At 45.0% G+C, this 288,358-nt stretch overlaps 2 protein-coding genes across 8 annotated transcripts; both read right to left on the bottom strand.

Moving 5' to 3' along the window:
- Positions 1 to 52,118: 52,118 nt before the first annotated feature.
- LOC141107591 (complement factor B-like) lies at positions 52,119 to 269,020 on the bottom strand. 7 transcript variants are annotated; one of them, XM_073598440.1, is made up of 21 exons: positions 268,880 to 269,009; positions 268,621 to 268,762; positions 268,410 to 268,539; positions 208,958 to 209,152; positions 205,865 to 205,910; positions 205,493 to 205,681; positions 196,328 to 196,501; positions 194,734 to 194,829; positions 186,227 to 186,327; positions 180,731 to 180,872; positions 177,757 to 177,885; positions 167,555 to 167,647; positions 162,828 to 162,962; positions 155,462 to 155,556; positions 145,984 to 146,098; positions 135,103 to 135,265; positions 132,948 to 133,027; positions 124,179 to 124,282; positions 99,266 to 99,398; positions 55,448 to 55,497; positions 52,119 to 54,210 (listed from the first exon to the last, which is right to left on the bottom strand). In XM_073598440.1, the coding sequence occupies exons 4-21, from the start codon at positions 209,072 to 209,074 to the stop codon at positions 54,058 to 54,060; spliced, it is 2,115 nt and encodes a 704-aa protein (XP_073454541.1). In that variant the 5' UTR covers positions 209,075 to 209,152; positions 268,410 to 268,539; positions 268,621 to 268,762; positions 268,880 to 269,009; the 3' UTR covers positions 52,119 to 54,057. The 7 variants fall into 7 exon arrangements, with proteins under 7 accessions (XP_073454541.1, XP_073454543.1, XP_073454542.1 ...); XM_073598442.1 differs by lacking the exons at positions 268,410 to 268,539; positions 268,621 to 268,762; XM_073598441.1 differs by lacking the exons at positions 268,410 to 268,539; positions 268,621 to 268,762; positions 268,880 to 269,009 and adding an exon at positions 236,000 to 236,023.
- LOC141107595 (uncharacterized) lies at positions 257,060 to 266,787 on the bottom strand. Its single transcript, XM_073598446.1, has 2 exons — positions 262,671 to 266,787; positions 257,060 to 262,405 (listed from the first exon to the last, which is right to left on the bottom strand). The coding sequence occupies exons 1-2, from the start codon at positions 263,115 to 263,117 to the stop codon at positions 261,890 to 261,892; spliced, it is 963 nt and encodes a 320-aa protein (XP_073454547.1). The 5' UTR covers positions 263,118 to 266,787; the 3' UTR covers positions 257,060 to 261,889.
- Positions 269,021 to 288,358: the final 19,338 nt, after the last annotated feature.

Raw genomic sequence — 288,358 nt, 5'->3', positions numbered from 1 at the left:
AGGTTCAGGGTCACAGGCAAACAGGGATAGTCGGGGACATGCCAGAGGTCAGGGTCATGAGCAGACAGGAATAGTCGGGGACACGCCAGAGGTCAGGGTCACGAGCAGACAGGAATAGTAGAGAACACGCCAAGGTCGGTAACAGAAACAAACGTAGAGCACACGGCAGGCAGGAACAGGAAGCCAAACACACAAAGGTTGATCAGCAGGGCTGGCCTGCAGTGCAGAGGTTAATATAGAGTTCTCTGATAGGAGCCGGGGGTGGAGCCGTGCTAGAGGAGAGTTAATAAAGGCAGTCAGGTGAGAGTCAGCTGGTCTTTAGAATGAACACATGGAAACAGGTAAGCTGATAGACAACACTATTGCATAACCATGACAAAGGGGAGGGGAAGTTTAATTAGAATTACCTACTCTATTACTAGCAAAGAATACAGAATTTCTGTATTTTTCCCTGCACCAAGATGGCCGCCGAAGCCTCACTTCCCCACTGCACATGCGCACTAGAGTCAGGAAGGAATCCCTATAGGTAAACACGCTCCGCACTGAGCCCTGGACCGTGCCTGCGAACAGAACTCGAGGATACGCCGCTCCATGTCAGGAAGGATGGCGGAGCACCCCCCTCTTCCCACCGCTCATACAGCGAGTGGGAAGAGGAGTGAAAGGAACCAGAACAGGTGGGAACGTCCGGAATTCTCACCGTTGCACAAATGGGACTCTGGAGGTAAAAACGGGAAGCCCTGAATGCGCATGCGTGAGGCGGGAATAAAACTCTTAAAGGGGACAAATTTTACTGCAGAGCATAAATGTATCCTATAGTATCCTCATCACTCTGCTCTTCCAAAATAACATACTGATCAGATCACACACATATCTTTAGGATATGAGGGGGACAAAAATATTCTAACCTGACCCGGGAAAACCCAAAAAGAGCTGATCCTCTTGTCGCATTCACCAACATTCGTTTGTTCTTGATTTTGCCAGCAGACTGCGTTCCTATGAGGAAACTCTGCAAGACCCCAAAAGATCCACAGAAGGGCTTCCCAGTCTTATCAGCGTTAATAGCGGCCCAAGAACATGGACTGCGCACGGAAGAGGCTGAACCCAGCGGACGCTGCCGACTGCAGAGGTATGGACGTACTGCTACTCTTCACCAGTCAAGAGGTATGAGGAAAAAAAGGAGAATGTTGGGGGAGGGGCTATGCCCTTTAATTTATGCTATTCACTAGTCCTGAAGGTGGAGTAGAGGCGGAGCTCTATCACATGTATGCTGCCATGGAGGCACCAGGAAAATGGTCTAGCATGGGGGTCTTCAAACTACGACCCTCTAGTTGTTCAGGAACTACAATTCCCATCATGCCTTGTCATTTCTGTGAATGTCAGAGCTTTACACTGCCTCATGGGATGTGTATTTCTGCAGCTGGAGAGCCGTAGTTTGAAGATTCCTGGTCACTCTAGCATGTCTTGAAAAAAGGTGGGTTCTCATGTGCCTTGTATAATGCCCAAGAAATATCAATAAGAAAATACAAGTGGGTCATGGCACAATCTCTGTACAACTCGATATTTCGGCAAAATAGGTAAAAGGAAGATGCACTTGAACAATTAATTCAAATTATAGGAAATCAAACAGCCTCTTGCACTAAATCTATTTTTTTTTAAATCTAACTGATTGCAGTGTATGGTCACCTTTAAAGATCAAGATTGGAAAATATTAATTTATTGGGTTTAGAAACACTTCTCTGTTTATTGTAATGTATTGAAAGATTTGGGTAAAAATAAGAAAAAAACACATTTCAAACATATATTAGGAATGAGATTAGCATCAAAAGGGTTAATTAACTGAGAACACCTACTAATTGCCTGACAAGATGCATCCAATGAGATGAAATTAACCAAATGTATTGGGCGATTATCAATGAGAAAACTGCGGTTACCCTAGCACCAGTTGCAGTTTACATATTTATTATCGTTTTGCTCTTCAAAGTGCGTCGGTTCGCACGTTCGGTTAATTACTTTTCCAGCGCACCAATTAAGGTGTGAACCGGCGCAGCGCATTCGTCTTAGTAAATCACCCCCATTGTGTTTTTTTCAAAATTGTCGCTCTTCTTTTGTTTATAGCGCAAAAAATAAAAACTGCAGAGGTGATCAAATACCACCAAAAGAAAGCTCTATTTGTGGGGGAAAAAAAAGGACATCAATTTTGTTTGGGTGTAGTGTCGCACAACCGCGCAATGTTCAATTAAAGCGACGCAGTGCCGTATCGCAAAAAATGGCCTGGTCATTGAGCAGCCAAATCTTCCGGGGCTGAAGTGGTTAATGTGTGTTGAAGCCAGGGGCGGACTGACCATCGGGCAATTCGGACAGGGACCGAGGGCCCGTGGCCAGTAGGGGGCCCCATGACAGCTTCCACTTCGATCTACCCGTCAATCACAGCTAGCTGACGGTTAGATCGGGTCCCGAATCACTGCTAAGAGACTGCTGCAGTGTAAACGGACCTCTTGTGATGCACTCCTCCCTGCCGGCCCCTCCTTCCCTCCAGTCCACCCCAGGTGATTGTATTTGTCATCACCTCGGACGGACAAGAAGAGAAGAGGGGTTGGCGGGGAGGAGTGCATCACAAGAGGTATGTTTACAGCCGATTCTCGCGCTACTCTAAGAATTGCTGTCATCTACCGGCCCCTTGGACCAGTATCAGCCTTCCTTGATGACTTCTCTGCCTGGCTACCCTACTTTCTCTCTTCTGAAATCCCCACAATTATTCTTGGGGACTTCAACATCCCTGTTAACACTAATGCCCCGTACACACGGTCGGACTTTGTTCGGACATTCCGACAACAAAATCCTAGGATTTTTTCCGACGGATGTTGGCTCAAACTTGTTTTGCCTACACACGGTCGCACAAAGTTGTCGGAATTTCCGATCGCCAAGAACGCGGTGACGTACACCACGTACGACGAGACTAGAAAAGGCCGGTTCAGAACCAAGTGTGGCACCCTTTGTGCTCCTTTTGCTAATCTCGTGTTAGTAAAAGTTTGGTGAGAGACGATTCGCGCTTTTTCAGACTTGTGGCTTTCAGATCGTTTTCTGCCGTTCAGTTGGTGCTTGTGGGTTTGTATCTGCTCTTCAGTGCGTGCAGTCATTTCGTATCAGAGTTTTCTGTGTGATCTTGCCTGCTCGTTGCTGTTTTTCAGGTCGCTCTTCACAGGCCTTGCTGTTCTTCAGTGCGTTCTGTTACTTCGTTCTGAGCAGCCGACCGTTTTCTAGCCATGTTTCGTATGCGTACTCCTCGTACAGTTCGTGCTGTGCGGGGGATTGGTGTTGGGGTCCTGACCTTGACACAAGTCCAGTCCATGAACAGGGTGGGGGGGAGTTCATGGACCAAGAATTGGTTGCTCCAGCGTGACCAGTTCTGTCACATGCCTTTGCTCCGTGAGATCCGTGAGAATAATCCTGATGATTTCAGGAACTTTCTCAGGATGACGGACCCCGTGTTTCACCGTTTGTTGGCTTCGCTGACCCCCTATATCAGCAGGCAGGATACCTGCATGAGGCAAGCCATCACTCTGGAGCAGAGGTTGGTCGCTACCCTGCGGTATTTGGCCACAGGGAGAAGTCTGCAGGACCTCAAGTTCTGGACAGGCATCTCCCCCCAGGCTCTTCTTTGTGGACATTTACTGCTTGTGTTTGTTTTAGCTGAGCCTGACAGAAATGTGTGGAGTGCAGAAAATGTCGTGATTGTGTAACCTTATACAAAACACTGTTGGCTGGTATTTACTAAATGCAAAGACACTTTTCACTACAAGTGCACTTGCAACTGCACTGAAACAGCACTTGTAGTGCAAAGTGGATTTCCCCTTAGGAAATAACCCCCATTTTCTCCTAAAACAACAATTACATCACCCCAAAAGTGTTGTAGTGTTGAGACAATAATCCACACATTCTTGATGAGCAATCTTTTTAATACCTGCACAATCACATGTGCATTTACCAAAGGTTTTTCTGACAAACCAACATGTTTGTTGTATAACAATTTTTGTGGTGTCATTATCCAAAATCAAAATGTCCATTTTATAGAAAACAGGCCTGTGTAAAACCAACATGTGCTAGCTGCCATCACGGGGGATCAAGGGATGTGTTTTGGGGGAGAAAGCCCTTCCTCACCGCTACTTTATAATTGAGGAAGGGGTTGCACCCCCAAAACGCGTCCATTGATCTCCCGTGATGGCAGATAGCACATGTTGACACACTGTGTGCATCCTCCAAATTTGGCTTTGGGAAAAATCACAAAAACATTTTGCACATTGTAGCAGACAAAAGAAGAAAGTGATTTGGAGGGGTTTTAAACTCGCTCCAAAACATCAATGATGTTTTTATATTTTGGAATAACATCATTGATGTTTTGCTTGATGTTTTCCAATTGTAAATTACACCCCATGATCTCCCCGATCAGGATCTGGGCACTTTCGGATGTGAAAGGATCTGGATCCACAACCTCACGATCACCTAAAAAAAAAAGGAAACCCAAAATAAATTAGTTTTAAAAAAAATGCCGCAATCCATCTCTTATCTGAGCCTGTGGTCGCAGACACTCACCTGTTGTGGTGACTACTTCCACCACGTCTTCTTCCTCCTGCTCATCTTGTGTTGGGGGGATTTCCCCTTCTTCCAGAGGGGGGGGGGCTCTGGTCTCCTCGGATGAGGGGTGTCCTCCGAGTCTTTTCTGCCCTATGTAAAACAAAAATGGTATAATTAGCACACAGATATTTGATGTCAGAACTATAAAGATGAAACATTGCTTGGAAGTGGGGTACAATTGTCTATTTTAGCCGAGTTCCAAGATGTAGCTTTTTTAGTGCCCTTTGTCAAGCTGCAATACTTTACCTGTTTGGTAAAAGCTTCACAGATGTAGCCCCCCCCCTATAGTATACACTGGGGCACCTGTGTGGCCCCCCTAATAAAAATGGTGTTCTTGTGTCCCACACTATAGTGCTCCAGTGTCAAGATGTGAAAACAGCTGCTCAGTGTCCTCTCCTTACACACAATCTAGTTTGCATTTCATTTTAGTAACAAAGCCATCTACACAACACAATTCTTTGAAGACAAGTATAGGGCGTCAAAATGGTGGCCAAATGCATATGGCCTAAACAATGGTATTTTATCGTCCGAAATAACAATGTGTGATCCGAACGAATAATGTGCCCATGAACATGAAAGTTGCCATTTTAAACTGTACAACAGTTCCTAAAAGCACATGGAGCAGCACGAACGTAATAAACATAAAGAATAGGAACACAGCACAAATACTTACTTTTTTGCAGCACTCTCCGGATCTTTCTGTACTGCTCATGTTCTCTTAATTTCAGGTCCGACCACCGCTTCCTGAGCTGATCTTTCGATCGTCGTACCCCGAATTTCCGGTGCAGACTCCTGACCACTTTCGCCATGATCTTGGCCTTTCTGATATTGGGGTTGGGGTAAGGCCCATACTTTCCATCATAGTCGGCCTTCTTCAGAATGTCCACCATCTCCAACATCTCCCCAAAGGACATATTTGAGTCCTTTAATCTCCTTCTGGATCGGGACGTTTCAGGCTCCAGCCTTTCCTCCTCCTCCTCCTCCTCGTTGCTGTACTTAGCACTATCCTGCTGTCTATCCGCCATGTGCTCTTCCTTCACTGCGCCGAGCGAAAAGGGGCGGGGAATAGACTAGAAAGAATGTCAGGGGCGGGCGGAGTTATACGCATGCGCAGTGTGTATAAATCATAACGAGCGCGTCTTACGTACGATCTGTGAGCGGAGGAAGGAGCATCGGAGATGCCGATCGTGCTAACAAAGGTAGGATCTAAACTTGGGCCTATACTGCTTCGAAATGGAAGCCTATATTGTAACAAGATTAGGGGAGTTTGGCCTGACATTAGGCTTTGTCTTGTGTTGTGTCTTACAGAGAAAATGAATGGGTTCAACGACCACAATTTCCTGCCCCTGTTCATAGACAAGTACAGGGAGCTGCCCTGTCTGTGGCAAGTGAGACACCCCCACTATAACCACAAACAGAAGAGGCAGGCAGCGCTGGAGAAACTGCTGGAGTTGGTGAAGCTGGTGGTCCCCACAGCAACCATCCCTTATTTGAAAGCTAAAATTGGTGGCCTGAGGAGCACTTATCTTAGGGAGCGCAAGAAGGTCACAGATTCCCAGAGGTCCAGAGCTGCAGAAGATGACGTTTATGTCCCCAGGCTGTGGTACTATGAGAGACTGCGATTTCTGTCAGACCACACTGAAGTCAGGGAATCCCTCTCCACTCTTCCTTCCACTCTTCCTTCCACCCCAGCTGAGGCTTCCGATGTCCAACCTGGGCCTTCCAGCCAGGAAGAAGTGGAGGAGCCCAGCTGGAGTCAGGTATAGCATTCTTCTACAGATTTCTGGTCAATAAATAAATGATGTTTATTAGATGTTATTATTGATCACTAATTGCTGATTAAAAAAAGTGCTTTACATATCAATAGACAGTAGTGGGCACCCAAAATTGGGACAAGAATGAAAACTGCTGGGCTCAGAAGGATAGTCTGTTATATTTGTTAACATTGAATTAGCAGCAGTCAGGAGGTGAAAATTGTGTGTGATTGATGAATAAAAAACTAAAACTATGTCCCTTTTTCATACACAGGAAGACCTCAGCCAGGAGGAGGCTGTGGAATGTGGCAGTCAGGAGGAGGCGGGGATTATTAGTGTCAGCCAGGAGGAGGCGGGGATTAGTGGCAGCCAGGAGGAGGCAGGGCTAAGTGTCAGCCAAGAGAAGCCAGGGACAAGTCGCAGCCTAACTGAGTCTCAGGTCCCTCCCCTCCGCCTGCAATATAAACGAGCCAGGAAGGCCACTCCGAGTCCCGTGCAGGATTCAGCGTACAGGCTGATCCAGGAGGCTTCGGCGTCCCTCCGAGCCTTCCCCAGTCCTGAAGAGGCCTTTGCCTGCATGGCTGCCACAAAATTGCAGGGCATGCAGGAGGGTCAACGCAAGATCTCTGAGGACCTGATTTATAAAGTCCTTCGTAAGGGGTTGAGTGGGGAACTGACACACAAGACGGATGTCATTGAGAGGGACGATCCTCCTCCTCCTCCTCCAAAGCCTGTAAGGAAGCGTGGAAAGAAGACCAAAGAGTGATGACCCTGGGTTCAGTCTGGTCTGACAGAAGATGCAGTCTCTCGTATGACCACAGCCTGGGGACACAGATGTCATCTGCTGCTTTCCGGATCTCTGGGACTTCTGGACCAGACTGCCCTCCCTTAGATAAGGACTCCTCAGGCCACCAATTTTGCTTTTAAATAATTGATGTCTGCCCTGGGGGTCCAAGGCTTCACCCACTTCTGCAGTTTCTCCAGCGTTGCCTCCCTCTTTGTTTATAGTTGTGACCCCTTAATAAAATTTTTTTAGGGAAATTCTACTCTCCTGTGTGTATTTTCATCCAAAAAGGACAGTTTGTTGGTGACGATTCAGGTACATTTCTAAAGTACAATGTGAAATTAACAAGGGACAACAACACCAAACAATCTCCTACAGATTAAATAGAACAACATATTAGTGGTGTTGTGGGAACTTGTCACCAAAAACACACACAAACATTTTCGGGAGTACAAATCAAAATCACCAAAAAATAAAAAATAAAAAAGAGAAACACAAAAAAAGAATCTACATTAAAGTCCAAAAATAAAAAAAAATTTTGTTGTCAGATGTGAGAAATCTAAATATATTGAGGGAATCCCAATAAATAGTAACGAAATAAGTTTGTGAGAAGTGTGTGTGAATATGAGCATCAAAACTACTTAATTCTTGTCACATTATAAAGAAGAAGAGAGTGCGCTGTATTAAACCATTTTGAACATTGCAGCATGACGAAAGTGCTGTATCCATTCCGAACGCTACGTTTACCAGAACGAGCTGTCCCGTGTCGGAATTTCTTCTGAGCATGCGTGGCACTTTGTGCGTCGGAACAGGTCACACACGGTCGGAATTGACGCGATCGGATTTTGTTGTCGGAAAATTTTATCTCCTGCTGTCCAACTTTGTGTGTCGGAAAATCCGATGGAAAATGTCCAATGGAGCTTCTCAGTCTAACCTCATTGATTGACCTGAAGCAATGGATACAGGCTCCTACCCACTCCAACGGCAACACCCTTGACCTTGTCTTCTCCTATCTGTGCAACCTTTCCAACAATCCACTCCCACTCTCTGATCACCACCTTATTAGTTTTGCTCTCTCCCTGTCTTCCACCTCTTCTCCCTCCAACCGCCTAACAGTTACACGTAGAAACCTTCGCCACCTCAACCCTTCTCTTCTCTACTCTGCTACTGATCACCTCTATGACAAAATCTCACCTTTGTCCTGCCCCAACCTAGCTACTTTCATCTACAACAGCTCACTGTCTTCCTCCCTAGACAAGCTTGCCCCCCTCAGTACACGCAGAATTAGGCCCCGACTGCTACAACCCTGGCAAACAGATGACACCAGAAGTCTCAGAAAACGTAGCTGCGCTCTTGAGCGCCTGTGGCATAAGACTAAGACCCAGGAAGACTTCACACAATATAAATCTGCCCTCCTAAAATACTATTCCTGCCTTCACACTGCCAAACAGACCTACTTTATCACACTCATTAACACCTTCTCATCCAGTCCATGTCAACTCTTCTCTACCTTCAACACTCTACTCTGTCCTCCACTGCCTCCACCCACCAACTCACTCACTGCCCAGGAGATTGCCAATCACTTCAAAAGTAAGATTGATACAATTCATGAGGAGATCGCCAATGCGCAAAAACCTCCCCCATGCAACACCCCATGTCCACAGATACAATCATTACTTCCCTCATTCAACCCTGCTACTATTACTGAGGTTGCTAAACTTTTATCTAACACTCATCTAACCACCTGCCCCCTGGATCCTGTTCCCTCGCAAATGCTACGCTCACCCTCTGACTCGATTCTACACTCTCTAACTCACATTTTCAACCTCTCCCTCTCTTGTGGCATCTTCCCAAACTCTCTAAAACATGCGCTAGTCACCCCCATACTTAAAAAGCCCTCAATGGACCCCACCAATCTCAATAACTTACGTCCCATCTCCTTACTCTCCTTCTCCTCCAAACTTCTTGAAAGACTGGTCTACAACCGACTAAGCGACCATCTGACCATGAATAAACTTCTTGATCCCCTTCAGTCCGGTTTTCGCCCTCAACACTCCACAGAAACTGCTCTCCTTAAACTCTCAAATGACCTACTAATGGCTAAAACCAGTGGACACTATTCTGTACTACTTCTCCTGGATCTCTCTGCTGCCTTTGACACAGTGGACCACCCCCTCCTCCTCAAAAAAACTCCACTCATTTGGTCTCCGTGACTGTACTCTTCGCTGGTTCTCATCCTACCTATCACACCACTCCTTCAGTGTCTCTTACAACTCTACTTCCTCCTCTCCTCTTCCTTTCTCCGTTGGGGTCCCCCAAGGTTCTGTTCTTGGACCTCTCCTTTTCTCAATCTACACCACCTCCTTGGGTCAGTTGATTGCCTCCCACGGCTTTAAATATCATCTCTATGCTGATGACACCCAAATCTATCTCTCCACTCCCCAGCTCTCTCCATCTGTCTCTTCACGCATTACCAACTTACTAGCAGACATATCAGCCTGGATGTCCCATCACTTCCTCAAACTCAACCTATGCAAAACCGAGCTCATGATATTTCCTCCCTCAGGTGCCACTTCCCCTGACTTCCCTGTCAATATCAACGGCTCAACTATCAACCCATCTCCCCACGCCAAGGTCCTAGGTGTAATCCTGGACTCTGAACTAACCTTTCGACCCCACATTCTATCACTATCCAAAACTTGCCGCCTCAATCTCAGCAACATCTCCAAGATAGGCCCCTTCCTAACCAATGTCACCACAAAGCTTCTAATCCACTCCCTGGTCATCTCCCGCCTCGACTACTGCAACTCCCTCCTCATTGGTTTACCTCTAAATAGGCTATCCCCATTTCAGTCCATCATGAACGCTGCTGCCAGGCTCATCCACCTCACAAACCGCTCAGCGTCTGCTACACCCCTCTGCCAATCCCTTCATTGGCTGCCACTCAGTCACCGAATTAAATTCAAGATACTAACTATAACTTACAAAGCCATCCACAACCTGGCCCCCAGCTACATCTCTTAACTAGTCACAAAATACAACCTAATCATTCTCTTCGCTCCTCCCAAGACCTCCTGCTCTCAAACTTCCTTGTCACCTCATCCCATGCTCGCCTTCAGGACTTCTCCAGAGCCTCCCCCATCCTCTGGAATGCTCTACCCCAATCCGTCCGATTTTCTCCTACTTTATCCACTTTCAGACGATCCCTGAAAACTCATCTCTTCAGAGAAGCCTATCTGGCCCCCACCTAACAACTGTACATTTATCTTCTCAATCAGCACATCACCCACACTTATTACCTCTTGTATCTCTTGACCTTCCCTCTTAGATTGTAAGCTCTAAGGAGCAGGGCCCTCTGATTCCTACGGTATTAAAGTGTATTGTATTTGTACTGTCTACCCTCAAGTTGTAAAGCGCTACGTAAACTGTTGGCGCTATATAAATCCTGTATAATAATAATAATACTCTGCATCTAGGAAGGAAAGTGCAGCATCTGCTGTCCTGTGTCCCTCTATGTGCCCAGCATCCTGCTCTGTGCCCAAAAGCCCTGATGTCTGCCCATACCCTGCTATCTGCCCCATGCCCTGATGTCTGCCCATGCCCTGCTCTGTGCCCCCATGTCCTACTGTCTGCCCCCAAGCCCTGCTGTCTGCCCCATGCCCTGCTGTCTGCCCATGCCCTGCTCTGTACCCCCATTCCCTGATGTCTGCCCCATGCTCTAATGTTTACCCCATGTCATGCTCTGTGCCCCCTTGCCCTGCTCTGTGCCCCCATGCCCTGCTGTCTACCCTATGCCCTGCTCCATGCCCCCATGCCCCGCTGTCTGCCCCCATGCCCTGCTCTGTGCCCCCATGCCCTGCTGTCTGCCCCCATGCCCCGCTCTGTGCCCCCATGCCCTGCTCTGTGCCCCTATGCCCTGCTCTGTGCCCCCCATGCCCCGCTGTCTGCCCCATGCACTATAGTCTGCCAATACCATGCTATCTGCCCCATGACCTGATGTCTGCCCATGCCCTGCTCTGTGCCCCTATGCCCTGCTGTCTGCCCCCTCGCGTTGCTCTTTGCCCCATGCCCTGCTCTCTGCCCATGCCCTGCTCTGTGGCCCCATTCCCTGATGTCTGCCCCATGCTCTGATGTCTACCACATGCCATGCTCTGTGCCCCCTTGCCCTGCTCTGTGCCCCCATGCCCTGCTGTCTACCCTATGCTCTGCTCCGTGCCCCCATGCCCCGCTGTCTGCCCCCATGCCCTGCTCTGTGCCCCCATGCCCTGCTCTGTGCCCCCATGCCCTGATGTCTGCCCCATGCCCTGATGTCTGCTCATACCCTGCTATCTGCCCCATGCCCTGATGTATGCCCATGCCCTGCTCTGTGCCCCCATGCCTTGCTCTTTGCCCCATGCACTGGTCTCTGCCCCCTTGCCCTGCTCCGTGCCCCCATGCCCTGATGTCTGCCCCATGCCCTATAGTCTGCCCATACCCTGCTATCTGCCCCATGCCCTGATGTCTGCCCATGCCCTGTTCTGTGCCCCCATGCCCTGCTGTCTGCCCCCATGCCCTTCTCTGTGTCCCCATGCCCTGCTGTCTGCCCCATGCTCTGATGTCTACCCCATGCCATGCTCTGTGCCCCCTTGCCCTGCTGTCTACCCTATGCCCCGCTCTGTGCCCCCATGCCCCGCTCTGTGCCCCCATGCCCTGCTCTGTGCCCCTATGCCCTGCTCTGTGCCCCCATGCCCTAATGTCTGCCCCATGCCCTGCTCTTTACCCCATGCCCTGCTCTGTGCCCCCGTGCCCTGATGTCTGCCCCATGCTCTGATGTCTACCCCATGCCATGCTCTGTGCCCCTTTGCCCTGTGTCCCCATGCCCTGCTGTCTACCCTATGCCCTGCTGTCTGCCCCCATGCCCTGCTCTGTGCCCCCATGCCCTGATGTGTGTGCCCCCATGCCCTGATGTCTGCCCCATGCCCTATAGTCTGTCCATACCCTGCTATCTGCCCCATGCCCTGATGTCTGCCCATGCCCTGCTCTGTGCCCCCATGCCTTGCTCATTGCCCCATGCCCTGCTGTCTGCCCCATGCCCTGCTCTGTAACCCCATTCCCTGATGTCTGCCCCATGCTCTGATGTCTACCCCATGCCATACTCTGTGCCCCCTTGCCCTGCTCCGTGCCCCCACACCCTGCTCTGTGCCCCCATGCCCTGATGTCTGCCACATGCCCTATAGTCTACCCATACCCTGCTATCTGCCCCATGCCCTGATGTCTGCCCATGCCCTGCTCTGTGCCCCCATGCCCTGCTGTCTGCCCCCATGCCCTGCTGTCTGCCCCCTATGCCCTGCTCTGTGTTCCCATGCCCCACTGTCTGCCTCCATACCCTGCTCTGTGCCCCCATGCCCTGCTCTGTTCCCCCATGCCCTGCTCTGTGCCCCCATGTCCTGCTCTGTGCCCCCATGCCCTGCTGCCTGCCCCCATGCCCTGCTGCCTGCCCCCCCATTCTCTGCCCCCATTCCCTGCTGCCTGCCCCCATGATGTGCCCTGTGATGTGTCCCATGACTTACTGTGTGCCCCGTGATGTGCTCTACTGTGTGCCCTTGTGGTGTGCCCCATGTTGTGTCCTACTATGTGCCCCATTCCCTACTATGTGCCCCACTGTGTGCCCAATTCCCTCCTGTGGGCCTTGTGATGTGCCCTGAGCCCTACTGTATGCCCCATGATGTGCCCTGTACCCTGCTGTGTGCCATATGATGTGCCCTGCTGTGTGACCCTTGATGTATCATTCAGTGCCCCATAGTGTGCCATCTTGCTTCATGTAATATACCCTGCTGTACCCCATAATGTATCCTCTTGCCCCCACGTAATATGCCCTGCTATGCCTCATAATGTGCCCTGCTGTGCCACATAATATGAGATTCTATCCCTCCTAATGTGCTCTGTTGTGCCCCTTAATGTGCCCTCATGCCCCCATGTATTATGCCCTGCTGTGTCCCATTATGTGCCCTCTTGTCCCCATGTAATATGCCCCATAATATGCTATGTTGTGCCCCATAATGTGCCCTCATGCCCCTATGTAATATACTCTGCTGTACCCCATAATGTGCCCTCCTGCCCAGTGTAATGTTCCATGCTGTGCCCCTGTGCTCTATAATGTTCCCTGCTGCCCCCCCCATGTAATGTGTCGTACTGTGCCCCCCCCAACCTGTAATGTTCCGTGGTGTGCCCCATAATGTGCCCTGCTGCTATCCATGTAGTGTGCCCTCCTGCCCCCCACACACACATATTGTGCCCTCCTGACCCCCTGTGCTATGACCTGCGGACTTCTATACTTTGCCATGGTTCCTCCATGCTCTGCCCTGCTGCCCCCTGTGTACTGTGCTTGCTTGACATCCAGTGCTCTGCCCTGCTGCCCCCTGTGCACTGTTTATCTCAGGTTCAACCCAGAATTGAGGCGTCCACGCAGTGGAATATGGGGGGTGGGGCTTTGTGTGGGTGTGGCTTGAGTGTGGGCGGGGACACAGGGGGCCCCATGATCTACTGTTGCCCAGGGGCCCCATGAGTTGTCAGTCCGCCCCTGGTTGAAGCAGAAGCAAGTGTTAATGAGCTCTTAGAGAACTTTCTGCAAGTTCTTTAGGAGAATAAAGCAGAGTTCCCCAGCCAAACAGTAGCTGGAACCCCATAAAGATTTCTGCAACTGCACCTGGATTTCCCAAGGATGTCACAGCCCTCAGCCTTGGTCTTACTCCCCTAGAAATAAGAGACCTCTGCTCTGGGTTCCAGCCTAATAAATATGACAAAATGAGAGAGTGAATAGCGAAATTCAACTGTATCTGAGTATCACAAAGTGAAAACTAAGCTTTTTAATTAATTTTTAATATTCAAAACAAACTTGCTCAATCACTCATGTCTCCATGCTCTATTTTGTTGAGAAATCCAGAGAAAAACCACCCCCTAGCATTTCTAGCTGCGGACATCTTGAGTAAGAGCAGGTGATTCATTTAGCATTTACTTCCTGGAATCCACTGGCCCTCAGCTCAGACAGCATGCAGGCAGAAGAGGTTGCTCAGGTAAGAAAATTCCTCCTCCCCCTAAAGAATCCTGGGATGTATGACAACATTTTGCGCAGGGGGCATGCGGGGAGGGGGTGTTTCTGGGAGGGTGTCAATAGACGCCCTCCCAAAACTGGATGGTTGAGTTGTAGCCGACATTCGGCTATAGCGCGGTCCCTGGGGGGGCAGCGCCGCTTCAATACAAAATGCCGCCCAAGGCGAATGCCTTGTTTGCCTCATCGCAGATTCGCTCCTGATTGGATTGTTAGTACAGCAAATCCAACCTGAGCTGTCAGTTTTTTTTCATTCAAAAATTGTAGTGTGTACGAGGCATTAGAAAAGCCATCTGTGTACAACAGTCAGTGAATGTTATGTGGGCCAGCAAGTGTTTATTCTACTTGAGCTGATTCGGAAATACATTGCTTAAAGTGGAGTTCCACCCACTTTTACAACTCTTCAGCATCCTTCACTAAACTGTGCACTGTAAACGAATTGGATATTTTTAAATTTTTTTTCTTAGCACTTACTGTATATCTGCTGTATTCATTTTTCACTTCCTCCTCTCTGGCCGCGGCCCATCGCATCATTTCCTGTTTGCAATGTCTTCTGGGAAGGGGCGGCAACTTCCTCTGACACTGCCGTTGCTATGGAAACCTGACCTGAAACCTATTATACTGCTTGTGCTGCTGTAAGTTTATAAAATAACAAACTACTGCTATAAACTAACAAAACAGACCTTAGTTTACAGACTAACTTTACTAGAATACATTAAGCTTGTGTATTATAGGGGTATTTTTATTTAAAAGGTATAATTTCGTCCGGAACACCACTTTAACTACTTCAGCTCTGAAAGATTTTACCCCCTTCATGACCAGCCCATTTTACTATTCAGCACTGCGCTACTTTAACTGGTAATTGCGGTCATGCAATACTGTACGTAAATGAAATCTTTATAATTTTTTTCACACAAATAGAGCTTTATTTTGGTTGCATTTGATCACCATTGGGTTTTTCGCGATATATACGAAAAAAATAATGAAAATTTTGGGGAAAAAAAATCTAATTTCTTTTTTTTTTTTTTTTAAATGTAAATTTTTTATTTTGAAATTCCGGGGAAGGTACAGGTCAAATACAGCAGTGACATAAGACCATCATGTGAGCTTATCGCAACAACATCATACAATGGTTCCAACAATTGGTGCAGATGTCTGCAGTGTCCATGATGCTTATATTACTATCATAAAATGCATGTTCCGATACATAACGTCAGTCTCATTGGTCATTGGGTAATATATTCCACATTTATTTCATAATAAGAAATACCTTCGAACTACCCAGTCCCCAAAGCTTTTAAAACTGGAATAAACAAGGAAGAAGAAAAAGGAGGAACACCACGGTTCCCTAAAAGATAAGTGGAGAGAAAAGCAGTAGGTGAGTACCAAAGATGGCAGACTGAAGATTAGTGAAGAGAGAGAGGGGTGAAGAAAAGGAAAAAAAAAAGGAGGGGGGGTCTCAAACCCGGAGGCGATGAATTTGCTCCTACTACATGGAGCAATAAAGCCGGTATTGACACTCTGTTCATGGTCCAAGTAGAGACACACCTTTATCAGACAGAATAAACAGACTCCATAGTCCCCATGCCTTAGAATGTTTTTCTTGTATATTTTGAGCCGTAAGAACCAGGTCTTCTAATTTTTTATTTCTTCCACCCTACGCAGCCAAGTCCCAATGGAAGGTGGGGTATTTTTTTTCCACAGTAGTGGAATGTAAGATTTGGCGGCATTCAGTGTGTCGTATAATTGATTTTTGGTAACGTCTTACTGGGATTGTGGTATCATGGAGTAAAAAGAAAGCCGGATCGTCAGGAATCTTGGGGTCTGTAAATTTTTGGGTAACCGTCTGAATGGTCATCCAGAATTGTTTCAATGGAGAGCAGGACCAGAATATATGTATAAGCGTTCTCCTGTCCGCCTGGCATCTCCAGCAGCTGTCCGTGGTATTTGGATAATATTTGTGTAGCAGCTGTGGTTTATAGTACCATCTGGTCAAAATCTTATAGTTAGATTCTTGTGTTTTCGTACAGATCGACGATTTTAAAGAAAACCTAATTATGTTTTGTTTTTGGGTTGCAGTAAAGGAGCGTTGTAGGTCCATCTCCCACTTCTGTAAGAAAGACAAGTGTGGTTGTTCCGATGGGGTGTAAAGCAGAGCGTAAGTTTTGGATAATACTTGTGGTAAAATCCCCTCATCCAGACAATAGTCCTCAAAGGTTGTCAGAGTGCAATTGAATTGGGCTGGATTAGCCAGAGAGTGTAGGAAATGGTGTATGCACACTGCTTTCCAAAATGGAAGTTGAAAATGACCTGTTTCACTGGTCAATGACTGGATTGAGGGCCATCGATTGCCTTCTAGAAAATGAGAAGCACGGTCTCTGCCTGCCAAGAGAAGCGTTTAATATTCGGATTGTCCGAGTCTTAGAGGGAACGCCGGGTTGCCCTATACAGAGAAAAGTGGGGATTCTCTAGTAGTGAGAGAAGCTTTAAATACAGCCAGCGATCCCGCTCGGAGAGTTGTGCCTAATATGGGGTGTGATTTCAGTGGGGATAGAGGACATCCCTGTCTAGTACCATTTGAGATGGGGAGGGGATCTGAGAGGATACCATTAGCTTTAACTTTAGCCGTTGGCATGGAGTAAATTTGCGATATCCACTGAAGCATATTGCCTCCCAGACCAATATGTTTAAGTTCTGAGGTCATAAACACCCATTAACCCTGTCGAATGCTTTCTCGGCGTTCATGCTGAGAAAGACGCAGGGTGTCTTAGTCACAGAGGCGATATGCACCAGGTTGAGAGGTTTGGTGGTATTGTCCCTAGCTTCTCTGGAGGGGATAAAACCCACCTGATCTAGGTGAACTATCTCCTGTAAGTGTCGAGCCAAGCGAGTGTCCAAAATCTTCGTAAAAAGTTTAAGATCTACATTTAGAAGGGAAATAGGTCTATAGCTGCTGCAGGAGGATGGATCTTTACCTTCTTTAGGTATAATGGATATGTGGGCCTTAAGATTATTGCTAGGGAAATTTACTCCCAAAGTAAGGGCGTTGAATAACTTCACCATATAGGGGCCGAGGAGTGGCAGGAGGGTTTGGTAGTATTGTAATGTGAACCCGTCAGGGCCTGAGGCCTTTACAGGTTTCATCCCACCTAATTGCTCCTTGCAGCTCCTCCAGGGTGATGGGGGCTTCCAGTTCCACACTAGCCTCTGAAGTGAGTTGAGGAAGTCGGGACAAAGCTATGTAATCCTCCTCTGCCTCCTCATTTGGCGACCCTACTTGAAGGTTGTAAAGGGATGAGTAGTATTCCCTAATTTCCTCCACAATCTGGGTGAGGAGGACCTTTCTTTGGACTGAAGGAGCTATAATTTTGGGTATATATGTTGTAAGTCTATGATCTCTTACTGACTTTGCTAATAGTTTCCCACACTTATTGCCTGTCTCATAAGAGAGTTTCCGGTGGAATTGAAGTGCCGCTTTAGCCCTGTAATGAAGTAAGTCTACTGTTTGTCGTCGGAAGGATAGTGGTTCCTTTTCCAAGGAGGCTATCGGTGTCTGTTTACTGCGGGATTCAACCTCATGTATCTTGTTAAGGAGCAAACGCAATTGTTCTCTTTCTCGTTTGATACGAGCACCATGTTTAATTAGAACCCCTCTAATGACTGTCTTATGGGCTTCCCATAGAATGCCCGGGTCACACTCCAGTCTGTCATTAGTTTGGAAGTAGTGCTTCAACTCATTTGCAACATCTGTCAGTACCGTAGGGGTCTGTAGTAAACTTTCGTTCAACCTCCAAAACTGGGTTCTGATGGTTGACACTGTGGAGAGGGTATATCTCATAGTAACAGGAGCATGGTCCGACCACGTGATGTTACTTATGGTAGAGTCGCTCACTGCTTCCAATTGACGATGGGGGATCATGAAGTAAGCTATTCTTGAGTACGCCCTATAAGGAAAGGAATAAACGGTAGTCCCTTTCTCCAGAGAGATGCAGTCTCTAAACGTCTATCAGTTGGGCTTTGTGTAAGTCTTGAGTAATGCGTTTATGGATGCCAGGACGGACAGAGGAGAGACCCGACGAGGTGTCTACAGAGGGGGACAGGGGTATGTTGAAATCACCACCTACGATCAGCTGACCCTCTGCAAATTCCAAGAGCATGTCCAGTAACCGTTTTAGAAAGATATCCTGGCAATCATTGGGAGCATATATTGTGGCCAAAGTCATCAATAGATCCCTTTATCAGGGCCGGTCCCAGGCGGGTGCACGGGGTGCAGTGCACCCAGGCGCCAGAGAGGTAGGGGCGCTGAAGCGCCAGAGTGCTCCCCTCCCTCCTCCTCCTCCCCTCCGTGTCCAGAAATAGCTCTGTCCGCAGCAGCTCACCGCCGCGGAGCGGCCGCGCCGGCGCCGCTGTGCTTTACATTGCTAGAGCGAGCCTGTCCCCCCTCCCTCCTCCTCCTGTCAGAGGAGAGCAGCCGCCGGAGATCGGAGCGGCTGGTCTCTGTGTTGAGAGAGACCAGCCGCGCAGTGACTTCGCTGGGGGGAGGGGGGGCGGCCCGTGCCTGCAGCCTGACACAGGTTCTCTCTCTCCTCCGCTGTCTCTCACTCCCGCTCGATCTGTTCTTCGCGTGGCTGCACACTGTCCTCTCTAGCTGCTGCCCGGGTGTTAATGTGTCTGTCTGTACTGATAGAGGGAGGTTTGTCCCTGGGGCGGTCTGTACTAATGGGGGGGTTGTCCTGGGGGGGCGGTCTGTACTAATAGGGGGTTGTCCTGGGGGGTCTGTACTAATGGGGGGGGTTGTCCTGGGGGGTCTGTACTAATGGGGGGGTTGTCCTGGGGGGTCTGTACTAATGGGGGGGTTGTCCTGGGGGGTCTGTACTAATGGGGGGGTTGTCCTGGGGGGTCTGTACTAATGGGGGGGTTGTCCTGGGGGGTCTGTACTAACGGGGGGGTTGTCCTGGGGGTCTGTACTAATGGGGGGGGAGTTGTCCTGGGGGGTCTGTACTAATGGAGGGATTTGTCCTGGGGGTCTGTACTAATGGAGGGGGGTTGTTCTGGGGGGTCTGTACTAATGGAGGGGGGGTGTTTGTCCGGGGGGTCTGTACTAATGGAGGGGGGGTCTGTACTAATGGAGGGGGGTTTGTCCTGGTGGGGGGTCTGTACTAATGGAGGGGGGTTTGTCCTGGTGGGGGGTCTGTACTAATGGAGGGGGGTTTGTCCTGGTGGGGGGTCTGTACTAATGAAGGGGGGATTTGTCCTGTGGGGGTCTGTACTAGTGGAGGGGGGTTCTCCTGGGGGGTCTGTAGTAATGGAGGGGGTTTGTCCTGGGGGGTCTGTACTAATGGAGGGGGGGTTTGTCCTGGGGGGGTCTGCACTAATGGAGGGGGGGTTTGTCCTGGGGGGTCTGTACTAATGAAGGGGGGATTTGTCCTGTGGGGGTCTGTACTAGTGGAGGGGGGTTCTCCTAGGGGGTCTGTACTAATGGAGGGGGTTTGTCCTGGGGGTCTGTACTAATAGAGGGGGGGTTTGTCCTGGGGGTCTGTACTAATGGAGGGGGGGTTGTCCTGGGGGGGTCTGTACTAATGAAGGGGGGCTTTGTCCTGAGGGGGGTCTGTACTAATGGAGGGGGGGTTGTCCTGGTGGGGGTCTACTAATAGAGGGGGGGTGGTTTGTCCTGGGGGGGTCTATACTGATGAAGGGGGGTCTGTACTGAGAGGGGTTTATACTTAGTGGGGGTCTATACTTAGTGGAGGGAGGTCTGTACTGAGGGGCGACTAAAGTTGGTGGAAGGAGGGTGACACCATGTTATACCGCACCTGGTGACACCAACCCTAGTGACGTCGCTGCAGCTGCAGGCTCTTCTTTCGCCCCTTCCCCTCCCTCTCCCTCTCCTCCGCACGTGCACTGCTATACTAGTGAGCGGCGCTGGCCAGCACAGCCTCCCACTATGTTTCTTCCCCCGCCTTCATATCAGCCAGGGAAAAATAGAATAGAAAAAGGAGAAGAGGATTGTGGGACATGTAGTCCCGAGGACTGGCAGCCCCACTGTAACACGGAAACTGCAGTCCACACAGCATGCTCAGCTAAATGGGAGAGAGAGAGATACAGGAGCCTGGGAAAGTTTTCAGGGAAGTACACCCAGGACTCCAGAGGGAGAGGGCAGTGCTCAGGGAACACCATCAGAGAGGAAACCCCGCCGCCCTGCGCCACCAGAGGGAAAGCCACACAGCCTGGTGCCATCCCTGGCGGAGAAAGGAATGGAGTCATTGCCAGAATACAGATCTGGGTGCTACCCAGCGGAGTCACCACGGGCAATTCAGAGTGAGCTTACTCCTGATCAGAGGAACCATCGCTGGGTCAGGTGAGAGGGCCAATCGGCCATTATCTACTAATGTCCATAGGAACTGCAGTCTCTGACCATCTCCTGTATTATATCTGCAGTCTCTGACCTTCTCTTGTATCATGTCTGCAGTCTCTGACCATCTCCTGTATCATGTCTGCAGTCTCTGATCATCTCCTGTACTATGTCTGCAGTCTCTGATCATCTCCTGTATTATATCTGCAGTCTCTGACCTTCTCTTGTACCATGTCTGCAGTCTCTGACCTTCTCTTGTATCATATCTGCAGTCTCTGATCATCTCCTGTACCATGTCTGCAGTCTCTGACTGTCTCTTGTATCATGTCTACAGTCTCTGACCATGTCCTCTACTATGTCTGCAGTCTCTGATCATCTCCTGTACCATGTCTGCAGTCTCTGATCATCTCCTGTACTATGTCTGCAGTCTCTGATCATCTCCTGTACCATGTCTGCAGTCTCTGATCATCTCCTGTACTATGTCTGCAGTCTCTGATCATCTCCTGTACCATGTCTACAGTCTCTGATCATCTCCTGTACCATGTCTGCAGTCTCTGATCATCTCCTGTACCATGTCTGCAGTCTCTGATCATCTCCTGTACCATGTCTACAGTCTCTGATCATCTCCTGTACCATGTCTGCAGTCTCTGACCATCTCCTGTACTATGTCTGCAGTCTCTGATCATCTCCTGTACCATGTCTGCAGTCTCTGATCATCTCCTGTACTATGTCTGCAGTCTCTGACTGTCTCTTGTATCATGTCTACAGTCTCTGATCATCTCCTGTACTATGTCTGCAGTCTCTGACCATCTCCTGTACTATGTCTGCAGTCTCTGATCATCTCCTGTACTATGTCTGCAGTCTCTGATCATCTCCTGTACCATGTCTGCAGTCTCTGACTGTCTCTTGTATCATGTCTACAGTCTCTGACCATGTCCTCTACTATGTCTGCAGTCTCTGATCATCTCCTGTACCATGTCTGCAGTCTCTGATCATCTCCTGTACCATGTCTGCAGTCTCTGATCATCTCCTGTACCATGTCTGCAGTCTCTGACTGTCTCTTGTATCATGTCTACAGTCTCTGACCATGTCCTCTACTATGTCTGCAGTCTCTGATCATCTCCTGTACCATGTCTGCAGTCTCTGATCATCTCCTGTACCATGTCTGCAGTCTCTGATCATCTCCTGTACCATGTCTGCAGTCTCTGATCATCTCCTGTACTATGTCTACAGTCTCTGATCATCTCCTGTACCATGTCTGCAGTCTCTGACCATCTCCTGTACTATGTCTGCAGTCTCTGATCATCTCCTGTACCATGTCTGCAGTCTCTGATCATCTCCTGTACTATGTCTGCAGTCTCTGACTGTCTCTTGTATCATGTCTACAGTCTCTGATCATCTCCTGTACTATGTCTGCAGTCTCTGACCATCTCCTGTACTATGTCTGCAGTCTCTGATCATCTCCTGTACTATGTCTGCAGTCTCTGATCATCTCCTGTACCATGTCTGCAGTCTCTGATCGTCTCCTGTACTATGTATGCAGTCTCTGATCATCTCCTGTACCATGTCTGCAGTCTCTGATCGTCTCCTGTACTATGTCTACAGTCTCTGATCATCTCCCGTACCACGTCTGCAGTCTCTGATCATCTCCTTTATTATGTCTGCAGTCTCTGATCATCTCCTGTATTATGTCTGCAGTCTCTGATCATCTCCTGTACCATGTCTGCAGTCTGATCATCTCCTGTACCATGTCTGCAGTCTCTGATCATCTCCTGTACCATGTCTGCAGTCTCTGATCATCTCCTGTACTATGTCTGCAGTCTCTGACTGTCTCTTGTATCATGTCTACAGTCTCTGATCATCTCCTGTACTATGTCTGCAGTCTCTGACCATCTCCTGTACTATGTCTGCAGTCTCTGATCATCTCCTGTACTATGTCTGCAGTCTCTGATCATCTCCTGTACCATGTCTGCAGTCTCTGATCGTCTCCTGTACTATGTATGCAGTCTCTGATCATCTCCTGTACCATGTCTGCAGTCTCTGATCGTCTCCTGTACTATGTCTACAGTCTCTGATCATCTCCCGTACCACGTCTGCAGTCTCTGATCATCTCCTTTATTATGTCTGCAGTCTCTGATCATCTCCTGTATTATGTCTGCAGTCTCCGATCATCTCCTGTACCATGTCTGCAGTCTCTGATCATCTCCTGTACCATGTCTGCAGTCTCTGATCATCTCCTGTACTATGTCTGCAGTCTCTGACCATCTCCTGTACTATGTCTGCAGTCTCTGTCCAGCTCTTGTACCATGTCTGCAGTCTTTGACCGTATCCTGTATTATGTCTGGGGACTCTTTCTAACAGAAGCCCTCTCTGTGTGCATCAGAGAGGTTCCCCTCCAGGTCTCATTAGTGTTCTCTCTTCCTGTATTTTCTTTATTGTTAAGAGATCATGGGAGGATTTCAGGCTAACAAAGACTTCTTAGGGGAGCAGCTCTGTATTTGAGTCGTTGCCATAGAATCATTTGTAAAGGGGTGGAGTTGGTAAGATGACCACGCCCATGTGGGGGCGCCAGAAATATTTCTGCACCCAGGCGCCGGTGACCCTAGGATCGGCCCTGCCCTTTATAAACATATAACAGCCCTCTGCGTCTAGTAAAGAATCATGACATGTCCATGGTACTCTGCCCGAAAGGAGTGTGGAGACACCTTTGGATCAAGTAGCCACCCCTGCTTGAAAACATAAACCAAACCAAGATACCCTAAAAGAAAAAAACCTAACGGAAAGAACTATGTAGAGAATTGTTTAATCTACAACATTGCTAGTATACATGCAAAAAATAAGACCTACAATTATACAAAGGTAAGTAAAATGAAGTGCAGCCGTCACCATACATAGTATCCTGTGCCTCCCCACGTGACATAAGCCGGTTCACAAACCTGGCAACATCAACTAATATTGCCCCCTTTCAGACATCCAGGACTGTAGTGTGCCCATAGACCCCCACTATTCAGGATCCTTTGTGAGAGGGAAAACACCACTGCCCTCACACATCAGAGGGTCGTGTCCCTGTCATGGGAGCTGTAGGTGGCTCTTTGCTTCAGTGTGCAGGATATGCACCAAAGGGTAACCTCCCCCCCAGCTGGGCATAGTTCCCGTCCCCCGGCTACATATGAGGGGCGGGGGAGGGGTCAAAGGCTCCCACTACCTCATCCTAGTCTTAAGAGAAAAACGCATAGAGTCTGCATCTGACAATCCAAGCTGCATGCACCATTATCACATTAATTCCATGGAGAGCGAAGCGCCAGAGAGGAGCCAGCCGGCGGCCTCAAAAAAAATGTCCAAGTGTACCTGTCAGCATAGAAAGAGAGTCCTGGAGCCATACAGCAAGGCTAATAGGTGCAGGGACGGCATGACAGTGCTGGACAGCACAGTTGCCACTTTAAGGTTGTTTCCCCTTTTAGAAAAGGGGAGGGGAGATAGCCACGATGTAGGAAAAGTAGGAGAAAGGGGGAAGTGACGTCAGTCACAGAACGGAGGAGGAAGAGATTACACAGCACCCTCACAGCTCTGCATCTCTATCTTACATCAGCTAATGGTGGCGATGGAAGGTTTTTTACAGCAGTTGAGAGCGGCGCTTGCCGCTCAGGGCGCGGACTGGCTCCATGAACAGCTAGCAACAATGTCGGCGGACGGCGAAACGGACTCCAGCGGGGGGGCCAGCAACACCACGTGCGCGGCGGTCCTGGCCGCCGGAGAGATTCAGCCCAGAGGCAGGCCCCAGCGTGTCACTAACAAAGCGACAGCAAGCAGGAGGGGACGAGCAGCGGCCCTCTGGATCTCAGGGGAGCAGGAAGGGAGAGGTGAGGGGAACCCGGCGTAGAGGCAATGTCTGTGGGGGAAAAGAGCCTAGCACAGCCCACGGCTCTTCCCCCCTGCACGTCGCAGATGTACTGAGAGGACGGATGGGGCAGCGGGGGAGGAGCGGAGTGGCCATGGGACACAGGAACAGGGCATCATGCAGGGTGAGACAGCGAGGACAAAGGGGCAGCCAGCAACGCTAGACAGTCCAATAGAGGAAGCGGGAGGAGTGCTGGGTCAGGGGCAAATGCAGGAGACAGTCAGCTTTTCCGAGCAGGACAAAGTCGCAGACGTAGGAGCCCATCACAAGAGGCACCGAGAGGGTCTGGTGGGACGGCGGTGAGAGAGGGACGTGCACAACACCGCAGACCCACTACACCCAGGTCGAATACTTCTGGGGTACAGGCGGCTGTCGTCAGCAACGAGATCAGCAGCGACAGATCGGAGGGTGAGCTGTCCAGATCTGACGGAAGTGAAGATCGTGGAAATCCAGCGGCGGTGGTTCCAGGAATGGCAGCTGATGGGCCCAGTCCTGGGCAGCCTGGTGAGTGTGACTCTTCATTGTCTATTTCCACTGCATAATTTGTTGGGACAGAGTAGGCAGAGTGGGTAGGCGGGTCCTAGGGAGACACCGGGGGTGGCGAGTCCAGAGACCAACCCAGCACCGCCGCCAGAGGCGGCCCCCCAGTCTGGGAACGGGGGGTTCAGGGAACTACTGTCAGGATTGAAAGAGTTAATACAACAGGTGGAGGCTAGGAATACAGCCGGTCCGGAGCGTGCTTGGGCGCCGGAACAATCCGCCAGCAGTGTGCCCCACAAGTGCCATGGGCGCATTGTCCGTGTCCACTGCGGGAGCGACTAGGGCTGTCGGCGAGTCTTCCAGCCCAACAGCTAGCATGGCAGCTCCTGCGGAACAAGAAAAAGTGGGTGATAAAAAGGCGAAGTCGGTTAGGTTGGCAGACTCCGCAAAAAGCAAAGTGTACGTATGCTTGGAGGGCCCCCTAGGGGCTCATCTGAAAGCAGATGTCAGGGAAAAAATTTGGAAAGGGGAAATAAGGGAGATATTCACGTTGTTGCCATTGGAAAAGTTCAATCTGGACAGATTGAAGCCGGTAGAAGGCAAGAAGGAAGATGAAGAGGAGATACTGGTTAATTCCGTGTACCTTTCAAAATTGGCTTCAGGCCTTTGCTATTTTAGCGAGCGTGGTAGGGCGAAAAGGCCCCCAAACACTGCTCAGCGCTGTTCATTTACCTGGAAGCCATTAGTGAGGCACATAGGACTTATGAAGGTACGGCCTGGCTACGGTACGACGAACAATTTCGACAACGGATGGCTGTACAACCGACACTACGCTGGGATCATAAGGATATAAGCCTTTGGATGAAGCTGATGACTGCGGCGCGGGCCTCGAATCAGTTTTTTCAGGCAGGGGTCGGAGGTTCAGCAGCCCCAGGACAACCGACAAGAGATGGGTTTTTTGTTGGCATTTCAACTAGGGCACATGCAAATATGGGGTTAACTGTCGATACAAACATTCGTGTTCTGACTGCGGGGGATCACAGGCGCTGTCTAAGTGCTTTAAAAAGGGAAAAAGCCATGCCGGAGATCCTGCAAACAAGAGGGAGGACACCGGTGCGGGTGGAAAGGATGCTACCTTTCCTCAGTAGGTACCCCGACCGGATGTCGGCAAACATATTGCAAGCAGATTTTACTAATGGTTTCAGAATACCTTGTTCTTTGGCGACTGTCCCACCGAAGGCTAAGAATTTACGGTCAGCACTGCTGCACCCAGCGGTGGTCTCCAAAAAAATTGGGGAAGGAGGTTATGCTGGGGCGCATGGCGGGCCCCTTTCCAGAGGTGCCAATTTCAGGTTTGGTGGTCTTTCCGCTGGGAGCAGTTCCCAAAAAAGAGCCTAATAAGTTCAGACTCATCCACCACCTTTCATTTCCGAAGTGGGGGGGGTCAGTTAACGATGTCATTGCACCCGAAGAGTGTTCGGTAATGTACCATTCTTTTGATGCGGTGGTTTCCTGGGTGAAGAGATACGGTCAGGGGTCCTTGATGGCTAAGTCGGACATTGAGGCAGCTCTCCGGTTGCTGCCGGTGCATACGGACAGCTTTCGACTGCTCGGTTGTACGTGGAACGGGGCATATTACGTTGACTGTTGCTTGCCAATGGGATGCTCCATATCCTGTGCCCTATTTTGAACTTTCAGCTCATTCTTTGAATGGGCAGTTCGGGATGTGTCAGGTATCAATTCAGCCATTCATTATTTGGATGATTTTTTATGTGTTGGCCCGGCTAGGTCTAATATCTGCGCGGTCTTGTTAGGGACGTTACAAACCCTGGCTGATCGATTTGGAGTGCCACTAGCTTCGGAAAAGACGGAAGGACCAACGGCGTTGATTACATTTTTGGGAATTGAAATAGACTCGATCAGAATGGAGTGCCGTTTGCCGAGGGACAAGTTGGAAAAGTTGAAGGAGGAGGTGCGTGGGACCATTGGTGTACGGAAATTGCAATTACGCCAACTACAATCCCTGCTGGTCAAGCTAAATTTTGCTTGTCGCATAATTCCGATGGGTAGGATCTTTTGTCGCCGGCTGGTGGGAGCCACTGCAGGTGTCCGGGCGCCTACACATTTTGTGAGTCTCAGCAGAGAACACAGGGAGGATTTGCGGGTGTGACAGGAGTTCCTAGAGTCATTTAATGAGAGGGCGCTTTGGATGTCAGGCCCCATTAGTAATTGTGACCTGGAACTGTTTACAGACGCAGCGGGTTCTACAGGATTTGGAGCTTTCTGTAAAGGACAATGGTGTACAGCCAGGTGGACTATAACATGGCAGGAGGCCGGGTTCTTGCAGAACCTGATTCTGTTGGAACTGTTTCCAATTGTTGTGGCTATGGAAATTTGAGGGGAATCCTTTCGCAATTTTAAGGTCCGTTTTAATTCCGACAATCTGGGAGTGGTGCAGGTAGTGAATCGGCTGACAGCGGCATCCGTGCCGGTAGTCAGGCTTTTGAGACATTTGGTCCTACGCTGCTTGCAAGTGAATGCATTAATTTATGCTGTGCATTTACCGGGAATTGACAACACTTTGGTTGAAGCTTTGTCTCGTTTTCAGTAGGACAGGTTAGCGCCAGATGCGGAACAACACGGGGTCGCCTGTCCCGACTGGATGTGGAACATTGCTTTGGGACCGCAGCAAAGTGGATCAAGCAATCAGTGAGTATGGCTACGTGGAATGCCTACTCAAAGGTATGGAGGGACTGGTTTGCCTGTTTGAACGAGCTAGGGATACCCCCAGGGGGGCCAGAAATAGCTCAGGCTGTACTCCTTTTTATTATGCAAGGCTTGGAAAGGGGAATCTCGGCAGCTGCCATCGACCGCGAATTGGCAGGTTTGGCCTTTCTTTTTAAGTGGCAAGGGCAAAGGGATTACACAAAAGACTTTTGTGTAAGACAGGCAGTCAAAGGGTACAGAAAGGCACATAAGTGTAGGGATGGCAGGCGCCAGGTCTCATTCGAGATGTTACAAGTTTTACATGGTAGTTTGGAAAAGGTCTGCAGTTCCTACTACGAAGGTGTTTTATTTCAGGCAGCCTTTTCCCTGGCTTTCTTCGCAGCTCTACGGGTAAGCGAGTTGGTCAGTCCTTCCAAGAAGGTGCAAGGGGGGTTATTATATCATGATGTAGAACACGTACAGAACTCTATCAGGATTTGGATCAGGCGATCTAAGACTGATCAAGCCGGAAGGGGCAGGCAACTGGAGTTCCACAAGATTGAGGAGTCCAGCATTTTCCCTGTTCGGGCGGTGGCGTCATTTCTGGACGTGCGACCGGGAGTTGGGGGGGCGTTTCTCATTCATGAGGTCGGTTCATTTTTATCTAAATTTCAGTTTATAGCGGTGTTCAAAAAATGCATGGCACTTGGGGGATACGACCCGGACAATTTTTCTTCTCATTCCTTTGGTATAGGGGCGGCCACGGAGGGTCTTAGTCAGGAGGCCATTAAGCGCATAGGTCGGTGGGACTCGGACAGATTTAGATTGTACGGTCGCCCACACATGTTAACATGACGGTCAGTTAATGTTGCGTTGGTTTATATGTCACAGTTATGGGGATTTATTTTTTTCTGTGTTGTTATTTTGTTCACAGGTCAAGAAGTAGGACTAGTTTGGATTCTCGGACACTCCTACGTTTATTGGGGGGCTAAGAGAGCTGATGTTCGGCCAAACGGCAGACAGCTTCGCATCCCAAGACAGGAGGTAAAAATCAGGTGGATTGGTGTCCAGGGTATGCGTTGGTACAGGGTATTGGGGAAAGTTCATGGGTTCTCCCGGCTTGATAGGGCCCCCGATGTCCTGCTTTTACATGTGGGGGGGCAATGATATGGGAGCCAGATTGATGTGGGACCTTATTCGGGACATACGTGATTTTTTTCTTCGAGCGGCCTATCCGGGTATGGTAATAATATGGTCAGATATGGTGGGAAGGTTATCATGGAGGTGGGCATGGTCGGCAAAAAAGGTTGATAGGGCTAGGATAAAAGTCAATAAAGAAGTTAGTAGGTTTTTCATAAAAAAATGGGGGTTTAGCCATTCGCCACAGAGAACTGGAAGTAGATACCTGGAGGTATTTGCAGAGTGACAGGGTACATCTCAATGAGGTAGGGATGGATTTGTGGTCACTGGGCCTACAGGAAGGGATACAGCGAGGGCTTAGGGTGTGGAGGTGCTCACAAGGGTAAGGGGTTACCCCTTGCATGCTGTGGCTGTGTTGGGGTCGCTGGAATTTGAGCGACAATGGTTACATGTATGGAACATGTTGTACCCATCCATGGGATAGGAGTTGTTTATGGTACCCATTCATTTGATGGGGGTTATTTGTACCCATCCATGGAAGGATAGGGGGTTGATTTCAGGTTTTTAAGTTACGATGGGGTAACCTGGAAGGGGTTAAAGGTTAGGTCACTGGGGACGTTTGGGTAATGTCTCCGAGTCAAGGGGTTGCCGACTGGAGGCCAAAAAGGTAATAAGAGGTTGTTTATAGTGACCAAGGGTAGGCTTGTTTTTTCTTATATTACCCCTTAAAAAGTTTATAAAAATATTATGGTTATTTATTGTTATTTATTTTAATTTATAGTTGTTAATAAATAGGCCATAAAGGCCATTTACTCCAAGAACCGGGTCGTATCATTTATAAGGTAAAAGGGGGGAGAGAATTGGGGTAATAAGGTCGCCAGTAGACTGGGTTTAAGTCCTACAGATGTCAAGAGAGTCCCGGAGCCATACAGCAAGGCTAATAGGTGCAGGGACGGCATGACAGTGCTGGACAGCACAGTTGCCACTTTAAGGTTGTTTCCCCTTTTAGAAAAGGGGAGGGGAGATAGCCACGATGTAGGAAAAGTAGGAGAAAGGGGGAAGTGATGTCAGTCACAGAACGGAGGAGGAAGAGATTCCCACCCTCCCGCCCTATTGGATACATATGGGGTGATAGGGTTGTTTGGTAGATTTGGCTGTGTTGGGGTCGCTGGAATTTGAGCGACAATGGTTACATGTATGGAACATGTTGTACCCATCCATGGGATGGGAGTTGTTTATGGTACCCATTCATTTGATGGGAGTTATTTGTACCCATCCATGGAAGGATAGGGGGTTGATTTCAGGTTTTTAGGTTACGATGGGGTAACCTGGAAGGGGTTAAAGGTTAGGTCACTGGGGACGTTTGGGTAATGTCTCCGAGTCAGGGGGTTGCCGACTGGAGGCCAAAAAGGTAATAAGAGGTTGTTTATAGTGACCAAGGGTAGGGTTGTTTTTTCTTATATTACCCCTTAAAAAGTTTATAAAAATATTATGGTTATTTATTGTTATTTATTTTAATTTATAGTTGTTAATAAATAGGCCATAAAGGCCATTTACTCCAAGAACCGGGTCGTATCATTTATAAGGTAAAAGGGGGGAGAGAATTGGGGTAATAAGGTCGCCAGTAGACTGGGTTTAAGTCCTACAGATGTCATGCTGACAGGTATCAGAGCTCATAAATAAAAAATTGAGGCTTTAAAACCTTTACTAGCTTAGACTAATAGCCCCGCCTGACCTCCTCCTCCATGGCACATAGCCTTCGCAGCAGATTTAGACACATTACAAATGCAGTTTCAGTTTAGAACTCCTAATGTAGACAACGCTCAGGATGTCCTGAAACATTACACAGTAAAAAGTGGAACAGCAGACATTTATATGCACGGCAGATATGGTTTAGCGGCACATCCATAAAATATGAAGGCTCAAAGACCTTGAGTGTATCAGTGAAGGGGTGACAGTCCCGCAGCCTGCAACCCAGGGGCGGATCCAGGGGGGGGCAACAGGGCAATTGCCCCCTCCGAGATTGTGGGTGAGTGGGTGGGCAGGGCAGGCATCGCTGTGGGTGAGAGTCGAGAGCTGGCGGGCGGCTCCACAGCTGAGAGCACGGGCGGCTCCGACTCCGTTGGTGAACAGCTGTGTGCGGCTCAGTGACAGTTTGTGAGCGGCTGCTGGCCAATCAGGGAGCTGGCGTGCGGGGGAGCAGAGAGATAACATCATCTCTCACCGCCCAGCGCCGCCCTGCATACCTGCAGTTCCGCCCTCACTGTAGAATGTACAGGCAGCCACGGCAGCAGAGAGATTACATCATCTCTCTGCTGCCCCTGGGGCGGGATGCAGCGCTGACACATCCGCTCAGGATGAGCCCTGTGTTCGCTCTGCTCCCATCGCTCTCCCAGCGGCAGCAGCCAGCCCATTCCTCCCTGCCCAGCACTGATGACAGGGGGGGTCACCAGTTAAATAAGCCTAACTCTGACTGGAACACAGCAGACAATTATAGCAGGCAAGTGACAATCCCCAACCTGTGGCATGGGACGTGGCAAGTGACAATCTGCAACGTGTGGCATGGAACGTGGCAAGTGACAATCTGCAACGTGTGGCATGGGATGTGGCAAGTGACAATCCTCAACGTGTGGCATGGGACGTGGCAAGTGACAATCTGCAACGTGTGGCATGGGACGTGGCAAGTGACAATCTGCAACGTATGGCATGGGACGTGGCAAGTGACAATATGCAACGTGTGGCATGGGACATGGCCAGTGACAATCCGCAACGTGTGGCATGGGACGTGGCAAGTGACAATCCGCAACGTGTGGCATGGGACGTGGCAAGTGACAATCCGCATCTAGTGACAGGTGACGTGGCAAGTGACAATCCGCAACGTGTGGCAGGTGACAGTGGCAAGTGACATGCTCGGGGGTCCCACTGATTCTATGGTGAGTTGAACCATTTCATTTTTTATAACCATGTAATAATAGTAATAATGCGCTTCAATCATCCTGACACCATAACAACCATGGTGCTGTGATGATTGAAGCGCTAACACCAGCCATTTCCCCGTTAAATTTACCGCCAAAAAAACATATTTTCTGGCAGTGCCCCTCCCGAGACTAGGCTCTGGATCTGCCCCTGCTACAACCAGGCACCCAGAGTTCAGCAGGGAAAGAAGATCATTTCTATATCTAGTCCTTGTGTGCTGCTAGGCCGCAGCGCATAGCAGAACCAGTTCCAGGGGGTGGTAGCCCAACCAAAAGAGAGAACAGTATCCTCATGTACTGGGTGTCCATTCATGGCTGCAGATAGCCAACTGTGGGGGCCATGTGTGAATCCGGGAAAGAACCTGCAGGGTGGCAGCAACATGGGGTATAGGAGGTAACTTAGGAGATGGTTCAATAAAGGGCAATAGAAGAAAGAAGCGGAGGATACAGAAGCTCACCATTCCTCCAGCATTTATTAGATCTCCCGTGTATCCTCGGTAGGGATGAGCCGAACATCCCCCTGTTCGGTTCGCACCAGAACATGCGAACAGGAAAAAAGTTCGTTCAAACGCGCGAACACCGTTAAAGTCTATGGGACACAAACATGAATAATCAAAAGTGCTAATTTTAAAGGCTTATATGCAAGTTATTGTCATAAAAAGTGTTTGGGGACCTGGGTCCTGCCCCAGGGGACATGGATCAATGCAAAAAAAAGTTTTAAAAACGGCCGTTTTTTCAGGAGCAGTGATTTTAATAATGCTTAAAGTCAAACAATAAAAGTGTAATATCCCTTTAAATTTCGTAGCTGGGGGTGTCTATAGTATGCCTGTTAAGGGGTGCATGTTTCCCGTGTTTAGAACAGTCTGACAGCAAAATTACATTTCAAAGGAAAAAACCCATTTAAAACTACTCGCGGCTATTGCATTGCCGACAATACACATAGAAGTTCATTGATAAAAACGGCTTGGGAATTCCCCACAGGGGAACCCCGAACCAAAATTTAAAAAAAAAATGACGTGGGAGTCCCCCTAAATTCCATACCAGGCCCTTCAGGTCTGGTATGGATATTAAGGGGAACCCCGGCCAAAAATTTTTAAAAAATGACGTGGGATTCCCCCTAAATTCCATACCAGTATTTTAAGGGGAACCCCGCGCCAAAAAAAAAAAAAAAAAAAAACGGCGTGGAGTCCCCCCAAAAATCCATACCAGACCCTTATCTGAGCACGCAACCTTGCAGGCCGCAGGAAAAGAGGGGGGACGAGAGTGCGCCCCCCCTCCTGAACCGTACCAGGCCACATGCCCTCAACATTGGGAGGGTGCTTTGGGGTAGCCCCCGTAAACACCTTGTCCCTATGTTGATGAGGACAAGGGCCTCATCCCCACAACCCTGGCTGGTGGTTGTGGGGGTCTGCGGGCGGGGGGCTTATCAGAATCTGGAAGCCCCCTTTAACAAGGGGACCCCCAGATCCCAGCCCCCCCCTGTGTGAAATGGTAAGGGGGTACTTACCCCTACCATTTCACTAAAAAACTGTCAAAAATGTTAAAAATTACAAGAGACAGTTTTTGACAATTCCTTTATTTAAATGCTTCTTCTTTCTTCTATCTTCCTTCATCTTCTTCTTTTGGTTTACCAACACAGAGCACTCTTCTGTCCTTTGCTGAGCCATTCAGAGGGTTCCGGCCATAAATCATTAGCCGGGACCCATAGGCTTGATTGGCTTGTGCTGCAGCTAATGCAGCTAATAACAGCACAGCCTCCCCAGTCCCGGAAGAAAGCCGTGACATACAGGTACGTGATTGTGCCTGTACGAGCCGACCCATCGCAGTTAATGTACTGTAGTGGTTTGGCAACTGGTTAATAGTGCTCTGGCTTAACGTTGATAACATCAGTTTATTAACCCCATAAGATATGCCCATTAATGGCTGTGGAGATACATTTCTGGAGATACAGTGCATCCGGAAAGTATTCATTTTTTCCACATTTTGTTATGTTACAGTCTTATTCCAAAATGGATTAAATTCATTATTTTCTTCCAAATTCTACAAACAATACCCCATAATGACAATGTAAAAGAAGTTTATTAAAAATAAAAAACGAAAATAATCCCATGTACATAAGTATTCATAGCCTTTTCTCAATACTTTGGTGAAGCACCTTTGGCACGAATTATAGCCTCAAGTCTTTTTGAGTATTATGCTACAAGCTTGTCACACCTATTTTTGGGCAGTTTCTCCCATCAGGTTGGAGCGTCGGTGCACAGGCATTTTCAGATCTCTCCAGAGATATTCAATCGGGTTCAAGTCTGGGCTCTGGCTGGGCCACTCAAGGACATTCACAGAGTTGTCCCGTAGCCACTGTTGGAAGATGAACCTTCACCCCAGTGTGAGGTCCAGATGGCTCTGGAGCAGGTTTTTTTTAATCAAAGATGTCTCTGACCATTGCCGCATTCATCTTTCCATCAATCCTGACTAGTCTCCCAGTTCCTGCCGCTGAAAAACATCCCCACAGCATGATGCTGCCACCACCATGCTTCACTGTATGTATGGGATGGTATTGGCCAGATGATGAGCGGTGCCTGTTTCCTCCAGACATAACACTTGCCATTCAGGCCAAAGAGTTCAATCTTTGTTTCATCAGACCAGAAAATTTGTTTCCATGTTCTGAGAGTCCTTCAGGTGCCTTTTGACAAACTCCGGGCGGGCTGTCATGTGCCTTGTACTGAGGAGTGGCTTCCGTCTGGCCACTCTACCATACAGGCCTGATTGGTGGAGTACTGCAGAGATAGTTGTTCTTCTGAATCTCCTCTCTCCACAGAGAAACATTGAAGCTCTGTCAGAGTGACCATCAGGTTTTGGTCACCTCCCTGACTAGGGCCCTTCTCCCCCGATCGCTCAGTTTGGCCGGTTGGCCTGCTCCAGGAAGAGTCCTGGTGGTTCCAAACTTCTTCCATTTACAGGTAATGGAGGCCACTGTGCTCATTGGGGCCTTCAATGCTGCAGACATTTTTCTGTACCCTTCCCCAGATCTGTGCCTCCATACAATCCTGTCTCAGAGGTCTACAGGCAATTCCTTGGACTTCATGGCTTGGTTTGTGCTCTGACATGCACTGTTAACTGTGAGACCTTATATAGACAGGTGTGTGCCTTTCCAAATCATGTCCAATCAACTGAATTTACCACAGGTGGACTCCAATCAAGTTGTAGAAACATCTTAAGGATGATCAGTGGAAACAAGATGCACCTGAGCTCAATTTTGAATGTCATGGCAAAGGCTGTTTATACTTATGTACATGTGATTTTTTATTTTTGATAAATTTGCAAAGATTTCAAACAAACTTCTTTCATGTTGTCATTATGGGTTATTGTTTGTAGAATTTTGAGGACAATAATGAATTTAATCCATTTTGAAATAAGGCTGTAACATAACAAAATGTGGAAAAAGTGAAACGCTGTGAATACTTTCCGGATGCACTGTATATGTTTTGGGAGGTGGTGAGTGCGAGCTATGTGGATGTAAGTCTGCCTTGTGTTTTTTCTCAAAACTGTCACTGTTTGATTGTCATTTTTAAAACAATAAGGCTACCTGTGTTTGCCCATACAGTTTTGGGGTGATTAAAACTAATTTATCATCACCCTCTTCAATAACTATAAACACCTGACCAAGGTTTTCACCCTTCCCCAGTTTTGGTTACTTAAAGCATATCTAAACCCAAGAAGAGAAATTAATAGTATTGCAGAGTGTAACTTCAGCTCCCCGCCCCCTGCTTTCTGAAAGCTCAGACAAGCTTTATATATTCTGCACTTTGAACAACTGTAAAGAATGCTGCAGTCAAACGGGTACAACTTATGTAGAAGGATTTGTTTCATCTCTGTGTATCACCTGAGGCCAGTCACTTCACTGGGTATATGTAAGGGTTTGCAACCACTTTAGCAATACAAAATACCACCATTATGCAGTGCATACATGGGCTGGCTTCCAGAGGCTTGCGTTTATAAGTGGGATTCCTTGTGGCCATGCAACAGGACCCAGAAAAGGTACAGTTGTGCTCAAAATTTGCATACCCTTGCAGAATTTGTGAAATTTTGGCATTGATATTGAAAAAGATGACTGATCATACCAAAAAAAATGGCTTTAATTTAAGGATATTGATCATATGAAGTCATTTATTATCACATAGTTGTTTGGTTCCAATTTAAATCATAATGATAACAGAAATCACCCAAAGGACCCTGATCAAAAGTTTACCCTGGAATGTCTGGCCTTGGTACAGACACGCCAGGTGACACACACAGGTTAAAATGGCAATTAAAGGTTAATTCCCACATCTTTGGCTTTTTAAATTGCAATTAGTGTCTGTGTATAGTCAATGAGTTTGTTAGCTCTCACATGGTTGAATTGAGCAGGCTAGATACTGAGCCATGGGGCGAAGAAAAGGATTGTCTAATCACCTTGCGTAACAAGGTAATGGAACTTTATAAAGATGGAAAAGGATATAAAACGATATTCAAAGCCTTGATTTAGGTAGACCAAGAAAGATTGCAGCCACAACTGCCAGAAGAATTGTTCTGGACACCTACCTGACCTTGGCTTGATATCAAGAGACCCCCAAATTTTCCACTTCTTAATAAGTGATTGAACAGTACTGACTAGTATATTCAAGGCTTTGGATCTTTTTTTTATAGCCTTTTCCATCTCTATACAGTTCCATTACTTTGTTATGCAGGTCTTTTGACAGTTCTTTTGTGCTCTCCATGGATCAGTATCTAGCCTGCTCTGTGCATCCACATGGCAACTTATAAACTCTTTGACTATTTATACACAGACACTAGTTACAATTTAAAAAGCCACAGATGTGGGAAATTAACCTTTAATTGCCATTTTAACTTGTGTGTGTTACCTTGTGTGTCTGTACCAAGGCCAAACATTCCAGGGTATGTAATCTTTTGATCAGGACCATTTGGGTGATTTCTGTTATCATTATGATTTAAAAAGGAGCCAAAACAACTGTGACAATAAATGGCTTCCTATGATTAATACCCTTAACCGCTTGCTGACCCTATACAGTACATATATGGTGGCAAAGTGGCTCCCCTGTGCAGGATCATGTACCTGAATGTTATCCTGCACTTCAGAGTCTGGGACGTGCACGTGCGTCACCAGTGACCTGCTCCCGCTGTGATTGGACACAGCGGGAGCCAATCGGTGTGTCCGGCGGACGTGATGTCCGCCAGGACCCACTGATCGTTTGGGAGACAGGCAGAACGGCCGTTTACCAAAAACATATAGCAGAATACATATTGGTCTAAATTTATGAAGATTTTTGATTTTTTAAAAACTTTTTATTGGATTTGTTTTATAGCAGAAAGTAAGAAATATTGTTTTGTTTTTTTTTTCAAAATTGTTGGTCTTTTTTTGTTGATTTGAACAGTACTGACTAGCATATTCAAGGCTTTGGATCTTTTTTTATAGCCTTTCCATCTTTATACAGTTCCATTACTTTGTTATGCAGGTCTTTTGACAGTTCTTTTGTGCTCTCCATGGATCAGTATCTAGCCTGCTCCGTGCATCCACATGGCAACTTATAAACTCTTTGACTATTTATACACAGACATTAATTACAATTTAAAAAGCCACAGATGTGGGAAATTAACCTTTTAATTGCCATTTTAACTTGTGTGTGTTACCTTGTGTGTCTGTACAAAGGCCAAACATTACAGGGTATGTAAACTTTTGATCAGGACCATTTGGGTGATTTCTGTTATCATTATGATTTAAGAAGGAGCCAAAACAACTATATGATAATAAATGGCTTAATAAAATCACTATCCCTAACCGCTTGCTGACCGTATACAGTACATATACAGCGGCAAAGTGGCTCCCCTGTGCAGGATCATGTACCTGAATGTGATCCTGCACTTCAGGATCTGGGGCGTGCACGCGCGTCACCAGTGACCCACTCCCACTGTGATTGGACACAGCGGGAGCCAATCGCCGGAACCCACTGATCGTTTGGGAGACAGGCAGAACGGCTGTTTACCAAAAACATATAGCAGAATACATATTGGCCTAAATTTATGAAGATTTTAGATTTTTTTTTTTAAATGTTATTGGATGTGTTTTATAGCAGAAAGTAAGAAATATTGTTTTTTTTTTTTTTTTCAAAATTGTTGGTCTTCTTTTGTTTATAGCACAAAAAATAAACACAGCAGAGGTGATAAAATACCACCAAATCAAAGGTCTATTTGTGGGCAAAAAAAGGAAATAATTATTTGGGTACAGCGTCGCACGACCGCGCAATTGTCAGTTAAAGTAATGCTGTGTCGTATCCCAATAAAGGGCCTTGTCATGAAAATCTTCCGGAAGGCAAGTGGTTAAATAAAAGACAGTTTTTTGGCATATTTTCAATATTAATGCCAACATTTCACGATTTCTGCCAGGGGATGCAAACTTTGGAGCACAACTGTATACTAGCTTTTCATTTACTTCACCATAGTGACCTGTACCTGAACAGCGGAGCTGGGGGGATTTTCACCCGACAAGAAACATTCTGGGATCCAGAAGGTCATTAAACTATCTCTATACAGAAGTAGCCCTTTCCTGTATTAAGCCTAACTGACCCGGACAAGACAGATTCCTCTACCTACCTACAGTACTTCCACACTGTGGGTTCACAGACTGGCCCAGTAATGGCTTTATATAGCGTTCCTGTGTCTAAGATGGTCACCCAAATCTCAGTAAAATGTTAACACTTCCCTGCTGTGTGCAAAATTAAAATAAAGTTTGGCTGGAGTTGTGCTTTAGGGCCAGAACTGACAGCCGTATGTTGACATACATTACAAGCCATATCATTTTATTTTTTGCTAGTTAAAGTAATCCGATAAACTGCTGCAAGCGACCCCCTATGGTCAGTGTGCAGAGGGGTAGTCTCTCAGCACAGGAACCAGAAGATTGCAGTGACTGCCTGCTGTAGTAGCACTACAATGATTATCAGCTGAAACATCACTACCTAAATTATGAAATTAGCATATGTACATTGGTCCCAGCTAGACCAATGTAAATATGCAATTAAGATCATACCTGGAGCTCAGCTTTAATGCTTCCCCATTGCTCTTCCATGCCTCTTAATAATTTAGTGCCGCAACATAAAAGTAAAGCCGTCATGTAAAAAATCTCTTTTGTCGTTTTATGTTTTGCCAAATTGTTAATGACCCATTATTTATATTTCATCAGATTTTGAATGACAATTGCGCAGTCATGCAACGCTGTACCCAAATGAAATTTTTATAATTTGTTTTTCACACAAATAGAGCTTTCTTTTGGTAGTATTTAATCACTGCTGTTTTTTTTATATTTTGCTAAAAAAACGAAAAAAGACTGAAAAAAAAAAAACAGTTTCATAGTTCTTTATAAAATTTTGAAAACTGGTAATTATTCTCCTTCATTGATGTGTGCTGATGAAGCTGCACTTGTGAGCACTTATAGGCTACACTGATAGGTGGCACTGATGGGCACTGATGAGGCAGTACTGATGGGTGGCACTGAAGTGCACTGATGGGTGGCACTGAGAGGCAGCACTGATCGGTGGCACTAGTGATGAGGCACTGATGAACATTGATTGGCAGCACTAGTGGGCATTGATAGGTGGCACTGGTGGGCAAAGGTAGGTGGCACTGTGGGCACTGGTAGGTAGCACTGGTGGGCAATGGCAGGTGGCACTGGTGGGCAGAGATAAGGCAGCGGTGGCTCTCTGTGTGAGGGACCGATGTCCCTCTGACAGAAGCTGGTGATTGGCTTTTTTTTTCCCTCATGCTGCCAGTGTGAGGGAAAAAAAAAAAGATTACCGATCTTCTGATTATATCACATGATCAGCTGTCATTGGCTGATAGCTGATCTTGTGGTAAGGGTTGGGGTCTCATAGACTTGGTAATCACAGAGCGTGCCGTGCGTGCCCCCGCACGGATGCGCATGCTCAGGAGGACGTCGATTGACGGCCTCCCAGCAATTAAGGCCCGTGCTGTAGCTGTCATTCGGCTATAGTGCAGGCGGGAGGTGGTTAAAGTAGAATTATGAAGCATGCCTAACTAATCTTAAAAATTCTACTAACACCTATGCTGACTAACCTGTGTAAGAAAGATCTTGTCACGGAACGTCCCACACTCCGCTTGAGTGCTTCCGTCATATACCGCTTCCTAAGTTCTGGAACACGAGTCCAATGGATCTGGCTATAGGAACCCCAAGAACTAGACAACACCAGTCTTGGAGTACATCAGAACTAACTTTTATTTTGGGATCTCACACACATTTATACAGCAGGGATGACTCAAAGCTAACCTAATTAACATGAGCTAATTTACTACAAAATGTACCCAGACCAGATGACAGACTTGTGGGCACCGAGCTTCACACATTAATATAAACACAATAGCTGGAGCTAATTACAATTATCAATACAAACAACAATCTACCCTCTCCTCAGCCTAGACCATTCGTCTACTAGCCAGTGCTGGTGACTAATGTGATCAGCTCTCTCAATTAACATAAACACAGGTTGATGACACCAGCATCTCCTCACAGGATGTGTCCCAACAGAATGAATCAGTCTTATCAGCAGGGGACTGCTGGAGGAATCCCCCCTCCCTCTTCAGGGACACAGATCCACAGCAAGGAGTCCCCAACAGAATCAAACAACAAACAATATATACATATATACACGACTGAGTCCGATTAGTACAGTTCAGCCTGGATTTCTCATTCACCTCACAAAGAGTATTGTTCCATTGAAAATCCAGGGCCCATAATCAAAAGGCAACAGGCTTGCATACAGTCCTCTCCAACAGCCTCTGTTCTGGCTAGGTCTGTCACATTTCTCCCCTTTCGGCAGGAGACTAACACAGGAGGAGACCCCAGACGGGTTGACTCCGAAGTTAGTCCATAGTTCCAGTCCTCTACTGCCTGTACCCACACAGTACCCCAAACAAATTATTCCAAACAGAGTATTACTCACCCAGCCATCCTCTGCCTCTCTCAGAGAACATATCCGCCGCTGGGGAGAGGCCCGGACTGGCCCTTCTCCCTGGAATCCTTTCTGCCGCTGGAGAGAAGACAGGGGGACTGGGCTCACTCCATCCTGCTGTTGGGGATCTGGGCCGACTGCCCAGCATCCCTGGGGTATACAGGTGGGGACTGAAGCCCCATCAACCGACACCAGATCAAGCTGCAGTTGTGAGGTGATGACTGCATTCTCTCCTTGGATCCTGATCTGCAGCTCGCGATAGACTGCCACCTCCTCACCTTGGGCCTCCACAATTGCTGCAGGTGTGGGGCAGAGATCTCGGACCCTCTGTCCGGTTGCCAGCACTTCTGCTGGGGGTTTGCCAGGTGGTTCCTCCTCTACAGAAACGTCTATTAAATCCCCAGTCTCTGGAAGTGGTAAAAGTGTGGGACAGAGGTCTTTTACTCTCTGTCTGGCTGCCAGGGCTTCAGCTGGATTGTTTTTAACATTCCTGGGCTCGGTCTGCTGCTGGGCAGAGGGGCCAATCACCCCTGCTTCTTGAAGCTGTAGAGGGACACTAGGTGCTAGGCAGAGGCCAGCGGTGCTCTGCCCTGTTGCCAGCGATTCAGCTGGGAGTAGCAGCTCCACTACATCAGCTTGTCGTCGGAGAGAGGGGCCAACTGCCCCGGCTCCCTGGAACTCCACAGTTGTTGCCGGTGCTGGGAAGAGGTTGGTAGCACTCTGCTCTGTTGCCAGCACTTCTGCTGGGGACTCTGCATCCTCCGCTCCGGCTAACCGTTGGGGCAGGAGGCTGGCTTCCTCCACTCCCAAACTGTGTAGTTGCCATTGGAAAAGGGAGCCAGCTGCTTCCTTTTCTATTCCCTCATCTGGCTGCTGGGACGACATGTCGATGGTACTGTCTCCCATGTGCACGGATCTTTGCTGGGGAGGAAAGTCTGCTTCCTCCACCCTGGCCAACTGTTGGGGAGGGACAACACACACCTCCTCTCCCTTCTCCCCCTGTATCTGCTGCTGGGAAGAGATTGCCACCTTCTCACCCTGAGCCTCCGAAACTGCCACAGGTGTGGGGCAGAGGTCTTGGACCCTCTGTTCAGTTACCAGATCTTCAGCTGGAGAAGTTTGTTTTAACTCCATAGATGCTGCTGGCAGAAAATCACATGTCCCTGTCAGTGTTGTGGGAGAAAGGCCGACTACCTCTTCTCTCAAGAAGGCCGAAGGCACTGTTGGTGCTGGGCAGAACACAGTGAACTTTGGCCCTGATAGCAGCTCTTCTGCTGGAGGCTCATCAGGTTGTTTTTCCTCAGCAGAAAAGTCTATCAAATCCCATGTCTCTGCAACTGATGTCTGGGGATAGAGGTTCACCATCTCCTGTCCATGGAACCCAGAAGATGCTATCATTTCTGGGCAGAGATTAGCAGAGCTCTGCCCTGTTGTCAGCACTTCAGGTTTGGGGACGGCAATCTCTGGATTTTCCACTGCCGATTCTCTGGCATGCTGCTGAACTTGTTCTAGCAGTTTCCTGTATGCCCTTTCCAGATGCTGTTCCTTCCTTAGCAAATGGTCCAGATCAGGTTTGAGCTCTGAGACCCATGCAAGACCGAGTATAGACTCTCTATATTCTCTCAGGTCCTCAAGGTCAGGTTCCCCTTCATCGCCAAACATAAAAAGATCTGTAAGGTTCTCCCACAGCAATCCAGGGCCGCCAAAGTCATATCCCTCCGGAGAGCATTCTGTCACTGGCCCGTTGCTCTTGGGTTGGTAAGCACTTGCCCTGTTTTATACCAGCGAGACGGAGGGCTGCAATCCAGAGCTCCACCCGAATTTGCTGCCTAAGCTCCAGGTATTCATCCTCAGACACAGTCCTGGTGTATGTTGAAAGGATGATCCGCAGCAGCCCCGGGAATTCTGATGCCAGGTCCATATCTCCGCTGGGGTGACTGAAGTCTGCTATCCTGATCTTGGATCCAGGTGGAGGTTTAGATTTCCCAGACTACAGGAAGCTTTCCCGCTGCTTGCCACCAATGTCACGGAACGTCCCACACTCCGCTTGAGTGCTTCCGTCATATACCGCTTCCTAAGTTCTGGAACACGAGTCCAATGGATCTGGCTATAGGAACCCCAAGAACTAGACAACACCAGTCTTGGAGTACATCAGAACTAACTTTTATTTTGAGATCTCACACACATTTATACAGCAGGGATGACTCAAAGCTAACCTAATTAACATGAGCTAATTTACTACAAAATGTACCCAGACCAGATGACAGACTTGTGGGCACCGAGCTTCACACATTAATATAAACACAATAGCTGGAGCTAATTACAATTATCAATACAAACAACAATCTACCCCCTCTTCAGCCTAGACCATTCGTCTACTAGCCAGTGCTGGTGGCTAATGTGATCAGCTCTCTCAATTAACATAAACACAGGTTGATGACACCAGCATCTCCTCACAGGATGTGTCCCAACAGAATGAATCAGTCTTATTAGCAGGGGGCTGCTGGAGGAATCCCCCTCCCTCTTCAGGGACACAGATCCACAGCAAGGAGTCCCCAACAGAATCAAACAACAAACAATATATACATATATACACGACTGAGTCCGATTAGTACAGTTCAGCCTGGATTTCTCATTCACCTCACAAAGAGTATTGTTCCATTGAAAATCCAGGGCCCATAATCAAAAGGCAACAGGCTTGCATACAGTCCTCTCCAACAGCCTCTGTTCTGGCTAGGTCTGTCACAGATCTTTATACTTTTCTATTTTCAGCTAGCTCCACTCCAATCACAGGATCCAGCTCCCAGGGCCGGTCCTAGATGGGGTGCACGGGGTGCAATGCACCCAGGCGCCAGAGAGGTGGGGGCCCCGAAGCGCCAGAGTGCTCCCTTCCCTCCTCCTCCTCCTCTTGATTGTGTCCGGCGGCGGCTCTCCGCCGGTGTTCCAAGAAGAAAGGCGCCGCTGCTCAAGCCCCTCCTCAGAGAAAGAGAGCAGCTGCCAGCCGGAGATGACATCGGAGGCAGAGCGGCTGGTCTCTGCGTGGAGAGAGACCAGCCGCACAGTGATGTTGCGCGGGGGGGGCGGAGGAGCGGTCCGTGCCTGACACATTCTCCTCTCTGTGTCTCCCGCTCCTGCCTGCTTTGATCTGCTCTGCTCTCCACCCGGGGCGCGGCTGGCTGCACACTGTCCTCTCCTCTCCAGCTGCCACCCGGGTGTATTTATGTACCCTAATGGAGGGGGGGCTGTACTGTACTAATGGAGGGGGGCTGTACTGTACTAACGGAGGGGGGGCTGTACTAATGGAGGGGGGCTGTACTAATGGGGGTCAGTACTAATAATGGGGGTCTGTACTAAAAATGGGGGGCTGTACTAATGGAGGGGGGGCTGTACTAATGGGGGGGCTGTACTAATAATGGGGGCTGTACTAATCCAGAGGGGGTCTGTACTAAAGGGGTCTGTACTAATGGAGGGGGTCTGTACTAATGGGGGGTTCTGTACTAATGGAGGGGGGTCTGTACTAATGGGGGGGTTCTGTACTAATGGAGGGGGGTCTGTCCTGGGGGGGTCTGTACTAATGGAGGGGGGTCTGTACTAATGGAGGGGGGTCTGTACTAATGGAGGGGGGGTCTGTACTAATGGAGGGGGGTCTGTCCTGGGGGGTCTGTACTAATGGAGAGGGGATCTGTACTAATGGGGTCTGTACTAATGGAGGGGGGGTCTGTACTGGGGGGTCTGTACTAATGAAGAGGGGGTCTGTCCTGGGGGGTCTGTACTAATGGAGAAGGGGTCTGTACTAGTGATGTTGCGCGGGGGGGCGGAGGAGCGGGAGGAGCGGTCCGTGCCTGACACATTCTCCTCTCTGTGTCTCCCGCTCCTGCCTGCTTTGATCTGCTCTGCTCTCCACCCGGGGCGCGGCTGGCTGCACACTGTCCTCTCCTCTCCAGCTGCCACCCGGGTGTATTTATGTACCCTAATGGAGGGGGGGGCTGTACTGTACTAATGGAGGGGGGCTGTACTGTACTAATGGAGGGGGGCTGTACTAATGGAGGGGGGCTGTACTAATGGGGGTCAGTACTAATAATGGGGGTCTGTACTAAAAATGGGGGGCTGTACTAATGGAGGGGGGGCTGTACTAATGGGGGGGCTGTACTAATAATGGGGGGGCTGTACTAATGGGGGGGCTGTACTAATCCAGAGGGGGTCTGTACTAAAGGGGTCTGTACTAATGGAGGGGGTCTGTACTAATGGAGGGGGTCTGTACTAATGGGGGGTTCTGTACTAATGGAGGGGGGTCTGTACTAATGGGGGGGTTCTGTACTAATGGAGGGGGGTCTGTCCTGGGGGGGTCTGTACTAATGGAGGGGGGTCTGTACTAATGGAGGGGGGGTCTGTACTAATGGAGGGGGGTCTGTCCTGGGGGGTCTGTACTAATGGAGAGGGGATCTGTACTAATGGGGTCTGTACTAATGGAGGGGGGGTCTGTACTGGGGGGTCTGTACTAATGAAGAGGGGGTCTGTCCTGGGGGGTCTGTACTAATGGAGAAGGGGTCTGTACTAGTGATGTTGCGCGGGGGGGCGGAGGAGCGGGAGGAGCGGTCCGTGCCTGACACATTCTCCTCTCTGTGTCTCCCGCTCCTGCCTGCTTTGATCTGCTCTGCTCTCCACCCGGGGCGCGGCTGGCTGCACACTGTCCTCTCCTCTCCAGCTGCCACCCGGGTGTATTTATGTACCCTAATGGAGGGGGGGGCTGTACTGTACTAATGGAGGGGGGCTGTACTGTACTAATGGAGGGGGGCTGTACTAATGGAGGGGGGCTGTACTAATGGGGGTCAGTACTAATAATGGGGGTCTGTACTAAAAATGGGGGGCTGTACTAATGGAGGGGGGGCTGTACTAATGGGGGGGCTGTACTAATAATGGGGGGGCTGTACTAATGGGGGCGCTGTACTAATCCAGAGGGGGTCTGTACTAAAGGGGTCTGTACTAATGGAGGGGGTCTGTACTAATGGGGGGTTCTGTACTAATGGAGGGGGGTCTGTACTAATGGGGGGGTTCTGTACTAATGGAGGGGGGTCTGTCCTGGGGGGGTCTGTACTAATGGAGGGGGGTCTGTACTAATGGAGGGGGGTCTGTACTAATGGAGGGGGGGTCTGTACTAATGGAGGGGGGTCTGTCCTGGGGGGTCTGTACTAATGGAGAGGGGATCTGTACTAATGGGGTCTGTACTGGGGGGTCTGTACTAATGAAGAGGGGGTCTGTCCTGGGGGGTCTGTACTAATGGAGAGGGGGTCTGTACTAATGGGGTCTGTACTAATGGAGGGGGGTCTGTACTAATGGGGGGTCTGTACTAATGGAGGGGGGTCTGCCCTGGGGGGTCTGTACTAATGGAGGGGGGTCTGTACTAATGGGGGGGTCTGTACTGGGGGTCTGTACTAATGGAGGGGGGTCTGTCCTAATGGAGGGCGGTCTGTCCTGGGGGGTCTGTACTAATGGAGGGGGGTCTGTACTAATGGAGAGGGGGTCTGTACTAATGGAGGGGGGGTCTGTACTAATGGAGGGGGGTCTGTCCTGGGGGGTCTGTACTAATGGAGAGGGGATCTGTACTAATGGGGTCTGTACTAATGGAGGGGGGGTCTGTACTAATGGGGGGGTCTGTACTGGGGGGTCTGTACTAATGGAGAGGGGGTCTGTCCTGGGGAGTCTGTACTAATGGAGAGGGGGTCTGTACTAATGGGGGGGTCTGTACTAATGGAGGGGGGTCTGTCCTGGGGGGTCTGTACTAATGGGGGGGTCTGTACTGGGGGGTCTGTACTAATGGAGAGGGGGTCTGTCCTGGGGGGTCTGTACAAATGGAGGGGGGGTCTGTACTAATGGGGGGTCTGTACTAATGGAGGGGGGTCTGTCCTGGGGGGTCTGTACTAATGGAGAGGGGGTCTGTACTAATGGGGTCTGTACTAATGGAGGGGGGGTCTGTACTAATGGGGGGTCTGTACTGGGGGTTCTGTACTAATGGAGGGGGGTCTGTCCTGGGGGGTCTGTACTAATGGAGGGGGGTCTGTCCTGGGAGGTCTGTACTAATGGAGGGGTGGTTTGTCCTGTGGGGTCTGTACTAATGGAGAGGGAGATCTGTCCTGGGGGAGTCTGTACTAATAGAGGGGGGGTTACCTGGGGGGATCTGTACTGGGTAAGGTCTGTACTGAGGGAGGGGTTTATACTTAGTGTGGGTTCTGCACTGATGGAGGGGGGTCTATATGTAGTGGAGGGGGGTCTGTACTGAGGGGCGACTATAGTTGGTGGAAGGGGGGTGACCCTAACCCTAGTGAAGCCAATGCAGCTGTGGGCTCTCCTTTCCCCCCTCCCTCTCCTTTCCCCCCTCCCTCTCCTCCTGCGTGCTGCTGTACTAGTGAGCGGTGCTTGCCAGCACAGCTGCCCACAATGTTTCTTCCCCCGCCTTCATATCAACCAGGGAGGAAACAGTATAGAAAAAGGAGCAGAGAAGAGGATTGTGGGACATATAGTCCCGAGGACTGGCAGCCCCACTGTAACACGGAAACTGCAGCCCACACAGCATGCTCAGCTGAATGGGAAAGAGAGAGAGAGAGACAGGAGCCTGGGAAAGCTTTCAGGGAAGTACACCCAGGACTCCAGAGGGAGAAGACAGTGCTGAGGGAACACCATCAGAGAGAGAACCCCGCTGCCCTGCGCCACCAGAGGGAAAGCCACACAGCCTAGCGCCATCCCTGGCAGAGAAAGGAATGGAGTCATTGCAGGAATACAGATCTGGGTGCTACCCAGCGGAGTCACCATGGGCAATTCAGAGTGAGCTGACTACTGATCAGAGGAACCGTTGCTGTATCGCTGGGTCAGGTGAGAGGGCCGATCGGCCATTATGTACTAGTGTCCATAGGAACTGCAGTCTCTGACCATCTCCTGTACTATGTATGCAGTCTCTGATCATCTCCTGTACTATGTCTGCAGTCTCTGACCATCTCCTGTACTATATCTGCAGTCTCTGACCATCTCCTGTACTATGTCTGCAGTCTCTGAACATCTCCTGTTCTATGATTGCAGTCTCTGATCATCTCCTGTACTATGTCTGCAGTCTCTGACCATCTCCTGTTCTATGATTGCAGGCTCTGACCATCTCCTGTTCTATGATTGCAGTCTCTGACTGTCTCTTGTATCATAACTACAGTCTCTGACCATCTCCTCTACTATGTCTGCAGTCTCTGGGCATCTCCTGTACAATATCTGCAGTCTCTGACCATCTCCTGTACTATGTCTGCAGTCTCTGATCATCTCCTGTATTATGTCTGCAGTCTCTGGGCATCTCCTGTACAATATCTGCAGTCTCTGACCATCTCTTGTACTATGTCTGCAGTCTCTGACCATCTCCTGTACTATGTCTGCAGTCTCTGATCATCTCCTGTATCATGTCTGCAGTCTCTGACCATCTCCTGTATCATGTCTGCAGTCTCTGACCATCTCCTGTATCATGTCTGCAGTCTCTGACCATCTCCTGTATCATGTCTGCAGTCTCTGATCATCTCCTGTATCATGTCTGCAGTCTCTGACCATCTCCTGTATCATGTCTGCAGTCTCTGACCATCTCCTGTATCATGTCTGCAGTCTCTGACCATCTCCTGTATCATGTCTGCAGTCTCTGGCCATCTCCTGTATCATGTCTGGGGGCTCTTTCTAACAGACTCTCTAACAGAAGCCCTCTTTGTGTGCATCAGAGAGACTCCCCTCCAGGTCTCATTAGTGTACGCTCTTCCTGTATTTTTTTTATTGTTAAAAGATCATGGGAGGATCTATTCCTAGGGTAACAAAGACTTCTTAGGGGAGCATCTCTGTGTTTGAGTTGTTGCCATAGAAACATTTATAAAGGGGAGGAGTTGGTAAGATGACCACGCCCATGTGGGGGCGCCAGAAATATTTCTGCACCCAGGCGCCGGTGACCCTAGGATCGGCCCTGCCAGCTCCCCTGTGTCAACCAGTGGTGGCTGCAGGGGAGCACAGACAACGGATGAGCCATTGTTAGTCTATGGTTGATGTCACAATCACAGGCATTGCCAGCCATTGTTGAGCGCTCTCTCCCCTCCCCTGTAGTTGTCGCTGGGTGACACAGTGGAGACCATGTGACCAGAGTGGCCTGAATAATAGGTTAAGTTTAAGCATCTTTCTTACACAGGTTAGGCCGCTATAAACGGAGCAAATTTCTTTCCTGCAAACACAGGGATAAGACAGTAATTATTGCTAGTGGCTACACCAGCCGCTAGCAATAATCCCATATAAAATCCAGCAGGCTGGTTGTACCCAAGTTGATCGATCGACTTGGTACATTCAGCCCGCCCATACATGGTTTGAATCAAACTGTCTATGGCCGGCCTTAGTCAGAATAAGTGTTAGGAGGGGGCATTTTTAAGATGAGTAAGGTATATCTCAGAATTAAAATTTAATATTACCCCGTGACATCTTCATCAGCTATGTAAAATTCCTGTAGGGGCAGCTTCTTGGAGGAAGAAATATCAGGGGGCCTTAGGTCAGTTTTTATTGTCCCCCAGCAACACATCTTCCAAGAACCCTTTCCCAAGAGGCAAGACAGCAGCATTGTATTGCTGGGAATAAATCAATGTATGCATGTGGAGGAGGATAGAAGAAGGCTGGGATAGGGGAGAGTCTGTAGTCAGGAAGAGGAGAACTCCGGTAGGGCTGACAACACTGTTTTGGGATTGGGAGCAGAGACACCATGTTTTCAGCTCATTAAAGGAAGTTAGGAGCTCACTGGATTTCTAGCAGATCAAGTCTGTTTTCGTATGCTTGCAAAATTTTTAAAAGAAAAAAAAAGATTGGGCAAGAATTTGATTAATGTACTGCATTTTTTTATTTTACCCAGACAATTTAATGTAGTCGATGATAGTCTCCCAAACAGCAAAAGCTCTTCACTCTGCCAGTATAGCAAAATATTGCACCTGTTGCAAATAGTAGTTATGTATTAGTAGTATGTTAATGTTTAATAATCATTGTGTCACTTACTGCTGCCAAAAATCATTTTATTATTGTGGCCTTTTTATATTGTTATGATGATGTGCTCTAAAAATATTTTTTGGGTAGGGCAGTAAGCCTGACCCGCAGGTTGCTATAAAAGTATTCCATTCTATTTATAACCATTGACTAGAACCCTTGTTTCGAATTCTATTTTAGAGTAATAAGACTTACCTATATATTGTATATGTTACAGGCAGTGCTGGGACAAGGCCATCTGGTGCCCAGGGCGAGGATGGCAAATTGCTCTGCGCCCCCCCCCCCCCCCCTGCCCCCGGGTATAAAGAAAGAGTCAGTGTCCTTTCAAAACCAGAAAACACAAAAAACAATACAATAATGTAGCTGCAGCCCCATCGCAGTATATCTACTGCGGCGGGTCGGCAAATGGTTAAATTGTAAGTTCACTTTACAGAAAATCTGTAAGGTTAACTTACATTAGACCCCTCCCCATCCCTCCCAGTCTTGCTAACCTGGAGTCCAGCGATCCCCCGCACTGACCCCTTTACATTACACATCACCCTGCATCTCTGGACCCCTTTACATTACACATCACCCTGCATCTCTGGACCCCTTTACATTACACGGACCCCTTTACATTACACCTCCCCCTGCATCTCTGGACCCCTTTACATTACACATCACCCTGCATCTCTGGACCCCTTTACATTACACATCACCCTGCATCTCTGGACCCCTTTACATTACACATCACCCTGCATCTCTGGACCCCTTTACATTACACCTCACCCTGCATCTCTAGACACCTTTACATTACACATCACCCTGCATATCTGGACCACTTTACCTTACACATCACCCTGCATCTCTGGACCACTTTATCTTACACATCACCCTGCATCTCTGGACCACTTTACATTACACACCACCTTGCATCTCTGGACCACTTTACATTACACATCACCCTGCATCTCTAGATTCCTTTACATTACACATCACCCTGCATCTCTGAACCACTTTACCTTACACATCACCCTGCATCTCTGGACCACTTTACCTTACACATCACCCTGCATCTCTGGACCACTTTACATTACACACCACCTTGCATCTCTGGACCACTTTACATTACACATCACCCTGCATCTCTGGACCCCTTTACATTACACAGCACCCTGCAGCTCTGGACCCCCTGCATGTTATACAGACCCCCCTTCAGTGCAGATGCCCCAATCAGTATAGCCCCCCCATTCAGTGCAGACCCCCCCTGTTCAATGCAGACCCCCCTTCAGTGTAGCCCACTGTTCAGTGCAGACCCCCCTTCAGTGCAGACCCCCCCTTCAGTGCAGATCCCCCTTCAGTGTAGCCCCCGTTCAGTTCAGACCCCCCCTTTAGTGTAGTCCCCTGTTCAGTGTAGCCCCCCCATTCAGTGTAGCCCCCCCATTCAGTGTAGCCCCCCTGTTCAGTGCAGACGCCACCCATTCAGTGCAGATGCCCCCTTTTAGTGTAGCCCCCCTTCAGTGTAGCCCCCGTTCAGTGCAGACCCCCCCTTCAGTGTAGCCCCCCATTCAGTGCAGACCCCCCCTTCAGTGTAGCCTCCGTTCAGTGCAGACGCCCCCATTCAGTGCAGATGCCCCCTTTTAGTGTAGCCCCCGTTCAGTGCAGTGTGCAGACCCCCCCATTCAGTACCTCAGATCAGCGTGGCGGCACATGCTCAGCAGATCCCCTCCTCCTGTTTACACATAAACAGAGAGGAGGGGGAGAGGGGGAGGCGGCTTCACTCTGCTCGGCTGTGCCTGTGTGACATCCCGGATCGTACAGGCAGACAGCCCGACGGCCGCGAGAGGAGAGGATGGTAGGTGCAGCACCCTGCACCCCTGCACACCCCCTCCCCCTCGCATCACAATGTAGATCACCTCTCCCTGTGCCTGTCACTGCGCCGCTGCCTAAACCCGCGGCTCTGCCACCGCTTCAATCACAGAGGGGGGGCCAGCCTGACACCCCCCCAGTGTGTGGTACTTGGGGCGGCCAGCCCCCCACTTAGTACACCTCTGCACAGCTTTGCAAGCAGGCACAGCTCTGCAATGTTGTAGGGGCGGCCGGTGATAGTCACTTGCCCAGAAAGTTTAACATCACACTGCCTGCCAGCGCTGCACCCCCTTCCTACAATAAATTGCTCCGCCCAGGGTACCTGCCCCTTCCGCCCACCCCTTGTACCGGCCCTGGTTACAGGTAGGTTAGAATGAACAATAAGACTGCATTTAACAAGAGTAAACTTAAAGGCCATATATAACATAATTCATATTTTTTTATTGACTGGAGATATTTACAAAAGCTATTGCACTGATATGTTTCAGTGTTTTGCACTAATAAGCAAAGTGAATATTTGACTGTAATGATAAAAAGCTAGTATGCATTTTTACAAAATGTCGACAAGTTTTAAGAAAGAAACGTAGTTCCATTTTGAATGGAGTGTGATGAGGGCAGGTTGTATACAGGGTATACTTTGTAGATTGTTAGATACCTCTAGCTTACCCCTTCTTCACCTTTCCACACAGTTCCCACATTTCTGGTACTGAGAGGATGCAGGTACTCACTGAAATAGTTGTGGCAGACACGTTATTTAAGTGTAAAATAGCATTGGACCCATGAGATTATCTTGTAGGCATTGCTATCCTATCTTAGGGCCCTTTCACACTAATCAGCCTTACCAAAAGCAGAAGAAAAATGCACGACCATTAAATCCCCGGGAACTGTTCACACCAGTTAGTTGTGGGTCAGTTGCACAAATGCATGCTGCATTTTTGATGCATGTTTGGTGCAGTAAAAAGAAATGCACCAAAAATGCACCTCCCCATTGAAATGGAAAAAGCTGCAATAAGGTATCATGGATGCAACCGCAGTTGCATTTTTGGTGCATTTTGAGTCAAGTGTCCTTTTTCACAGGAGGAAGCAAACAGCAAAAAAGCATATGCATTTTTACCATGTTTTTGCAACGGAGTAGTGTGAAAGCAGCCTTAATGTAACGGTGTTGAGGTAGGTGATTATGGTTCCCTGGCGGGAAGCTTCTACACCCAATAGGATCTCCACATTCTCCTTGGCTTGTAGTGTAGTGTAGCAAAAATGTGAACTGAAGCACCACACCACTGCTGAAAGGTCCAGATACGACTTTATTCCAGTAAGGGTCAGAGGGACGATCAAAATCGTATCCAACACATTTCGTATCCAAATACACCATCTTTGTCATAGCTTGAGATAGAAAACAATGCATTTGGGAAAGACATTAACTGTACCTTTTAACAGTATATTTTCTAGCGTGATTATCTGCACAGATCATGTCTGCTGCTAGTTTGACATGTTATTTAAAGACGTGGGGATGACTGGACCAGTGAAGGAGAGAAGATCTGAGAAGGAACCTTGGTGTTCTGGATCTCATTGGTGAGGCTGTTACACTCAGCCTACCCCTATCGCTCTATACCGAAAACTCTATGATGTTTTTGGTAGCCTTAACTCTTAAACGGATCCTATTGTGAGATATAAACCTATGTTAATTGTCTTGTTTAGATGGATAAATAAGGAGTAATATAAGGGCTGAATTACTTACCACTCCAGTCTCAATTCAGTGCATGTCACATAACTGGTCACTTAGTTTTGTAATCTTCTGTTGACAAAATGGTAGCCACTGCCTGCCTTGCTCTAGATGAACTTTTAGATTTATCAACCTTAAACAGAAACCGGGTGACCATGACCAGTGCCGCAGCATTGATCATGTGACCAGCTGGCTGCCAAAGTACAAGAACTTTAGGGAAAGATAAGTATTTCAGAGCTTGCTATACCTTTTTTAACCATCACTCAGAAAGATGTATTCAGGAAGGTATAGGTATATTTAGGGGAAGCCTATCCAAAACATTTATATCAATTATGACTGGATGCTAGTAATTTTACTCATTGGCTTCTTATTTTCTCTTACCTCTAATGCTATTTTGGATTCTAGCTCCTCCTGATGCTCTGGATAATGTAAAGTAATGCAAAGATGCAACAAAGAGATTGAGAGCTCCTCATGAGAGAAGCTTAAGTACAGAGTAAATGCCAGAGTCCCCAAGAGCATTAAGAAGATGGTGGCCAATATCCAAAGCTGAAATATCAGTCTTTGCAGAAATATCAGTAAGTTGTCACACAATCGACATTGAGTCTTATTCATTCTTCTATGCCCACAAGGTGTGGAACATTCACTTCAGGTATATAAGTTCATCTTTTATAATTTCTTCTATCCATGCCAGCCCAGGGATAACACCAGCATGGAAGTCCCGAGAAGCTGTAGGGACTTGTTCCCTTTTATACCCTTTACAGCTGTTCACTGTTCCCCAACTTATTACTCCAACCTGTAGAAGCAGAAAAGAGGAAAAGATTTCAAAAAGTTATTGCAAAATACCTTGAACTAGACATCCTTCTGCTCTGCCCTCTTGTATTATGTGAATATTTTATTAAAAATGAGTGCTTGAATGGTCTTGGGGGCAAAATGCTGTCTGCTTTGTATTCACAATTGTACAAACAAAAAATAGTGATCATTTTGGGTTTCCTGAACTGCAGTGTAGTAAGTTTTTTGACTCACATACCCCTATACCCAACTCTTTGTGGTGAATTTAGCCACAGGGTGGCCAGGAGAGTGAACAACATAAGGAAAATATATGCAAATATTGATTGCTTGGTGCTACCCTCCTAGGCGCTGAAGCATTAGTGCAATTCCGATAAATACAACTCCTCCCATTGTGAAATGTTTTGATGAATATGTCAAGTTTTAAAAGTACTTCTTAGTTTCCAGGCACTGGCTTCAAATTTGTAAGTAAAAATTGTATTTTACAAAGTGCCAATGGCCAATACTGTCCACCTGCTTGGCCATGAGCCCCTGTATATACTGGTGAGTGGGTTGTCTCGTTGACAGCTTGTTATTACCAGGGATTATGTAGGAGGATATAAATGGCTCCTGCTGCTGCAGAGGCAGCAATTCATTCCCTGTCTGCACACTGGCTTTTTTTTTAAAGTAACCTTTGCTGGCTAGAGCAAGGGTTAGCGTTGGGATTGCTATTAGATAACTACAACCGGCTTCTACTAATTTTTTTTAGATCCCCAATAAACAAAGAAGGAAAAGTATTTCTGATAATTTTTTAAAAAAAAGGAAAAGGGAGCAGAGGGAAAAGCAAAGGGAAAGGAAAAGGGAGCAGAGGGAAAAGGAAAGGGAAAGGAAAAGGGAGCAGAGGGAAAAGGAAAGGGGAAAGGGAAAGGCAAAGGAAAGGCAAGGGAAAGGCAAGGGAAAGGATAGGATCTTATCTCTGACAGTGCTCCTCCAAAGTAAAGAGGAGGGCAAGAGAAAGGGAAATTGAAAAGAAAAGAAAAGGAGAATGGTAAAGTATGAAGCTTGCACTACTTTGTAATGTGAACAAGTAAGGGAAAATCACGAGGGAAGAAAAGTTCTTTTGCTGGCATAAAAAATAAAAATAAAAATACCAAAAACATATAGGCATATCATAATGATTGCTGGAAAGTGAGGCAAGGTAAAGCAAAACATGTTACAAAACTATGCTGGAAATCCACCCATCATAATTAAAAGGTTTACTGTACCTGGATGTAACGCTTGTTATATTGTATAATAAGAGGACCACCAGAATCTCCTGAAATAGATAAAAATAAGCATTAATAAACGGATGAACTGTTGCTAAGAAAGCAATGTGTATTACTACTATATTGCCTGAAATGGGTACATTGCCTGTTGCCTGCCATATCAAAAATTGAATGCAAGAGTCAATGTGCTTTTGTATTGATACATTTTGGATGGGCTGAAAGCAATGAATCTGAATCTCAAATGTATCCACTTTTAGGCGATCCCTGAAAACTTTCCTCTTCAGAGAAGCCTATCCTGCCTCCATCTAACAACTGCACTATTTTCTCCATTAGCTCATCCCCCACAGCTATTACCCTTTTGTATAACTTGACCCTCCCACCTAGATTGTAAGCTCTAACGAGCAGGCAGAGGGTCCAAGCCTGTGGGCTGGAAAAGGAAGCTGGAAAAGAGTGCTGAGGTACTGGGTGTACAGGAACTCTGTTATAGAGCCGAGAGGGCTGAAGCATAAGTCTGAGCAGCAGTGCTGCTAAAGAGAGCCAGGTGGCTTGGTATTTTTTATGTAACTTACATTGTTGCTGTGGAAAGCTGAAACTCCTGTGTGGGCAACTCTTCTGTTATCGGACATTTTCTTTCTTTAATAAAAGTGGGCCTACAAGCCCTTAAAACTGCATATCTGGCGTGGACTCAGCTCACTGGTAAGCTCTACCCTTAAGCTAAAACAACCCCCGATGTTACACTTTCTATCCCTTTTTTCCCCTCCTGATGTCTCCAAGGAAAAGGGGTGGTTAAAACCAGCCATGTCTACCCAAAAATAAAACATTAGTTTTGGTTGGAGTTAGCAGTTAAAGGTAATCAGTCAGGATTGAAATAAGGAAACTTCGGGGGTGTGGCTAGCTGCGGAACGAGCTGGCCGCACTGTGAGTGGCCTCCATAATCACGGACATCCCTGAGCTACACATATAGCGACAGAAAAGCCCTGGAAACATACCCCGAATCCGGAAAGCGGCGGCAACGTGGTGACAATGTCAGCAAAACGAAAGACCAGAGAGGGACCCCGCAAATTAAGTGAATTCCTGGGTCCTCCAGGACACAGGGGATCAAAGATGGTGCTGACTCCTCCCTCCATCACAGCTCTGAACACAACATTGCAGACTCAGGAGAGGAAAAGAGGACACACAGTGGTCAGCAGCGGTATAGCAGCCTTGACACACAGGCTGAATTTACAAATCCTCTCAAACGAAGGAGGATTTCTTCTGCTGAAGGTAATAATCCCACACAAGATAATAATCACACATCAGATGTAAATCCGTATGATGAGAAACTGAATGCAATTCCCACAGCAGGACAATCCATATTGGACTCCACTATAAAAGATATGATAATTTCCCTAAGAGGCACACTACAATATGATATGTTAAATTTCATGCAAAAATGGGGGGCGTGGCCGGGATGTGAGCCGGGAAAGACGTGTCTCTCTGGAGCTCCGTGCACATCCGTTTCAAACATCCCTTTCTCCCACTGTCACAGACCGGGACCGCAGCACAATACCTCCGGAGGGGCTCTGGACATTGCCGGGAAGATAGCCATGTCCTCAAAAGGTCGGGGTAAGTCCCTGAAAGACCCGAAACTACAGCGCTCGGGGAAGGGGTGGGCCGCAGATTCCCCCGGCGCCATCTTGCCCGAGGCGTCCGGAGCTCAGCACGAACGGAAGCAGGGACAGAGCCCGCGCACAGTGCCTGCAGCTATGCAATCTCCTGCTGGGGAACAAGAAGTGTCCCTCCACGATAATCTCGTGGCCGCAGCACCTGACACAATAACAAAACCCATCCCGGAAGCCATAGAAGGCTTTAAAACCATGCTGATGGTGCGGGTGGAGCATATGGCATCAGAATGCACACTGATCCGCCATGATCTGGACAAAATTAGAGGGCGGCTAACGGAGGCAGAGAATAGGATCGGAGAGGTGGAAGATCAGCAAGGGTCGCAAGCTGCTCAGATAGCGGACCTACACGCTGCAATGAGATCCCTGGTTCATAAAGTGGACGACGCCGAAAATAGACAAAGACGCAATAATATCCGGGTGGTAGGCCTCCCGGAGGGAGCCGAGGGCACGCGCCCTGCCACATTTGCTGAATCACTGTTCAAAACCCTGCTGGGCCTGCCTGACATGCCTCCAACATATGTTGTTGAAAGGGCTCATAGAGTCCCCACCGGCCGCCGCCCTGAGGGTGCCCATCCTCGACCTTTTCTGGTGAGATTCTTAAATTTCCGAGACAGAGATATGATAAGTAATGCTTTTTCCAGACTTTTCGGCTGAGGTGCAGAAACGTCGCAGATCCTTCAACGAGGTGAGATGCAGGTTGAGAGAGAAGGATATCAAGTATAGTATGTTATACCCCAGCAAGTTGCGGGTACCGCACAAAGGCTCGGTTCATTTCTTTGACACCCCAATGGAGGCCAACGACTGGATTGATGGACTATGACTTGACGAGATTCCTTAACATGCACCACCTGCTGTCCATCTTACATAAATGCAAGAAGGGGGGGTTTTTAAATGCCTTATTGCTGGTGGTCCCTCCATACTCTGCTTACTTTTTCTTTTTTCTTTTTCATTTTTCATTTTTGCAAGGAGGGGTGAGAAGGAGGAGGGGGGGGAATTCAAATTCAAATCCCTATCATAATCTGGGATGAATGTTGCACAACCTACTCCACGTATTTTGTCGCCTTTGACTGGTTTCGGGAGTTAGTCGCTGCCTCGATAGTAATAAAAAACTCCTACCTGTGCAAGAGGGGGGAAATATACTGCCTCCGGCATGAAGGCACGGAGCACAAGAGACATGAACATGAAGTTTTTCTAGACTGACGGACTCAGGTTTTTTTCTAATTTTGTTTTTCTGGTTGTTTTTGACCTTTTTTTTACGGTCACGCTTCCTACATGATCAGAAACAAGTTACGGGTAAAAGCTCGGTGTATAGTTCTTATTGTTTTTTGTTTTTCACCGCAGCAAGGGGTTATGAAGGGTATGAGTTGTTTCTTTCAGGAATGTGCAGCGATCCAAGTGGGGTGTTGGGTGATGGTACCAAACTTATGTACAGACAGGGTGATGACATAGCCTGGTCACGCCTAAGAAAGGTTATACTCCATGGTAGTTTTTGTGATGTGATAATATATAAATATGGCGGGGTCAATGGTTAACATAGTGTCTTGGAACGTCAGGGGCCTCAATGATAAATTCCGCAGGGCCCTGATGTTTCAATACTTGAAGCCACTTAAACCACAATTAGTGTTTTTGCAGGAGACGCACCTAGATGGGAACAGGATTCTGTCACTTCGCAGACCCTGGATTCAGCGTGCGCTCCACGCAACTTACTCTACGTATGCTAGAGGGGTGGCTATCTTAATTAGTAAGTCATTACCATGCACAATCCATAATGTTATATCTGACCCAGGAGGTTGGTATCTAATTATTGTGGCTGATCTCTTTACACACAAAATGGTATTGGTCAATGTATATGTCCCTCCTCCTTTTCAGATTCAGATATTGTATGATCTGTTGGGTAAGCTGGCCCCCTTTATGCATCTCCCCCTGCTAATAGCAGGGGATTTTAATGCCATTCTGTGTGCCGCGATGGATTCATCTAATGCATCTAGGGCGGCATCGATTGATTTAGCCGCATGGGCAGATACGGCATCCCTGACAGAGGTATGGCGCTGGAAGAACCCAATTACAAAGAGTTTTTCATATCTATCTAAAACACATAAGTCTTCTTCCCGGATAGACTTAGCATTTGCTAATTCACTCATGTTGCAGCTGATAAAGGGTGCAAACTATCTGGCCGGGGGCCTATCAGATCATACACCACTATCTGTACACATGAGTCTGCCTTCCAGACTTAGAGGAGGTGCTTGGAGATTGAACCCGGGCTGGATAGAGGTAGAGTCAGTGACATCGCAGGTGACACCTTATGTCTCTAGTTACTGGGAGGACAACCTGGGTTCAGCGTCTTTGCCCATTGTATGGGATGCCTTTAAGGCATGCATGCGGGGGCAATACATCTCGGCCATCAAACAAGCAAGGAAAAACTTTAATAAAAAAACGCAAGAGTTACAGGAGGCAGAGAGGGCACGTGAAGCAACACATGCCAAAGATCATTCAGATGTCACATACTCGGAGCTCTTGGAGGCGCGACGGGTGTTGGCGTTGCACTTCACAGAGTTGACACATACTTCCTGGACAAGGAGGGCGGAATCCATTTTTGAAAAGGGGGACAAAAATGGGAAACTATTGGCCATTTTGGCTGCGGAGCAGAGACTTCAGACAAATATACCATGCATTAGGAACAGACAGGGTAATCTCCTTACAGATCCCAATGACATTTTAGAAACATTTGTAGATTACTATAGAACCCTATTTACTCCCATACCTACTTATAGTTCACAGGAGTTGGAAACATTGCTAACTTCTCTAGAAATTCCTATGCTCTCAGAATCTGATAGGGCTGACCTAGAGGCTGAGATCACTGAAAAAGAGATCGAAACTGCCATCAAATCATTCCCACCGCACAAATCACCAGGGCCGGATGGCCTATGTATTGAATGGTACAGGGCAAATATAGAGACCTTGGTCCCACGACTCAAAAATATATATCTTTTCTGTCTTAAAAACGAGATCTTACCGGAGTCACTGTTGGAGGCTCAGGTTATCCTATTACCTAAACCAGGGAAGGATCTGTTGGAGTGCTCTCCATATAGACCCATAGCATTATTGAATCAAGACCTTAAGATCTTAACCAAAATTCTGGCCACTAGACTTTCTAAAGTCATCACTAGTTTAGTATCCATAGATCAAACAGGCTTTATCCCACAGAAATCCACAGACACAAACCTACGCAGGCTATTTACAAACCTGCAGATTGATCATGTCAATAAAGGGACTAGGGTGGTCTTGTCCCTAGATATGGCTAAGGCCTTTGATTCTGTGGACTGGAACTATATGTCAGCAGTGTTACGTCACATGGGGTTTGGGGCAACATTTAGGACATGGATATCACTACTTTACAGTAAGCCAAAGGCAGCAATTAAGTTGGGAGTCTCTGTTTCGCAGCCATTCGAGGTGGGCAGGGGAACGCGGCAGGGTTGTCCCCTGTCACCGTCCCTGTTCGCTCTAGCAATAGAGCCACTGGCTATAGCGCTTCGTAAATCCCAGGATGTACAGGCATTAAGGGTGGGGGGCATTCGCGAGTGTACTGCCCTGTACGCAGACGACATGCTTCTCTTCCTACAAGACCCAGGTCTGTCTCTGGAGGGAGTATTCAAAATACTGGAGGAATTTTCAAGATTTTCAGGTTTGTGTGTGAACTGGGAGAAATCTAGTGTGATGCCCATTGATCCTGGGGCAAGGGCAGCGGCAACACAAAGGGTCCCCATAACCTGGGTAACACAGTTCAAATACCTAGGCATCAATATAACGCCTAAAGTGAGTGACTATATGTCAATAAATCTTATGCCGGCATTGGCAAAAACTAAAATACAGCTGGAAGCATGGAAGCACTTACCACTCTCGCTTATAGGAAAAGTCAACCTCATTAAAATGAAGGTGTTGCCGGTTTTCTTGTACTTTCTAAGGAACTCCCCAGTTTGAGTCCCGGCAAAGTTTTTCAAAAAGATAAACAGTATATTTGGGTCTTTTATTTGGTCCGAAAAACACCCCAGAATAGGCCTTAGGATGCTGCAGGAGCCCTGGGGGCAGGGAGGGCTTGCTCTCCCAGACTTATTTAAATATTTCATAGCTGGACAAATGGTTGTGGCCAGAAGATGGTTGGTGCGGGATGACGGGGACGCAGCAAATGTGTTGGAAGCATCCCATTTGGGGTCCTTTGAGAGCCTTTCATTTTTGCTATATAGAGGAACATCGGCTATGTCATCTCCGACTAACTCAATGCGAGTAACAATTCGCGCATGGGTCAGAGTGAGGGCGTTGATGAAGTCTCAATCTGATGTGTGGTCCCCAGACACTCCCCTGTGGTTCAACCCCAAACTCCCGCATTTGAACACAATTCCCGATCCAATCATATGGGCCAGAGTTGGTATAAAACAATTGAAACATATAGTGGGTGGTAATAAACTTCTTACTTTTAACCAGCTGAAAGACAGGCACAAATTGCCTAACTGGTACTTTTTCCGCTATTTGCAACTTAGCCACGCGTTTAAGTCGCAATTTGGATCAGATTCTCTGGTTATAGGTACACCTCCCATTGAATCATTATTGAGTGAGGAAAATTTAAAGAAACCTTTATCGGAGGTATACAAAGGGCTATTTGTTGAAACACCAAAAATGCTTAATAAGTGCAGAGACACTTGGAGTGTGCTAGTCCCTGATTTTGGGAGAGACGACTGGGATGATATGTGGGACCACACATTCGGAGTTTTGGTATCAACTAGAGACAGACTTATCCAATTCAAGCTGTTGCATAGGATTTATTATACTCCGGCGAAGCTGGCAGGCATATATGGCACTGGTACAAGTGAGTGCTGGCGTTGTGCGCACAGCCCAGCGGACTTTGACCACATTTTTTGGCATTTTCAGGAGATCAGGGAGTTCTGGACGGGGGTAACTAGCACTGTCCAGTCCTTGCTGAAAATGCCTGTTCCTCTCACGGTGTCGGTTTGCCTGCTGGGCTTGCTGGAAGGTATTGCACCACGGAGAGCTCAGAGGACATTGATTTCTATTGTTTTGTTTTATGCACGTAAAGCCATAGTAAGCTATTGGAAGAAGCCCGAGCCACCAACGGTACCCTTTTGGAAAGATATGATAAATAAGGTTCTCCCATTATACAAAGCTACATATTTAAGCAGGGGCTGTCCTACGAAATTTGAGAAGGTGTGGCAGTGTTGGATTGATGCTAATGAGACCCTAGCATAATGACTAAATGTATTACGAAGTGAGGGACATTATGGTAATAATTGAAATACAGGCGTGATTAGGTAGAAGATTCTTCTTTTTGTGAGTATGTTACAGTAAAATATTGTATTAAAAAGAATATAAGGTTACTATCTCAAACACCATGATATAAGAATATGTTCCTGTAACCGGTAGGGTCGCTGCACGGGATAGGGGAAGATGGGAGGGGGGGCGGGGTTAAGGGAGGGAGGGTTGGGATTGCAAGTATGTTATGTTTTGTATGTATGTTTTTAAAAAAACTGTGAATAAACATAATTTTTCAAAAAAAATTTCATGCAAAAATCTAAAATGGAAATTGATGCGTTAGGAGAGAGAGTGGACTATGTAGAAAATAAAATGTGCGAATTTACATCTGCCCACAATGAAATGGTCGATTCTCACTTTGAGTTAGAAGATGAAGTTAAACATCTCAAAATGAAAATGGCGGACTTGGAAGATCACGCAAGATGCAATAACGTGAAATTCAGAGGCATACCCGAAAATGTCAAACCACCGGAACTGAAGCGATTTCTTAAAGACATGATTAAAAAATTAATCTCAACAATCCCACATCAGGAACTAGAAATCGACAGAGCTCACAGATTGCCCAAACCGCCTCACATTTCAGAAAAATTACTAAGAGACGTCATAGGCAGAATACACTTTTATGAAGTGAAAGATGTAATGCAAGATGCAATACGCACGACGAAACTCTCCACTACCTGACCCATACACAGGTATCGTCTTGTATGCAGTTCTATCACAAGCTACGATCCTGGCACGTAAGAACCTAAACTCAATTACCAAGATCCTACGGAATCACAGCATGATTTACAGATGGGGATTCCTGTCAGGAGATTTAGTAGACCAGACTGTGTGGACTGCACAGAGGAAACCAGAAACGCATGTAAGTGAAGAAATAATGGCGTTTTATTAACCACTTCCCAACCGGCGCACGCCGATGTTTGTCGGCAGAATGGCACGGCTGGGCAAATGGACTTACAGGTACGTCCATTTTAATTCCCCGCCATGTCATTGCGTTCACGCGTCGGGAGCTCCGTGAGTCGGGTCGCGGGTCCTGCGGACTCGATCGCCGGGGGATACCCGCGATCGCCTCACGGAGAGGACGAATGGGGAGATGCTGATGTAAACAGCATCTCCCCGTTCTGCCTAGTGACAGGTCACTGATCACAGCTCCCTGTCATCGGGAGCAGTAATCAGTCTAGTGACACACACAGCCCATCCCCCCTACAGTTAGAATCACTCCCCTAGGACATACTTAACCCCTCTCCGCCCCCTAGTGGTTAACCCCTTCACTGCCAGTGTCATTTACACAGTAATCAGTGCATTTTTAATCGCATTGATCGCTGTATAAATGACAATGGTCCCATAAATGTGTCAAAAATGTCCAACATGTCCGCCATAAAGTCAAAGTTACAATAAAAATCGCTGATCGCCGCCATTACTAGTAAAAAAAATTATTAATAAAAATGCCATAAAACTATCCCCTATTTTGTAAACGCTATAACTTTTGCGCAAACCAATCAATAAACGCTTATTCCGATTTTTTTTTTTTTTTTACCAAAAATATGTAGAAGAATACTATCGGCCTAAATTGAGGAAAAAACATTTTTTAATATATTTTTGGGGGCTATTTATTATAGCAAAATGTAAAAAATAATGGTTTTTTTCAAAATTGTCGCTCTTCTTTTGTTTATAGCGCAAAAAAATAAAAATCGCAGAGGTGATCAAATACCACCAAAAGAAAGCTCTATTTGTGGGAAAAAAAGGACGTCAATTTTGTTTGAGAGCCACGTCGCACGACCGCGCAATTGTCAGTTAAAGCGACGCAGTGCCAAATCGCAAAAAGTGCTCTGGTCAGGAAGGGGGTAAAATCTTCTGGGGCTGAAGCGGTTAATTAGGTGACAAGTAAGAGAAATATAAACAGTGCAAAAACCTACCACAGACCCACAAACAACAAATAGTATATACAAAGTAAATGGAGATACTGGAATCGTAAACAAAGCCAGGCCGAGGTCATACACCGGGAGGTCAGCAGATGGGTAAGGAAGGAAAATCAACAGGACAGGGAGAGGATGGATGGATAGGCTGCAGGGCAGGGATCAAATGGAATCAGGAGGGACAAGTACAGGATGGGCTAGGCCTAGGGATCGGATCAGATCAGGACAAACAGGTTCACGGTCAGGATACAGGCAGCAAGGTCAGGGCGCAGGGAGAAAGATACCAAGGCAAGCATGTGAGGGCTTGCCGGGTATTTAAAAGACTGCAGTAATTGACCTCACGTTACACCTGAGTGCAGAGGGTGCTGTCTGCTCCACACTGCCGGAATACACCCGCTGGTGGACACCGGTACTACGGCCCAAGGATGCAACAGTTCCACCAGCAGGTGAGTCCTCTTATTACAGGTCCTAGGTGTTGGAAGACACCTGCTGGTGGACGCTGGTACTGCGATCCAAGAGACCGATAGCGCCACCAACGGGCCAACCTTTTCATGACAGCACCCGCCCACAAAGGAGCGGCCTCCGGATGCTCCAACTAGATGAAATTGTCCAAAGTTTATGGCCTCAAACCGAACAACAGATGAGGGCATGTCAGGCTGGGCATCGGGTACTTCAGGCTGGGCATCAGGCACCTTAGACTGGGCAGTGGATACATCAGAGCAGACAGCGGGCACATCAAAGCAGACAGCGGGCACATCAGAGCAGACAGCGGGCACATCAGAGCAGACAGCGGGCTCCGGGTCATCGAGCTGGGCAGCAAGCTCAGGGTCGTCAAGCTGGGCAGCAAGCTCTGGGTCGTCGAGCTGGGCAGCAAGCTCCGGGTCGTCGAGATGGGCAGCAAGTTCCAGGTCATCAGGCCAAACAGTGAGCACCGTAAGGGCAGGCTGGATCACAGGCAACAGCTCAACAAACTGAGTAATGGGCCCTGGCCCAGTGGGCTGGGTAATGGGCCCCGGTTCAGCGAGCTGGACACCGGGCACTGGTCTGGCAAGCCGAATAATGGCCACTGGCTTAACGGACTCCAGTTTAGCAGACTGGGTGACGGGCACCGGTTCAGCAGACTGGGTAATGGGCACCAGTTTAGCAGACTGGGTAATGGGCACCGGTTCAGCAGACTGGGTAACGGGCACCGGTTCAGCAGACTGGGTAACGGGCACCGGTTCAGCAGACTGGGTAACGGGCACTGGTTCAGCAGACTGGGTAATGGGCACCGGTTCAGAAGACTGGGTAATGGGCACCAAAACTTTAGGCTGACACATGGGCACCGAAACTTCAGGCTGACACACCAATATCAAGACATCCGGCTGGAAGGCAGGCAACGAGACACCAGGCTGGAAGGCAAGCAACGAGCCATCAGGCTGGAAGGCAGGTACCAGGACATCAGACTGAGAAGCGGGCACATTAGATGGGGAAGTGGAGACATCAAGCTGGAAGGCAGGCACCGAGACATCAGGCTGGAAGGCAAGCACCGAGACAGCAGGCTGGAAGGTGGGCACATCAGACTAGAAAGCGGGCACATCAGACTGGAAGGCGGGCACATCAGACTGGTAGGCGGGAACCAAGACTTCAGGCTGGAAGGCAGGCATCAGGACATCAGACTGGAAAGCGGGCACATCAGACTGGAAAGCGAGCACATCAGACTGGAAAGTGGAGACATCAAGCTGGAAGGCAGGCACCAAGACATCAGGCTGGAAGGCAAGCATCGAGTCATCAGGCTAGAAGACAAGCATCGAGACATCAGGCTAGAAGACAAGCATCGAGACATCAGGCTGGAAGGTGGGCACATCAGACTGGAAAGCAGGCACTGCTTCGGGCTGGAGGGCAGGCATCGAGACATCAGGCTGGAAGGCAGGCATCGAGACATCAGGCTGGAAGGCAGGCACATCAGACTAGAAAGCAGGCACATCAGGCTGGAAAGCGGGCACATCAGGCTGGAAAGCGGGCACATCAGGCTGGAAAGCGGGCACCAAGGCATCAGGCTGGAAGGCAGGCATCGAGACATCAGGCTGGAAGGTGGGCACATCAGACTGGAAAGCAGGCACATCAGGCTGGAAGGCGGGCACATCAGACTGAAAGGCGGGCACATCAGACTGAAAGGCGGGCACATCAGACTGGAAGGCGGTGGAAGGCGGGCACATCAGACGGGAAGGCGGGCACCGAGACTTTGGGCTGGAGGGCAGGCATCAGGACATCAGACTGGGAGGCAGGCACATCAGACTGGATAGCAGGCACATCAGACTGGAAAGCGAGCAACGAGACTTCAGGCTGGAAGGCAAGCACCAAGACATCCAGCTGGAAGGCAAGCATCGAGACATCAGGCTGGAAGGTGGGCACATCAGACTGGAAGGCAGGCACTGAGACTTCGGGCTGGAAGGCAGGCATCAAGACATCTGACTGGAAAGCGGACACATCTGACTGGAAGGCAGGCACCGAGACTTTGGGCTGGAAGGCAGGCATCAAGACATCAGACTGTAAAGCGGGCACATCAGACTGGAAAGCAGGCACATCAGGCTGGAATGTAAGAAAGATAGGGGGCGCTAGATACCATAATATTCAAGTGCTCCAAAAAAATATATATATCTCCTGCATTACCAAAAAAATGGAAATGTAAGAAAGCTAGGGGGCGCTAGATACCATACTATTCAAGTGCTCTAAATAAATATATCTCCTGTGTTACCAAAAAAAATGAAAATCATAATATTGACAAATCATAGATTACACATTGAAGTGCCCACATTAGTGAAAACATATATAGTGATTGATTGTCCACATAAAAAAGTGATTGAAGTAGCTGAAGTGATATCTTTCAATATTATCCCAATCTTGTTGCTGTAAACAAAAGGTTTTCCATCACCAAAGAAACAAAAGAAAAGGAAAACACCTCGAAGTAGTAGATATCTGCTTACCAGATACCAATGACTCCTTTAGTTAAAAAGAGAGTCACTAGCGCTTGTGCAGGGTTGTGCCTGCTCACATGGATGGCCGGGCTGTGGTTGGTATTATAGGCATGGATCATTCCCGTCAGGCTCATTCAAGATAGGATAAGGATACATAGGAAACAAAAACAGTCTCCATAGCGTAAAACCATTTATTAAAAAAGTAAATAAATTAAAAAGCCAAATGGCCGCTTACATTGGTGGGTGCCTACCCGGCACTGGGGCTGCTTGCATGTCAGTGAACGTCTTCCCTGAAGACGTTCACTACGAAACGTACGTCGGAGCGGTACGTGGTCACATGTCCTATCATCCAACAACATCCGGATCCTTTGGCTGCCCCCCTGTGTAAGCTGGCTGCTTGCATGTCAGTGAACGTCTTCCCTGAAGACGTTCACTACGAAACGTACGTCGGAGCGGTACGTGGTCACATGTCCTATCATCCAACAACATCCGGATCCTTTGGCTGCCCCCCTGTGTAAGCTGGAACGCACGCCAGTGTGGAGGAGACATGAAAGGCTTTTTTTGACTGCGAAGTCACCCTGACATGCAAGCAGCCCCAGTGGCGGGTAGGCACCCACCAATGTAAGCGGCCATTTGGCTTTTTAATTTATTTACTTTTTTAATAAATGGTTTTACGCTATGGAGACTGTTTTTGTTTCCTATGTATCCTTATCCTATCTTGAATGAGCCTGACGGGAATGATCCATGCCTATAATACCAACCACAGCCCGGCCATCCATGTGAGCAGACACAACCCTGCACAAGTGCTAGTGACTCTCTTTTTAACTAAAGGAGTCATTGGTATCTGGTAAGCAGATATCTACTACTTCGAGGTGTTTTCCTTTTCTTTTGTTTCTTTGGTGATGGAAAACCTTTTGTTTACAGCAACAAGATTGGGATAATATTGAAAGATATCACTTCAGCTACTTCAATCACTTTTTTATGTGGACAATCAATCACTATATATGTTTTCACTAATGTGGGCACTTCAATGTGTAATCTATGATTTGTCAATATTATGATTTTCATTTTTTTTGGTAACACAGGAGATATATTTATTTAGAGCACTTGAATAGTATGGTATCTAGCGCCCCCTAGCTTTCTTACATTTCCATTTTTTTGGTAATGCAGGAGATATATATTTTTTTTGGAGCACTTGAATATTATGGTATCTAGCGCCCCCTATCTTTCTTACATTCCTTTTTTTGATTATCTATTTTTTTGATTATTCAAAAATTGGGGAGCAGCTTACACTGATTGTTTATATATTTCCACAATTTTTTTATTTTTTTTATTGTTGGGAATGTTTTCTTACTAGATGTACCACCAGTATATGTAATTCATATATATTATCTGCTATCGACACCACTGGCGCGAAGGTTTCTATTATTTTCTACATCAGGCTGGAAAGCAGGCACATCAGGCTGGAAAGCGGGCACCAAGGCATCAGGCTGGAAGGCAAGCATCGAGACATCAGGCTGGAAGGTGGGCACATCAGACTGGAAAGCAGGCACATCAGGCTGGAAGGCGGGCAGATCAGACTGGAAAGCGGGCACATCAGACTAGAAGGCGGGCACTGAGACTTTGGGCTGGAGGGCAGGCATCAGGACATCAGACTGGGAGGCAGGCACATCAGACTGGAAAGCGAGCACTGAGACTTCAGGCTGGAAGGCAAGCACCAAGACATCCGGCTGGAAGGCAAGCATCGAGACATCAGGCTGGAAGGTGGGCACATCAGACTGGAAAGCGGGCACATCAGACTGGAAGGCAGGCACTGAGACTTCGGGCTGGAAGGCAGGCATCAAGACATCTGACTGGAAAGCGGACACATCTGACTGGAAGACAGGCACATCAGGTTGGAGGGCAGGCACCGAGACTTTGGGCTGGAAGGCAGGCATCAAGACATCAGACTTGAAAGCGGGCACATCAGACTGGAAAGCAGGCACATCAGGCTGGAAGGCAGGCACATCAGGCTGGAAGGCAGGCACATCAGGCTGGAAGGCAGGTACCAAGACATCGGGCTGGAAGGCAGGCATCAAGACATCAGACTGGAAAGCGGACACATCTGACTGGAAGGTAGGCACTTCAGGCTGGAAGGCAGGCATCAAGACATCAGACTGGAAAGCGGGCACATCAGACTGGAAGGTAGGTACATCAGGCTGGAAGGCAGGCACATCAGGCTGAAAGGCAGGCACCGAGACTTTGGGCTGGAAGGCAGGCATCAAGACATCAGACTGGAAAGCGGACACATCTGACTGGAAGGTAGGCACATCAGGCTGGAAGGCAGGCACATCAGACTGGATAGCAGGCACTTGGTTGGCAGGTTTAGGTGGGTCATCAAGTTCAACTGGCATGAAGGCAGGCTGGAACAGGTTGGTTGGTGTGGAGGCAGGTTGGGTTACTGGCAGGATGGTGTGGGTTGGGAAGAACTTTTGTTTCTTTTTTGGTTTAGCCACTGCAGCTTTGTACGTAGGTGCAGGGTCGTAAAAAAAGTATGTAGCTGGGCAAAAGGAAGACCAAGGAACAGTGGCTGGAGGAGGGTTCTGTGAGGTTGTTACAGGTGGAGGAGAAGAGGCAGGTGGATTAAAGGCAGGATAGGTGCTACACTTGGAGACTGAGTAATCGTATTTGGTAGGGAACTGAGTAAACTGGGCTGTAGCTGAGGTTGCCATAGATGATGGGGAGATAGAGTTTTGGGAAGGTAGGTGATTAATGGCAGGGCTGGAATGTTGAGGCTTAGCTAAGTGCAGGAGATCTGACCATGTCTGTAGCACAGGTTGAACAAACACTGATTCACACCCAGCCTGACTAACCAGGGATTGCACTGAATGGATGCAATCAGACAACACCTGCTGTGAACAAGCGGAATAATGTTCCATAAAAAAGGCTGAATCATCTTCTAATAACCATACCAGGGATTCAACTTGGCCATAATTGAAGGGGGGAGAAAAAACATTGCTTCCTTCAGGAATGCATGACAGGGCTGGTTTTGCACATAACTGGATCAGGGGCTGAACATCTTCAAATGACATACGGTATACCCCTGATCCACTAGGGAATGAGCTGATCAGATAGTTTCCATGATCTGGTCACTAGTCCACCCTTTTAACCTCCCTGGCGGTACGATTATTTGGGATTTTAGGTGCTGAAAGCGGTACCATTATTTTGCATGGAAATTTGGCGTTTTATATTGTAGGTCTGTAATTCTTAACAATAACACACTTAAATCTGTCCAAACAAGAGTCTAGTAGATATCCCGGGTATGATAAAGTTTGAAACACAAAAACCTAAATTATAATATAATAAATAAAAATAAATCATTTAAAAAAATAAAAATAAATTGTAATAAAATAAATTTCCCCACGATTCACTATCGCTCAATTCTGCAAGTGTTCTAATTTACAATCGCTGTTTTCTAGCTGGTCTAAAGCCACTTTTGACGTAAAGGGACACTTTTTGGTTGCTATGGACAATCTCCAGTTTGCAGGCAGAAAGAACAGTATATATCACATAAAACTGCATGCAGGGCATGGGCCAAAGCACTGGGACAAAAGGGATGTGAAATCATTTCATACAGTACTGTAATCTGTAAGATTACAGTACTGTATGTGTTATGATTTTTACTTTTTTTTTAATTTGCCGCCAGGCTCAGCCCCCGTGCGTCGCGACGCTCGCAGGGAACGGAGCCTGGCAAGGAGAGGCTTCGGACGAGGACAGAGCCCATGGACACTGCGGGGGACATCGCAGGATCCCGGGGACAAGGTAAGTAAAGGCACACCAGGATCCTGCGATGTAATCCCGAGTGTGGCTCGGGGTTACCGCTAATGGTCCTGATTTTTAACCCCGAGCCACACTCAGGAAAACCGCCAGGGAGGCTACAATCTGGCGACAATATTCACCATCATCTTCTGCCAGCAGGGAATAATATGGCCTTGGTATACTGTCAGGAGATTTAGTAGACCAGACTGTGTGGACTGCACAGAGGAAACCAGAAACGCATGTAAGTGAAAAAATAATGGCGTTTATTAACCACTTCAGCCCCGGAAGGATTTACCCCCTTCCTGACCAGAGCACTTTTTACAATTTGGCACTGCGTCGCTTTAACTGCTAATTGCGCGGTCATGCAATGCTGTACCCAAATGAAATTTGCGTCATTTTCTTCCCACAAATAGAGCTTTCTTTTGATGGTATTTGATCACCTCTGCGGTTTTTATTTTTTGCGCTATAAACGGAAAAAGAACCAATATTTTGAAAAAAATATTTTCTACTTTTTGTTATAAAAAAAATCCAATAAACTCAATTTTAGTCATACATTTAGGCCAAAATGTATTCAGCCACATGTCTTTGGTAAAAAAAAATGTCAATAAGCGTATATTTATTGGTTTGCGCAAAAGTTTTATAGCGTCTACAAACTAGGGTACATTTTCTGGAATTTGCACAGATTTTAGTTTATGACTGCCTATGTCATTTCTTGAGGTGCTAAAATGGCAGGGCAGTACAAAACCCCCCAAATGACACCATTTTGGAAAGTAGACACCCCAAGGAAACTGCTGAGAGGCATGTTGAGCCCATTGAATATTATTTTTTTTGTCCCAAGTGACAATAATAATAATAAATAATGACAAAAATTTTTTTTTACAAAAAGCTGTCACTAAATGATATATTGCTCACACAGGCCATGGGCATATGTGGAATTGCACCCCAAAATACATTTAGCAGCTTCTCCTGAGTATGGGGATACCACATGTGTGGGACTTTTTGGGAGCCTAGCCTCGTACGGGGCCCCGAAAACCAAGCACCGCCTTCAGGATTCCTAAGGGCGTAAATTTTTGATTTCACTCCTCACTACCTATCACAGTTTTGAAGGCCATAAAATGCCCAGATGGCACAACCCCCCCCCCCCCCAAATGACCCCATTTTGGAAAGTAGACACCCCAAGCTATTTGCTGAGAGGCATGTTGAGTCCATGGAATATTTTATATTTTGACACAAGTTGCGGGAAAATTACAAACTTTTTTTTTTTTGCACAAAGTTGTCACTAAATTATATATTGCTCAAACATGCCATGGGCATATGTGGAATTACACCCCAAAATACATTCTGCTGCTTCTCCTGAGTACGGGGATACCACATGTGTGGGACTTTTTGGGAGCCTAGCTTCATACAGGGCCCCGAAAACCAATCACCGCCTTCAGGATTTCTAAGGGCGTAAATTTTTTATTCACTCCTCACTACCAGTTTCGAAGGCCATAAAATGCCAAGATAGCACAAACCCCCAAATGACCCCATTTTGGAAAGTGGACACCCCAAGCTATTTGCTGAGAGGCATGGTGAGTATTATGCAGCTCTCATTTGTTTTTGAAAATGAAGAAAGACAAGAACATTTTTTTTTTTTTTTCAATTTTTTTTTCAATTTTCAAAACTTTGTGACAAAAAGTGAGGTCTGCAAAATACTCACTATACCTCTCAGCAAATAGCTTGGGGTGTCTGCTTTCCAAAATAGGGTCATTTGGGGGGGGTTTGTGCCACCTGGGCATTCCATGGCCTCCGAAACTGTGATAGGCAGTGAAGAGTGAAATAAAAAATTTACGCCCTTAGAAAGCCTGAAGGCGGTGCTTGGTTTTCGGGTCCCGTACGCGGCTAGGCTCCCAAAAAGTCTCATACATGTGGTATCCCCGTACTCAGGAGAAGCAACAGAATCCCGCAACTTGTGTCACAATATAAAATATTCCATGGACTCGACATGCCTTTCAGCAAATAGCTTGGGGTGTCTACGTTCCAAAATGGGGTCATTTGGGGGGGTTTTGAACTGTCCTGGCATTTTATGCACAACATTTAGAAGCTTATGTCACACATCACCCACTCTTCTAACCACTTGAAGACAAAGCCCTTTCTGACACTTTTTGTTTACATGAAAAAAATTATTTTTTTTTGCAAGAAAATTACTTTGAACCCCCAAACATTATATATTTTTTAAAGCAAATGCCCTACAGATTAAAACGGTGGGTGTTTCATTTTTTTTTTTCACACAGTATTTGTGCAGCGATTTTTCAAACGCATTTTTTGGGAAAAAACACACTTTTTTAAATTTTAATGCACTAAAACACAATATATTGCCCAAATGTTTGATGAAATAAAAAAGATGATCTTAGGCCGAGTACATGGATACCAAACATGACATGCTTTAAAATTGCGCACAAACGTGCAGTGGCAACAAACTAAATACATTTTTAAAAGCCTTTAAATGTCTTTACAGGTTACCACTTTAGATTTACAGAGGAGGTCTACTGCTAAGATTACTGCCCTTGATCTTACCTTCACGGTGATACCTCACATGCATGGTGCAATTGCTGTTTACATTTGACACCAGACCGACGCTTGCGTTCGCCTTTGCGCGAGAGCAGGGGGGGACAGGGGTGCTTTTTTTTTTGCTTTTTTTTTTTTTTGCTTTTTTATCTTATTTTTAAACTGTTCCTTTCATATTTTTTTTTTTTAATCATTTTTATTGTTATCTTGGGGAATGTAAATATCCCCTATGATAGCAATAGGTAGTGACAGGTACTCTTTTTTGAAAAAATTGGGGTCTATTAGACCCTAGATCTCTCCTCTGCCCTCAAAGCATCTGACCACACCAAGATTGGTGTGATAAAATGCTTTCCCATTTTCCCAATGGCGCTGTTTACATCCGGCGAAATCTAAGTCATGAAATGCTCGTAGCTTCCGGTTTCTTAGGCCATAGAGATGTTTGGAGCCATTCTGGTCTCTGATCAGCTCTATGGTCAGCTGGTTGAATCACCGGCTGCATTCTCAGGTTCCCTGTTGGGACAGGAGAGCCAGAGAAAAACATGGAAGACGGTGGGGGGGGCATTCCCTCCCACTGCTTATAAAAGCAGTCTAGAGGCTAATTAGCCACTAGGATTGCTTTTACATGAAAGCCGATCGCTGGCTGAAAAGAATGATACCAAGATAATACCTAAACCTGCAGGCATCATTCTGGTATAACCACTCAAAGTCCAGCAACATACCAGTATGTTGCTGGTCCTTGTTGGGCATGTATTTTAAACTTTTTTTCATGCAGCTTGTGGGCTGAACGAAAAAAAGATATTGATCAGTGGGTATGCCCACCATTAGAATACCTCCCTTCAGCCACCCACTTCTAATGATGGGCATACATTCACCGTTTATATATGCCGAAGCATGGGGGCATTCTCCTGCAAAAGGTAGGAGCAAATCGCTCCTCCACCCACTGCTGCCCCCACGCTTTGGCATATATGCTTAAGTATGTAACTGTGGTGGTGAAATCATCTCAGACAGTGCTCTGGAGTCACGGCTTTATGTATTGTGGGAGCAAACGCTGTTGCTGTCAAGATAAATAAATCCGCTCTGCAGCTGAATGGCGTACCTGAAAACAAAAAAGTGGTTAACAATAAAACACAGTAAACAGTAAAGTATAAAAAAATTGCATACCTATAAAGCAAACATGATAAAAACATAATAACAATAAAACATTGCAGAATAGAATACAGTAAAAAAGAGCAGAACAATAGAGAGAGAATAGAGAGAGAACAATAAAACAACAACTATTTTTTGTTTTTTTATTTTATATATTTTTTTGTTTTTTGTTTTTTACACTTTTTTTTGTAACTTTACCTTTTTAAATGGTACCAGGTTTGGGTCTCTCAAAATGCGATGATATCTTGGGAGACCCTGTGAAAGGGTGTCCTAGTCTAGGTTGCACGGTGCCACATGCTCCAATCTGATGATCAAAAAGGTGACTAAAAAGTGGCACGCTCGTGTAATAATTGTCCACGTACAAGTGGTACCCCTTTCCGAATAAGGGTGACACCAAGTCCCACACAATCTTGCCAGCGCTTCCTATGTAGTCAGGGCAGTTTGTCGGCTCTACGTGACTATCTTTGCCCTCGTAAACCATAAAACTACATGTATAGCCTGTGGCCCTGTCACAGAGCTTATACATCTTGACCCCGTATCTGGCAGGCTTGCTGGGAAGGTACTGTTTGAATGACAAGCGGCCAGAAAACTTAATCAGGGACTCATCAACGCAGACAACTTGATGGGGAGTAAACAAGTCTGCAAAACGTTGGTTGAAGTGGTTTACGAGGGGCCGAATTTTGTAGAGTCGATCGTATTCAGGGTCTCCACGAGGACGACAGAATGCATTGTTGTTGAAGTGCATGAACCGCAAAAACTGCTCGTATCGTGCCCTGGCCGTGGAGGCAGAGAACACGGGCATATGGTAAATTGGGTCAGTGGACCAATATGACCGCAACTCACTCTTTTTGGTTATGCCCATGTTGAGGGAAAGGCCCAGAAAGAGCTTAAATTCGGAAACCGTAATTGGTTTCCAATCTCTGGCAAGGGAGGACTGGGGAATAGTGGCGATGTGTTGACCAGTGTACAAATTGCTTTGGTCCCCAATAGATCTATAGAGATCTTCGGTGAAAAACAGCGAATAAAAATCCAGTGATGTAAAATCAACTGTTTCCACCTGAATGCCGGGTTGGCCAGTGAATGGGGGAAGTACGGGTGCTGCAGAAGTGGTGGGTTCCCAATTAGGAGTGGCGAATGCAGCATTTTTGGGAACCCTAAACTGCTGGAGACGCTAGTATAGATCTGATCAGATCAAATATTGATCCGTTCAGATACTATACCACTAAGGGAGGTGTATGCTGCGTGCGTGGGTGTTAGCGGTACTGGCGCTAACCTGACGCTGCCTGGGGCGACGCAGACCTTATCTGACCCTAAAACTTAACTTATATCACCGCCGGGTGATTAGGGGGTTAAACCTTTATAAGGTAATAAACGGCGGGTGCCCTGAAACTATAATAAACAAACTAACTAACCAGTGTCACCCGTAACAGTTATAAGGTGATCACTGGTGAAAGGGTTAACTAGGGGGCAATCAAGGGGTTAAAACCTTTATTAGGTAGTATATGGGGGTCCCTGTCGCTATAAAACGCTGACGGCGAACCTATATACTTACCTCCCTAACTAGCGTCACCTGTGACACTAATACATCAATCAGAAAAATGATCGCTTAGTGACGCTGGTGACGGGGGGTGATCAAGGGGTTAAAACTTTTTTAGGGGGGGTTAGGGGGGTACCCTAGACCTAAAGGGGGCTAACCCTAACTGCCCTACCACTTATAACTGTCACAAACTGACACCAATGCAAAAAAAAAAACTGCTATTGGTGTCACTGTGACAGGGGGGGGGGTGATCAGGGGGTGATGGGGGGTGAAAAGTGTGCCTAGTGTGTTCTACTGTTAGTGTAGTGTTGTGCAGACTTACTTGATGTCTTCTCTCCTCCGGCGCCGGAACGAAAAGACCGGCTCGAGGAGCGATGACATCACTTCCTCTCCTGCTGTTTACATTACAGCGGCAGAGGAAGATGTTCATTCGTGGGGAGAAATCACAAGGGGGTGGCCACGAATGAGTGGCCTCCCCCTCAGCCTGTATCACTTCCCCAACGAAGCCGACCGCCTCGGGCACCGGGGGGGGGGGGGGCGCGATGCGCCCCCAGCCCACGGAAGACAGATCACATACCAGGTATGTGATTTTGCCTGTCCGTGCCATATCTGCGTTAGGCGGTCGGCTAGTGGTTAACTAGGTGACAAGTAAGAGAAATATAAACAGTGCAAAAACCAACCACAGACCCACAAACAACAAATAGTATATACAAAGTAAATGGAGATACTGGAATCGTAAACAAAGCCAGGCAGAGGTCATACACCGGGAGGTCAGCAGATGGGTAAGGACGGGAAACCAACAGGACAGGGAGAGGATGGATGGATGGGCTGCAGAGCAGGGATCAAAGGGAATCAGGAGGGACAAGTACAGGATGGGCTAGGCCTAGGGATCGGATCATATCAGGACAAACAGGTTCACGGTCAGAATACAGGCAGCAAGGTCAGGGCGCAGGGAGAAAGATACCAAGGCAAGCATGTGAGGGCTTGCCGGGTATTTATAATACTGCAGTAATTGACCTCACGTTACATCTGAGCGCAGGGGGTGCTGTCTGCTCCACACTGCCGGAATACACCCGCTGGTGGACATTGGTACTACGGCCCAAGGATGCAACGGTGCCACCAGCAGGTGAGTCTTCTTATTCTCTTATTACAGGTCCTAGGTGTTGGAAGACACCCGGTGGTGGACACTGGTACTGCGATCCAAGAGACCGATAGCGCCACCAACGGGTGAACCTTTTCATGACAATTCCCTACGAAAATACTCGTAGAACATAAAGGCACCTCGTACTCGATCAACAACTTGGAGCAAGGTTTATAAACTTTACGCTCATGGGGCATTCTCCCAAAGGATGAAGTCAACATATCGGATAAATCCACACCCTCAAAAATGCCACAAAACTGGCATAAAAATCCTCTATACATGGTAAGATAATAACATGCCCTGTATATAGCGACATGCTGCAGTTTGGAGATAAAAACTCCTCCAAAATTAACCATCCAAGGTTTTTCTTTTACTGAAGATCAGGGATCCAGATACCTGATTCACCCTGTGTTTTTCCCTGCAACCCCTGGAAATTAGTACAAGTTCAATGTATACTAGAGTTGCCCCGCAACTCTTAACCACTTGCCGACTGCCTCACGCATATATACGTGAGCAGATCGGCACGGGCAGGCAAAATCACGTACCTGATACGTGATGCCTTCCCGCGGGCGGGGGGTCCGATCGGCTCTTGTTCGCGGGCGATGAGGGGTCAGGGGGAGGCCATCCATTGATGGCCACCCCCTCCCGATCGCTCCCAGCGAATCAAATGCTTCCTCTCCCTCTGTAATGTAAACAGAGGGAGAGGAAGTGATGTCATCTCTCCTGGAGCCGGTCTTTTTGATCCGACGCCGAGGAGAGAAGACATCCAAGTAAGTGCACCAACACTACACTTCCAGTAGAACACGCAGGCACACTTTTCACCCCCCTGTCACCCCCCGATCACCCCCCGATCACCCCCCTGTACCCCCTGTCACTCTGACACCAATAGCAGTGTTTTTTTTTTGCATTGGTGTCAGTTTGTGTCAGTTATAAGTGTTAGGGCAGTTAGGTTAGCCCCCTTTAGGTCTAGGGTACCCCCCTTTAGGTCCAGGGTACCCCCCTAACCCCCCCTAATAAAGGTTAACCCTGTGATCACCCCCCGTCACCAGTGTCGCTAAGCGATCGTTTTTCTGATCGCTGTATTAGTGACACAGGTGACGCTAGTTTAGGGAGGTAAGTATATAGGTTCGCTGTCAGTGTTTTATAGCGACAGGGACCCCCATATACTACCTGCTAAAGGTTTTAACCCCCTGATTGCCCCCTAGTTAACCCTTTCACCAGCGATCACCGTATAAGTGTTACGGGTGACGCTGGTTAGCTAGTTTGATTTTGTAGTTTATTATAGTTTATTACAGTTTATTATAGTTTATTATAGTTTTAGGGCACCCGCCGTTTATTACCTTATAAAGGTTTAACCCCCTAATTGCCCGGCGGTGATAGAAGTTAAGTTTTTAGGATCAGATAAGGTCTGCGTCGCCCCAGGCAGTGTCAGGTTAGCGCCATTACCGCTAAAACCCACGCACGCAGCATACACCTCCCTTAGTGCTATAGTATCTGAACGGATCGATATCTGATCCGATCAGATCTATACTCCCCAGCAGTTTAGGGTTCCCTGAAACGCAGTGTTAGCGGGATCAGCCCAGATACCTGCTAGCACCTGCGTTTTGCTCCTCGGCCCAGCCCAGCCCACCCAAGTGCAGTATCAATCGATAACTGACACTTACAAAACACTAAGCACACATAACTGCAGCGTTCGCAGAGTCAGGCCTGATCCCTGCGATCGCTAACAGTTTTTTGGTAGCGTTTTGAATCAGTCGCTGACAGTCAGGAGCTTCTTTGCCTGTGAGTCTCACTAGTGTACCCCTAAATTTAGAGGCCAAAATGGCAAATCGAAGGTACACTAGTGAAGAGGCCTACAGGTTTCTGAGCATGACAGATAGTGAAGAGGAAGTCACTCATCTGTCAGATTCAGGCTCAGAATACGATCCTGTAGAGGACAGCGGCTCCATGACAGATAGCTCTGACGACGGAGTTGTGGTCCCTGCTAAGGTCAGGCGTACCAGACCCCGAACTTATTCTGTCCTTGAAGTGCAAGAACCGCAGGGCTCTCATATGGAGCAGAGAAGTACTAGTGCCGCTATTCCTTCTGGTGAACTGGCAAGCACCAGCGGCCTAGTACACCCTGGTCTTACATCCAGCACTGCAGTAACACTTGGTGACGTGGCGAGTCCCATAAGTGCAGTTCAAGCTGGCGAGGTGGCAAGCACAAGTAGTGTCCCGCTGCCACCAAGAAGACGAACACAGGCCCGTCGTGCCCATAGTGCCCTTCCTGCTGCATTCGCCAATCCGAATTGGGTACCCACCACTTCTGCAGCACCCGTACTTCCCCCTTTCACTGGCCAACCCGGAATTCAGGTGGAAACAGTTGACTTTACGCCACTGGATTTTTATTCACTGTTTTTCACCGAAGATCTCTATAGATCTATTGTGGACCAAAGCAATTTATACGCTGGTCAATACATCGCCGCTAATCCCCAGTCCTCCCTTGCCAGAGATTGGAGACCAATTACGGTCTCCGAATTTAAGATCTTTCTGGGCCTTTCCCTCCTCATGGGGTTGAATAAAAAGAGTGAGTTGCGGTCATATTGGTCCACTGACCCAATTTACCATTCACCCTTGTTCTCTGCCTCCATGGCCAGGGCACGATACGAGCAGATTTTGCGGTTCATGCACTTCAACGACAATGAACTCTGTCATCCTCGTGGAGACCCTGCATACGATCGGCTCTACAAAATTCGGCCCCTCGTAAACCACTTCAACCAACGTTTTGCAGACTTGTTTACTCCCCATCAAGTTGTCTGCGTTGATGAGTCCCTGGTTAAATTTTCTGGCCGCTTGTCATTCAAACAGTACCTTCCCAGCAAGCGTGCCAGATACGGGGTCAAGATGTATAAGCTCTGTGACAGGGCCACAGGCTATACATGTAGTTTTATGGTTTACGAGGGCAAAGATAGTCACGTAGAGCGGACAAACTGCCCTGACTACATAGGAAGCGCTGGCAAGATAGTGTGGGACTTGGTGTCACCCTTATTCGGAAAGGGGTACCACTTGTACGTGGACAATTATTATACGAGCGTGCCACTTTTTAGCCACCTTTTTGATCATCAGATTGGAGCATGTGGCACCGTGCGACCTAATCGCCGGGGCTTTCCCCAGCGGCTTGTAGATTCCCGTCTTAGGCTGGGGGAGAGAGCCTGCTTGAAGTATAATAATTTGCTCGCTATGAAGTGGAGGGATAAGAAGAATGTTTTCGTTCTCACCTCCCTTCATGCAGACACGATGGTCCAAATTCCTACGGCGACTGGTGTTGTGGAGAAACCCCTCTGTGTCCACGAATATAACCTTAATATGGGAGGGGTGGACCTCAACGACCAGTTGTTGGCGCCGTACCTAATTGCCCGTAAGGCCAGACGCTGGTACAAAAAAGTGTCTGTTTATTTATTTCAATTGGCTTTGCTGAATGCTTATGTGCTATACAGAGCTTCAGGACAGACTGGATCCTTCCTTAAATTCCAGGAAGAGATCGTCAGAGCCCTTCTGTATCCAGATGGTGCTCCACCTCACCATCCCCAACCAAATGCAGTAAGCCGGCTGCATGAGAGGCATTTTCTTTATGCCCTCCCGAGTACCCCTACCCAACGAACCCCCCAAAAAAGATGTCGTGTCTGCAGCAAGCGCGGATTTAGGCGTGACACCCGGTATTATTGTCCCCTCTGTCCTGGCATTCCTGGTCTTTGCATTGGTGAATGTTTTGAACGCTACCATACACTAGTGGAGTATTAGCGTAGGGTACAGCACTGCACAGACTAGGCACACTTCCACAGGATCTCCCAAGATGCTGTCGCATTTTGAGAGACCCAAACCTGGTATCAGTTAAAAAAGTTAAAGTTACAAAAAAAAGTGTAAAAAAAACAAAAAAAAGTAAAAAAAAAGAAAAAAACACAAAAAAATATATAAAATAAAAAAACCAAAAATAGTTGTTGTTTTATTGTTCTCTCTCTATTGTTCTGCATTCTATACTGCAATGTTTTATTGTTATGTTTTTATCATGTTTGCTTTATAGGTATGCAATTTTTTTATACTTTGTTTTTTTTATTGTTAACCACTTTTTTGTTTTCAGGTACGCCATTCAGCTGCAGAGCGGATTTATTTATCTTGACAGCAACAGCGTTTGCTCCCACGATATATAAAGCCGTGACTCCAGCGCTGTCGGAGGTGATTTCACCACCACAGTTACATACTTCAGCATATATGCCGAAGCATGGGGGCAGCAGTGGGTGGAGGAGCGATTTGCTCCTGCCTTTTGCGGGAGGATGCCCCCATGCTTCGGCATATATATTTTTTAGGTAGGCACAGGTTGCGTTAAATGTTTTATTTTTTACTATGTTTTTTTTGTATTTTGCTTTGCAGGTATGGTAAGTATTACTGTTATACTGTAATGTTACTTTGTTTTTTTGTTAACCATCATTTGCTTAGCAGGTACGCCATTCAGTTGCAGCACGGATTTATTTATCTTGACAGCAACAGCGTTTGCTCCCACGATACATAAAGCCGTGACTCCAGCGCTGTCGGAGGTGATTTCACCACCACAGTTACATACTTCAGCATATATGCCGAAGCGTGGGGGCAGCAGTGGGTGGAGGAGCGATTTGCTCCTGCCTTTTGCGGGAGGATGCCCCCATGCTTCAGCATATATATTTTTTAGGTAGGCACAGGTTGCGTTAAATGTTTTATTTTTTACTATGTTTTTTTTTGTATTTTGCTTTGCAGGTATGGTAAGTATTACTGTTATACTGTAATGTTACTTTGTTTTTTAGTTAACCATCATTTGCTTAGCAGGTACGCCATTCAGTTGCAGCACGGATTTATTTATCTTGACAGCAACAGCGTTTGCTCCCACGATACATAAAGCCGTGACTCCAGCGCTGTCGGAGGTGATTTCACCACCACAGTTACATACTTCAGCATATATGCCGAAGCGTGGGGGCAGCAGTGGGTGGAGGAGCGATTTGCTCCTGCCTTTTGCGGGAGGATGCCCCCATGCTTCGGCATATATATACGGTGCATGTATGCCCATCATTAGAAGTGGGTGGATGAAGGGAGGTATTCTAATGGTGGGCATACCCACCGATCAATATCTTTTTTTCGTTCAGCCCACAGGCTGCATGAAAAAAAAGTTTACAATGTATGCCCAACAAGGACCAGCAACGTACTGGTATGTTGCTGGACTTTGAGTGGTTATACCAGAATGATGCCTGCAGGTTTAGGTATCATCTTGGTATCATTCTTTTCAGCCAGTGGTCGGCTTTCTTGTAAAAGCAATCCTAGCGGCTAATTAGCCTCTAGACTGCTTTTACAAGCAGTGGGAGGGAATGCCCCCCCCCACCGTCTTCCATGTTTTTCTCTGGCTCTCCTGTCCCAACAGGGAACTTGAGAATGCAGCCGGTGATTCAGCCAGCTGACCATAGAGCTGATCAGAGACCAGAATGGCTCCAAACATCTCTATGGCCTAAGAAACCGGAAGCTACGAGCATTTCATGACTTAGATTTCGCCGGATGTAAACAGCGCCATTGGGAAATTGGGAAAGCATTTTATCACACCGATCTTGGTGTGGTCAGATGCTTTGAGGGCAGAGGAGAGATCTAGGGTCTAATAGACCCCAATTTTTTCTAAAAAGAGTACCTGTCACTACCTATTGCTATCATAGGGGATATTTACATTCCCCAAGATAACAATAAAAATGATTAAAAAAAAAAAATATGAAAGGAACAGTTTAAAAATAAGATAAAAAAGCAAAAAAAAAAAAAGCAAAAAAAAAGCACCCCTGCCCCTCCCCTGCTCTCGCACAAAGGCGAACGCAAGCGTCGGTCTGGCGTCAAATGTAAACAGCAATTGCACCATGCATGTGAGGTATCACCGCGAAGGTCAGATCGAGGGCAGTAATTTTAGCAGTAGACCTCCTCTGTAAATCTAAAGTGGTAACCTGTAAAGGCTTTTAAAGGCTTTTAAAAATGTATTTAGTTTGTCGCCACTGCACGTTTGTGCGCAATTTTAAAGCATGTCATGTTTGGTATCCATGTACTCGGCCTAAGATCATCTTTTTTATTTCATCAAACATTTTGACAAAATAGTGTGTTTTAGTGTATTAAAATTTAAAAAAGTGTGTTTTTTCCCCAAAAAATGCGTTTGAAAAATCGCTGCGCAAATACTGTGTGAAAAAAAAAAATTAAACACCCACCATTTTAATCTGTAGGGCATTTGCTTTAAAAAAATATATAATGTGTGGGGGTTCAAAGTAATTTTTTTGCAAAAAAAAATAATTTTTTCATGTAAACAAAAAGTGTCAGAAAGGGCTTTGTCTTCAAGTGGTTAGAAGAGTGGATGATGTGTGACATAAGCTTCTAAATGTTGTGCATAAAATGCCAGGACAGTTCCCATTTTGGAAAGTAGACACCCCAAGCTATTTGCTGAGAGGCATGTCGAGTCCATGGAATATTTTATATTTTGACACAAGTTGCGGGAAAAAGACAAATTTTTTTTTTATTTATTTATTTTTTTTTTTTTGCACAAAGTTGTCACTAAATGATATATTGCTCAAACATGCCATGGGAATATGTGAAATTACACCCCAAAATACATTCTGTTGCTTCTCCTGAGTACGGGGATACCACATGTGTGAGACTTTTTGGGAGCCTAGCCGCGTACGGGACCCCGAAAACCAAGCCCCGCCTTCAGGCTTTCTAAGGGCGTAAATTTTTGATTTCACTCTTCACTGCCTATCACAGTTTCGGAGGCCATGGAATGCCCAGATGGCACAAACCCCCCCCAAATGACCCCATTTTGGAAAATAGACACCCAAAGCTATTTGCTGAGAGGTATAGTGAGTATTTTGCAGACCTCACTTTTTGTCACAAACTTTTGAAAATTGAAAAAAGAAAAAAAAAATACGTTTTTCTTGTCTTTCTTCATTTTCAAAAACAAATGAGAGCTGCAAAATACTCAACATGCCTCTCAGCAAATAGCTTGGGGTGTCTACTTTCCAAAATGGGGTCATTTGGGGGGGTTTGTGCCATCTGGGCATTCCATGGCCTTCAAAACTGTGATAGGTAGTGAGGAGTAAAATCAAAAATGTATGCCCTTAGAAATCCAGAAGGCGGTGCTTGGTTTTCGGGGCCCCGTACGCGGCTAGGCTCCCAAAAAGTCCCACACATGTGGTATCCCCGTACTCAGGAGAAGCAGCAGAATGTATTTTGGGGTGTAATTCCACATATGCCCATGGCATGTTTGAGCAATATATCATTTAGTGACAACTTTGTGCAAAAAAAAAAAAAAAAATTGTCACTTTCCCGCAACTTGTGTCAAAATATAAAATATTCCATGGACTCAACATGCCTCTCAGCAAATAGCTTGGGGTGTCTACTTTCCAAAATGGGGTCATTTGGGGGGGTTTTGTGCCATCTTGGCATTTTATGGCCTTCAAAACTCTGATAGGTAGTGAGGAGTGAAATAAAAAATTTATGCCCTTAGAAATCCTAAAGGCGGTGATTGGTTTTCGGGGCCCCGTACGCGGCTAGGCTCCCAAAAAGTCCCACACATGTGGTATCCCCATACTCAGGAGAAGCAGCTAAATGTATTTTGGGGTACAATTCCACATATGCCCATGGCCTGTGTGAGCAATATATCATTTAGTGACAACTTTGTGCAAAAAAAAAAAAAATTGTCACATTCCCACAACTTGTGTCAAAAAATAAAATATTCCATGGACTCAACATACCTCTCAGCAAATAGCTTGGGGTGTCTACTTTCCAAAATGGGGTCATTTGGGGGGGTTTTGTGCCATCTTGGCATTTTATGGCCTTCAAAACTGTGATAGGTAGTGAGGAGTGTAATCAAAAATATATGCCCTTAGAAATCCTGAAGGCGGTGCTTGGTTTTCGGGGCCCCGTACGCGGCTAGGCTCCCAAAAAGTCCCACACATGTGGTATCCCCGTACTCAGGAGAAGCAGCTGAATGTATTTTGGGGTGCAATTCCACATATGCCCATGGCCTGTGTGAGCAATATATCATTTAGTGGAAACTTTTTGTAAAGTTTTTTTTTTTTTTTGTCATTATTCAATCACCTGGGACAAAAAAAATAAATATTCAATGGGTTCAACATGCCTCTCAGCAATTTCCTTGGGGTGTCTACTTTCCAAAATGGGGTCATTTGGGGGGGTTTTGTACTGCCCTGCCATTTTAGCACCTCAAGAAATGACATAGGCAGTCATAAACTAAAAGCTGTGTAAATTAGAGAAAATGTACCCTAGTTTGTAGGCGCTATAACTTTTGCGCAAACCAATGAATATACGCTTATTGACTTTTTTTTTACCAAAGACATGTGGCCGAATACATTTTGGCCTAAATGTATGACTAAAATTGAGTTTATTGGATTTTTTTTATAACAAAAAGTAGAAAATATCATTTTTTTTCAAAATTTTCGGTCTTTTTCCGTTTATAGCGCAAAAAATAAAAATGGCAGAGGTGATCAAATACCATCAAAAGAAAGCTCTATTTGTGGGAAGAAAAGGACGCAAATTTCGTTTGGGTACACCATTGCATGACCGCGCAATTAGCAGTTAAAGCGACGCAGTGCCAAATTGTAAAAAGTGCTCTGGTCAGGAAGGGGGTAAATCCTTCCGGGGCTGAAGTGGTTAAATGTTTTCTACCTTATTATGTTTGAGTTAAAAGACTGTGTTTTTTCCTTTCATTTCTTTAAAACCACTTATATTGAATATATGGTCCAATACACCATCTACTGGAAGAAAAACATATCTACATCAGATACATTTCCTTTACAACTTATCTGTATATAAAACATATTACTACTTTCAGCAAGTGCACACGAACCTACAATGAATCTTAAACTCTACTCGCTGAATGTAAAAGGACTTAACAGCCCTTACAAAAGAAGAGCTCTGTAAATGGATGCCCTAAAACATGAATGTGACATCATTTGCATCCAGGAGTCCCATTTTGCATTAAAAAAAACTCCCAAATTCAACCATCACAAATTTCCTCATATCTTCATATCCAGCTGCAAAAAAAAAGAAAAAAGGAGTGATAACAGCATTCAAAGACACTATCTCTTTCAAGCTTATTAACCTAATAATCGAGGCTCAAGGCAGATACATAATCTTGGTGGCTTCAATAGACAATGTAATCTACACAATTGTAAACATCTATGCTCCGAATAATAATCCGCATCAATTCATCCAAAAAATTCTCAAGAAAACAAGTAAAATACAGAAAGGAAATCTTATATTCTGCGGCGACTTCAGTGCATCTATGGACCCCGTTATGGACACCTCCAAGGAAGGAACTATCTCCAGGAAGGGTTTATCTCCCATTTTTTCCTCAGAAGACATGTATGACGCCTGGAGATGCCTGCACACAACGGAAAGGGACTTCACTTTTTTTCACATGTTTACAAATCCTATTCTAGAATAGACTATTTCATTGCCGACAAGCTTCTCCTGACAAAGATCACTAAAGCCTGCATCCACAATATAACTTGGTCCGATCACGCACCAATCACACTTGAAATCAACCAAGGGTTAACTTGCTCTAATAGCTACATATGGAGAAATAACACCTTTATTCTTTGGCAGGAGAATCACTTGTTGACTCTGAGAAAAAATTTGGAAGATTTTTTTGTAATTAATGATAAAGGACCGATAAACTGGACTACTCTATGGTGTACACACAAAGCCTATACTAGAGGCCTCCTTATACAAGCAGCAACAAGGGGAAAAAAAAGAAAACCAATACGGAGAGAGCGACGCACCAGTGCTTTTCGCCCCACCTGGATGCTCCCGCAAGTTCCCAGTCCCCACAGTCGGCCCTCCACTACATCAACTGCTCCAGTCCTAGATGCTCCAGAACCCATGCAGCTTGGCCTGCTTCATCCTGCCCTGACCCCCGAGGAGAAGTTACGCAGACGTGCTCACAATTTGTGTCTGTACTGTGGGGAATCTGGGCATTACTCAAGCGTCTGCCCCAACAAGACGCGTAAGTGCCACTTCTCGTATGTGTGCAACTGTCATGCCTAAACCCAGTACTCACCTTGCTATCTCTATCACATTGCAGCTTCCAGGAAGGACTATCCCAGCATCAGTCATCGTTGACTCCGGAGCATGCAGCTGCTTCATTGACCTGGTTTTTACAGCTGATCACGGCATTCCACTTCGACCCAAAGCCCAAGGCCTTGCTGTACACCTTGCAGATGGTTTCACCCTCAGTTCCGGTCCTGTCATACAAGAGACTGTCCCTTTACTAGCTACCATGGGCCCTCAGCATCAAGAACTCCTTTGCCTAGATGCCATCTCCTCTCCTCTCTTCCCTATCATCCTGGGAATGCCTTGGCTACAAGCCCATAATCCCCATATTAATTGGGCTACAGGAAAAATCGAGTTTCTCTCTGAGTACTGTCAACAGCATTGTCTGCAGGGAATGATCAGTAAGACTTCTCAACCTCTCTGCTTAGATTCAGACACAGAACTACGCCAATCTATCCCAGAACCCTACCAGGACTTCTCGGATGTTTTCAGCAAAAAAGGAGCAGAGATCCTTCCCCCGCACAGACCTTATGACTGCCCAATAGAACTTTTACCCGGAACTAAGGTACCCTTCGGGAGGATCTTCCCAATAACTGAGCAGGAGTTAGACACATTAAAGAAATATATTGATGAAAATTTGGAAAAAGGATTCATCAGCCCGTCCACCTCCCCGGCCTGTGCCGGCATATTCTTCGTGGAAAAGAAGGATCACTCCCTTCGACCGTGCATTGATTATCGGGAGTTGAATAAAATAACGATTAAAAACCGTTATCTGCTACCTCTGGTGCCTGAACTGTTCCAAAGGTTGGGAACCGGTCTTCACAAAACTGGATCTCCGCGGAGCTTATAATTTAATCAGTATTCGAGAAGGGGACGAGTGGAAGACCGCTTTCCGTACTCGCTCTGGGCATTTCAAGTATCTTGTTATGCCCTTCAGTCTCTGCAATACACCAGCAACGTTCCAACACTTTGTCAATGATATCTTTCGTGATTACCTGGACCTGTATGTTATTGTCTACCTTGACCATATTCTAATTTTTTCCTCTTCATTGACTGACCACCGCAGGCATGTCCGGAATGTCCTTGCTCGGCTCAGGCAACATGGACTGTATGCTAAACTCGACAAATGCGAGTTCGAACTCCAATGCATTCAATTTTTGGGTCTCATCATTTCAGTCGAGGGCATCAGGATGGACCCTCAAAAGGTGTCTGCCATCCTGAACTGGCCTGCACCCACAGACAAAAAGGGGATTCAGCGCTTCATCGGGTTTTCCAACTTTTATCGGAAATTCATCAAGGACTTCTCTTAAATCATCACTCCTATTACTGAATAAACTAAGCGGGGAACCCGATTCTGCTGGACTCCCAGGGCGCAATCGGTCTTTGAGAAACTTAAAGAACTATTCACCTCGGCCTCCATTTTGAAACACCCTAACCCTGTCCTGCCATTCATTTTGGATGTCGATGCCTCAGAAATTGCAGTAGGAGCAGTGCTCTCCCAACGTCAAGGCGCCAAGGCTCTCCTATTTCCAATAGCCTTCTTCTCACGCAAACTCTCTATGTCCGAAAGGAACTATGACGTAGGGGACCGGGAACTTCTGGCCATCAAAACGGCTCTGGAGGAGTGGAGGGTGCTGCACATCCCATTCTAATTTACACCGACCACAAGAATTTGGAGTACCTGAGATCCGCCAAAAGACTAAGACCACGACAAGCTAGATGGGCACTCTTCTTTTCCCGCTTTCAATTTCACATTACTTACAGACCCGGCTCTAAAAACATCAAGCCGGATGCACTTTCCCGCATGTTCCATGACTCCAAGAAGACTGTTTCTCCGGACACTATCCTTCCTGCTGGAAATTTTTTGCTCCTTCAAGGGGATCTGATCTCTAGGATAAGACAGGCCTCTATGGGAATACCCCAGCCTGCTGAAACCAACCTGAAGGATGGTTTGCTGTGGCACAAAGGCAAGATTATGGTTCCTAAGGACCTAAGTTGCCGGTACTGGAGCTTTGCCATGACCATAAGCTGGCGGGTTATTTTGGGGCCCTGAAGACAGCCGAGTTGGTACAGCGTACTTTCTGGTGGCCACAACTGGTCAATGATTGTAAAAGCTACGTGGATTCCTGTCACACTTGTGCACGAAGTAAGAGCAGCCGGACAAGAGCTTGGGGCCTATTGAAACCCTTACCCATTCAGAAGGTTTTTCTACCATCTTTGTCGTAATAGACAGATTATCCAAGCTGGCACATTTTCTTCCAATGATGGCTGCACCCTCAGCCATGGAGATGGCAAGGATGTTCATTAAGGAGATCGTAAGGTTGCATGGGGTTCCTTCAAATATTGTCTCCGATCGAGGTGTCCAGTTTACCTTCAGGTTTTGGAAGGCCCTGTGCGATTCCCTTGAAATAGAACTGGCGTTCTCTTCGGCTTACCATCCCCAGACGAACGGCCAAACGGAGAGAACCAATCAAACTTTGGAGCAATATCTCCGTTGTTTCTCCGCCTTCTCCCAGAATGACTGGGTCTCTCTGTTACCTGTTGCGGAGTTCTCTTACAAGTCTCTGCATTCTGCCATCAATCAAACACCATTCTTCGCCAACTATGGTTTTCATCCATCCTTTTTACCCAGTTCAATACCCGAATGCACCATCCCTACGGTTTCCGAAACTTTGGAGTTCTTCTCTGCTAATAACAAACTTCTACAAGAGCCCATGGCCAAATCCCAGGCCTATTACAAGAAGATGTTTGACAAAAAGAGACATGGGGAACTCATCTTGGAAACTGGCAACCAAGTGTGGTTGTCCACAGCTAACTTGAAGATGGCCTGCCTGTCAGTACTAGGATCCCTTTAGGACCCAGCACAACTCACCTGACACAGCCTTTACCTGGGAAACAACAATGATTGGCCAGCTCACCTTTAAATAACTTGCATCAGCATTCAATCATTGCTCGTGTTAGAGTTTACCTTGTGTTTGATCCAGTTGATATCTGCTCTGTGTATTTCGTGTATGACCCGGCTAGTTTGACCCTGTTTGCTTGCTTCTGATTCGGTACCGTTTGGACTCTGATCTTCCTGTGTATGACCCAGCTTGCCTAGACTACGTTTTTGCCTGATACCACTAGTACCTTCATCTGCAGCGGTGAACTACAAGCACCAGACATCTATCCTGCACCTGCAGCGGTGAACTACAAACACCAGACACCAACAATCCTCATCTGCAGCGGTGAACTACAAGGTCCAGCAAACATCTACCTACATCTACAACAGTGAACTACAAGTCCCAGCTGACCTGCTCTGCTCAGACCTGCTCATGGTATGTGCTCTTGTTCTTTGAACTCTTTGCATAATCAGAACACCTGAACTGTTACCTGTTATATGCTCTAGCCTGACATTAACACGAGCCATACATAATAAAGGAAACCTATCATGGATCCTGAGCAGGCTCAGTTGTTTGCACAGGAACTTTGCCGCTTATCCCATCAAGTTCAGGAAATGGCCACAGAGCTCACCAAGGTGCAATCTCCTTCTATTACCACTGCTACAAAAACTCCATCTGAACCAAAAATTCCTTTGCCTGACCGGTTTTCTGGTGACCGTAAAGGGTTTTGCAACTTTAAAAACAGCTGCAAATTATATTTCAAGTTAAGGCCATCTTCGTCTGGCCCTGAAACTCAGAGGGTTCAAATCATTATCTCTCTACTACAGGGTGACCCCCAGGCTTGGGCCTTTAACCTGGAACCAAACCATCCAGCCTTGCTAACAGTAGATGCCTTCTTTGAAGCCCTAGGGTTGCTTTATGATGATCCAGATCGTGCTGCTACTGCAGAATCAACCCTGCGTAACTTAAAGCAAGGAACTAACACAGCTGAAACGTGTTGCTCAGAGTTTCGCAGGTGGGCCCTGGAATCTGTCTGGAATGATGCAGCACTCCGCAGCCAGTTTAGAATGGGCCTTTCAGATGCAATTAAGGATGCTCTGGTCAACTTCTCCTACCCAGCCTCACTGGAGGAGGCTATGAGTCTAGCCATTAGAATTGACCGCCGCCAGCAAGAGAGGAGACGAGAACAAACTACAGCTGTGGCAAACTATATACCTCCCTTGCCGCCTGACTATTCCACCTCCAGTGCCAAATCTGAGGAAGAACCCATGCAGTTAGGCTCCACCCGGTTATCTGCCCAGGAACACACGCGCCGCCGTAACATGGGACTCTGCTTGTATTGTGGCCTCAAGGGTCATATGCTCCGTTCGTGCCCTACACGTCCGGGAAACTCCAGGACCTAGGTAATTGCGGGGAGGTTACCTTAGGTCTGCTCTCATCTCCCCAGGGGGACAATCGTATTCTTTTACCCGCTGTCATTCACTTTGGGACAGGGGCTCATGAACTGCTGGCCTTGGTAGATTCTGGAGCCGCTGAGAATTTTATTGATAAGACTCTGATTACCTCTTTGTCCTTGGAAACTCATGCTCTAGATTGCCCAGTCCGCCTGATTTCCGTGGATAATCGTCCTCTCTCACAAGATCTAGTGCTCCAAGCCACCAAGCCTTTCCAGTTACAATTGGGGGCTTTGCATTGGGAGAAGACTTCATGTCTTGTCATTGACCCTCCATCCACTCCTAGGCCTTCCTTGGCTTCAGAAGCACAATCCTGTAATTGACTGGCGAACAGGAAATATTCTGGCTTGGTCCAATCAGTGTAAAAAGAACTGCATCCAGCACCCTGTTCGACTGGCTACCTGTCAAGTGGGAATGGAACAGATTCCACTTTGTTATAAGGACTTTTGGGATGTGTTTTCTAAAGGGATTGCTGACACTTTACCACCTCATCGCAGTTATGATTGTCCCATTGACCTCTTGCCTGACACTACACCTCCTCGAGGGAGAGTCTTTCCACTGTCTGAGCCAGAGAATCTTGCCTTGCAAGAATACATCCAGGAAAACCTAGCTAAGGGTTTCATCTGTCCCTCCACTTCTCCCGCAGGAGCAGGATGCTTCTTTCTCCCAAAGAAGGATGGGGGACTGAGACTTTGTGTTGATTACAGAGGTCTAAATAAAATAACTGTTCCCAATCGGTATCCTCTTCCTCTCATCACAGAATTGTTCTCTCAAATTCAGGGAGCCAAAATCTTCTCCAAACTGGACTTAAGGGGAGCCTATAATCTGGTGCGCATACGTGCAGGCGACGAGTGGAAGACAGCCTTTAACACCAAGGATGGTCATTATGAATGTCTTGTCATGCCTTTCGGTCTCAGAAATGCACCAGCTGTCTTTCAGAACTTTATGAATGACATTTTCCGTGACATGTTGGGTCGCTTCATGCTTGTATATTTAGATGACATTTTGATATATTCTCCCAATCTTGAAACACATCAGAAACATGTCTGCTCAGTATTGGCCCGATTAAAGACTCACTCCCTTTTTGTAAAGCCTGAGAAATGTTCATTCCATGTTAAACAAGTACCTTTCCTAGGCTACCTAATTTCTGACACAGGCCTCACCATGGATCCAGCCAAGATTCAAGCCATTTTAGACTGGGCACCACCTTCAGACCTGAAGGCAGTTCAGCGCTTCCTGGGCTTTGCAAATTTCTATCGAAAATTCATTAAGAACTTTGCCACCATTGCACATCCCATCACCTCTCTCACCAGGAAGACTCCAACTACCTTTAAATGGACTACTGAAGCCCAGGCAGCCTTCACTCAGTTAAAGAAAGCCTTTACCTCTGCACCAATCCTACGCCATCCTGTTCCTGAGCTACCTTTTATTGTGGAGGTAGATGCATCTGAAGTAGGGGTGGGGGCGCTTTTGTCACAAAAGGATCCTGTAAATGCTGCCATCCACCCCTGTGCCTTCTTGTCTCGGAAATATTCCCCAGCAGAGCGCAATTATGATATAGGCAACAGAGAACTTCTAGCCATAAAGCTCGCTTTGGAGGAATGGAGACATTGGCTGGAGGGAGCTCGCTATCCATTCATAGTTCTGACTGACCACAAAAACCTTGAATACATCCGTTCTGCTAAAAGACTGAACTCACGTCAAGCCAGGTGGTCATTGTTCTTCTCCAGATTTGACTTTACAATTTCATATTTACCAGGACCAAGAAACATTAAGGCTGACGCCTTGTCTCGCAGCTTTCTTTCAGAGTCTCCTCCTCCGCTTCCTCCACAACCCATTATCTCTGAGGATAGGATTTTGGCTTTCACCCAGACTGACATCTCTGAGGCCTTGTTACCTGCACAGGCTGAAGCCCCTCCCTCCACTTCCTCCGGTATGCTTTTTGTGCCCCTGGCTCTTCGTTTGCAGGTATTGCAGCAGGTACATGCATCAAAACCTGCAGCACATCCGGGGTTTAGACAAACTTTTGAGTTTATCTCGCAACCTCTGGTGGCCATCGATTAGGCAGGATGTGTTAGCCTTCGTCCAGGCCTGTGAAGTTTGTGCCAGAAGCAAGAGCAGTACTTCTAAGCCGCCTGGTCTCCTACGTCCTCTACCAATACCTACCTGTCCCTGGACCCATTTATCTATGGACTTTATCACTGACTTGCCTCCGTCCCAGGGATGTTCCACGATCTGGGTGGTGGTAGACAGGTTCAGTAAAATGGCCCACTTTGTTCCGCTTCCGAAACTTCCATCTGCTAAAGAACTGGCATCTTTATTCATTAAACATGTTTTCAGGCTCCATGGGGCACCAATCAACATTGTCTCAGACCGTGGCTCTCAGTTTATAGCCCAGTTTTGGAAGGCCCTTTGCTCTCAGCTGGGGATTAAGTTATCATATTCTTCAGCATATCATCCTAAGACAAACGGCCAAACAGAAAGGACTAATCAGACTCTAGAGAAGATGGTACGTTGTCTGATGGCCAATGATGAGGTGGAGTGGGTCAACGTCCTGCCATGGGCAGAGTTTGCCTTTAATAACTGTGCCAGCACATCTACAGGGACCTCTCCTTTCTTCTGTGTTTACGGGTTGCATCCTCGTGTGTGCTCCTTTGATCTTCCACCCTCTGATGTGCCAGATGCCAACACCACAATAGAAAATTTCTCCAAAATCTGGTCCAATGTTAATCATGCTATTTCTCGCTCTGTGCTGGCTTTTAAGAAAATGGCGGACATGAGGCGCTCAAAGGCACCAGGATATAAAGTTGGTGACAAAGTGTGGCTATCATCCAGGAATCTGTCCCTGCATGTTCCATCTAAAAAACTTGGCCCAAAATTCATCGGGCCCTATGAAATTTCGGAGATTGTTAATCCTGTATCCTATAGATTAAAACTCCCCCCATCCATGCGCATTCCAAATGTCTTTCATGTTTCATTGTTGAAACCTGTTCATTCCAGCCTCCAAGTAAATGAACCAGAACCTGTGGATGTGTTGGACAGTCAGGAATATGAAGTGGCATTTATTCTTGATTCCAGACGAGTGCGCAATTCCTTACAATATCTCGTTCATTGGAAAGGTTTCGGCCCAGAGGATCGATCTTGGGTCCCAGCTCGTGATCTTCATGCTGACCGACTTAAGAAGAAGTTTCATCTTCGTTATCCAAGTAAGCCTGGGGGTGCAGGAGCAACCCCTTGAGAAAGGGGGGGTACTGTCAGTACTAGGATCCCTTTGGGACCCAGCACAACTCACCTGACACAGCCTTTACCTGGGAAACAACAATGATTGGCCAGCTCACCTTTAAATAACTTGCATCAGCATTCAATCATTGCTCGTGTTAGAGTTTACCTTGTGTTTGATCCAGTTGATATCTGCTCTGTGTATTTCGTGTATGACCCGGCTCGTTTGACCCTGTTTGCTTGCTTCTGATTCGGTACCGTTTGGACTCTGATCTTCCTGTGTATGACCCAGCTTGCCTAGACTACGTTTTTGCCTGATACCACTAGTACCTTCATCTGCAGCGGTGAACTACAAGCACCAGACATCTATCCTCCACCTGCAGCGGTGAACTACAAACACCAGACACCAACAATCCTCATCTTCAGCGGTGAACTACAAGGTCCAGCAAACATCTACCTACATCTACAGCGGTGAACTACAAGTCCCAGCTGACCTGCTCTGCTCAGACCTGCTCATGGTATGTGCTCTTGTTCTTTGAACTCTTTGCATAATCAGAACACCTGAACTGTTACCTGTTATATGCTCTAGCCTGACACTGCCCTTCTAGAAAACTGGGGCCTAAATTCATGGGTTCTTTTCCGGTGAGGAGGAAGGTTAACGATGTTACATATGAACTTGATTTGCCTGACTCTTTTAAAGTGCACCCAGTTTTCCATGTGTCTCTACTGAAACCAGTTGCCTCTGATCCCTTTACTGGCCGTAGTACCGGCCCGCCCGAACCTGTCATGATTAACAATGAGGAAGAATTTGAAATTGAAGCAATTCTGGATTGCAGAAAAAGGCGCAATCAAACCCAATACCTTATCAAATGGAAGAGGTATGGACCCGAGGATAACTTCTGGGAGCCCGAGAGTAACCTTCATGCCAAGGAACTGTTGCAAACATTTAAAAATTCCCATGCAACCAGATTGGCCCAACTGGGCATCCGGAGGCTGCCCTTGAGGAGGGGGCAGTCAGAGAGGTTACCTCGGTGGACATGGTGTTGCTCGCCGTGGTGTGCGTCGGGGTGCGCCGGTGCGCACGCGTTCCTGTTCGTCCTGTTGTGTGCGCTTCTGTAGGCACTGGTGTGTGCGACTCGGCTGGTCCTGGTGTGCGCGCCGGTGTTCAGACGCGTGCATGGGTGCGCCTTTGGGCACTGGTTCGCATCATCCAGTGGATGCTGCTGCGCGCGCCGGTGTGCGGGTGCGCGCACGTGAGCATGTGCGGGTGCGCGCGCACGTGCACCGTTTGGCGCCAATCTGCCTATTTAGGCTGGCTCACTCTCTGCTCGGTGCTGCCTGGTCAAAAGCTCCTCCGTGCCCTTGTTCCTGTTTCCTGTGCCTGTACTTTGGTCTCCTGACAAACCCGGCTTGCTTCTTGGACTCCTCTGAACTCTGCCCACACCTGACCTCTGGCCTGTTTGACTACTCTTCTGCCTGCTCCTTTGTACCTCGTTGCCTGCCTGTTGCCGCACCCAGCCTGTATCCGAACCTCCTTGCTCAGCTCCTGTTTGCCTGTGTTCCAGCTTGCACCTTGCTGCTGAGGACTGTCTACCTACCAGCATCTGGACTCTATTACCAGGCTCCCATACCACTCTGCACTCCTGTGCTTCCTGTATACTCTACCAGGGGCCACGAGTCAGACGCGCAAGAGAGCCTACCTTCTGCCCAAGTGGACTGGCCGGACAGGTATGTAGAAGTCTGATAGACATAGCCAAATTAGAAGAACTACACAAAAAAAAAACCTAAGACATTAACCTAGATCACCGACTTACTCAACTAAGATCTGAACTAAGAGCCATCCTAATATCAGACCAAGACAAAATTAAAAAAAAAATGAAAGTAAACTATTACTCCCAGAACAACAAAGCAGGGAAACTACTAGCCTCCCAACTCCGGCAACACCAAATAAAGAATAAAATCCATAAATTAGCACATATTACCTCCCATAAAGTAGTAATTAACCCCCAAGAAATAGCAGATACATTCACACAATACTATGAGTCCCTATAGAACCTAAAAGACAAAAGCAATACTCCCCAACCTAACCTAGACAATATAACAAAATTCCTAGATAACATAAAATTACCAAATATCGACCCTATTGATCTAGAATGATTAAATAAACCAATATCACCTGAAGAAACCCTTAAAGTAATCAAAGAACTACCCAAAAACAAAACACCAGGAGCTGACGGCCTATCAGTGGAATATTACATGGCCTTCAAAGAAACTCTAGTTCCATTCTAACTAACATGTTTAACCATCTAGCTAACTCTAAATCTTTTCCCAAAGAACTATTGGAAGCAATAATAATAACAATACCGAAACAGGGTAAAGACCCCTCATCCCCTCTAAATTATAGACCCATTTCATTATTAAATTCTGACCTAAAAATCTATGCAAAAATCCTAGCCAACAGATTAGTAAACATGAAAAAATGGGGAGACTAATGCGCAAACCACAGGGAAAGAAAAAACTAACAGGGCAGCTGCCAACATCAAAGTGTTCTCACACAAAAGGGAATAAACTTAACGGGATAAATGTGACGATAACCAAAAGGTAGTTAACAATGGTAAGCCTTAGGAGATACCACCAAAGGTAAATCCTAAGCAACAAAAAGCGACCTTAAATGAATGTCTCCTCAACATTGTAAAGCCAAAGATAATGAGACCAATGCTGAACAATTATTGAGAATCTTAACCTCCAAATAAGCAGCAAACAGGAGTACAAATGGTTAAAAGCAATAAGGGGAAAATAATAACTCCTAATTCCCAGACAGGTGAAGCATATAAACGTGGAAATCAAGCATTACAAAATTGCATTCAAAATAATATGACATGTGAAGGCAGAATAATTGATAAATAATAAAAACCGAAACAAAATAATAAAAATAATAACTATAAAAAATAAATATAGAATATTCATAAAACAGCGTATCACATGAGCAGTTTCACGATCTCGGCCGTGATCGGAAACACAGCATTACCCGACTCTCTTCTCTGACGCGTTGCGTCACAGATCACGTGACAGAGATCGTGAAACTGCTCATGTGATACGCTGTTTTATGAATATTCTAATTGTAAGTGTAATACTTTTATCAAACTAAAATAAACCCTGCCACAGCTTTACTAGGTATTAATTTGGATATTTATCCTAAAGAATTCAGAACAATTGTATTCCACACACTAATAGCAGCAAGACTCACTATATCCAGCCTCTGGAAATCCAGTAATGCACCCAATTTATCGAAGGTTATAGCCAGAATCAATACACAGGCCCAATATGAGTTAATGCTGGCTTATAAAAACTTTTCCACCATTACATTTAGAAAGAAATGGAGTGCTTGGATCTCCCATCCCAGAGCATCCAATTGCTTAAAAGAGTGTAATATATAATCTATTGACAAGTTTGAAGTACACTGAAGTCATATATACATACCTTTTAGATGTAGTATATCATCCTGGACCCACTTTATTAATCCGTGCAGCAAGTTTTGTTCAGTTAATTTAATTATATATTTTTTTAATGTTTTCCTTACAATTTTCTGTACTCAACTAATTAACGCAATTGGTGGCCTATCCATGCCTACAGTTTGAACCCAATAGGGGTAGGCTGGTACAGACTATCAATTACTGTATTTGTATAAGAATAATCTTAAGAACTTTTGCAAATAAGTTGATCACAATAACTATCGTGACAATGTCAATCTGTATTGTTAAGACAATTCCTTCAATAAAAGTCTATTGTTTAAAAAAAAAAAGAAATAAGGAAAGTTCCACTTTTTACTTCTTTTTTTAAAGGTGCAAGGTCCATGACTGTTGTGCTAATGGATGCTTCACTGCTTTGTGGGTCTATGCCCTGGAACAGGCATGTGTATATGAGTTATCCCAACACTTTATATACACATCCTTGTTTTAGATCTGTGACTTAAGACATAGAGGGGTAAGGACTAAGGATTAGGATAAAAGCTCTGGCCATTGCACTTTTAAAACCAAGTCAGCAATGGCAGCTCCCTTGTACTGTCTTGACAGATTCTTGGGTAGATATGCAAGCATGAAAAAAAATTAAAGAAATTGGCTTAGCAAAGTTATAGATTACCTTTGCAGGTCTGGGGATCTACTTCAGGGTCTACTCCTCCGGTACACAGGAAATTGTCAGTGACAACGTCTTTGATATCTACCACATCTTTAAAGTCTTCCATTTTCTCTGCATCTTTGAGGCAACCATATCTCTGTAAATAAGAAATTAGTAGATTAGGACAGAATGAGAAAAAAATCAGACAGAGGAAAGGCTGACTGACTTTGTGAGTACTAGGAAAGAGCTGCCAGTTCAGATTGAATTTTGGCTGTTCAGAAGTTCAGCAATCGGACAAACTAAATGGTCAGTTGGCAGACTTAAACCTCAGTTGCACAGGGAATTAAGGGTCTGCAGACAGGGAGAATTATCCGAGTCTAGAAGCCTCCTTTAACCTTTTCACACCGGCCGAATGCCGGCGGTCTGTCAGTGGGTGGGCCTTAACATTGAGCAGCCGCATTATATGCGGCCCTGTGTAAACAACTTACCATGCTGAGAGCATGGTAGCTGGCGGGCATCGATTACCAGCTGACCTCATTATCACACCTTCATCCATCAACTAAGTTTTCACAGCACCCCAAAGAGTACATACTAAATTCCCTGGAGTCACATGCAGTGAACGGGACACCCCTGATATAGTGCCTGCCTGCCTGATTGGATACAGAGTGATTGGATTGATGGTGTGTCCTCCTATTATATAGTTTTGGTAAATCTAAAGGAGAGACTGTATGATCAGATCGTATAGTGTATGGTCACATTTATACACCTAAAATTACCTTAATTAGTTGTGCTTTTAATGTCGATAATTGCTAACAGGACACCAAACACAGAAGCAAACACACATTTTGCTACATAAAATAACAGGTGACAAATGCAGTAAAAAAAAATGTGCAAAAATGTCCCACAAGCTATTTTGCCAGGTGTAGCACAGCCCATTGAAATCAGAAAAACAAGCCAAAAAACATCTCTCGCTCCCACTACTCTAGGTGTGAATGGGGCCCTGAAAGTGAAATTAATGTGTTTACACAAGAACCATGAGGTTTAATTTACATCTGTGCGTTTCCAAACACATGGCAAACTGCACAGAAAATGTGCGCTTCGCCTTGCGTTTCAGAAATGCTGCAAATGTGCATTGCGTTTGTGTTGTCATTACATGTTAAAGTGGTTGTACACCCTTTACAACCACTTTTACCTACAGGTAAGCCTATATTAAGGCTTACCTGTAGGTGCTTGGAATATCTCCTAAACCTCCACGGTTTAGGAAATATTTACGCAAGGCCCGGTAAATGACTACGGTGCATGCAATGTCATCGGCACATGCGCACTTTAGAAAGGGCACATTGTGCCGTTTCTAATAGGGGGTCATCCTGTGACTGGCGGCTTCCGCGCGTCATGTGACACTGGCCAGTCACAGAGCCGGAGTTTGCGGCCCCGGAAGGAAGAGGGGCGAAGATGGACGCTCCCTGCTAGTGGGGACAATGGGGACATCGTGGACTTCGTTATCAGGTAAGTGACACATAATGGGCTACTATGCGATGCATAGTAGCCCATTATGCTTTACCTTTGCAGCGAAGTAAAGAGGAAGTAAAACCCACCAGGGTTTACTTCCTCTTTAAAGGCTCCCCAAACGCCCCAAAAACTGTAGTAATGCACCATGCTCCACTCCAAAAAAAAAAGTACAGGAGCTTCTCTGGGGCAATTGTTGTGCATAGGGCAGCCCTTTCAAGTGAATGGGCTGCCCTATGCGTGACGGGTGAAAACGCTCCAAAACACCCGAAGCAAACGCATGCGGGAATGTGAGATTTCACTACGTGGAGATGTGAACAAGGCCTGACAACTGAGTGTTTCTGTCCACTCCCTCCTATGTACTTGTATAAAGATGGCCATACACCATGCAATCTGATTGTACAATTTCCTTTAGATTTACCAGAACTATGGAATAGAGGACACACCTTAACAATGCATTCAGTTTGTATCCAATCAGTCAGCCCCTTGTACTACTAGCTGATGGGAGATCTAAAAGAGATTGTACAATCAGATTGTATAGGCAGTATGTGGAAGATAGTTTTGTAATGAGGGAGGAGTGGTCCAGAGTAGTGAACACACCCTATCAACCTTCTTCTGTGATGCAACAAGGAAGTGAAGGCTTCTGGGAGATGACCTAACAGGAAGTGAATGTTGATACAAGCTACAGGAAGTGATGTAATCTGAAAATCTGCTCAAAAATGCAAGTAAACTGACAGGATTCAAAATATCCTGTGGATAAGGTAAGTGAGAAAAAATCTCATGTGGGTCCAGTGCCAGCACTTTGGCAGGTGACTCATAATCCATAACATCCTCTGATGAAAAGTCAATAAAATCCATGCTTTCGGTGATCTGTGGCTGGGAGTAAAGACGGCTTCCTCTTCACCCGAGCCCTTGAACTGCAGCTGGGAAGAAGGATCGTTTGCTCCAGCTCCCGTACCTTTACCTGGCTGCTGGACAGACACATTCCTCCATCTAAGCTTGTACTGTGCAGAAACAGGTTCATCAAGGTCAGTCAACACTTTCTGCATCCGCCATAAGAGCTTCCATAGCTGCAGGTAGTGGCGGGCAAATCACACTGTTACTCTGCCCCACTGCGGATACTTCAGCCAGGATTTCAGAGCTGTTGGCTGGTACCTTCTGATAGTTCCAAGCAAAGGGAGCCCAGACCTGCTTCTGAGCAGAGTCTAGCAGCCATCTGTAGGCGATCTCCAGCTCCCATTCCTGAATGGCCAGAAACTCCAAATCTTCCTGTGCCCAGAGCACTTCTGAAACATTCAGCATCCGGTCTATGTATTTAAGATTTCCTGTCAAAGTCCGGGTCCTTGGACAGCCTCCAGAACAACAGCCCCAGACCGCCGTAGCCAAAGACTTCTATCGGGCTGTCATCCACTGTCCATGGGCACATTTAGGCTACATACCAGCAAAGGGCTCTGTAGCTCTCATACAACTGCATCTCCGCCTGGACCAGCCTGCTTAACTCAGCTGTAACTCCTTGTGCCATTGTTACCCCAGTAACAGCATTCACACTTTGTATTGCGACCAGTATCTTTCCTGGGTGGAGGGGAGAATTTTTCCCTGGTGGCGCTGCTCATGGGCTAGCGCTTCCTTCCAGAGTTCCTAGCAGACAGAATCAAAATATCCCAGCAGGACCTGCACTGACACTGGTCCCCTGTGCTGTATCCGTAGCTCTCACAACCTCCTTCCGAATTCCTCTTCCATGGCGGCTGGTATCTGTACCTCTCCTCTTCTGCTATCCGGACCTTGGATCCAGGTGGAGATTTGGCTGTCCCAGACTGCAGGAAGCATCCCGCTGCTTGCCACCAAATGTGATAGAACCGCTTGGCACCCCGACTAGGTGCTTCCTTCCACCAAACCGTGCTTCCTGCCTTCCAAACCGTTCTGAGCAGACCAAGAGCTAAAACCAACACTTTTTACCCCAATCATCGTACACAGACACGACGTGAGCTAAAATCCTAAGGAATGACTCATTATTAAAAACTCACACAGAATATATAGCACACAGTTCAGGTGAACCTGATCAAATTATCGTATGCAAAGGAAATTGTATGCAGAAATATAATTAACATAACTAAGGAACAACCAACATAAACTATGCTACTCCCTCTCTAGCAACTAATAGCTGACATAATAGTGATATAATTACCTTGAGCTAATTAACTAGTCACTTAAACCAGCCTAGGTAGAGGGGACACAATACTAGCAGAAAGACAGAAACAATACAAACAATGGGAGAGATCTACTTAGCATAAACACATTATAGCAGGAGGCCCCAGTGGTTTGAGCTGATTACATTAACATCTGCAGTCATTGCTGGTTTGAGGCATAGAGGCCCCAAATATGGATATGGAACCTCCAGTTCCCAGAGTCTGTGTGTTTTGGGGAGACATGAATTTGAATCAGAAATAAGACAACTCCACGGATCCCCCAGGTATACACCTCCCAATGGATTTATGTGAGAAAATACTGCGCCAACTCTTGACAAAAAATATATAGTGAAGCAGCCAACACAACAATCTGACTATTGTGAATATATAAGGAACAATAAAGTGTGGCGCTAATATAGTATTAGAAAATAAATGATAAAGCAAAAGTGATAATAATGTCTAGAGAAAGGGATCAATGCCCTAAATATGTGATAATTAAACCCGTGGTAATCTCATGGAGTGTAAAGAGAGATATCTCTTCAGAACCAAAACAAAATAAATGAATGATTCAAGGTGAAAACAAGTACATTAAACCTGAAAAACAACTGTGATGGGAGTGACCCAAATGAAAAATATCTCAAAGCTGAATCACAATAGATATCTAATGGAAAAACATACATCAATGTGATATGGATAAACTCAATATTAAATGTCCATCAAAGTGATACCATGGCACAAAGCCATGGGTGAACTCAAACAAATGAATATGTGGGATATTAATGTCCATCACTATAAAGTAGGATGATCACAATATCTAAGTGACACCATAGGTGCTCACAGTCCTCATATATGTTGAAAGGAAGCATCTCTGCATGTAGGTGGATTCTTCTCTCAACATGGTGGTATTATCTCAAACAAATAAGCATAAAATGCCCTTACCTGAAAGGGTGGACTCACAGGCCGTTGGCGGTGAGTCGGAAAAGCTTGTACCGTCAGACGGTGTGATACAGCGGACCGTAGGGTTATTCAGACCTGCATCCTATCGATGGACTTAGCTTTGAGGGAACAACCAATGTCACCAAATGGTGTGCCCCTGGGAGAGTTGAACTGGACTTGAATGTCTTTTAGGACCAGCTTCAATCATCGGCCGGAAACCACCTTATCAACGACCATCCATGTGATAAAGCGAAGAAAAAAGAAAAACTTCCACATAGTGTGAATCCATTTAAAGCGTTGTATCGTTTATTGGTATAAAAGTTACAAAGGATTATATCCAATAAGTAAAAAAATGTAAAACCTGGGCAGTAAAAATTTGGCTCAAAATGAAATAAATAGCGCAGTAGGTGATGCAGTTTTGTTTTACCCTCACCATCAACTACTGCGCTATTTATTTTTACTGCCCAGGTTTTAAATTTTTTTTACTTATTGGCTATAATCCTTTGTAACTTTTATACCAATAAACGATACAACGCTTTAAATGGATTCACACTATGTGGAAGTTTTTCTTTTTTCTTCGCTTTATCACATGGATGGTCGTTGATGAGGTGGTTTCCAGCCGATGATCGAAGCTGGTCCTAAAAGACGTTCAAGTCCGGTTCAACTCTCCCAGGGACACACCATTTGGTGACATCGGTTGTTCCCTCAAAGCCAAGTCCATCGATAGGATCCAGGTCTGAATAACCCTACGGTCCGCTGTATCACACCGTCTGACGGTACAAGCTTTTCCGACTCACCGCCAATGGCCTGTGAGTCCACCCTTTCTGGTAAGGGCATTTTATACTTATTTGTTTGAGATAATAGCACCATGCTGAGAGAAGAATCCACCTACATGCAGAGATGCTTCTAACAGTCTCCTTTCAACATATATGAGGACTGTGAGCACCTATGGTGTCACTTAGATATTGTGATCATCCTACTTTATAGTGACGGACATTAATATCCCACATATTCATTTGTTTGAGTTCACCCATGGCTTTGTGCCATGGTATCACTTTAATGGACATTTAATATTGAGTTTATCCATATCACATTGATGTATGTTTTTCCATTAGATATCTATTGTGATTCAGCTTTGAGATATTTTTCATTTGGGTCACTCCCATCACAATAGATACACTGGATCACAGTTGTTTTTCAGGTTTAATGTACTTGTTTTCACCTTGTATCATTCATTTATTTTGTTTTGGTTCTGAAGAGATATCTCTCTTTACACTCCATGAGATTACCACAGGTTTAATTATCACATATTTAGGGCATTGATCCCTTTCTCTAGACATTATTATCACTTTTGCTTTATCATTTATTTTCTAATACTATATTAGCGCCACACTTTATTGTTCCTTATACACCTCCCAATGAATAGTGTTAAATGCCAGGGCCCATAGTCAGTGGGTAAGATGCTTGCTCCTAGTCCTCCCAAAAGCCCCTTTCCTGGTTAGATCTGTCACATTTCTATTTATTATGAAAAGTGAAATTCTGCCCGAAAAGGTGAACTTATCCTTTAAGATAAGGGCCTGGTATAAATTAAGGAAAACCCCACCCGCTTTGTTTACAAACAGAAAGAAGCAGCTGGCAGTGGATGTTTATCGGCAAATTAAACTTCATTTTTTTCATTGTAAATATCAGTTTTGCAGTAGATCATTGTACACATCATACAAATGTGCCACTTAACAGGCAGGTTCAGGACATCCCCCAGATATTGTATTTAAAGGAATTTTGCAATGTTAATGTTTTTTAAACATTAGTAAAATCTCTGCTCCCCACCTAATTTAATTTTTTAAAACTTTATTTTGCTTTGTTACAGGTTTCCCAGGCCTGGGCGTTCAGCTCATCATTAGTGAGTAACCATCCTTTCATAGCAGACTAACTTCAAACAGGGTAGGATGGGGAACCTTTGGTTTGGAGGCCAACTAGATCTAACTGGGCCTTTCTATGGTAGGGCCAGAATTCTGCAGGCTAAAGAAAGTGTACCAAGCAAAGTGTGCCATGGTCCCTCCATAATTGGTTGGCACTGCAAAATCTCTTAGAATAGAAATAAGGGAGCAGCCAATTTTAATTTGTTTTTAAAGGTGTGAGGTCCAGTTGGTAGAGAGTGGGTGTTTCTAAAAGACAAGGTTAATTGTGAAACACCTTCTCATATCTTCCAGCATCAGCTTTCTCTGCAACTCTCAGCATTCAGTCACATGACATCTCAGAGCCAAAAAGGAGGTCAGTGCGCTGCACAGGTAGCAGGTAGCTACATAATGCCTGGTATGCTTCACTGACTGTAGGTCCCTCTCTGATCAAAGTCGGACTAGAGAAATATCTCCACTCAGGGCCACCAGCCCAACTTATCTTATTGGTACCGACCCAGGGAGCAAATATCCCCTAGCCCAGTCCTCTCTGGACAGCAATTAAGCTAGGCCAGAAAGCATTTTTTTTCCATTTTGGATAGAGGAGAGGGTTTTATCCCCTGACAGTTGTTTTTCTTTGTCATCTAAGTGGAAGATTTCACTTCACTTCCTGCCGCATCAGGGAGTGAAAGGGAGTGGTCAAAGGGTCACCAGAACTAGTGTCTCCATTGCAAGATTTACCCTCTATTCCTGTTCTGGTTGAGAACCCAAAATTTGGGATTTTTTTTTCATTGTGAACTTTGTGGATAGCAGTCACTAGGACAAACAGAGAGGATGAATCTAACGGGGACACCAACAGCAATAAAAACTTGACAGGTGTTCTAATCCCTCCCCATTCTATCTAAAACAAAAAAAAAGTTTTGCCTTCAGTTATACTTTAAGAAGTGTTGGGAAGTCTGGCATGAGTTTTGGGCTTCCATACTCCAGACTGTCAGATACTTTAAATGGAATGGTAAGAACCTTTTTTTTATTGCTCTATGTTTCCTCCTGTCTCAGCGGCCACTTTTCCCATCATTTCTTGTCCTAATGCTGCAGAAGTGAAAATGTGAAATTTTCCAACCGGTAATAGATAAATAAAACCCTTATGCCGCGTACACACGAGTGGATTTTCCGTCGGAAAAAACTTGGATGGTTTTTCCGATGGAATTCCGCTCAAGCTTGCCTTGCATACACACGGTCACACAAAAGTTCTCTGAACTTTCGACTGTCAAGAACACGGTGACGTACAACACTACGACGAGCCGAGAAAATGAAGTTCAATGCTTCCGAGCATGCATCGAATTGTTTCCCAGTGTGCGTAGGAATTTTGCGCGTCGGAATTTGTACGGACGATCGTATTTTCGGACAGAAACTTGTCCCGACTGAAAAATAGAGAACATGCTCTCAATCTTTTGCTGGCTGGAATTCCGCCAGCAAAAGACTGATGGAGCATACACACGATCGCATTTTCCGACAAAGAGCTCTCATCGGAGTTTTGCTGGTGGAATTTCTGATCGTGTGTACGCAGTATTAGAGTATCTATCCTTTCCCCATCCCAAACCGACAAAAACACTTTTGGATGGAGTTGGGATGTACATTTTGTCCAAAAATGTTGATACTACAAGAAGAGTTTAAAGGGAAAATGTCAGATTAGATCTCTTCTCCTCTCTTTTGCCAACAGATCAAATGACCCGATATTGGGAGATACATGAGTGTTTGGTAAAGAGAATTGGATATTTGCGCTTTTGAATAGCTACACTGTCTGGAAAATCTGCTGCATTTCACAAACTTCCCATGACGCCCTGGACCTTGCTGTGTGCTGTGCTGTCATCCACTGGCTATAGTAGAGCTGTCCATAGATTAGTAGGATTTTATTTAAGATAAAAAATGTGCATATACTCCTCTATTACTATACAATTACAAAATATGATATCTCACCACCTATTTATATATATGAAAACATATTGTTTGACAAGAAACCACCGTGAAAATTAATAAACTACACAGTGTGACCAAAAATTCATAAACAATAATACATAAAATAAAAGTGAAAGGTAAAAAATAAATAAACATAAAAAGTCCACTCCCAGTGTCCAATTACGGTCCAAAAAGTGGTGAAACGCTTATAATATGAATGCTGTGGGCTATGACCTACGCATGCAGTGCTCCCAGATCACTAAATAACCAGAAGTGCCACCTCCTTGCCAGATTACCAGGATCTCTAAGAAAAAGAGATCAAAAGCACTTGAACACATATGTAAGATCATTCCCAGGGTCCACCGACACTTTCCAAACATGTCCAATCAATCCAAAATTCGCAGGAATCCCTAGCTTGTCCTCAGGGATAGTACTAAGAGAACAATAGAAGACCATAGAGTAGTATCGCTATATATACCGGTACTTTATTTAACCACTTCAGCCCCGGAAGGATTTACCCCCTTCCTGACCAGAGCGTTTTTTTGCGATTCGGCACTGCGTCGCTTTAATTGACAATTGCGCGGTCGTGCGACGTGGCTCCGAAACAAAATTGACGTCATTTTTTTTCCCACAAATAGAGCTTTCTTTTGGTGGTATTTGATCATCTCTGCGATTTTTATTTTTTGCGCCATAAATAAAATAATAGCGACAATTTTGAAAAAAACGCATTATTTTTTACATTTTGCTATAATAATTATCCCCAAAAAATATATAAAAAAACATTTTTTTCCCTCAGTTTAGGCCAATACGTATTCTTCTACATATTTTTGGTAAAAAAAAAATTGCAATAAGCGTTTATTGATTAGTTTGCGCAAAAAGTTATAGCGTTTACAAAATAGGGGATAGTTTTATGGCATTTTTATTAATAATTTTTTTTTTTACTAGTAATGGCGGCGATCAGCGATTTTTATTGTGACTGTGACGTTATGGCGGACATGTCGGACATTTTTTACACATTTTTGGGACCATTGTCATTTATACAGCAATCAGTGCTATAAAAATGCATTGGTTCCTGTATAAATGACACTGGCAGTGAAGGGGTTAACCACTAGGGGGCGGGGAGGGGTTAGGTGTGTCCTAGGGGAGTGATTTCTAACTGTCAGGGGTATGGGCTGGTGTATGACGTCACTGATCTCTGCTCCGATGACAGGAAGCAGAGATCGAGTGACACTTGTCACTAGGCAGAACGGGGAGATGGTGTTTACAACGGCATCTCCCCATTCATCCTCTCCGTGAGGCGATCGCGGGTATGCCCGCGGCGATCGAGTCCGCGGGACCCGCGACCTGACTCACGGAGATCGCGGCAGGCGTGCGCCGCCGCCGGCGCGCGCACACATGACGGCAAATTCAAAGTAACGTACGAGTACGTTACTTTGCGCAGCCGTGCCATTCTGCCGACGTAAAAGTACAGGAGCCGGTCGGGAACCAGTTGACAAAAATCACAGGGTACATAAAGAATCTAACGCCTTGCCATTGTCACTGGTGGATGTAAACATGGCACGGGCCGCTGACCCCCAATGGGTGTTTTGTCTACAAATGGACGTCTTCAGGAGACAAGCAAGAGGTATTGCTTGTCCCCTGAAGATGCCCATTTGTAGACAAAATGCACGTTGGGTGTGGTCAGCGGCTTGTGACGTATTTATATCCACAAGTGATTTTTGTGAGTATAATGTATATATAATAAATGGCAAGGTTTTAGCGATATTACTCTATGGTCCCCTATTGTTCTCTTCCTACTAGCCCTAAGAAAAAGCTAGACATTCTTGCAAATTTTGGATTGATTGGACAAGCTAAGATCTGAGATGTCTGACATCTTCCTTCATCCTTCACCCTTTTCTTCTAGGGGCAACAATCTCTAAAATGTCTTTAACCACCTGCTTACTGGGAACTTAAACCCCCTTCCTGCCCAGGCCAATTTTGAATGACAATTGCGCGGTCATGCAACACTGTACCCATATGAAATTTTTATCCTTTTTTTTACACAAATAGAGCTTTCTTTTGGGGATATTTAATAACCACTGGTGTTTTTATTTTTTGCTAAACAAGAAAAACAGAAATTTTTGAAGAAAAAAAACAGTTTTCATAGTTTGTTAATAAATTTTGCAAACAGGTAATTTTTCACCTTCATTCATGTGCACTGATGGGGCTGCATAATAGGGGGCGCTAGAGACCTAACAAACATATGCTTCTACCATTAAGTGCACTCACTAACCAAATCAGTCTCAGTGAACTGGGTGGTGTTGATTGTGCTAAACTAGTGATACCACAAACACATGATTTATGCTACAAAAATGATATAAAATACAATAAAAAAAAATATTAATTAAAGAGTCCAGTGAAAAGAATTTTTTTTGAACAAAATTAGTGCAAGTGAAATGAATAGATCGTGATGTCTAATAGTCCCAATCCATTGAAGAGATCAGAGCAAAGCAGTTGAAACCAACATCACAGCAGACACATGGATCCTCACAAATGCAACAATTTAAGCGTTGATATAAAGGTTCCGTCACCCAAGAGGAAAAACACCTGAAGGTAATAGATATCTGCTTACCAGATACCAATGACTTCTTTAACTAAAAAGAAAGTCATTAGTGCTTGTACAGGATTGTGCCTGTTCACATGAAGGCTGGAAGGCTGGATGGTACTTTAGAGGTCCTTGGAGGTCCTTGGAGCGGTACGTGGTCACATGTCCAGATTCGTCCCACCTACTTCCGGATTAGCTGGTTAGCTAGACGCATGGAGTGGAACGCACGCCGCATGTGCGATGTGATGCGAAGGGTTCTTGACTCTACTCACCCTGACATGCGAGCAGTCCCAGTGCCGGGTAGGCACCGTCCAATGTAAGAGGCCATTTGGCTATTTTTATTGTTCTCTAATTTTATATATTAAACGGTTTTACGCTATGAGGATTCCTTTTTGTTTCTCATATTTCCTATCCTGAATGAATGGGACGGGAGGGTTCAATGCCTAAAGTACCATCCAGCCTTCCAGCCTTCATGTGAACAGGCACAATCCTGTACAAGCACTAATGACTTTCTTTTTAGTTAAAGAAGTCATTGGTATCTGGTAAGCAGATATCTATTACCTTCAGGTGTTTTTCCTCTTGGGTGACGGAACCTTTATATCAACGCTTAAATTGTTGCATTTGTGAGGATCCATGTGTCTGCTGTGATGTTGGTTTCAACTGCTTTGCTCTGATCTCTTCAATGGATTGGGACTATTAGACATCACGATCTATTCATTTCACTTGCACTAATTTTGTTCAAAAAAAATTCTTTTCACTGGACTCTTTAATTAATATTTTTTTTTATTGTATTTTATATCATTTTTGTAGCATAAATCATGTGTTTGTGGTATCACTAGTTTAGCACAATCAACACCACCCAGTTCACTGAGACTGATTTGGTTAGTGAGTGCACTTAATGGTAGAAGCATATGTTTGTTAGGTCTCTAGCGCCCCCTATTACACACCATTACTTATTTGATTGTTCCATTCAAATTAAGGGGAGCAGCTTGTATTTGTTGTGTTTTTTGAATGTGTGGTTTTCCACTCACTAATTCACTCATTATATACTTTGAAATTTTTTTAATTTTTTAATTTTTTTATTTTTTACCAAAGGCGCGAAAGTATTGTCTATTTATCACTGATGGGGCTGCACTGATGGGCAGTGATAGGCTGCACGGATAGGCACTGATAGGCGGCACTGAAGAGCACTAAGAGGTGGCGCTGATAGGCACTGGTAGTTGACACTGATAGGTAGCTCCGATGGGCACTGATAGGGGGCACTGGTGGGCACTGATAGGTGGCACTGGTGGGCACTGCTTAGCAGTCACTGATGGGCACTGGTACACACTGCTTAGCAGCAGTGGGTGTCAGTGTGCGGGACTGATGTCCCGTTTACACAGGCCGGTAATCAACTTTCAGCGTGAGGAAAACAAAGCCGATTACCGACTTCTGTTTACATCATGTGATCATTGGCTGACAGCTGATCACGCGGTAAAGGGCCGGGTTCAACCCTTTACTCCGATCTGTAATCAGCCGAGTCTAATGGACTTGGTGATCAAAGAGCGCGCCACCCGCTCCTTGCAGAGGGGCGCGCAGGCAGCTCGAGCACGGGAGGACAAACATGGACGCCCTCGCAGCAATTTAAGCCCATGCTGTAGCCATCTTTTGGCTATAGCGCAGGCGTGAAGAGGTTAAGAAAAATTTTAAATACATCTATAACTAGGAAAAATATACTCAGCTAGGATTGCTAGATGGAAGGTATCTAAGGGCCTGTGTCAATGGGCTTTTTGTTCAATTAGGCCAGTTTCACACTTGTGCGGGTGGTTGCCGCTGTAGGTCCACACCTGTTTCCGCAACCATCCACACAGAAAAACGCGTTACCACTCAGGAAATACATGGGGGTAACATTAATCCTAATGGCATCCCCACGCACTGAAAAATGTTGTGTGGTTTCCCAGCACTGGGAACCACATTGCACTTGCAGGTTTCCGTGCTGGACCTTTTCCCTGCATTTTCTGGAGGCAAAACAGCCCATTTAATTGACTGGGCTGCTGTGTTTGTGCAAAACATGGCTCAAGTGTGAACCTAGTCTCAAACAGATTTTGCATTCCCATACAAGTATATTGTGCCGCCCCAACGGGGCATAGAATTTATATAGATTGTTTCCTTAACCATTTTCTATGGACGTTTTATATTTAGTTCACATGCTGCCATCTAGTGACCTTTTTTTGGTAATTCACTTGTTTTCTTATGTTCTCTTTCCCTTATGTTATGACATACTTTCTTTGTATGTAATGCTCCACCCTTCTTCCTGATATTGTACTTCCTGTGTCATGGATGCAGCTAACAGGCCGCATGTAGCAGGGCACATGTATTCTGCATAGTAAGCTACAGACAATATCATCTTTTGACCGCATAAATACTACAACCTATTCATCTGTTTGTATCCTGTCATCTGCTGTAACCTGATGTTCAGAATAAAATCACCTTTGTGGATAGAATCAGTATGTGGTGAGTTCAAACTATCTGATGAGGATTGCCTTCAGTGATTATATCTTATACAGGCCAGGCATAGAGGTCTTACAAGGGATAAATCGCTTCACAACAATCGGAGTCAGAATAGTCAAAAGATGTATAGAATTCCCCCAGCCTGCTGTGTATATTTGTGTGCCTGATCTGCAATCAAGCTCAGTGCCATCCGCCATCTTCTGAAGCAGATGGTCGCACGAGTTTACCGCACCTCATGTGAATGTTAAAAACAGTTTCTATACATTGAACTGCGTTACCCCACCTGTCTAAGCTGCTGTTCGTCTTCTTAAAGAGACAGTACCATTTCTTGCAAAAACGTGAAAAATGTCTAGACAAGACTCTGAGCACCCTTTTGTGGCTGAACCAACGCAGATTCATCATGCCTCTGAACCCGCAGAGGTACAGGGAGCAGATTCTGAAGATATTGCCAAACAGAGTGTAAGACTCAAACGTGCAATAAAACTGACACAGAAACTCAGAGAAAACTAAGCAATCTGTCAGATTTATGGGACAGAACTTCACACTGCATGTCAGTTTTGTCACACTTTAATGATCGACCAGTTGAACTAAGAAACTCTATAGATCGCTTATCTGCCACGTACAAACTTTACCAGCGGCTGTTTGCAAAATACACAGATTTCTTGCAGGACTGTAAAATAGAGGACTCTTCAGCAGAACTGACCAGGGCTGATGCACTAAACCAACAAAGGGATCTCTTAGTGCAAAAAGCCCAGTGTAAGGCAGAACTCTGCATTGCTCAACTGCAGGAGACCAGATCTCACAGATCCACATCAACCAAGCACACTACACGTTCCTCTAGATCCTCTCGCTCCAGAAGTTCAACATTAAGCGATAAGATAATAGAGGCCCGTGCTGATGCAGAATCAAAAAAAGCGCAAAGCTCCTTTACCAGAAAGGAAGCAGAAATAGAAACACGAAAGGCAAAGATGAAAGCTCAACAAGCAGAAATAGAAACACAAAAGGCAAAGATGAAAGCTCAACAAGTAGAGGCAGATTCCCAATTAGATTCCCAATTAAAGATTCTGCAAATGGAAAGGGAGGAAGCAGCTTCCCTAGCAAGGCTGAGAGTCCTCAAACAAGTGATGGGAGAAAGTGCTAACTCAGACTGGTCCATCCCAGCGGAACTGCAAGACCCAGTTGAACGCAGTGAATATGTAATAAAGCATAATGTTTGCAATGATACAGAGTTATCTCCTGTATGTCTTACTAACGACACTGTTCTGACTCTCAACACAGAGACCTCTCAGCTCCAAATGCCTGAGCCTCTTCAAGTCTACAACAGAAGTGCATCTATGCAGCAAACCGCATCACCTCTTGCTGACAACAAGGTGACTTCCAGTGACAAGCTGCAGCTCAAGCAACAGCCAGCACAAGCCTTAGGGACTACACCACAGTTAAACGCTCTTGCAACATCATTTCATCCTGGTAAACCTCACCATACTTCACCAGAGAACTTTCACACCCGAGGGGTTCCACAAGTTACTTTGGCACCGAAGAGTGAGAGATCAGACTTGAATGATTTTGCCAGATATATGGTAAGCCATGAGCTCATTAGCGCTACCCTCTCAAAGTTTGACGACTGTCCAGAGAGCTACAGGGCCTGGAGATCAACCTTCAAAGCTGCCATTGCTGATTTCAACCTTTATTCCAAGGAGGAACTTGATTTGCTCATAAAGTGGCTGGTAGCCAGAATCTTCAGATTGTGTTAAAAGACTGAGAACAGTGCATGTTGACCACCCAGATGCAGGTCTTGTTGCTGCATGGGCAAGACTTGAGCAAGCCTTAGGTAGCTCTGAGGCCATAGAAAAAGCTCTTTTCAAGAGACTGCAAAACTCTAAAGCTCCAAGATCTGAGTGACCTTCTCATGGAGCTAGAGTTGGTAAAGACAGACCCACGTCTACCTGGACTAAGCTTCCTGGATACTGCTCATGGTGTCAATCCAGTGGTGTCTAAACTGCCATACGGCCTGCAAGAGAAATGGGCACAACAGGGCTCAAGGTACAAAAGAGACTATAACGTATCTTTTCCTCCATTCGCATATTTTTGCAGGTTCATCAGTGATCGAGCCTGGGTGAGAAACGATCCCAGCTTCAGCGAACCCAACTTGCCTGCTTCATCATCATCATCAAGGTATGATAAAATAGCAGCTAAACGTAGAGACTTTAATAGAGCAATGTCTGTTAAAAGGACAGACATCTCACCACCCGTATCCTCTCCTGCTCACCAGAGCGATTCGGGTGACAGAGATAAAGACCCTAATCGTCAGTACCCTATTCTCAAGAAGCCTCACCCCCTAAAGAAATGTTGTGGGCTTAGGGCAAAGGCGTTACAAGAGCACAGGGAGATTCTTCAGAAACTTGGAATATGCTACAGGTGCTGTGCTTGTTATGGACATTTTGCTAAAGACTGTAAAGTTGTCATCAAGTGCACAGAATGCAGTAGCGACAAACAGCTATGCATCCGGGCCCACCCTCAGACAATTCACAGCAGCTTCCTACCTTCAGCCCTGTCTCAAGTCATGGCGGGGAGCAACAAGGTCATGCTCCAGCCACAGCTAACGTTTCTTGTTCATGCACAGAAGTCTGTGGAGAAGGCTTAGATCACAAATGCTGTGCTAAGATATGCCTAGTCAAGATATACCCAACTTCCTCAACCTGAGGAAGTTATTAGGATGTATGCCATAATAGATGAACAGAGCAACAGATCCCTGGTTAAGCCTAAATTCTTTGAGATCTTTGGTATAGAGGGACACGCATCACCGTACACTCTCAGAACCTGTTCTGGTCGTGAAGAGACCTTCGTTAGAAGGGCCGATGGGTTCATGGTCTCTCATATCAAAAAGGGAGAGGGCATACCCCTACCAACATTAGTTGAGTGTGACCAGATACCAGACGAAAGGGAAGAAATTCCTACTCCAGAGGCTGCATATCACCATCCTCACTTGAGGCACCTTGTTAATGAAATTCCTGCAATGGACATGAATGCTGAAATCTTGATCTTGCTAGGAAGATACATTCTCGGAGTACACAAAGTACGCAAGCAGTGCAATGGACCCGATGATGCCACTTACGCACAAAAACTTGATCTAAGCTGGGAAATCGCGGGCGACGTATGCTTGGATAGAATGCGTACATCATCCGAGATCCACTCCTTCAAAACTTACATGTTAGGAAACGGACGTGCATCCCACTTCAAACAGTGCCCTCACCATTAAAAAGTAAAAGAGAAGTCTCTTGACGTCATCCAAGTACCTGATGTCACTCCTAACTATTGTGATGACAACCTAGGTACCACAGTGTTTTGTACTGCAAGCGATGACAACAAAATGAAAGCCTTTCAACCTTGCGATCATGCCACAAGGTTTAAAGACTTGAATCTGGGAATGGACATACCACCTGCACAGAGTAGTCTGGGCCTACGGTGGGACTTATTAAAAGACACCTTTGGTTTTCAAGTCAGCTCTGCAGACAAGCCATTTACCAAACGTGGTGTTCTGTCAGTGGTGAACAGCCTATACAATCCAGTGGGATTCGTAGCTCCCATCACTATACAAGGTAAATCCTTACTTAGACAGTTCTCAGAGGCTATTAAAGATTGGGATGCTCCACTACCAATAGACCAGCTTTCAAAGTGGGAGTCCTGGAAACAATCTCTACATGCCTTAGATGGAATCTGTATACCACACTGCTACACTTCTTCCTTCCTTGCCACAAGTTAGAGGAAAGAGCTTCATATCTTCTCAGATGCATCTACTGAGGCCATAGCAGCTATCGCTTACCTCAAGGTAAGAGATACTTCTAATCAAGCGCACATAGAGTTTTTGTTTGGGAAAGCTAAGTTAGCACCTAAGCCTGAACACATGATTCCCAGGCTTGAACTTTGTTCGACTGTGCTAGCTGTAGAAATAGCAGATTTCATACTGCACAAGCTAGACATTTTAGATAGATGACGTCAGATTCTACACAGACAGCAATGTTGTTCTGGGCTACATATACAACCAGACTAAACGTTTCTATGTCTATGTCAGCAACCGTGTAGAGAGAATCAGGAAATCATCTAAACCTGTACAATGGCATTATGTTCCATCTGAAATTAACCCTGCAGATCATGCCACCAGGCCAGCGTCTGCAAGTGTTTTTGCAAATTCTTCTTGGTTAACAGGTCCTGAATTCCTGCTGGATCATCCAGAAGAAACCACAGCTGATGTCTTCAGTCTTCTAGAACCTGACAAAGATTCAGAGATTTGTCCTGAAGTTAAAACCCTCATCACCAGAACTGAACAAAGACTCGTCTTGGGCTGGCAACGCTTTGAACGTTTCACCAAGTGGAGAAGGCTTGTACGCATCACCGCATGGTTAGTTCATATTGCAGGTTGCTTCCACACAAAGCCCATAGATCAATGGTTCTCAACCTTTCTTGTGTCGTGACCCCTTGATAAAATTCCCCAAGATGTGGGGACCCCTAACAGTAAAATTATTTTCATAGCGTAGGTTGTCGGCACCCAAGGCAAGACAAGTGATTTGCGCCCCTAACCCACGGACATTTAGTGCTCCCTGAGTCCCTTCCACTCGTACAGTATTAAAACCCCTTATGGTACATTTTAGGATGTACCACTCTTTCTCTTTGTTCTCCTTTCTTTCCCCTTTATCTCTTTCTATCCCAATGTTTCGTTTTTTTTTCCCCTTTCCCTCTCTCTAGCCATCGTTCTTGTTCTCTTATTCTTTCTCTCCCTTTTCTTTGTTCCTCCCCCTCTTTTCCTCTCCATTCCATGTATTCTCTATTTTATTTTCTCTTACTCCTTGGTGGGGGGAATGGGATGAGTGGCAGTGCTGGCGGGGAGTTGAACGAGTGGCAGTGCTGGTGGGGGGTGGGATCAGTGGCAGTGCTGGGGGAAGTTATGATTAGCCAACTTGCTCTTGATCAAGGTCTTCTGCTGATCTGAGAACTGTAGTGGGGACTTTTAATGGCAACTATAATCACGGGTATGTTACTCACTGTGTCTCCGACTTTGTGGTTACTCGCAGCAGTGACACCTATGCTGAAATCAGGAGATAGGGTCTCCTCCAGCCTCTCCCACTTCACATTCCTTCCCAGTCAGCTGACCTTTAGTCTCTGCCCCCCAGCCATGCTGTGGACTGAATGGGCGGCTGCGAAGAAGCTGAGTGGGTGGTCACCGACTCCAGGAACTGCCCAGCTGTACAGCCACAAAAAGGCTGGGAGAGCGGTGCGGGATTCAGGAACAGCCCAGGATTCGGGGACCCCTGGCAAATCGTCATTTGACCCCCGGGGGGGTCCCGACCCCCAGGTTGAGAACCACTGCCATAGATGCTCACTGTCAAGGTTGGCACATGTGCCAAAAGCTTATTTCTGCAAAAGACATTACTGAAGGTGAATTGATCATAATACGCAGTGTACAACAGAGTGGCTCAGAAATTAAATGTATCTGTGACAAGAGGGACATTGCAAAAACAGTTCAATTGCCAACCTGAATCCATTCATTGACAATTATGGTATGTTAAGGGTTGGTGGATGTTTAAACAAGGCTGAGTTGAGTGAGCAAGAACAGAATCCTCTCATTATACTGCTCACCATTACATCACCACTTTGCTCATACGGCACTACCATGAAGGGGTTAAGCACCAAGGTAGACACTTCACAGAGGGTGCCATAAGAGCTGCAGGCCTTTGGATTATAGGAGCAAAGAAACAGATCACAGCTACACTGCACAGCTGTGTTCAGTGCAGCAAACTGAGAGGGAAACACGAGCAACAGCAAATGTCAGATTTTCCACCAACAGGTTAAGTACTAACCCACCTTTCACTCATGTTGGTTTGGATGTCTTTGGGCCATGGATGGTAACAGCCCGCAGAACTTGAGGTGGCCAAGCAAATAGCAAACGATGGGCAGTGCTGTTCACTTGCATGAGTGTGCATGCAGTACACATTGAAGTAATAGAATCTATGGATGCCTCAAGTTTCATCAATGCTCTAAGACGATTCCTAGCCATCAGAGGACCAGTCAAGACACTAAGATCTGACTGTGGAACTAATTTCGCTGGAGCCTGTCGAGAGTTACAACTCAACTATAGGCCAATCCAAGACTTTTTAGCTGAAAAAGGCTGTACATGGATTTTCAATCCTCCTCATTCTTCCCACATGGGTGGCTCATGGGAGAGAATGATAGGCATCACACGTAAAACATTGGACTCTATGCTTATGGAATTTAACTCCACAAGACTTACCCACAAGATTTTAACCACCTTCCTGGCAGAGGCATCTGCCATAATCAATTCAAGACCACTTGTTCCAGTGTCCAAAGATCCAGAGACCCCAACTATTTTTACATCAGCTACTCTTACCCAGAAGCTTGGGTCTGTTCCTGTTCCACCTGGCAACTTTAAAGCAGGAAATCTGTGCTATGACCAGTGGAAGCAGGTACAACAGCTCGCCAACTGCTTCTGGAATCGTTGGAAGATGGAGTATCTTTCTACTCTGCAAGGACGCAGGAAATGGCAACGGCTGAACCCTAACATACAAGTTGGAGATCTCATTCTGCTTAAGGACCAGCAAGCTGAAAGAATAGAATGGCCCATTGGACTTATTGTAAAGATGACGTAGTGATGACGGTAAGGTACGTAAGGTGGAAGTTTCAAGACAAGGGACTGTAAAGACTTTCATCAGACCTATCACAGAACTTATTCTGCTCTTGCCCCTTGGAGAATGAACTTGTTTGCCTACGCTGCTGGATCCTACCTGTGACTTCAAGAAGAAAGTGTCTTGAACTATAGTTAACATAACTTGAAGCCTTAAATTAAGAGTTATTGTTATTGCATTATATGCATGTTCTTTTTATGTCTTTCAGGTCTTTAAGACATCTAGCAAATTGCACTGTTTGTTATTTGCAGTTGCATAACTACCATTCTGTTGCATATAGTGACATTTACAATGCCAGACAGGGAGTGTGCCGCCCCAACGGGGCATAGAATTTATATAGATTGTTTCCTTAACCATTTTCTATGGACGTTTTATATTTAGTTCACATGCTGCCATCTAGTGACCTTTTGTGGTAATTCACTTGTTTTCTTATGTTCTTTTTCCCTTATGTTATGAAACACTTCCTTTGTATGTAATGCTCCACCCTTCTTCCTGAGATTGTACTTCCTGTGTAGGGATGAGCTTCGAGTTCGAGTCGAACTCATGTTCGACTCGAACATTGGCTGTTCGCAAGTTCGCCAAACAGCGAACAATTTGGGGTGTTCGCGGCAAATTCGAATGCCGCGGAACACCCTTTAAAAGTCTATGGGAGAAATCAAAAGTGCTAATTTTAAAGGCTAATATGCAAGTTATTGTCATAAAAAGTGTTTGGGGACCCAGGTCCTGCCCCAGGGGACATGGATCAATGCAAAAAAAAGTTTTAAAAACGTCTGTTTTTTCAGGAGCAGTGATTTTAATAATGCTTAAAGTCAAACAATAAAAGTGTAATATCCCTTTAAATTTCGTACCTGGGGGGTGTCTATAGTATGCCTGTAAAGGGGCGCATGTTTCCTGTGTTTAGAACAGTCTGACAGCAAAATGACATTTTGAAGGAAAAAACTCATTTAAAACTACCCGCGGCTATTGCATTGCCGACAATACACATAGAAGTTCATTGATAAAAACGGCATGGGAATTCCCCAAAGGGGAACCCCGAACCAAAATTGAAAAAAAAAAATGACGTTCGAGTCCCCCTAATTCCCATACCAGGCCCTTCAGGTCTGATATGGATATTAAGGGGAACCCCGGCCAAAATTAAAAAAAAAAAAATGACGTGGGGTTCCCCCTAAATTCCATACCAGACCCTTCAGGTCTGGTATGGATTTTAAGGGGAACCCCGCGCCAAAAAAAAAAAAAAAAACGGCGTGGGGTCCCCCCAAAAATCCATACCACACCCTTATCCGAGCACGCAACCTGGCAGGCCGCAGGAAAAGAGGGGGGGACAAGAGTGCACCCCCCCCTCCTGAACCGTACCAGGCCACATGCCCTCAACATTGGGAGGGTGTTTTGGGGTAGCCCCCCAAAACACCTTGTCCCCATGTTGATGAGGACAAGGGCCTCATCCCCACAACCCTGGCCGGTGGTTGTGGGGGTCTGCGGGCGGGGGGCTTATCGGAATCTGGAAGCCCCCTTTAACAAGGGGACCCCCAGATCCCGGCCCCCCCTGTGTGAAATGGTAAGGGGGTACAAAAGTACCCCTACCATTTCACTAAAAAACTGTCAAAAATGTTAAAAATGACAAGAGACAGTTTTTGACAATTCCTTTATTTAAATACTTCTTCTTTCTTCTATCTTCCTTCATCTTCTGGTTCTTCTGGTTCTTCCTCCGGCGTTCTCGTCCAGCATCTCCTCGGCGGCGTCTTCTATCTTCTTCTCCTCGGGCCGCTCCGCACCCATGGCATGGGGGGAGGCTCCCTCTCTTCTCTTCTTCTTCATCTTCTTCTCTTCTTCTCTTCTTCTTTTCTTCTCTTCTTCTTTTTCTTCTCCGGGCCGCTCCGCATCCATGCTGGCATGGAGGGAGGCTCCCGCTGTGTGACGGCGCTCCTCGTCTGACAGTTCTTAAATAACGGGGGGCGGGGCCACCCGGTGACCCCGCCCCCTCTGACGCACGGTGACTTGACGGGACTTCCCTGTGACGTCACGGGGAATGCCACAGGGAAGTCCCGTCATGTCCCGTGCGTCAGAGGGGGGCGGGGTCACCGGTTGGCCCCGCCCCCCGTTATTTAAGAACTGTCAGAAGAGGAGCGCCATCACACAGCGGGAGCCTCCCTCCATGCCAGCATGGGTGCGGAGCGGCCCGGAGAAGAAAATGAAGAAGAGAAGAAGAGAAGAAAAGAAGAGAAGAAGATGAAGAAGATGAAGAGAAGAGCGGGAGCCTCCCCCCCATGCCATGGGTGCGGAGCGGCCCGAGGAGAAGAAGATAGAAGACGCCGCGGAGGAGATGCTGGACGAGAACGCCGGAGGAAGAACCAGAAGAGCCAGAAGAACCAGAAGATGAAGGAAGATAGAAGAAAGAAGAAGTATTTAAATAAAGGAATTGTCAAAAACTGTCTCTTGTCATTTTTAACATTTTTGACAGTTTTTTAGTGAAATGGTAGGGGTACTTTTGTACCCCCTTACCATTTCACACAGGGGGGGCCGGGATCTGGGAGTCCCCTTGTTAAAGGGGGCTTCCAGATTCTGATAAGCCCCCCGCCCGCAGACCCCCACAACCACCGGCCAGGGTTGTGGGGATGAGGCCCTTGTCCTCATCAACATGGGGACAAGGTGTTTTGGGGGGCTACTACTGGTATGGTTCAGGAGGGGGCCGCACTCTCATCCCCCCCTCTTTTCCTGCGGCCTGCCAGGTTGCGTGCTCGGATAAGGGTCTGGTATGGATTTTTGGGGGGACCCCACGCCGTTTTTTTTTTTTTTTTGGCGCGGGGTTCCCCTTAAAATCCACACCAGACCTGAAGGGTCTGGTATGGAATTTAGGGGGAACCCCACGTCATTTTTTTTTTTTAATTTTGGCCGGGGTTCCCCTTAATATCCATACCAGACCTGAAGGGCCTGGTATGGGAATTAGGGGAACTCCCACGTCATTTTTTTTTTAAATTTTGGTTCGGGGTTCCCCTTTGGGGAATTCCCATGCCGTTTTTATCAATGAACTTCTATGTGTATTGTCGGCAATGCAATAGCCGCGGGTAGTTTTAAATGAGTTTTTTCCTTCAAAATGTCATTTTGCTGTCAGACTGTTCTAAACACAGGAAACATGCGCCCCTTTACAGGCATACTATAGACACCCCCCAGGTACGAAATTTAAAGGGATATTACACTTGACTTTAAGCATTATTAAAATCACTGCTCCTGAAAAAACGGCCGTTTTTAAAACTTTTTTTTGCATTGATCCATGTCCCCTGGGGCAGGACCCAGGTCCCCAAACACTTTTTATGACAATAACTTGCATATTGGCCTTTAAAATTAGCACTTTTGATTATTCATGTTCGTGTCCCATAGACTTTAACGGTGTTCGCGTGTTCGAACGAACTTTTTTCCTGATCGCATGTTCTGGTGCGAACCGAACAGGGGAGTGTTCGGCTCATCCCTATTCCTGTGTCATGGATGCAGCTAACAGGCCACATGTAGCAAGACACATGTATTCTGCATAGTAAGCTGCAGACAATATCATCTTTTGCTGCAGACAATATCATCTTTAAATACTACAAACTATGCATCTGTTTGTATCCTGTCATCTGCTGTAACCTGATGTTCAGAATAAAAGCACCTTTGTGAATGGTGTTTGGGGAGTTCAAACTATCTGATGAGGATTGCCTTCAGTGATTATATCTTATACAGGCTAGGCATAGAGGTCTCACAAGGGATAAATCGCTTCACAACAATCGGAGTCAGAATATATATGAAAACACAAAACCCACCTGAAACAGATCAGAAGGAGGTCAAATGCACCTGTTACTGAATCCAGGTTGATCTCAGATGCGTCCTAAACTGATATCAAACTGATACCAATGACATAAGTCCATAGTCATTGACACAGGCCCAAACTTTGTTAGTCCTGAAAGCTAGTGTTTGCATGCGCTTAGATAATAATGCTCAAGTATGGTGATAGGTCATTGCATCGTGTGAAGGAGAAGGGTTGTGCCTCCTCTCTCTAGACCTAATAGGAAGGCTGAAATTTTTCATGTAATCCAGTGGAGCTGTCATGAGATGCCGACTGTAAAGAGTAAAGCTCACAGTACATGTACACACATGGTACAATCTTCTTTGGCTCTACGTATGAGTATTCAGGGTAAATGGGTTGATTTACTAAAATTGGAGAGTGCAAAATCTGGTGCAGCTGTGCATGGTAACCAATCAGCTTCTACCTTCAGTTTGTTTAATTAAGCTTTGACAATAATACCTGGAAGCTGATTGGGTTCTCTGCAGAGCTGTAGCAGACTTTGCACACTCCGGTTTTAGTAAATCAACCACAAAGTCTGTCTGATCGGACACAATGTGATTGAATAGTTTAGGTAGGACCATGTATAACATAGAGGTTGATTTACTAAAGGCAAATATACTGTGCACTTTGCAAAGTGCAGTTGCTCCAGAGCTTAGTAAATAAGCAGCAGTTCTGCTGACTTCCATCATCCAATCATGTGCAAGCAAAAATGCTGTTTTCTTTATTTTTATTTTTTTTTATTTTTGTTCACTATTTTCTGGAATAACATTGTTATGGAAGAACCACAAGAGAACACTGGCAAAAGCCTAAAATGCGAGCCTGTCGAAAACACTGATCTGGACAGCAGGATTACAGATTGCAGTCCTCCTTACCCAGTTCCCTTGCTTTATCTGGACATTCATCTGCTCCAAAGTATCTTTACTTTCCTCTGTAATAAATAACGCTTTAACCAGATTTCCAGACAGTAGAAAGTTTTCTGTGGGAGGAAATAAAAGACAGAATTTGTCCATACAACTGTTTGTATGTTTTTTAACAGGATAACACTTTAGTGCATCTAAAGCCAAAACTTTGAGGTACAAATGTACAAATGTAATTCATAAATACAACAAGTAGCCGTGTCCCCAACTTCCAAGGGCCTGATGGTGACCCCCAGAGCCAGGGAGAACTGACATTCCTCCTCAGGGTGCAGGTTACTAGGCACACCGGTGGAAAGATTGGGCGCCAGTCACTTTTTGTAAAAATGAACAAAAAAGATTTTATTTCTCTTAACGGAATGGTGGGAAAGAGGGTTAGGGCACAGGACACCCTTAGGCACATGCAATAGCATTTAGGAAAAACTCTGCAGATCAAAAATAGAACTAGGCAGACAGCAATACAGATAAAGGGCCTTTAAGCTGAATGCAGCGATCTGTATCTTGTAGCAACTGCTGTCTCCTATAGCAACAACTTCTCTCTCAGTATCCTACTGTAGATCTTCCAGCTTAACCTACAGTATCCAACTGTAGATCCTTAACCGCTGTACTTATCTTCAAGCTTTACTTACAGCTACCTGCAATACTCCTTAAGCCTGGGTTCACACTAGCGCGATCTGAGAGATCGCATGTGATTTTCACCCGCACCGCAGGTTGTATGGCTGAACTCGTATTGGATTCGCACAGAAAATAGTGCAGGGACTTGTTTTTCCCCGCACTAGAATCGGATCGCATGGATGTTCTCCTTTGAGATCCGATTCCTGTGCGAGTTCACACTGCGATCTGTGAACTAAATTGGGGGTGCCATTAGTTAATGACACCCGCAGCGGTTCGCACAAGGCAGTGTGAACTGCCTGTGGGAGAGGAGCGATGCGGGAACCAGCGCTGGAACAAGCGTCTAACAAGTAGAGCTTTCTTTTGGTGGTATTTGATCACCTCTGTGGTTTTTATTTTTTGTGCTATAAAAATAAAAAGACCGACAATTTAAAAAAAAAATCTATATTTTTTATACTTTCTGCTATAAAACACATGCAATAAAATATTTTAAAAAATTGAATTTCTTCATCAATTCAGCCAAAAATGCATTCCGCTACATTTTTTTTGTAAACAAAAATCCCAATGAGCATCTATTGATTGGTTTGCGCAAAAGTTATAGCGTCCAAAAACTATGGGATATATTTATGGGATTTTTATTAATTTTTATTTGTTTGCTAGTAATGGCGGCGATCAGCAACTTATACTGGGACTGCGACATTGTGGCAGACAAATCAGACATCTAACTGAAACTCTTGTCACTTTTTTGGGAACCAGTGACACCAATACAGTGATTAGTGCTAAAAATATACACTGTCACTGTACTAATGACACTGGCAGTGAAGGGCTCAACATCTAGGGCAATCAAGGGGTTAAATGTGTGGCCAACATGGTTTTACTGTGTGTGCTGTTTTTACTAAGCAATGTACTTTGCAGGAAGAAAAAAACAGGACATTGCTGCTGTCAGAAGAGAGCCCTGTGTTTGTTTACCTACACAGGGCTCTCTTCGGTAATGTCCAGAGCTGATCTTTGGGTGCCGGCAACCAATCAGTGACCAGCACCCGCTGATTGGATCATGCTGCAGCCAATCGCTGTACAGCAGGGGCGGCACTGGCACGCTCCCTAGCCCGACGCGTGGACCACGTACTAGGTACGTGATCCTGCACAGGAGAGCTACCTTGCCGCCGCATATGTACTATGTATGGTTGGCAAGCGGTTAAAGCAACCTGACAAATACTGACGTCATTATTTAACCCCTTATTAACCCTTGGGCTGGCCATACATTATACAAAGCTCTTGTGCAATTTCCTTTAGATTTACCAAAAACATATGATATGAGGTCAAACCTAAACACTTTCAACTTGTATGCAGTCAGGCAGGCCCTTGTACAACATAGTTGAAGGCAAATCTAAAGAAAATTGTATAATGTATGGTTAGCTTTAGTTTAGTCTGCTCAACCATAAACAACTCCTTATGTCTCTTCTCCACTTACCATTTTTCCTGATTTCTATTTTTCTAACCATAACAATCTAACAATAATTTTAGAGTCATTTTAAACAGGACAAATTATAAGGATTATAGGGAAAAACATACTTTTTATCTACATGAACACAATAAGTTTTTTAACTAATACTATTCAATGTAGAAAAAAGTGCAAGTTTTTTAGTTGTTATGTGTTGTCTATGGATTGCATAACAAGCAAAATAAGACAATATCACCAAAAGAAAGTTTTGTTTGTCCTAGAAGAAAAGATATGTTATGTCCCACCTATGATGTATTTTTTTCTGCTGTTGCATTCAGCTGCATTACATTGATAATGTTCTAAAGTACAGTATACAGATATCTAGTGGTAGTTCAGCACTTCAACTTGTTTATCTTTGTATTTTGAATCACCCTCTGTTCTAAGATGGCACACATTTTGGTAGATATATTTGGTTGTCCTTGAGGAAATACTTTCATCAGGCATATGTACAGTGGCAGCCCGTCCATGAGGGGCACCACCTTCCTAATGCATGCGCCTGGCCCCTAATCTACATGCAGGGCACCGGATGCATTGATTTCAATTGGGTTTTTTTTGTTTGTTTTTTTTTTGGAAGCACATGATTAGAGCCTGAGGCTCAAATTGGCTTAAAAAAAGGGTTGGCTGTGGGCGAAGAGCACTGCGCTCTGAGCCCACCCAGTTGTGTGACAATAGTGAATTAATATTCGCTATAGTCTTCCCGATTCTCCTCCCGGCCAATCAGGAAGCGGGTCTTAAGACCCAATTGGCTGAGAGGAGATGCGACCGTATTGGCCGTCGAGGAGGAAGCCGCAGAGGAGGAGATGCAGGGGAAGCCGAAAGTAGATGGGGTAAGTGCTGAGCTAGTGGGCGGATGAGCGACCGACGGGGGGTGGGGGTATCGACTAACCGACCAAACAGTGAGGGGAGGTGGTGGGTGTTTGTTGCCCCTCTCCCCAAAAAATAGAGCCACCAGCACTGTCCTACACCCTGCACGCATATCCTGGAATAGTAAATATCACAGAAAGAATTGCTTAGACATGAAAGGAACTAAAGGAATTAATCTTCCTGTGCAGTCAAATACAGAGTCAATATGACAGGGAGAAGTTCCCTACACCATAAGACATACATCATCTATCCTTCATTGATTGGACTAGTTACATCCTACCACTTCAAAAAGATGCCAAATCATGCTTTTACAGGGTTCACAAGGTACAAGAATAGCCTATAAGTGATCCTCGAAATGGTCCTTATGCTTAAAGGATTAATTTAGGTAATTACGGGCACTCCTTGTTCTAGTAATAAGCAAAGTAAAGGCATTAGATGCAGTTGTAAAACTATTGTTGAGGAAATTAGAGACAATCCCCTTCAACTCTCAAATCTCATGCTTCAGGAACTCAAAAGAAATACTCACTCTGACAACGAGACTTTCCGTGAGTGACCAAGTCTGTATTAGAGAATCATCTTATAGCAGCATCAGTACGACAACATCTCAAACTACTACTGACAGCTGTGAGACTGGATTTTTGACAAATAACCAGGAAAATCCGAGCCAGAGTTTAAAATTTCTACATTCCCGAACAGAGTCTTGACCTAAGCTGCATATCAGCTACAGACACAATCATTAAGATCCAAACTGATAAAGCTGACAGCTCAAACATCACATCAGGAAAGTTGCTAAAAGTGAAAGGCCTAAGAAATCCATCAGTCATTAATACAAGCCGTCATGCAAGAAAGTAGGTGGAAGCAGAGCCTCCTAAACATGGACTTGTCAAGAATCCATTCAACCAGCTAGAGAGACTATTCTACATCCACCTTTAAAGGACTTTGTCACCTATGGAGAAGTGACCTAATGTCTTCAAACACTGTTCCAGGATGTTATGTTCAGGACATCGAAGACTCATCAGAGACTTCATCTTTCTCTTGAGAGCACATGTACATACAGTATGTTACCAGTGATTATTCAACTGGTCTACTTTGATCTGTTCTGTTTAACCTTTGGATTATAAATTAGATGAGGCTACACTCATCAGAGAATAAATCTTTAATCTTGAGGACCTATGTTACCAGTGTTTACTCAACTGGTCTTTGTGAGCCTGTTCTTTTTTTCCTTTTAATTATAACTGGAGTCAGTTGAGGTTTGACATACTATAGCCTTGGGTTGTTGTGTTACAGGAAGCCAGAAGAGTGGAACTGTTGAGGTCTACCTCTTCTGAAGATCATCATCTTCATCGGGACTGTTCACGTGTTCTTCAAAACATTTAACAAGTATTCATGCTTTTTTTTTACAGACTTATCAATACATTTAGCATGTTTGTCTTTCTTTCATATGTCTTTCAGGTTCAGAGGACAAGCCAACATTTATTGACTTGGACTGATGTTATGTTATAGTGATATCTATAGATAATGTTCTGGTGTATACTGACATTCTATGGTAGTATAGTGCTACTACAGCTTGCTTATCCTTGTATTTGGCAGCTCCCTCTGTTTTCCCCTACTGTTCAGTGCTGGGTAGTTCAGTCCTAAATAGGCCCTCCCTGCTTCCTCTATGTTGCCTCAGCCAGTTAGTTGTCAAAGGGACCAGATATAGAAAGTCATCATCTTCTTACACTTCAGAAGTGCACTTACTGTATTTCAAGTAAAATTATGTTGGATTCAACGTCTGTGTCCTATTGAAGAAATAAGCTACCTGTGTATTTTGCCAAAGTGGCCATACTGTCCATATATTGCTTAATTACATTTTATTTGCATGGTCATGGGGGGAGGGGGTGGTGATCCAGTGAAGGCAAAATATTTTCAAATAATTGACCCACTCATATCAACCCCAAACTGCACTGATTCTTCAATGTCTTTGTAGCCAGGTGCTGGCAAGTTTGTTTCCACTAAATGTTTTGAGCCATTCAGCATCAGAGAGCTGAGGGTCTCAGTCACGCTTGCCCTTAGCTCTCTCCCTACACTTTCACTCCTCCCCTCTCCTATCTGGTTGTTGCTAAACTCAAAGGGTAGCCAAAGGAAAGACACTGCTACAAACAACATTCTGTGATATGTAGTCCCGAGGATGGGTGGCTGTGCTGTGTAGAGCTGGAGGAAAACTACATTTCCCAAAAAGCCATAGGACTCTGGGGGAGGGGAGGAGGAATTGATACCAGACTACCTGGGAAAGTTCAGGGCAGTTGGCGCTGGGACAAGGGGGAGTGTGAACCTCTTGGGCAGTGCGTGCAGCCGTTCAGGGATTCCAGCTAAGGGGAGAGCCTGTATGCTGTGCCATCTCTACTGAAGAGCAGAGTACCACCGCAACATCTGTTTTGCTGCTACAGAACAGTTCTTAAAAGAGAGATAAAGAGGCCGCTTATCACCATCCACAGTGCTGTTCGCAGGACTGGTGAGAGGGTTGTCAACCAGCTATCAACACTGTTTGGCAGGAACAGTTAGTTATCCAGTGACCGGCTAATCGCTGCACCTTCCACAAATGCACTTAGCCCAGGTGCGCACAGCAGGCAGTAGGCCTTCATACTGAACCCTTGTTCAACATAATACTTGTCATGGTTATGCAATAGAATTTGTCTGTCAGCTTACCTGTCTCCGAGTGTTCATCTCTAGAGACCAGCTGACCCTCACCTGACTGGTTTTATAACCTCTCCTCTAGCACGGCCCCACCCCAGGTCCTATCAGGGAACCCTATATAACCTGTGCACTGCAATTCAGCAGTGCTGATCAACCATTGTGTGTTAGTCTCTGTGTGTACTTGCTGTGTTTCCTACGTCTGATTCCTGTTACCGACTTTGGCCTGTTCTCGACTCTTCCTGTCTGCTAGTCGCCCTGACCTTTGGCTTACCCCTTACTTCCCTGTCATTCCAGCCTGCTGCCTCCTTCCTCTTCTCCTGTAGTCTACGGTGAGCGTGAGCTGCGAGACCCTGGAGGCCGTGAACTGGAGCCAGACTGCAGCGCAGTCCATCCTCACCACTAGAGGCTCTGGTGAACACCCGCTGGCTCTTAGACTCCGCGCCCTGGGGAATCTATGCTCTAGCTCCCACCGGGATCCATGTTAGTTATCCTGTAGACCAGCTTCCTGAACCTTCCAGGGTTCAATCCGCAGCAGTCAGTCCTAGGGTCCACTACCTTAGCGGTGCACTTCCGACTCCCACAGAGTTTATCTGTCACCTGGTCTCAGGTGACCTGACAATACTGTTTCCCTGAATTTCCCTTACACTTGACTTAACTATTTTCAATCATTGTTTGTCTTGCCTATCTTACAACTGAGCTAACAACCAGTTCTCTAGCAGACCCTAACTGGATGCAGGTGTTCTGTCGATATGTGCCCGCCGTCAAAATGCACATGCACAGAACGGAAGGGCCCTTCAGCTGAGTTGCCGAACAGCTGAAGTGACATCCCAAAGCGCATGCGCATATCGTAGGAGCCTTTTTTCGATGGGAGATACCATTTCTTGGGCACAATTTAATGCTATGCAAACAGTGGAGGGACATCGTATTTGTCATATTGTGCATTGCTGTTGCGCCGTGGGTTTACAACGAGGCACAATCTGACATCTATGGTGTCCCTCTGCTCTTTTCATAACTTTCAATTGTGCCCGTGGAATGGTATCGCCCATCGAAAAAACCCTCCTAGGATGTGCGCATGCGCTATGGTGATGTCACTCCAGCTGATCGGCAAATCAGCTGCAGTGCCCTTCCGTTCTGCACATGCCCGGGCACTTTTCGACAGGGGGCACAAATCGATAGAACACAGGCTCGTTGCAAACTCTTAAAGTGCACCAACACTTCGAAGGGCCATGACGTTAGCCGGCAGAAGAAACAACTTAAGGACTTCCCCTGTATTACTTCATCTACTCACATACCACCTCCTGTTACCTACTTTGGGTCACTCGGGCCTGGACGGAGACCTTCAGACAGCCTTAGACCTAGTATAGCCACCATTTGTGCCATTGAGCAGTGTAGCTCTGGGGGTTTAGATATACCTGAATTTTTATTACTGCTCATTGTACACTCAGGGCGACAGTGTTACTGTTTAAGTTAACCTGTGTGGCTGGTAGAATTTTAAGCTACGTGGTATTGTTAACTGTTCTGTATGTTAAATGTACTACCATCTCTGTCATTTAATGCTTTTTTTTCTTATCACTCTCCTTTTTTATTGTTTAACCATTATTAGGCATCAATATACAAAGCTTGCTTTTATTGATTGTTCTACTGTCTGTTATTTCCAAATAGCAGTATTGCTCATGTAGCACCCTGGAGTTTAGTTAGGGAGCTCCTCACAAATTTACTTGCCGGGAGTAGTCATCTTGGTTGATTGATAGGGATTTATTGATTTCTCCCTAAGTTTGGTCTTGTTGCACTTTTCTCTTCTACCACTAGGTGGCCGGGTACTTGGTGGTACTAGATATGAGAAGGAAAACTCAAGGTCAGGTTATGAGTATATGGGGTATCTCAGCCAATGGGCAGGGGTTTTCTTGAATCCCTTGGCCTGCTGGGAGAGCCTATGTATTTGGTGGAGTCAGGTGATCTATGTTCTGTGCCACCTGGACAGCTGTCTGGGTGGATGTGTGTCGTATGCCCCGGGCTGCTAGGCCAGAGATTGGGCCTATCCCAGGGGCATCTGGCTGCTAGGTTGTGTAAGGGCCTATCCAGAAGTGAGAGAGCAGCGAAGGGTTGGGATTGCGGATTGCAGTCCAACCAGAAGTGACGGTTCTGCCGGCCGGAGAACCTGTCAGTGGTCGGATGTAGAATGGAAGCTGTCGCCACGAAGGGACCAGTCGCCTTTACCAGGGACCACAGTGAGTAACTGAAGCAAGTACCGTAACCATATTCTCACCGAAAGGGCACAGTGGAGAATCGGGAAACTTCAAGCGGTGATCAGGTCAGGGAAGGAGACGCTTGCAGAGCAGCCTTGTGTGTCCCCAGAAGAGAAGCGGGGGGGGTGACGCTCGAGGGAGATACCACCGCAAACCTTGGAGGAGCTCAAGGGATTCAGAGTCAGTGAATCAGAGGGTATAGTAAGAGACCAGGAGCTCAGTATTGAAGAACTACAAGGAGCAGTTGCAGTGGAGCTGAAAGAACTGTTACGTTTCAGTTAGAAACTGTTAAAGGACTGTTACCATAGGAGACAGTATTCCTGCAGGTGCAGATGTGGCTTCTTGCTGGGGCCTTTCCCTGCACGGCTGTCCTCCTATTGAAGTCTCGGAGTCTGCCAATTGAGTTTGCAACTATGTAAGGGTGTCCTGGCCCTAACCCACTTTCCCTTCAAAATATAAAAGGACTGTTAAAAGAAATAAAACCTCTTTTACATCCAAAAAGTATCTGGCACCCAATGACTTTCACCATCTTTGCACCCACTATGCCTCACAACCCACCACATATTGAAGGATGTCAGCTATCTTTGGCCTTGGAGGTTCTCATTAGACCAAAAAAGGTAGAAGACTTTACTATACTGAGTACTAGGTTTGCTGTCTGTGATTCCTGTGTGAGACCTAGTGTTCGGGTATGTCCAAGAGGTTGGGGGTTTTTAGAAGGTTGAGGCCAGCATCAGAAGACCTATCTCAATCAGCGGCACTTTCGGGGGTTGTGTTACGTATTTCTTACTTCACACTTTGTTACATTTCCTGGAATATTTGAACACTTACCATGATCCTTGCAAGACACAGCCTTGCCTCGTTGTTTTAATGCCCAGGATGCTCCACTTGTACATGGAAGACAAATAGGCCTGTAAAAAGAAAATCATTTTGAAATGCTTTCATTGCTTATATTCTTTGGCAAAATATGCATATTTCCATACATTTTTTACAGCGCATTGTAAGAAAATATTTTTCCTTGCTTTTTATTTTGCACTTTTAGTGAGTTCAAATTTTTAGTTACTATAAACGTTTTCCACTTGAAGACCAAGCTTTTTCTGGCACCTTTTGTTTAAATCAGTATTTTTTGCTAGTAAAATACTTATAACCCCCAAAATTTTTTGCAGAGACCCTAGGAAAAATAAAATGGAGATCTCTGGAATTTTTTATGTCACACAGTATTTGCCGTTTTTCAAACGCAATTTTTTGGGGAAAAAATTCACTTTAATTAATTAAAAAAAAAACCAAAACATAATATATACCCAAATATTTTTGTAAAATGTGAAAGATGATGTTACGCTTTAAAATACTCATGGAATTGCAACAAGCTACAATACTTAAAAATCTCCATGGACGAAGCTTTAAAATGTTTTAAATTTTACAGGTTACATGTTTAGGATTACAAGGGGGTCTAGCACTAGAATTATTGCTCTCGCTTTAACGTTCACGGCGATGTCTCACATTGTGCGAACATCATTTACATATGCGTGCACAACCTATGTATGCGTTCACTTCTGTGCGTGAGCACGGAGTGATGGGGGTGCTTTTAAATTTTTGACACTGTCCCTTTCATTATTTTTTTTAAATCACTTTTATTCCTATTACAAGGAATATAAACCTTGTAATAGAAATAAGGATGACAGGCCCTCTTTATGGAGAGATCTGGGATCAAAAAGATCCCAAATCTCTCCTTTACCTTTAAAAGCAAAAGATACAAAAAAAAAAAAAGTTTGAACTTTTGCTTTAAAAAAAAAAGTGTATACTTGTGTCATGACGTCGCTCCAGTTCTTCGAGGCCATAAAGGTGATCAGAGAGCATCTGTTCGCCTTTGTGACCAGCTGGCCACACCTTCTTATTGTTTCTCGGGTGCGCCGGTAAAAACAGTAAGCCTGAGATACACCGGCGAGTGGCGGGAGGCGGGTTGTCCCCACTTCTGAAAGCGAGCCAGTGGCTAATTAGCCGGAAAACCGATCGCTGGCTGAAAAAAAAATACCAGCTATGAGTGATAGCTTTAGCTATAACCCTGGTACACTACTTGCAAACTGCAATGTATATATACGTATTGCAGTCACCAAGTAGTTAAAATAACTTCCAATATGACACTCAATCATAAATTTTAGTGTAAATACAAACAAGAGTAACTAAAAATTACCCTCAGGCTGGGTTCACACTTAGTGCAGATGCAGCTCACAGCAGGGGTCTGGTGCATCCCTGTTCTCCATTTCATGGACAAATCAGGCCCAAATTTTTGCCTGAATTCGGACCTGAAACTGAGCCAAAGATGCACAGGACCCCTGTGCAATCCGCTCCGCGGCTGCCAGGGAGATGTGTTAACCGGCTCCATTGAGAGTTGGGCACACTCTCCTGTCTTGCAAATTGGATGTGGGGAAACCAACATCCAATTTGCAGTAGTGTGAACCCAGCCTCAGATGAAGTCATAAGTGACAAAACACGTTGGCAGGACTTTACGGCACCCGGATGTGACGTCAGACCAGATGTGACGTGGGGAGACACATTCTTCACCAGTTATCATATTCTGGGCACTTCTGGTGGTGATATTTTTTGATCGGTATTTTAAAGAAATTTTTTTTAAGTGTATTTAGCATTTATTTAAAAAAAAATATCACAGACATTGGGACTTTATATTGATTTGTTAGGAGCACCTATAACATATTTAAGTGCATTATTGCGCTACCAGAGAGTGTATTTTTAGTTAGTCTTGTTTGTATTTAAAAGTCTTTGGTTTTTTATGGTGGCAGAAAGTGTATTGTTAACAACACATTGATGTAAATATTCTCCAAGGCACAGGGTATTAAGAGTTTTTTATATACATTTTAATTTGACAAGCATTTTCACACTTGCTATCCCATATTGTTGTTATTGTATCAGATTTAAAGACTTGCATGTTACACACTAGAGGGAATTCTCTACAAACAAAAAATGATACCTGACTGTTGGAGAAAACTCAATCTTTTGGCTCAATTCGACAAGAGCCAAATCATATTCAAAGGATTTTAGAACATTCTTATCTTTTTTGCCATTGGGGTCATATTTTGGATGGCGGTGGATGTTTTGGACTTTCCATGTAACTTTTGCTCTGTCAGATGGACCTGAAACATCCAATAAGAATATGACTATTTTAAGAGGAATTAACACCCTCAGTATAGAAATGTAGGAGCTACCACTGCTGACTTGTTTGTGAATGCCAATATGTTTTGCCTATATTCACTGCTTATTGAACATGCATGCAGCCAGTGAAGCTGAAACACCTGACATACAGATGGTTGCTCTTTTTGCTTGAATTTTACTGAGTGTTGTAGCCTTGGAACTTGTAATCTCAACAATAAGTCAGCAATGGCAGTTCCTACATTACTGTTCTGACTGGTTTGTTTAAAGTACATCATAAACACGGTAACATTCAAAAGTGCAGAAATAAATGGTTTCTTCCAGAACTCTAAGCAGAAAAGTATGGCCTATAACCACCAATGATAGGGCTATATTCTTCTCACTGACTACTAATGATTGGGCTACATTCCTCAACTGACCACAAATGATGGCACTACATTCCTACCACTGTCCAGCAATGATGGGGAAACATTTCTCCCACTGACCACCAATAAAAGGGCTTCATTCCTCTGGCCAACCTCCAATGATGAGGCAACATTCCTCTCACTGACCACCAATGATGGGCCATTATATTCTGACCACTTTCCACCAATGATGGGGCTTCCTCCCACTGACCACCAATGAGGGTGCACCATTTCTCACACTGACTACTGATTCTGGAGCATTTATTAACCTTGCTGAAGCACTTATTACTCCCACTGGCCATTGACGCTGGGGCATTTATTACTCCTACTGACCACCGACACCGAGGCATTTAGTACTCCAACTTACCACTAATGCCAGGTGCTTTACAGCTGTGCTCATAAGCTTACATACCCTGGCAGAATTTATGATTTCTTGGCCACTAAATGATAACATAAAAAAATTTCTTTCACTCATGGTTAGTGCTTGGCTGAAGCCATTTATTATCAATCAACTGTGTTTACTCTTCCTAAATCATAATGGCAACAGAAACTACCCAAATGACCCTAAACCAAAGTTTACATACCCCAGTTCTCAATACCGTGTATTGCCCCATTTAACATCAATGACAGCTTGAAGTCTTTTGTGGTATTTGTGGATGAGGCTCTTTATGTTCTCAGATGGTAAAGCTACCCATTCCTCTTGGCAAAAAGCCTCCAGTTCCTGTAAATTCTTGCTCTGTCTTGCATGAACTGCACGTTTGAGATCACCCCAAGAGTGGCTCAATAATATTGAGGTCAGCAGACTGAGATGGCCACTCCAGAACCTTCACTATATTCTGCTGTAGCCAATGACAGGTCAGCTTGGCCTTGTGTTTTGGATCATTGTAATGTTGGAATGTCCAAATACGTCCCATACGCAGCTTCCTGGCTTTTGAAAGCAAATGTTCCTCCAGTATTTTTTGATAACATAGTGCATTCATCTTGCCAACAATTTTGACCAAATTGCCTGTGCCTTTGTAGCTCTTACATCCTCAAAATATCAGTGATCCACCTCTGTACCTTTCATCATATTCCTTGTTAACTCCTCTCCAAATGTAGCGTTTACGGTTGTAGCCAAAAAACTCAATTTTGGTCTCATCACTCCAAATGACTTTGTGCCAGAAGGTTTGAGGCTTGTCTCTGTGCTGTTTGGCGTATTGTAAGCAGGATACTTTGTGGCATTTGCACAGTAATGACTTTCTTCTGGCGACTCGACCATGCAGTCCATCTTTCTTCAAGTGGCTCCTTAATGTGCATCTTGAAACAGCCACACCACATGTTTTCACAGAGTCCTGTATTTAACTTGAAGTTATTTGTGGGTTTTTCTTTGCATCCCGAACAATTTTCCTGGCAGTTGTGGCTGAAGTTTTAGTTGGTCTACCGGACCGTGTTTGGTTTCAACAGAACCCCTCATTTTCCACTTCTTGATTAGAGTTTGAACACTGCTGATTGCCATTCTCAATTCTTTGGATATCTTTTGATATCCCTTTCCTGTTTTATACAGTTCAACTACCTTTTCCTGCAGATTCTTTGACAATTCTTTTGCTTTTCCCATGACTCAGAATCCAGAAATGTCAGTGCAGCACGGGATGAAAGATGCAAGTCCAGAAACTCATTTAAGAAGTCCAGAAACTCATTGACCTTTTATACACACACACAAATTACAAGCAAACAGATCACAGGTGAGGATGGTTACTTTAATAGCCATTCAAACCCCTTTGTGTCAACTTGTGTGCATGTTATCAGGCCAAAATCACCAGGGTATGTAAACTTTTGATCAGGGTCATTTGGGTAGTTTCTGTTGTGATTATGATTTAAAAAGAGTAAAAACAGTTAGTTGATAATAAATGGCTTCAGCCAAACACTAACCATGAATGAAATGCTTTTGTGTTATCATTCATATTTTCTGAAAAATGGCCAAGAAATCATAAATTCTGCCAGGGTATGTACACTTATGAGCACAACTGTATTACTTACACTGAATACTGATGAGGGCGCATTTATTATTATTATACAGGATTTATATAGCACTGACAGTTGTTTACGCATCGCTTTACAACATTAGGGCAGACTATACAATTCAATACAGAGAGCCCTGCTCGTTAGAGCTTACAATCTAGGAGGGAGGGTCAAGTTATACAAAGGGTAATAGCTGTGGGGGATGAGCTAATGGAGAAAATAGAAAATAGTGCAGTTGTTAGATGGAGGCAGGATAGGCTTCTCTGAAGAGGAAGGTTTTCAGGGATCGCCTAAAAGAGGATAAATGTGGAGACAGTCTTACAGATTGGGGTAGCGAATTCCAGAGGATGGGCGAGGCTCAGGAGAAGTCCTGTAGGCGGATATGGGAGGAGGTGATGAGGGAGCTAGAGAGCAGAAGGTCTTGGGAGGAACGAAGAGGGCGATTAGGTTGGTATTTTGAGACTAGGCTAGTGATGTAGTTGGGGGCAGAGTGGCAGCCAATGGAGGGATTGGCAGAGAGGGGTAGCAGACACTGAGCGGTTTGTAAGGTGGATGAGTCTGGCAGCAGCATTCATGATGGACTGAAGGGGGGATAGTCTATTTAAAGGTAAGACAATGAGGAGGGAGTTGCAGTAGTCAAGGCGAGCGATTACCAGGGAGTGAATCAGGAGCTTTGTGGTTTCATTGGTTAGGAAGGGACGTAGTTTAGAGATGTTGCGGAGGTTGAGGCGGCAAGCTTTGGAAAGTGATTGGACGTGGGGCTGAAAGGAGAGTTCAGAGTCCAGGATAACACCTAGCATGCTGACATGTGGTGGGGATAGGTGGATGGTTGTACCCAGGGCCGCTGATAAGCCAGTACAACTGCCCATATTGTACTGGGCCCGGCCAGCAGGGGGGCCCGGCAATCAGAGAATTAAAGGATGCAGAATAAAAATTAAAAAAAAGCCCTTCTCCAGCCAGCCCCCCCCCCCTCCCCTCCCCTCTTTTCCAACTTATCTGAGTTTTTTCTACTTTCTGAGTACCGTTGTATTGATGTTCTTGTGGGTGTGTGGGAGGGACAAATTTTTTCTATTTCGGGTGCATGTCACTTCCGCGCCCGCTCCGCATGCTGGCTCAAGTCCCAGCCTGCATATTCCCTTCCCTGGCGGAGTGATTCATCTCCCTCCACTCATGGCAGTGGTATACAGGACAAAGAAATAGCCATTGCGACTGGGCCCCATGCTGCAGGGGACCCTTGTGCCCCCCTCCCTCCATGCCTGAATTGTTAGAGAGCTGGCTGCCTGATACTCAGCTGCTGTGTAAATCAGCAGTGCAGGAGCTCGATGTCACTGTTTACACTGAAAGTGAAAGCGAGGGAGAAGTGTCTTGCAGTGTGTGCTCTCTGCCTCCCCCTACAGCGCAGTACCTGGCATGGAGAGTGAAGGTACAGTACTGCTGCAGCTGCCAATTTTTTAAAAAGCAATCTATATATGTTTGTATGCATGTGTTCAAAATCAGGAGGCAGAGAAGAAGAGGCATATAACTGACTATAGTAGATGGTAAATTCTCACAGTATCCCTCAGGAGAGGAGACCATAGACCCTTCAAATGCACAGATTTTGGAAATAAAGTAGAAGTGAGGGGCCTATTTTGTTGAGAAAGCATGGCCAGAAATCTGTCATTTTTGTCCCCCTTTTCCAAAAAAAAGTTGCCTGCTGCTATATAAATCTAGCCTCATGCCATGTGCCATGTGTAACTTCTGGTCCCCCCCCTTGCAGACAGCTACTGTTTAAGAGGTGTGTGTGTGTGCATGTTTGTGTGTGTATGTATATGTGTGTGTATGTGCATACATGTGTGTTTACATGCGAGTGTGTGTGTATACACAAGTTACTTTTAAACCTGACGGCCTTTTTCTGTACAATCAGAACTGATTTTTAGAGCGGGTTTCGTAATACCAATGAGAAAATACCATTCCTCTGAAAAGCAATTCAGGCTCAGATTGCTTTTCAGAGGCAGTTGACAGGCAGTGAAGAGGCAATATATTTCACCACGACTGGTAAAATGTTGAGAAATACTGATCTAGAGGAACCAATCTCCCCAATTTCTTCCTGCAGCCACTGAAAGCCTGGAAGGGGCTAGGGGTGTGGCTGAAGGAAGGGGCTAGGGGTGGGGCTGAAGGAAGGACCAGGGGCGGGACCAGGGGCGGGACCAGGGGCGGGGCTGAAGGGGGCCCTGTCGGGTAGCCTGTACGGGGCCCAATGATTTCTATCAGCAGCCCTGGTTGTACCATTTCTCTTGACAGAGAAGTCAGCGGAAGAGGCACGTGGAGGAGGAAATATTATAAGCTCGGTTTTGGACAAGTTGAGTTTGAGGAAGTGGTGTGACATCCATACAGATATGTCTGTAGTAAGTTAGTGATGTGTGAGGAGACTGATGGAGTGAGTTGAGGGGTGGAGAGATAGATTTGTGTGCCGTCAGCGTAGAAATGATATTGAAAGTCGCAAGAGGCTATCAGCTGACCCAGGGAAGAGGTGTAGATTGAAAATAAAAGAGGTCCAAGAACAGAACCTTGGGGGACCCCGACAGAGAAGGGAAAAGTGGAGGAAGTAGAATTGTAAGTGACACTGAAGGCGTGTTGGGATAGGTAGGATGAGAGCCACTGAAGAGCACAGTCATGGAGACCGAGGGAGTAACATTTTTTGAGGAGGAGAGGGTGGTCAACCGTGTCAAAGGCAGCTGAAAGGTCCAGAAGTAGGAGTACAGAATAGTGTCCGTTGGTTTTTGCAGTTAGTAGGTCATTTGTGAGTTTTAAAAGAGCAGTTTCTGTGGAGTGTTGAGGGCGAAATCCAGATTGAAGGGGATCAAGAAGGTTATTCTTAATGAGGTGGTCACTCAGTTGGTTGTAAACCAGGCGTTCAAGGAGTTTAGAGGAAAAGGGGAGCAAGGAGATAGGGCGTAGGTTGTTAAGATTGGTAGGGTCCAAGGATGGCTTTTTAAGTATGGGGGTGACCAGTGCATGTTTTAGAGCATTGGGGAAAATGCCAGAGGTGAGGGAGAGATTGAAGATGTGGGTTAGAGAGTGCAGGATAGAGTCAGAGGGCAACCGTAGTATTTGAGAGGGGATAGGGTCCAGGGGACAGGTGGTTAGGTGGACGTTAGAAAGGAGTTTAGCTCCCACTAGAGGGGTAATTTCAAGAATTTATGACCAATTAAGCAAATCGGTTAATAGCAGGGAAATACTCCTTCGGGTAAAGGCCAAATGGGAAGAGGAGGTGGGAGGAATGACCCAGGAACAATGGGCGAGAATTTTGGAGTTGGGAGCGCAGGTTTCTGTGACCCCTTCACAGAGACTCTCACATTTAATGCTGTTAAACAGAGCCTATTATACTCCTAAAAGACTTTTTAAATTTGGGAGAAGGCCCAATGACAACTGCCCCAGGTGTCGAAGGACGGGAGATCTCATTCACATGGTGTGGAGGTGCCCCAAGCTGTTTAGATACTGGGAGGAGGTGACTGGGAACCTGGGAAATATTTTCGGTACGACAGTGGCAAACGAGGCCTTGGTTTGTATTCTGGGGCATAGAAGAGTGATGGGAGAAAGGTTGAGTACTACCTTAGCTGTCACGCGGGCCCTGTTTCAGGCTAGAAAGTTGATAGCACTTAGATGGCAGGTAAAGGAGCCCCCCACCGTGAAAGACTGGATCTCTACAATGAATGAAACCTTGGGTAGGGAAAGAATGGAGTACATAAAAAGGGGCAATCTTCAGGAATTTGAAAGCATGTGGAAGATGTGGATAGAGAAAGTGAAGAGTCATTAATAGTGGGATCTGCATAGACAGGGAATAGACTGAGGGATGGGCTTAATATAGGTATGTAGGCAACTGGTATCCTTGCAGGCAAAGGATGCTATAATAAAGTGTTTCTGGATATGAACATTTTTAGTTAAATATATAGCTTAGTAGGGTATAGGTTAAATATATAGGGAGTAGGTGGGGGGGGGGGAATCGGGCTATTAGGGCATAGGTAATTTGGTACACAATACAGGCTGGGTCAGTAGAAGATGGGCACGGGGAGCCCACAAGTTCATTTTTACAAACCTCTCTTCTTGTATTTTTTGTTGGTGTTTTTGTCCTTTTTCTTCCTTCTTACGGGTCCCCTCTTTCTCTAAACTGAGTTGGAAAAGGATGGGTCCCCTTGGTTATCGAGTCCTAGTTAGTGGGGCTTACGAGATGGAAGGGACAGAGGACTTGTTGGTAAAGAGGCGTAATGGAATCCGTTGGTCATGATGGCGATATAAAAAGCAATGAGAAAAAGTATAATCCACTATGATGTGAATACGAGAAGGCGACAGTTAATGAACATCAAACTGATTTAGCCCTCCAAACACTGTTTACTGATGTGGAAATAAAAAAAAAAAAAAAAAAGAAAGGAGTTTAGCAAATTTGTCTGTAGTAGCAGATTTGAATAAGGGGAGTGTCAGTTGTACCTGTTGACATGGGGTCTTAACTGGGAAGATACCTGTAGAGTGGAGATTTAATCACGGATTTATCAATCTTGTTTTTGAAGTGATTAGCAATCTCCTGGGCAGTGAGTGAGTCAGTGGGTGGAGGCAGTGGAGGATGAAGTAGAGAGTTGAAGGTAGAGAAGAGTTTACGGGGACTGGATGAGAAGGTGTTAATAAGAGTTGTAAAATAGGTCTGCTTGGCAGTGTGGAGGAAAGAATAGTATTTTTGGAGGGCAGATTTGTATTGGTTGAAGTCTTTGAGAGCCTAATGCCGCGTACACACGGTCGGACTTTTTGGCTACAAAAGTCCGACAGCCCGTCCGACAGACTTTCGACGGACATTTGGTGGACTTTTGGCGGACTTGAGGCAGACTTTCTAATGAACGGACTTCGTACGTGATGACGTACACCGGACTAAAATAAGGAAGTTGATATCCAGTAGCCAATAGCTGCCCTAGCGTGGGTTTTTGTCCGTCGGACTAGCATACAGACAAGCGGATTTCTGGGTCCGGCGTAGTTACAACGTAAAGATTTGAAGCATGTTTCAAATCTAAAGTCCGTCAGATTTGCGGCTGGAAAAGTCCACTGAAAGTCCGGGGAAGCCCACACACGATCGGATTGTCAGCCGGCTTGCGTCCGTCGGACTTTTGTAGACGAAAAGTCCGACCGTGTGTATGCGGCATTAGTCTTGTGCCACAGACGCTCAAGAGCGCGACTACGTTTTTTGAGAGTTTTAGTGTCATCTGTTTGCCAGGGTTGTAGGGGTTGAGGCCTGATTCTGCGTGTAGTGAGGGGAGCGAGCTTGTCCAGGGTGGAGGACAGGGATTTATTGTAAATGGAAGTGGCTTGGTTGGGGCAGGACAGGAGAGATATTTTGTCATAGAGGTGGTCAGTAGCAGAATAGAGGAGAGAAGAGTTGAAGTTGCGAAAGTTTCTGCGAGTGATGGTTAGGCGATTGAAGGGAAAGGTGGTGGAAGACAGGGGGAGAGAGAAACTAATAAGGTGGTGGTCGGAGAGAGGAAAAGGGTTGTTTGAGAAGATGCATGGAGTGCATAGGTAGGAGAATACAAGGTCAAGGGTGTTGCCATCAGAGTAAGTAGAAGCCTGTACCCATTGCTTCAGGTCAAATGAAGAGGTTAGATTAAGAAGTTTAGAAGTAGCAGGAGTGTTTGTATTAGCAGGGATGTTGAAATCACCATGAAGGATTGTGGGAACTTCCGAAGAGAGAATGTAGGGTAGCCAGGCAGAAAAGTCATCAAGGAAAGTCGATAATGGTCCAGGGGGCTGGTAGATCACAGCAATTCTTAGGGAAGTTGGAGAGAATAGACGTATACAGTGAGCTTCAAATGATGAGAGGGAAAGAGAGGGAGGAGAGTGAATAACCTGGTAGGTGCTCTGGGGGGATAAGACGAATCCCACTCCACCTCCCTTGCGTCCATTAGGCCTAGGGGAGTGAGTCCAGTGAAGGCCACCCTGGGAGAGGGAAGCAGGAGAATGGGTGTCATATTCGTGGGGCCAGGTTTCGGTGACAGCAAGTAGATTAAAGGAATTAGTGACAAAGAGGTCATGAACAGCGGTGAGTTTGTTGCAGACAGAGCGGGCGTTCCAGAGGGCACAGGAGAGGGGGCGGCTGGCATGTAGGGTGATGGTGATGGGTGTGTTGGGTACAGTTAAATAAGGGAGGCCCAGGGTTTGGGGAAATATCTGCAGCGGTTAGGAGAAGCAGAAGAGTAAGGGAGGTAACATGAGAATACGATTTGTATGAGGGGACATGCTTCAGTATCCTGGGGTGTTTGTTAGCAAGTGGGCTTAGAGTTAGAAAGAGGTGATGAGTGCAGTAATAGGGGGAGGGGAGAAGTGAGGGTGATATGTACAGATTGTGGGGTGGAGAAGAGGGGTGAAGAAAAAAGAGTTTGAGGAGAGAGGCTGCAATTATGAAAAGGAGGAGAGGTAAAGGGTGCATGTTTCAGAGAGGAAGATGAGTTAATTTGGAAATGAGGTCACCTGCAGTCTGCTGTGGTTTGCTTTGTGCAAATGGCTGAAGTGCAAGAGTGGAAGTGCCACTTATTTAACCACCTCAATACAGGGCACTTACACCCCTTTCCTGCCCAAGCCATTTTTCAGTTTTCAGCGCTGTCGCACTTTGAATGACAATTGCGCGGTCATGTTACACTGCACCTTAATTAAATTTTTATGATTTTTTTTCCCCACAAATAGAGCTTTCTTTTGGTGGTATTTGATCACCTCTGCGGTTTTTATTTATTGCGCTATAAACAAAAGAATAGGGACAATTTTGAAAAAACACAATATTTTTTACATTTTGCTATAATAAATATCCAATTTTTTTTTTTTTTTAACAAATTTTTTCCTCAGTTTAGGCCAATACGTATTCTTCTACATATTTTTGGTAAAAAAAAATTGCGATAAGCGTATATTGATTGGTTTGCGCAAAAGTTATAGCGTCTACAAAATAGGGGATAGATTTATAGCATTTTTATTATTTATTTATTTTTTACTAGTAATGGCGGCGATCTGCAATTTTTATTGTGACTACGATATTGCGGCGGACACATCGGACACTTTTGACACATTTTTGGGACCATTCACATTTATACAGCGATCAATGCTATAAAATTGCATTGATTACTGTGTAAATGTGACTGGCAGGGAAGGGGTTAACACTAGGGGGCGCTCGAGGGGTTAATGTATGACCTAAGGAGGTGATTCTAACTGTGGGGGGAGGGGACTGACTGGGGGAGGTGACCGATCGCTGTCCCTATGTACAAGGGACACGCCATCGGTCTTCTCTCCTCTCTGACAGGACGTGGATCTGTGTTTACATGCACAGATCCACGCTCCTGCTCTGTTACCCAGCAATCGCGGGTGCCCGGCGGACATCGCGGCCACCGGGCACGCGCACCGGGTCCCGAGTGACGCAGTGGGCACGCGTGCGCGCGCCCCCTAGTGGCTCGGGAGGGCGAGGACGTCATATGACGTCCTCCCAGAACAACAGAAGCCTCGTCCAGCCGTCATATGACGGTGGGCGGTGGCTTAGTGGTTAAAGAACCCCACTTCTTTGGAAGAACCGCCTGCATGTGCAGCCCCCTGTATATGTTCCACCATAAAGAAGGCCTTGTTTTTATACTGTGTTGGGTGTGGATTGAATCTGGCAATTAATCAATCAGGAGGTAATATTAGGCACACAGCTAGCAGAGCAAAACTTTCACACCACAATCAAACTGCAAGCGGACCAAAAGGCCAAAATTGCAAAGATAAGGGAACCCATAATTTAGGTAAGACTTAATAGCTAAATAAAAATGGAAATAATGTGAGCATGGCTACAGATGGAGTTGAAACAGGGGTGACAAACACAGATTTACCAAATATGCATTTGAGCAATCAGTCAATGTTCAGTTTAGGTAGATGGAAGTATAAACGCAGCTGTTGCCTCTAGTGACTACTGATGACCAGGCATTTAATACTTCTTCTGTACTGAAGAATGCCCTTTTCTATTCCAGCATGATTGTGTCATTGTGCAAAAATCTAGGTCCATAAAGACATGGTTTGGTGTGTAGGACCTGGAGTGGTCTAAGCAGAGCCATGACCTCAGTGTATTTTTTTGGCCAATTTTATAGGAGCTAGTACATTCAGACTGTAAATGTGTGGCCAATCTTAATTTCCTTTAAAGGGCCCACATGTCATTGAAGATTATTTCTTTCTATCAAATGGAGCTTCCAAAAAGGTTGTTAACTGAAGTTCTCCTTTATTTATTTTGTACATAAAGTTGCCACAATGGCAGCTTCTACAGCATCACTTACCTAATTCCACACTGACATAGTGTACTTGATCATCTAGGTGGAAGCAGTGAGCAGCAGTCAGAATGAAGTTTTTGGTAACAATGGATCCTTTACATTTCTCCACTCCTTCCGGCCTCTGGAAGGATAAAGGGTCAGAGTGAGCAACCTCCTAAAATACCTGCTTATTGCTCTGTGTCTTGTGTTTTTTTTTTTTTCAAATTATCAGGGTTTGTCCAACTATGCTTCTTTATTGCTCTACATTTGAATTTTCAGTGTCAAACAAATAGGCACAATTGTTTTTGGCATGGGAGCTTTATCCGATGCAATTCAAAGTAGTATTAAACTTGCAGGTCTTTTTAGTTTAACACACTGAGAACAATAAAATAAACATTCCCCAGTAAACGATTTGTTAAAAAATTTACCCCAGCACTTGCAATTTACAGCTTTCAATGCTGTTGGCTCCTTCTTTCTCAGTGCTGCTTCCCTGAACTTTTCGTCCGCACAGGAAACAGTTAATAGTGGACAGTGCAGTCTCCAGACAGTCTGCTCGCTTTGAGAAGGAAGGGGCGAAGAGCAGGGGAGGAGAAGTCACTATCTCCACCTTGTCCGATCAGAAAATGCCTTGTATTCTTTGAAAAAATATATGACATTCATATACATACTTACATTGTGACAAGCTGGACCAATGTAACTATAGAATAAAGGCAGGGCAGACTGTGTTGGGGGGCAGGGAGGCAATTGCCCCCTGGGCCGTTCTGATGCCCTGTAAAAAGGCTGCACTGCTTCTACCAGAAAATGAAAACAAAACACTGCACAAGGATCACAGGAAGGAATTGGGAGGAGAGCCGGCCAGATCACGCAGAAAGGATCTCCCACTGACACTGTTTGGGGCTGAAACGCCAGCTGCTGTCAAACAAAGCCCCCCTCCTGGACCGGCTCCTATGATAGACAGCACACTGGTAGAATGCTGGGAAATTGACCTAGTGTGAGGTCTATCATAGGAGCTGGTCCATGAGGCGGGACTTTGTTTGACAGCAGCTGACGATTCAGCTCCAAGTGGTGTCTCTATGTGTGATCCGGCTGGCTCTTCTGATTCATCCCTTTGATCCCATGCAGTATTTTCATCTTCCCTCATCTTCATTTCTGCGTATACAATTTTTCAAGTAAGTAATTTTTTTTCCCTCATTGATGGGCACTGATAGGGTGCACTGATGAGGCTGCACTGATGGGACAGCACTAATGAGGCTGCACTGATGGGTACTGGTGAGGCTGCACTGATAAAGGTGGCACTGATATGCTGCACTGATGGGCACTGATGAGGCTGCACTGATAATCAGTGCCCTGATTATTATTGTAAATGTCCCCTGTCACAGGAAAGCCGATCGGCTTTCCTTTTTTCAGACAGTGACAACACTGAGGAAAGGAAATGCTGATAACTGGCATTTGTTTACATGTAATCAGCTGTTATTGGACACAGCTCATCACATGGTAAAGAACCAATGTCATTGGCTCTTTACCCTGATCAGTGGTGCCCTGACTGACCACCAATCACCATGCTGCGCGCCAAGAAGGGAAGGACGTCATATAGGACGTCCATCTGGAGTGACAAAAAGCCAACCCATCTGTCAATCTGCGATAGGCTGATCGCTTGTCTATTTGTGAAAAATTCTTTGTTTTATGCTACAACTGGAGGCTCTTTTTGCACTGGGTTCTTTGTATTTTTTTTTACAAATTAAGGTGATTCACACTATGAGTCACACAGAAATGTGCTATATGTTCCTGTGTGATTCACATGTGATCTGGGTGCAGTGCAGTGCAATTTCAGCCCATTCATTTCAAATGGGATGAAATCACACTGCACCACGCTGAAAGTAGTGCATGCACTACTTTTAGAAATACCATGGGGATCTGATGCAGGCAAACGCACTGCAATTGCGACCTGCATTTGGGGTTTCCTGAGCTTTGCGTTGACACCCGCTGCATATCAGAAGGGCAGTGCGGGAAACACTCAGGGAATGCTAGGTTTCTTGAATGAATGAATGACTTGTATAGCGCTACCTATGTGAACTGAATCGCCTCAGGGCACTTTTTTGCCACCAGTGTCCATCTGCGGCATAGCGTGGTTCTTTACCCCATAGGGTCCCGACTCGCTTACAAACACATACACATACACATATTATGGCCAATTTTTAGACAGGGTCTAATTAAGCTACCAGCATGTCTTTGAAGTGTGGGAGGAAACCGGAGTACCCGGAGGAAACCCACGGAGGCACAGGGAGAACATGCAAACTCCAGGCAGATGGTGTCGTGGTCGGGATTTGAACCAGCGACCCTATTGCTGCTAGGTGAAAGTGCTAACCACTACACCACTGTGCTGCCCTATGTTCCAATGTGAACGGGCCCTAAGACATTTCGCTGCTCCACCGTCCCAGGCTGCAAGGACTGCTTCCTAGTTCTAGCATCATTCACACTAGAATGTGGTTCGGGAAAGCAACGTTTCCGTGCGGCTTCCCATTGCACTGCCCTTGTAACCTGCTGTAAGGGTCAGTGCATCATTAACGACACCCCAAATGCAGTTTGCAAATGCAATGGCGTTTGCCCGCAATGGATCTCATGGTTAAAAAGTTTTATTTGATTTGGTTGCCGTGCATTTCAAAAAGTAGTGCATGCGGTGAAATCGCACTGCACAGAACTGCATGTGAAGCACATGTAGTTCCTAGTGTTAAAGGGCCCTTACTGTGGCTCTCTGCTGGGGCTACCTGTGTCCTAATCAATTGATTGATACTGTGTTTGCTGCTTTGGCAGATTGGTAACCTTTGGGCTTATATATGTTATAGAGATTTAAAGAGAGTCCAGGAGCTAAGGTGAAACAATGGGCGCAGGGACGGCATGACAGTGCTGGACAGCACAGTTGCCATTTTAAGTAGGAGATTTCCCCTTTTAGAGAAGGGGAGGGGCTGGTGCAGGTCAGAGTTGGGACATGTGAAGCAGGCGGGGGGAAGTGACGTCAGTCGGAGAGCGGTGGAGGAGAAGATTAGACGCAGCACCTCGCCGCTCTTCATTTCCACTTTACCTTACTGTAGAATGGCGGCGATGGAGGGATTTTTAGCTCAATTGCGAGCGGTGGTTGCCGCTCATGGCGCGGACTGGCTGCAGCAGCAGCTTACTGCTTTATCTGAGGATGGAGCTGCGGTGAGTGAGGGGGGGGGCATCCACATCTCGTGCGCGGCGGTCCTGTCTGCCTGAGAGATTTAGCCCTGAATCGGGCCTTGGAGCGTCTCGTACAGGGCGGAGGCAGGTGGCTTCGAGTGATCCCCAGACCCCCAGCATACAAGGGACACAAGTGAACAGACCTGGTGAGGTGAGGGGGGCCAGTCGCAGAGGCAGAGGGACAGTGGGAAGAATGCCTAGCATAGCATGTGGCTCTTCCCCCCCCGCCCATCGCAGATGCATTGAACAAATGGATGGGTCGGCAGGGGAGGAGAGGAGGCATGACACACGTGAGCGGGGCTCATCATTCCAGGCGACAGCACAGATGGCAGGGTCGGCCAGCAGCTCAGGGCAACACAGGAGAGGGTCAGTGAGAAATGCAAGGTTGGGCACGAGTGCAGGAAGCAGCCAGGCGACACGTACCCCACAAAGTAGTCGACGCAGGAGTTCATCTAGAGGGGCAACGGGTCGGTAATACGGGGAGAGAAAGTCGTGCACAGCACCGCAGACCCGTGGCAACCAGAGCGGCTGCATCTGGGGGTCAACAGGAACGAGCACAGCAATGGTCGATTGGAAGGAGAACTGTCCGGGTCGAATGGAGGCGAAGAACAAGGACATCCAGCGGCGGTGGTTCCAGGAGTGGCGGCTGTTGGGCCCAGTCCTGGGCAGCCCGGTGAGTGCGATTCCTCAAATTCCGTTACAACTTTGTTGCATAACTTATTGGGGCGGGGTACACATTGGGGCGGGGGCATGCAGGGCTAGGGGGGTTAGCAGGGTCAGGGGGAGCTGAGACTAACCCAGCTACACCGCCAGCGGTGGGGCCCCTGTCTGGGAACGAGGGACTACAGGAACTGTTAGTAGGGCTGAAAGAACTGGTAGCACGGGTCGAGTCCTGCGAGTGCATGGACGACGGCGCAAACCCCCCCGCGGACGGTAGATGCCACACAAGTCACGGGCGATATACCTGTGATGCCTGTGGTGGATGCTACGGCTGTTGTGGAGTCTCCCAACCCAACGGCCGTGGCTACGACTCCGGGGGATCAAGGGAAGACGGGCGATAAAAGGACGGATTCAGTTAGGTTGGCAGACGCGGCGAGAAGTGAAGTTTACATCTGTTTTGAGGCCCCTTTGGGTGCCCATTTGAAGATGGAGATAAAAGAAAAGATATGAAAGGGCGAATACGTGGAGATATTCACGTTATTGCCGTTGGAGAAATTCAACCTGGATAGGTTGAAACCAGTTGAGGGCAAGAAGGAAGATGAGGAAAAGCGGAGGTACCGCTTAATTCCGCGTACATTTTCCAATTGGTTACAGGCATTTGCCATTTTGGCAAGCTTAGTAGGTGAAAAGGCCCCCGAGAACTGCTCAGCACTATTCATTTATCTAGAAGCCATTAGCGAGGCCTACAGGACGTATGGCAGCATGGCTTGGCTACGTTACGATGAGCAATTTCGTCAACGGATGGCAGTAAGACCGACTCTGCGCTGGGACCATAAGGACATAAGCCTATGGATGAGGTTGATGACAGCGGCGAGGGCCCCGAATCAGTTTTTTCAGGCAGGGGTCGGAGGTTCGGCAGCTCCAGGACAACCGACCGAAAAAAGATGGGGTTATTGCTGGCAGTTCAACGAGGGCACCTGCAGATTTGGATCCAACTGTCGCTTCAAACACTTGTGCTCAGGCTGCGGGGGATCTCATGCACTGTCCAAGTGTTTTAAAAAGGGAAAGGGTCATGCCGGAGATGCTTTGGGTAAGAGGGAGGACTCCGGTGCGGGTGGAAAGGATGCGTCCTTTCCTTAGTAGATACCCCGACTGGGCAGCGGCTGCTACGTTAGAAGCAGGCTTTACGAGCGGTTTTCGGAATCCGTGTTTTTTGGCAACAGTACCGCCAGAGGCTAAGAATCTAAGGTCAGCATTGCTGCATTCAACGGTAGTTTCCAAAAAATTGGGGAAAGAGGTTTCGTTGGGGTGCATGGCGGGCCCTTTCAAGGAGTTGCCGCTGCCAGATTTAGTGGTCTCCCCGTTGGGAGTTGTTCCCAAAAAGGAGCCTAACAAGTTTAGAATCATACACCACCTCTCTTCTCCAAAAGGGGGGTCGGTTAATGACTCAATTGCACCGGAAGAGTGTGCGGTAACGTACACATCATTTTACGCAGCGGTGGCATGGGTTCGGAGGTACGGGCAGGGGTCCTTAATGGCAAAGTCGGATATCGAATCGGCTTTCCGGCTACTGCCTGTGCATCCGGACAGTTTTAGGCTACTAGGCTGTAATTGGGGGGGGGGGGCTTACTACGTGGATCGTTGCCTGCCCATGGGATGCTCTATATCATGCGCTCTTTTCGAGACGTTCAGCTCATTCCTTGAATGGGCTGTTCGGGGTGTTGCGGGTATCAACTAGGTCATTCATTATTTGGATGATTTTTTATGCATTGGCCCAGCGGGCTCCAATATCTGTGCTGTGCTGTTGGGGACGCTGCAACGTCTGGCGGAACAATTTGGGGTTCCACTAGCCCCGGAAAAAACGGAAGGTCCAGCAGTATCACGTTTCTGGGCATTGAGATAGGCTCGATGAGGATGGAGTGCAGGCTTCCGAGGGACAAACTTGTGAAGTTACAAGAAGGGATTCAGAGAGGTTTGAGGGTGTGGAGGTGCGCGCAAGGGTAAGGGGTTACCCCTTGCGTGCTGTGGCAGTTTTTTGGTTTCCTGGAATAGGATTAGTTACGTTACATGTATGAAACATGTGGTACCCATCCAGGGGATGGGGGTTGTGTTATGGTACCCATCCATCGGATGGGGGGTTTTGCTGGTACCCATCCATGGAAGGATGGGGATTGATGTTGGGTACTTTCAGGCTATGAAGGGTTAACCTGGAGGAGGTAAAAGGTTAGGTCACTGGGAAGTTGGGGTACTGCTTCCGAGTCAGGGGTTGCCGACTGGTAGGTTCAAAGTAAAAGAATTTGTTGGCAGTGACCATGGTGATAGTTGTTTGCTCTTACATTTACCCCAATAAAGTTATTATGAAAGTTTATGGTTATTTATGTTATATTTATGTTAATTTATAAGTTTAATAAATAAGACCGTAAGGCCATTTACTCCAAGAACTAGTTTGAGTCATTTATTAAGTTTTTGGAGGGAGGGTAATGTGTGGTAAATGGGAGAGTATTAGGAATCTGGGCTTAAGTCCTACAATGTCATGTATTCTGGTTTTATCCCTGTGGATCTGAGCACATGGATATGTTTTGTGTGTGTAGCGCTGGTAGATTTTCAATCTACCGCTTATAGGTAAATGTAGTGGGTTACCTGTTTCGTACATAGTCAGATTTAGCCTCTGTTCCAGTTTGGCTGTGTTGCATGTAGTTTCATACTGTGCCTGTTGGTGTCGTTGTCGCCATGGGTCGGTGCTGGAAAGGCAACACGTTAAAGCGTATGAGTGCTCTTCTGTCTCGGAGATAACTCGGTGGAGGTGGTCCTCCGAGTTGCATTCTGGGAGAGGGTATTTATGGGACAGACGCCATGTTTTAGGGTCCTTTTTTGTTCCACCTGCTGGCCCTCCTGGCCGACAGGTATGTGTTAGGAGTACTACTGTGTGGTCCTCCGACTGGGAGGACCACGTTGCTGCAGCGTGTGGGTGGGCCCAGAAGCTTGTCTGGGGCCTACCACAGCGGCGAGGGAAGGGTCCTGGGCTGTCTGTCCTACGGGAAGAAGCTGGACAACTGAGAAGATCCCAGGGGAGGACCGTCATGGAAGGATCATGCAGAGTGCTGGTCTGGAGAGAGGCCTGGTGACTCAGTTGGAGGACGCATCCTAAAGTTAACCTACCACATAGTACTGCCAGGTCGGCTTAAAGGTTCTAGTGCTGTGTTTGCTATCCATCGTAAACCATTACATCCTGTGGCACAGGATCGTATGGGTTTCTGTTCCATTCAAGTCTGTGGCAGAGACTTTTGTTCGTGCTATGTACCGGCTGCTAGGTTAGTGAAAGAAACCTATCCAGGCGGGCAAAGATTCAGCTCTAAAAGGAGAGTACATTCATCTACAAGATTCCAATTCATAATACTACACTAAGAAAAGGTATTTGAACTTCCCTGCAACTCTTCTTCTACCTCTTTCCCGCTACTTCCTTCAGTTACACTTTATTAAAGCATTGGAAAAGATACTCAAGTGTCTGATGCCTACATTGTCTGGTATTAAGCTCAACGGGACCCTAGACCCGGTTCTGGTGAAATTGAGGTAACGAAGGTGACGGTAACAGCCCGCTTTAAACCAGCAGCTCCACCGTGAGTTATTGCTACATGTATTTTTTGGGGTGCTAAAATTCAAATCCCCCAGCCACTTCCTGGGAGTTAGAATTTTTAAAATACCTGTCTTCCATTCCCTAAAGCTAGGTACACATGGGCCAAACATTGTCCGAAAATGGTCAGTTCAGCAGGAACCGTCCAACTTTTAGCCCAGGTGTACAGCTCCCCAGAAGCCAGTCTCAGGAGCATGCTGGGAAAACCAGCATCCAATCAGTGCTCACAGCCAATGTGTGTCCTGGTGGGGGGGCGGTCCCCTGTCAGAACACAATAGCTCATCGGGGAGATTGCCGTACTAACATCAGATGTGTTAGTACGGCGATCTGTAAGGTTTTTTTCATTCAGCCCGCTGGGTTAAACGAAAAAGAACTTCCTGTGTGTACCCGGCATAATGCTGTACCCTCTCTCCTACCGCACACAGCATGGAAGTTTTCGTTTGTCTCACCTGCCATCTGCCTGTCGCCAGTGAGGGGAAGCAGGGAATGCATAACCCTGCCCCCTCACACACTGGAGTGCAAATAAAGTTTATGCCATATCGTTGGGGGGGATTGGACTGTGGGTGCGGGGCAGCAAAACGCACCTTCGCCTGAGTAGACAAAACCCTTCCACTGGCCCTGCCGACATGCCTAAAGGCTTCCTGGTGAAGAGGCGTAAAAAGTCCCCACCAGTGTCCTACCAAGTGCAGGATAAGTACAGAGTATAAGCTGCACACCCTGGCATGGATGATGTACACCATGTCAGAGCAGAGGCCTGCTCATTGTCCCACCAGAGGTTCTCTTCCCTCGGCCAGCCCCAACCGAGCCGCTCCATCTCCCCCCTGCAGCCCTCAGCCGCACCCCTGCCAGTCGGTTCAGGAACCCTGAGTTGGTGCAGCAGGCAATATTCAGCCCAACCCGCCAGATAAGCTGAGAGTACCTGGAGCGGGAATTCAGCTTGGGATGGGGTCGGTAGGAGGCAGGGAAGAGGGAGAGCGGGAGGGGGGCCGAGTTGCTGCACCACAAAGTTGCCGGTCAGTCCCTGAATAAAGGTCATACCCGGAGTTCAGCTTTAGAAAGGAACCTGAGTCCCTTTAGTCATGGCTCTACCCCTCTTTTTGTGTTTAAAGGCAAAAAATAAAATGCCTCTCAGGCTGGGTTCACGCTTATGTGAATTGAATGTGGGTTTCCCTGCATCCAATTCGCATGACAAAAGAGTGTGACCAGCTGTCAATGGAGCCGGTTCACACCGCCTCCATTTCAGGTCCGAATTCAGGCAAAAATTTGGACCTGATTTGCCCCTATAATGGAGCACAGAGACGCACCGGACCCCCTGCTGCAGGCCGTTCTGCAAACCCAGCCTAAAATCAGCATGTTTTCTGCCCGTGTGCGTGAAGCCTTATGCCGCGTACACACAAGCGGACTTTTCGTCAGACTGAACTCCGAAGGACTTTTCGACGGAGTTCCGACGAATCAGACTTGCCTACACACGGTCACACCAAAGTCCAATCCTTTTGAACGTGATGACGTACGACCGGACTAGAATAAGGAAGTTCATAGCCAGTAGCCAATAGCTTCCCTAGCGTCGTTTTTTTGTCCGTCGGACTAGCATACAGACGAATGGATTTTTCGATAGGACTCGAGTCCGTCAGAAAGATTTGAAACATGTTCTATATCTAAAGTTCATCAGATTTTTCGACAGAAAAGGTCCGATGAAGCCCACACACGATCGAATTGTCCGACGGATTTGTTCTGTCAGACCTTTGCTGTCAAAAAGTTTGGCCGTGTGTACGTGGCATTAGATTTCATTCTCACCAACATATGCTTATTTTCTCCATAAAAATCAGGTTCTCTCTGGCAGAACCACCAAAAAAATCCTGCATAAGGTAAGTGCCTAAAGTATTCACGTTTAGACACGTAGAATTCTTCAATGACCTTACACATGTATGTATGCAAAACTGTTTTACATGCTTACCCCACATTGCTAGTCTGGGCAAGAAATAAGTGTTCCCTACTTACAGTGATTGTAAGTTTGACAATCCATGGATATTTTTCATTATCTTTTTCTGAATGATCTCTGGAGAGCCCACACATCTCAAATGCACTTGTTTCATCTGAAAGTATAGGGGGAGAAATGCAGAATCATCATATTAGGAGCATTGTGTCCTGACAGTGGTACAAAAAGAAAAAATTATCAGCACTAAACCGCCCCCAATTATACTATTATCTACTTTTTTGGCAGTGATTTTTAACAAAAAATGTGAAAAAAAAACTACTGTGCAACCACTCTTAAAGTGGTGTTCCGGCCGAAATGATACTTTTTAAATAAAAATACCCTTATAATACACAAGCTTAATGTATTCTAGTAAAGTTAGTCTGTAAACTAAGGTCTGTTTTGTTAGTTTATAGCAGTAGTTTGTTATTTTAGAAAATTACAGCAGGCCGTGGTTATCTTAAAGCGGGAGTCCAGGGACCAATCTTTTTTTTTTTTTTTTTTTTTTTTAGGTCATTGAGACACTTTGCTAACCCCAAAATAATACTCACAGTTTGGGTGTAATATTTCCGCCTCTGTCTGTTTTCGTACTGAAGAATAACTTAAAAAATGTGATGCTGGCTGTTTCCATCTTGGTGGGCATGTGAAGCCCACAAGCATTGATTTCCTGGATGCGGTGAATGCTGTTCATTCACAGCTTGTTCACACGCATGATCATTGTTTCCGCACTGAATCTTGGGAAGCCTGACACTAAGCTCCCAGGAGACAGTGCGGCGCCGGGGAAAGGCAATAAACACGCCTACTGCCATGGGAGGAGAGACAGGAAGTGCCACAATAAAGTACAATATAAAGGTAATTACAGCGATAAAAAAAAAATTCGTGCGGCATTTGAACATCTATGCAATTAACTGAAGGGGGTAAGATTAAGTTAAAAATTTGAGTGGAACCCCGCTTTAAGTGTGGGCATCTGAAGCCAGACTGTATTTCTTCCTGGATCTCATCCTTGCAGATCTCGCACATGCTCAGTGCAGCACAAGCAGTGTAATAGGTTTCAGGTCAGGTTTCCATAGCAATGGCAGTGTCAGAGGAAGTTGCCGCCCCTTCCCAGAAGGCATTACAAACAGGAAATGATGCGATGGGCCACGGCCAGGGAGGAGGAAGTGAAAAATTAATACAGCAGATATACAATAGGTGCTGAAAAAAAAAAAAATAAATATCCAATTCGTTTGCAGTGCACAGTTTAGTGAGGGATGCTGAAGAGTTGTAAAAGTGGGTGGAACTCCACTTTAAGCTGGCCATACATTATATAATTTTCTTATTCAATTTCCTTTAGATTTACCTTCAACTATGTTGTACAAGGGCCTGCCTGATTGCATACAAATTGAAAGTGTTTAGGTTTGACCTCATATTATATGGTTTTGGTAAATCTAAAGGAAAATTGTACAAGAAAATTTATAATGTATGACCAGCCTTAATCTAATGAAAATTAATCAATTGAATGGGTGGCAGCCAGCATTGACATGTGTTCTCACACCTCAAAGCAAAAAATAAAAAAATAAAATACAGCCCCACGCACATACTGTATTCTAAGGCAGGGCGGCCGCTCTGTGCCGCTCTGTGCCGCTCTGTGCCGCTCTGTGCCAGATCACGTACCTAGTACCTGATCTGACACTTCCGGGTCTGGGGTGCACAGGTGTGCTGCCGGCGACCCGCTCCTGCTGTGATTGGACATCGTGTCCACAGGGACCCGCGATTGTTTGTTAGACAGGCAGATCACCCGTTCTGTTAGTAGGGAAGATCCTGTGTTTCTGCAAAGTAGAAACACTGATCTCTGTCTTCCCACAGTTAAAGGGTTTGTTAACCCATTTGTATAAGACTATGCCAGCCCCTCTATTAGAGGTTGGCATAGCACACTATGTACTTTGTTTTAAAAAATGAGCATTCTAAATACCGAATTTCAGCTGTCTTTAGGCCGGTCACATGACTCGCAGCCGCTTTACAGCTCCGATGGATGTCTTCTGCGGGAGGAGCCGTGATCTCCCTCTGACGTCAGCTGGGGAGGGGCTGGCAGTGACCATTGTAGGCTTTTATTTTTAATAGTAGTAGCGGCGGGGGGGGCGGAGACACAGACACAGCTGACAGGCAGGAAGGAGGGGGTGAGGGGGAGAGAGGAGAGCGGGGCAGCGTATGACGGAGGGACGCACTTTGACCACGGTGATCAGGGCTGAGCAGCCCTGATTTTTGTGGTCAGAATAGAGAGGGCATGCAGGAAGTGGCAGATTTAGTTTTTTTTTCTTTTACAGTTTAGAGGGGGTCAGATTACACAGCACAAGCACTGTGATGTGTAATCTGCTTTAAGGGACCAGGATCTGAAAAACACTTTAAAGCACCCCCTCCACACTTAGCAAGTTCTCCCTAGGGACACATTTAACCCTTTGATCGCCCCTGATGTTAACCCCTTTCCTGTCAGCAGCATTAGCAGTGACAGCGCAAATTTTTTAGCACTGATCAATGTATTTGTGTCACTGGTCCCCAAAAAGTGTCAAAAGTGTCAGTTAGGTGTTCCATTTGTCCACCGGAATATCGCAGTCCCACTATAAGTCGCTGATTACGAGTAAAAAAAAATAAGAAAAAATAAAGAAAAATATCCCATAATTTGTAGACGCTATAACTTTTGTACAAACCAATCAATATACGCTTGTGTTTTTTTTTTACAAAACATAGCAGAATACATATTGGCCTAAACTGATGTATAAATTAGATTTTTACAACTTTTGTGTGTAAAAGTGCGTTTTATAGCTGAAAGTAAACAACACTTTTTTTTTTTCAAAATTGTCTGTCTTTTTTTGTTTATAGCACAAAAAATAAAAACCACAGAGGTGATCAAATACCACCAAAAGAAAGCTCTATTTGAGGGAAAAAGAGGACATCAATTTTATTTATGTACAGCGTCGCATGACCTCGCAATTGTCAGGTAAAGTAACGTAGTGCCGTACCGCAAAAAAATGGCTTGGTCATAAAGGGGGGTAAACCATCCGAAGCTGAAGTGGTTAAACATATGATTGCAAATTATCAATAATGGTGACACCCCCTTGCATACATATAGTGTTTTTGACCTATTTAATGCACAGGCCAATACGTGAGCTGCTAGTGTATATGGTGGCGGACATCACACGGTATTTCATAATCAATCAATTCACCATTTAAGGAGTTTTTTATGAAAGAAAGTCATGTTTGATGAAAAGTTACTTATTTAATATTGCCGGGATATTGTCATTATAAATTAATGACAATTTCCCAATATCTGATTATGACAATATCTGATTTTTAAGTCCTTGAGAAAGTGTGAAAATTCCTGTTGCCTGGCTGTGTGTGTGTGGGGGGGAGACCCAAAAATCTAGCGGCCCTTACGGGGGTAGCACTACAATTAGTTTAGAGAAAGACTGTTGCCTCTGTTCCACTGCTATGCCAAGTTACTTAAAGCGGAGTTCCAATTAAAAAAAACACAGTACATTAACCTGTTCCGGAAGTTTGTCAATGTCTGGCACTGCAGGCGTCAAACTTGCGGACCTCGTGGGCAGGAGCCTGGAGGAGGACTCGGAAGAGGCTCAGGCTGCTCAGGAGAGAAGTTGAACTGTTACTTCTCCGTGCGCTGCTGGCAAATGGCAATGTGCTGCAGAGCTGCGGAGAGCGGCTGCGGGCAACGGGAGTAGTCGGCGGCGGTCCCGGCTGGGACTGGCGCTGACTGGGCACAGGCTGGATGATCCTTACAAGCAGTAATGACTGTGGCTTTGTCTGGTCACTGGCGTGGTGTCACTCTGTGCTGACTGGCTGCTCTCTCTCTCGGAGGCGCGTGCGCTGCTCTCAGCCGTAGGGTGCGGGTGCACTGCCCACACTGACTTCCCACGTGTCAGCCCTCAGGCCTCAGCCGACATCACTGGTTGCTAGACGCAGGGTGGCCCTAGCCTAGCACCCAGCCTATGATGTGTCATGTGTGAGATTGTGTAGTGTGTAGTGTTTATAAGGGTGGCGGCAGAGTCAGCGGACTGATCTGACTCTGGCGGTGTAGTTTTTATTTTTCATTCCCGGAATGAAGGTGCCCGGGACACGGGACAAAAATCAGAAATCAGGGACAATTCCGAGCAATCCAGGACATGTGGGCACCCTAGTGTACGGGCCATAAGGCTTACCTGTAGGTGAGTGTAGCGCCGGAGCCCGCGATGCACCGGAAATAACTCCGGGAGACATGTCGCCGGTCGCAGCGCTGTGTCGGGACCGCTGCGGGGGCTTCGATCTAAGGTGAGTATTTAATAATGAGCTAGTATGCTATGCATACTAGCTCATTATGCCTTTTTGTCTTGCAAGTTTTTTTTTTTTTGTTTTTTCCGTGGGTTAACAACCACTTTAAGAGAAGTTATTTATCTGGTTATTTATCTGGTTTAAATAACTTTGGAACAGAGTGTGCTTTACAGTGTATTGGAGAACTGGGGAATGAATAGTTCAATATTAGTTAACCCTTGAGGTTATGAATTGAGGAGTGACAAGGAGATGCAGCCAGTTTGGGAAAGGGATTGGTGGAGGCTGGTGAGAGAGGTTCTGTAGGTAGGGGTAGCTTGGTACTTGGCACACCCCACTGAGTGGCTAGGTCCCTATCTTAGGGCCCACTGCGGAATGGAAGCAGGGCCGGTGCTACCACTAGGCAAACTAGGCAGCCGCCTAGGGTGCACTGCTGCCTAGGGGCACCCGGCCACTGGTGTTCCTACTTTCTTCTCTCTGCAACAAGCAACTAAGTCTCAGCATCAGCAGGCAGCTGCTGCTCCGTTCACACATAGTGTCAGAGGCGCAGTGGCGGAGGAGGACTGTTTCTGTGTCCCGACTCCTGAATGAATGGAAGCAAGCAAACATTTATTGATGGGCTGCATTGATGGGCGCTGGTGGGCTGCATTTGATGGGCGCTGGTGGGCTGCATTTGATGGGCGCTGGTGAGGCTGCATTTGATGGGCGCTGGTGAGGCTGCATTTGATGGGCGCTGGTGAGGCTGCATTTGATGGGCGCTGGTGAGGCTGCTTTTGATGGGCGCTGGTGAGGCTGCATTTGATGGGCGCTGGTGGGCTTCATTTGATGGGCGCTGGTGAGGCTGCATTTGATGGGTGCTGGTGAGGCTGCATTTGATGGGTGCTTCATTATAAAGGTAAGGTGTACATGGGCAGGACAAAGGGGGTGGAGTCAGGGGTGGAGCCAAGCAAAATGAAGTTTCGCCTAGGGTGTCAAAAATCCTTGCACCAGCCCTGAATGGAAGCTTCCTGAGGACTGGACCTGGAACCACATGTGTGTGAGGCATCGCAAAATAAGTGCGGTAGCTCCCCTCTTTTACTTTTGGACTGAACCTGAGTAATGAGCAAAGTGGGTTGTGAAGAGCTGGTGGATGACAATCAGTACTAACCACTTCTGGACCGCCCACTGTATACATACGTCATTACTTAACGTTATATACCGTGGTTATGGCAGCAGCTAGCTTCCATAACCCTGGAATTTTTAAAAACTGGGCGATCCTCTTTCACATAAAAGTGGTCCTGGCAACAGATTCGCCACGGAGCCATCGGTAAAGGGGGAAACAATCCCCTGGAGCAATGGGCAGGAATTCAATTGAGGGCAAAATGGCACCCACTCGACTCTATGCCCTTGGAGGACCAGAGCGACGTCTGACGTCACTTCCGCCTAACGGCCTTAAAAGGCCAATTTTTTTTTTTATTAGTGAAAATGTAAAATGACATTTTTTAATTTCGTTTTCCTTTTAATGCCCTGTACACACGATCGGACTTTCCGATGGAAAATGTGCTCGGAGCTTGTTGTCGGAAATTCCGACCGTGTGTGGGCTCCACCGGACTTTTTCCATCGGAATTTCCTACACACAAAGTTTGAGAGCTGGCTCTAAAATTTTCCGACAACAAAATCCGATCGTGTAAATTCCGATCGTGTGTAGACAATTCCGACACACAAAGTGCCACGCATGCTCGGAATCAAGCAGAAGAGCCGCACTGGCTATTGAACTTCATTTTTCTCGGCTCATCGTACGTGTTGTACGTCACCGCGTTCTTGACGTTCAGAATTTCCGACCAACTTTGTACGACCATGTGTATGCAAGACAAGTTTGAGCCAACATCCATCAGAAAAAATCCGATGGATTTTGTTGTCGGAATGTGCGATCGTGTGTACAGGGCATTAGTGTAAATGTGAGATCTGAGGTCTTTTTGACCCCAGATCTCGCAATAAAGAGGACCTGTCATGCTTATTTCTATTAAAAGGGATGTTTACATTCCTTGTAATAAGAATAAAAGTCATAAAAAAACATTTTTAAAGGGATAGTGTAAAAATACAAAATAAAAAGTAAAATAAATAGGAAAAAAGAAAAAAACATTTAAAGCGCCCCCTCCCTCCGAGCTCTCGAGCAGAAGCAAACGCATATATAAGTCGCGCCCACATATGTAAACGGTGTTCAAACCACACATGTGAGGTACCCCCATGATTGTTACAACAAGAGCAATACTTCTAGCACTAGACCTCCTCTGTAACGCTAAACAGGTAACCTGTAAAATAATGTAAACTTTGCCTACGGAGATTTTTAAGTACTGTAGTTTGTCGTTGTTGGAAAACATGTTAGGTATCTATTTACTCAGCATAACATCATCTTTCACATTATACAAAACTTTATACTAACTTTACTGTTTTGTTATTTTTTAATTCATGAAAGTATATTTTTTCCCAAAAAATTGCATTTGAAACACTGCTACGCAAATACAGTGTGACATAAAATATTGCAATGACTGCCATTTTATTCTATAGGGTCCGTTCCTTCAGAGGGCATGTGTCCGTGATGTCACTGGCACATTCACAAGTAAATATCTCCTAAACGGTGCAAGTGTAGGAGATATATACTGTACCTACAGGTAAGCCTTATTATAGGCTTACTTATAGGTAAATGTCAACCATGGGAGTTTACTCCCACTTTAACATAAGCAGGAGATGTTCTGCAGTCCAGATTGGAGACCTGGACAGCGCTGACAACACTGCTTGGGATTTCAGTGCTGCAGAGGCAGAGTTGTCAGCTCACACCAGGAAATTAGATCAATTAATTTTTGGCAGGATCAACGGGTACTGTGATTTTCTGTGATTATATCATTTTTTAAGAGAAAAAACAAGGGGAAACGTCCATGTATTGTTGAGAATACTGAATATGTTTATTTTTTTTACCCAGATATGCCCTTTAACAACATAACATGTACCCTACATACGGGTAGTTTTGACAATTTTTTATTGTTTGATAACAACATGAGGTAAGATAATTTTCTGATGACATTTCCTTTTGTATAGACGATTAAGAAAAGTACTCACCGATTATCTCAAAGGCCTTCTTCAGTGCATCTACATTTTCCATCTGGAAGACGTGTTTCTCTCGATCCTTTTTAGAGGCAATATCATTGAGCTCGTCTTGGCTGATGTCATCACCCAAGCTGAACACATAGATATCTGTGCGGGTAAAAGGAACATTGACCTCATTATAAGGGTTGTCAAGGCATAAGCCTTTTTTATTAAACCGTGTCAGTGTAGCGTTACCCCCGGAAGGGCCGTTGAGTGGTGCTTGTCCTCTGGAACTGCCCTGACCTTGCAAGCACCTTGACCCTTCTGACACTCTAGGTTCATACATGGACTAAGCAAACAATGTTCAGTAACCCTGTCACCAACAATACTCAGCACAAAGTAAAGTAAAGGCAATGCGCATGGATTTCAATAACACTGTTGTATTGAGTACTTCAAAGTAATTCAAGTCAATTCACCCAATTCGTCCTCTCCACTCCTCCCAGGACCTCCTGCTCTCTAGCTCCCTTGTTACCTCTTCCCATGCTCGCCTTCAGGACTTCTCCAGAGCCTCTCTCATCCTCTGGAACTCTCTGCCTTGGTATGTGCAATCAGCCCCTAACCTGTCCACCTTTAGGAGATCCCTGAAAACTCACTTATTCAGGGAAGCCTATCCCACACCCACCTAACAACTGTCCCTGAGCCACCCCCATCAAATCATTCCCCGCATCTATTATCTTTTGTACCACCACCCCCTCCCTTAGAATGTAAGCTCTACAAGCAGGGCCCTCCCATCCCTTTTGTATTGAACTGTACTGTAATTGTGCTGTCCCCCTCTACATTGTAAAGCGCAGTGTAAACTGTTGCCGCTATATAAATCGTGTATAATAATAATAATTATAGAATACAATCTGCTTGCAGCAATACCCAGCCAGATGATGTTAATAAGTAGTAGATTCAACACAGATAATAAATAGGCAAGGTAAACAGATGATAACAAACCACTGGCTGAAGCAATATCAATTATAGCAGCGCTTCCTAGGGCTCTGTTCACATATATGTGAATTGGATGCATTATGAACCGCATCCAATTCGCATGATATATGAATCAAAATGGCTTTCTATGGAGCCAGGTTCACATATGTGTGGTGCAGTGCGAAAAGTCTGCGAATTTAAAGAGTCCTGTGCGTTTTTTAAATACTGCAGTGTGATTTAGATGCTAATTCCAGGCTCATTGTCTTCTATAGGAATGCATCTGAATCACACATCGGATTTGTTTTGACACGAAATTGATCCGAAAAAAAAAAAAAAAACATTGTGGGGGGCCCCCCTCCCAATCCATACCAGGCCCTTTATGGATTTTAAGAGAAAACCCACACCCCAATTAAAAAAAAAAAAACAACGTGGGATCCCCCAATCCATACCAGACCCTTAGGTCTAGTGTGGATTTTGAGGGGAACCCCCACACAAATCCCCCCCCAAGATCCATGCCGCCCCTTGTGATGTCACCGACACAGCATGCATCAGTCGGTGACGTCACAGGGGGGTGGTGCCACTAGGTGGTGTTGCCAGGTGGCCTGCCCCTAAGCTATTTAAGAACTGTCACACGGGCGAGAGCCTTTGGCGTGGGCGGAGGTTTTTTTTTTGCTTGTTTTTTTTCAGGTCCGGTGGTTGCGGCGGCAGACTTCATGATTGACAATGGATCTACACCGGGAGACATTGTATTATTATTTTTAATAAAGGAATTGTCAAAAAATGTGTCTGTGGTTTTATTTCTTTTTGACATTTTTTTGGTGAATGAGTAGGGTTACAATGTACTCCATATTCATTTAAATAGGGGGGAGGTGGGATCTGTGGAACCCCCTTGTTAAAGAGGGCTTCCAGATTCCGATAAACCCCCTGCCCGCAGACCCCTACAACCACCGCCCAGGGTTGTGGGAAAGAGGACCTTGTCCCCATCAACATGAGTTCAAGGTGCCCTGTCCCAAAAAAAAACCTCCATGTTGAGGGCATGTGTCCTGGTATGGTTCAGATGGTGGGTGCGCTCGCTTGTGGGCCCCCCCCCACCTCCTGCCAGGCTGCATTTGGGCTCCACATCATTTTTTTTTTTTTTTTGGCGTGGGGATTTCTTTCAAAATCTGTACCAGACCCAAAAGCCCGAAAGGGCCTGGTATGGATTGGGGGGGACCCCCACGCCATTTCTTTTCATGATTTTTTATTGCTGGCAGGGAACCACGCTGACAGCTGTTGAGTCATCCATTAGGGACACAGCGCCTGCTCTTTAAAAGAGAAATATGGGTTTGGTTTTTTTTCAAAATCATACCTACCTAGGTGGATGCAGTTTTGGTCCGATGCTGCATCTGTCCCCCGCCGGCTCTAACACTGAGAACTGAGTGATCTAACATCGCAGATTGCTCAGTTCTCACAGCTCCCCAAGCACAGAGTTGATGATCGTAACTAGAACCCTCAGGGCCACACTGCAAGAAACCATGAAGGGCCCCCCTGCCCCCATCCTGGGGTCCTTGCCACTGATCCAGGCCCTTTACTCCCATTGCAGAGCCCTTTATTGTGGTCCCACAGCAGGACCCTTTCACGTTTTCTGCAGCAGGACCCCTTCCTGCATGGTTGTCTACCTTTCCAAAACAAGTCAGTTACACTTTTTTTTTTATGTGTTCAGCCAGCCATTGTAGGGGGAGAATGTATCCTAATTAGGGGAGGGACATATAAAATGTGCATGCTTCTACAAGAACCATCTAACGCCATACCCCTCAGCAAACCTCTATACCAGTTGCACATCTCTGTACCTCCAAAATAACCCCTGTACCCCTAATGCACCCCCAGCACACTTTTGTACCCCTTTGCACATCGCTGTACCTCCTACAAATACCTCTGCAGCTCCCAGCATCCCCCCAGCACACCTCTGCACCCACACGCACCTCTGCACCTCCTAGAATCCTCTTTATCGCTCAGTATGCCTCCATAAGCCCAGCAAACCATTGTAACCCCCAGCACACCTCCGCACCCCCCCACCCCCCCACAAACACATACACCTCCGCATTCTCCAGCACACCTCAACACCCCCCGCACATCTATGCACTCTGCTGCACATTACTGCACCCCCACATCCCTTTACCCACCCCCACACATAAATCTGCACCTCTGTATCCCTCCAGCACACCATTGTACACCGCAACAAGTGAACTTGGCACCCCACACACTGCTAAGGCCCCTTTCACATGGGGTAGACCTGTCAGCGGAATCTGCTTGCTCAGTGGGGGATTTCTTCACTGATTACTGCTGAGCAAATGGATATGTCCGCTCCACTGATGCAGAGCAGACATGGACACAGCCCGCTGCTCTCTATGAGGCTGTTGGATGGAAACGGACCACCTGTCCATTTCCATCCGACTGTCATCCAATCCGATCCGCCAGACAGATGAGGAATGGATCTCCCATCGGTCTGTTTTTAATGGATCAGATGGTGGCGGGTGTCAGTGGACACAGGTCTGCTGACATCCAATGCTCCAGAGCAATAGATGGTCTGATCTGATCTGCCTGAATAACGGACAGGCGGACCTGATCAGTCCGCCAGTGTGAAAGGGGCCTAACACATCTGTGCTCTGTACCCACTCCACCTCCAACCCCCAGCACATCTCTGTACCCCCCCCCACACTTTCATCCCATGGCCACTCACTTGAATGTTGATGACAGTCTGTGGTGCCCGCAGCATCTCCCCCTGCACCTCTGGCTGTCAGTTTACTATGCAGTGGGGGGAGGTGGAAGGGGGCAATCAGCAGCTCTATGGTGCCCGCGGTATCTCCCTGGGGCTAGTAATTTACTTCACGAGATTATTCAGTGGAGAGGGGAGGGGCCTCTGACCCGGGCATGTTTCGGCAAGAATGTACAAGCAGAGCAACTCACTTGTACACTGAAGAGTGAAGTCGATACATGCCTGTGTCAGAGGCCCCTCCCCTCTCCACTGTATTCACTTGAGAAGTTAACTACTAGCCCCAAGGAGATCCTGCGGCCCACGGGCACCATAGAGCTACTGATTGCCTTCCCCCACTGCATAGTAAACTGACAGCCAGAGGTAGAGGTGGAGATGCCGGGTCTGGCCCCCCCCCCCACAGCGGCAAAACGCGGTGCCCCCCCTGAAGGGCCCTGCACTGTACCCAAAATTTAGTTTGGTACAGCGTTGGATGACCGCGCAATTGTCATTCAAACTGCGACAGCGATGAAAGCTGAAAATTGGTCTGGGCAGGAAGGTGTATAAGTGCCCTGTATTGAAGTGGTTAAATACTGATTTAATGAAAATAAAATAAAATGGTATGGAAAAAGATATAAACAGACTTTGCCTTTTGTTTAGTGCAGAGCTCAGATCACTTACACAGTAAGTTTAATTTGATGCAACAGAGTCACTGGCCCTAAGTGAAGTGACAGACAGGTGTACAGACTTGACCAATCATGCTATCCCCCTGGTTTACTGCAGGAGCTTGAAGGTTGTAGCTGGGTCCCCTGGACGTCCTCTAGGCCGTAAGTTCCTGCATACATTGCCTTGGGCATTATCCGGCTCTGATTTGGGCATTTATGTTTCAAAGGACATTGTGTCCTCAAAAGAGATAGCAATCTAACGAACCTGTAAGGTTAGATGGCAAGTTAACAGCCCTTTAGGCCCAACCATCTATGTGTATTCAATTTACAGAATCTCATTAAAAGCCTGAGTCGTGCTTGTCTGATTCCATTACTGATAGGAGGCCACATACCCAGTTTATCTTCACGATGGTCCTTCCTGATATCCAGAAGCTCTCTGATCTTGTTTACTTCCACAGATGGGTCTCCACCCACATTATGTTTTCCTGAGGTGTTAAGAAAAAAATTTTATTCTTTTGTGGACGCAGAGGCACTGATAGTACTGTTATGGAGATGAAGGCTTGCTGGCCAAACTGTTATTGTCATGAGCAAGATATGAACTAACTGTGATTATATAGAGTAGGACAAAGCCTGACTTTTAATTATTAGGACATAGACTAACTCCTATTGAAAGGAGTAGCTAATTGAAGGGCAGATGATGTCAGGTATAAGACATAAAAGATGTTTAGAAGGAGCAAAACATTGACTAATGGAGAATAGGGAAAGGGAGGAGGGGATCAGTGGTAAGCTGTAGAATAAAGGAGGTCGTCAATGTTAGAAACGTTTTAACTGTTTATTGTGTGACTATTTGAAAAACTATTAGAAAAACAATAACCCTGAGACTGATTTTTAAGATGACTTCTGAGCACATTGTTGTATTAACTTGCTATATCGTTTGCTTTAACTCCATAGTAAGTTGTAGGATGATTAGGCTTAACCATATATGATAGAACAAGACTGTACAGGAAAAACTAATTAGCCAAATAAAGTACCATTTTGTACCAGGCATGCTATCTGTGTTTCCTCAGCCAATAGAAGCGTTATAGCTATATTATTGTAGATATTAGGAGGGGGGATGTACATCTCTTTGTGTGATTCTTACTGCATCTTTTGGCTTGTAAGCATCATCCATTTGTGTGACACATCTGAAATAAATTGTCTGCTTTTCAATACATCTGGAGTTCGACTAATCACAAGAGAAGAGTAATCCTAACATTTTTGGTCCTTCGAGCCGGAACCAACAAGTGCATTTCAGGTCAGATGGTCACGACAAAAACTTTGGTGAGTATTGGACTTCAAAGCTCACTGAGAATTAAAAGTCCCCCCACTAAACGTTAGTAGTGAAGTAGGGGCGGGGGCCTGAGACCCAGATCCACTGTCTGGTTTCGAACTTTGTGATCCAGTCCTCCTGGTGTGTGAGAGGTAAGATAATTTAAATTATTCTTAATTCTTTCTAAGAATCTCTTCTTCTCTTTCTGTTTGATTCTGGTTTAATGTGTTGTAATTGCCGACACTGGGATTGATCGTATAATATCTTGATAATCCAGTGTGCGAAGACAGAGACATTTGGGGACATTGTCTAAGGTAAAAAATTACGTCACCGCTGTCCCGGACAGATAAAAAAAAAAGATTTGAGGAATACCGAATGTCAGAGGTTGATTGCCTGACGTCATCGGAGGTTGATTGCCCAATGATTTAAGCGCTATTTAGTTAAGTGATCTAGAAAGATCGCAAGGCTAACTTTCTTTTAAACTTTTCTTTTTTTTAGTGTTGCTTTTGTTTTGTTTTTCTATCTTCTTTTCCTTTCATTAAGAGAATAAATTCTCCTTCGGTTTCCCATACTTTCCTCTTAGATTAAGTACTGTTGCCCAAGCTTAAGATGGCGCCTCGTGACTCTGCCTGCGGTACTCAGAACGAGGCTTGGTAACAATATAAAGGTGGCGATTCAACGCGCTTTCCGTTCCCCATTAATAACGTTATCTATGACGAAACGCGTCTGGGCGAGGACACGTGTTGACGTCACCACGCTCCTACGTTAGGAGGACGGGAGTTTGTTTGCAGCCGGCCGGCTCTGATTTTATCTGTGATATTTTAACTTCATGTAAGTGCATTACTTTTTATTAAACCAATAATTGTGACAGTATTACGCTATGGATGGTCTTTCTTCCTCTGTATGTGGCTGGGTCTCGTGGTCTGTATAAGGTCTCGTGCTGCCAGGAGGAGTTTGAATATCCAATCCATTTCATCCTATATCCAACCTCCGGTCCGTCAGTGGATCTCCCCTAAGAGGAAAGGCCCTGGCTGGGTATAAGCCAACTGCCCAACTTACCTGCCAGCTGGTAAGCAGGTTTTTCTTCAGGTGGTAGCACGGTTGATATAATTTTTGATTCACCTGGGTGATCGGCACTAGATTGAATTTATATCGTCCATCCAAGAACTACTGTATGGACTTTCCATTTGTAGCGCGGCCTTGTTTTCCCTTTATACAGTTTATATGTGTTATCACATTGTGAGCTGCTGCTTTTTGGACTTTATTATTTAATTTTTATGTTTTTTGGTTTACAGTAATGTGAATTTCATAATTATTTTCACATATATTTCAATGTATATTATTTTCTGACATAGCGTGGTTATTTTTTTACCATTCTAACTTTCTTTTGTGTGTTTAGTTTCTCCTTTCTCATGTTTAACCTTTCTGTTGCTATTGTAACCTTATTGAAAAAAACAACAGTACTGCAGAGACAAGTTAATTATTTTTTGATTCTCCCTATAGTGTGGGGAGTGATGATATTTTTACTCTTCTTGTATTCCTATTGTTACCATGGTCCGAGGGTCACTATCCCAGTGTTTTATAGGTAAATGTGAGACCCTACTGGCGCTGACAATGGGGAATATTCTCTGTAAAAGAATGTTTTATGCCTGCTTATAAGGCTGCTGTGTTCCTAATTTGCCAAGTGGGAGGGGAAGTTTGGATTCAATAGTAAACTAACTGTAAAAAAGTGTCAGAATTTGGTGGATAAACTTAAATTGTTAGGACCCAAAGATCAAAAAAGGTATGGGTTGATAATAGGAGTTTAAATATTCAGCAAAAAATCATTCTTCACACCTCATGTTCTGTGTGCCTGTAAAACTCGTGCTGTGAGCCTGCTTGCCTATAAGAGACAGATGGGGAGCTGGCAGAGATGCAGGAAACTATGGAAAAGCTTAAAGAGATACTTGGTTTAATTGTCTTATGGCTTCGCTCTGTAAGGCAGCCAACACCTTGCTAGCCGATGTATTAAGCAGATAAATATGTAAAATACCAGGTGACATTGCACTATATGGCCCATGGGGATTGGACCGGAGCCGGCGTCTTGGATTACTGCACCGTCTCAGGTACCACTGGACAACATTGTCTGGGAGACTATGCTACATCTCGGCCACCTGCTCGGGGACAACCCTCGGTCGGACTTATAGGAACCAAACAGTTGGAGCTGCAACTTCAGGTAAAGGTGATCCAATAGCCGTATCACTGATGGGTCTAGCAAAAGAATTAGACCAGACGGAAGTGTTATCTAAATGTTTTACAAATATTTGAGAAGCAGAAAAATAGCTGAGTATGACTGAGTAAAAAAAATAATTAAGTGCGAGAAATCATCACAGGGAGATTAAAGCCTGCAGTTTTTCCTCACCCCCTCCCCTCTTGTGAATCTCCTGTAAGGAGGGAGTGAAGTGCTCCTCCGTTTCAAATTCCTGTGTGAGAGATTGTGTCTGTAAAAAAATAAAAAATAACTCTTGACCAGCTATGACAATACAGAAGGGTTATATTGTAAATATTGAAACTGAGCATAAAAAAAAAGGTACACTGATAACACCAGGGTGCTTTATTATTTTAGCATGCCATGGTGTTAAAGGAAGCACATGGCAGAAATTGTTGATGGTTTTGAGGAGGTAGATGGAAGACATGAAGGTGGATTACACTGTGGAGTGAACAGAATGTTGTGGAGTTGTCAAGTGGCTTGATGAATGTGAGAAAAGGAAAGGCTGAGAATGTTTTGATTACTTTAAATGTGTCCAGTCTAGAGACAGTATGTGACTGAGTGCTAATTTTACTGCCATAAGGAAACGAGGATTTGAATGGGCTTTGCTAAGAGAAGTGTGCCGTAGTATTGAAGCCCAGAGAGAGGAGAGAAGGGAATACAACAGACTTGATGCTTTTATAGCACAAAAATTATGGTCAAGAAGCTGTTTCTCAGAAACAAGAAAATGCAGATTGCCTGACAGAAGTAGCAGAAGAGAGAGGGAGATGATGATGGATGACTTGTAGGGCAGCATTAACCCTTTGAGAACACAGGAGGTTAATTTGTGCATCTGTGAAAATATTAGGATTTTCGGTGGGAAAGAAAGTCCGAATAATAGTCTTAAAGTAAATATTTCTTGGATATGTTACTTTTTAGAATTCCCAGATTTTCAACTGTAAAGTGTTAATGATGCAATGCTGTGTATATTTAGGTACATTTATAAAGTTAAAAGGCTAAGTTCTGAATCAGAATATGTGTTTGGGTTAAATAAAAAAAAAATGTTTTGGGACCCTGTGGATTTCACTTGGGACCAGAGAATAAGGGGAACAATACAAAAGGGGTTCATGTTTTATTTAATTCTGCTAAAATATCAGGGTCTGAGAAAAATATTTATATATATATATATTGAATATATATGTCAAATAATGTAAATGTAAATGTCGCTAGGAAACATTTTATGTCTGCATACTGGGTGGACTTATGGACTTATAGTTGAATAAATGAAAGAATATTGTTTTTAACAACTCCAAAGTTGGTAGTTTGATCTGTGATCCTGTGCTCATTCATGTTAGATAAAGAGTATCCATTTTCCCCAGCCCCAATTCAAGTGTAGATATGACACCCCCCTCCTCCTTCTACACAACTGAGGAATGAGGCGAGATCATTTTTATGGGGTGGGTGTCTAGTGATTACATGCAGGGCTGGGCTTACCATTGGGCTTGACTGGGCTCAAGCCCATGGGCCCCGGCCAATAGGGGGCCCCGCCCGTTTCGAAAGCCACTGAGAGCCGCCGAGAGAGGGCGAAAGCCACCGGGATACACAGGACATCCGGCTCTGTATCTCGGCGGCGCCATTTTTAAACTGAAAGGCTACAATGACAAGGCAGCAATGACACTGGAGCAAGGCTACACTGACACTGACAAGGCTGCAGATGGACACTGATAAGGCTACATTGATGGGCATTTAAATGTAAGTTTTTTTCCTTAAACTTCCCTCCGAAAAGTTTTTTTCCTTAAAATTCCCCCCTAAACTTGGGGTGCATGTTATACGCCGATAAATACGGTAATTATCATTTTATCCATTTTTATTGCTTTTAATAATCGTGGACCCAGGACGAATACCAGTACTGTAACCCCCACTTATACGCTTATATACTATCTACTTTTGTGAGTAGCCATTTGGCTGTTTTGTCTTGTCCAATTAAACAGAAATTCTTTAATACTGCACTGAGTCTGGCGCACCTTGTCCTTTTCTATTTCTGTTTTATAGAGCTGTGCATATGTATAGAAGGTAGGGCCCGAAAGTGACTGAAGCCCAGGGGCCCCCACCGCCCTAAGTCCTGCCCTGATTACATGAATGGGTACAAAATTGAACCTTTAGAGGTATTTTAGAGTTTAGAACATTAAATTAAGGTATGAAATAATGTAGACTACACAGTCCTTAGAGACAAAGAAACAAATGATGTCCTTCCGGGGTATGACAAATTTTTGTAGAGCCTGGATTCCCGGGTATTCCATGCTGACGACCCGGTTGGTTCAGGCAATACATGGGAGCCCTATGGCCCCCCAGGATGCTATAAAATGGAGTGAGGAAACAGACAGCCTTTACTGACCTAAAACAAGTCCTTTCTAGTTCATCAGTGCTAGCCTTACCAAACTATGACAAACCTTTCGAACAAACAGTTGACTCAAGAGAAGGTCACATGACATCAGTAATTACACAGTCACATGGCGGGCGCCAGAGGCCGATTGCTTACTATTCTACAAAATTAGACAGTGTAACTAGAGCACTTCCACCCTGTGTACAGGCAGTGGTAGCTGCAGCGGAAGCAGTTAAGGCCTCAGCATCTATAGTGCTATATCACCCGCTGATACTTAAAGTACCACATGCAGTATCTGTCATCCTTTTACAACAAAAGATATCACATTTGAGCCTAGCACGACACCTTTCCTGTATGACAATACTCTTGACACAACCTCACTTAACAATACAGAGATGTACTACATTAAACCCATCCACACTAATACCACTTCCTACTGATGGTCATAAACATGACTGTACTGGTGCCATCGCTGAAAACGTACTGCCATGGAGTGATTTGAAACATGTTACCGTTATCTATCCCTGACATGACACTTTTTGTTGATGGCTCCAGTAAGAAAAATCCAGATAGCACACATGCAACTGGATATGCAGTAGTGATATAGGATGAAATTTTGGAAGCCAGGCCATTATTAAAATATTATTTAGTATAAGTAGTAGAATTTGTAGCACTGACAAGAGCATGTATACTATCAAAAGGAAATCTATAGAGAATATTGTTTCTCCCCCCCGGGGAGAAACAATATTGGAAAACAAAAGGTTGCACAAGTATAGATAACATCTACATGTCACCTGATTGAAAACCATTATTGCCAAAATACTTATTTAGGTATGCAGCAGTATTGACACATGGAGTAACACATGTGTCAAACTGGGGGATGACTGAGATGTTAAATAAGGTATGTACAGCCTATGGCTTCACTAACTACTAAAAAAAAAACTTTTTGCTCTCAATGGATTATATATGCAAGATACAATGCTCAGGGAGGCATAAGACCACGGAAAGGGAAGTTCCCCACACCGCAATATCCATTCCAACACATTTGCATGGATTTTATTGAATTAGACAAATGTGAAAGGGAGAAATATTGTTTGGTAATCATAGACACCCTGACCAAATGGGTGGAGATATTCCCGACAGGAAATGCAGATGCACAGACAGTGATAATGGACCCCATTTTGTAAATAAAAACTATACATTTGACAGAAGTGATGGGAATTCAAGTGAAATACCATTGTGCCTATCATTCCCAATCAGCTGGATTGGTGGAAAGACATAATGGCATTCTAAAAAGCAAACTGAGGAAAGCTATGGAAGAAACAGGTAAAAATTGGATGTACTGCCTACTAGTAGCTGTGACCAGTATGCATATCACACCCACAAAAGAAGGTTTAAGCCCATTTGAAATGATATATGGAAGGCCATATAAGATACCCTTACAACCAAATGAAGCACCTATTGAGGAGTCTGAGCTCACACTAGCAGAATACATGTCTAGGCTGTTAAGACAAAGATGTACTGATGATTTTTGTTCTGTCCTAGAAGGTCCAATTCGAGAAGATGAAAAGTTGCATGTTGGAGAGTGAGTCTTAACAAAAAGTAATAAGAAAAAGCAGTGGTACTCCCCAAGGTGGGATGGTCCTTTCAAAGTCCTCCTAACTACCCCTACTACGATAAGGATTGCAGAGAGGTCTACCTGGATTCACCAGTCTCATTGCAAAAAGGTTTTACAGGCAGAATAGGGCCAGTTGGCTGCAAGAGGTTCAGAAAATCCGGCTACAAAGGGAGGTCTCACACAAGGTGGGACTTGTCTCAAACCGGTGAAGTCTCCCTACCCTACCCTATCCGCTGGAACTCTGTAGCTGGTTAGGATAATCCTTGTGGTTACTGGTGACTGAGAGGCATCCATAAGAGGGGTATACGTTATGGAAGAGCAGAGGAACCTTTGGGTTGGGAAAGAGCAGGAAAAACTTTGAATCTAACCTTTATAGAGGGAATAACTAGCACTATATTGGTAGACTTCTGTCAGATTGCAGCTTGTGGGGGTACAACTGGGGCTAGAGGACTTTTATGGGCAGATAAATACATTTGCTGGCTCTGGGATGGGGCAGAATGTCAAGCATGGGATCAGGCCCTGTGGACCACAGCACATCAAGATTGGGGGTATAATCTACCAGGGTCTAAAAAGAGTGGAATAAAAGGAAAGACTCATAATTACAGAAGCGGCCAACTCCCCCTGCACACATAGTAAGAACTGTAAACAATTATTGATAACATTAAAGGAGCCGAGGAAGGAAGATCAGCGGTTTTACTCTATGGGAGCATGGGTGTCAGGAACTGACCCCTCAGGCAAATTTTTCCTCAAGGTATTACCACCCAATAAAACCAAACAGGGAAAGGTAGACACAGAAGGGAAAGAAGAAGGCCATACTAAAATAGAAATTCTGAGTAAAACTATAAGATTTACAAATCTAACAATAGAAGAAAATCCGATTGCCTCTCTGGGATCAGGAAGGAATTTTTTCCCCTGCTGTAGCAAATTGGAGCATGCTCTGCTGGGGTTTTTTGCCTTCCTCTGGATCAACTGTGGGTATAGTATTGGGTATATTGGATTGTACGTTTTTTTTGTTTTTTTTTTGTTTTTTTTATGGTTGGACTGGATGGACTTGTGTCTTTTTTCAACCTGACTAACTATGTAACTATGTAACTATGTAAGATGCCATAGCTTTGGAGACGGGGTACCAAGAAAAAAATGAGTGGTTAGAATGGTTGAGGTGCACGGTTAAAACTCTAAAAAAGGAAAACTGTTTAGTTTGTGCCAGAGCCAGACCACATTTAGCAACGGTCCCTTTTCCTCTAGATCACAATACAGATCCAGAAGGTTTAAAATGTATGTTGCGATTGTATAATAAGAGCTATAAACCTGAAACAAATTTCACTTCTCACACGTTGAGTTTGTTGTTTCCCCTAGTACAGAGACCTCAGATACCTCCAGCGCTTACTGCTTATCCGGGCAACTTTACTTGTTTTGCACTCCCAGGGAACCGTAGCGGGGTGGATCTTGAGTCACTACCCGATGACTACTGTGTGGAGAGGATTAACATGGGCAATGGTGACTGGGTTGAACATGACATTCAGAGAGCTGATGTCTGGTGGATGTGTGGGGATAAGAAACTGTGAGCTAGGATACAGGCCAATGCCCGAGGGAATTGCGCTATGGTCCACCTGGCTATGCCCCTGAGGAACCTGTCAGAACACCGTGGACTAAGAGTCACCAACGGTATCGGAGGGACACCTCTCGCATAGGGTCATTTGACTCTCGGATCTACATAGATGAGCGTGGGGTGCTGGATGAGTTTAGGGCCAGGAATCAGGTGACAGCTGGGTTTGAGTCTCTTCTCTGGTGGGTGACTATAGATAAAGATGTTGACTGGATTAACTATATATACTATAACCAACAACAATTTGTAAACTATACTAGAGATGCTGTGAAGGGCCTAGCAGAACAGTTGGCCACCACATCTCTAATGGCATGGCAGAACTGAATGGCCTTAGACATGGTCCTAGTTGAAAGAGGAGGGGTATGCAAAATGTTTGGTAGCATGTGTTGCACCTTTATCTCTAACAATACAGCTCCTGGAGGGACCGCGACCAGAGCCTTGGAAGGACTGACTGCTCTATCGAATGAATTAGCAGAAAACTCAGGTATTAATGATCCATTTAAAAACTGGCTTGAAGGATGGTTCGGTAAGTGGACTGGATTTATGACATCATGTTTGATCTCAATTGCTGTGGCTTTGGCCGTTTTGGTCACTTGCGGATGTTGCTGCATTCCCTGTATTCGATTCAACTTAATGACATACAGAACGAAAGTGTATAACACAGGGACTATCATCGAAATGTGTTGAGATAAAATAGTCATACAAGAGGAGGGAATGTTAGAAAAGTTTTAACTGTTTATTGTGTGACTATTAGAAAAACAATAACCCTTAGACTGATTTTTAAGATGACTTCTGAGCACATTGTTGTATTAACTTGCTATATCGTTTGCTTTAACTAACTCCATAGTAAGTTGTAGGATGATTAAGCTTAACCATATATGGTAGAACAAGACTGTACAGGAAACACTAATTAGCCAAATAAAGTACCATTTTGTACCAGGCACGCTATCTGTGTTTCCTCAGCCAATAGAAGCGTTATAGCTATATTATTGTAGATATTAGGAGAGGGGATGTACATCTCTTTGTGTGATTCTTACTGCATCTTTTGACTTGTAAGCATCATCCATTTGTGTGACAAATCTGAAATAAATTGTCTGCTTTTCAATACATCTGGAGTTCGACTGATCACAAGAGAAGAGTAATCCTAACAGAGTAAAACATGGTCTGGCTAAGGTTCTTAGGAATAGGCCATGGACTGACTAAGATTACCAGGAGTACACCATTAACTGACTAAGGTTGTCATGAGTAGATCATGGACTGACTAAGTTGTCATGAATAGACCATGAACTGACCAAGGTTGGCATGAGTAGACCATGGACTGACTAAGGTTGCCAGTAATAGACCAGGGACTAACTATGGTTGTCAGTAGTAATCAATAAACTAAGGTTGCCAAAAGCAGAGCATTAACTTGATGAGATTTTCAAGAGTTGGATCAGACACTTAATACTTACCATCAGTCATAAGTATAATAATATTAGAATGTTCGAGAAATTTCTCGTTTCTCAGATTATCCAGAGACAGTTGATTATAAACTTCCTGAAGGGCACACCGTGTATTAGTTCCTTGTTTATTATCATGTTCTGTGGGAGTATAAATGGAAAAAAAACAACCGTGAACATTGACATCTTCTGAAAAGTGATATAGTGTTTATAGCACATGGGCACATGTTGGTCTTCCAGCTATGGGAGGAGGCAATTTATGCATCTCTACCAGCTGTAAGGGAAGTACAAACCCCAGCATGAGACAACTGGAGATTATTCAACCAGCAATAAACATACAGTTTCAGCAAGAATAACATAAGAAGAATTTTGGTCTGCTGAACTGTGGATGCCGTTCCGCGTACGTTTCCCCATTACAGGCGTGTTCGCCTTGGGTCCGAGTAAGGATCCTGAGCCTCCCCGGGGTTGGGGTCGGGGTTGGTGGGGTGGGGGGTGGGGGGCTTGGTTGGAAATGTTTTGTTATAACCTGTTTTTATACTGTTTTTTCACAAGCAAAGCACTCATGTTTGACACAAGATATGCAAGATGCCACGTTTTGACCTTTTTGAGGGTCCAGACCTTGCATCTGTTCTTGAAGGGTGGTCTACGGAAAGAAAATGTGATACCAGGCATGGATGGCTGATTGTACCATAATTTCATGGAACACCAGGGGTTTGAACTCCTCTGTTAAAAGGTCACTGGTGTTTTAGTTTCTTAAAACATACCATCCCCAAATTTGTATACTACAAGAGACTCAACTGATGGGGGGGCAAACTTCTGAGTCTTAGGCTACCCTGGGTGGGACACCAATACCACTCCACATATACCAACTATTCCAGGGGGGTCAGTATCCTAGTACATAAATCCTTACTGTTTAGATTGATGGCGTTGGAGCTCGACCCGGATGGTTGGTATGTTGTATTGCATGCCATGGTGGACAGATTGGAACTGGTGGTGGTAGGATTATACTAACCCCTCCCCTCCCCGCCTCTACAAGAATACTTAGCCAGCTTATCTCTAAAATTGCTGCCTTTGGCACAGATAATGTGGTGGTACTGGGGGACTTTAACCTGGTCCCAGATCCTGCGATGGACATGCTCTCACCCGGAGCGGGCTCACCTTTGGAGCTGCTCTCTTGGGCCGAGGCATCCAATTTGACTGACGTGTGGAGGTGGTATCACCCTTTTCGGCGGGCCTACACGTGTCATTCAGCCTCACACAAAGCCCTCTCACGTAAAGACTTTGCCTATGCAGGGGGGTCTGTCCTGCCCAGGGTTAGGGACATCACTATTCTTCCCCGTGGCATATCCGACCACGCTCCGCTCGCCTTGAAGCTATGCGTGTCCAATGCTTCGGGAGAGAGTCTGTGGAGACTGTCCAGATTTTGGCTATCCAACTCCAGGATATCTGAACCATATAGATCCGAGGCGATACACTACTGGTGGGACCTTGACCAATCTGTGACTCTGACCACATCCTGGGACGCATTCAAGGCCTTCACTAGGGGCAGCCTGCAAACTTTAACTCCCCTGGGACATTTTCCCCTCACATTCCCCTGTGGGGCAACCCTAAATTACCGCACATGAACTCTGTTCCAGATCCCCAAATCTGGGCAAGGAAGGGAATTGTTAAGCTGAAACATATCATTGTAAGTGGTAAACTAAGAACCTTCTCTGACCTTAAGGATGCTTACTCACTACCAGGATGGATGCTATTCTGATGTTACCAGCTACGACATGCCTATAGGAAACAGTTTCCACCACTCCTTAAGTTAGAATCAGACCCTGTGGAGGGACTACATACCGCTAAGATCATAGTTAAGCCCTTATCCTCTATATATTTCCATTTGTCCATACCGCCTACAAAGAAGCTTGAGAAATCCCTGGACAAATGGAAAATGGACATTACGGACTTGTCAGAGGATGAATGGGAAACATGTGTATCCTCCTTTGTTATTAACACGATCTCGACTAGAGACCGGTTTATGCAGGTCAAGTTCCTCCACAGGGCCTATTACACCCCGAAACGACTGAAAATCATGACTCCCAGCACCCCAAAGGCCTATCCCAGGTGTGGTCTAGGGTCCGCCTCCTTTCTTCACATGGTATGGTCTTGCCCCCGCCTCGGGGACTATTGGTCAGAAATAGCTAACACTCTCGATCAGATTACCTCATTAGATGTGGGAACTAACCCCAAAGCGATGTTGTTAAATATCTTCAATCCTAGTGTACGGGGCAAGTATACCAAACTGTTCCTGAGATATGCTACTTTTTATGCCCGGAGAGAGATATTCCTCCACTGGAAGGACACTACACCTACTAGGGTGTATTCATGGCGCCTGGCAATGAACTCTGTGCTCCCATTATACAAACTCACATATGCCAATCGTAAGTGCCCCTACAAATTCAACAAGATATGGTCGGGATGGATAGATGCATGGGGTACTGAGGTTGTAGACGATGTTTGCAGTATTGCTGATGTACCAGCTCCATGATTAGGTACCACTGACAGGATCTCTTGAATAATTACTTATTGTTTATGCTAAGCAAAACTAATGAGGTACTTGAGGCCCCCCCTCCCCCCCCCCCCCCTCATCTCTCATCTATCCTGTCTCCTCCTCCCCCTGCCCCTCCCAACAAGACCTCCTTGATTAATTTTGTTGTAGTCTGCTGCCTCTAAACCTATATTTCGCTGCAGTGTTGTGTAACATCTTTAAACATCTTTCTCCTGCCTATGTGAACAAACCAATTACCTTGTGACTACCTATACAATAATACTACTATGACTAACTGTGTCTATACATCGGTTGCACTGTTAATTATTTTGAATAAGAATTTTGGTAACATGCCAGAGTACAATTAGGAGCTCACTCAGTCACCAGGCTCCACATACAGTATAAAATATCATTCTTGTGGATTGGTATTGAATAATCCAGCTAATACTTTACCTGAATATTTAAAATTTTGAATTGCTTCTATAACTTTTTCGGCTTCTGTATTGATCTCAGACTCGGAGAGAGTCACAATTCTTTTTATCTGTGAAGCATAGGTGATGACCGAATACCGAGGTGTAAAGTCGAAGCTGGAAACCTTCAAACAAACATATGTATGCATGAATATAAGATATAGTGTCAAGTCAAGGATTGTCAGATTATATAGCTATCATAATTCTATAGGCGAGCGCAGGGGGTGTGCCAGATGTCCCTGGGCACACCCTAATCACTCTGTGTGGTGCCAATTTCAACCACTGCCTGGGCTTTCCCTGTGTTGTGCCCCCTGCAGTGCTCCTGGCTTCCCTCCTCTCCTCTCCTCTGTCCTCTCCTCCAGGCTGCTGTAGGGGGATGCTTCAGGAAGAAGAGCAGGGAAGGAGCTAGACAATATGTCATTCCTTTTCTAAATGAACACAGTGAACTCACTCACTGTGTTCATTCATTGCTGAAGCATAGTAAAGTGTTTTACTTAATAAGTAAGTGTTTACTATGCTTATGTTTTTTGAATGAACAGGAAGCCACTCAGCACAGAGCACTTACCATTTTCATTCACTGTCCAGTGCAGCTGAGGCTGCAGACAAAGGCATGTGTATTTGAGCTTTGGGGTGCACACCTATGCATAATTCCTATTAATAACAACAAAGTAGAGCACAAAGGGGGATAGGGAAAGTGTAATAAGCCATAGCTGTTCAACTGGTGTGGCTATGACAATCTGAAAGGTTTAAAATATCTCCATGCCCTAGACAGGTACCTACTGTACCACTCTGACCTCTCTAGGAAACACTATAAAAATTCTTTGTTGAACCACCTGTTGAATGATGCCTGGGCCTGCATGCCGTTTCTCTGAAAACATACAGGATATCTCCCCATCGTTCTTTTGGTTTAATAGAATTGCCAAAATTCACTCAATGCAAAGCATTATAACCTCGTTTTAGGCCAGACGGAAGATTCAGCCATATGTGATTCTATTGGACTCTCTTTACCTGTTCAAAGGAACATGCATCGATCATGCATTTGGAGGAGTGAGATTTTCCCTTTTCACTCCTCCAATCCTCTTTTTTTCTGTCTTTTGATGATTTGGTCTTCACTGTATGATGCTATGTTGAAAATTTGGCAATATGTTGGTATTTTGGGTAAAATACAGATCTGATGTATACGCTCTTTAGCTTGCTATTTAGGCTTTGATCCTGATCGATTATACATTCTATAGACAGGGTGGCTTTCCGTTTAGTCTATTTTGTTATATTGCCTTTGAAATTGCTTATGTTGAACTCTGTATATATTCTTCCAGTATTATTATCTGTATGTAAAATTCTTAAAATAAAGAGTGTTTACAAAAAATAATACACTGTATCTCCAAGCCAAGGTCTGCTTTTAAATGTGCCCCCTCTCCCCCTTGGTACATAGACTTAATACAACTGTAGGGGGAATAATGTAGATTATATACTTACTATGACCCCAGCTTCTGTAGTACAGGGCATGATTTCATCTTCCTACCAACAAGATCCCGGAGAATGCTGAGTATTCCAAATTTTGTGTGAAGATGCTGCAGCACAGTGTAGGATCCTCTTCTCAGTGAGATTTGGGCTACTCAACATCCCCCTGAATCCCGCTAGAAGGATCATTAAGTAATCCTCACCTAGGTGCCAGGGGAAAGGCAAGTGTAATATCTAATTGTTTCCCTTACAGGTATTTTGGATAATCAACATTCCGTGGTCATTGGATTAAGGTTTGTGTCCATTAAGTTGGGTACAAAATGCTTGGGAATGTTTCTGACGCTCAACTGAGGAAGCTGCTTGGACAAGAAGTGAGACATCATCAACATTATAGAACAAATCCAGTTGAATGTGACTAACTACTACCAGCTATACTATACCAATGAGAGCCTTCACAGACAAGCTCCTTTTCATAAATGGTTGGTACTCTGAGCCCACTATGCCAGTATGTTCTTTCCACATTATGGCTGAAAAGATTTCATCCTAGAGACACCAACATTCACTATATTACCAAAAGTATTGAGACGCCTGTCTTTACACGCACATGAACTTTAATGGCATCCCAGTCTTAGTCCATAGGGTTCAATATTGAATTGGTCCACCCTTCGCAGCTATAACAGCTTCAACTCTTCTGGGAAGGCTGTCCACAAGGTTTAGGAGTGTGTCTATGGGAATTTTTGACCATTCTTCCAGAAGAGCATTTGTGAGTCAGGCACTGATGTTGGAGAGATGGCCTAGCTCGCAGTCTCCGCTCTAATTCATCCCAAAGGTGATTTATCGGGTTGAGGTCAGGACTCTGTGCAGGCCAGTCACGTTCCTCCACCCCAAACTCACTCATTCGTGTCTTTATGGACCTTGCTTTGTGCACTGGTCCAAATCATTTTGTGGAGGGAGATTATGGTGTGGGGTTCTTTTTCAGGGGTTGGGCTTGGCCCCTTAGTTCCAGTGAAGGGAAATCTTAAGGACTCAACATACTAAGACATTTTGGACAATTTCATGCTCCCAACTTTGTGGGAACAGTTTGAGGATTGCCCCTTCCTGTTCCAACATTACTGCGCACAAGTGCACAAACAAGGTCCATAAAGACATGGATGAGCAGGTTTTGGAGTGAGGAACTTGACTGGCCTGCACAGAGTCCTGACTTCAACCCAATAGAACACTTTTGGGATAATTCGAGTGAAGACTGCGATCCAGGTCTTCTTGTCCACATCAGTGCCTCACCTCACAAATGCGCTTCTGGAAGAATGGTAAAACATTCCCATAGACAAACTCCTAAACCTTGTGGACAGCCTTCTCAGAAGAGTTGAAGCTCTTATAGCTGCAAAGGGTGGGCCGATGCAATATTGAACCCTACGGACTAAGACTGGGATGCCATTAAAGTTCATGTGCGTGTAAAGGCAGGTGTCCCAATACTTTTGGTAATATAGTGTAGGTTCATCGATTTGCTTTCTGCCCTATCCTGGGAAATGCAGTGCAGCCCTCAATAAGACTTAGACTTTCCGTCTGTACAGCAGCTCTACAGGGATTATCTAGTCAATGACATAATGACCATTGCAGTTTCGGTCTACAGTATGTGCCTTACAGTATATGTAAGGCTGGCCTTAGTTCACCCACATTTTTTTTCCAAAAAAAAATTTAACGGATTCCCCCATCTACACAAGCAATCCTCCCCACTGTGCCATTGTATTCTGACAGTGGGATTCCTCTGCTGTGAGAATACACTAAATGGCAGCAGCAGTTGCTGATCAACATAACTCTTCCACCATTTTCATTCATCTTCAACAGAAGTTGATTGTTAGATCCGCTTCTGTCGAGCAGAAATGGCCATTCGGAGCACACATGCTCCGAACGTGCGCTCCTCCCTACTCTCTCACCATACGGAAGTGATGTGTCCAGCCGCCCCTAAGCCGAATCTGAGAACCAGGAAGCGTTGGGAGCCACCAGCGCAGCCGGGAACATCAGCTGCCTCTCCACCTGCGAGCCGACCGCTTCCCCCAGAAATGGATGAACTTCCTATAACATTTCACGTGCGATGTAATCTCTACAATCTTGTGAGTTTAAAATCGTCTGTCCTATATTAAAATGTTTTTATCACGCTGCACTTAGATAGCGCTTCTCTCTTCTTTGTTTTTTACTGTCTACAGAGCCCCTTCTAGCTTGTTATGAGCCGGCAGCCATCCAGAGTCAGCCCATCTGTGACCATCTACACACCTCTTGCTGCATTTGAACTCTCATGCATGGGCTCCCCACTACAGAGAGTAGATTGATCGCCCATTTCTCTCTATTTGAGCTGACAGAGCGCACATGAACATATATAACACAATGGTTGACAAAGGATATTGTTGAGTTTGTTTGCACCATCTATTTGATTATATACTGTATTTTATTTTTATATATCTTTATATATCTTATTGCACTAATGATTTATAGAGTACCATTTTTTCTATATATTTTCTTATACTTGTATTTTTTGTTGTATTGAAAACTGTTTTATATTTGTGTTTGATATATTTACTGATACATTTAAAATGTGACCTACCGCTCATTCTCGTTTTTCGTTGGCACCTGCTACTATGTCCTCAATCCACACCTAGGCAATTATGACCTCACATTGTCCAGCCCCCCCCCAGCCACCCGCAACTCCTGGGACACATCACATATCTCAGGAGGCTGCAGGACCAGTCTCCCTGTGTTGTGCAACCTAGTTTAACAAATAGAACCTAGAGTGTTAGTTCTCTGTCTCTATTTTGTTTTATGTTTTTTTAAAGATCCTTTAGGTTATGTGTGTGAGACTCTTACCCACAGCACAGTAATTAAGGGGTATGTTTTGCCTAGATGGACCGCAAACTATATCCTATAGGTAGGCTTGCTTACAATTCTTTAAACATGCCCCTTTAAGACATTCCCATTGTTCAATGTAGTCATTCTTATTTTCATTGTGGCGTAATGCACATGCTGTATGTCTTCTGTGTCCCAAGTTGTTCCTCTTTCACAAGCTCCAAACTTGGGAAGTATGGTTACATGGGCAATACAGTTCCCACTTCTAACAAATGAGCTACACTGCCTCCAAAGCACTTCCTGAAAAAAACAGTTGTAATAATTCTCCTTCACACGGGGCAATTACATCCAAGCCCTGTACAGGTCCATGTTTATCCACACGGGAATGCAATGGTGTTTAATTTGACATCCATGTGGGTGAGGGTGTGTGTCCCTGAACTCACCCTGGGTGCATTCAGGGTCTTGCACCCGCACAGATATCACATTGGGAGCATGGCTATATTTGTGCAGCCACTGTGTCCCAATAGACAGCTATGAGACTGCTGGCACAGGGATGCATACAACATCTGTGCATTTCCATGCCAGTAGCACATGGTCCTACATGGGGCACGGATGTAATCTTGCCATGTGAACAAGGCCTACATTTTTGTACACACAAAGTTGATGCTAAAAACAGTATAAACAGTATAATTGCAAAAACAAGCAGTCTTAGTAAGGCTCCTTTCAAACGGGCTTGTCCGTTTGACGGACTCCACTTGCTCAGTGGGGGATCAATTTGCTGATCCCCACTGAGCTGGCGGATGAGAGGTCCGTCTCCACTCACTGTGCAGAGACAGACCTGTAAGTGTCCCGCTCTCCTCTATGGGGAGGTAGCATGAAAATGGACCACCTGTCCGTTTTCATCCAAACCGATCCGCCAATCGGATGGAAAACAGGACCTCCATCCATCTGGATTTAGCAGACAGGATCGGATCAGACATGTCACCGCTGACATCCGCCGCTCTATAGGGTTGAATGTAGGGTTTGATCAGGTCCACCTGAAAAACTGACAGGTGGACCTGTTAGGAAAGCCCGTAGAAAGGGGGCCTAATAAGTGAATTATTCATTGTGATGGGGTATCTATTCTGTGTTTACCCTCTCGATGTCACATTTCCTGGCAGGTAAACATAAGGCTCTGTACCTTCTCTATGAATGTTTCCGCAATGTCCTTTGCAGTTTTGAAATTCTTCACTCCAACACTTTTTGACGCATCAATGATAATGAAGATATTCACGAGGCCACCTGTTTTTAATTGCAGTTTAGTTTAAAGAATACAGAAAAAAAATTACATCACTGGAAATATACAGATTTAGGTCTGTTTCAGACAGGCAGGTAGTAATGTTTATTTCCCTCTGAAAAGTGATCCCTGGTGGCAGGCATTCAGGAGGTGCTACTGCCACCCGTTCTTTTTTTTTTTTTTTTTGTACTTTTTTTATTTTTAAATTGCCGAATGGAAATCTTACATTGCAGGATCACGCTGCAACTGCAACCCAACCATTGGATCGCAGTTGTAGTGCAGCCCCATTGGTCTCAATGGGCAAATTCGACGGGTAGTGCAGACTGTCAAACTCTGCAGCCTGAGTTAAAACTGCCATGGCCCTGTCAGGCTGTAATTTTAGAATACTGGCGGCCGGGAGGGAGGGGTTGTAAAACCATGGCTCGGCTGCCTGTATTTAACACTCCCCAGCTACCAGTGTGCCCTTAGAGTAAAGACCATATATTTTGCAAGGTGGAATTACAGTAAATATAGGACCTCCACCAGACTTTCCTAACCAGTTACAGCATTATTTGCTTATTTTCAAGCTGTTCCTAGCCAGACTAAAGCTGGCCATACACTAGTAGATTTGTGTTTGAACATTCGTATGAAAATTTGTATGAAAATTCTCAGCACATTCGATGACTTGACAAAATGTTGTTCAAAAGTACTTCCAAATTTAACATTCGATTTTGGAACCAATGGACTTTCCCAATCGAAAACCACAGTCATTGTTAGAAATTTGGTAATTCCAGAACATTTTGCTATCCTTCTCACTGCGGTTGAAAACTAACGTTGATTGGACCCTACTAATGCTTAGAAAATCAAATGATTGTTTTTAAAGCAAATAATTTTAAATTCAATTCTATTAGTTTATGGGCAGCTATGGGTGACTGTGGCAATTCATACTGCCTCACACAATATTGCAACAAGTCCTGGAAATTCATTTAAGAACAGCCAGGAAGTGTGCTGCTCTATAACCCCCCCCCCTGTACTCATGCAATTAAAGAGTTGTACACTGGAAAACCTAGTCTAGAGCCTCATAAACTTAAGACCCTCAATCAATCTCTATCTCTGTGAAACCAATCAAATGGGCTTCAAACAAGGCCCTGCATCCCCTGAAAAGCTACACTGTATGGCCGAAAGTGTATGGACATCGGACCATCAGAACCATATGAGTATGAGCCATTCCTAAATCATGTTGGATGCGATGACCTGTCTCACAAATGGTGTTTTAAATCATACCAAAGGTGTTTAGAGGGGTTGAGGTCAGGGCTCTGTGCAGGCCACGCAAGTTCCAGCACACCAAACCCAAAAAAAACATGTCTTTATGGCAATGGCTTTGTGCACAGGGCCACAGTCATGCTTTTTTTTATTAGAAACAAGTTTATTGAATTTTCACAGCTTGGTACAGAAGGAATATGCAAGAGAATTGTACAATGCTACATGCAGGGTAAATACGACCATACTATTCAATAAACTTTAGAGTAAAAGTAAAAAAAATAGGTATCAAACTAATAAAACAAGCTCAACCGGTATCTTTGGTGTTATTTTTACATGTACGTTAAGGGACTGTATAGTATAAATTTGCATATTAACAGAGCATAATCCAGACAGCAAGTTGCACAGGCATAGCATATATTAGGCTCAATTATGATTCACAGGTTGTAGGGGGTTTTCAGCCATCTGTCCCAGATTTTATTAAATTTGGCTGGGCACCCCTGTTCGTGTAGACCACTTTTTTATATGGCAGTGTATTATTAATTTCTGCGATCCAGGCCAACAACGTAGGAGCCGCCGCCTGGATCCAGTTACGGGCTATTATTTTGCTTCCTGTAAACAGGGTTTCATATAAGAAATGGCGTGTAAATTTATCCGTTTCCTCTTCGGGGAATAAGCCCAATAGACATTGTTTGGGGTCCAGGGCTACTGGGGAACCCATTTGATCATGCAGAAATTGAACGATTTGAGACCAGTATACCTGAATCCGAGGGCACTGCCAGATAATGTGGTCAAAGGTACCAAGAGCAATCAGACACCTGGGGCACCTATCACTGCGAGATGGGCAGAATTTGGCCATACATTGTGGAGTTAAATAGGCTCTATGAGTGATGTAGGTTTGCATCTTCTATTACACCTATCCCTTCTGACCACTTCTGTTTAACTGAGTAAGCTAATTTAGTTGTAGAGGGCGTGTTAAGCATATCATAAAATAGGGATATTAGCTGACATGGTTCATCACAAAAAATCACTGTAACTATGTCTAGGGGGATAGTGCGGGAGGCGTGGTCCTGAACTGAGTGTGGAGGGCATGGCGTACCTGAAAGAAACGAAATAACATGTGATTTGGGAGATTAAATTCCATTTTGAGTTGAGCAAAGGTTTTAATCTCTCCATTATCAAGTACATGTGACATTAGATATATTCCTCGAGATATCCAGATGGAGGGGTCAGGTACCTGAAGGAGCTCCGGAAGGTGTTTATTGTACCAAAGAGGGGTGTTAGTATGAAATACTGGGCAGTTCAGTTTGGATGTCACCAGATCCCAAACCCTTTTGTATTGGAATGATAGTTTTGAACTATGAGGAGATATGGTCACGCCCTTCAGTCCTCTCAGTATATCACAAAAGGGGTGTGGGAAGGGTGAGTCTGTAGGATCGGATACCAAGGCAAAATACCTATACCTATCTGTTTTATCTATATGATAAAAACAGGAAAGGTGTGCCGCTAAATAGTATGTCCCAAGAGTCGGAACAGCTAGGCCCCCTAGTTGTGTCGGGCATTGTAATGTTTTCCATGAGAGTTTATGTCTGCCTGGTCCCCATACAAAGGACTGTAGAAGCGTGTCCATGATTTTAAAGTATTTGAAGGGGATGTATATTGGAGAGTGCCATATCACATACAAGATTTTCAGGAGGAGTATAATTTTAAGTAAGCCTATGCAGGCCATCACCCCCACCGGTAGTCTTGCCCATGTCTGTATCCTGGACTTAATAAATGGAATTAGGGGTTCGACATTTAGAGGGATAAAATCTCTCAACAATCGGGAGATCTGTATCCCCAAATGCTTAAGAGTGCTCACTCTTACTAGGGGTAAATTAGTCTGTTCTGTCGATGGGGGAAATATGTAAATGGGAAGGTTTTGGGACTTGTCCCAGTTCATTTTAAGCCCTGAGAACTTTTCAAATCCCTAAATAATTTGTAGGACCGTCTGAAGGGAAGAACCCGAGTCAGAGAGGTACAGTATCATATCGTCAGCGTAGAGGCCCACCCGTTCCTCCACCATGCCTGAAGCCAGACCGTGGACGTCTGGATGTTCTCTAAGCGCCACATCCAGGGGTTCCACTGCCAATGCGTATAGTAAGGGTGATATAGGGCACTGGATAAAGTTAGGGCCAAACCCGAATCTATGTAGACAATGCCACAGATACCGCCATTCGACTGAGTCGAATGCCTTGGCGGCATCAAGGGAAAGGACTACTCTAGATCCTATTTGCTGGTGAGAGGCTTGGACATTCATAAAAAGACGTCTAGTATTAAAGGCCGTGTTTTTGGCTGGCACAAAGCCTGCTTGATTGGGGTGTATAAGGGAGAGGATGACCTTGTTTAAACGCAGGGCTAAGATTTTTGCTAGGATTTTGATATCAGTTTGTAAAAGTGAAATAGGCCTGTATGATTCGGGCAGGTGGGGGTCTTTTCCTGGTTTAGGGATCAAAACTATGATGGCTTCACGCATAGATTCTGGGAGGGCCTTGGCCTTAAATATTGCTTGGTATAAGGCGAGAAGTCTAGGGATAAGGGTTTCTGAAAAGTGGGCATAAAATTCAATGGGTAGCCCATCAGAGCCCGGGGATTTAGCTTTAGCAAATGGGGAAATAGCAATTTTGATATCATCTGCGGACAACGGAGCCTCAAGCATCTCAACTTGCTCTGCGTTTAGTTTAGGGAGTGTAAGGGTATCGAACAAATTTACCAGGTCTTGTGTAGGATAATTGACCTTCGATGTGTATACATCCTTAAAGAAACTTTTGAATTCTTTGACAATTAATGCAGAGTCTGTAATGTCTCCTGCCATGGCGGACAAAGTAATAACTACTGGGGGTCTTGAGTCAAGGTGCGCCAGGTAAGCCAATAGCTTACCTGGGCATTCCCCATGTTCAAAGATTTTTTTCCTACTAAAGAACATCTTAGATTTGGCCCTCTCCTGGCACATTTGGTCAACCACCCTAGTTTGCAGCTTCAACTGTGCTAATGTGGCTGGTGTAGGAGATGCCACATAGTTGTTTTCCATTTCCACTAATTGTGTTGTAGCTTGGGTAAAAGTGAGCTTAGAATTCCTCCTAAACCTGGATATGCATTCAGTAAGCAGCATTCTAGTATGTTTTTTGAACGCTTCCCATACATTCAGTGGGGTGGACGTGTCCGCGTTGTTTTCAAAAAAGAATCCCCATTCCAAGACCAGCCTGTCTGTGTCAGGAAGTATAGTTAACCAGAAGGGGTTTAGTCTCCAATTTAAGGGAGGGGGATTGCCATAGGACATCAGTTCAACCCAGTAGGAAGAATGATCAGAAAGCAGTCTGGGGCCAAATCCGGCGTTGTGTAACCTAGGAAGTAAATTACCGGATATCCACACTTGGTCTATGCGGGACATAGTAGAGTGAGAACTAGAGTAGCAGGAGTAAGCTTGGTGCCTTGGATATAGGTGTCGCCAGGTATCCACTAAGTCAAAACTGGTCATTAGTCTACTAAACCGTGTATCATGATCTGGCATGGGTGTTTGTGTGCCCTGTCCCAAACGGTCAAGGGAGGGATTGATTACCATGTTGAAATCTCCCAACCAGATTGTCGGTACACCGGGATATTTAGCCATTAACGAAAACCCCTTACTAAGCATGGTGGAATTGAAGGGGGGGGGATGTACCAGGCAAGTATTAATATGGGGTTACCCGCTATTTTAGCATACAGCAACACATACCTGCCCTGGGAGTCTAGTTCCACAGACTGAACCTCAAAAAGTACTGACTTAGCCACCAGCACTGAGACTCCCCTGGAGTATGAGGTATGGGCAGAATGATATGCCCAACCAATCCAAGGGCACCACAGTGCCCGCCACAGGTGTCCCTGTGCATGGGTCTCCACTAGCACGACCACGTCTGCCCTCTGATTTTTGAGGAAGGAGAACACTGCGGTACGTTTTAGTTTATCTCCCAAGCCATGGACATTCCACGTTAGAAACTTTAGCCTGGCCATATATATAGCATAACATAGCAGTTGAGCCAAGGAGGCCTACACATCTCAATGTCACATTTGTGCCATGATACGCCTGTGCAGGTATATCCATAGTGCAAAAACACCTTAAACATTTGCATATCAATGGTCCTATTCATGTAAACAATATATGTTATAAACACCAAAGACGTAAGTATTAGTGGTAACCATACCCTAACCCACCCAGCTCTGTACCCACCCCAACTTGTGCGAGCATAATTCCCAAACAAAGTGATCAACTTGTTGAAATGTGGAATTGAACACCAGCACAGTGACCACACCAGGGGGGACACCGGCTGGGGCAGCTTACTTAGCAACATGTGAACTAAAGTCCTTTTTTGGGGGGGTAATTCCTCCAACAGTCTTCCAGAAGCGTGGGGGACGAAAATCCTCTGGAAATCACTGCCTGTAGTGAGACACCGGCGTCTCACCGGTTGTGCCCGGCGGTAAAGCTGAAAAACAACCGCAGGGTGACACCAAACCCGCCGGCAGCATTAAGACAAGGGAAAGTTCCATAATGCGGTAGGGTAACATTCAGGCCTGGGCCAGTATATGTTCAATGTTATGCAAAGGGGTCGCACTAATAGGGGGGTGTAAATAAGTCTTGAACCAAAATGAACAGTCTGAATATGAGTGTGAGTCCCCTTAGGGAGTGTCAAGGGCCCAGGCAATAGTCAGCGTGAAGTGAAAAGGTAAAGAGAAAAACTTCCACATAGTACTCACAGCTTATGCAGGGTGGAGTTGGTCCAGCCAGTCGCTGGCAGCCCTCGGTTCCTCAAAAAAGTGGAGCTTATCTTCTCCAACAACGCGCAGACGAGCAGGGAACAGCATTGCATACTTTAAATGGTGAACTCGCGGACGTCGCTTGATGTCGGTGAATTGGCTGCGTTGTCGCTGCACCTCTGCGGAGAAGTCGGGAAAGGCCATGATCTGGTGGTTATGGAGGGGTATATTGTCTTTCTCTCTTGACAGGCGAAGGATGGTATCACGATCCTTATAGTTGAGGAATTTAGCAATAAAGACTCGAGGAGGTGCACCCTGAGGTGGTTTCTTTGCAGGCATTCAATGTGCACATTCTACAATGAACGATTGTGAGAAGGCCTCTCGCCCATAGGTAGTAATCAGCAGCTCTTCCAGGAAGGTAGCTGGACTATTGCCTTCCGTACCTTCAGGGAGACGTATGAATCGCAAGTTGTTCTGCCGCATGCGATTCTCGAGGTCGTCTTGCTTCTGCTGCAGTTGTGCAATAATGCGTTGCACCTGGTCCGATGATTCCTGTAAGGGAGGGATGGCCTCTTCTACCCGCCCCAGGCGCTGTTCTGATTCCCCAACCCTATCTCTTAGTTGCTGCATGTTCTGCCTGAGCAGCGATATGTCAATCTTCACCTCCTCTATTCTGGTAGTGAAGGAAGTCTGACATGCAGCAATAGCATCCAAGATCTCACTTTTATCAGCAGTGCGCACTGCAGAGGAGGGCCTATGTTTGTCCGTCTTGATGGTGGAATTGCGAATTTACTCGCCGCTTCAGCCATTCTGCGAGGTGGTGACATTGCACCGACGTGTACCGGAACTCTGGCGAGGAGATACTGGTTAGATGGCTGTGTTTGCTAGGATCAGGAACAAATATACAAGGCACCGCCGGCGGAGCTCAGCTCAAGCACATCTCACCACATGCAACTCCAGGCCACGCCCCCCACAGTCATGCTTAACCCCTTCCCGACCGGCGCACGCCGATGTACGTCGGCAGAATGGCACGGCTGGGCAAATGGGCTTACAGGTACCTCCATTTGAATTCCCCGCCGTGCCATTGAGTGCGCGCCGCCGGCGGCGCGCGCGCGCCGACCGGGAGATCCATGAGTCGGGTCGTGGGTCCAGCGGACTCGATCGCCATGGGGATACCCGCGATCGCCTCACGGAGAGGACGAACGGGGAGATGCTGATGTAAACAAGCATCTCCCCGTTCTGCCTAGTGACAATCTCACTGATCTCTGCTCCCTGTCATCGGGAGCAGAGATCAGTGAAGTGCCACAGCTAGCCCATCCCCTCTACAGTTAGAAATCACTCCCTAGGACTGACTTAACCCCTCCCCGCTCCCTAGTGGTTAACCCCTTCACTGCCAGTGTCATTTATACAGGAATCAATGCATTTTTATAGCACTGATTGCTGTATAAATGACAATGGTCCCAAAAATGTGTCAAAAATGTCCGACATGTCCGCCATAACGTCGCAGTCACAATAAAAATCGCTGATCGCCGCCATTACTAGTAAAAAAAAGTTATTGATAAAAATGCCATAAAACTATCCCCTATTTTGTAAATGCTATAACTTTTGCGCAAACCAATCAATAAACGCTTATTGCGATTTTTTTTTTACCAAAAATATGTAGATGAATACGTATCGGCCTAAACTGAGGGAAAAAAAATGTTTTTTTATATATTTTTGGGGGATATTTATTATAGCAAAATGTAAAAAATAATGCGTTTTTTCAAAATTGTCGCTCTTATTTTGTTTATAGCGAAAAAAATAAAAATCGCAGAGGTGATCAAATACCACCAAAAGAAAACTCTATTTGGGAAAAAAAGGATGTCAGTTTTGTTTGGGAGCCACTTCGCACGACCGCACAATTGTCAGTTAAAGCGACGCAGTGCCGAATCGCAAAAAGTGCTCTGGTCAGGAAGGGGGTAAATTCTTCCGGGACTGATGTGGTTAAACACAAAAGGGCCTTCGCTATTCTGTTATCACAAGCACTAAAAAAAAATGTTTAAAATGTTCTTCTGTACCAGCCATTCTCAACTAGGGTTCCTCAAAGGTTGGCTAGGGGTTCCATGATCTGTGGCTATCTGACCTCCATCTGATGGTGCCTGCATAGTTCCAGGTCGAACGCCACTTGGCAGCACCAGTGAAATGACTGCGAGGGAGTCATTCTGGTTACCCTCATAAGGGCAGAATTCTTACCATGTACCACATTCAATGTAGGGGCATTTTCCCAATGACAACCAATGGACTAATCCTACCAGGGGTTCCCAGAGATCTGAAATTTTTCTCAAGGGTTCCTCTGGGGCAAAAAAGTTTAAGAAAGGCCGTTTTATACTGTAAGACTGACTATATACTATGTATTTTCCAACCTTCAACTCTGTCTGGATCTGATGATTCAATGGTTTCAGCCAAGGAGGATCCAAATACCTCTGCCACTTCTTCCGGGGAATCAAATGTGTAAGAATCTGTGGACAAAGTGGTTTATAGAGTAGTATATGAGATACGTTATGTGATATCCAAATTTTTTCAATATATACAAGATAGCCCTAAATATTTATTTGCAAAAGTTAGAATACCAGTTATTTTTTTTAGATGAGGATTTACCTCCATTTTTTTTTTAACCATACGCTTTTCGAACTCTTCGAAAATAATCTATACATGTAAGGCACTACAGTTACAAAGTGTATATGACAGATTCATTATTTACATTATGGTCCTAAGTTCTCTATAGTTACATTTAATTGATTGATGTGAGATGTTGTGTTTGGAGAACATAAGGGGTATGGTAGAGAAGGGACGGGAGGAAGGGGAAGGGTAGGCTAGGTGAGGTAGGGATTGGAGTGGGACCTTATTAGAAGGACCTTATTGGTAATGTGGGGTACTACTTATCACAAAATAAGTACAAAATAAGTACAACATCTGAGATCAGGGTTGTATCATTATATGTGATTGAGCTAGATGGGAATAAATTATTAGGAACTGCACTCCAGTCTATGCTCTTCTGAAATACTTTATTGGATCATCCATAACAGATATACAGCCATAGTGTCTCCACCCAAAAAAAAAAAAAAAAATCTCCTTCTTAACGCATTTCACCACATTGTGGCTTGATCACAAGGATGACAAGCAAAATCTGGCTTTTTGATCCTACACCCAGGGCCCGGAACTAAATGAAAGAGCAAGGCTAGAGAGGTGAGTTGGGACTGGGACACTGCAAACTATGTGATTGACCCAGTTAGGGGATGTTAATAAGTAGAGTTGAATAGAATATTATGCTTGAGGGTATAGTAAGGTCAAATTTACTATTAAGAACAATTGGAAAAAACATATGGTCGTCATAATGGATGAAAGATCTGATCATTAGGTCAATACCGTGCATTTTTTGTATGCCAACAGGACCAATTGTTCTAGAAAACGTATCCTTTAAAATGGGCTCTAGCACATAAGAACTCAAATTGAGCATGGGTATTAAAGATTTGTTTTACAGAATCCAAAGTGAGGATTTTTTTTTTTCAAAGTCTGCCAATGGATAGCCTGGCTCCAAATAATATATGGGTAAGAAGGGTGCAGTGACAGCCCCCCTCGGCAAGAGCAGTCGCCAGTGGGGCTGGGTGCGCGCCGCAGCTGGGGCGCACTGGGTGCAGTCCGCCTCGGTTTGTAAAGGCTTACTTTCAGCTTTTAACTACTTTGTGCCCACAGCACGAAGTTTTCCCCAGATTTTCAGTGTTGATGACCACGCAGGCAGTGAGTTGAGTCTCCACAATGGGGAAACAGAGCAAAAAAAACCATCCCAGAAGTACAGAACACTCAATCATATTATCTAGATTTCATCATGGTGGGGAAGAGAAAGCCAGGACCTCTAGTAAGGAGATCTCACTGCTGGAGCCCCTGAGAACTATTTTATAGAAATGACCATTTACATAGGTGTTATATCATTCAATAGTATTATTTTAGTTATCTTACTTCTGCAGGATGGTTCCGATCCTGACCACCTCTTGTTCTTTTTACATTCCCTCGTCTTCGATCCAAACATCCTCAGTCCATTCTGACAATCATAGCTCACTTTGTCTTCAATTCTGTAGGAAGTACCAACTTTACTGGCACCAATGGGGATCCCTGGGCTGGGGCAATGGCCCCCTGAAGAGAACATAGAGGTACTGGAAATTATATAGAATAATATTAACGTGACCATAACAGAACAGTTTGACAATCCATTAATAGTAGTAAACGTTAGAATGTATCCAATGTACCTAAGCCCAAGAACAAACATTTTATACATTGCAACTTACCAGGGACATGCAGTGAGGTCAGTGGCTGGTGAGGCACCGCCTAGTATCAGAGCCAGATACACACAGGTTACATACGCTGCGATCATTAGAGCATAATTCTAGCACTAGACCTCCTCTGTAACTATGTAACCTGGAAAATTTTTACAGCGTTGCCTATGGAGATTTTTAAGTACTGAAGTTTGGCGCCATTCCACAAGTGTGCGCAATTTTAAAGCATGACATATTAGGTATCTATTTACTCGGCATAACATCATCTTTCACATTATACAAAAAAAAATCAGGCTTACTTTAGTGTTTTTTTGTTTTTTTTCATGAAACAGTTTCCTTCCAACAAAAAATATGTTTGAAAAATTGCTGCGCAAATACCGTGTAACATAAAACGTTGCAATGACCACCATTTTTTCCCTAGGGTGTCTGCTAAAACAATTATATATATATATATATATATATATATATATATATATATATATATACAATGTTTGGGGGTTCGGGGGTTCTGAGTAATTTTCTAGCAAAAAAATTATGATTTTTACATGAAGGAGAGAATTGTCAGAAATGGCCTGAGTGGCAAGTGGTTAATTACCATAAATAAGTAACAAGAAGTGAGAGGCACTGTGAGGTCATCCTCTCAGTCTGCTGCAAACAGCATGTGCCAGCTTGTATTTAAACTGGCCGCTCTGTATGTAGCTTCTGACAGGCTGTACAAGTATCTCTGGAACTATAAATGCTAGGACCCCCAAATTTTTTCTACACCTTTCTCTAACATGAGGGTGTTTCTGTAGTCCACATAGGCGAGTTATGCAGGGCCGATAGCAGTGCTTAGGATTTCAGTGCATCACAGGTAACGAGCAGAGAAATTTTAAAAAGGACTGGATTTTTGGCAGCATTCACTATAAATGGAATTTTGCATTATGCATTTGCATATACAGTAAAACCTTGGATTGAGAGTAACTTGGTCTGCAAGTGTTTTGCCAGACAAGCTCAATTTTTTTATAAAGTTTGATTTGATAAACGAGTGATGCCTTGATGTACAAGTAGCGTCATGTCACAACTGAGTATAAAAAGAGAAGAGAGGCGCCTCTAAGTGTAGCAATATGGTTACATTTAATAAAAGTATAATTTTTAGCAACTTACATGGTTGATGATTAAAACAGGCAAATGTAAGTAAAGCTGTCCACATAGACCATCCTCCGTAACACCATCGACGTCATCCCTTCCAAGCTGCGCTCCACGAGCACTTCAAGCCTCGCTTTCAGATTGCTCTACTGCAGGGTAGTCTTCCCGGTCACAAAGTGCGGAGGATGGCCTATGTGGACAGCTTTACCCCGAATGTCTGAATACTTAGATGTGCCTCTTTTAAACATCAATCATGTGAGTGGCTAAATGTTGTACCTTCATTAAATAACCATATTTCTACACTTAGAGACGCCTCTCTTCTCTTTTATATTGCTTCTAATCCCCTTGTGGAGGCTGCCATTTGTGAATGGATATTTTATGGTTACACAACTTATCACATTGCTATAATCTTTTTTATATGGACTATAAACTGAAGGACCTATGAATAAATGGTTGTAGAACAAATCATCTGAATTTCCATTATTTCTTATGGGGAAATTCGCTTTGATATACGAGTGCTTTGGATTAAAAGCATTTTTCTGTAACTAATTATGCTCGTAATCCAAGGTTTTACTGTATTTTCTTTAGGATTCTTTTTTAACATAGTTTACCTTTTTTTGTTTAAAAGAATGTGTTTACAGATCTTAGATGCTGAAATACATACAAGACGGTACCCATCTCACACCCTACAGAATAACCAGGCATCCTTCAAGCTCATTCACCTCTACTGTTCTATTAGGGATGAGCCGAACATGCGAACAGGCAAAAAATTTGGCAGAACACACAAACACTGTTAAAGTCTATTGGACACGAACATGAGTAATCAAAAGTGCTAATTTTAAAGGCTCAGATGCAAGTTATTGTAATAAAAAGTGTTTGGGGACCTGGGTCCTGCCCCCTTTTTTTTAAAACTGACTTTTTTTCGGGAGCAGTAATTTTTTTAATGCTTAAAGTGAAACAATAAAAATGAAATATTCCTTTAAATATTGTGCCTGGGGGGTGTCTATAGTATGCCTGTAAAGTGGCACATTTTTCCCGTGTTTAGAACAGTACAACAGCAAAATGACATTTCTAAAGGAAAAATTGTCATTCAAAACTGATCGCGGCTGTAATGAATTGTCTGGTCTCGGCAATATAGATAAAAATCATTGAAAAAAAGAGCATGGGACCCCCCCCAGTCCATTACCAGGCCCTTTGGGTCTGGTATGAATATTAAGGGGAACCCCGAACCAAAATTTAAAAAGAAAATTGCGTGGGGGTCCCCCAAAAATCCATGCCAGGCCCTTCGGGTCGGATAAGGAAATTAAGGGGAACCCTGCGACAAATTTTTAAAAAATGGCGTAGGGGGTCCCCCCAAAATCCATACCAGAACCTTATCCGAACACGCAAGCTGGCACGCCGCAGGAAAAGAGGGGGGACAAGAGAGCGCCCCCCTCCTGAACCATACCAGGCCACATGCCCTCAACATGGAGAGGGTGCTTTGGTGTAGCCCCCAAAGCACCTTGTCCCTATGTTGATGGGGACAAGGGCCTCATCCCCACAACCCTTCCCTGGTGGTTGTGGGGGTCTGTGTGTGGGGGGCTTATCGGAATTTGGAAGCCCCCTCTAACAAGGGGACCCCCAGATCCCGACCTTCCCCCCCTGTGTGAAATGGTAACGGGGTACTATTGTACCCCTACTATTTCACAAAAAAAGTGTCAAAATGTTAAAAACTCAACTCGAACATCGGGCTCATCCCTATGTTCTATATATTAATTTACTAGTTATAAAACATATATGTTAACAAAAGTATGTAAAATGTATGCACCAACTGAAACAATATTGAAGTCAAGACAGTAAAATCAGGGGCTAGAAGTATTTAATTCTGGGTCCATTCACAACTCAAGGTGTGCGTTGAGTACAGGTAAAGACATGTGCATTGATGTACGTTGGCATATTGCATTTTCACATGCACTTTTCTCCTCACTTCCTGAACCATGGAAAGAGTCTAGGGCACAGCAGAAGAGTCAAACTTGTGCTAGGCTGCTATGTTTCCTGCTCTTTGATGTGCGTTGCGCTGCACTGACACACGTTACCATGTGTTGCATTGAAAAAAGTAGGGCTTGTTTTCCTTTTTCTATTTCAAACCAGTGTAGCACCCTCTACCTTAGGTAGGTGCTAGTATAGGTTTTTGTGTAAGCTGCCAACGCAGGTAAATTTAGCCAGGCCTATGCTGTGAGCTAGGCCTCTTTGTTTAGATCTGGGGGCAGGGGAGTGGTTTAGTGTAGCAGTGGGTGACTGACATGCGCCTCAGCTCTTGGTCGCCTCCTCTGTTTCCAGGGAGAAGGTTCTGGAAAAGGGGCAGGGCAAGAGAGCTGGAGTTACATGGGGTGCATGTGAGGAGCTCTGACAAATCCTCAACTATGATTGGCAGGGGGCAGGAATCCTACATATACCCATGGTCAGCCTGCTGGGGGAGGAGTTGTCGGCTGGGTGAATTGGATGATGGAGTGTTAGACTGTCGTGTTTGAGGGAACCCCCTTTCTGGGGAGGGGTGTACCTCAGATGGGAGCCTCTCCTTACATGGTCATGGAAAGGTGTCCTGAAACAGGAGCTGGAGAAGACAGTTGGTCTGCACGTCCAGAGTAAAGTCATTCAGGAAGGATCCAGGACAGGTGTCAATGAGTGGAAAGCACAGTGGAAAGCTCTGGAAGAGACATGCCAGGGGAGCTGGATGTAGAGCCAGAGGGAGAGACTGTAGGAATTTTTTGTCAAGTGGCTGCAGCCAGGAGGATGGGCAAGATTTGCAAGTTGGACTTGCTGGGATCCAGGGGCGTTGCTAGGGGGTGGCTATTGGGGCTATAGCCCCGAATCTGGGGCCCATAGCCCCGAGTCTCTTACCGCAGGGTCCATGCCTAACCAGCGGGTTGAGGCTGCTGCGGCAGGTGGGCTGAATGCATGAGAGAGGCGGAGGAGAAGAAAGAAGTGAGCGGGCGGATGAGCAGAGATGACATCTCCACATCAGCGCTCTTCACAGCCAGGCCTCTTCAATTTGGGAGCGAGGTACAGCGAGCAGCAGAGAGATGACATAATCTCTCACTGTACGCTACAAATCAGCGCTCTTCCGCCCTCACAGCATGGTGGAGTGAAGGTCACATGCTTCCTGTCATTGTGGAGCTCCACTTGGCAGCCAGACCCCCTTGCTACATCATCTCTCACTGCCTGCCCCGCATCACCGCTCTCCTTGTCTCACTAAATGGACCAGTGCTGTCAGCCTGCCACCTATGCAGCATCAATGCACATTTGGTGGCACTGGCTGGCATGGCAAGTGACAATCCACATCAGTTGGCAAGTGACTACCCACATCTGGTGGCCAGTGACGTGGCAAGTGACAATCTGCAAATGGTGGCAGGAGACGTGGCAAGTGACAATCCACATCTATTGGCAGGTGACGGTGGCAAGTAACACGCTGCATCTGGTGACAGTGGCAAGTGACACGCTGCATCTGGTGGCAGGAGATGTGGCAAGTGACATGCCAAGGGCTCCCACTGATTCTGCAGTATGGCGTGTTGAATCACTTCATTATATATTAGAATGTAACAATAGAAATAATGCACCTCAATCACCCTGACACCATATCAAACACCAGCCATCGCCCATGAAAAATTACTTACCACTGCCCCCCCCCGCGGGCATGCAAAAAGTTTGGTGACCGCTGCTATGGGCTCTAGCCCCAGATCTTTTGCAGACCTAGCAACGCCCCTGCTGGGATCAGTAGTCCATCTACATTTATTCTTCTCAAGTAAATTGGTTGCTGCCACAAAGGGGTACTACAGGCCCCGGCCCACAAAGGGCTATCAAGTAAAGACACTGGGACTTATTCAGAGTAAGGCCTAGTCATGTGCTGATGGTGTGGCAGGAGTACTAAAGTTGGTCAGTGAAATGTGCTGGAGGAAGTGTGCTGGAAGAAGTGTTCTGAGGTAAAAGTCTGTGAAGTTTAGGGTCAGCCATCTTGTTCTGATGAGAAGTGTGACGCAGTTCCTTTTATTCTACAAAGTACAATTTATCGTATGGGCATCCCATGTCCCCTTTCCCCAACCAAGTTCGATCCCCTAATAAAAACAACAAAAACAAGCAAGAGACTATTTATTGAATGAGAAGTGTGTCTAATGGATGTCTGGCAGCAGGGTGAAATGTGTGGATGCTGTAACACGTAGCAACCCAGCGGGGCCATCGCTACACCAGTGTATATCAGTTCAATGCACCAGTGTGAACTGCTCCCATTCACGTACCTTATTTTTTACAGTCCTTGTGCTGGCATACATTAAAAGAAAATGTGCCGACCTACAGTGCTGTGAAAAAGTATTTCCCCCTTCCTGATTTTTTTTTTTTTTTTTTTTTGCGCATTTCTCACAATTAAATGATTCAGATCAAACAAATTTTAATATTACACAAAGATAACCCGAGTAAATCCAAGATGCAGTTTTTAAATTATTATTTCATTTATTAAGGGAAAAAAGCTGTTCAAACCTGCCTGGCCCTATGTGAAAAAGTAATTGCCCCCTCCTATGCTGAATCATGAATGAACTGTGATTAACCACAATTTTTTGGAAAGCTGAGTTAAATTTCACTTGCTACACCCAGGCCTGATTACTGCCAGACCTGTTAAATCAAGAAATCACATAAATAGAAGCTGTCTGACGAAGTGAAGCACGCTAACAGATCACAAAAAGCCACACATCATGCCACAATCTAAAAAAATTCAAGAACAGATTAGAAACAAAGTGATGTACATGTATCGGTCTAAGAAGGGTTTCAAAGCCATTTCTGAAGCTTTGGAACTCCAGTGAATCAAGGGGGAGAGCCAATATCCACAAATGGAGATAACTTGGAACAGTGGTGAACCTTCCCAGGAGTGGCCGGCCTACAAAAATTACTCCAAGAGCAGGACGACGACTCATCCAGGAAGTCATAGAAGAACCCAGAACATCTAAAGAACTGCAGGCCTCACTTGCCTCAGGTAAGATCAGTGTTCATGATTCAACAATAAGAAAGAGACTGGGCAAAAATGGCATCCATGGGAGAGTTCCAAGGCCAAAGCCACTGCTGACCAAAAAGAACACAGAGGCTCATCTCACATTTACCAAAAAACATCTTGATCATCCCCAAGACTTTTAGGCAAATATTCTGTGGACTGACAAAAATTAAACTTTTTGGAAGGTGTGCGTCCCGTTACATCTGGTATAAAACAAATACAGCATTTCATAACAAGAATATCATACCAACAGCCAGACATGGTGGTGGTAGCGTGATGGTCTGGGGCTGCTTTGCAGCTTCAGGACCTGGACGACTTACCATAATTGAGGGAACCATGAATTCTGAGCTCTACCAGAAAATCCTAAAGGAGAATGCCTGGCCATCAGTTTGTGACCTCAAGCTCAAGTGCACTTGGGTTATGCAGCAAGACAATGATCCAAAACACAACAGCAAGTCCACCTCCAAACGGTTCAAACAAAGCAAAATTTAGGTTTTGGAGTGGCCTAGTCAAAGCCCGGACTTAAATCCAATTGAAATGCTATATCATGACCTTACACAGGCCGTTCATGCTGGAAAATTCTCCAATGTGGCGCTGAATTAAAACAATTCTGTAAAGAAGATTGTGCCAAAATTGTTCCACAGCAATGTGAAAGACTCATTGCCAGTTATCGCAAACGCTTGATTGCAGTTGTTACCGCCAAGGGTGACACAACCAGTTATTAGGTTTAGGGGGCAAATACTTTTTCACATAAGGTCAGACAGGTTTGGAAAGCTTTTTGCCTTAATAAATGAAACCATCATTTAAAAACTGCATTTTGTATTTACTCGAGTTATCTTTGTGTAATAATAAAATTTGTTTGATGATCTGAGTCATTTAAGTGTGACAAATATGCAAAAAAATAAAAAATCAGAAGGGGGCAAATACTTTTTCACAGCATTGTATCTGGTGTCAATTGACCCTTTGTGTCGTTCCAGATTCAGAATCCATTTCTAGATGGAAATGCGGCCCCTTATCCCATGATTTTGTACTCTGCATGTAGGCAGGTACAGTTAACTGCTTTGCCACTAGGTGGTTCCGTATCGGAATAGTGTCTGGCACAGAAGGAAGGGACATTAGGTGCTAGACCCTCTTAGGTAGAGCCCTCCCACAAGTGATGTCAGGGGTATATAAGCTAGAAGTAGAGGGACACATAGTCTCTTGGGGCATGGGAGCCATACACCTTACATATGTAGGAATGTAACCTACAAACGTGGGCCCTGGACAGGGCAAGAGGGCGGGTGGAGTGGACGTGTATGCAGGAGTAGCTGGCTGGAAACATTCTGTTCCTTAAAGCGGAGTTCCACCCAAAAATGGAACTTCCGCTTTTCGAATTCCTCCGCCCTCTGGTGTCACATTTGGCACCTTTCAGGGGTGAGGAGGGAGCAGATACCTGTCTAATACAGGTATTTGCTCCCACTTCCGGTGAAAGATCGCCGCAGAATCTGCGGCGATCTACGCTATGTCCGCCCCCCCTGCTGTCTTCTGGGAGACACACGAGCAAGGCTTCATTTCCTGATTCCCTTACTGAAGATGCCGGCGTCTGCACCCGGGAGCCAAGGGACAGGTCGGCTTCGGGTGAGGACATTGCGGGCACTCTGGACAGGTAAGTGTCCTTATTTTAAAAGTCAGCAGCTGCAGTATTTGTAGCTGCTGACTTTTAATTTTTTTTTCGGCAGAACTCTGCTTTAAGGAGGTGGGGGCTAGGGCAGATTACAAAAGGCCTTGTAGGCTATGCTGGAATAACCTGTCTCTACACTACCCACATGCAAAATGCGTACCAAGCCAGGGAACCAGGGTCTTCAGTAAACACTGGTTGACACAAGAGGGCCGCCGGAGTCCCATGGGGCGGCAGCATCCAAGCTCCCCCAGAGACCCAGGAAAACATAGAAGAACCAGGTTCCTCTTGACTTTTTCTCCCTCTGCAATGCTGCTGTGGTTGAGCGCCACCTCCAGTAGAGAATGTAGACTGCACCTGCCTACACCTGTATGTGGCTGCTTTACTGGAGGATTCCTGGAAGAGGTGTACCCAGTGAGAAAGTGTCTACAGAGAACACAGTTCTGTGAGTACTTATGACCCAGGGCAGAAGAGAGACTATAGAGAGATGGCCGTGAGGTGCGGCATGTGCTTTCACTTGTAATTGACTGTGTATGTCAAGTGACTCTGGAATGTATGTCCCTGTAATGTGACTGTCTTTCCATTCCCTGAACAAGTGCAATGCAGCTAACTATCGTGTGGACATTTCTTCTTTTGGATATAAAGGTCTATGGTGAGGAGCAGGGCACAAGTTGGCAGAGAGGTCAGCCTCAGCAGGTGGGATTGTGCTATAGCAGGACTGGAGAAGGGATGGGGACTTGTGCTTGGCGCCAGAATCGGCCAACTATGAAGACCCTTTTTCATGCAAACTCCTTTGCAACTTTGAGCTATTAGCAGGTTTGGAAAGAGAATGTGGCTCCAACCAGAGAGCACATGCTGATTATTAGTTTTACAGGCTGAGATATAGGGCTATTCTAAAATATTATTCTTCTGTCTATGCTACATAGTTCTTCATACTTTTCATAACTTTACATAATTTTCATATTTGATATACCTGTACATTTTTTAACCTTCTCAATGAACGCTCCCTCATTTTCCAATAAAGAAAACCATCCCTAATCTGAAATTCTCACCTTGGTCATCATCACATATTGTTGTTTCTCCACTCCATTTTCCACTCTCCTGACAGGTGCGGTTTTCAGGCCCAAACCTTGTGTATCCACCCCAGCACTCGAAATACAGGTCATCGCCCACAAAATACTTTGGTTTATGCGGTGTATACTCTCCACCTTCGAACATGTCTGGCTTGGGACATTGAACAGCTATAAAAGATCAGTAATATAGAAGCACATGTGAACTGTATTCAAAGGCACAGGTGGAAAGTGATAGTAAGGATGTAAGGAAACTGCGTAAAGACAGGTAGTGACAGCAGAGAAGAAGGCAAGCAGTGAAACAGAACAGGAGGAAGATTCTTAGTATCATATCCTAAATGCTAGGTTTCCTACTGTATGGCCTTCCACATTTCGAACTGCAAGGATTTTGGTGAGGTATCTGTCAAACCAAAAAGCCAATGGGCAACATTTCAGGCCTTATATGCAAAATATAGGACAATGGTAAGAAAATCAGTTTATTAACAAAGGGTCAAGCCAAAGCATTTTGGGGATTAGAAGGACCCCTTTCATCTGGGTTTCAAGCTTTCAGGTGATAGGAATACTCAAACTAAAGAGAACTCTGATACAATCTGGAAACTTTCTGAATGGGAATACTTGGATTGTAAATAATTCTCATTTAAAGGTAATCTTGATATTGGTGTGCCAAAATAACTGCTTGTTGGGTAAGTGCAGTGGGGTGTGGTAAACACCTAGAGTCTCAATTGGCAAAGAACATTGTATTGAAACAGTAGGTCAACAACATAAACAGGCCCGACGGGAAGCTCACGCTTCTGGTGTCACTTACAACTATGCAGCAAATTGACAGCAGACAGAGGACTCAGGGATGCAGACAGCATCTGCCACGAGGAGTGAAGTGCGGCCTAACCCAAATGGGAAGCTTCCTGAAGAGGTAAACATAGTCCCTGCTCACCCCACCGGAACCTTGCGCTGCCACTGTCCTTGTCCAATGGGGAACCTGTCCCTAACCTGTCCACTCACATAAAGCAATAAAGCAACCCAGGGGTCAGAATCTTAAAGAGTAGTTTCACCTTTATGGAAAAATCTGTATGGTGCACTTACACTGGACCATCTCCATATTCCCCCCCCCCCGGTCCCGCTGACCTGGATTCCGGCGATCACCCATTCCTGACACATCGAATAGCCGATTTACCGGTCGAAATTCCCTCAGCTTAATCTCCCAAACGTACCTCATAAAGTTATGTAAAGAAGGCATTCTAGTTGGTGGGCGCCGTCACATGGGCGACGCCGACCAATCAGAACCCATGTAGCCATCCTGTCAGCACTGGAGAAGAGGGAAGAAAGCTGCAGGCATTTCAAAACCCCGGACCAGAAAAGTATCTATAAAATGTGTCAGAACGGGTGATCGCCTGACTCCCAGGTCGGCAGCGACCAGGCGCGATGGGGAGGGGGTCCAGTGTAAGTTCACCTTACAGATTTTCTGTAAAAGTTAACTTACACTTTAAATAGACTCTTAATTGACTAGCCGCCAGGGTCACATGGGGTATGTGCATTCAACCAGATCACTGCCCGAGCAAGGAAATCATAGAGGAACACAGCTTCTTCTAACTTCCTTTCCCATCTGCATTGCCACTGTGGATGAGCGTCACCTGCAGTGGAGAATATAGACTGCACCTGCCTACATGCTAAAGCAACCCCACCATCTTTTAAAGCCACTCTGTTTCCTTCTTTAAAAAATGAAAATCCCAACACCTGCAAAAGAAGACCTGTTATACATAGCTGTGTTTATGTCCGTTTCTCAGAACTTCACAGAGTTGTGGCCTCTTTACATCCAACACACCTCCAGGAATACCTGGTTCCCAGGCTCTGGTCACTACACACATTAGTGATGTAGGGGTTGACAGATGGAACTACAGTGTGCAGTCAGGGATACAGGCATCCAATGCTCCTGGAGGTACCAGATGTTAACATTCTTCAGGTGACTGTTGCTCATAAAAAGAGTAAACCCCACGGGTCCCTGTTTGGCCCATACTGTATGTTCTGCTTATTAGCTCTACGTAAATTTTGTAGGATTGGACACTTCCTTTCTTAGTTATTATACATATTTACATTATCTTTGAGGTTTCTTATTAGATTTATTTTTTTTTTTAGACATGCTGACGCATTTGCCCCTTAAGAGTGTTTTTTACCATGTAACATGTTAGACCTATTTAGGATGCAGTCATGACTTCAATTTGCCATGTTCTTTTTATATTCCTACAGTTTTAATTATTATTATTTTTTACTCATCATATGGAGCCCTATATACCGGCCGCTGGCATGTGCTTTGACACCAACACATTATGTGTGTGTGTGTGTGTATATATATATATATATATATATATATATATATATATATATATATATATATATGTAATGTATTCATGTTTTGTACATATATGAATTTTGCATGTATATATTATGTGCTAGATATATTTCCTGACAATTTTTTTACATATATGAATTCTGCATGTACATGTTATGTGCTAGATATACCTTTAGACAATAAATACGCCTATTCATTTTATGGTCTGTCATATGTTTCATTCAAAGTCCCGAACTTTTCCTCTTAGTAACCAATATAGGGACGGAGACACGTCTTTTGTGCCTCATTCAAAGTCCCGCCCATTTTTTTCTTTTTATGCATAAAAAGAGTAAAGATCGTAAGAAAAGGTGGTGGGACGGGATAAAGTCTTCCTTTCCTTCACAGATGGGGTGTTTTTGCAAATAATAGAGTCTCTTGAAAGCTGCCTTTAGTTTAGAATGTTCTAAAATCTGTGTACTCCTATCCATGAAAATTTAGAGATCTTACCAACATCATCATTCTCTATAGTTCAAGCATTCTTATCCCCTGAACCAGCCCTGGTGAAAAGGTTCCTCTATAAACCTAAGAAAAAAATTGTCTTGTTGCTTGACCTTTTATGAGTAAAAGGACCTCCTAATTTGGAGTTTACCATTTGTCTTGCGCTCCCCCTTTTGTTCCACATTTCTTATAAAACAGGTGGAGGCAGGCAAATAAAAGTAGCAAGCAACAGCAACAGCAGACAGGGAGTCAGGCAATTAAAATGGCATAGGGTATGTAGTGGCACAGCACAGAAGGAGACAGTGGCACATGGGAAGGGGAAGACATAGATACGGCACAGGGGTTGGGGTAGAGAATGGCACAGGAGGAGGCAGGTACTGATACAGCACAGAAGGGAACAGAGACAACACCCAGGAGGAGTCAGGTAATGACAAAGCACAAGAGGGGTCAATAGGTGACAAAGCTCAAGAATAGACAGTCACTGATACCACATAGGTGGGGGCAATGAGTGACACTACCCAAGAGGAGTTGGGTGAGTATACAGCACAGGAGAGGGCAATGAGTGATACCGCCTAAGAAGAGTTAGGTAATGACACAGCACAGAAGGATAAAAAGAAAGTAGTTACCTCTACATATAGCTTTCTGCTTTTCATTTGTCCATTGCCCATTCCTCTCGCACTCACGTGTAGCAGATGGGAATGGATACTTTCCTTTCGGACAGCTATACTCCACTTTTTCGCCATCTTCACTTATTTTGTAGGTGCCACCGAAAATGGCCACTTTGTCAAGGTTACACTCATCAATAGGGGCAGCAATGGACACTGGAACAAGAAAGAGTGTGTCAATGTAACAGTGACTGAAAATATAAATCAATACAATATAAGCAATGGTTTAAATTAAAAACCATCTGCCTAGCCAGGATTATTTCTAGTGCCTTAAAAAAACTAATGAATGCGGTAAAATACTTCCTGTTATCTGTTAGGAGCTCCGTCCAGCACGCTTACACCTTGCTTTCCCCCGAGCCGAGCAGCCAATCAAAGCCTCTACGTCACATAGAACCTGCTCATGGCATCCAATGTGACGGATCTAACACAATACAGTATTACAGTATATAAAGACTTAGTCTTGTTTAATAGTGTAGCGCACCCCCTCAACGAGCCATTGGTGAATTTGGCCCTATTCCCCCAGTTAGGACACACACAGCATTTTCTCCTTTCTTTTGCTAGCTCAAAGAAATAGTCTAGGGGTGTCTTTTTTTAGGATTTATAGGAACATAGAACTTGGATGGGGGTGAAGGGGCATGGGATACTGCAGAACTGCATGCTTTGAGGACTCTTCTCTAGCTTGCTGAGCTACAAAAGATGTCCCACAGAATCTATTGCTGGCAGAAGAGTAGGGCTTTTCCCAAATGGACCAGGATAGAGCTGCACACAGTCACTAACTTCCAGGACCAGGGTCAATTACTCACATGGCCACAGGACCATCGGTTGCCTCCTTCCGATATCCACCGGGCCCTCTCCAGTGCGGGAGACACCCTCACACCATCATAGGACAGCTGGACACTTCTCTTCCAACTTCCTCCTGGTACTATCTCCAGTGAGCTTTTTAAGACCCAAACGAACTCCAGAATTAAGCTTTTTTGAATAAGCCCCCCACCTGAAGCCTCAGCTGGAACCTTGATGTCTTCTTAGTGGCACCTTCAAAAATCCTGCCCCAGGGGCAGAGTCCCTGCACAGGGTCTCCTCCAGCAGGACTGGACCCAGGGACTCTGCTGCTCTGCCTCAGGCCCCAGTCTATTTTATTTTCACCACCTTCTGGGCACACCTCCCCAGGGATTGGCTGGAGACCCATAAATATTCAGGCTGCTTACTCTGTTCTTCCTCCCACTATAATTCTAGAGTCCTCTAGAACAGTGTTTTTCAACCTTTTTTTTAGTCAAGGCACCCTTTAAAATTATGCACAATCTGATGGCACGCCAATGTAAACAGCTAAACTAATAGTTTTACATAATGCAGCCACATCCACACACGTAGGACACCCAATGTTAGAGGTGATTTATTCTTCCAAAGCAAACACACCTTTGCACACTGGTATTCCAATGTTTCTCTTCGCCCTCAGTTTTTCTCTTTCACTCAGCTAGTGTAACCCCAGTGCTGATGGAGAGGGGCAAACAAAGATGTTGTGCAGGGGCCCAACGCCCCCCTTATCAACTGATGACATCATAGGTTGTTAGGACGCCAGCAGCTAGAAGGTTGTAATGGTGCACCATGAAAACCTGTGGATTTGTGTAACTTAACCACTTCCCGACCGGGGCACGCCGATGTACGTCGGCAGAATGGCACGGCTGGGCAAATGGGCGTACCTGTAAGTCCCATTTGAAATGCCCGCCGTGCCATTGCGTGTGCGCGGGCGGCGCGCACACGCCGGCTGGGAGATCCGTGAGTCGGGTCGCGGGTCCCGTGGACTCGATCGCTGCAGGGATACCCGCGGTCGCCTCACGGAGAGGACGAATGGGGAGATGCTGACGTAAACAAGCATCTCCCCGTTCTGCCTAGTGACAGTCTCACTGATCTCTGCTCCCTGTCACCGGGAGCAGAGATCAGTGACGTGCCACAGCTAGCCCATCCCCCCTACAGTTAGAAATCACTCCCTAGTACTGACTTAACCCCTCCCTGCCCCCTAGCGGTTAACTCCTTTACTGCCAGTGTCATTTACAGAGGAATCAGTGCATTTTTATAGGACTGATTGCTGTATAAATGACAATGGTCCCAAAAATGTGTCAAAAATGTCCGATGTGTCCGCCATAATGTCGCAGTCACAATAAAAATTGCTGATCACCGCCATTACTAGTAAAAAAAAATTATTAATAAAAATGCCAAAAAACTATCCCCTATTTTGTAAACGCTATAACTTTTGCGCAAACCAATCAATAATCGCTTATTGCAATTTTTTTTACCAAAAATATGTAGAAGAATACGTATCGGCCTAAACTGAGGAAAAAAATGTTTTTTTAATTATTTTTTGGGGATATTTATTATAGCAAAAAGTAAAAAATGATGCGTTTTTTTCAAAATTGTCGCTATTTTTTTGTTTATAGTGCAAAAAATAAAAACCGCAGAGGTGATCAAATACCACCAAAAGAAAGCTCTATTTGTGGGAAAAAATGGACATCAATTTTGTTTGGGAGCCACGTCGTACGACCGCGCAATTGTCACTTAAAGCGACGCAGTGCCGAATCGCAAAAAGTGCTCTGGTTAGGAAGGGGGTAAATTCTTCCGGGGCAGTCTTGATCCCTCCGCTGGCTTGCATACTATTTTTTGACAATAGGTATTTTGCCAAGGCACCCCTGAAGCAACCCGAAGGCACCCTGGTAGAAAAAGGCTGCTCTAGAATACAGGGGGAAGTAATTAGAGCAGTAGCCTGTGATACACTGAGCAGACCTAAATAATCAAGCCCGGCTCCAGAGGAGCTAAACTAAATTTACCTAGCAGCCTACTCTACACTGGGAGGATGCTACAATAGTAAGGTATAAGATAATTAATACAGTAAAACCTTGGTTTGAGAGCGTTTTGCAAGACAAGCAACATTTTTTTATAAATTTTGACTTGATATACAAGCGATGTCTTGATATACAAGTAGCATCATGTCACAACTAAGTATAAAAGAGAAGAGAGGCGTCTCTAAGTATAGCAATATGGTTACATTTATTGAAGGTACAACATTTAGCAACATATTGCTACACTTAGAGGCGCCTCTCTTCTCTTTTATACTCTGTAGCTCTTGCTGGATTTTGCTTCTAAACCCCTTGTGGAGGCTTCCATTTGTGGATGGACATTTTCTGGTTACACAACCTATCACATTGCTAGAATCTTTTTTATATGGACTATAAACTGAAGGACCTATGAATAAATGGTTGTGGAACAAATCATTTGAGTTTCCATTATTTCTTATGGGGAAATTTGCTTTGATATACAAGTGCTTTGGATTACAAGCATGTTTCTGGAACAAATTATGCTCGCAATCCAAGGTTTTACTGTACATTTATTCAAGCTATATTTATGTGATCTTTTAACCAAGTTCTATAACACACAGTCACATTTCAGTTCATTGTTGTCAGATCAATGACAGGTGATTGCTCTTGGTTTTCCATTGTTCTTTGTGCATTTTCTCTTTGCCTTAACAAATTAATAGTATGGCCAAGCCTCCTTTCACTGCTGGAGTTTGTGTGGTATGGGTTGAAGTGGTACATACCATGTGTTAAAAAAAAAACATAACATTCATCATAGAAAGATGGTTTTACAAAATTACTTCCTAGATAAGCAATTGTTCAACTCTAAATCCTGGGACCATTATGTCTATGGGTTGATTGACCCTTCAACTCTACCCCTATCCATAAAACAGCCATAAACCTAAGAGGTACAGGTAGAGGGGTGCATTGCTGGGCACAGATTGTATTGTCAAATGGTCTGTATTTGGCAGCTCCCCCAAAAGAGGACATTCAGCCCTCCAGCCCTGATGAAGGGGATCGTGTGCCCCTGAAATGCATTGGATGTCTTTTGCCCTACTTGTTGTAACCAGTTAAACAAAAAAGACTTGGGGATTTTTCATTTGGGGCTCTTTTTGACCTACTACAGCCATAAACCTAGCCTAATACTTTCACACCAAAATCTTTGTGACAAAACAAACCTACGTTGTAATATATAGACAACAATAAATGTTGTGTTAACAATGCAATTAAAAGTTGACATCCCTTAAACACAACACTCCATCTTACGACCTGCAGCCAGGTCTGGTCATGGGTTATCTCTCACTTCACCAGGGCCAGAGATAAAGCAGAACTTTGCAACATTGGTGTCTGATGCAATGCAGTGCAATCTGAAAGTTAACGGTTAACCCGAAACCAAGAGGTGCTGAAAAGAATGCTTGATCATCCAGTATGCACATCTATAGGATGGCACATTTGGTCAGATGTTCTATAGGAGAACACACAATGGGGTTCATTTACTAAAGGCAAAAAGACAGTGCACTTTGCAAAGTGCAGTTTCTCCAAGGTTTAGTAAATGAGGTAAAGCTTCGCTTTGCAGAGAATACCCAATCACATGCAAGGAAAATAAAAAAAAACTGCATTTTTGCTTGCACATGATTGGATGATGGAAGTCAGCAGGGCTTCTGCTCATTTACTCAGCTCTAGAGTGCAACTGCACTTTGCAAAGTGCACAGTCTTTTTGCCTTGAGTAAATCAACCCTAGAGTGTTGGCTTAGCTCAATAATTTCATCAACAGAACTACAAAAATCCCCCAACCAGTGGTGGCTAGGGGTGCCCGGGCGCCGCCCCCTCTTTCACGCCACCCCCTCTATGTAGAATGGATAGATTCATGCATTGCATGAATCTATCCATGCCTGCTGTAGCCACCCCCTATTCATGCGTTCGGCCCCTTTTCGGACACCGGGCACCTGAATTACAGCGATGGGGTTTTTTTTTTTTAAGGACCTAATTAGAGCCATAGGCTCTAATAGGCTTCCAAAAAGGTGGACTTCGAGCTCAGAGCATTGCCCACCCAGGTGTGTTATATAAGCGAATAAATATTTGCTTTTCTAATACTGAACCACCTCTCAGCCAATTGGCTGCATTTGATGGCACAGTGGCTGCATTTGATGGGCACAGTGGCTGCATTTGATGGGCACAGTGGCTGCATTTCATGGCCACAGTGACTGCATTTCATGGCACAGTGGCTGCAATTGATGGGCACAGTGGCTGCATTTCATGGCAAAGTGGCTGCAATTGACGGGCACAGTGGCTGCATTTGATGGCACAGTGGCTGCATTTGATGGCACAGTGGCTGCATTTGATGGCACAGTGGTTGCAATTGATGGGCACAGTGGTTGCAATTGATGGGCACAGCGGCTGAAATTAATGGGCAAAGTGGCTGCATATGATTGCAGGGCCAGTACAAGGCAGGGGCGGGAGGGGCCACTGCCCTGGGCAGAGTGTGGAAGGGGGCGCCAAAACACTGGCGCATCATGCTTTGTCTCAGCCTCTGTGATGCTAATTCTGTCCAAAAGCAGAGACTTTAGAATGTGCCCTTACCTGCTGCAGGCTTCCCCGGAAAGGACAGAGACAATGTCCTGGGCACAGATCCCTGACAGGCTGGGTGGCTGGATCAGACAGTGAGAGCTCCAGTACAGGTGGGCGGAGCAGACAGAAGATAAGAAGTGATAGATAACAGACTGCTTTTCTCCTCCTGTGAGTCCCGACCTGTTCTGCTATCCACACTGTGACAGTTACAGAAACAATGCCGTGTGTGTCTGTAGCACTGACCACTTTTGTTTTTAGCCATATGTGTGTTATACAGGACATAAGTTGTTATAGTGCCATCTTGTGGACAATTGAAAAGGTACAATACTTTTATGTTTCATGATTAAGAGAAGTGACATGGAAGTGATTGATTGTTTACTTCTGAACTTTAGCTATGACCTACCCACAATGCTCCTGGACAAGAGGAGAACTGAACTGCATTGTGGGAGGATATAAAAGGGCTGGGAGCGGCCATCTTAAGTCTCTTGTTCCTGGGACGCATGGGCTGTCTGCAGAGCTCTGTGGGTGTGTGTGTCCCACAGGGTTGTGGCCTACCTTGCGGAGGAGCAGCAGCAAGGATCCTGTCATAGTATCACAGTGTGCTGGAGCAGCAGAAGTGATCTTTCTGTAGACCCGTGGAGGAGGTAACCGAGGACTCCTGGTCGTTAGTGAACGGAGCAGTGTGATGGTGTCGCGGTGGTTCCATACGGACTGAGAACTGTTGAAACAGAGGCATCCGTCCGCCTGGATCCCGTGTGGTGAGAGGGTTAACACCCAGAAGTTTGTTTAAATACTACACACACATTTAGAACTGTTACAGAGTGTTGCTGGGACTGATAGTCCCATGGAACAAGTTAAGTTGGGGAACCTTACATCTAAATAGACTTCAGTATTCAAGAACGGATGCTAGATGTTTGTCTTCCTCATATAAGAATACTTAGTCAATCTGCTGGATTATAATTGCCTTAGTGTATTACATTACACTGCGCAACACCCAGGAGGAACCCTTTGTGGATTACAATTACAAAAGCTAGCAAAGACCGAAGACGTCAGGATTATCTGTTTTATTGCAGGGCCCTGTATTTAGTTACCAAAGATAGTGACTTCACAGTTTAGAGCAGGGGGAGCTCCCTGGTATAGATATATACAATTAGGTATAATTGTGTATGTTACCAATTGTCCTAACTATTTACTAATCTATTGCACTACATTGGTGTGATAGTGTAGTCATTGTAATAACCCTTTACATAAATATATTATTTACACAAAGAAAGAAGTTATTTTTGGTTATTACTGAAGTTTGTGTGCAGTGTTGTTATTTCTCCTGCAGGTGGAGTTACCAGCACCCAGATAGAGGTAAATATAAATGTAAGTGTATATGGTGGGTTAAAATTGATACTCATATCATTACAACACTGCACTACAGCTGTGCCAAGGGGATTGAACTATTCAAGAGGGGTTAAGAGCAAAGAGGACAGGTCCGCTTTAAACCAGCAGCTCCACCGAGAGTTATTGCTACATGTCTCTCCCTCCTGTCGGCTTTCAACTGCTGGAGGGATTGATACACGGCATCGTTTCTGTAACTGTCACAGCGCACCGATCTACCTCCCTGTTCGGGCCACATATCTATGATCCTCCCATAGGTACCTACCTGGTCTCCCCCCAGCGCTGCCTGTTTTCTTCTCCCTGAAAGCAGGGGGATTCGTCAGGACACTGAGAGCGGGGGGAGGGCTTGCCTGTCTTAATGCACAGGCACTTCTGCGAACTACCCAGGGGTCCTAGGTGCATGGGGGGGCCTTTAAAGTTTTCCTGGCAGTGGTGGTAAGGCCCTTTTCACACATGCGGACAGTATGTTCGTAGTTCATCCATCCGTTTTCGGATGAAATACGGACATACATGCATCCCTATGGGATAGCATCTGTCCCCGCTATGGTCCGATTCTGCAGACGGAGGAAAATCCTATTTTTCTATCAGTCTGCAGAGTGGATCGGATGAACAAGGACAGATGGTCCGCGTTCATCTGATTCCCCCCTAAGTGCACAGTGTGCAGGGACCGCCCTGTCATCCGCCGGCTCAGCGGGGATCAACAGATCGATCCCTGCTGAGCAAGAGGATGTTCACGGGGTGGATCATCACGGATCCGTCCCGTGTGAAAGGACCCTAACAGTTTCACTTTGGCTGTCTCTTTTGCTACAGTACAACAGTACAGGTGAGTTATGTTATCTGTCTCTCTGATGTCTGCAATGCTCTCTCTCCCTCCCTGGCATCTTCCTCCCCGCCTTCAGCCACTATCCGGGCCATCCTGCTCCTCCCTGTCATCCTCACACACATCCATTCATCTTTGCCTGTCACACACTGCTCCTCTCAGATGGTTGTTATCTCTCCCCTCTCCCTTCTCTGTCTTTTCCTCTGCAGACACTTCACCTTCACACAGGTGTGTGTCCCAGGATCTACAAACATTACAAATGGCAGGAATCCCCCACCCTGCACACCCCCAACACACTGTCTCTTTACTAGGCAATGGAGATCACTCCCTCTCCCCTCCCTTCCAGACAGCCCATTTACTTTTTTTATACTGTGGCTATTTCTTACCAGCTGAGAGTATTCCCCATGCCCATCTCTGATTATCCCTCTCCAGTCCCCTTGACAGTCATCTATCCCCCTCCCTTTCCCCCTTCCCACCTGCCAGCACAAATCCTCCTCCTTTTTTATCCCTATACAGACCAGGATTCCCCCAATCTCATTCCAGTTCTTCTCTAGTCATCCCCCATCTCATACCCAGCCCCACTTTTACCCCCCTTCCTCTTTCTCCCCTACACCATGGTTCTCATCCCCATCCCATTTTTTTCAGGGCTTAAGGAAGAACCCCGAGGTGGAGCATCTTACTACTGCTGCTTGTGTGGGTGAGATGTGTACTGTGTGCTGCGCCAATCCCTGCTGACCCTCTTCTCCTATTCATCCCATGTGATTGGAGCAGTGCACATCCCACCCGCACAAGCAGCAGCAGTAGTAGTAAGATGCTCCACCTCGGGATCCTTCTTTAACCCCTGCAAAGCACCAGAAGAGAGCCAGAAACTCTGAAGGGGAAGGAAGAGGGGAGTTGTCATTCCTGTTGTATATTTAGCCCAGTGACAGCACCCTGCCAGAATAGATAGGATCTGTGACATCAGCTTCCCTGCACAGCTCTGCTTCAGGAGACCATATCTGTATTCTACATTATTGCCCCTATACTGTACCCTCTTGCCCTCTGTACTGTTTCCTCCTACCCCCCCCCCCATACTGTTCCCTCCTGCCCCCCGTACTGTACTTTTCTGTCCCTCTCCTACTGTGCCCCCCTGTACTGTACCCTCCTAACTGCTGTACTGTGCCCTCCTGCCCCCCTGTACTGTGCTTATCCTGCCCCCTCCCCCCACACTGTACCCTCCTGTTGCCCTGTAAGTTTATAAGTTTTGTTGTGTTTGTGTATGCTAATAATGATTTTGGTGGTTGTGTATTGTTAGCAAAAATATTGTTTTTATATTTTTTTAGGGTGGCCCTTTCAGGTAGGCTGTATGGGGCCCTGTGATTTTTAACAGCAGCCCTGAATGCAGCCCAAATCCAGCAAAGTAAAAAAGTCCACCATTGCAGTGCTGGGGGAAAACTTATACTTGCTCCAGCCACCTGCAGTACTCTCCTCCCTCCACCCAAAGCCTTAGCATCATCATACAATACAGGAACATTAACCCTGTATGATATGATGAATCTGGAGTGTGACCGCAGCCAATCACAATTCACCCAGGAGCTCCACAGCACCAGTCACAGCACTGGGAGAGCATACTGGAGCAAGGAATAAGGTAAAGCTGGGTAAGCACAGATCAAAACGCGGAGACGTACAACACTACGATGAGCCGAGAAAAATTAAGTACAATGATTCCGGGCATGCGTTGAATTGATTCCGAGAATGTGCAGCACTTTTGCGCGTCGGAAATGGCTACACACGGTCGGAATTTCCAACAAAGACTTTTGTTGTCGGAAAAATTGAGAACCTGCTCTCAAACATTTGTTGACGGAAATTTGTAGCAATAACTCACGGTGGAGCTGCTGGTTTAAGCGGGCCTGTCCTCTTTGCTCTACACCCTTCTTAAATTGTTCACTCCCCTTGACACAACTGTAGTGCAGTGTTGAAATAATATGAGCATTAACTTTAACCCACAATATACACTTACGATTAGGATTACCTCTACCTGGGTACTGGTAGCTCCACCTGCAGGAGAAATGACAACACTGCACACAAACTTCAATAATGACCAAAAATAACTTCTTTCTTTGAATAAGTAATATATTTATATAAAGAGTTATTTCAATAAATATACTATCACACCGATAGTAACATACATTCATAACATACTGATCCATGAATTGTTGATTGATAATTACAGTGGATGTTAGCGTCACTTCTCAGTTTTGGGTGGATCATATGTTCATTTTTGAAGTAGCGCAATACATTTTAGGTTTTCAGTTTCTGGTGAATGTGGAAACACAGTTTGCAGCTGCTTCGTATCAGTTTCATTTAGCTGTGAGCAGCACACAGGATTTTTTGTTTTTCACTTGCAGATTATTAGATCAATTTCTCTGGAGTGGGAATGGCCTACAGAGGGATCAAAATTTGGTGTCGCTGCTGAACCAGCAGATTTTTGATCAATCCATGGCCAGTTTTAGGAGGGCCCTGCTCGTGGTAAAATCTTACAATCTAAAAGGGATGAGTAAGTGATACAAAAGGTAATAACTGTGCAGGATAAGCTAATGGAGAAAGTTTTAAATTCCAGTTTTTACTGGAGCATGAGAGGCTGTCCTGAAGAGATGAGCTTTCGGGGATTGACTAAAGGAAGACAGATTAGAAGAAGCCCCTTAATCAGTTAAGTTCTTTGATTACTACATGTATGGGGTGAAAAGCTGGTTCTTCCTTATGCAAAAAAAATTTTTTAAATCAATTATCCTATTTTTGATTATTGAATGGAGGGGTAAAGAAGCTTTATATAAATAAGTGTTCCTTAACTGGCATCTTAAAAGGCCCTGGTGTGTTGAGTATACAATTAAAGTATTTGACTTAGACAATTGGCAAGTTATGAGATTGCTGAGGACAAATGAAATGAGAGACCGTATTACAATTTGTTCACAGGAATAGGTGCAAAATTAAATGGCAAAGCCCGATTCTTCTTTCTTTTTTTTTTTTTAGAATATAATTGGATGAACAACTATGAAAACATAAGTCAAAAGTGTTGTGTGCTGTCTCAATAATAGGGATTTTTGGAACTTAAGACAAAACTGTTTTTTTTTTAAGTTTTGGACAGAGTGGAGAGGGATTTGATCCTCTGTCTGGTTCTTGTTGCTGTCTGTGCATCCTCTCTGTTTGTCCTGTTTACCATTATCATCGAGAGTGAAAGTTAATGTCCTGTCCCAACCACTGCACACCGGGAACATGCTCTGACCCTGTCATCTAGCTATTACAATTTGGCCTTCACAAAGTCACTCAAATCCTTATGCTTGCCCATTTTTTTTTCTGCTTTAAACTTCAGGGAGAACGTATTCACTTCCTGTCTTAAGCTGGCCATACACCATACAATTTTCTTCAATTTTCTTTAGATTTACCTTCAAATACCGTATTTATCGGCGTATAACATGCACTTTTTTCCCCTTAAAATCAGGGGAAAATCGTGGGTGCGTGTTATACGCCGATCCCCGCTGATTTTTTGCGATCGCGCCGACATACACATCCGAGTGTACAGATTTAAATATGGCGCCGGCGGACTCGGCGGAGCAGAGCGAGCGCCGCCAAGATCGAAGGGACTGGGCGGAGCCGAGATACACATAGCCGAGAGTACTCGGCTCTTCTCGGCTCCGCTCACAGTCACACCCAGTCCCGCCCTATGATGGACATAACACAGGTCCAATGGCGGGACTGGGCGTGACTGTGAGCGGAGCCGAGAGGAGCCGAGTACTCTCGGCTATGTGTATCTCGGCTCCGCCCAGTCCCTTCGATCTCGGCGGCGCTCGCTCTGCTCCGCCGAGTCCGACGGCGCCATATTTAAATCTGTACACTCTGATGTGTATGTCGGCGCGATCGCAAACAATCGTCGGGGATTGCAAGGCTGTACTGGGACAAGGCTGCAATGAACACTGGGCTGCACTGACATGGCTGCACTGGGACAAGGCTGCACTGACAAGGCTGCACTGGGGCAAGGCTGCACTGACAAGGCTGCACTGATATGGCTGCACTGGGGAAAGGCTGCACTGAGAAGGCTTCAATGACACTGACAAGGCTGCAATGATGGGCATTTAAATGTAAGTTTTTTTTCCCTTAAACTTACCTCCTAAAAGTTTTTTTCCTTAAAATTCCCTCCTAAACTTGGGGTGCGTGTTATACGCCGGCGCGTGTTATACGCCGATAAATACGGTATGTAGTATAAGGGCCTGTCTGTCTGATTGCATACAAATTGAGAGTGTTTAGGTTTGACCTCGTATTATATGGCTTTGGTAAATCTAAAGGAAAGTTGTACAAGAAAATTGCATAATGTATGGCCAGCCTTATACATCCCATCCACTTCCAGGTGCCATTCTAATGAGATAATCAATGGGGTTGATTTACCAAAACTGGAGAGTGCAAAACTTGGTGCAGCTGTGTATGGTGTCCAATCAGCTTCTAAATTCAGCTTGTTCAAATAAGCTTTTTTTTTTTTTTTTTTTTAATCAAAACAAACAAACCTTGAAACCGATTAGCCTCTATGTAGAGCTGTACTAGATTTTGCACTCTCCAGTTTTACTAAATCAACCCCAGTGTTATTCACGTTAACTGTCCGTGGTCATAATGTCATACCTGATCAGTGTATAAAACAGGAGTCACTGTTAACAGTCAAGTAGGAGCTTTGTCTAATAGACCACAAGTAGAAGATTCTGCCTGGCACATGCCCCAAATTTTCAGAATTTCTTTTTTTTTTTAAACCTCTGTGGTCATAGATCATTTAGGAAGACAGTTTTGATTACTGACATTGAAAAATCAGTCCCTCTATTACTTACATGCAATGTGGATGAGTAGAAGCAAAGGTAACATCCTGAAAAGTGCCTCTCCAACAGTCTGTACTTTCACCTCCCTGTCCCACACACTGATGTTACTGATCAGACTCTGGATATATATTAGGAACAAAACACAAAAGGTCGAGAGAAGGAATTTTCCTGATTTCTAGCTAAATGCTAAAATAAATATTTCACAACTTGTATACTTTAGATTAAGCAAAGAAAGACAGAAACATTCTTCTAGTGACCTTGTTATGTTGTAATGCAGTGTATCCACATCTACCATCATCCATGTCTTCTCCATCCCAAAGTGTCCCTTTTTCTCAGATTCTAGGGTTGAAAGGTGTTTGAGGATGAGGTTTTAGCCAGGCTGGGAAAAGGGTCAGGAGAGGCAGCGGACCAGGGTGCAACACTCTTACCCAAGGAAAGGGGGCGCTGCTTAGCTAGCACCCCACTGCATGCATGCTCCAGATTGGGCAACTATTGAAATGTGGCCTTCCCTCCACTTTGTTTGCTCTAACAGCTACTGCTTACACATTGTGCTCCAACATGCCCACTCTCTGCCCTCCTCACCCCGATCGTCCACAGTGAACGAGGAACCGCCCATCCACCCCCAGATGCTAGAAGGCAAGCAAATGACTATGCATGCACAGTACACCCTCAATATCAATGGTGGGCAGTCAGAGTATGAGAGGTGAAGAATTGGGTGTGCCAGAGCAGGCAGGGCAGTACGCAGAAGGAGAGGTGGGTGCAGTTCCGTATTTTAGCCCTGGACACTGGATGATCCTGTCCTGGCACTGTATTTTAGTTACTGGATTTGGTTATACTTCATAGCAGGCCTGTCATAACATAAACATGTCAAAAACAATGGAAGCTCCAAGCAGCCTGCAAGATCTCATGCACTGCTGTGAAGACATGGGTGCCTGCTTGGTCCACAGCCAAAACAGTCCATAGAAAAAGAGAAAGGTGGCGGCACATCCAGGAGTTAAAAACAGTAGCTTTATTGAAGATCCATAAAAAAAGAAACATAACACACATACAGTCAGTCCAAAGGTTCTCAGTAGACGCGTTTCACACTGTCGTGCTTACTCATTACTGACTCATTATGTCCGAAATAGACATGCCTGCAAAATAAGAGCAGGGATACCTACCTTTCCTGCTGCTCACACCACCAGAACACTGTTCTGTTCTGTAGAATCCTACTCTGAAGTCTACAGGAGAACTGACACTTCCAAAAGTGTCGCTCTCCTGGGCCCCCCGTTACTTAAATGGGTTCCTCCAGCTGACCTCCGCATGACTCCTGTCTTGTGTAATTAGGGAAGGTCAGCAGGAGAAAGCAATGAAAGCAGTAGGGGGACACAGGAGGCTGACACTCCTGGAAGTGTCAGTTTTCTGTGGACAGAAAACTATTTCTACTGAATGAACACTGTGACTTTCTGGTTATGTGAGCAGCAGGAAAGGTAGGTATCCCCTCTCTTATATTACAGGTATTCCTGTTTTGGACAAATTTATATCATGACAGGGGGCTGGATGGAGCTCTCCTTCCCCTGAGCCTGGGAGCTACCTATGTGAGAAGGGGAAGGAGGTCTGCAAATACCTGGAAAAGGTGGCAGGCATCTGGGTCCCCCGGTCAGGCTGCAAAGGAGCTGGTAGCGGCGTCCTCCTCCACAACAGTTCGGGGAGGGCTGACGTTCCCCGCATAGCTGGCCGGATACTATGGTATCCTGGCGTGGGCATCGAGTTCCGGCCTGTGAAACGCAGGAGGAGGGTGGGGACTTCGGCACACCACTTCCGATTTTGGGTCATGCGGCGAGCGTGGACGCCGGAGCCATGGCGGTTCTTTTAAAAACGCCAGCCACAGGGTGGGAAGCCAGCGATTTGGGTCCACAGCGCGATGCTCCAGCAAGGAACAGACAGCAAGGATGCAGCTGAACCAGGTGGCAGTGGGGCCAACCCAGCTCAGATAGGTGGACACGGGTGCCTTGGACCTACGGGGCTGGACCTCCTCTTTGAGACAGGATCCGGGCTAAAGAGTCATGGAATCCCGTTAGCGGCTGGTGGGGATGCACATAGGTGTTGGTGAAGGACACCCACTGATTGGCTAAGGTTTTTGTCTGACGGCAGTTTGTCTTTGTTTTTTTCACTTCCTTCTCTTCTCTCCTTCTCTTGGTTCAGCCCAAAGAACCGAAGAGGTTAGGGGGGTGAAGAAGGTGTCCGTCATGTACGAACAAATTTAAAGAAAGGTGGAACAAGTCCCTTTGTAAACCCTGTATTGATTAATTGGTTTACAAGGAGGCAACAGGGGCTTGCAAGGAATTGATTTCTGGTGTTCAGAAGGAAATGAAGGCCATTAAGTCGATGCTGGCAAACCTTGAAACCCCAAAACAACCAGCTGCAGTTCCCCTCGCTTCAGCCCCAGAGGTGGGTGAGGAATCGGATTCTTTGGATAAGCCAAGTGAGACGGCATCATCCAAAGATATTCTGAGCCAAGGGACAAGTTCCCCCAGATACCGGCTCTCACTCGAGGAGGTGGATGCCTTATTGGGGGAAATCTACGAGACGCTAGAGATTAAAGAAGAGCAGACCTCTTTGTCCCAACATGACCAGATGTATCAGACCGTGAAAGAAGACCAAAACAGGATATTTCTGGTACACAGCGCACTGGTGGACTCTATTAAAGAGTGGAACCGGAGAAAAAATATTTTTTTCCTAAAGTCTGAAGAGGAGATTCCCTTTCAATGAGGATTCCGCCTGTGTTTGGAACAAAGTGCCCAAAGTGGACGCAGCCTTTTCCCAGTGCGCCAAAACAACAAACCTTGCCTTTGAGGACATAGGTGTCCTTAGGGAACCCATGGACAAGAGGATGGAGGTACTGCTGAAAAGGTCATGGGAAGTATGTGGAACTTTTCTAAGTGGTGAGTTAAAACCAGAGGGAGAGTGAACAAGTTTTACTTTTTGTTTGCTGGGTAGCATTTTTGGGGCTTTTCCTTTTAGCTTTTCAATTAGCCTTTTCTGTCACTTTTTAAATAGCTTTTTTTTTTTTTTTTTTTTTTTTTTTCTTTTTTGGTTCCTTCAGGCTATTAAGTAGGGGGAGGGGTGATTGCTCACAGGTGCCTGCAGTCTATATAACTGTGTGTAGGACTCATCCTGAGCCTGCTCATTGGGAGATTGCTGGAACTTATACCAAGTGGAACTTTTCTAAGTGGTGAGTTAAAACCAGAGGGAGAGTGAACAAGTTTTACTTTTTGTTTGCTGGGTAGCATTTTTGGGGCTTTTCCTTTTAGCTTTTCAATTAGCCTTTTCTGTCACTTTTTAAATAGCTTTTTTTTTTTTTTCTTCTTTGGTTCCTTCAGGCTATTAAGTAGGGGGAGGGGTGATTGCTCACAGGTGCCTGCAGTCTATATAACTGTGTGTAGGACTCATCCTGAGCCTGCTCATTGGGAGATTGCTGGAACTTATACCAAGTGGAACTTTTCTAAGTGGTGAGTTAAAACCAGAGGGAGAGTGAACAAGTTTTACTTTTTGTTTGCTGGGTAGCATTTTTGGGGCTTTTCCTTTTAGCTTTTCAATTAGCCTTTTCTGTCACTTTTTAAATAGCTTTTTTTTTTTTTTTTTTCTTCTTTGGTTCCTTCAGGCTATTAAGTAGGGGGAGGGGTGATTGCTCACAGGTGCCTGCAGTCTATATAACTGTGTGTAGGACTCATCCTGAGCCTGCTCATTGGGAGATTGCTGGAACTTATACCAAGTGGAACTTTTCTAAGTGGTGAGTTAAAACCAGAGGGAGAGTGAACAAGTTTTACTTTTTGTTTGCTGGGTAGCATTTTTGGGGCTTTTCCTTTTAGCTTTTCAATTAGCCTTTTCTGTCACTTTTTAAATAGCTTTTTTTTTTTTTTTTTTTTCTTCTTTGGTTCCTTCAGGCTATTAAGTAGGGGGAGGGGTGATTGCTCACAGGTGCCTGCAGTCTATATAACTGTGTGTAGGACTCATCCTGAGCCTGCTCATTGGGAGATTGCTGGAACTTATACCAAGTGGAACTTTTCTAAGTGGTGAGTTAAAACCAGAGGGAGAGTGAACAAGTTTTACTTTTTGTTTGCTGGGTAGCATTTTTGGGGCTTTTCCTTTTAGCTTTTCAATTAGCCTTTTCTGTCACTTTTTAAATAGCTTTTTTTTTTTTTTTTTTCTTCTTTGGTTCCTTCAGGCTATTAAGTAGGGGGAGGGGTGATTGCTCACAGGTGCCTGCAGTCTATATAACTGTGTGTAGGACTCATCCTGAGCCTGCTCATTGGGAGATTGCTGGAACCTATACCAAGTGGAACTTTTCTAAGTGGTGAGTTAAAACCAGAGGGAGAGTGAACAAGTTTTACTTTTTGTTTGCTGGGTAGCATTTTTGTGGCTTTTCCTTTTAGCTTTTCAATTAGCCTTTTCTGTCACTTTTTAAATAGCTTTTTTTTTTTTTTTTTTCTTCTTTGGTTCCTTCAGGCTATTAAGTAGGGGGAGGGGTGATTGCTCACAGGTGCCTGCAGTCTATATAACTGTGTGTAGGACTCATCCTGAGCCTGCTCATTGGGAGATTGCTGGAACTTATACCAAGTGGAACTTTTCTAAGTGGTGAGTTAAAACCAGAGGGAGAGTGAACAAGTTTTACTTTTTGTTTGCTGGGTAGCATTTTTGGGGCTTTTCCTTTTAGCTTTTCAATTAGCCTTTTCTGTCACTTTTTAAATAGCTTTTTTTTTTTTTTTTTTCTTCTTTGGTTCCTTCAGGCTATTAAGTAGGGGGAGGGGTGATTGCTCACAGGTGCCTGCAGTCTATATAACTGTGTGTAGGACTCATCCTGAGCCTGCTCATTGGGAGATTGCTGGAACTTATACCAAGTGGAACTTTTCTAAGTGGTGAGTTAAAACCAGAGGGAGAGTGAACAAGTTTTACTTTTTGTTTGCTGGGTAGCATTTTTGGGGCTTTTCCTTTTAGCTTTTCAATTAGCCTTTTCTGTCACTTTTTAAATAGCTTTTTTTTTTTTTTTTTTCTTCTTTGGTTCCTTCAGGCTATTAAGTAGGGGGAGGGGTGATTGCTCACAGGTGCCTGCAGTCTATATAACTGTGTGTAGGACTCATCCTGAGCCTGCTCATTGGGAGATTGCTGGAACCTATACCAAGTGGAACTTTTCTAAGTGGTGAGTTAAAACCAGAGGGAGAGTGAACAAGTTTTACTTTTTGTTTGCTGGGTAGCATTTTTGTGGCTTTTCCTTTTAGCTTTTCAATTAGCCTTTTCTGTCACTTTTTAAATAGCTTTTTTTTTTTTTTTTTTCTTCTTTGGTTCCTTCAGGCTATTAAGTAGGGGGAGGGGTGATTGCTCACAGGTGCCTGCAGTCTATATAACTGTGTGTAGGACTCATCCTGAGCCTGCTCATTGGGAGATTGCTGGAACTTATACCAAGTGGAACTTTTCTAAGTGGTGAGTTAAAACCAGAGGGAGAGTGAACAAGTTTTACTTTTTGTTTGCTGGGTAGCATTTTTGGGGCTTTTCCTTTTAGCTTTTCAATTAGCCTTTTCTGTCACTTTTTAAATAGCTTTTTTTTTTTTTTTTTTCTTCTTTGGTTCCTTCAGGCTATTAAGTAGGGGGAGGGGTGATTGCTCACAGGTGCCTGCAGTCTATATAACTGTGTGTAGGACTCATCCTGAGCCTGCTCATTGGGAGATTGCTGGAACTTATACCAAGTGGAACTTTTCTAAGTGGTGAGTTAAAACCAGAGTTTAAAACAGGAGATTATAACAGGGGTCATAGTACCTGTGTAGTGTGAGTACATGAGTGTTGTCTGAGTAGTGTGTGTGGATCGTTAGTACTTGTGTATTGTGTATTGTATACTTGAGTATTGCTAGTGTACATAGGTCTGCGACTGTTCTGCGATTGCACGTAGGTCTGTGAGTACCTGTGTATTGTCTTGTGTACCTGTGTATTGTCTTGTTGTGTACCTGTGTATTGTCTTGTTGTGTACCTGTGTATTGTCTTGTTGTGTACCTGTGTATTGTCTTGAGTATTAGTGCCAGGAAGCTAGCTGTTAGGTAATTTGGACAGGGTAAAATCCCCAAATCCTCACTAAATTTAATAGGTACGATGCCCGGCGGGTGTGGAGAGGCGACTCTTTGTACATCTTGCCGCATGTATGCGTTCCTTGATCATCAGATCGAGGGCGAATACTGCTGTGCAAAATGTAAGCACATTGTTTCCCTGGAAGCCCAGGTTCTGAATCTGGGGAAGCAACTGTCAGCACTGAGAAGTCCCTCCATACTAAAGGAGAGCCAGGAACGTACACGGCAGGTGCCGGCAGGGGCCAGCACAGAGGCGGGTGGAGACAAAGAGGTGCTGGCACTAGCAAAGAGTAGATGGGTGACAGTCAGGAGGGGTAGAGGGGGAAATGCCAGGGAGGCCGATCCAGGACTGGAGCATCCCAATAAGTACGCTACTTTGAGTGACATTGGTGAAACCAGTCAGGGACCAGCACTGCTGGAGCTGAGGGACTCTCCTAGCTGCCAGGGGAAGAACTCCTCCAGTGAGAGTGGGGGGGCAGCAAAGGGAAAGGAAAGACAGATTCTGGTGGTAGGGGACTCAATTCTTAGAAGGACAGAGAGGGCAATCTGTAACCAAGACCTGAAGCGCCGAACAGTATGTTGTCTACCGGGCGCTCGGGTTCGGCACATCACGGATCTTGTGGACAGATTACTGGGAGGGGCTGGGGAAGACCCGGCTGTCATGGTGCACGTTGGCACCAATGACAAAGTCAGAGGCAGATGGAGTGTCCTAAAGAACGATTTTAGGGACTTAGGAGCTAAATTGAGGAAAAGGACCTCCAAGGTAGTATTCTCAGGAATACTACCGGTACATCGAGCCACACCAGAAAGGAAGAGGGAGATTAGGGAAGTAAACAAGTGGCTGAAGAGCTGGTGTAGTAAGGAGGGGTTTGGGTTCCTGGAGGACTGGGCCGACTTCTCAGTTGGTAACCGGTACTATAGAAGGGACGGACTGCACCTAAATGAGGAGGGTGCAGATCTGCTGGGAAGGAAGATGGCCAACAAGTTAGAGGGGTTTTTAAACTAGGCGATGGGGGGGAGGGTCCAGAGGCAGAGATAGCCAGCGCGGAAGATATTCCAGAGGGTAGTATTGGGGGCATTAGTGGTAGGTTAACCAAAGCACAAAAACACAAGGTGAGTATAGTAGCAAGTCCTAGTTGCAATCTCGAAACACCCAATACGAGGACAATATGCGACCGGTCTAAACTATGTGGCATGTTCACCAATGCCAGGAGCATGGCGGACAAGATGGGTGAACTAGAGATACTGTTGTACGAGGAGGATTTGGATTTTGTGGGAATTTCAGAGACCTGGTTCAACAGCTCTCATGATTGGCTGGCAAACATTCAAGGGTATACCCTATACCGCAAGGATAGAGAGGATAAAAAAGGGGGAGGGGTATGCCTATATATCAAGAATAATGTACAAGTGAATGTGAGAGATGACATCACTGAGGGAGCTAGAGAGGAGGTGGAATCCTTATGGGTAGAGCTCCAAAGGGATAAAGCTAAGGGGAAAATAATACTGGGAGTATGCTATAGGCCCCCAAACCTGAGGGAGGAAGTGGAGACAGATCTCCTATCACAAATTGGATTAGCAGCAAGAATGGGAAGTGTTATCATAATGGGGGATTTTAATTATCCAGACATAGACTGGGCGGAGGGAACCGCACATTCATTTAAGGCTCGCCAGTTCCTTAATGTCTTGCAGGACAATTTTATGGGTCAGATGGTAGACGCACCAACTAGAAATAAAACATTACTGGATCTACTGATTACCAACAATACAGACCTGATCACGGATGTGGAAATGCGGGGCAATTTAGGTAACAGTGATCACAGGTCAATTAGTTTCAGTATAAATCACACAAATAGGAAACATAAAGGGAATACAAAGACACTGAATTTCAAAAGAGCCAACTTCCCTAAACTACAAACCTTGCTAAAAGGCATAAACTGGGATAAAATATTAGAAACAAAGAATACGGAGGAGAGATGGGTTTGCTTTAAGAGCATATTAAATAAGGGCATTAGCCAATGTATCCCATTGGGTAATAAATTTAAAAGAGCGAACAAAAGTCCTGGATGGCTTAACTCCAATGTAAAAATGCATATAAAAGCAAAGGAGAAGGCCTTCAAAAAATACAAGGTTGAGGGATCATCCTCAGCATTCAGACTTTATAAAGAATGCAACAGGATATGTAAAGGTGCAATTAGGACAGCTAAGATAGAACATGAAAGACACATAGCGGAGGAGAGCAAAAAAAATCCCAAGAAATTCTTTAAGTATGTAAACAGTAAAAAAGGGAGGACAGACCATATTGGCCCCATAAAGAATGAGGAAGGACATCTGGTTACAAAGGATGGGGAGATGGCGAAGGTATTGAATTTATTCTTCTCCTCAGTCTTCACGAGTGAATCGGGGGGCTTCAGTAACCAAAACTGCAGTGTTTATCCTCATGACACAACACAGGAAGCACCTCCATGGTTAACAGAGGACGGAATTAAAATTAGACTTGAGAAACTTAACATTAATAAATCACCGGGACCAGATGGCTTGCATCCGAGGGTACTTAGGGAACTCAGTCAAGTGATTGCCAGACCGTTGTTCCTAATTTTTACAGATAGTCTACTGACTGGAATGGTACCAGCTGATTGGAGAAAAGCCAATGTAGCACCTATATTTAAAAAGGGCCCAAAATACATCCCTGGGAATTACAGACCAGTTAGCCTAACATCGATAGTATGTAAACTCTTGGAGGGGATGATAAGGGACTATATACAGGATTTTAGTAATACGAACGATATCATTAGCAGTAATCAGCATGGATTCATGAAGAATCGTTCTTGCCAAACCAATCTATTAACCTTCTATGAGGAGGTGAGTTGCCATCTAGATAAAGGAAGGCCTGTAGACGTGGTGTATCTGGATTTTGCAAAAGCATTTGACACAGTTCCCCATAAACGTTTACTGTACAAAATAAGGTCTGTTGGCATGGACCATAGGGTGAGTACATGGATTGAAAACTGGCTACAAGGGCGAGTTCAGAGGGTGGTGATAAATGGGGAGTACTCAGAATGGTCAGGGGTGGGTAGTGGGGTGCCCCAGGGTTCTGTGCTGGGACCAATCCTATTTAATTTGTTCATAAACGATCTGGAGAATGGGATAAACAGTTCAATCTCTGTATTTGCAGACGATACTAAGCTAAGCAGGGCAATAACTTCTCCGCAGGACGTGGAAACCTTGCAAAAAGACCTGAACAAATTAATGGGGTGGGCGACTACATGGCAAATGAGGTTCAATGTAGAAAAATGTAAAATAATGCATTTGGGTGGCAAAAATATGAATGCAATCTATACACTGGGGGGAGAACCTCTGGGGGAATCTAGGATGGAAAAGGACCTGGGGGTCCTAGTGGATGATAGGCTCAGCAATGGCAGGCAATGCCAAGCTGCTACTAACAAAGCAAACAGAATATTGGCATGCATTAAAAGGGGGATCAACTCCAGAGATAAAACGATAATTCTCCCGCTCTACAAGACTCTGGTCCGGCCGCACCTAGAGTATGCGGTCCAGTTCTGGGCACCAGTCCTCAGGAAGGATGTACTGGAAATGGAGCGAGTACAAAGAAGGGCAACAAAGCTAATAAAGGGTCTGGAGGATCTTAGTTATGAGGAAAGGTTGCAAGCACTGAACTTATTCTCTCTGGAGAAGAGACGCTTGAGAGGGGATATGATTTCAATTTACAAATACCGGACTGGTGACCCCTCAATAGGGATAAAACTTTTTCGCAGAAGAGAGTTTACCAAGACTCGTGGCCACTCATTAAAATTAGAAGAAAAGAGGTTTAATCTTAAACTACGTAGAGGGTTCTTTACTGTAAGAGCGGCAAGGATGTGGAATTCCCTTCCACAGGCGGTGGTCTCAGCGGGGAGCATTGATAGCTTCAAGAAACTATTAGATAAGCACCTGAATGACCACAACATACAGGGATATACAATGCAATACTGACACATAATCACACACATAGGTTGGACTTGATGGACTTGTGTCTTTTTTCAACCTCACCTACTATAAGTAGCCATGACAAATCTAAAACCTGCAATTGCTACAACAATAGTGGCTCATAATTTGGAGGTCTGGCTGGACCAATTACAAGGCCATTTGGAAAGTGGGACCTCCAGGAAGAAAATTTTGGGCCTGAAGGGTCTGGTATGGATTTTGAGGGGGACCCCCATGCCATTTTTTTTTTAAATTTTGGCACGGGGTTCCTCGTAATATCCATACCAGACCTGAAGGGTCTGGTATGGAATTTAGGGGGACCCCCACGCAATTTATTTATTTTTTTAATTTTGGTTCGGGGTTCCCCTTAATATTCATACCAGACCCAAAGGGCCTGGTAATTGACTGTGGGGGAATAGCATGCCATTTTTTTTCAATGACTTTTATGTGTATTGCAGAGACCCGACAATTCATTTTAGCCGCGAGTAGTTTTAAATGACTTTTTTTCCTTTAGAAATGTCATTTTGCTCTCGGACTGTTCTAAACACGGGGAAAATGCACTACTTTACAGGCATACTATAGACACCCCCCCAGGTACGCAATTTAAAGGAATATTTCACTTTTATTATTTCACTTTAAGCATTATTAAAATCACTGCTCCCGAAAAAACGGCCATTTTTAAAACTTTTTTTGCATTAATACCTATCCCCTGGGGCAGGACCCGGGTCCCCAAACCCTTTTTATGACCATAACTTGCATATTAACCTTTAAAACTAGCACTTTTGATTTCTGCCATAGACTTTTAAAGGGTGTTCCGCGGCTTTCGAATTTGCCGCGAACACCCCAAATTGTTCGCTATTCGGTGAACGGGCGAACAGCCAATGTTGGAGTCGAACTTATGTTCGTCTCGAAAAGCCAGCCCATCCCTAGTGCACAGCACATAGAGTAAAGCAGTCAGAAAAGTGCAATATACAGCATAGTGTACAGGGTGCAACAGTCAGGAGTATTATAAATATACAGGATTTGTAAAGCTCCAACAGTTTGCGCAGTGCTGTACAATATAAAGGGAGACAGTACAATTAGAAAACAGTTTAATACAAAAGGATTATGAGGGCCCTGCTCATTGAGCTTACAATCTAAAGAGAGCGGGAGGTTGTACAAAAGGTAATAGTTGTGGGGGATATGTTGATAGAAGTGGCCGAAGTACGGTTCTTAGGTGGATGAATGAGTTATCAGAGATCACCTAAAGGTAGACCGGGTATGAGCTAAACTGACATACTGGGGTAGGGAGTTCCAAAGGCAGGGAGAGGTTGTTGAAGTCCTGCAGGTGAGCATGGGAGGAGGTAACAAGGGAACTAGAGAGCAAAAGGTCTTGGGAGTAGCGGAGTGGACAATATGTCAAGATGAGGTTGGTGATGTAGTGGGTGCATTGTTGTGGATAGCTTCACATCATGTGATTAGTACTTTTAATTTTATATATTAGGCTAGTGGAAGCCAGGGGTATGTATCATGAGCCCCTTATGTGATCAGTGGGAGGAAAAAATGCCACAGCATCAGTGGAAGTTAGAACATCTCAGCTGTGGCGTGGAAAGAAATAATGCCACACATGGTGGTCAGTGCAAAAAAATAATAGCCTGGCACTGGGGGTCATTGGTGGAAAAAATAGTCAGTATCAGGGGTCAGTGGTGGAAAAAATAGTCAGTATCAGGGTTCAGTGGGAGGAAAAAAAATAGCCGGAACCAGTGAGAAAAAATATCCAGCAACAGTGGTCATTTGGAAATAAAAATTCCCAACATCATTGGTCAGCATTCTCGGGAAGAAGAATGCCTTGACATAGGGGGCACATGCGCGGAGGCTCTGTGTAGGCCCAGAGGTCCGCACAGAGCCAGCCATACAGCGAAAATAAAAGGCAGGTAACGACTTTCAGGAGTTCCCAAAATAACAGGAACAGGTTGAGGAGACCCCAGGGCACCTTTCTATATAGATAAGAAAAGAAGAAAAAGTCCTGAATCTTATCTCAGAGACCTTTAGTACCTCAGATAACCATTCAGTCAGGAGCTGAGGTTTCCATAGCAGGCAGGCAAATTGTTAACCCTGTGACTCTCTCATATGTTCCACAATTATCAGGCTTAGTTCCCTCTCTTAACATGTCATCTCCTGAAACTGCAGTAACTTTGATAGAATGTTCTGTGTGACTTATGGAAATGCACTTATTGGATGCCAACCCAATTTACCCTGACTCTATAACTGTACAAACAGTGCAGACTCCTGAGGTAACTTTTAATGTGACTGAATTATTTGCTAGAATCTCTGAATTGCTAGACAAAGGACTAACCCAAAATGCTGACAGAATTACAGGGGAAATAAGGGCAGATTTCCAATCCCTGGGAAAAAGAATTGAACATATAGAACACAAGCTAGATGTCACTATCTCCAGGGCAAATCAGAATACTGACCATTTGCAGTTTATGCAAGAAAAGCTTGACATTGCTCAGGATCGGATCGATGACCTTGAGAACCGATCGAGGAGGGATAATTTTCGGATCAGAGGACTACCAGAAACAATTTCTGATGTACAAAGATATTATTATTATTAAGATATTATCAAATCCTTGATCCCTTCAGTTCCAGCTCATAAATTAGAACTTGATAGGGCACACAGGTCCCTTGGCCCTCTGAGGAAGGATGGATCCCCAAGAGACACTGTAGTAAAACCACATTATTATTCTATCAAAGAAGAAGTAATGAAGAGATCTCATCAACAGGAACAGATTCAGTATCAAGGCCCCCTATACCATACAAAAGAGACGATCATTGAAACCCCTCTTGGCAGCACTCACCAAGAAAGACATAAAATATCGTTGGGCCTTTCCGTTTGCCCTGAAATTTACTTACAAAGGCAAACAACATGCATTTCATAGCTTTCCAGAGGCTGAACGTCTGTTGCTGGACCTGAAACTCATTACACATGAATCTGACATGGAAGCAACACCCACACAACAGGGTTCAGCTAAACGTCAATCCCCTACAAGCCTACCTCCTTCACATTGGAGTAAAGCTAAATACAGGAAAATCAAGGATAACCTCCCACCCTGATGAAGAGACTCTTCTGTGTGAAATTTTCTAATTCCTTTTTTTTTTTTCTTCTTCTTGCCATGTTCCTCAGACGAAAGAGGGGAAATTATTATTTTTTTTTTTCTGTTTGTTCATAAATATCGAACCTAGACTGGCTTGGTTCTCACTAAAAAAGACTATTACAGGCATATAGTTCAGTGGTTCTGCATAGTTTTTCTGAGTCAAAGACGTTTCCACTTACACTGAAATCTAGCCAGTTTGGACTCATAGTTTTTTCTTTTTTTTTTCTTTTTAATTTTTTCCTCTAGCTAGAAAGTTTGGATTGCTATCTCAAAAGGGAGCTCCTGTTAGCGAGTCCTGTACTTTGAATATTTTATAATTTTTTCATATGCTGTCACTGGCCTGTGCTGATGCATTGTGCCTGCGCCTACTACTCAAACCAGTTGTTTGCTGCTTTGTGTGGTAGGTTTCTAGCCCTTTTTATGGGCTGTTTAAATATTTTTGTTTTGAATGAGGGGAGGGAGTCTTACACCTCCCAACATTCCGGGCCTGGTTGTGGGCTTTCGGTACTTTATATATCCATGATGTCTCTTTATGTCTATTCTTTTTTTTTTTTTCATTTCTTCTAACCTCTTTTCTCTTGTAGCCTGTCTGCCGATGGGATATCCTTATAAGGTGTATTTAGAAGTGGTACTCTCAATAATAGTAAACGATTTTATCTTCTCTACTTTTTCTACCACATGGAATGGGGCAGATGACTGTGGATTGGTCAGCGTTATTTTCTTTTTGATCCATGGCTGGTAGTAATGCTACTTCTTCCCCCTATGCATTATCTCCCATAACACTCAGGAATTGAATTCCCCAGTCAAGAGATGGAAGGCCTTTCAGGTATATCATGCTAGTCACATTGATGTAGTTCTCCTACAGGAGACTCATTTTCCACTGCGGTACACCCCCCTCGTTTTTACATGCACAATTCCCAGTATTTTATTTGGCTAATGCTGAAAACAAAATGAAGGGAGTAGCAATTATATTTTCTAAACATTGCAAATTTAATTTTTATGATGGAACACAAGGACCCGGAAGGAAGGTTTTTACTGATTAAAGGTACGATTGATGATAAGTTATATACTTTCATTTCTTACTATGCTCCTAATAAAGGACAAACACAGTTCTTCACACAATTGTTTAAGACCCTTGGCCCACTTATGGAAGGTGTAATAATTATGGGAGATGATTCTAATAGAGCCTTTGATACTGGTCTGGATAAATCTAATCCACTTAAAACACAATCAGTTAGACCCAGTAGAGCTAGTTTACAAATAGCGCAAATGATTTTTCAATCAGGTTTAACTGACATTTGGAGGGAAATAAATCCAAACGTACGAGATTTTACTCACTGCTCAAATCCACACCAGTCTTATTCACGTATAGATCACATCCTTGTCTCTATACATCATATTCCATTGGCCATTACATCCTCTATCTTAGACTTAGCTTGGTCAGACCATTCCATGGTTCTATTAACAGTAAGAAGAGATAATTATGGACAACAGGCTTCTCATTGGACTCTTAATCAATCTATTTTGAAGGACCCCATTATAGTGTCTGAAATACAGGAGGCTCTGCGGGAAAACTTTTGCTTTAATGATGTGGGTGATGTTTCTGCAGAAACTCTATGGGCGGCTCACAAAGTGACCATTAGAGGTAAACTAATACAAATTTCAGCAAGACGAGAGAGAGCATGTCAGAAATGGAGAGATTGGAGAGTGATTTTATTAATTTAAGTAAACATCATAAAAGAGATCCCTCCAATGTCCCTGTTTCCAAGCTAGATGCAGCTTGGACGGCCCTGAATTTGGCTCTCACAACAAAGGAGGATAAATCTATCAGATGGTCTGGGGCCAAGTTTTACCAGACTAAAGACAAAATAGGAACCATGCTAGCACATAAATTATCATCTAGGCTTCGTTCACACGCTCTTCCTAAAATCAAACAGGCGGATGGTACCTTTACAATAAAATTCACAGATTCATGAAGGGATTCCAGGACTTTTATGCTGAGTTATATAAGGCAGAGATAAATTCTAACCCCATTAAAATATACGAATTCCTAGACAACTTACATCTTCCAACACTGACACCTACTCATAAAGCAGAAATGGATGCTCCCATATCCATTGAGGAGGTGTCAGAAGTTATAAAAGCCTTAAAGGGTGCTACAGCGCCAGGGCCTGATGGCTTCTCTACCCCTTATTATAAAACTTTTTCTGATCTTCTAACCCCCTACCTCACTAGATTCTTCAACTCCATGACTAAGGGCACTCGGATAGGTAACCAACTCAATATGGCATATAAATCTGTAATCCCAAAACCAGATAAAGACAACAGCCAAATAGAGAACTATAGACCTATCTCTCTAATTAATAATGATCTTAAAATATTGACCAAAATATTAGCTAACCGATTGGCATCCTTTATAGAACTATATATTGATAACGATCAGGTGGGGTTTATCCGTGGTAGACAGGGTCCTGATCAAGTGCGAAGGACGGTTGATCTTATATCAATAATGCAATCAGAATGGGAGGGTGGTCAAAAACAAGAAGGAATGCTACTATCGCTGGACCTCCAGAAGGCATTCGATTCAGTTTCATGGTCATATCTTTTTGCAGTCTTTAGAAGATGGGGATTTGGTCCAAATTTTTTAGGAATCTTGGAAGCCTTATATTCAACACCAGTAGCCAGAGTCAGCCTTCAGGGACTCTTGTCTGACCCAATTAAGATTGGCAGGGGCACACGTCAGGGCTGCCCCCTTTCACCCCTGATATTCGCTATAATGATTGAATCTTTGGCGATAGCCATTCGTATTAATCTGAATATCAGGGGGATTCAGTGTGGCCAAAACAATCATAAATGCGCACTGTTCACTGATGATCTTCTGCTATTTTTATCCTCCCCAATCTCCTCCTTACCCGAGATATGTTCATTGCTCAATGAATTTGTGTCAATTTCAGGACTAATGCCCCGTACGGTCCTATTTTCCGATGGAAAATGTCCGATCGGAGCGTGTTGTCGGAAATTCCGACCGTGTGTGGGCTCCATCGGACATTTTCCCTCGGATTTTCCGACACACAAAGTTGGAGAGCAGGAGATAAAATTTTCCGACAAAAAAATCCGATCGCGTCAATTCCGACCGTGTGTGGCCTGTTCCGACGCACAAAGTGCCACGCATGCTCAGAAGAAATTCCGGCACGGAACAGCTCGTTCTGGTAAACTTAGCGTTCGCAATGTATACTGCACTTTCGTCACGCTGCAATGTAAAAAATGGTTTAATACAGCGCACTCTCTTCTTCTTTATAATGTGACAAAAATTAAGTAGTTTTGCTGCTCATATTCACACACACTTCTCACAAAGTTTTATTTTTGTTTTTTTATTGGGATTCCCTGAATATATTGTTATTAGTTGTCACATCTGACAGAATGTTTTTTTTTTTATTTTATTTTATTTTTGGGGGGATTTTAAGCCTTTTTTTTTTTTTTTTTTTTAGATTTAATGTTTGTATTTTTTACAAGGCTGATCTTTGTTCAATGTTATTTTTATTTTTACTCCAGAATATTTTTGTGTGTGTTTTGTGTGTCAAGTTACCCCAACACCATTGATATCTTGTATTATTTAATCTCAAGGAGATTGTTTGGTGTTGGTGTCCCTTGTTCATTTCACATTGTATATTTGAAATGTACATGAATCCTCACAAACAAACTGTCCTTTTTGAAGTAAAACACATAGGAGAGTATAATTCCAAACAAAAATCCTTTATTAAGGGATCAGAACCAAACAAAGAGGGAGGCAACGTTGGATCAACAGGAGAAATTAGCGAAGTCTGGGACCCGCACGGCAGACATCAATTCTTGAACATCAAAATTGGTGGCCTGAGGAGTCCATATGTAAGGGAGGGCAGTCTGGTCCCGAAGTCGCAGAAATCTGGAAAGCAGCAGATGACATCTGTGTCCCCAGGCTGTGGTACCACAAGAGGCTGCATTTTTTGGCCGACCAGACTGGATCCAGGGTCCTCACTTTCTGGTCTTCCTTCCACGCTTCCTTCCGGGCTGTGGCTGTGCTGTTGGAGATATGGCAGGATGAGGAGTAGGACCTGGAGGAGGACTGGGAGGACCTGGATGAGAAGGAGGAGGAGGAGGAGGAGGACCTGCAGGAGGAGGAGGAGGAACATCGCAAAGGTGTGTCTGAGCTGTAATTAGGCCCCTCATACCTTTGTTAAGAGCCTCCAATATAAGCGACTCACACATGGCTTGTTGGCCCTCCTCCATCCTCTGCATTTTATAGGCAATGGTGGCAGCAATGTCCTCCTCCACGGTGTGTGGTGCTCCCAGGACCTCTGTAGCCCTCCAAAAGAGTCCTCTGGTAGCCTCCTCTAGGGCACTCCTCCTCCTGCCACTTTCTCTTTCCAGGGGGAGTGGAGGGACCTGCAGATCAGCCAGCCGGCTCGGCCCGGCCACCTCCTAGTTGAGACTTCCCTGTGTATGAAAAAGGGACATGGTTTTAGTTTTTGCTTCCTCAATCACAATCCTAAATTAGTACTCCAAACTAACATCTAGGTAACATCATTGATTGGACAAGCAGAAATATTTAGAGGAATGCTATTCCTGGCTCAATCTGGGCTCCTCCACATGTTGTTGCCTGGAAGGCCCAGGTTGGGCGTCAGAGGCCTCAGCCGGGGGGGAAGGAAGCGTGGAAGGAAGACTGGAGAGGGATGGCCTGGGTTCAGTCTGGCCTGCCAGAAAATGCAGCCTGTCGTAGTACAACATCCTGGGGACATAAATGTCATCTGCTGCTCCGGATCTCTGCGAATCCAGGACTTTCTTGCGCTCCCTTAGATAAGTGCTCCTCAGGCCACCAATTAAGATCTTCAAATATGTGATGTCTGCCGTGGGGATCACCTGCTTCACAATTTCACACAATTGCCCCAGTGCTGCCTTCCTCTTTGCTTGGTTCTTGTAATGGGGGTGGTTAATTTCCCACAGACATGGCAGCTCCCTTAACATATCTAGGAATACTGACATGAAGTCATTGTCTTTCAGTAGCATATCCATGTTCACTGCAAGACACAACACAAGACAAAGCCTAATGTCAGATAAAACTCTCCTAATCTTGTTACAATATAGGCCTCAATATAGAAGCAGTATAGGCACAAGTTTGTCTCTTACCTTCGTTCTTACGATCGGCGCGTCCAATGCTCCTTCCTCCGCTCACAGATCGTACGTACTACGCACACGTGTTACGCTTTATACACACTGCGCATGCGTGTAACTCCGCCCGCCCCTGACGTTCTTTCTAGTCTATTCCCCGCCCCTTTTCGTTCGGCGCAGTGGGTGAAGAGCACATGGCGGAGTTAGAGCAGGTGCGTGCTAATTCTAGCAACGAGGAGGAGGAGGAAAGCCCGGATCCGGAAACGTCCCGATCCAGAAGGAGACGATTTAAGGCGACAAATATGTCCTTTGGGGAGATGTTGGAGATGGTGGACATCATGAAGAAGGCCGACTATGACGGCAAGTATGGACCTTACCCCCACCCCAACATCAGAAAGGCCAAAATCATTGCTAAAGTGGTCAAAAGTCTGCACAGAAACTTTGGGCACGACGATCGAAAGATCAGCTCAGGAAGCGGTGGTCGGACCTAAAATTAAGAGAGCCCGAGCAGTACCGAACGATCCGGAGAGTGCTGCAAAAAAGTAAGTAGTTGTGCTGTGTTCCTATTATTTTTGTCTTTATTACGTTCGTGCTGCTCCATGTGCTTATCTTAATTGTACAGTTTAAACTGTCAACTTTAATGTTCATGGGCCCATTATTCGTTCGTCTACAAAATTTTTTTTTTTACCCTCTAAAACAACATTGTTTCTGCCATATGCATTTGCCCACATTTTTTAGGGTCTACTTGGATGAAAAATATTTGGTTGTGTAGATGGGTTTGTTGCTAGAATGAAATGCAAACTAGATTCTGTGTAAGGAGAGGACACTGAGCAGCTATTTTCACATCTGGACACTGGAGCACTAGTGTGGGACACAAGAACACAATTTTTATTAGGGGGGGCACACGGGTGCTCCAGTGTATACTATAGGGGGGGTCTCCATCTGTGAAGCTTGTACTAAACAGGTAAAGTATTGCAGGTTGGCAAAGGACAATAAAAAAGCGACATCTTGGAACTCTGCTAAAATAGACAATTGTACCCCACTTCCAAGCAATGTTTCCTATTTATAGTTCTGCCATCAAATCACTGTGTGCTAATTATACCATTTTTGTTTTACATAGGGGAGAGAAGACTCGGAGGACACCCCTCATCCGAGGAGAACAGAGACCCCCCACCTCGGGAAGAAGGGGAAATACCACCATCCCAAGAAGAGCAGGAGGAGGAAGAAGATGTGGTTGAACTTGCCACCACAACAGGTGAGTGTTTGCGACCACAGACTCAGGTAAGAGATGGATGCTGACAGATTTTTGATACCTGTTTTTGTTTGGTTTCTCTCTTTTTAGGTGATCGAGATCCTTTCACATCCGAAAGTGCCCAGATGCTGATCGGGGAGATCATGGAGTGTAATTTGGAATTGGAGAACCTAAAGACAAAAATCAATGATGTGATTAAAAGAAATAATAACATCATTGATGTTTTGGGGCCAATTTAAAACCCCACCAAATCACTTTTTTGATTGTGGTACAATGTTTTAAATCTTTTTGCAATGTTTTGAAAAGTCAAATTTGGAGGATGCACACAGTGTGCCAACATGTGCTATCTGCCATCACGGGAGATCAATGGACGCGTTTTGGGGGTGCAACCCCTTCCTCAATTATAAAGTAGCGGTAAGGAAGGGCTTGCTCCCCCAAAACACATCCCTTGATCCCCCGTGATGGCAGCTAGCACATGTTGACATTTGTAAATTGCTGTGCATCTTCCAAATTTGGCTTTTCCAGGGGTGATTTCCCCCCCCATCTGAACGCAATATCAAACACAGTTCCTAAATACTGATGTCTGATATTGCCTTCAGGTTTTACCTAATGTGAACTTTGTAAGTTCAAGTTTTTTGTCTTTCTTCTTGGTTTTACACAGGCCTGTTTTATCGTAAATGGACATTTCTATTTTTGATAATGCCACCCAAAAAACTGTTATACAACAAACATGTTGGTTTGTTTTAAAAACCTTTGGTAAATGCACATGTGATTGTGCAGGTATAAAAAAGTTGGTTCATCAAGAATGTGTGTATTATTATTGTCTCAACACTACAACACTTTTGGGGTGATGTAATTGCTGTTTTCAGGGAAAATGGGGGTTATTTCCTAGGGGCAAATCCACTTTGCACTACAAGTGCAGGTTCAGTGCAGTTGCAAGTGCACTTGTAGTGAAATGTGTTTTTGCATTTAGTAAATAACAGCCAACAGTGCTTTGTATAAGGTTACACAATCACGCCATTTTCTGCACTCAACACATTTCTGTCAGGGTCAGCTAAAACAAACACAAGCAGTAAATGTCCACAAAGAATTTCTTTTTGTTTTTTATTATAAAAAGGCTTCACAGATTTGCTGGCATATTGATAGCCCCCCTACCCGCAAGGAACTCCAGGTAGCGTAACCGGACATCACGGGCACTCAGGGAGGGCAAGCCAGGACGGCCGCTTTCAAGCGCCGTCAGTGTTTCAGGTATCACTCCGGCCTCAGGCCCAACTGAGCCAGCATAGTTGGCCGAATGTTTCCTTAAAAAGTTATGGAGAATACAGCACGCCAGTATAATATGGTTCAGTTTATACTCCGCCATATGGATGGGTGTCATAAATAGGCGGAACCGGCTGGCCGGGATTCCAAATGTGTTCTCCACCACTCTTCAGCTCTGGCCAGCCGGTAATTAAAAACCCTCTGTTCCGGGGTGAGGGTCCTCATTGGGAATGGCCGCATCAGGTGGTCCCCCAGCGCAAACGCTTCATCAGCAACGAACACAAATGGGAGTCCTTCCACATTGTCCTCTGGAGGTGGCAAGTCCAAGCTGCCATTCTGGAGACGCCTGTAGAACTCCGTCTGGGCAATGACTCCACCATCGGACATCCGGCCATTCTTCCCCACATCCACATACAAGAAGTCGTAATTAGCCGACACCATCGCCAACATCACTATACTATTGAACCCCTTATAGTTGAAATAGTACGACCCCGAGTTGGGTGGTGGGACGATGTGGACGTGTTTCCCATCAATTGCCCCTCTGCAGTTAGGAAAGTCCCACCGCTGGGCAAAGTGGGAGGCCACAGTCTGCCATTCCTGTGGCGTTGAAGGAAACTGTTGAGGGAAAAAATAAAACATTACTATTTTTGCTCAGAAACATGGCAAGCAGATTAGGCACAAACATTATGGGTCAACCTCCAGATAGCATTTAGTAAGGGGAATTTAACAACGCCAAAGTATAAGGTACACCTATCATATTCCCCCTCCCCCCTCTCATGGGCCATTTCTAACATTATGGGGTGTGTGGAAATCTTGGACAGGTAACCCTCTTCACTTCATTGAGAGATGAATGCCTAAATAATGGGTATTACTTGGAACAGCCCCTCCTTAGTTACGCTATTGGCAGCCCACTGGACAGGTAAGAAGTGTCATAATACAAAGATATAAATACACACTGTACACATTTGAGGACATTTGGACATTCTGCTATTACCTATCAAGATAATAATAGAATACAAAAACTTTAAACAGTACCATTGGAAAGTAAACAGGCAGGCCCTTGCACTACATGCTTTGGGTAATTCATCCATACATCTGAGCACAAAAGAGATGGGTATAGTGTGTATGGGTTTGGCAAAGTCAGCAGATAGATGATTGAGGATAGATAGAGAATTGGGATCAGCTGAGTTAGCAGTTGGGGGAGGGAGGGTTACTAAAAATTATTTGGGGACACCACAAAAAAAAAACCTCTGGCACTCTGCCTGAATTTAAAGAAAAAATAACATTTCAAAATATTTTAGGGGGTGTTTGGGGTAAAGCACTACTATGGAGCTGATAAAATACATTGTTAAGTGACTACATGAGGTGAATATAGGCCAGGAGACACCATGCTGGGGAGGTTATTGAAGGGCAAATATGTATGAAGGACCTAAAATAATAATTACATAAAAATCCAGCATGCATGAGAACAAAGGGGACATTCACAGCATATTCCAATCATGGTAATTAGGGAATGAGGAAAGAAATACAAGATATTAGCAAACATTCAATACAATAAAATGTGACATTAAAGGATAAAAATCTTACCTTCATATACTCCTTCTGTAGGACCTGGATGATGGCAGAACAGGTCTCTGGGATGATGATACCCAGAGCCTGGGGGGAGATGCCTGTTGAGAACTTGAGGTCCTGCAGGCTTCTCCCTGTCGCCAAATACCGCAAGGTAGCGACCAACCTCTGCTCCGGAGTGATGGCTTGCCTCATGCAGGTATCCTGCCTGCGGATATAGGGGGTCAGCGAAGCCAACAGACGGTGAAATACGGGGTCCGTCATCCTGAAAAAAGTTCCTGAAATCATCAGGATTATTCTCACGGATCTCACGGAGCAAAGGCATATGAGAGAACTGGTCACGCTGAAGCAACCAATTCTTGGTCCATGAACTCCTCCCCACCCTGTTCATGGACTGGACTTGTGTCAAGGTCAGGACCCCAACACCAAGCCCCCGCACAGCACAAACTCTACGAGGAGTACGCATGCGCAACATGGCTAGAAAACGGTTGGCTGCTCAGAACGAAGTAACAGAACGCACTGAAGAACAGCAAAGCCTGTGAAGAGCGACCTGAAAAACAGTAACGAACGAACAAGAATACAATGACTACCTAAAGTCACGTGGAACTTGCTGCACGCACTGAAGAGCAGATACAAACCCACAAGCACAAACTGAACGGCAGAAAACGATCTGAAAGCCACGAGTCTGAAAAACCGCGAATCGTCTCTCACCAAACTTTTACTAACACGAGATTAGCAAAAGGAGCCCAAAGAGTGTCCTGCACTTGGTTCCGAACCGGCCTTTTCTAGTCTCGTCGTATGTGCTTGACGTCACCGCGTTCTTGGCGATCGGAAATTCCGACAACTTTGTGCGACCGAGTGTACGCAAAACAAGTTTGAGCCAACATCCGTCGGAAAAAATCCTAGGATTTTGTTGTCGGAATGTCCGAACAAAGTCCGACCGTGTGTACGGGGCATAAGAGGGAATATGTCTAAATCTCAGGCTCTCAATGTATCCCTCCCAAGCTCTTTGGTCTCCCAATTACAGGAAACATATGACTTTAGCTGGAGTAATTCATCAATATTTGGGAATTAATATAACTCCCAAGATTGAAAATCTGTACCAAGCAAATTACCCCCCCAATGTATCGAAAACTTGAAGCTGATCTCAAGAATTGGGAGTCACACAATATTGCCTGGATTGGTAGAATTAATTTGGTCAAGATTACCTTATTGCCTAGACTTTTGTATTTGTTTCGATCCCTTCCTATCCCGATTAGAAGGAACCATCTAAAAACATTTCAAGGTAAACTTAATAAATGCATTTGGAACAAGAAAGGTTCACGTCTATCAAACCGTAACTTATTTAATCTCCCTAAGCAAGGTGGATTGGGTTTTCCAAACCTCCTATGGTACTATCAAGCAGCCCGATTAGCACAATTGTCCATTATATACCTTAAAACTGAGGGACCAGATTGGATATTAATAGAAAACCAAGCAGCTCCTACATTCTCCATGGAATATTTACTATGGTGTCCTCCCAGGAACAGGCCTCCAATATTGTCACCAACCCTTTCACAATCCCTCACTTTGTGGGATTCCCTTAGGAAGCTTCCTTCCCTGGTTTCGGATATACAACCATTAGCTCATCTGTTCCAAAATCCTCTATTCCAACATGGCATGGATGTTGAGGCCTTCAAGTGGTGGAGGGACAAGGGGGTGTACCGCATTGGTCAATTTTTTTCTTGCACAGGCCCACTACCCCTTAAACATTTTATAGATGAACTAGATCTTCCCTCTACAGAAAAGTCTAGATTTTACCAGATCTCAAGCTTTGTTCACTCTTTATGGAAAACTAAACCTAATCCTCCAAGATTTACGGCATATGAAGGTTGGTGTGCACAAGATACGGAGCGGAAGGGAGGGATTTCTGTGATCTATGCTTCACTTGCTTTTAATTCCGTAAAATTACCATACATGTTGGCCTGGGAGAAAGACCATCAGACTGAATGGGATCTGGATGAGAACTATTCTCTCTCGGTTAAAGGTTTATACAATACTTCACTCATCGAAGCTAATGTTAAAATATTCACGAGATGGTACTTGGTTCCCACAAGATTGGCAGCAATGTTCCCTTCCACTTTACCTTTATGCTTTAGAGGCTGTCAGGGAATAGGTTCTATGATTCACATATGGTGGGAATGTCCCAGAATCCGAGGATTTTGGAATAGGGTCTTCCACATCATACGAAAGGTTACACCCGTAAATTGATTCTGTTTATATTGACAGGAGCCAAATTGACTATTGCTAAAGCATGGAAGAAGTCTTCGGTATCTCTATTGTCCATGAAAAGGAAGATTTCATGGATAATGGAACAAGAAAAAACGGTTAGTTCCTTACTGGACAAGACCACACAATTTCTAGCCACTTGGGAACCCTGGGCTCGGTTTATGGGAATTTCTCTGATACCGGACATAGGTAGCAACACCAATCGCTGATTTTTGAGTTTCACATCGGACAGACAAGCATTCAATACTCTTTTTCTGTACTATTTCTTTTTTTTTTTTTTCTCTCTCTCTCTCTTCTCCCCTAGTCTTTTTCCTTTAAAATATCTCCTTTTTCTGTTTTAGGAACAGTATAATTTTTCCTTAAAGTTACATAGAAATTCTCAGGTTTATATACTAATTTTTCATACTAGGGTCAGGATGTCTATCTTTGATCTATTATAATGGGAACATTATATTGTACCCCTGATAAATTCCATAATAATCTTTGAGCTGGATATAACGGATTGTCAATAATATCTCCTCTCTTCTCTCAAATGGAAGTTTTTAAGAGAAAAAATAGATAATGAGAGGGAGAATCCTCACTCCTCCTTGGATACAGTGTGATCCCTTTGGGGTGTTGAAGGGGGAGTGAGGCTTCAATATATCTTAAAATAGGCAGGTGTACAATTTGAAATTGAATGGATATAGTCAAAGTCAAGAGTTTACATTATATTACTTATACTTTATTTCTATATATTGTTGGTGCTATTTACCACAGTAATAAGACAACCAATAGACTGTGATCACATATTTTGAATTCGCTGTGAATTATATTGTACTGATATTTATGCTGATTATACTGTAATAATTTTTCAATTATGTTAATAAACTTGAAATATTTTATCTCTCACACACCCATAGTACTGGCTTGGGTTCAGGAACACACAGACACACACATCTATACATTATACACTACATTCTTTCTTTATTAAGCACCATTACTCTTTGTAGAAAGACAATAGGGGGGTTGTTCTTTCTTTCCTTTCCTTTTCTTTCCTTTTCCCTTCCTTTCCCCTTTTCCCCTTTTATTCCTTTTCCTTAATACTTATATTATATAAACTCGCATTTAGTTGCATGAACCTGTATTATTTTATATTTTAATATCACTCCACCAATGACAGCCCTTGCTGCCCATGTGACTTTCTATTAAAAAAAGTAAAAAAAGAAAGAATACCTTGACATCAGAAATCACTAAGAGAAAATAAATAAGCAAACTAACTATCATTCTGTTAGGGTTTATGTACTTTGAGCAGAAAGCTAGATTTATATTCATTTTATGTTATACAAACTAAGGTTTTGACAGTTGTTAGCAGCATTGCATGCTAGTTCCAGCATTCTTTTTCTAATCTATTGTAGCGCCCTCTACCATAGGTAAGTGCTAGCAAAGGATTTTTTCTAGGGGAACTGCCGGTACAAGTAAATTTAGGCAGGCCTATGCTTCAGGCTAGGCTTGTCTGTTTTGATCTGGGGGCAGGGAGTGGTCAGAGTAGCAGTGGGTGTGACCACCTGTGCTTTGGTTCTGAGGCACCTCCCCTGCTTTGAGGGAGAATGTTCTGGAAGAGGGGCACAGCCTAGAACTGGAGTGGCAGGCAGCTCATGTGAGGAGCCCTGACCAATCCCCAACTGGAATTGGCAGGGGGCAGGCCTCCCATATAAGCTGAGGTAACAGGCCACTGGGAGGGGGTGGTCGGCTGGGAGGAGTGAAGAATGGAGTACTAGACAGCAGCAGGAGGGCATCCCCATCTGGAGGGGGGGGTGCCGATTGCAGGAGGAGGCAAGGTCCATAAAGAGAGTGACAAAAAACAACAATAGCAGTGCTCGATGGGACCAGCACAAAAGTTCTTGACAAATGGTGAATTCAAACAAGTAAGTTAATTTATTAGATGCACTTTAAAATTAAAAACAACTGTCCAATAAGGCTAAAAGGAGCAAAAATAAATTGGTAACACCAAGCTCATAGTCATAGTGGAAGCACTTTGATAATTGTTATATACGATACCGCCAGATGACGAAGGGTTAACATCAGAAGGCTCCGAGTTCCGTATCAAAATTGGAAAACCCTATTGCCCGCTCAGCAAGAGAGATATCCAGGTGGGGAAGCCCGGGTCTCAAAGCTGTGGCAATGGCTGTGTAGTGAGTGTCGGCCACTCCAAAACCTATATTTTACTTTCATAGCAATAGTCCGGAATGAAAATGCAGCACAAGTGTTTTCCCCGCACCAGGTTGTGTCCAAACCAGGTATAAAATAGATGTTACTCTCCAGAGTTGAAAAGCCCCAGCTGCTGGCTAATGCTAATCCATGTTGTAAGTGGAGAAAAAAAGATTTCATTTTACTAGCCTTGGAATATCTCCTGACCCATAACTTTTTCATGTTCGACGGGGACTATTACCTCCAGAAATGTGGGGCCTCCATGGGAGCGAAATTTTCGCCCTCACTAGCCAGCCTTTGTATGGGTTGGTGGCAGGGCTGGACTGGGACAAAAATGTGGCAATGGACTTCATCCTGACCGGCCCACTTTAATTTTGCAAACACGCACAAAAACAAGCGAACAAGTGAAGTGGGAGGGCTAGCGTAATGCAGAAATATTGCTACATCCTCATTGGCTGGAATTTTAGAAACCGGCATTGCTGCACAGCCATTGGCTGCCTTTCAGCAATGCAGCGGTGCTGAGGCTGAGCCAGGTTGTGCACTATGAAGTGAGGTGATGGGCAGTGCAGATGACAAGTGTGTCTCATGCTGGCCAGACATGGCCAAACCTGATGGCCACCCAAGCCCCCCTTCACTGTCCATTAGCCGTTCTACTTTATTTCTATTATAGGCAGTACACAGTGGTGACTCTAGGAACAATATATATGGGGGGCACATAAGATACCACAGTCAAAACTGGGGGGGGGGCAATAATCATTTTTCATGGTATAACTACTTGAAGTCCAGTGACATACTGGAAAATATAGTGTATATAGTGCAGGAATGTAGAAAAGATAAAAATTGGATAAAAATGTGGCCACACACAAGGACAAAATGGGGTTAAACTATAACTATAACAAGCCATTTTAGATCTAAACTAAATGAATAAGGCCTTCACCCTTCACCATGACAAATTGGCAGCATTGTCAAACTGCACTCCCTATAATGTGTGGACCTCATTCAGCTGCTATAAATCTCAATGTCTATACCTAAAATAATGATACATTAAATATCATGAATAGATGTCTCCCTGAAAAGCTCCACAGAAATATCCTTCTGCATCCACCAAGAATCAGTTTAGCAGCAATCCATCAATATAATGTACATATCACCCAGCACTGGGCATATATAGAGGTGCTCTCAGGTCAGTGTACATGGTCTGAGGAAAAGAAAATTAGTGCATCCTAATACTTCTCTTATTAGACTTGTCAGTAGAAAGCAGATACTTTATTCCTGTTCTTATATCAATTTACTGCAACCTAACATGACAGCATAAGGGCCGGTTCACACTGGAGTAAGGGCCGGTTCACACTGCTGCAATGTCAGAGATCGGATGTGATTCACACCGCGCTGCAGTGAAAATCACATGCGATCTCTGTGCGATGCGATTTCAGCCAAAAAGATTGTATGGCTGAATTTGCATCGAACTCGCACAGGACCCTTTTTTGTCCACAGCAGAATCAGATCGCAGGGGTGTTCACACCCCTGTGATTCGATTCCTGTCCAAGTTTGCAGATCGCACTGCGCTTTGCGAACTGATTTGGGGGTGTCATTAACTAGCAGTTGGCATAGGGCAGTGTGAACTGCCACAAGGAAACATGCGATGCGGGAACCCGCAATGGATTCGCAGGGTTCCCGCATCGCAGCAGTGTGAACCAGCCCTAATAGATCATTGGAGAAATAAATGGTTTAACCTCCCTGGCGGTATGATTATTTCGGATTTTAGGTGCTGAAAGCGGTACAATTATTTTGCATGGAAATTTGGCGTTTTATATTGTAGGTCTGTAAATCTTAACAATAACACACTTAAATCTGTCCAAACCAGAGTCTAGTAGATATCCCGGGTATGATAAAGTTTGAAACACAAAAACATAAATTATAATATAATAAATAAAAATAAATAATTAAAAAAAATTAAAAAAAATAGTAATAAAATAAATTTCCCCACAATTCACTATCGCTCAATTCTGCAAGTGTTCTAATTTACTATCGCTGTTTTCTAGCTGGTCTAAAGCCACTTTTGACGTAAAGGGACACTTTTTGGTTGCTATGGACAATCTCCAATTTCCAGGCAGAAAGAACAGTGTATATCATGTAAAACTGCATGCAGGGCATGGGCCAGAGCACTGGGGACAAAAGGGATGTGAAATCATTTCATACAGTACTGTAATCTGTAAGATTACAGTACTGTATGTGTTATGATTTTGACATTTTTTTGAATTTGCCGCCAGGCTCCGCCCCCGTGCGTCGCGCCGCTCGCAGGGAACGGAGCCTGGCACGGAGAGGCTTCGGAGGAGGACGGAGCCCTCGGACACTGCGGGGGACATCGCAGGATCCCGGGGACAAGGTAAGTAACGCTGCCCCAGGATCCTGCAATGCTATCCCGAGTGTGGCTCGGGGTTACCGCTAATGGTACTGAATTTTAACCCCGAGCCACACTCGGGAAAACCGCCAGGGAGGCTACACATATAGCACATCAATAGATACCCATGCAATGCTGTTCGTGACTTGACTAGAGTCTGTTTCATATCAATGGCGTAAGATACTGTGGCTCTACTTTAGTGATAAAATAATGTTATCTCTCCACATTTCAAACACATCCTGAATACTGATCCTCAGGTAATGATTCTGAACACTCAGGTCAGCCACACCAGAGCAGGAAGTTGAAGCGGCAATACAGCAAAACTTGCAAACTAAGATAAGGGGAGAGAGAAGCTTCCACTGACTCTTATCTTAAATCAGAGGTACAAACTAACCCCTTCAGTCACTTTGGAGGGTAACTGCACTGTTACTAAGTTAAGCCCTAAGGGTTCACAGCTTTCATTCAGAACTAGTTTTGTTTAATGTTAAGAGCTTATCACTAAAACCGATCCTCACACTTTTTACTGATCCATTATCTTGTACATTGATGTCATCTGGTGTTGCTGATGTCCCCTCAGGCTCACCTGTCATATTTCCTGCTGCTTTCTGCTTGTTTACCCATTGGTCAAAACTGTGCTGTAGACTGTAGTTCGGGAGCTAGAATGGGCATGCCTGATGTCACCTCACTGACATAGTGACAGCTGCCTGGAGATCCCGAACAGCAACAGGTAGCAGGGAAAGGACCAGTGGGGACACAGCGGGCAAAGGAAGGTCTGTTCTCCCTCTCGGGTCCCTCAGACAACACTCAGGCAGTGCAGAAAAGTCGGGCACGAGCAGCAGAAGAAGAAGATCACACCTCTCTGAGAACATGTCACCGGAGCAGAAGAGGAGGTGGGTGGAGCTAAGCACTGGGCGCAGAGGAGGAGAAAGTTAAATCCTGCTCCGCTGTGAATGCTGGGGCCGTCCCAGCCTCCTTTTGTGTCTGTGTGCCTGACGTCACTGGTTGCTACACGCTAAGCGGCAGGCGGCTAGCAACCAGTTTGGAAATCTAGCTTGAGAGACCCAATTTGTGCCTGTGTTAGCTACGTGGCGTCTGGAGGAAGATTCGGGGCCGCAGGCACCCGCTACACAAAAGGAAAGAAGGCATTTCTGTTACTAAAACTGGCCCACTGAGCCATCGGCCCACCGGGAAACTCCCGGTAGTCCCGATGGCCAGTACATGCTTGGTTGGTGGGAGAGGTCTCGCATCTTTGGATGTAATAGCCCCCGCCGACTAGACACAGTATTCTTCTGCCGTTTCATTGATGATCTTTTATCTATCACATCTGATGCCAGTGCTGACATCAATGTTTGGCTTTCCTATTTCAATGATAATGATCTTAATCTGAAGTTCACGGGAACTCTGGAAACCAACAGTATAGAGTTTCTTGATGTAAGATTAACAGGAACAGAAGATGTGATTCACACTAGTCTTTTCAGAAAGCCCACAGCGGGAAACACAATCCTTAGAGCTGATTCTGCACACCCCAAACACACCATCAGAGGGGTACCATACGGCCAATTTTTGAGGTTAAAATGTTTGTGCAGTACACCCGAAAGTTTTCACGTAGAATCTCGTGATATGGCACAACGCTTCAAAGACCGTGGGTACCCAGAATCCTTAATCACAAAATCTCTTAATACTGTCAGTAAAATCTCTAGACATGTTCTTTTAAAAGAAAACACACAAAAAAGAAATAAAAAGGTGTCTAAGGGACCCTCCAGTAAAATTCCAGTGGGTGTCCCAATTTTTTCTACACCCTTCAGCTTAGAATTTAACAAGATAAAGAACATCATAAACAGATATCTCCCTATCTTACACAATGACCCAGTTTACAGTAAGGTCCTTTCCAGGGGCATCAAGGTGGTCTCTCATAGGGCACCCACTCTAGGGAATTCCCTATTACCGAGTTTATTTCCAAGGACACAAGATAAAACTAATTGGTTAAGTCTAACGGGGAACTACAGATGTGGGAAAAGGAGTTGTAACTACTGTTGTCACATTAAAGTAGACAGAAATATACATTCATGTACAAACGGCAAAATGTTTAAAGTCCCCTCTTTCATTAACTGCAACACACAGTTTTTGGTGTACGTCGTCACTTGTGGCAAATGTCAAATCCAGTATGTTGGCCGCACTACACGGTGTCTAAAGGATCGATTACATGACCATTTATATGACATAGCAAAAGACAAATTAACAAATGTGGCCAAACACTGGATTTTCGTACACCAAAAAGATGTCTCCAGCTTGTTTATTCAAGGAGTAGAAAAAATAGTTATGCCCATGAGAGGAGGAGATAAGTTCCATCTTTTATGCAAACGTGAAGTTTTTTGGATTTTTTCTTTAAATACTAGAATTCCCTTTGGCTTAAATTTCGAATGGGATGTCTCTTATTATTATGATTAATATATAGTTTACTTGTTTTGGTTTGTGATTATTTAGTCTCTATACCCATTATTTAGCTTCATTTTCCTTTTTAAAAATACCTCATGGCAATGATAACATACCTCCATCGGTCCCAAGTATCCATTCGTTACTGTAGCTATAACTATGGGTAAAGTTATTTTCATATCTACACATTAATAGCAACAAGGAGATCCAAAGCATAATATAATTAAACATTATTAGAAATAACACCATTCATGTTTATGCCTCCCATACACAGTTTAGTGAACCCCAAACTCCTCAATAAACGAAGACACACAGAATATCTAATTCAGCGATATGATCAATGGAGTAAAACTTATAAATATGGATGAATTAATGTACTATATGAAACAGCAATTAACCCATCAAAGCAGCGCTATTTTCAGTCCTCAATGCTGACTGATAAAACAAAGTCTTTGTAAATGCAAGCAAAACACATGCAGGCAGGTAAATTCCAACAAAGACACAGCGGTTGGAGCTCGGTCTGGATTCCCTTATATAAAAATAGTAGATTTGATAAGTGCACCTTTCACCATCTATTGGGACACCTTGTGCTGCACACACCCCGTAGGGGTTCAAACTCTCCGGAGCCAAGAGGTTAACAAGCCTTGGATCAAATCCTCTCTCTGTTTACTCCCAAAGTCCTCAGCAAAGTAACAGCAACAATGTCCACATGTAAAAAAGAGACCCCGAATAGTCCAGTACCATTTTGATAATTTATTGTAAGTCACAAATAAGAGAAAAAAAAAACAAATAAAGTAAATACACTGTAAAAATCGGTGGGCACAGTTCCTTACAAAGGATAGCCTTCTAGCTTTCAGTTGGTTGGTAATAGTGGATAACTCAAACTGCTTCTCTCAAAGCACAAGGGTACTGGTTGCAGACTGGATGGATGATACACACTCACAGCTGATCAGTCCTTCATTCCACTAGTATACAACTACAAGCTTGGAGCGCACTGCGTGCGGATCAGCTGTGCCTGGTTGATTATCAAAACAGTACTGGACTATTCGGGGTCTCTTTTTTACATGTGGACATTGTTGCTGTTATCTGATCATCAACCCTGGAGGACTTCGGGAGTAAACAGAGAGAGGATTTGATCCAAGGCTTGTTAACCTCTTGGCTCCAGTGAGTTTGAACCCCTACGGGGTGTGTGCAGCACAAGGTGTCCCAATAGATGGTGAAAGGTGCACTCATCAGATCTACTATTCATATAAGGGAATCCAGACCGAGCTCCAACCGCTGTGTCTTTGTTGGAATTTACCTGCCTGCATGTGTTTTGCTTGCATTTACAAAGACTTTGTTTTATCAGTCAGCATTGAGGACTGAAAATAGCACTGCTTTGATGGGTTAATTGCTGTTTCATATAGCACATTCATTTATCCATATTTATATTTCTATTTCTTTTTGTATTAAGTGGCTGCTGAGAGATATCTCACTCAGAATATGGTGACATCAGGTTAAATCACTGCGGTTTATTACCATTATTATCTTCCATCTGTATATACCGAATATCCTTTAGCGCTGAGATAGGAGGATTGGAGTAGGGCTTATTGCCTCCTTTTTGTTTGTATGTGGAGTAAAACTTATACCAAAAGCTGAGCAAATGCCTTGGCTTTATACACCTGATCTCACAGACCGCAGTGTCCATAGACATGGCGACACAGTGATCCATATTCACTCTAAGTCTACCTTTACTTACACATGCTTATTTTCAAGTTTTAGCTTTTTCCTCTACTACATATCATTTTAAACAATATCATTCATGCTCAGATTTCTGGAAACAGATCTCTATATAAGGTCTAGCAGACCTTTAACTTTTGAAAAAATAAAGACACACAGACCATCTAACTCAGCAATATGGTTAACAGAGTGAAACTCATATGAAAATGCTGAGCAAACACCTCGGCTTCATTCAATCCTATAGTCCGCGGTGTCTATGGACGTGGTGATACCGCGACCTATTTTCATCTTTACTTCTATCTCCATTTTTGTTTTATCTCTGTTATATTTTTAATTTTGTTTTATTTTTTCACCTTTTGTTCATCAATTGATCTACAAATGCATGGTTATGTTTAGATTTGAGTTTTTCCTTTCCTTAGCTACACATTACGCTCATAGTTGGCTACATCCATAGATACAGCAATACCTTTGTTCAATTGTTATTCTTTACATAGTTTGACATATATGATACGGTTTTTCGCTCGGCCCTATGAGATCTTTCACATTTTTTCACTTCTTAGTGTAACCATGGATCATTGTACCCATTGACATTTAGTCATTTAGTTACATTCTTACTGAATCATTTTAGCTACACGTTTTAGCTACATGCTCTTGCATACAGCCTTATTACATTCATTGACCAATGGCATTCATTTAGACATCTTGTTATCTTCCAAAATAGTGACACAATATTTGTAACATCTTAAAGCCCTCTGATGTTTTCCCACACCTGGATTAGTGATTAGACACAAACCGTAATCAAGGTAACACACTTACTGATCGCTGAGAGACCATTGACACAGCGATATTCACTTTTAGCTCTGTGGAGAAATTGTATCCTTTATAAAATCATTCACATGTCGCTATGCTTACAGCGAAGTTTTTCTACATTCTTCACTAGCACTGACATAGCCTCATTCAATTATTTAATCGTTTGTTAGGGTGGTCAAGTTTATGTTTAATACTATTTAATATATTTTGATTTGTCTGAATATTTAGACAATCCTAATACTCGGCAGGGTTTAATATATCCGGTAATTATTTTGATTACCACCTCTCGGGGTTTTCATATAAATATGCCCATATACTCTTTTCTCTTTAAAAAGATAAGTCACTTTGTGAGAGTTCTTCTTTTTATCCTGATCTCTGGGAATCCAAGTTTTGAATAAGACTAATGTAATTAATAAATAAATACTCTTTGGTATTCCCATGACTTGTTGATTCAGGTTTAGGACAAACATACATTTTTCTATATGTTTTTTTACCTCAATGAGTATATATACATACAATTTTTATAATAAAGGGTTTTTTTCACCATTTATAGAAAATTAGAGTCCTAATAAGCAGGGTCTTTGTGTGGATGAATGTACACAAGGTTATTGACATGGAAAGTTCTTTTTCCCGTTAACTGCGATCTTTACCTGTGCACACACAGACACACAAATATATCAACATTGGTTTGTGCATGTAAGTGCCTTGTTTATAGGTTTTTTTATGCACATATTGAAAAATATGGAGTTGTTCATTATAATAATTTTTATAATAGTATTTTTTTTATATGTTATCTACGGTACTAATATATGTTCTCACATGTCAATTGATGAAGGTTTCCCCTTCCTTTTTCATTTTTTTTTAGGAAAGGTGCCTCATTTTCACAAATTACAGAAAATTGATATTATGCACTAGAATAATTTACATGTGGACACAAATGTACTCAATTTTGATATATTAGTATTGTTTTTATTGGGAACAGAGGAAGTGTGCATGTATATGTTTTTTCCCCCTCCCCTTTTTTCAATGTGACCATGTATTTTATAAATAGAATTAAAATATATGTTTATTATATCCACATACATCTTGGTCATAGAGTTCACTCACATGGAATACATACATATTTGTGGTATTTGACACACTAAGCATACATTCCTTATGGGATTTCCACCCCCCACAATATAACATCATCTCTTTACTATTAGATAATCATTGTCATACATTATATATATATATAATAATTTTTTTAAATTTCTTTTTGGTTTTACAATACCCATACACAGCATAAGTACCACATTATCGTGATATTGTTTACACACACAAAAACCCCACATTTTTCTTTTTCCTTCACTCCCCAAATACACTTCACATGCACCGATCCTTTTTTCTTTTCTGGAATAATTTACTTTCATCTTTATTTTTACACCAGCATTCACAACTCATTGAGATTTTTCAACTTTTTTACTTCACTCTTTATTATTTATTTCTCACATTAGTCCAAATATCGTCCCCTCCTTCACTTTTTATCGTTCTTTATATGTAGTTTACGTGCTTTACATTTAAATGCTTATATAGCATTTTATATAATTGGTTCTTTTTTCCTACATTTTTTCCGTTGCTTACACATTTACACTCTGCACTCACAGGGATTTTCACCCCTGTGCTCATTAATCACTGACCAATGTTCACACCCTTCACAATGGGATCTCAGCTGTTCTGCATTTTGGATTTATCACTTGGTCATATGATTCATGATAGATGGTATATATGTGGTTTTATTTTTCATTATTGTTAGCTATGAGTAAGCGCTCCGCAAGAGCGTGAAACGTGTTAGCTGACTGCCTGTCCATGGTGCTTTGTACATGATTTGTTCCTGATTTTATAATAAAGAAATCTCGTTGGATTCTATTCTCCTGGTGTGCGGCTGTCCGGACTTTTTTCTCCACCTACTATATTTTACTTTGTTTGAACCATTTGGAGGTGGACTTGCTGTTGTGTTTCGGATCATTGTCCTGCTACATAACCCAAGTGCACTTGAGCTTGAGGTAACAAACTGATGGCCGGACATTCTTCTTTAGGATTTTCTGGTAGAGCTCAGAATTCATGGTTCCCTCAATTATGGTAAGTCGTCCAGATCCTGAAGCTGCAAAGCAGCCCCAGACCATCACGCTACCACCACCATGTCTGACTGTTGGTATGATGTTCTTGTTATAAAATGCTGTATTCGTTTTATGCCAGATGTAACGGGACACACACCTTCCAAAAAGTAACATTTTTGTCTCATCCGTCAACAGAATATTTGCCTAAAAGTCTTGGGAGTAATCAAGTTGTTTTTTGGTAAATGTGAGATGAGCCTTTTTGGTCAGCAGTGGTTTTGGCCTTGGAACTCTCCCATGGATGCCATTTTTGCCCAGTCTCTTTCTTATTGTTGAATCATGAATAGGGATGGGCTATCTGTTCGAGTCCAACATGAGTTTGACTCGAACATTGGCTGTTCGCCGAATAGCGAACAATTTGGGGTGTTCGCGGCAAATTCGAAAATCTAAAGTGCTAATTTTAAAGGTTAATATGCACGTTATTGTCATAAAAAGTGTTTGGGGACCCGGGTCCTGCCCCACGGGACATGTATCAAAGTCATTTAAAAGTACTAGACAATAACAATGCATATTAACCTTTAAAATTAGCACTTTTGATTTTTCATGTTTGTGTCCCGTAGACTTGTTTGCGTGTTCGAACAAATGTTTTGCCTGTTTGCATGTTCTGGATGCAAACCGAACAGGGGGGTGTTCGGCCCATCTCTAATTATGAACACTGATCTTACCTAAGGGAAGTGAGGCCTGCAGTTCTTTTAGATGTTGTTCTGGGTTCTTTTTTGACCTCCTGGATGAGTCGTCATTCTCTTGGAGTAATTTTTGTAGGCCGGCCACTCCTTGGAAAGTTCACCGCTGTTCCAAGTTACAGTATCTCCATTTGTGGATATTGGCTCTCCCCCGGTTCACTGGAGTTCCAAAGCCTTAGAAATGGCTTTGAAACCCTTTCTATACTGATACATTATATTACTTTGTAATCTGTTCCTAATTTTTTTTAGATTGTGGCATGATGTGTGGCTTTTTGTGATCTGTTAGCGTGCTTTACTTTGTCAGACAGCTTCTATTTATGTGATTTCTTGATGCAACAGGTCTGGCACTAATCAGGCCTGGATGTGGCAAGTGAAATTTAACTCAGCTTTCCAAAAAAATGTGGTTAATCACAGTTCATTCATGATTCAGCATGGGAGGGGGCAATTACTTTTTCACATAGGGCCAGGCATGTTTGAACAGCTTTTTTCTCTTAATAAATGAAATAATTTTAAAAACTGCATCTTGGATTTACTCGGGTTATCTTTGTGTAATATTAAAAGTTTTGTTTGATCTGAATCATTTAAGTGTGATAAATATGCAAAAAAAATAAAAAATCAGGAAGGGGGCAAATACTTTTTAAAACAACTGTATATAGCAATTCAAAGGATGTGGAGTCCAATCACACATTTGGCTCCAGAGAGTGTATGCTGTAATGTAAGTAGTAAGTTGTACACTTGGATATACAAGAAAAAGAGCATTTATGATATGAATGGACTCCACATTCTTTGAGTTGCTATGTTAAAGCATTAAGTATGGAACCTGCTTGATATGGAAGTTGGATTTTTACAATGTTTGGAAACACAAATGTAACTTACAAATACAATAAAAATACACATATTAAAAAACAAAGTACACACTGTGGGGCCTCCAAGGCAGTGGTGGCCTGTCCACAGGGGGCACCCCCCACCCCCCCAAACATCCATGCGTCCTGGCCCCCAAAGGCTCTAAAAGGCTTCAAAAAAGGGTGGGCTCGGGCAGGGCTGACTTACTGAGCGGGCACCACTGGGCACTGCCCAGAGGACCCGGTTCAACTTCTGTCACAACTTTCCAGGATCGGTTGGCTGCGGCAGAGCTGAGGTGTGGAAGGACTTTAGTGTGTGGTCTCTGCACTGTAAAGTGTGTGACAACGATCAGCGGTGCGCTGGGGCTGCCTGGTTCGGGAGTTGGTCGGGCGGCTGCTTCTGCCTGTGGGGATGGGCTGGCTGTCAGGAGAGACAAGTGTCTCTCCTATCCTATCCAGCTCCACCTCTACGGTCCCCAGACAGCATGTTGGGACCTCCTAGTGAAGTGTGCTGCCTTGTAGCTGACTGCAGATCCTGCAACTGTCACTCTATATATCGCACAGGACCTCAGGGTGCTGAAGACCCCTGTAATCTAACCAATCCCTGATTCCCTGCTGTGCCCAGCTAGGCTAGCAGCCCCACCCCCCCGATGTGGACACATACAGCACGGTTCTAGACAGGTGTGTTTGCAGCTGCAGCATGAAAACTGCAATTGGAGGAGACTAGAAGAGGCTGGAAAATTGCTAAGTCCGCTGTCCAGACCCCCCCCTCAACATAACAAATGTCCTTCTCTGCTCTTCTGAGCTGGGTCACACTGTGCGGTGCAGGAACTGCATGTGAGTTTAAACAGGAATCGCACTGCATTCCTGTTCAAATCACTTGCGATTCTTCAGCAGTGCGAATTGAGCCATTCATTCTGTATGGCTCAAATCACATCAAATCTGCACCAAAGTGGTGCAGGACCCGTTTTTTTTTTTTTTGGCCGCCCCTGAATCAATTCTGCAAATCACACTGCGTTTTGAGAACCAATTTCAGGGTCATTACCTTAACATACACACCTGCAGCGGTTCACATGAACGGGGTGTGATTTTGGATGTGGTGTGGAATCTGCACAGAATTTGTTGCGAATTCGCAGCGCAAAAGTGTGAATCGGCACTTAGGCTGCTTTCACACTATAGCGCTAAAAATAGCGCCTGTAAAGAGCCTCTCACTCTAGTGTGAAAGCCCGAGTGCTTTCACACTGGAGCGGTGCGCTTGCAGGACGGTAAAAAAAAAGTCCTGCAAGCCGCATCTTTGCAGCACTGTAGGAGTGGTGTTGAAATCAATGGGCAGCACCGCCGCTGCAGTGGTGCTTTGCGGGTGGTTTTAACCCTTTTTCGGCCACTAGTGGTGGTTAAAAACGCCCCGCTAGCGGCCGAATAGCACCACTAAAACTACGGTAAAGTGCGGCTAAAATTTTTACTGCCAACGCCTCCGTGTGAAAGCAGCCTTATGCCCCGTACACACGGTCGGATTTTCCGATGTCCGATCGGAGCGTGTTGTTGGAAATTCCGACTGTGTGTGGGCGCCATCGGACATTTTCCATCGGATTTTCCGACACACAAAGTTGGAGAGCAGGAGATAAAATTTTCCGACAACAAAATCCAATCGCGTCAATTCCGACCGTGTGTGGCCTGTTCCGACGCACAAAGTGCCACGCATGCTCAGAAGAAATTCCGACACGGGACAGCTCGTTCTGGTAAACTTAGCGTTCGTAATGGATACAGCACTTTCGTCACGCTGCAATGTTAAAAATGGTTTAATACAGCGCACTCTCTTCTTCTTTATAATGTGACAAGAATTAAGTCGTTTTGATGCTCATATTCACACACACTTCTCACAAACTTCTTTCGTTACTATTTATCGGGATTCCCTCAATATATTTTGATTTCTCACATCTGACAACATATTTTTTTTTTTTTTTGACTTTAATGTAGAATCTTTTTTTGTGTTTCTCTTTTTTTTTTTTTTTTTTTTTTTTGTGATTTTGATTTGTACTCCCGAAAATGTTTGTGTGTTTTTTGTGACAAGTTCCCACAACACCATTGATATGTTGTTCTATTTAATCTGTAGGAGATTGTTTGGTGTTGTTGTCCCTTGTTAATTTCACATTGTACTTTAGAAATGTACCTGAATCGTCACCAACAAACTGTCCTTTTTGGATGAAAACACACACAGGAGAGTAGAATTTACCTAAAAATATTTTATTAAGGGGTCACAACTATAAACAAAGAGGGAGGCAACGCTGGAGAAACTGCAGAAGTGGGTGAACCCTTGGACCCCCAGGGCAGACATCAATTATTTAAAAGAAAAATTGTTGGCCTGAGGAGTCCATATCTAAGGGAGGGCAGTCTGGTCCAGAAGTCCCAGAGATCCGGAAAGCAGCAGATGACATCTGTGTCCCCAGGCTGTGGTCATACGAGAGACTGCATCTTCTGTCAGACCAGACTGAACCCAGGGCAATCACTCTTTGGTCTTCCTTCCACGCTTCCTTCCAGCCTTTGGCTGTGGTGGTGGAGTTGTGGCAGCAGGAGGAGGAGGAGGATCGTCGATCTCAATGACATCCATCTTGTGTGTCAGTTCCCCACTCTCCCCCTTACGAAGGACTTTATAAATCAGGTCCTCAGAGATCTTGCGTTGGCCCTCCTGCATGCTCTGCAATTTGGTGGCAGCCATGCAGGCAAAGGCCTCTTCAGGACTGGGGAAGGCTCTGAGGGACGCCGAAGCCTCCTGGATCAGCCTGTATGCTGAATCCTGCACAGGACTGGGAGTGGCCTTCCTGGCCCTTTTGTATGGAAGGCGGAGGGGAGGAACCTGAGACTCAGTCAGGCTGCGACTTGTCCCAGGCTTCTCTTGGCTGACACTTAGCCCCGCCTCCTCCTGGCTGACACTAATCCCCGCCTCCTCCTGGCTGACACTAATAATCCCCGCCTCCTCCTGACTGCCACATTCCACAACCTCCTCCTGGCTGAGGTCTTCCTGTGTATGAAAAAGGGACATAGTTTTAGTATTGGTTTCATCAATCACACACAATTTTCACCTCCTGACTGCTGCAAATTGAATGTTAACAAATATAACAGACTATCCTTCTGAGCCCAGCATTTTGCATTCTTGTCCCAATTTTGGGTGCCCACTACTGTCTATTGATATGTAAAACACTTTCAAGCAGCAATTAGTGATCAATAATAACATCTAGTAAACATCATTTATTTATTGCCCAGAAATCAGTAGAACAATGCTATACCTGGCTCCAGCTGGGCTCCTCCACTTCTTCCTGGCTGGAAGCCCCAGGTTGGACATCGGAAGCCTCAGCTGGTATGGAAGGAAGAGTGGAAGGAAGAGTGGAGAGGGATTCCCTGACTTCAGTGTGGTCTGGCAGAAATCGCAGTCTCTCATAGTACCACAACCTGGGGACATAAACGTCATCTGCTGCAGCTCCGGACCTCTGGGAATCTGTGACCTTCTTGTGCTCCCTAAGATAAGTGCTCCTCAGGCCACCAATTTTAGCTTTTAAATAAGGGATGGTTGCTGTGGGGACCACCGGCTTCACCAACTCCAGCAGTTTCTCCAGCGCTGCCTGCCTCTTCTGTTTGTGATTATAGTGGGGGTGTCTCACTTGCCACAGACAGGGCAGCTCTCTGTACTTGTCAATAAACAGGGGCAGGAAATTGTGGTCGTTGAACCCATCCATTTTCTCTGCAAGACACAACACAAGACAAACCCTAATGTCAGGCCAAACTCCCCTAATCTTGTTACAATATAGGCTTCAATTTCGAAGCAGTATAGGCCCAAGTTTAGATCCTACCTTCGTTAGCACGATCGGCGTCTCCGATGCTCCTTCCTCCGCTCACAGATCGTACGTAAGACGCACGCGTTACGATTTATACACACTGCGCATGCGTATAACTCCGCCCGCCCCTGACGTTCTTTCTATTCTATTCCCCGCCCCTTTTCATTCGGCGCAGTGGAGGAAGAGCACATGGCAGATAGACAGCAGGATCGTGCTAATTACAGCAACGAGGAGGAGGAGGAGGAGGAGGAGGGAAGGCCGGAGCCTGAAACATCCCAATCCAGAAGGAGATTAAAGGACTCAAATATGTCCTTTGGGGAGATGTTGGAAATGGTGGACATCCTGAAGAAGGCCGACTATGATGGAAAGTATGGGCCTTACCCCAACCACAATGTCCGAAAGGCCAAGATCATGGCGAAAGTAGTCAGGAGTCTGCACCGGAAATTCGGGGTATGCCGATCGAAAGATCAGCTCAGGAAGCGGTGGTCGGACCTGAAATTACGAGAACATGAGCAGTACAGAAAGATCCGGAGAGTGCTGCAAAAAAGTAAGTAGTTGTGCTGTGTTCCTATTGTTCTTGTGTTTATTACGTTCGTGCTGCTCCATGTGCTTTTAGGAACTGTTGTACAGTTTAAAATGGCAACTTTCATGTTCATGGGCACATTATTCGTTCGGATCACACATTTTTTTTTCGGACTATAAAATACCATTGTTTAGGCCATATGCATTTGGCCACCATTTTGAGGCCCTATACTTGTCTTCAAAGAATTGGGTTGTGTAGATGGCTTTGTTACTAGAATGAAATGCAAACTAGATTCTGCGTAAGGAGAGGACACTGAGCAGCTGTTTTCACATCTGGACACTGGAGCACTAGTGTGGGACCCCAGAACACCCTTTTTATTAGGGGGGCCACACAGGTGCTCCAGTGTATACTATAGGGGGATACATCTGTGAAGCTTGTACCAAACAGGTAAAGTATTGAAGCTTGACAAAGGGCAATAAAAAATATACATCTTGGAACTCGGCTAAAATAGACAATTGTACCCCACTTCCAAGCAATGTTTCATCTTTATAGTTCTGCCATCAAATATCTGTGTGCTAATTATACCATTTTTGTTTTACATAGGGGAGAAAAGACTCGGAGGACACCCCTCATCCGAGGAGACCAGAGCCCCCCCCCCTCTGGAAGAAGGGGAAATACCCCCAACACAAGATGAGCAGGAGGAAGAAGACGTGGTGGAACTAGTCACCACAACAGGTGAGTGTCTGCGACCACAGGCTCCGATAAGAGATGGATGGCGGCATTTTTTTTAGACCTAATTTATTTTGGGCTTCCTCTCTTTTTAGGTGATCGTGAGGTTGTGGATGAAGATCCTTTCACATCAGAAAGTGCCCAGATCCTGATCGGGGAGATCATGGGGTGTAATTTACAATTGGAAATCATCAAGCAAAACATCAATGATGTTATTCCAAAATATAAAAACATCATTGATGTTTTGGGGCGAGTTTTAAGCCCCTCAAAATCACTTTCTTCTTTTGTGTGCTACAATGTGCGAAATGTTTTTGTGATTTTTCCCAAAGCCAAATTTGGTGGATGCACACAGTGTGCCAACATGTGCTATCTGCCATCACGGGAGATCAATGGACGCGTTTTGGGGGTGCAACCCCTTCCTCAATAATAAAGTAGCGGTGAGGAAGGGCTTTCTCCCCCAAAACACGTCCCTTGATCCCCCGTGATGGCAGATAGCACATGTTGACATTGTGAAATTTGTGTGCATCTTCCAAATTTGGCTTTTCCAAGGGTGATTTCCCCCATCTGAACGCAATATCAAACACAGTTCCTAAATACTCATGTCTGATATTGCCTTCCAAATGTGAACTTTGTAAGATCAAGATTTGTGTCTTTCTTGTTGGTTTTACACAGGCCTGTTTTCTATAAAATGCACATTTTGATTTTGGATAATGACACCACAAAAATTGTTATACAACAAACATGTTGGTTTGTCAGCAAAACCTTTGGTAAATGCACATGTGATTGTGCAGGTATTAAAAAGATTGCTCATCAAGAATGTGTGGATTATTGTCTCAATGCTACAACACTTTTGGGGTGATGTAATTGTTGTTTTATGAGAAAATGGGGGTTATTTCCTAAGGGCAAATCCACTTTGCACTACAAGTGCAGTTTCAGTGCAGTTGCAAGTGCACTTGTAGTGAAAAGTGTCTTTGCATTTAGTAAATAACAGCCAACAGTGCTTTGTAAGGTTACACAATCACGACATTTTCTGCACTCCACACATTTCTGTCAGGGTCAGCTAAAACAAACACAAGCAGTAAATGTCCACAAAGAAGAGCCTGGGGGGAGATGCCTGTCGAGAACTTGAGGTCCTGCAGGCTTCTCCCTGTGGCCAAATACCGCAGGGTAGCGACCAACCTCTGCTCCGGAGTGATGGCTTGCCTCATGCAGGTATCCTGCCTGCTGATATAGGGGGTCGGCGAAGCCAACAAACGGTGAAATACGGGGTCCGTCATCCGGAGAAAGTTCCTGAAATCACCAGGATTATTCTCACGGATCTCACGGAGCAAAGGCATATGACAGAACTGGTCACGCTGAAGCAACCAATTCTTGGTCCATGAACTCCTCCCCACCCTGTTCATGGACTGGACTTGTGTCAAGGTCAGGACCCCAACACCAAGCCCCCGCACAGCACGAACTCTACGAGGAGTACGCATACGAAACATGGCTAGAAAACGGTCGGCTGCTCAGAACGAAGTAACAGAACGCACTGAAGAACAGCAAGGCCTGTGAAGAGCGACCTGAAAAACAGCAACGAGCGGGCAAGATCGCACAGAAAACTCCGATACGAACTGACTGCACGCACTGAAGAGCAGATACAAACCCACAAGCACAAACTGAACGGCAGAAAACGATCTGAAAGCCACGAGTCTGAAAAAGCGCGAATCGTCTCTCACCAAACTTTTACTAACACGAGATTAGCAAAAGGAGCCCAAAGGGTGCCGCGCTTGGTTCTGAACCGGCCTTTTCTAGTCTCGTCGTACGTGGTGTACGTGACCGCGTGGTTGGCGATCGGAAATTCCGACAACTTTGTGCGACCGTGTGTAGGCAAAACAAGTTTGAGCCAACATCCGTCGGAAAAAATCCTAGGATTTTGTTGTCGGAATGTCCGAACAAAGTCCGACCGTGTGTACGGGGCATTAGTCTCTTACTGTAAAAAACTGCTGCACATGGATTGCTTTTCAGAGGTATTAAATGGGCAGTACGGAGGTAATATGTTGCCTCCTCCTCACCTATTTTAACCCCCTAAAAGCTGCATCACCCTCACTACAACTATGTGCATGGCATGGTTGTGAGTAAGTTGCAGCACAGACTCTTATTTATTGTTGTTGCATTTGGTAAGCAGCAGTGCCCGCCAAATGCAATTGGTAATATAATTCTTGCCGCAGTCACAAATCAAAGCATCGTGGCTGCAGCATGGGTACACCCCCAGCTACTGCCTTGTCAGCAATTCACTCAAGCTGCTGCATTACAACATGCTGTGCTTTCTTTTTTAACCACTTGCCAACCGTATACTATATATATATATATATATATATATATATATATATATATATATATATATATATATATATATATATATATATATATATATATATATATATATATATATATATATATATATATATATATATATATATATATATATATATATATATATATATATATATATATATATATATATATATATATAGTGACAGAGCGGCTCTCCTGTGCAGCATCACGTACCTAGTACACGATCCTGCACTTCCAGGTCTGAAAGTGCAGCACACACGCCGCTCTCAATCCACTCCCACTGTGATTGGATACAGCGGGAGCCAATCTGCAGGTCTGGCAGACTTGATGTCCACCTGCACCTGCGATCGCTCGGGACACTAGCAGAACAGCAGTCTGCCTGTGTGAAAAAGGCAGACTGTCGTTCTGTCAGTAGGGAAGGTATTGATCCTGTGTTCCCGCAAAATAGGAACATGTATCAATGTCTTCCCCTATTCAAAAAACAAGCAGGGGGGACTTTTGGACTTTTTAGGCACAACTACATAAACATTCTATAAAAAATTGGTTTTATTAGAAAAATACATAACAACAAAATTGATTAAAAACCACAATACGTGTGTGTGTGTGTGTGTGTGTGTGTGTGTGTGTGTGTGTGTGTGTATATATATATATATATATATATATATATATATATATATATATATATATATATATATATATATGTTGGAGGGCGATAGCTATACAACACCATCTAAGTATGTATCTCTTCGGACATCTGGATCAACATCCCAGGTAACAGTCAGTCCGAGAGGATGGCAGAATAGCAAATCCGCAGTCAATTAATTCATGTCATATGGATATTCGATGCTCGACATGTTTCGCGTGTCTTCACGCTTCTTCAAGAGCCAGACAGTATATATTGTGGCTATCAGAAATATATAACATAACAGATACATGATTAATATATCAATATGTATAGACAAAAACGGTATCTGTGATGACACCGCATATTTTTAGTCTCAGAAAAACTCATGCTCATTCAGACATTGCCGTGAAGGGTGCGCAAACCCAAAAGGTGATGAAAGGCTACCATGGGGGCGTGCACAACATAGTCTTGAAAGATGATTGAGAGATGTGACAAAATGTAAAGACTTCATAGAATGTGTTGTCATTCTATATATTCTCAGATCCCCGATATCCCAAGACAGAAAGGGAAAGGAGAAGGAAAAACAAAAAAGACAGAACAGGAAAAAAAAAAAAAAAAAAAAAAAAAAAGGTATGAAATGGAGAAAAGGAAAGATGAGAGAGGGGAGGGGAGGGGAGGAATGTCAGGAAAAAGGGGGGAGGGGGGGGGAAACAGGAAAGGGGAAGGGGGAGGAAAGAGGGAAAGGGAAAGAGGGGAAAAAGGAGGGGGGAAAAGGAAACGGGGGAGGGGAAGGGGAGAAGGGGGAAAAAAGAAAAAAAGATGGGGAAAACAAGGGAAAAGAAGGATAGAAGAAGAGAGGGGAGGGAAGGGGGGGGGGAGGGGGAAAGGATAAAGAGAAAAAAAGGAAAAGAGGAAAAGGGAAAGATGGAAGAGAGGAGGTGGGAACCAAGAGAATGTTGTATACATAAAAAATACTCACATATTAAGCGTATCTAAAAACCTAAAAAAGTCGCCCACAGGTCAGGGAGGACTGGAAAACCGGCGGTATGGTATAACCATGCACGTCGAGGTAGATTTAAATTGGTAGAGTCATCTAAACAGGCCTAATCCTAAAAAAAGAAAGCAACTGACTTAAAGAATAGTAAATAAATAGTAATAATTTGTATATATAAAGAGTGCAAAACACTCACCAATATTGATTTTGAGGAAATTTAAAATTGCCACTCAGTTCTCTATGTGTATGGTCCCCCAAAGCATCTCAAGTAGTCATATGTAGCATAGGTGCCAACAGGCACAATGTCTCAATGAATACTAGGTAGATATAACATACACCTGGAATAAAAGAAAGAACAGGGGAAAGGGTCAGCTATGAAATAGCTGAGCCCACCATAGATCCATATGCTGGTGGCAAGTATCTAGTGTCTAGCATCTGAATAGCAATAAAAGTACCTGGATCTAGTGGGGATAGAGACTTCCAACGTCTGCTGGCTTCCTGACACTGGAGCGAGATACACACCATGATAGGACAGCGTCCTATTTGTGTGCACGTCCCGTCCGTAGTCAACCAATCGGCTACGCCGACGTGACGTCATCCGGACCGGCCGAGCGTTCGAGGTGCGCATGCGCGCCGTCCAGTCAAGAGCGCCGTCAACAAAGACAGCGCATCCAGCGTGGAATGCAGCGCACACCCCCTCAAACTACACCAGCCGGCCAGTGATATCTATCCAGCTGATGTAAGCGCCACATCAGCTGTACTGTTGTGGCGCTGGGCGGCCGCATGGAAGCCAAGAACCCACCACTAGGTGGCGCCCACATCACTCACAATGTCTGAACAACGCAATGACCAAGGAATCTTATGATATACAGAATAAATTTTCAACATACATAATTTTTAGACCTTGTTTATCTATAACACCTCCTCAAATTCCATAATCTTCATATGGAAAGTGTTTACTCAGGGCTCAAACTATAGAATGCACCTAATTTTGTCTATCTGTATATGGGTGTTTGATAAATATATATGTATTTGATTAGAGGGATGTGGACCTAGACAGCAACAATATATAGGAGAGGCATGTATGAGGGATATATAGATAAAATCTATTCATCTGAAGAGGGAGGGGGAAGGGGAATAATGTGGGGGGAGGGAAAAAGGGGAAAGGGAGGGAGGGAGGGAAAACAAAACAGGGAAAGGGTCAAACTGTTGCTAACAGAACCAATCAATCCTGCAGAGGCTAACTGTAATGCAGGCCTATATGTCAGAGTGTTTAATCAGAGGAAAGGTTTGTAGGACTGAGCTTCATTGATACCCGGAGCCCGGGTCGCATTCAGGCGTTCTATCCAGAATGTTTCTTGTCTCAAGATTTGTTTGTCCCAGTCGCCACCTCGGGGGCTCCTGGGGATGACCGCAAGGGTTATAAAGGAGACCACCGAGGTGTCGAACCTATGATAAAGATCCAGGTGCTTGCTCACTGATGTAATCATTTTGCCCCCCCCAGAGTAGTATATGTGGTCCTTAATACGGGAACGAAATTGCCTGATAGTCTTTCCAACGTAGAAAACTTGGCAATTGCATGTCATTAGGTAAACTAAACCCTGAGTCTCACAGTAATTACGTAATTGTAGGACGCGGCACAGGTATATTTGGTGTATCCACGGTGCCACTCCGTGTTACGATACATCCCTAACTTTGTATTGAATGTCTTCCCCTAGAAAAAGCACTTCCCACACAGTAACCAAGCACAGGCTAGGCACACAGTTAGCAAGCACTCCCTAGACACACAGTTAACCACATACAGTTAACAGGTATCATTAGTACAGTGACAGTGCATGTTTTTAGCACTAATCACTGTATTGGTGACCATCTATTGGTGTCTATCAACTATTTATACTTTGATTCTTGAGTAGGTGCGTAAATTGGGGAAGGCTTGTAGGGGCCACAGTGCATTACTTTGCCCAGGGGCCCATGATGTTATTAAGATGGCCCTGAGCTCGGGGAGAGCACTGTGCCCGAAGCCCACACAGTTGTGTGACAATAGCGAATACATATTCGCTATTGTCACATTGATTTTGCCTTCCAGCCAATCAGTAGGCAGGTCCTGAGATTCGTTTCCCGATTGTCCGAAAGGAGAAGCTACCCTATTGGCCGAGGGAGGAGGAAGAAGGAGACGCCGAGGAGAAGAAGCACAGCGAGGACACCGATGTGATGCCGAGGAGGAGACGCAGGGGAAACCGGCCGCCAATCGCCGGAAAGGAAGCTCTGCCAGGGTAAATGTTGGGAATGTGGGTGACCCAACCGGGGGCGCGGAGAGGGGTGTACTGTGTGGCGCCCCCCGCTCCAAAAAAAATATACCACCGGCCGCCACTGCTCCAAGGTAGTTTGTCAAGAGTGCCCATGCACACCAATAGGGATGAGCCGAACACCTCCCGGTTCGGTTCTCACCAGAACCTGCGAATGGACCGAAAATTCGCACGAACGTTAGAACCCCATTGACGTCTATGGGACTCGAATGTTCAAAATCAAAAGTTCTCATTTTAAAGGCTAATTTTCATGGTATTTTCCTAAAAAGGGTTTGGGGACCCGGGTCCTGCCCCAGGGGACATGTATGAATGCAAAAAAAAAACTTTTAAAAACGGTCGTTTCTTCGGGAGCAGTGATTTTAATGATGTTTAAAGTAAAAAAAAAAAAAAGTGAAATATTCCTTTAAATATCGTACCTGGGCGGTGTCTATAGTATGCCTGTAAAGTGGCACGTGTTTCTCGTGTTTAGAACAGTCCCTGCACAAAATGTCATTTTTAAAGGAAAAAAAGTCATTTAAAACTGCTTGCGGCTTTAATGTAATGTCGGGTCCTGGCAATATGGATGAAAATCAGTGAGACAAATGGCATGGGTACCCCCCAGTCCATTACCAGGCCCTTTGGGTCTTGTATGGATATTAAGGGGAACCCCACACCCAAATTAAAAAAGGAAAGGTGTGGGGCCACCAGGCCCTATATACTCTGAACAGCAGTATACAGGCGGTGCAAACAAGACAGGGACTGTAGGTTTGTTGTTAAGTAGAATCTGTTTGTAATTTTGAACTGGTACATTTTTAACGTGTTTAGCTCCAGCAAAAAAAATCTATTTTAAGCTTTTTGGAAAATATAGGGAAGGGTTATCACCCCTGTGACATTTGTTTTGCTGTCTGTGCTCCTTTTCAGAAGATTTCACCTCACTTTTTGTCCCAATGACAAATGTTTTTTGAAAATTTTGGGTTTTTTGTGAAACAAGGATTGGTGATAAAGCATCAGTGTAAAGGAGAAAAGTTTTTCCCATATTAACTCTTACAGGAGAGAATTTCCCTTCCTATGGGTAGATTTCATCTCACTTCCTGTTGTCACCTTCCGTTTGCAAGTAGGAGACGTTTGTAAGTTGGATGTTTGAAAGTAGGGGCCTGCCCTATATACTCAGCAGAAATTTGGGCCTTAGGTGTTGTTGTGGCCACAACACTGTAAGCCCTCACAGGGCCCTGCTGTGAAATATTAGATCAAGAATTGTAATTACATGCCCCTGTTGAACAGGGGCAGAAAAATTGGGCCTTTGGTGGAGGTGGTGCTGGTGCCACAACAGTGTAAGTCCTCACAGATACTCTTGGTGGGCGCAGAAACGGGCCCTGCTGTGAAATATTAGATCAAGAATTCTAATTACATGTCCCTGTTGAACAGGGGCTGAAAAATTGGGCCTTAGGCACTGGTGCTGGTGCCACAACACTGCAACCCCTCACAGATACTCTAGTTGAAGCGCAGGAACTAGCCCTGCTGCAAAGAATTGCATCAAAAATTGTAATTACATTCCCCTGTTAAACAGGGGCTGAAAAATTGGGCTTTAGGCACTAGTGGCGGGACTGGCGGCGCCCAGAACCAAAAATGTTCTTACACGCTATCAGCATGATCATTGAGGAGGAAGAGGATAATTACTCAGCATAACAGGATAGTCACTCAGCATCAGCATAGGCAGTCTTTGAAGGGATCTGACATTTCAAAAAAAATTATTCGGTTACATCAGCATCAGGTGCTTGGTAGCTGGTGGTGATCCAAGACTGATTCATTTTTATGAAGGTCAGTCGATCGACCGAGTCGGTGGACAGACGCACCCTGTGATCGGTTACAAAGCCTCCAGCAGCACTGAATGTGCATTCCGAAAGAATGCTGGATGCAGGACAGGCCAGTAGCTCAATTGCATACTGTGCAAGCTCTGGCCAGTGATCCATCCTCAAGACCCAGTAACCCAGAGGATTTTTGGTGGGAAAGGTGTCCAAGTCAGATCTTGCCCCTAGGTATTCCTGCACGATGTAAAACAGATGCTGGCGATGGTTGCTGGAACCGATCATACCTTGGGGCTGCGGACTAAAAAATTGTCTGAACGCATCGGTCAGACGGCCACCTTCTCCACTGCTCCTTCTTTGACTGACCGCAGCCTCAGCAACAAGTTGTCCAGAAACAGGAGTTTGTAACCTCCCAGTCTCTGGGAACGCGTTGCACAGACCTTTCTGCAAGGCCTCCCGAAGATGTTTCATCCTCTGCTCCCTCTGCGACAGCAAGATAAGGTCCGCCACCTTACCCTTGTAACGTGGATCAAGGAGGGTTGCCAGCCAGTATTCCTTCTCCTTGATACCACGAATACGAGGACCCTTCCGCAGGCTTTGCAGGATCAAGGAGGCCATGCAGCGTAGGTTTGCTGAGGCATTCGGTCCGGAGTCCTCTGGGTCACTAAGGACGACATGATCCGCAGCCACCTCCTCCCAGCCACGTACATGTCCATGTGTTTCTTGGTACTGTAAATGATCCTTTATAGACGGCTGCTGATGCTGAGTGGCAGGCTCCCCCTCCATACTGACACAATCCTCCTCCTCCTCCTCCTCTTCCTGTGTGATCGGTGGGCACGCAGGAACACTGTCTGGATAAAGGGGGCCTTGAGAGCTAAGGAAGTCCTCCTCTTCCTGCCTCTGTTCTGCCTCAAGTGCCCTGTCCATTATTCCACACAGCGTGTGCTCCAACAGGTGGACAAGGGGACAGTGTCACTGATGCATGCACTGTCACTGCTCACCATCCTCATGGCCTCCTCAAATGGTGACAGGACAGTGCATGCATCCCTGATCATGGCCCACTGGCGTGGGGAAAAAAAAACAAGCTCCCCTGACCCTGTCCTGGTGCCATAGTCGCACAGGTACTCATTGATTGCCCTCTGCTGCGTGTGCAGCTGCTGCAGCATGGCCAACGTTGAGTTCCACCTGGTGGGCATGTCACAGATTAGGCGTTTCTTGGGCAGGTTAAATTCCTTTTGGAGGTCTGCCAGCCTAGCACTGGCATTATATGACCGGCGGAAATGCACACAGCTTTCCTGGCCTGCCTCAGGACATCCTGTAAGCCCGGGTACCTGCCCATGAACCGCTGTACCACGAAGTTAAGGACGTGAGCCAAACAGGGCACATGGGTCATTTGTCCCTGTTGGAGGGCGGAGAGGAGGTTGGTGCCATTGTCACACACCACCATTCCTGCCTTAAGTTGGCGTGGCGTCAACCACCTCAACCTGCCCCTGCAGAACTGACAGAACGTCTACCCCAGTGTGCATCCTGTCCTCCAAGCACACCAGCTCAAGCACCGCATGGCATCTTTTGGCCTGCGTACTTGCGTAGCCCCTTGAACGCCTACGGAGCACCGCTGGTTCCGAGGACAAAGCACAGGAAGAGGCCATGGAAGAAGAAGAAGAGGAGGGGGTGGAGGAGAGAGAGGTGTGGCAGAATCACCACTAGTAGAATTTTGGTGGCGTGGTGGCGAAACAACCTCCAACATTACTGCACCCTGTCCTGCATCCTTCCCAGCTTCCAGAAGAGTCACCCAGTGCACGGTGAAAAATAGGTAACATCCCTGTCCATGCCTGCTGGACCATGAGTCAGCGGTGATATGCACCTTACCACTGACCGCCCTGTCCAGTGAGGCCAAGACATTGCCGTCCACATGTCGGTAGAGAGCCGGAATCGCCTTCCGTGAGAAAAAGTGGCGTTTGGGAACCTGCCATTGAGGAACCGCACATTCCACAAACTCGCCGAAGGGGGAAGTGTCTACCAACTGAAAAGGCAGCAGTTGAAGTGCTAGCAATTTAGCCAAGCTAGCATTCAACCGCCGGGCATGTGGATTCATCAATGCCGCAGTGAATTATGGGCCGTGATGCACCACTCGAATTTGGCACGAATGGCCCATAATGTTCGGATTTCGACGAACGGCCCATGTTCGAGTCGAACTTACTTTCGACACAAACTCAAAGCTCATCCCTACCCGGGGGTGCTCTGCTAGTTGCTCTGTTTTATTTCCATCAGAGGAAGTGGTGACAGTCAGGAACAGATTTCTGAGGACGAATACTTCCGCTTGTTTAAAAGGCTTCTCAGTGCCTCAGTCATCTGGGCACAACATCATCATGCATATAGATGATTCCTGGGGTGCATGGGCACCTGCGTAAATTTCATCTAGAATTCTTAGTGCAAGGGAGGAAACAGGATAGAACACAGTTAATAAGTGTTACTCAGTATGAGTAGTGGTCCGCGGTGATGGAAAGACCTTGAGGAAGTCTCCGGTCCATTAGGACCTTTTAGACTAGAGAATTGCTACGAATCATTCTGCAAGACAGCTGGGAAGATGCACTGCGAGGGACTTTCGGTCAAGGTAAAAACAGAGCTTCCCAGCCAAGGAGGGTAATCTTGAATGCGCTGGGGGTTCAAACAGCCCTTTTAGCACTTTGGCCTTACTACACAGAGTCAAGGAGGACCAATCTCCTTGCAGTTTAGCAACAGGGCAGCAGTTGCCTATATTCAGCTCCAGGATGAAACTTGTAGCAATATGCTATTGGGAGAGGTGAAACCCATAACGCCTGGGGCGGAAGATCACCAGCAAAATTTCAGAAGCCGTTTACCTCCCAGCGGATTTTTCTTTCAAACAAGTACAACCTTCCCAGAGCACAACAAGTGGGTCTACGTCCCAGGTCTTCTCTGAGCTGGTCCACAGGTGGGACCTACCACAGACAGACCTCCTTGTTTCCCACAGTAATCACAAACTTTGGTCTGATTTTGTTTCCGTACCCCAAGGCGCAAGGTGCAGATGCTCTGGTCTCTCCCTGGGACTGCAATCTAACCTATATATTTCTCCCTAACATGTCCCGTAAATGAGATTCCTCTTGAGGCTGTCAAGGGAGAACATAGTTGTCATAGCCAGTCCTCCATATTGACCAAGAAGCCCTCGGTTTTCCCTGGCCATTCATTTCAGGGTACAGAAGATATTTCCCCTCCATAGCATACGCAGACTAGGGCTGCAAGCAGGGGCATTAAAGGGGGAGGATGGACAACTCCGGTTGCTCCAGTTGCACTCCAGAGTGATCTCTACTTTGTTGTGTGCAAGAAAACATTCTACTTACATCTAGACCTAATTCTGAAACAAGTTTGCTTTTTCTTTTTTTTTTTTAATTTAAATAGTCTTTATTCATTTCTTCATAATATACAAGTTGCAAAATACCAATTTCTTAAATACGCCTTATATCATATACATTACAACAAAAATATATAAAACATTTTCTGTCCAATTTTCCCTTTTTACTCTTAACCCCCACCTCTATAAATACAACTTTAACCCTCCCCCCTACCATTTTCACATTTAATTATTATCTTCTCTTTTGCATATTAACTTTGGAACCATATAGCCACCTCCTTCATCTCCTCCTTGCACACCTTATATAGGGTATCCCAATTCCTCTAGCCAAGGCTTCCAGATTTTTTTAAACTCTCTCATATTTCTTCTCCTTGCACATACTACTTTTTCCTTCCACACTGTTTCAGTTACTATTCTAATCCAGTCTTCCTTGAGGGGGGTTTCTCTGCCTGCCATCTCTGCGCTAGTAATTTTCTTGCTTGGAAGAGACATCTCAGCACTACTTTTAGTTTTAACATTTCCTCTACCTAAACTCTCCCCTACTCCCAAAATGCACAGTTTCCGATCCATTTTAAGTCCTAAGGCGAAGATCTTATTTATAGTATCTAGTATCTCAGACCAATAACGGAATAGTTTTGGGCATTTCCAAATCATATGTATCAGGTCCCCAGTGTCCTGACATCTAGGGCATCTGGCATCCGCCCTCCGCCCAAACTCAAACAACCTTTTAGGAGTATAGTATGTCCTATGTAGCAACATCAAATCTGAGACCATCTGAGCAGGTGAAACCGAGACCTGATGTCCTCCCTCCAGAATTTTTTTCCATTGTTCATCCGAAACTATACCCAGGTCCTCTTCCCATTTACTTCTACTCCTGAATCTTTCCGGGCCCTCAGTACTACTTCTACTTATAAGTGGGTAAATTTCAGCTATAAATCCACTAGACCCACCTGATCTACCTATTCTTTGGAATATGGGAGAGTTACTCCAAATTGGTCCTTGTCTCCCAAACTGTGCATTTAGGGCATGTCTTATTTGTAAATATTTATAATATGAATGGTTCGGTATATCATATTCCTCCTTTAATGAAGAGAATGTTTTTAAAATACACCTGTTATATAATTGAGCCAATCTATCTATTCTCTTTATTTCCCATGCCTTTATTTTCCCTATTGGTTTTAGCTCTCGTAGGTTCCTATTATTCCAGAGAGGGGTACACTTAATCATACCTCCCATTCCCTTCATAGCCTTAACAGTTTTCCAAACTTTTATTGTTAATTTTACCGTAGGAGTTCTATAAATGAAGGAGTTTGCCTCTAATACCTCCGTCATTATTCCTCCCTTATTATCACCTTCAAGGTCAGTACCCGTCCCTAAATGCTGCAGCTGGGCAGCTAAAAAGTAGCTCCGTGGGTAAGGAACTGCCAATCCCCCCTCTCATGTTAAAAGTTGTAAGGTTTGTAAACTTATCCTAGGCTGCCCACTTTTCCATATAAGATCTCTAAACATTGTATCAATTTTTTTAAACCATTTCCTGTGTATCCATATTGGGGAATTATGCAACAAGTACAATAGCTGTGGCATCCACAGCATTTGAATCAAGTTGCATCTCCCAGCAATTGATAGTGGGAGACCTCTCCATATTTCAATCTTACTTTTGAATTTAGTTAACAAGGGAACTAGGTTATTATTTATAAATTTGTTTGGGTCTTTTGTTATAAATATGCTTAGATATTTTGTTAGCTCTACTATTTCCATTTGGCTATTTCCTAATGGAGTAAGCTTCCTAATAGGGTCTATTGGTAAAAGTACTGATTTCTCCCAATTTATGGACAGACCAGAAAGTCTTCCAAATTCTGAAAAGATATTTATCACCTGTCTAAGGGATTGCTCCGTATCACGAGGAATATGAGGACATCGTCCGCATATAGTGTGATCCGCTCTTCTCAAGCCCTTCTCCGGAACCCTACCATATCCCTGTTTTGCCTTACTGCAATGGCTAATGGCTCCATTGCCAAAGCAAAAAACAAGGGTGACAAAGGGCACCCCTGCCTTGAACCTCTTTCTAATCGAAACCCATCGGAATAATCATTATTGGCTCTAACTTTTGCACTGGGAATGTTATACAGTGTTTTAACCCATCTAATAAATGAGGGGCCAAAACCGAATTCCTTCAACACGTGCCAGAGGTATTCCCACTCTAGGCTATCAAAAGCTTTTACCACGTCTAACAACATAACGGCCCTTGAACCCACATACTCTGTTGATATTTACAGATTCAGAAAAACCCTCCTAATATTCATGCTAGCTGATCTATGGGGGATGAATCCTTTTTGGTCTGGATGAACCAGTTTAAAGATTATTTTCTTTACCTGGCAGCAAGGATCTTCGCCCAAAATCTTGGCGTCTGAGCAAAGCAAGGAGATAGGTCTATAAGACTTGGGTTCCAGTGGGTCTTTCCCTTCTTTATTCAAAACTATAATCGTAGCCTCAGTCATTGATACGGGTAATTTCCCCTCTTCCTTTGCCCAGTTAAACACTTTGAGGAGTTCCGGGAGTAATACTTCCCCATAGTATTTATAGGTCTCGTCTGGGAGACCATCAGGGCCAGGGGATTTCTGATTGGCCATTTCTGTTACTGCTATTTTAATTTCCTCCAATGTTAACGGGGCCTCCAGTTCCTCTTTGTCAGTCTCTAAGAGAAGGCATCTCAATATTTCCAAAAAAACGATCCATTTCCTCTCCTCCCACTGCTCCCCGAGACTTATACAGTCCTTCTTAGTATTTCTTGAATGTATCGGTGATTTCATCTACCTGAGAAGAAATTACACCTCTCACAGTCCTAATAGCGGGGATCATGGAAGGGGAAGAACCAGACCTTACAATATGAGCCAGCATCTTCCCAACTTTTTCCCCTTCCCCATGTACAATTTGCTTCTGAAACAATCTCTTATTCTCTGATTTCCTAATTATTGCATCATTGTATACTTGTTGCTTATTCTGCCATATACTTTGTTTATCGGGGGATGGCTCTTTCACATATTCACTTTCTGCATCTATTAACTCCTTCCTGATCTTATTCTCCCAATCCAGTGATGATTTTTTATTTTGGCCTCTTGTTGAATAAGTAAACCCCTCATATATGCCTTCAGTGTATCCCACATCACCCCCCTCGTTGTGGTATCTGCGTTAAACACTATAAACTCATTCAACTTAGCTGACATCGCTTTCGGATCTCCTATTATTTCAAACCACATTGGGTTAATCTTCCAAAGCCCTGTAAGATTTCTTGTTTCTTGTATTTACCGAGACTAACAACAATGAGTGGTCCAATACCCCCCTGGGTTGATATACTATATGTTTTATTGTTTGGCACACTAACTCATTACCCAAGACAAGGTCTATTCTTGAGAGTGTAGAATAGGAACTCGAGTAGCATGAATATTGCAATACCTCAGGGTTCCATATTCTCCAGAGATCAGACAACCCCGCTTCTTGAAGGAATTGGCCCATCCGAGTTTCTTGTATCCCCTGCCCCTGTTTTCCTGGAGGAAACCTATCTATTTTTTTTATTTAATGATGACATTAAAGTCCCCTACTACTATAATTGGCAACCCAGTTTTATTTACTATAAATTCCAAAAGACAGTACATAACATCTAATTTGAAGGGTGGGGGAATATAAATATTTGCTAATACATATTCTTGGTTCTCTATTACACAATGTAGAAAAATATATCGGCCCTCTTCATCTATATTACACTGACAATTAACACTGACACACCCCTAGAGTAGGAGGTGTGTACTGAGTGGAATTGGCGCTGAAATCTCTTATTTCTTACTTGAGATTTGGTATCTTTGGTCAGATGTGTCTCCTGCAGACAGATGATTCCTACTTTAAACATTTCCAATACATCAAATACGACTGCTCTTTTGGCCGGATTACCCATCCCTCGGACATTCCATGACCCAATATTCAATACCATTAATTATTCTGGTAAAAACAATCAAAAATAAAATAAAAAGGTAAAAAGAAATTAATACCTGGTAGTTTCAAAGAGAGAGATGAAATAAATAATAGGGATCCTTGTAATATTAATCTAAATAACACCATTTCCCTTTGTGCCTTAGTGTCCCATTGTTCTAAATTACTCATCCGTGAATATTATAACTGTATTTTGATTTTCCTGTGTCCAGTGTACTTCCCTACTATCCAGTGTGCAATATATTTCCTTACGGTCCAGTGTTCCATATATTCTCCTGCCGTGTATTATCCATCTTCTATATATATCCCATCTGTCTGGCCCTACGAAGGAGTATTACTTTATCTTTATAATTTAAAAATTTCAATAGCATAGATCTTGGGTGGCTTCCTTGTGAGGGAGATCTGAACGGGACTCTATGTGCTCTTTTAATTGAAAACTGTTGTGAAAAAGTCTCTCTTCCAAAAGTTTCAATCAGCCATTTTTCTAAAAATACTATCGGATCTGACCCTTCACTCTTTTCAGGTAAACCCACCACCCTCACATTGTCTCTACGAAGTCTATTCTCCATTTCATCAAATTTTCCCGTGATCGTATTCATTTGATCTTTCCAGGCCTTAGCCTCTTGTTTTATAGGGTACAGATCATCTTCTATCAAACTTATTCTCCCTTCCATTTCTGTCACTCTTTCTACTGTTTTCTTAAGGTCGTGCCGTACAAGGGATAACTCCTCTTTGATATCCTTCATTTGATCACATAGTTCACCCAGAGATTGTTTGCATGTGTTAATCGCCAACAGGATGTCTTTACGGGACGGTTCTCCTTCTGCTGAATGTGTCTGAGTGACAGCAGCTTCCAGCTCTTTTCCGGCAACTCCTGCCCCCTTACTGATAATATTCTTTATTCCAGTAGCACTTGCAGGCATATTCGAGTGACCCTGGCTCTTTCTGTCCGCTGCTGATTTATTTTGAGACTGCTGCCCCCCTTTGTTTGGTGTATGGTCAGCAGCATGAACCATTTTCTCTAATTTGGCCGCTGCAGCAACTGCTGCTGCTGTCACACCTGCGACTGTGGACTGTGCCCCCTTTTCCTTGTCCTTATCTTTGGCAGAACGCAATGATTGAGTCCCAACATTCTCCTGACTAGCATGCTCGTCTCCTTTCCTCCTTGCTGACATGGCACTTTACTACTTTGAAAGTTATTTTTAGTGGAGGTAATGAGGGGGTACACTAGAATTTAAGAGCGAGAGGGAGATGATCTCAAAATTTTAATTTCTTGAAGCCACAGCTTGTTAATGTTCATGACTGTTGTTTCATAAGAGAGTCAAGCCAATTACCAACTAGTACAAGGAGAGCATCCACATTAATATCACTTTTCTTGAGTCATTAAGTATAAGATTTCCCATCCAGCTTGATCACAGAAGTCAAAGTTAAGAGGAGTTTGCTTTTTCTTGGTAGGGCAAGGCATTGATCCTACTGTCCTTCCAATCTCAGCTGTTATATACTACCTCCAGGCCTTAGCCTATCGTCGCATAGCTCATGAGTGTGGGCTGTCTTGGCAATAAATCATTTAAATGGGCCACTAATCCTTCAGTTTGCACAACTTTTTAGGGCAGTCGTGAGGAGTCAGTCACCAAGAAAGAAAGATCTATTGGAGTTGCTGGATTTCATATCAGTTTAATTGTTTGTTCTAACAAAACAATGTTCGGTTCAGGCCATCACTTACAAGGCCGTATCAATTGCAAGAACTTTAAGCAGAAGGTTATCAGACATTCAAGCTCTTGGAGCTTCAAAGTAAAAAATATATATATACATATATTCCTTTCTTTCCAGAAAGTGTAGAGTTGGGTCTTGTAGATCATCCTACATCAAACGTAACAGCAGCCTGCTATTTAACAGACAGCTGGGCATTGCCTAACTTTCCACAACATCACACAAGAAAGGCACACGTACTGTTCATTTTCAGAACTTTAAAGTAGTATATGTCCACAATTGTCCCTTTCAGGTCATCTAAATAAACCTTTTGTCATTCCAGCTGGGAATCATCAAGGGAAAGAGGTTACCGCCTGGATCCTAGCAGGCTTGGTTGTGCATATAGGAATAGGGGGTCGCAAGCCTCCGTCAGCGACGGCGGAGCACTCTACCAGAGCGGTTGAGACCTTATAGGCAGCACATTCAAGAGAATCTATGGTGCCCATCTGTACAGGGGTATCGTGGCCATTCCAACATTCTTTTTTTTAACAAGAAATAAATGTTTGTTCAATTTTTACAATACAAGCGATGCATATACACAGTTGTACACAGAAATATTGTCGCATGAGTTGTCACAAGATGAATGAGCGACATCTTGAAACAGTATAAAGAAGTACAGAAGTGTCGAATTACATCACATTAGGAGATGAGATCAAAGATAATAGGTTCCAGGAATATTAGTTGAGAAGGTCTTGGAGATGGGGGGGAGGGGGGAAGAAGGGTGGGACTGGGAGGGAAAGGGGGGGGAAGAAGGGTGGGACTGGGAGGGAAAGGGGGGGAGGGGGGGGGGAGAGGGCCGGAGAAGGACCACATCCATCTTGCTAGGTTCACAGAACTCAAACAATGATTAGGCATTCAGAAGATTAAAACAATGGTAAACTGTTACCGGGCGGCTCCAACAGCATCATCTCGGTGGTCATCCTCCCCCAATGTGCCCCACGCATCTATCCAACCCGACCATATCTTGTCAAATTTGGCAGGACAGTTTCAGTTAGCATAGGTAAGTTTATACAATGGTAGCACCGAGTTCAATTTAAGGCACATGAGGATACTGTGGGTGGGGCATTATCCTTCCAGTGAAGGAATATCTCTCTATGAGCGAAAAATGTGGCATAATTCAAAAATAATCTAGTGTATTTACCCCTTACCCTAGAGTCAAAGACATTGAGCAGCATCAATTTGGGGTCTGTAACCAGTTCTAGAGAGGTAGCCCGACTAAGGGTGTCAGCTATCTCTAGCCAGTAATCCCTAAGGCGAGGACAGGACCATATCATATGAAAGAAAGTAGCAGAACTCTGACCACACCTAGGACAGGCCCCCGGAATGTTAGGATTCATAAGTGTTAACCGCTTTGGAGTATAATAGGCTCTGTGGAGGAACTTGACCTGCATAAAACGGTCTCTGGCCGAGATCATATTGCTGACAAAGGATGATACACAGGACTCCCATTCCTCCTCTGACAGATCTGGGATATCTATTTTCCATCTATCATGAGTTTTGTCAAGTTTTTTCAATTGAGCTATGGACAGATGAAAATATAGGGAGGAGAGGGGTTTATCTATGACCCTGGCAGTGAGTAGTCCCTCCACAGAGTCTGATTTCAATATGAGTTGTGCTGGGAACTGTTTCCTATACGCGTGTCGAAGTTGATAGTACCTAAACAGCATCCATCCCGGCAGTGAGTAGGCATTTTTGAGATCTGCAATGGATCTCAGTTTACCCCCTACAACAATATGTTTCAGTTTTACTATACCCTTCCCTGCCCAAACCTGGGGGTCTGGAACAGTATTCAGGTGTGGTAGGTTGGGATTACCCCAAAGAGGAATGTGGAGAGAAAACGTCTCGGGGGAGGCAAAGCGGGCCCTGGCCTTATGTCATACAACAATGGTTGTACGCATCAAGTCCATGATGCCGGGGTGAGACCTCACCCCCCTAAACACCACATTGCTGAGAGAGGAGTATGAACCCATTATGCTACCTCCAAGGTTACCGCTGGGTTGTCCTGTAGCTGGGAGAACCACCATCTGACCGTCACCAGAACGGCCCCCCAGAAATAGATCTGAAAGTCTGGTAGGGACAGGCCGCCCTGGGTGATGGGCAGCTGGAGGGTAGTAATGGCCAGTCGCAGGGATCCACCATTCCAAAGGACGAAATTATACTTTTCATTCTTGCGAAGATTGAGGCCGGAGGGATTAAAGGGGCATTATGAAAGAGGTAAAGGAATTTGGGGAGATAAACCATTTTAAATAAACTTACCCTACCCACGGGTGATAGGGGAAGGGTCCTCCAGGCTATACATTTTTGTGAAAAATTTTTAAGAAGTGGTTGAAGGTTCAGCTCATAATATGAGGACAATGAAGTCCCAATCCTTACTCCCAGGTATTTGAACTCTGATGTCCAGTTTAGGGGGGTGCCTGTTGGCGGGTGGGGACTCGCTGGATTTAGCAAAAAAAGGAGGGATTTCCCCCAGTTCATTTTAATGCCCGAGAACGATCCAAATTCATCTATTATTTGTAGCGCAGGTGGGAGGGAAGAAATATCTTTAAGGAAAAGGAGAGTATCATCGGCTTATAAGGATATTTTATCTGTTATTACACCGACTTGGATTCCCTTTACTGAGGAAGCGGATCTAATACGAGCTGCCATGGGCTCCATGGCTAGCGCGAATAATCCAGGGGATAGTGGACAGCCCTGTCTGATACCCCTGGACAGGGGAAACGGTAGGGACAGTGAATTATATGTGCGTATATGGGCCGTGGGATTATAATATATCATCTAGACCCAACTAATAAGACGAGGGCCAAATCCGAACTTGCGGAGAACCGCCCAGAGGTAACGCCACTCAACTGAATCAAAAGCCTTTTCGGCATCTAGAGAGGCGACCACCTCTGAGCCATCCCCGCTCGCCCTGGACAGATGTGTAAGGAGACGCCGGATGTTTATGTCGGTCCCTCTGCCCAGCATAAATCCAGACTGGTCCGCATGCACCAGCGACGTAATCACAGTGTTCAAGCGACCAGCTAACACCTTCGCCAACAGCTTGGCATTCACATTAAGGAGAGATATAGGATGATATGAAGAGCAGTGTTCGGGAGGCTTGCCCTGTTTAAGAATGACTACTATAACTGCCTCAGCCATTGTCGGGGGCAATGAATTCCCTTCCTTGGCATTTTGCAGCATTCTTTTGAACGATGGCAGTATTTCTTCTGAATACGTTTTAAAGAATTCGGCAGGTATCCCATCCGGGCCTGGCGTTTTGCCGTTTTGTAAGGAGGCCACTGCCCTCTGTATTTCCTCTAATAGGATAGGACCGCTTAAAGCTTCTCTGAATGTGGATGTCAGGCAAGGGAGCTCCACCTCATCAAGATATGTCGCCAGTTCTGCATCTGTACAATTCATTCGAGAACCATAGAGCTCCCGATAAAATGACCCAAATCTATCATTAATGGATGAAGGATCTGTTAGGGTCGTCCCGTCTAAGTCATAAATGGTGGAAATAGTCACCGGGGAGGAGCTTTCCCTCGCCAGCCATGCCAGCATACTACCAGTCTTTTCCCCGTGCTCAAAAATTCTTTGGGACTGATGTAAGAATTTAGTCTTAGTGGCTGATGTTCGTAGCAGGAGAACATCCCGCAATGCTGCCTGAAAGTCAGAGTATGCCCTCGAAGTCCGAGACTCCGAGTACTCCTCCTCGAGTACCGCCACCCTCTCCTCAGCCTTTCGGGTCTCCTCCCTCAGGTCCTTACGGACCTTACAGATATGAGACTGCAGGTTACTTCTAGTGAAGGCCTTAAATGCGTCCCAGGATGTGGTCAGAGATACCGATTGGTCCAAATCTCGACAATATCGTATCGCCTCAGACCTAAATGGTTCCAATATGCTGGAATCATCCAGCCAAAATCTGGACAATCTCCAGAGATTCTCACCCATTGAATAGGACACACACAGCTTCAAGGCAAGCGGAGAGTGGGGGGAGAATGGTGATGTCCCTAACACTGGGCAAAACAGACCCCCCCGCATAGACAAGACCTATGCGTGAAAAGGTCTTATGTGAAGCCGAGTGACATGTTTAGGCCCTTCGGGAAGGGTTCCGCCATCTCCACACATCAGTCAGGTTAGAGGCTTCGGCCCAGGAGATTAGCTCTGAAGAGGAGCCCGCTCCGGGTGAAAGTCTGTCCACCCCAGGTTCCGGGACCATGTTAAAATCCCCCAGCACGTTCCAACATTCTTACTCAAACTTGACGGAATAGACTCGGGAGACTTTGTAGGAAGGACTATGCATTCCTCTGTCTCATCCTAATTAGAAGATTGGTTTGACAAGTAGATCCCACCCTGTCAGCTAGTTATTTATCACTAGTATGCTGCCATGTTGGCATCAGGAAAACGGAAAATGGTATCAAATGCTTACCATAATTTTCCTTTCCTGACGCCAAACCATGGCAGCATACGGTCCCACCCTTATACATTTCGGTATGTAGCTAATTACAGAGAATGGGGTGGGGCCTAACTAGGCCTTTCATTTATGCTATTCACTGGTCCTGAGGGAGTGGTCAAGAGGCAGAGCTCTATCACTAGTATGCTGCCATGGTTTGGCATCAGGAAAGGAAAATTACGGTAAGTATTTGATACAATTTTCCGTCCCCCCCTGCACAAATACAGTGCGACATAAAATATTGCAACAACTGCCATTTTATTCTCTAGGGTCTCTGTTAAAAAAAAAGTATGTATGTATGTGTGTGTGTATATGTGTATATATATATATATATATATATATATATATATATATGTATATGTGTGTATATATATGTGTGTGTGTGTGTGTGTGTGTATATATATATATATATATACATATATATATATATATATATATATATATATATATATATATATATATATATATATAGTGCACAGTGGGGACAGAAAGTATTCAGACCCCCTTACATTTTCCACTCTTTGTTATATTGCAGCCATTTGCTAAAATCATTTAAGTTCATTTTTTTCCTCATTAATGTACACACAGCACTTCATATTGAAAGAAAAACACAGAATTGTTGACATTTTTGCAGATTTATTAAAAAAGAAAATCTGAAATATCACATGGTCCTAAGTATTCAGACCCTTTACTGTGACACGCATATATTTAACTCAGGTGCTGATCATTTCTTCTGATCATCCTTGAGATGGTTCTACACCTTCATTTGAGTCCAGCTGTGTTTGATTATACTGATTGGACTTGATTAGGAAAGCCACACACCTGTCTATATAAGACCTTACAGCTCACAGTGCACGTCAGAGCAAATGAGAATCATGAGGTCAAAAGGAACTGCCTGAAGAGCTCAGAGACAGAATTGTGGCAAGGCTCAGATCTGACCAAGGTTACAAAAAATTTCTGCAGCACTTAAGGTTCCTAAGAGCACAGTGACCTCCATAATCCTTAAATGGAAGACGTTTGGGACGACCAGTACCCTTCCTAGAGCTGGCCGTCCGGCCAAACTGAGCTATCGGGGGAGAAGAGCCTTGGTGAGAGAGGTAAAGAAGAACCCAAAGATCACTGTGGCTGAGCTCCAGAGATGCAGTCGGGAGATGGGAGAAAGTTGTAGAAAATCAACCATCACTGCAGCCCTCCACCAGTCGAGGCTTTATGGCAGAGTGGCCCGACAGAAGCCTCTCCTCAGTGCAAGACACATGAAAGCCTGCATGGAGTTTGCTAAAAACACCTGAAGGACTCCAAGATGGTGAGAAATAATATTCTCTGGTCTGATGAGACCAAGATAGAACTTTTTGGCCTTAATTCTAAGCGGTATGTGTGGATAAAACCAGGCACTGCTCATCACCTGTCCAATACAGTCCCAACAGTGAAGCATGTTGGTGGCAATATCATGCTGTTGGGGGTGTTTTTCAGCTGCAGGGACAGGACGACTGGTTGCAATTAGAGGGAAAGATGAATGCGGCCAAGTACAGGGATATCCTGGACGAAAACCTTCTGCAGAGTGCTCAGGACCTCAGACTGGGCCGAAGGTTTACCTTCCAACAAGACAATGACCCTAAGCACACAGCTAAAATAATGAAGGAGTGGCTTCACAACAACTCTGTGACTGTTCTTGAATGGCCCAGCCAGAGCCCTGACTTAAACCCAATTGAACATCTCTAGAGAGACTTAAAAATGGCTGTCCACCAACGTTTACCTTCCAACCTGACAGAACTGGAGAGGATCTGCAAGGAGGAATGGCAGAGGATCCCCAAATCCAGGTGTGAAAAACGTGTTACATCTTTCCCAAAAAGACTCATGGCTGTATTAGATCAAAAGGGTGCTTCTACTAAATACTGAGCAAAGGGTCTGAATACTTAGGACCATGTGATATTTCAGTTTTTCTTTTTTAACAAATCTGCAAAAATGTCAACAATTGTGTGTTTTTCTGTCAATATGGGGTGCTGTGTGTACATTAATGAGAAAAAAAATGAACTTAAATGATTTTAGCAAATGGCTGCAATATAACAAAGAGTGAAAAATTTAAGGGGGTCTGAATACTTTCCGTCCCCACTGTGTATGTGTGTGTGTGTGTATATATATATATATATATATATATATATATATATATATATATATATAATGTTTGGGGGTTCTAAGTAATTTTCAAGCAGAAAATACTGATTTTAGCTTTTAAACAAGTGTCAGAAAAAGGTTTGGCCTTTAACCTCCCTGGCAGTATTCCCAAGTGTGGCTCGGGGTTAAATTTCAGC

Source organism: Aquarana catesbeiana, linkage group LG09 (assembly GCF_042186555.1).
Source record: "Aquarana catesbeiana isolate 2022-GZ linkage group LG09, ASM4218655v1, whole genome shotgun sequence".
Classification (NCBI taxonomy): Eukaryota; Metazoa; Chordata; class Amphibia; order Anura; family Ranidae; genus Aquarana; species Aquarana catesbeiana.
Note: the sequence above shows the minus strand (reverse complement) of the source record. Positions and strands in the feature narration are given on the sequence as shown.

What these genes read in the sequence shown, in the direction of transcription:
- LOC141107595 (XM_073598446.1), bottom strand. Translation starts at nt 263,117, where the DNA reads ATGGATGGGTTCAACGACCACAATTTCCTGCCCCTGTTTATTGACAAG. An exon ending in AGGAGCCCAGCTGGAGCCAG is followed by an intron (nt 262,406 to 262,670) that starts GTATAGCATTGT and finishes TTTCATACACAG; the next exon opens with GAAGACCTCAGCCAGGAGGA.
- LOC141107591 (XM_073598436.1), bottom strand. Translation starts at nt 268,949, where the DNA reads ATGGTGTGTATCTCGCTCCAGTGTCAGGAAGCCAGCAGACGTTGGAAG. An exon ending in CTATGTCAGTGTGGAATTAG is followed by an intron (nt 135,266 to 145,983) that starts GTAAGTGATGCT and finishes TGGATGTTTCAG; the next exon opens with GTCCATCTGACAGAGCAAAA. An exon ending in AGATAAAGCAAGGGAACTGG is followed by an intron (nt 99,399 to 124,178) that starts GTAAGGAGGACT and finishes TCTTATTTACAG; the next exon opens with AGATATGGTTGCCTCAAAGA.